Source organism: Cricetulus griseus, chromosome 3 (genome assembly GCF_003668045.3).
Source record: "Cricetulus griseus strain 17A/GY chromosome 3, alternate assembly CriGri-PICRH-1.0, whole genome shotgun sequence".
NCBI classification, from domain to species: domain Eukaryota; kingdom Metazoa; phylum Chordata; class Mammalia; order Rodentia; family Cricetidae; genus Cricetulus; species Cricetulus griseus.
Window position 1 is genome coordinate 220,405,625 of NC_048596.1, and position 280,857 is coordinate 220,686,481.

The 280,857-nt window shown below is 42.1% G+C and overlaps 5 protein-coding genes, 1 long non-coding RNA gene and 1 other non-coding gene across 14 annotated transcripts; 4 read left to right on the forward strand and 3 right to left on the reverse strand.

Annotated features, from left to right (window-relative positions):
* The first annotated feature begins 7,087 nt into the window (after positions 1-7,087).
* Fam171a1 (family with sequence similarity 171 member A1) lies at positions 7,088-128,842 on the forward strand. 4 transcript variants are annotated; one of them, XM_027405228.2, is made up of 8 exons: positions 7,088-7,379; positions 68,840-69,067; positions 77,179-77,271; positions 89,478-89,636; positions 94,591-94,767; positions 121,373-121,489; positions 124,517-124,631; positions 125,921-128,842. In XM_027405228.2, the coding sequence occupies exons 1-8, from the start codon at positions 7,283-7,285 to the stop codon at positions 127,608-127,610; spliced, it is 2,676 nt and encodes an 891-aa protein (XP_027261029.1). In that variant the 5' UTR covers positions 7,088-7,282; the 3' UTR covers positions 127,611-128,842. The 4 variants fall into 4 exon arrangements, with proteins under 4 accessions (XP_027261029.1, XP_035298712.1, XP_035298713.1 ...); XM_027405227.2 differs by lacking the exon at positions 7,088-7,379 and adding an exon at positions 10,218-10,398; XM_035442821.1 differs by lacking the exons at positions 7,088-7,379; positions 94,591-94,767 and adding an exon at positions 10,215-10,398.
* A 2,250-nt stretch (positions 128,843-131,092) lies between these two features.
* Positions 131,093-131,199, forward strand: LOC113834644. Its single transcript, XR_003483353.1, has one exon. It is a non-coding gene; the product is annotated as a U6 spliceosomal RNA (small nuclear RNA).
* Positions 131,200-174,775: 43,576 nt separating this feature from the next.
* On the forward strand, positions 174,776-219,133 carry Nmt2 (N-myristoyltransferase 2). Of its 2 annotated transcripts, XM_027405221.2 has the most exons (14): positions 174,776-174,981; positions 194,931-195,066; positions 195,478-195,520; positions 197,076-197,125; positions 199,790-199,934; positions 201,531-201,649; positions 201,732-201,823; positions 201,931-202,047; positions 204,929-205,099; positions 206,335-206,443; positions 212,507-212,677; positions 215,111-215,278; positions 215,578-215,715; positions 216,249-219,133. In XM_027405221.2, the coding sequence occupies exons 1-14, from the start codon at positions 174,872-174,874 to the stop codon at positions 216,267-216,269; spliced, it is 1,590 nt and encodes a 529-aa protein (XP_027261022.1). In that variant the 5' UTR covers positions 174,776-174,871; the 3' UTR covers positions 216,270-219,133. The 2 variants fall into 2 exon arrangements, with proteins under 2 accessions (XP_027261022.1, XP_027261024.1); XM_027405223.2 differs by lacking the exon at positions 197,076-197,125 and having other exon boundaries at positions 174,793-174,981.
* On the reverse strand, positions 197,697-207,648 carry LOC118238600. Its single transcript, XR_004769338.1, has 2 exons — positions 207,361-207,648; positions 197,697-199,008 (listed from the first exon to the last, which is right to left on the reverse strand). It is a non-coding gene; the product is annotated as an uncharacterized LOC118238600 (long non-coding RNA).
* A 105-nt stretch (positions 219,134-219,238) lies between the features above and the next one.
* Rpp38 (ribonuclease P/MRP subunit p38) lies at positions 219,239-222,994 on the reverse strand. Of its 4 annotated transcripts, none has more exons than XM_027405224.2 (3): positions 222,860-222,994; positions 221,875-221,935; positions 219,239-220,175 (listed from the first exon to the last, which is right to left on the reverse strand). In XM_027405224.2, exon 3 carries the CDS (start codon positions 220,163-220,165, stop codon positions 219,326-219,328), a length of 840 nt encoding a protein of 279 aa, XP_027261025.1. In that variant the 5' UTR covers positions 220,166-220,175; positions 221,875-221,935; positions 222,860-222,994; the 3' UTR covers positions 219,239-219,325. The 4 variants fall into 4 exon arrangements, with proteins under 4 accessions (XP_027261025.1, XP_027261027.1, XP_027261026.1 ...); XM_027405226.2 differs by having other exon boundaries at positions 221,817-221,935; XM_027405225.2 differs by lacking the exon at positions 222,860-222,994 and adding an exon at positions 222,544-222,678.
* A 4,505-nt stretch (positions 222,995-227,499) lies between these two features.
* Acbd7 (acyl-CoA binding domain containing 7) lies at positions 227,500-232,090 on the forward strand. Its single transcript, XM_027405506.2, has 4 exons — positions 227,500-227,511; positions 231,326-231,443; positions 231,543-231,605; positions 231,840-232,090. The coding sequence occupies exons 1-4, from the start codon at positions 227,500-227,502 to the stop codon at positions 231,911-231,913; spliced, it is 267 nt and encodes an 88-aa protein (XP_027261307.1). The 3' UTR covers positions 231,914-232,090.
* A 1,376-nt stretch (positions 232,091-233,466) lies between these two features.
* Olah (oleoyl-ACP hydrolase) lies at positions 233,467-253,537 on the reverse strand. Its single transcript, XM_027405044.2, has 7 exons — positions 253,506-253,537; positions 249,921-250,051; positions 239,517-239,655; positions 237,452-237,551; positions 236,721-236,890; positions 234,358-234,443; positions 233,467-234,016 (listed from the first exon to the last, which is right to left on the reverse strand). Exons 1-7 carry the CDS (start codon positions 253,535-253,537, stop codon positions 233,874-233,876), a joined length of 801 nt encoding a protein of 266 aa, XP_027260845.1. The 3' UTR covers positions 233,467-233,873.
* Between the last annotated feature and the right edge of the window lie 27,320 nt (positions 253,538-280,857).

Genomic DNA, 280,857 nt, shown 5'->3' on the forward strand with positions numbered 1-280,857 from the left:
GAGGTGAGATCTCTGAAGAGTAGCAGTTTCCTGCCTGGGTCTGGGGACATTGCTCAGTGGTAAAGAGTGCTTTCTGGCCTTGAAGAGGACCTGACCACCATGCACATATGCATGTGTGAGCTTGTACACACACACACACACACACACACACACACACACACACACACAAGCACTCACCACAAATACAAAAACAAGAAGTAACTCTTGGAGTTGGAGAGATGACTCAGCAGTTAAGAGCACTTACTGCTCTTCCAGAAGACACAAGTTGGTTTCCCAGTATACAACTGCCTGGAACCTCCAGTTCCAGGGAGTCCAACAACCCTCTCTAGCTTCCACAGGCTGTCACACATGTGACATATTTAGACACCAGCACACACACACACACACACACACACACACACACACACACACAGAGTAAAAAAATAAATAAATCTTAAAGATAAATAGCAGTGACATGGAAGTTCTAGAAAGTGTAATGAACTCAAAATTGGGGGTACAGTCTTGACTTTACCCTTCTAAACTTTGGGTTCATGGTCAGAACTTCATAAATACTTGCCAATTTATTCTTTTGTTGAGGGTGGCAAAACTATAGCATATTTAGAATAATGAGAAGGAAATTTTTTCTTCACTGTAAGATGGGATTTTTCCACTGCAATTCACAGGTTTTTGTTTGATTTATTTTATTGAAGTACTGGAGACTGAACCTAGGTCCTCCAGCATTCTAGCCAAGTGCTCTACCACTTAGCTATATCACCAGAGACTGATAGTTACCAACGATCTCCTCTGTGCCAAACATTTTTTCTTGGTACTAAAAAGATGGTAGTACAATGTATAAAATCCCTGCTCCCAGGGAGTTGATGTATTAAAGAAGGTGATGAGTGCAGACTACAAGATCTGAATAAGTAAGAACTACCAAGGGCTAGGGAGATGACTCAGCTGGTAAAGACGAGTTCAGATCCCAGGCATCCACATAAAAGCAAGGCACAGTAGATTTAACCCTGGCAGTGGAGTACAAAGACAGGAAGAACCCTGGAGCTCATTGGCCAGCTATATGGTCACACTGAATCAACATGCTACAGGTTCACTGAAAAACCCTGTCTCAAAAAAAAAAAAAAAGAAAAAAGAAAAAAGAAAAGAAAAGAAAGAGAAAGTAGAGGAGAGAATGATTGAGGAAGATACTTGACATTGATCTCCACACACATGTTATGCCTGTACACATGCACACACCAACATAAGCATGCGCACTATAAATAATAGTTATTATTGTTATTATTATTATTATTACTTTAAAGATCAAATCCAAGAAATAGGTATTTAGGAGATGGTATAGAAGACAAGGCAATTACAAGGATCCTAAAGGTGACATTTGTACAGGTATGTGTGGGGGCTGGCATTCCTTGGGCACCATCCACCTTGCTTTTCAAGACAGGGTCTCCCACTGGACTGGAACTCATCACATAGGCTAGACTATGTGTCCAACAAGCTCTGTGAATTCGCTTGCCTCCGCCTTCCTAATACTAGGATGGTAAGCATGTACATCTCACTAAGCTTTTTCTGTGGGTTTCAGGGATTGAAGGCAGGCTCTCCTGCTTGCATAGCAAACACTTTAATGATTAAGTTATCTCTCTACCCTCTTCAAGGTTATATGTGTATGTGATATAATACATATCATATATATGATGTATATATTATCTTTATAATCAACATCCCATTCTCTGCATCTGTCTCCTAATCTAGATCCAGTGTCACAGACAGCTACCTCACAGTTAGAGTGACAACACTCGCTGTCCCTCTTCCCTTGAGCTCACCTTACTGGAGACAGCAAGTCAGAGTCAGAGAAAAGCAGAACTGGGAACCTCTTCTTGGCATTCAAAATCTAGCACTGACCTGAAAAGAACTGCTGAGCAAACTGGTTTCCCATTGGCACTAGCCCCGAACATTCTTCCAAACGGTAAAAACCTATTGATCAAGGCCTGCAAATTATCCCAGACTCCTTAGTCACTGTGGGTCACAGGAGGGAGAGCACTAACAAGGGACCTGCAAGAGCAGGAGCAGAAGCAGAGATTCACATCAGCTGCTTCTCTATAGTCACAACTTCTCCCACAAAGCTGCCACCATGCATTCATTCACAGAACTCTGTTGGATGAAATACCTCTGCTGGCTGGGGAGCTACACCAAGGAAAGTAAGTTATAGCTTGTCTAAGAAAGAAAGACTGTAGGAAAAGCACAGGCTTTACAAACAGCTCTGAGCCCCACACAAGAGACCCTAACCCCACACAAGAGACCCAAATTAGTGTTCACCTAAATACAGAAGTCCCTCATCAGTGACCCCCTTACTTTTCATTTATTTAATCATTTATTTTGAGACAGGCTTTCATGCAGCCCAGACTGACCTCATATTCACCATGTAGCCAAGAATGACCTCGAATTCTTGCTCTTCCAGGCTCCCAAATACTGGGATTAAAAGCATACGCCACCACATATAGTTTTATTCAACATTGGGGGTGAAACCCCAGCATGTTAGACAAGCAACTGAACTATATCCATAACCTTCCCCATTACTTTTAAAAAATAGTTAGCAAAGGAGTTTAGTCTAAAATGCTAAGTAAGACCTTACAATTCCTAACTTTGGGTACATTTAATCTGAACCGTAAAAAAAATACCAGCAAACGGTACTCCTCCATGCCATACTTCCTGACCTGCACGACGTTCCTAATAAGTTAGCTGTTTGCTAGAGGTTTTGATTCGGGGGTGGGGGACCTTGGGAAGGGACCAGTAGAGGAAATGGGGACAGCATAATGGCTCTCAAAGTGGACTCAGACAATTAAAATCCCACCACAGGGGTGCCAACTCCAGGAAGGAGCTGGCTAGAACAAATATTCTTGTGCTAAGAAACCTTGACGCACAGTTCTACAGCCAAGGTCTCTGGAAATTTTGGACAGGAAAAAGTTCTGCATGTAGCTTGCTTTTTCTTTTGGCACAAGCCTCAAAAACTGAAATAAAATACTGCACACTCAAGCGACTTCAAGTAAGTACAGTCATAAGTCATTTCTACTCAAACAATGAGCAATTTTAATAAGAGCAACAGGAAAAGTTCTAGAAGGGAAGAACCCTCCCGACTTCCATTGTTCTACAAACACGCCCTCTTAAGTACTTTCCCCCCTTCTCCGCCCCCTTCCCCCCCCCGCCTGCAGTTGCTGAGTGGGTGTCTGATGATCGGAACATGAGAAAAAGGTAAAACCAACTTCTTTTTATTCCAGTAAAAGATAAATGTGACTATTTCATTCTTACATAATGCTGGATGCATGATTCACAAATGTATTCGCTTGTGCAATGGCACAGAATTTGGGTCTTTTTAGCCTCCCACCCAAGAAACTGGAAAATATCTATGAGATGAGAGAACGCTTCTCTGGGCTGGCTTTCTTCTTGGCTTGGGGACCGGCTCGCAGCACACAGTCTGCAACTCATTTAACCTCTTTCTGTTTCTCAATGGCATTTGCAAAATAGGATGGGATGGTGTTCCCCAAACTGTTTTTCTGTGATTAGAAATATGTAAACCTTGGTGTTGCTATGAAGGTCCATAGACTTTAAAAGCTAGACTCTCCATAAGAGCTTCATTACACACACAATAACAGTAATAGTAATATTAACAACAACCATCACATTTAAACATCTGTACTCAGCATTGTAGTCTTTACTAAGACTTAGTCTTTACTAAGCTCCTTTAAATGTTCTAGAACTATACAACAGCAGCACCCACACCAGTGGCCAGGGTGAATAATGAGGCTTAGAAAAAAAGATGTAGAACAGATGTGTTTGCTCTCGGAAACATTATTTGAAATCATGATAAACTCCTAAGATATTACCAAAGGCCCTGCTCCTTCCAGTTTTGCAGACTGCAGCATCTTCTATATCAGAAGTGCACCATCGAAGCCCAGAAATGGACACTGACACCATGCTGGGAACTAGACTCATACCTCTTTGGACCTGAGTTGTTAAAACATTTGGACACTGCTGGCAGTGATAAGGCACTTGCTTTCAATTTGTTCTTGGAGGTGACATGTTATAGGCAGTTTGAGCTTTCAGTCAACAGACCTGTACTATATTTGTGGTAAATGATTTAATAACAGTAAATCTTCTTTGTGTTCTCACAAAATGGAAACAGTATCAATCAAAGAAGTCATTATGAGGAAATACTGGAGTCCAATGAGTGGCATATAGTAAGAATCCCCTGGGCTGGGGAGATGGCTTTGGCAGTTGGTAAAGTGCTTGCCTTGCAAGCACAGGGCCTGAATTCAGTCCCGAGAACTCATACTAAAGCTGTGTGGTGTCATGCACTGAGGGAGGCAGGCACAGGGATCTCTGAGGCTTGTTGATCAGTCAGCTTATGCAAGCAATTAACTTCCAGATAAAAGTAAATAGACCCTGTCTCAAAAAAAAAACAAGGTGGACCACATCCTGAAGACATCTAAAGATGATGTGTACATCACCAACACATGTTTGCATGTACACACAAAAGCATCCCAAATTCAGAATTTATCAGGTGTGTGTGTGTGTGTGTGTGTGTGTGTGTGTGTGTGTGTGTGTGTGTGTTTGTACACATGGGAGGGGCATGTGCACACAGGCATGCAGGGGCAAGGTTTCCAAGGTGCACATGGCAGTCAGAGGACAGTCTTAGGTGTGGGCCTGAGCCTTCCACCTTGCACATGGTCTCTTAGGTTTTCTCACTCTGTACACTAGGCTAGCTAGCTCATGAGCTTCTGGAAATTCTCCCACCTCTCCTTCCTGTCCTGCCTTTGGATCACCTGGGAGTGTTGCTGAGTCCAGCTTTTAATGTGTTCTGGAAATTCAGACCCAGGTCCTCACGCTCACACAGCAAGCAGTTTACCCACTGAGCTATCTCTTCCCCTCTCTAAGAGTGTTCTAATGGACAAGTTTCAACTCTGGAAAGGTTTCCTTTTAATCACTCTGTACTCTGTCCCTGTGGGCTGGAGCCCAAGTAGGAGTTGAAGGGTCTGCATGCTTTTCGTTTCCTTCTCCCACAGTAAGGTAGCTGTAATGCTAGAGTGAAAAGAACAGTTAGGCTGTCGCTAATAGCTGGGTTTCTTTCTGTCTTCCTGATTACCAGTTACCTGTGCAGGTATACAATTTATATATATTGTAGCTTGGGCCATCAAGGTCCAAACACATATGGACATTGCTATCCTCTGTTTTTTATTGAGTATCACTAGAATATGTTTATGAGAAGTCAACTGGGCAAGCACCATCCTTCGTTGTCTTTCTGGTATATCACGTGCCTGCCACCACTTAATAAAATTTTGGTAATGAACCTTCTTTTGGCCTCTTGTTCTGGAAGCAGTTCTTGGCATATGGTGATTCTGAAGTAGATTTCCTCAGAGCTGAGGTCCCCAGCAAGGGGACTGTGAGGGTCATTGCAGTCCTGGCTGGTGATGCATTAGAGGGGATGGGTGGGCATGGGGGTTTTATGGAGAAACAATCAGGCAAGACTGTGTAGGTAGAACAGGAAGTTGTGGTACCAAAGGTGGCATTCTTTGATTTGGAACAGAACTGATTTTATTAGAATGATCTTCCACTGCTGTTTTTTTTGTGTGGGGGTTTTGTTGTGCACCACCACAACCCCCAGTTGTTGCAATAAAATGCCATGACAAATGTACCTTAGGTGGGAAAAGGGCTATTTTAGCTCACAGTTCCAGGTTTATAGCAGGGATGCCACAGTGGCAGGGACTTGAAGGGATTCCACATATCACACCCATAATCAGGAACAGAGAAAAATGGATGCATGCCTGTTAGTGCTCAGCTCGTTTTCTCTGCTCTTACACTCTTCAGAATTCTGCTGCCTAGGGAATGGTGTCATTCACAGTGGGCAGATCTGCCTATCTCACTTAACACAATCAAGATTGTCTCCCACAGACATACTCATAGGCCAACCCAATCTACACACACACACACACACACACTGCCTTCCTTCCTAGACCTTTCTAGATTGTCAAGTTGGCTGTTCAAAGTAGCCATCACAGCCACTGCCATGCCGTGTGCTTCAGAAAAGTTTCCTTAGCCTTCTTTAGCTTCTGCTTTCTCATCTGTGAATAGAATGGTCTCTGCCTTTGTTGTTCTGAGTCAAGGTCCCACTGTGTAACTCAGCCTGAACCTCCTGCCTCAGCCTCCTGAGTGCTGGGATCACAAGCACAGGACACCATGCCAAACCAATTGTGGTGTGTGACAAAGATTCTCTGATTAGGCCTCTGATGTTCTAGCTTCACCTGTTCCCTTCTTGTAAAATTTAACTTTAGCAACCCCCCTCTCTTACCCTAAATATCCAATCACCCCAGATATCTGGGCATGCTTCACAGCTCCACAGAGAAGTCTGAGCACACTGACCTGCCTTCAATAAGTATCATCCTGGGTTACTTCAGCGAGATCCCTATCCCTAATCACACACACACACACACACACACACACACACACACACACACACACACTGCTCCTTGGTTATAAACAATTGCTTGTTTGTGCTGAGTTCCAAGCTGAGCAAAATATATGTCCCCTACTACAAAATCCCATTATAACAGTCCCTATTGCAATACTCCCTTGTGTTTTAACACGCCATTCAATTTTTTTTTTCTTTCATAAAGCAAAGGTGAGGAAGTGGAGAAAAAAATCACCCAGTTCCTCTATTAGTGAAAACTTCCTTACCTTTCCCTCCTAATGCTATACAAACAGGACTGAACCTGTGGCTTTGGGCCTTCTGCAGTTGAGTTTAGGTATTATTACCCTACCTGTAAGACTGTCTGTCAAACATACCCTGGGGTAAGTCAGAATAGAGACTTGGACAGCTGCAGGATGAGAGGTCACACCCAAGTCTCCTGTGGACCCGCAGGTAACCAAGCCTGACGTCGAAAGCCTCTGGCCTTTCCCGCTGCCTGGAATGGGAGCCCTGGGGCGTGCAGAGAGGGGGTCAGGGGACGCGCGGGACACCCGCAGCGCGGCGGCCGCCAGGTGGCACCACGGGCCCGGGGCCCATGCGCTCCCGCGGGCGCGGGGCGGGGCAGGAAGGGGTTAAGGCGCCGGCAGAGCGGCCGCGGCGGTCGGGGGAAGCCCGGCGCGGGGCGCGGAGGAGGGAGCGGCCGGCTGCGGGGCCCCGGCCAATCGGGCGTCTGGCCGGGCGCGCGGAGCCACAGCGCCATGGAGGGAGGCGCGGCGCCCGGCCGCCCGTGACCGAGAGTGGCGAGCCCAAGCGGCCCGCGGCGCCCGCGGCGCGGAGATGAGCAGGTCCACCGCGCTGCTGCTCTGCCTGCTCGGCTGCCACGTTTGGAAGGCGGTCACCAAGACGCTGCGGGAACCCGGCGCGGGAGCCCAAGGTCGGTGGGCGGCGGCGGGGCCGGGGGCCGCTTTTGTGTCGCGCCCGGGCCTGGCGCGGCAGCGGTGGCGGCCGGACCCGGGCCGCATTGTGGTGGAGGCCCAGCAGCTCGACCTGCACCGCGGTCCTGCAGCCCCCACGTCGCGATAGCCGGGGGGCGGCGCCGCCCCGGGAACACGCTGGGCCCGCGGCGCAGATGCTCTCTGGGGATCTGGGTGGCACCAGCTGCTCGGGCTGCCGCCTAGGTGGCAGCCGCTGGCGACTCTTCTGCTTACATCCGAGGTGCTTTCCTTTATGCATGACTCGGACACGCGGCTCCATAGCCCCGCCACGGGAGAGGGCAGCTGGGGCTCGCTGTCCCCTCTGCTTCCCTCTCTGGCGTCCCCGGAGCTCCGATCCTGGAGTCCCAGCACGAAGAAGGCTGAGCCTGGCCCTTTTGTTGTAGCAGGGAGGGGGCGGCCGCCGCCCCGGGGTGCCCCCTGCGCCCTGGCGACCCGAGGTCTGCTGCTGCAGTTTAGGAAAGTTTCGGGGTCTTCTCCCCCTATCCCCTTATCCTATGTGGTTTCCAGACCTTTAGGAATTTGTTAGGGAGCCTCAGGAATCATCGTGAGAAGAGAGAGAACTGGAACTGGGAAGCCCTAATCACTTAAAACCATTTCCATGTCTGTCTGTCGCCAGCTCCTGTCTTTTGTCTAATCTTTGGCCTCTTGGAAATCTGCTTTCCAGCCTCACAAGTAACGTGGTTGCCACCAAGAATGGCCACACGTTTAAAAACAAAAAAATCAGGATTTATTTGAGGACAACCCTGGAGCTTCCTTGACATGATTTTGTGGGGACAAAGTCTAGTATTTCTCTGTTGCTGGCCTTTTCCTGAGGAGCAACTAAGGCTGGCCGATGAGTATCTGTGAATCTATCCAGGGCACCTCTTGCCCGGGGTTAATTTGATTAGGGAGGGTCCTTCATTGCACTTCTGTGAGCTCCTGCAGACACTCAGACCCTTGCCAAATTTCCTGATTCCTGGCAGAAAGGTGTGTGCCCTTCTAAATTAGCCCTACAGGCTGAATGAAGGAGCGCTCCATCCCAGTATCCTGTTACAGGGTCCTGCCTCACCCTTCTTCCTCACCCTTTGGAACTTGGGACTAGGGAAACCTTGACTTCCCAGTTGGTTTCTGTTGACAATCTGAGTTTGGTTAATGATGTTGAAGGTTTCCATGTGCAGTGCTTCCGGAATTGCTGGTTGGAATCTTTTAAATGCATTGCTGCACCCGTAGTTGACGGTCAAACATGACCATTAGGAGTTGGGTGTGAATTTAGTAATGTATTTTATGGAAGGAAGGCATTGACAAGGTACCAAAAGACCCATAAGTCTCAGTAGGAGGGGGGTACTTACAACATTAGGTCATCAGTACTGAATGTTAGCCTCTTTCATTTATACCCAACTGCTTTTTGAATCAGCTATTTTAATGAATGATATTTGTGCCTCAATGAGCCATTATTTTCTGAGGGCAGGTTGGGCTTTTTGTTTTGTAATTGAAAGAGCAATACATGGAAATAATGAATTCACGCATTTATAAAATAGGAAAAGGCATGGCTCCAATTGAAAAAAAATCATGGGGGTGGGGGAAGCAACACTGCTGATTTCAGGTCTAAGACCATATTTTTATTAAGGTCTTATTGCTGAACCCCTGGAAATGGAATTTTCCATGGAGCAAGAGAGAACTGACCAGGCTATGAGACTATTTATGCCTTAGGGTTTCAATAGAAAATGGATTCTGTTCTCTTTGGATTTCTTTCTTGATCTATTTCCAGTAAGAGTGGCGTTTTTAGGTGTCAATTTCAACACCTGTATCAGAAGTCCCTGTCATACCACCTGGCACCTGGATTTTGAGGTGGTGGGTCTTTAAGGAAATGGACATTTCTCTTGTCATTGGAGGGTACCTTTAACTTGCCGAGTTCCTCAAAGCCTCTTGATGTCTGTCATTCCCCTAAAATAGTTTATCCATTCATGTTTTCTCTACTCTCCTAGATCAGTATACAAGCAAGACAAGCGCTAAATCTGATTTCACTGTGCATATGTAAGCCAATTATGAATTTGTCAGTTGCACACATAGCGATGGATGGAGGAAAAGTTGAAAATACTGAAGTATATGCCACAAGGTAGCCTGAGGTCCTTTTATCTGCGTGTATCTTAGGAAGTTTATATACTTCCTCCGAAATCCAGTTTGTTAAGAGCTTTGCTTTTATTACTTCTGAGCTTGAATCATAGCTTGACCAAAATTTGTATAGGAACAGGGCTTGGCTATTACTTCAGGAAAACTACTGAAACCTCAAACATATAGAAACCATCCACTCTAGGATTACAGCTAGTTCCCGGGACTCAACGATACCTCCTTTAATACATGAAGCTTCGTTATGATATCCAGGGAGATGGACTTCTGCAATATTTCTTGCTATTTCTCTGCTCTTTAAATATTCATGATAAAATGCAAGGGTTGACTTCCCTTGCTGAAGCTGTGTTGAGTCTGCAAAGAGACACAATGCAACAGTTAGTGGCCATGTGACTGGCTGTGACTGTAAACTCTCTCTAGACTCTGACTGGATGCCTTTAGATGTTTCGTCTGCATTGTACCTCAGTATTCAGTATCATTTTGTGGGAACTGTACCCAAGGCATTATTTAAAAGAGTTGACTAACAACTCTGTGCCTCTTTATTGTTTGTTTGTTTGTTTGTTTGTTTTGAGACAGGGTTTCTCTGTGTAGCTTTGGAGCCTAATCTGGCACTCGCTCTGGAGACCAGGCTGGCCTCGAACTCACAGAGATCCGCCTACCTCTGCCTCCTGAGTGCTGGGATTAAAGGCATGTGCCACCAATGCCCGGCCCAACTCTGTGCCTCTTACAAAACCACACTGAGGGCCTCAATTGAAGAAGAGTCTTCTCCAAGGATGAGCTGTGCAAATGCATTCTACCGGGATGTCCATTTTGAAGCCCAACATCACGTGCCAAAAGAAGGGTCAACATTAGGTGAAGAACTTACTGCTTAGAATCTTGTCATATGATCTTTATTTTGTTATTATCTGACAGAAAGGTATTTTGTAGTGATATGTTAATTTCTCCTTTATCTCAGAAGATCTACCATCTCCTGGAACATTTGAGAGAATGTTTGGCCCCTTCTCTTTCCCAGAGGGCCTATTCTTTCCCAAACTTGAACTGCAGTTGAGAATACTGTGTTCAGATGAAAGACCTGGAAGCAATGAATGGGGGTGGAGAGACGATGGCTATCAGGAAGAGCAGCCAACATGCTACACCCCTTCCTTAACCTAAGACTGTAATTTCTAAATACAATTCATGGGCTCACATTCAGGAACATGGACCAGTTGGACTTACTAGGCCCATTGGGTTTCAAAAGGAGGATATATTTTTCCCTCACCTTTCTACATCTTATGATCTAGTTGGAAAAAAAATAAATTAACTAGAAGATATCACTGACGTCCTTTTTTATGTAATTAGCCAAGAATCTTTGAAGTAAGGGAAATACTCATGTGTCAGAAAGGTTAGCTCCTGGCAGTCTGCCATGTTCACTTCTAGGTATGTCCGTCTCCCTACAAGGGGAGTTATATTAAGTACAACATAAGAACACACCGCCACACTCCATGCTCCCAGAAATGCTGAGCTGGGCAGAAGGCCTTTTGGACATGGGATATTTGAGCCACTAAAGCCTAGATTAGGCAGCACTGGTGCTATAGTGATTTCCAATCTCAGTTTGAAACCACCAGATAATGACCCTGGAGCCAGTTAGGTAAAGCTCTCTTATATTGGGTAATCTAGGTGGGAGGGTAAGATTGTCAAATGTACGTCTAATATAGTCATCAAATATTTTAAAGCTCTTTATTTTTCATAAAATAGAAAAGGACAGCCTCCTGTGTGAAAACTACAAGATGGTTTGGGATTGTGAAAAGTCGAAACTAGAACAGAAAAAGAAGGGCCAGGGGACAGATGTGTTGCAAGTGAGTTTGTTAAAAGTGGTGTCACTGTTCGGTCCTGTCTGTCCTGCATTCAGCTCTCTCCCCCACAGGAAAGGAAGGAGTCTGAGTTCAAGGGGGAAGGACACACCTATTTTTAAATCAAATGACTACCTCATTTGCTTAGACTTGTTTTCTTGGCTTAGGATTTGAATAGAAAAAGAAATTACTAAATTTGTGATGGGAAGATGATTTTTTAAAATGTCATCCTAGCAGAGCTGAATGAAAGACACTGGACACTGGCTAAAGCTGTCCTGTGTCCCTCAGGTGATTCACATCAGTAAGGCTTCAGGTTTCAAAACCAGAATGAGTCACCCAGTCTCAGTGGATAAGGGTTTCGGCTATGTGGAGTAGGGCTGTGCTTTGGCCATTCGTTTGCACCGCTATATTGTCAATGATAAAGAGTCTGATCAGAAATGTTTCCTAATAATGAAAATTGCTCTCACAGAAGAAATTAAACCTTGTGGGCCATTATGTCTTGATATTTTCTTAGTCATAACATTTGCTATTTTGTTATCTATTGACCATTATCATTTTATGAGTAATTTAGATGAGGACTTTGTTGGGTCATTGATTATACTTTCTTATTAATAAATTTTAGAAGGGAGACTTATAAAACTTAGATCAGACAAGACCTCACAGGGCTCATTGATTAGGTTGGACCCGCAGGCTAATCCATGATCTGAGATCTCTTACCATTGTTACTCCAGTTACCTCTGCAGTCCCTTTTCCACAAAACATACCTGTATGTGTAGGCTATGTATGTATGTGTTTGTGTGTGTGCACATGTGTGGAGGTCAGAGGCCAACATCAGGTGTCTTCTTGAATGGCTTACCACCTTATTTTTTGAGGCAGGGCCTCTCACTGAACCTAGAATCCACTGTTTCAGCTAGACTGGCTGGCCATCGAGCCCCTGAAATCTGCCTATCTCTACCTCTCCAGTTTTGGACTTACTGACACATGCCACCACATCTCACTTTTTACCTACCTTCTAGGGATCCAGACAGCAAGTCCTCATGCTTATATGACAGCATGTGCTACCTCCTGAGCTACTTGCCAGCTTCAACATGGCATATTTCTAGAGTTCAGAGATAAGGGTGGGGATATAGGGTGGTGCTTCTGTGGTATAGGTTGGATCATGCCCGCTCCAATGAACAGATACTAGGTATTTCGAAGAAGGAGAAAACTGCCATGTTAGTTACCATTGTGCTGCTGTGATTACAATGCCTGCCATAATCAGCTTAAGCAAAGAGTGGTTTATGTAAACTCATGATTTCTCTGAGATTAAAATCATTATGTTGGGGTAGGTATAGCAGAGCCACTCAGTCTGTGGCAGTGGGGGGTGTGACATGCTGTTGACATCATGGTAGACCAGAAAGAGGGGTAGTGAGACTGGAAGCAAGGCCTGGCCTATAACCTTCAAAGACCTCTTGTGACCTACTTCTGTCAGTCAGGCCCCACCTCCCAAGGGCTCCACAGCCTGTCAGGTCAACATGACCAACTAAGTAGCAAGCATTCAAAACACAAGCCTGCAGGGTCATTTTAGGTTCAAACTACAACTGCTAAGCACATGTGTTCTCTATACTTCTCAGCAAGGTTTTGGGGCAAGTGACTTTAGAACTTGGCATAGGCACATACAAGAATAACATAACACAGCTTATGTAATACCAAAAGCTGTATGTAAAAGTGCTACATTTAAAATTGAATTTTTAATTTTTGACCTGAGAACATAGAGTGAGGCTTTAAATTTATAAATTCCCCCAATTGTAAATATTTATGGCAATTCCACCACACTTAGTATTTTACCAGTGTACTAGAAACAGGTACTCTCATAGGGAAAAAAATAATAGTGATAGGCTAACATGGGTTAGGTGCTTGCTACCATGTGATGTAATCTCCTGAGTTATCAATGTGAGGCCCCAAGGATTCTCTTGTCTCTACCTTCCCAGTTCTTGGGTTACAAGTGGCAACCAGTACACCCAAGCTTTTTATATGGGTTCTGGGGATTGAACTCAGGGCCTCATGTTATATAGAAAGAACTTTTGCCAACCAAGCCATCTCCCCAGCCCCTCGATGTATCATTTTCTTTAATTAAGAATATATATCATTCTCATTTTATGGAAAAAGAATGTGGAACACAGAGGCAGCAAATCACACAATAATTCATAGTATCCACTGTGTCACAGAAGGCTGTCCCACCTTCACCCCCAGACTATGTTGCTGTATAACTGGGGGGATCAGATTTAATTTTGTGTAATGTTGATCATCATAGTATTTTGCCAGTGTAAATAGGAGGTTCTTAATGGTACAGATAATGTTCATGGAGACAGACAACAGTGTCGCCTGTGTGGCCCCACTTTGACCTATGGAAAGTGACCTTCAACAGACATTGGCTGAACAGCTCCTCAGAGCAAAGCTTGGATCCAGATGTGGAGAAGAGATAAGAAACATATAAATAACTCTCAGGGGCCCTTGAGGGAGGTCTATAGAGCAGGGTGGGATTGTGGGTGTGGAGAATCTTCTGGCTTGGTTCCAAAGCCCATTAGTGTTTCGCAAACTGTTTTCATAAGAGAAATGTGTTTGAACCCAACTGTGGAGGGGGGAGGGAGGATGTGGTCCTGTTCGAAGTGTTCAGGTTGGATCCTTAGAACTTGGTGAGATGCCTTTGTCTACAAAGAATAAAGAGAAAACTTTATTCTGCTGCATGTGTGAAATACGGCTGTTATCAGTGTTTGGCTAAATTTGCAAAAATGACCCTTTTCTTTCTAGAACAATCTTTCTACTTCCCTTTTGCTTGTACAATGACCCCAAAAATATTTTTTATAAAAATGATGGCTTTATGTAACCGAAAAATTTTTTTCAACCTGCTTCATGAAAATGCTTTATAAAAAAGGGGGGAAGAATTTTGTAGTGAGTACTCAAGCACTAGATTCTACAGTTGATAACTTAAGCATTTGCTTTATTTATCTATTTAATGACACGCTGTTCTCTCCATCCATTAATCTTGATTTTTTTTAAATGCATTTTTAAGCATGTCTTTGGTATCAGTAGTCTTTTTCACAAGTACTTCAGCGTATATATCATTAGTGCTGAGTATTTATTATTTATTTTTCTCTTAGGTGAATTTATGTATAAAGAAATATATGATGTGGCTAACATTTGCCAACACCTGTGCACCTCAAGCCCCTTTCAAGGTATAAAATATTATCATCACTTCAGGGAGTCGCTCATTCCTTATCCCAGCTAGTCCCTGTCCCTGATGTTCAAGAACAACCATGGTTCTGATATTTTTCCTACCGAAGATCATTTTATAGTTGTTGTTTTCCTATAAGTAAATGAGACTAGATAGAATGTATTCTGATGTCTGCTATTCATCAGAACAATTTTTGAGGTCTGCACATTTTATAGATGATAGAAACACAGTCATTTCTTTCTTGCTTGCTACTTTTCCATTCTATAACCATTATAGATTGTTCATCCATTCTTCTACTGATGTGTACTTCTCTGACATAGTTTTGTGACAACTTGACACAAGCTAGAGCTATCTGAGTGGAGGGAACCTCATTAAGAAAATGCCTCCATAAGATCCAGCTGCAAGGCATTTCCTTAATTAGTGATTGGTAGAGGAGAACCCATCCAATGGTAGGTGGTGCTATCTCTGAGCTAATGGTCCTGGGTTCTATAAGAAAGCAGGTTGAGCAAGCCATGGGGTGGCAGCAAGCCAGTAAGCAGCACCCCTCCTTAGCCTCTGCATCAGCTCCTGCCTTCAGGGTCCTGCCCTGTTTGAGATCCTGTTCTGACTTCCTTCAGTAATGGACTACAACATGTAAGCTGAATAAATCCTTCCCCCTCAACTTGCTTTTGGTCATGATGTTTAATTGCAGTGATAGAAATCCTAACTAAAATAGTACTCAAGTCATTTCTAGCTTTGTCTGTAAATGTGGTTTTGATGAACATTTACACAGTTTTTTTGTGCTCATAGTTGTCATTTCCTTTGAGACTATACTTGGAAATCACTGGGAGGATGCCTCAGCTGATAAAGTACTTGCCAAGGAACCTGACTTTGGTCCCCAGAACCAACATAAAAATATATGTAATTAAAATTCCAGAGCAGGGGAGGTGGGGGCAGGATGCTCTCTGGGGCTTGCTGGCCGGCCAGCCAAGGCCAGCTGGTGAAGTCTAATCCAGTGAGAGACCCTTTCTCAACATGAGTGGAGGATGCTCCTGAGAATGATACACAATGTTTTCCCCTCATCTTCACACACTAGCACACACACACACACACACACACACACACGCACGCACGCGCACACACACATGCACACACACATGCACACACACATATATACACAATTGCATATACTCACATACAAACTCATGTAGGGAATGTTTTAAAAATAGACTTGCTTATTTAGGCAAGTGTTCAGTTTCATAAGAAAAATCCTAGAACTTTTTAAAACTTGATTTTATCTTTCTATTCCCTCATTTAAAATGTACAAACTGTTCTGTTGTTTCATTCTCTCAACACTTGCTATTGTTCATCTTATATGTGTTCATTTCTTATTTATGTACTTGATGAAAATATATGTAGTGTATATATTTTACTTTCCAAATATAAATTGCTTGAGTTTTTGATGTGTTGAGACATTTTTAGAAACCAGAATTTAAGTGTAGGTAATGTATTTACATTTATTTTTGATGACTTTGGAATGTAAATGTTTATTTTTTCTTTGCTATTTAATTAGTTCTGTGATGTTCTCAAATTATGTAGGTGGCTGTCTTGTCTGATCATGTAGAATCACTTTATCATATGCCTGTCAGGTAAGCTGTTGTGTGGGTGTACGGTATACATGAGCATGTGTGCACATGTATGTGTGCGCATACATCTGTGTGTGACCTCATCTAGGAGGGAGAGTGAGTAGGTCAGAGGTGACATGGGGCTGTTTCAATGCCATTTTCTTTCTTTAAAGAAAGACATGACACCTAGGTTTGCCAGTTGCCACACACAAAAAGAACCAAGATCTCTTCATGTCTAAGCAGTTTCTAGAAATTATTTGGGGTCTTCATGAACCCTTTTGAGTCATTAGTTCAATGAGTTGGTTCTTTAAAACATTCTAGTGGCTTTGAACAGAACTGGGTACATACTTTAGAAGGACAAGCAGAGTGTGGCTGTTTCCTTGTTTACTCCCCTCATGTCAATTGGCCTATTGTCTGCTTGTATGTTCCAGTATGATTCCAGTGGCAACACCTGAGCCAAAGTTGAGGGGACCAGAGCAAGCTTGACATCCTTCATAGTGTCTGCCAGAGGGAGGAAAGAAGTGAAGTACTGGAGGAGAACTAACTCGTGCATAGGCTAGGGTTTCTTTGGGCCTCTCCTTGAGTCTTGTAGCTACATTGCTGCCACGCGCATTGCCTCAAAAACATGATTTCCCCTTCCCCATTCGAATGCATAGCCCTACTGCCACTTGGGAAGGCAGAGGGGCACCCCAGGGTGTGTGATATGGATGGGTTACTGCGGTGGCTTTATGATCACACATGCACCACTCTGACAGGTGAAGATTGGGGGGGGGCACTCAGAATCATCAGTCATTTGCTCAGCATGCACACACCTCATTGTCACTGTCCTGGCTTTTACAAAGACAATGCCCAGAGTTGATCACATTAATTCTGAGTCACCATGAATATGCTTGGCCTTTCTGGTGAGCTCTCCTGGTCAGGTGGGAAGAACTCTTGTAGGCAGCCTTATTTGGATTAAGGAAGAAGTGCATGCTGGGATTAGCTCCCTCTCTCTGCAGCTCTCCTTCTAATTTCTTGGGGTCTTTCCTAGCTTTTCTGTTTCTGAGCTTCCTACTTGTAAAAATTACATGGAAAAGCAAGTCCTGCACACAGAACTATATACACTGTTCTCCAGTGGGTCTATTTCTCAATGCTCTTTTGTCTAGCTTCTTTGGACTTTGCATAGACAGGTAGGATTAGTGGTATAAACAATCCTCTGTTATTTGTTATTAAAACAGCATTTATGAAAAGAGGGGTGTTTATTTTTCCAAGCATAGCCCATTTTCTTGCTTCAGTGCTCATGAGGCATGCTCTTCAGCTCCTTTCTCCCTGTGCAGTCCTACACATATGTGGGATTTAAAGTGACAGGAGGTCCTGTCCTGGGAGTTGCTAATCAATCTGATATCATTATATATGTGCTTGGTTCTAACTCACCCCCCCCAACACTGTCCTTTTGCCATTTCCCTTCTACTACCTTAATAGTCTCTCTGTATACTTCATGTCATTGCCCTCTCTTTTCCCCTTGCTTAATATCTCTTCCTCCCTCTCTTGATCACTTTCTAGTTTCATGACCTACACACACTCACATAATTCATATGTATATATATATATATATAGTATATAATATATATATATATTTTAATCTAGGTCCCTATTATGAGAGAACTCAGATAACATCTTTCTTATTCTGGCTTGTTTCAGTTAATAAAATGATTTTCATTGTTGTGCAGGCGTCATGATTTTGCTTTTCTCAATATCGTGCAGCAATAAACACTGCACAGGGATTTCTGTGGTGTGTAGACTTAGAGTCCTTTGGGTAGATAGCCAAGAGTGGTATAGCTGGGTCGAATGGTACATCTATTTTTAGTTTTCTGGGAAGCCTGCATATGTTTTTCATATGACTGCACAAGTTTGCATTCAAACCAGAAGTCTACGTGGGTTCCCATTTCCCCACATTCTCACCAGTATTTATTGTGATTTGTTTTCTTGATGATGGCCATTCTGAATGAGGTGAAGTGGAGTCTCAGGACAGCATTAATTTCTGTTTTCTGATGAGTAAGGATGTTGAACATTTTATAGCCCTTTCTTCCTTTGGAGAACTGTCTGTTTGGTTCATCAGCTCATGTATTGATCAGAGAATTTGCTTTTTGATGTTTAATCTTGTGCTTTTTTATATCTTAGATACTCGTCACCTGTCTGGTTTGTAGTTGACAGTTGATTTTTGTTTTTGTTTTTCCCATTCTGTACAGTGTGTCTTCACTTTGGTGATTGTTTCCTTTGCTGTGTGGAAGCTTCTTAAAATTCCAAAGTCACATGTGTCAGATTTTAGGATTATTCCTATGCTAGTAGAGTCTTCTTCAGGAAGTCCCGGCCTATGCCCATATCTTCAAAGTGTTTTCCTTGTGTTGTCCTACAGTCATTTCAGTTTTGGGTCTTTGATCCATATTTAGTTAATTTTGTCCAGAGTGACCTATGTGGATTTGTTATAGCTTCATTATTTAATGTGTGGAAATTAGTTTTCTTAGGACCATTTGTTAAAGAGGGTATTTTTCCCATTATATGTTTTTGACCTCTTTGTTAAAAGTTATCTGTGTGGTGTGTTTCTGGGTCCTCTGTTCCATTGACCTAGATGCCTGCTTCTGTGCTACTGGCATACTGTTTTGTCACCATGGCTCTGGAATGTAACTTGTGATCAGATGTTGGGCCTCTAACATTATCCTTTCTGCTTATCCTTTGTGCTTCCATATGAATTTGGGAATATTTTGAACCTTGTTTCTGTGAAGAATGTCATTGGAATTCTGAGATAGCTTACATTAAATATGTAGATGAATTTTGGAAATATAGCCATTTCACAATATTAATTCTGCCAATCCATAACCAGGATTCATAGGTACTTTTATGCTATTATAAATAGGATTTTCCCTTCTAACTACTTTCTTGGCATATTCATTATTGGGAAATGGAAAATTATTGATTTTTGTCAATTTTGTATCATACTACTTAGCTGGAAGTATTTATCAATTCTGAGAGCTTTCTGATGGAGTCATTGGAGTCTTAAACAGTGGATCATGTTTCCCCAGAAAGGATAATTTTACTTCTTTTCTTTTCTATATTTTTCTTCCTTGTCTTCTTGCCCTGCCCGAGACCTTGACCACTACCTTGGGTAAGAGTGAACAAAGTGAATGCCATCGTCTCATTTTTAAATTTTAGAGAAAGTATGTATACTCAGTATTTCTGTATTTAGATTAACTTAAGATATATTTGCTATAGATTCATCATATATAGCCTTTATTATATTTAAATATATTACTTCTACTCCCAGTGTCTTCAGGACTTTTATCAAGAAGAGATGTTAAACTTTGACAAAGTCTTTTTCTGCAAAGACTGTGGTGATTCCTGTCGTTAAATTGATGTGTGGTGTTATTTATTGATTTGTATGTGTGCTCAACTAATTTTGCATCTCTGGTTTGAAACCAACTTGGTCATGGTGCATTCCTGAATTCAGTTTTCAAGAATTTTATTGAGAATTTTTGCATCTGTGTTTCCCAGGGAAACAGTTATATAGTTTTTGGTTCTGTGTCCTTAATCTGGTTTTTGGTATCAGGCTTCTCATAGTGGGGTAGGTAGTTCCCTCCCTTTCTGTTTTATGGATCAGTTTAAAGAGTATTGGTGCCGGCACTTATTTTAAGGTTTGTTAGAATTTGGTGGTGAATCCATTCACTTCTCTTTCTTTTTCTTTGTTGAAAGACTTCATAGCAATGCTTCAAATCTCACCGATTATAATGAATAAGTTGAACTCACTTATGCCCTCTTGATTCAACTTTTGTTGAATCTATGTCTAGGAATTTGTCTGTTTCTTCTATATTTTCCAGCATTTTTGGAATATAACTTTTCCAAATATTCCACAGTAATTGTCTGGGTTTTAATGGAATCTGTCGTAACCCCCTCCCCCACTACTTTCATCTCTATTTGTGTAGCTGTCAGGAGAAGGAGAGACAGGTTTCTCTATGTGGCTCCTGGTAAGTGGACCGCTCTCCAGTGGAAGACAACACAGCCATGACTCTTTGGACAATGCAAATTAGTAATTAAGGATTGAACATAAAGGACACTAAGTTGGTTGGGTAAGAAGGTGGCGAAGAACTGGGGAGGTAAGAGTATATCCTTCAGTGTATATGTCTTTGTGTAGTTTCTGTTGATTTTTAGTTTTATTGCACTCTGGTCTCATAAAATACATGAAATTGTTTTGATTCTTTTGTATCCACCCGGACTTGATTAAGTCTGTTTTAAGGAACGTTCCATGTGCTCCTGAGAACACTTTCTGTGTCTGTTTGATGAATTATTCTATATGTAATTGCTAAGCCCGTTTGATCTGTGGTGTAGTTCAACTCTGAGATTTCTTCATTAAGTTTTAGTTTTGCTGACCTCTCTGGAGGTGAGAGTAGGGTATTGAAATCACCCACTATTATTGTATCAGAACCTGTCTGACCTCTGGTGTCCTTAGTATTTGTTTGATAACATCCAGAGTCCCAACATTTTGGTTTATGTATTTGTAATTATTAAGCCCTCTAAATGAATCTCTCCATTTATTGTTATATAGTTTTTTTCTTTATTTCTCCTGATTGATTTTAGCCTTGAGTATACTTTATCAGACATAAGAATAACAACAACCAGCTTGTTTTCAGCTTCCATTCCCTAGATCGATTGTCTTCTATGCATTGACTATTGGTCTGGTCAGTGGCCATCTTTACCTGGGAGACAATAGACATTTGGATCTACTTTTTTAATCCAGTAGAGTCTGCATCTTTTTGTTCGTGAGTTGAGGCCATTTACATTTATTATTGAGAGATGCTTATGTATCCTTGTAATTTTACTGGTTGTTTTCTGATTGTTTGGAGTGCTTGTTTTTTCTCCCAAATTAGTATCAGGAATTTACTGCTTTACCATGTGGGACATGATGGAGTCTTTCCTAGCCCTCCTTTGTTCATTTATTCCTCTTAGAAGTTGTCCTATCATGCACTCTGATAGCTGACACTTCTGTCCTCCTCTCTGTGTAGCATTCCTGTCAGTATCCTCTACAGGTTTGGTTTGGTGTTCCTGACTTGCATTAATTTGTGATTTCTTAAAGTGCCTTTATTTCCCTGTCAGTTTTATTGAATTTATGTATTGCTCGCGCGCGCGCACACACACACACACACACACACACACACGTGCACACACACATTCACACAAAGTAAACAAAGCTTTTGGGTGTGGCTTGTGCTTCCCCTCCCCGCTGAGGAGCTGAGGATGATGTTGCGCTGTCTTCCTCTTACTGTCCTGTCATCCTGTTCTCCAGCTTCTCCGCATCCTTTCACTTCCTTTGTAGAGTCCAAAGCTCCTCCCTCCTCTCTTTGTCTCACTGGAAGAGGTTTTTTATTTTGTTTTGTTTTGTTTTTCTTACTCTGACTCTTTCACCGGGTCACCCAAAGGCAGCTGCTATCCTGCCCTCTTATATAGAAGTCTGGGTCATTCTTTTCTGATATGGAAGAAACGTCATTATTTCCACTTAGATAAATGATGCAACATTAGAAAAATGTGAATCTGTTATTCTAAATATTATAAAATGACAGTGCCGACTCTCTGGATGGCATGAAAGACTTTACTTGTGCTTCATGTCCCATGGTTTTATAAGCATCCCTGTTCAGAGTTTGGAGGTGAAGGGTTTGGATGCCTCCTTTGAGCAGGATTTCCCACTTTTTGCCCTGCTGGCCTAGCTCTGCTCTTGGTTTCCTACCATCTGCTCTCCATGTTTGTGCATATGTGGTAAGGCATATGGTTAAGGGATGGAAAAGTCAATGCATGCAACTGGTGAGGGTGGAGGACACACAGTGTCTGCAGACTGGTTGAGTTAGCAGCCCATCTGCCAGAACACACAGAGCCCTTTTAGATAGCAGCTTTGCTCCCAGGGTCTGTGTGGGGAGCCCCTCAGTCCCCATTTTGTCAAGAGGATCCACTGTGGCAACAACAAAATGAAGGCTCTCCTTCTTAAATGGCTTGGCACAAAGTTCAGACACCGGTGTGGTTTTACAGACACATTTGTTTTCTTTTGCTGTAGACTTAAAGAATGTTAATGAGATGAAATGAAGAGTGACCTCCTTGCTTATCTATCTCTTGGTGAAGCAAACTAGTCTAGGGCGTTTCCACTCCATCAGGGTCTCACTGTACAGCCAGACTGACCTTGAACTCCTGACCCTCCTGCCTCGGGCTTTCTGGTGCTAGGATTCCAAATGTCACCATGCCCAGCTTTTGAGGGGGCTTTTAATGTGCATTTGTATCTTCTGTAGAACTAACTTACAGCATGGAACTAGGGTTTTAGTTGGACTGAAAATTAATGAAAGGCTTTTATTGTATGCTTTCCCCATAACTCTAAAAGTTTTCTTCACCATCTGGACTCTGTTTGCCTTTTTAAATTAAAAAATAAAACCACTGCCTATGCTGTTAACAGTGCTAACAGATTAGTGCAAACGAAATGGGGTAGATTATAAATTAACAATTAAAGGTAGGCATTCTACGTCAGTACTTCATGTATGCTAAGTAAGCAGGAGAGGGCTTGCTAGATGATTGAAGCAGTGGTTTCATTCACACGCACACATTAAATAAAAATATTCTTGAGTGGGACTTTTCCCTAGCAGATCTCATTTCTAAACTCAGACTCCTTCAAGTCCACAAAAGAAGGGGTTAGCAAGACACTGAATTAGGCACTTGTAACTTTATTCTTCTGCTCATCGCCTTACAGCTTGTGAGCCTTCTTGATTTGTCTGTTAAACCATCTTTCCCTCTAACAAAAAGTCTCGGCTGTGAACCAGATGAGGTGGTGCAAATCTGTAATCTCAGGGCTCAGGAGGCAGAGGAAGAAGGGTGGCAAACTTGAGGTTAGCCTGGGCTACAAAGTGAATATCAGACTCAAAAATATGTCAAATTACTTTATGTACTTTGGCCAACAAAATGTCTCTATCGGTGTTATAAATGTGCATGGTCCTTACTGGATCTCCATATCATAGTCTGTTCTGCTCCTCACCATTCTAAAGCATTCATTCGTAAATATGTCATACCTTCTCATAATGAGAAAGATTCGACTTCAAGTCTTGCGGTGCATTGGTGGGAGGTGGCAGTCCTACACATGTCCTCTTTGTCTTGTCTTCCACACGCTGTCTCCCTGCCTTAAGCACCCACATTCTACATGGGTGGTGGTTCCTGCAAAGAACTCTGTTCCTCAGCAGCGCTTACTTACTGCACAGCTCAGGCGCTCATCAGGAAGTGTGAGCAGTCACTTGGCATATCCCAGCACTGGGGACATCGAGAATTAGCACCTAGTCCCTGCTTTCTAGGAACTGAAGCTGTCTTGGGGGAAGCAAAAGTAAAAATTGTACAGAATTCAAGTGGGCGCCCATCACTGTTGGTAAGAACATGCCAGCATGCCATGCAGGTATGGAGCAGAGTGAGTGGGGAATGGAGGGGACCAGAGGACAGCATAAGACAGGAGAGATAGATACCCTTCCCATGGGCTACAGTATCATTTGTGTGAAGTGTATCTGGATGGAGCAAGAAGGTGCTGACATCCTGGCATCCTCCCCAGCCAGGGTGGCTACATTTATAGGTTATAAAGTGTTACCAAAAACAATAATAACTTTGGGGGAGGGAATGTCTAGAAGGTAGCTCAATGGGTAAGAGCTTGCAACAGAGGTGTGAAGATCTGAATTCAGATTCCCAGAACCTACATGAAAAGCCTGATGCAACAGTGCACACACACATCTGTAATGGCAGCACCCCTGACCCAATAGTGTGCACATCTGTAATACCAGCACTCCTGACCCAATAGTGCACACATCTGTAATGCCAATAATGCACACATCTATAATACCAGAACTCCTACAGTGAGTCAGGAAGCCTGGGAAGAGGCATCTAGAAACTCTCAAACCAGCTAGTTTGGGTACACAGCAGCAAAGCAGCAATAGACTGGTTATTAAATAAGGCAGGAGGCAAGGACTGGATAATGACACTTACACAGAAACAGATACAGAGAAAGGGAGAGAGAGAGAATACTTGTTTTCATTTTCTTTTTTGCAAAAGTAGCCAGTAGCTGGGCTTCCTAGTCAGTGAATAGTGAGTGGCAGTCTAAGCCCGTGACCCCGTTGCCATGTCTACTTGGTCTTCCTCTTCCAAGTCACTATAAATCTTCTTTGTCAAGTTGTGCTTGTTGGTTGATTAATCTTCAACCAGATATTCTAACATCAAAGCATCCTGTTCTTCCAGCATAACTTCCCCCAGCCCTGGCCTCTGCTCATGTCACGTCATTTGCTTAGAATGTAATTAGTTGTCTCAGTGACTGGTGACTGATCTCTTTCTTTCCTCATTCTTGTTCTTGGCTTTTCAGTTGAGTGGAAGTGTCCACATCACAGCTAACAGAAGGGCACAGAAAGTTCAGCCTCTTTCAAGCAGGCTTTAGAAGACCCTGGAAACTGTAAAATGGTTGAATGAAGCTCCTGGGGCCCAGTTTATATGAGGGTTATCAAATATGCAACGTTTACCTTCCCAAGTCTCCAGATACTCGTAGTAAAGAGGCTGGTATTTAGTGTCTGAGTGGTAGTGAAGGAGAGATTCCGCTCCAGAGAAAGGGCTCCTTCAGGGCTCCTTGAGGATGCTGCCCAGGAGGAGACAGCTCAGTGTAGGGAGTGGCCTCTGGGCAGTCAGGAGTGAACGGGGGTCCCTTCCATTCTCTTGGCTTGGAGGAGTCAAATGGGAAGCTGAGCATTGCAAGGAGAGCCTGTGCCTAAGTGCTGGGCATTATTCTTGCCTTTACTGTTTATTCCTGGGGCCCTTCCTCCTGTTTGCCAGGCAGTGCAGAGTAGCACGATTGCCACCTTCTAAGTTTACATTTAGAGCACAAAGGTAGCTATTCAGGTAGCTGGACTGCCATTCCAGATGGGAAATGTGTGCTTAGACCTGTTGTAAAACACCTGCCTACAGGTGTGTGACTGTGTGGGGAGTCTAATTACATTTCATTTTTCTTGATAATGCTCCAAGCGACTTGTCAGTGTGCACTGAAAACCCAGGTTTGCTAACAAGTCAGTCAGCAGCGGTCAGCAGAAAGGAAAAATGTAATGCAGACTAGCTAACTTTTAACCTTAAAACTGCCTCTCCCTTCTCCCTACACTATTATGTAAAGAGAGAGGACAGAACTCCAGGTGGCAGCATGCAGCCAAACCACTTTTAAAAAGTAAAACTTATCACACACAACATCACATGTCTCTAACTCCAGTGCTGAGGGCATCAGAGGCAGAAAGATCCCTGCAGACTTTATGAATGAGTCCGTGGGTCTTGTGGGGTCCTTGGGAGAATGAAAGTCTTCATAAATTCCCACAGGAACCCTGGCACTGTCTGCTTTGCACACCAAATCCCAATGTGCAGCAACAGACAGGGGCAGGTCTAGGACACAGTCAATGGAACCTGGTTCTCCTCGCATACACTGTGATGCTTCCCCTGCACCTGGCAACAGGCAAACAAGGCACTCCAGCCATGCACTTTCACCCTTGGACACTTCTTTTCATTTCATTCAAAGCGCAGCTTCAAGACAGGTGTGCGAGTTAGTACGTTAAAGGGACCAAGGTCCACAGGAGCCTTGGAAAGACCCTGCATATTTTTTTTCTTGGTAAGTGTTCTCTTGCTGACTTACTTCCTACTATAAAAATATTTACTACATGCATGATTAAAACACTCCATGACTGTTAGTGAAACAAGCTGTACACTTCTGTTTGTCTTTAATTTGCTTTTATGAACCACCCTTTGTGATTTTAAAATGGGACACAACTCTAGTCAGCTGTAAAGCTTGCATGTTTTTAATCCATTTGCAGTAGTGTGTGTCTAGTTTTGTGTAGATGGCATCTTGGAAAAGTCATTTAGTGCTTTCTGGGGAGGGGGACATGAAGAAATAATGATTCACTCTGTGACTCCAAGATGCAGTCCTTGAGATAAAGATGTATCTATAGCTTATGTTGTTTTAGTTTTATTCACTTTTTTGGAGGGGTTGTTTTGTTTTGTTTTGTTTGTTTGTTTGTTTTGGTTTTTCGAGACAGGGTAGCTTTGGAGCCTATCCTGGCATGGCCTCCAACTCACAGAGATCTGCTTGCCTCTGCCTCCCAAGTGCTGGGATTAAAGACGGTCGCCACCACCGTGCCCCACTCCCAGCGTTTCATTCACTTTTTATGTACCTGGGTGTTTTGCTTACATGTGTATATGTGCAGCACATGCTTGCATGCCTGGTGAGAAGGTCAGAAGAGGGGTCGGAACACCTGGAACTGGAGGTGTGGATGGTTGTGAACCACCAGGTGGGTTCTGGGAACTGAACCTGTGTCCTGTACAAGAGCAACAGGTTCTCTTAACCTCTGAGTCCTCCCTCCAGTCCTGAGATTATGTTTGCTGTTGTTTGATTGGATTCTTTAATACTTATGTGTATGAAGTATTTTGTTTACATGTATGTCTGTATCATGTACATCCTGGAACTGGAGTGAAGGACAGCTTCGAATAGCCATGTGGGTGCTGGGACCTGAACCCAGGTCCTTTGCAAGAACAACAAGTGCTCTCTTAACCACTGAGCCATCTCCCACCCCACTTTTTTTAAATAGGGAAGGGTTAGATCTCAGAGTGGCCAGCTTCCCCTGTCTGTGTGCTTCCTCTTTGTCCCTGTGTACTAAACAGTTCAGTCATTGCCACCCAGTGACCTTTTAGTAACTTATGTCTCTGGGGATTGTTGGCTACCCTCTCAGCCCCTACTCTGGACTTTAGAGGAGCCTTTAAAACAATGATCTCATTGCATCTGACTCTCCTTTTCTAGAGGTCTTTGTTTCAGTGTGTGTTTCTAAGTGAATTACGTGCATCTGAGTCCCCTAGTCTTTCACTGCATGAACTGCCTACCTCCACACCCTCTGGGGAAAAGTGGCTCTCAGAACCCTAGCAGGGGCTGCAGACATAGCTGGGCCATGTCAGATCCCTGCTCCAGGGGGACTGGAAGTTGCAAAGGGTACCCAGAATGATCATTCCTAGTGTAGACCTACCTTTCACTCATCTGTAGTACCATCTCTGCCTGTGGCATCATCTCTTGAAGCTTCTCCTAGCCCGCAAACCTGTGATGGATAGTACTCAACCTATTAATTCCTTTCATTCTGTAGCCAGGAGAATCAATGTGTACTCTCCATCTCTCCTATGACCTAGCCCAAGTATATGTTTTATTTTTGTGTTGCTTGCCTCTGCATCAGTCACACACACCCATTTTATCTAATCCAGAGTTTTTGGTCTGTTATCCTCCATCTGGCATACTAACCACCTCCCTCCTCTTGCCAGGGCTCCAGTTTTTCTTAGTCTCTTTTCGGACCTTCCTTTCCTCGGTTTCCCTCTTAGAGGAAAATGGACCAGACATCCATCTCTGGCCTCTCAAAACATCCTTTCTCTTCTTGGGCTTCAGTTCTGGACTGGATCTCCATCTGTACCTGGTCCAGATCTTGCTCCTGGACTGTTGTCTTCCTTGTATGTGTGGCTCAAGCACAGTGGCTAGTTACAATGTTCTTCCCTCCTTCCCAGTGTGCTGTGGCCTCACTGAGCCATTTTCGCTCCTACAGTATCAGGAGTCATCCCCTTGGGAAGCCATCTCGGTCCTCCTGTCCCAGGCCCGTGTGCTCCCTTTGCTGTCCATCAAACAATTTGCTGACTGCTCAGTGTTCTGGGTGCTTCGGGTCAAAGGTCACTCCCCCTCCCACTGCATTGTGGTTGTTTGTCCTTCCACTCTATGCATCTGTCTCTCCCTAGCCTAGAGCCACCCCCTTACTCATCTAGTTCTCAATGATGTTTGCCAAGAGCAGATCTGATTGTGCCGGTTTCCTCCCCCTTTTCTGTGTCTTTTCATCACCTCTCCTAGGAGCCAAAAAGAAAGAAAGAGGAAAGAGAAGTTCATAATTACAAGATTGGACTGATCAGATTTCATCTCCACCCCATTCTGTTTTCTGCATGGAGTTTGTCTAAGCATTTGGTGTGATGCAAGGTAGACACTGAATACTTCCTTTGTTTGCGAGATGTACTCAGCTGTGGCCAACAACAAAAGTTTCTTTTCTGCTGTGTCCTCTGTTCAGAGCCTCAGCACCTCACCCTTTGAGAAGTCCCTGTGACAGGAGGATTCTCTAGTCTAGGGGGCCAATGCCGATGAATATGAAAGCATTTCGTTAGACAACAGACTTAGGATCTGCAAAGACTTTTATCTTGTAATATTGTCATTCCTTTGTCCCCAGACAAAGAAAGTAACCAAATCTCCTAAAATGCAATGCCTCATAGAACATAGTTCAGTTTGCATTTCAGAAAAGCAGTGAATTAAAGTTTGTACAGAGGAACCTAAGGCCTTGCACCTGCTAGATATCTATCAGTGAGCTATATCCTAGCCTGAACATTTTCTTAGCCTAAATATGTCGCAGATATTTCACAAACATTTAAATTACTTGTCTAAATTCCATGCAAGTGGAGAGCCTTATGTCTTATACAATACTTCTTGTCACCACTTACTACTGGCAGAAGCCAGTTACTAGGGTTGACAAGTTTTAGTTCTCCATTTGCAGCCATGGTAATGTTTCAAAGGGACAGCTCAGTATTTGACATGGGTTGCTATTCTTTGTCATTGTTAAGTCTCAGCTACACTTTTAGTAAACTACTTAGCCTTGAAAGAGCAGTGGAAAAGGGTACCCTCAATCACTGTGTTTCATACCTATCACAGAAATGGAGATTTTCTGGTGTGTAAATGTATCTGACTTTGTTCAGCGGTAATTCATTAAGCACCCACTTGTTAGAGTGAAGAAAACAGTGCCAACAATGAAGACATTCATAGGCACTGGGGAAAGAAACCTTCCCGGCCAGGCTCGGGTGGGAGTGGACTTTATAGTAACCCTGGAAAGCAATACAAAGCAACTGCTCAGGGTCCTTCTGAGTCACCTAGATCTGTGGATGGGAAGGAGTTCATCATGGCTGCCCAGGCTAAGCTGTCCAGTGTACCATCCAAATCTCAGCATGTTTCCTAGTCTAGAGTGTCACCGTGGGGCAGAGCATGTGCAGATGAAAAGGGAAGGAGCCGGAGAAGGACCCTGCTGCCTCTCTTCTGAAAGCAAAATCTTCCCAGAAGTTTCCAGTGAACTCAGAACACCCCTTTCCTCACCTGGGTGAGCTGGGCCTGGAGACTGTTCACCCAAGCTGGCACCTGGCCAGAACTGGGGTTCTTTTAGCAAGAAAAGCAGGGAAGTGTGGGCTTTGATTGGCCTGAATGTAATATACCTAACACAACCAACACCAAGGCTCACATACTTTATTTTAGTGCACAGTTTTAAAAATCATTTTAAATGTTTCTATTTTACATTATGTGTATGTGCATATGTCTATGTATGGGTATGTGCCCCCATGAGTGCAGAGACCATAGAGGCCAGAGATATCAGATTCCCTGGAGTCAGACAGTTGTGAGCCAACCCACATTAATGCTGAAAGCTGAACTCTAGCTCTGTCCCTCATGACTCTGTAGAAGCCGTCTCCCCAGCCCCAGTAGATATGGTTCTGTCTCTATCCACTGTGTTTAGAAAATTCAGCCCCAGGATATGACCTTTCAGTTGAAGAACCTGACTCATACCTGTGATAGCAGCCCTTGAAAAGCCAGAGCAGGAGGAGTGCCACAAGTTTGAGGCTAGCCTGTGCTACAGTATGAAACTCTGTCTCCAAACAAGACTCCTGCCCAAAGAATCTATATCTATTTAAAATGCATTTTATCTTTGTATGAGTGCATGCTCATATGACATGGGTGTGAGTGTCAGTACCCATGCACCACAGCTGTGCCTGTAAAGCTCAGAGGAAAATCATTTGTGAGTGAGTTCTTTCCTTCTACCGTGGGTTTGAAGCCTGGAACTCAGGTCATCAAGCTTGCCCGGCAAATGCATTTACCTGCTCTGCTGCCTTGCTGACCCCAAAACCTGTCTTAGCAACATTGTTTCCAGGTTACCCCATGGTTAGGTTACTGGGTACATAGTGTAATTGATAATGGAAAAATGTTAATCCTATGAGGAAATATGTTGACCTGGGAATATATTACCACTTTGGGATTTTATTGACATTTCAACTGAAACCATTCTTGTATAAAGCTTAAAGTAATTGGAGAACATGAACAATATTATCTTTATTTGAAGCATGCCTGAACTGACACTCCCTTGTCCTATGCCCACATGAATTATAAAAAAACATCTTGCTTTTAGAACTATTAACAGTGAAATAGAAATTCCCAATGATTATACAGGCCACTAAGCTTGGCAGCAAGTGCTCTTACTTGCTAAGCCATCTCTCAGAGCCATCTCACTGGTCCCAGACTACAATATTGTTGGCTAGAGTATAAATCAGATTTCACAGCTGTCTGTCATAAGCGCCTTTGATGTCATCTGCTGTATTAAGTTCCTGATTGTTGGTTAGAATCTGAGGGCAATTGCAGAGATCAATAGTATTCTCTCCCATCACCAATCACGGTAGATAATGAAGACTTAACCAAGTCAGAAATTCAAGTCTTAATAGAAGATAGATTAAAAACAACCCCAACCTTCATTATCAATATTAAGAACCTGTTCCTTTCTTTTTTTGAATTTAAAGTGTAGTTTATTAGAACAATAAAAATCAGATACTCAAGCTTTTTGTGATGACTTTAAGAAGCTACAAACCTTCACTACCTATCCCTTGGCAGCCTGTGTAGGGTATGTTCACAATGTATCTGCCTGTTGGAATTTTATTGGAGTATGAATTAGTGAGCTTTTACTGCCTTTCTTATATTTTTTTAATGCACTGATAAGAACAGAACCCAGGGCACCATGCCTGCTAGGCAAGGACTCTAATACCAAGTTTCGTCCTTCTGGTTTCCACTTCGCTTTTAATCCACATTAGAGGAAAGAGTATATCTGTATCCACACACTTGTTCTGTTTGCATGGAAATGAAGATAAAGTTCATCTGCAAGCCGAGATAAAGCACAGTGGAACTATAGTTTGATTTTGTTGACAAGTTAATCTCACACAAAGAATGTGTTCTGGAGTCTAGCACAAAGCTTTAAAAGGCTGAAATCCCTCGTCAGCATCAGGCTACAAAACAAACAACCTTGTGTTTTAGTTTTCAGCTCTCAGTGTTATTGCACAAAAGAGCACATCTCTTGTCAAGTGTTTAATTGCTATTTAAATTTTAATAATGTCGTTGGCCTATGTGTTGTATTTCCTCTATTTAAAAAGCTGTTGAGGGGGATGGAGAGCTGGCTCAGCAACACTTGCTACACAATCATGAAGACTGGGGTTCAGATCCCAGCACCCACATCAGCCTGTTCACAGCCCCCAGATCCAGAGGGTCTGAGCATCCTCTTCTGGCATTTGCACAAGCATGCATGCACATGTGCACACACCCACCAATCAAAACTAAAACATTTTTTAAAAATTAATCCTGCTGAGGGACTCCATGATACTGTTTCCATGGGAAAGCCATCCCTGATGGGCTAAATGAGACTTCTCAATGATGCAGTTGTTGGGGGTCACTCATGCTTCTCTAGAGTCACCCTTCAGGTGACTCAGTAAGTAAGCCCAACAAACTCATTGGTTCACTAAGCTGGCAAAAACATTAAAAGTACTTTGAGTGTGGTAATTTTTTAATGGAAAACTTTTGTTTTGCACAAACTTACAAGATTGATTTTAAAAGTGCCATTTTTAGTATAATTATGTTATTATTAGCCAGCTTCCTACTCTTTTTCCTAAATGATAAACGAGAACAGTGTTAAAGTGAGGTAACATCTTCGAGCATACATATTGATTTCTCATCACTGTGTAGGAGGCTAGACCTATTTTTACACTTATCAAGAGTCAGGTTTGTGCAGAATTCCTGCTGCAGCATGGCAGGTGTTTTGGGAAGGCATCTTCCTGAGCAGCAGGGTTCTGAACTCATATGACCTTGTAGGCATAAAGTGTACTCAGCCATTCCCAAAAACATGCAGAACTGCTGTGTTGGCTGGGGGTAGAACTTGGCAGTAAAGTGTATGCTTATTAAGTTGGCTTATGTATGGGTGAGTTTCGGGGTTCAATGCCTGCTACTCCCCCTAAAACAAAACTCTCACCACAACAAGAAGAAAAAGAATCCAGAGAGCAAAACCAAACAGCCCTGTTAGCAAGCCAAATATAATAGGTGTTTGGGACCCCAGTGCAGTTATGATCCATTCTCGGGATGAGCTTTGAAGCACAAAAACTACATTCTGGGTTGATGCACCTCACTTTGCAGGAACTTGTAGCCAAAAGCAGGACTACAGAAGCCAGAAAGCAAGATTAGTACGTAGGGACTTTCTCAGAACTATGGACTTTGATGGACTAGGTCTTTGTTTTCATTTTGGTAGGTGTTCCAGCCTACATTCTGTGTTCAGAGGTCTAAATGATACTCCTGTTATGGCATCAGTCATGTTAAGGCCTGGGGGTCTACTACAGGAGCAAGAACCTATCTGTTAAAGCAATTAATTAATAAATAAGGAAAGGATGAGGAGGTGGCTCGAAGAGTAAGAACATTTGCTGTGCAATCATAAAGACCCGAGTTCAAATCCCTAGTACCACATAAGAAGCCAAAAAGTAGCCATGTGTGTGCCTGTAACCCCAGTACTGGGTGTAGGGGACAAAGGGAACAGGAGGCTCACTGGGGCTTGGTGGCCACATCCTAGCTCAAATTTCAGTGAAAGACCCTGTTTCAAGGGAATGAGGGTAGAAGGTGATAGAGTAGGACATACAATATTGTGGCCTCTGTGTGCCCACCCTTATGTGCCCCACACAGAGAGGAAGGGGGGCACTGTTGTGGAAACTCTGGTAGAAACAGCCATGAACCTGAGAGAGGAGCTGTGGGCTCTGGGGTTCCACAGCTCACCGTACCCTAGTGGACATTTTGAGAGATGCTGCCATCGAGAAAATGACCCCTTTTGGCCCCAGGTATATTTGTGTACCCTTTTCATCAGCTCCATCAGCCATCAGTGTCCTGTGTGTGAGGAATACCATCATCAAGGTCAGATATTCTCAATTTTGTTTGGCTTTAAATATTTCTTCAGAGTTCTGTAAATGAACAGTGGTGTTAGGTTATTCTAGTTAACTATTCCTGTAGATTATAAACAAGAGTGAGGTTAATAATGTAACGGGTTAACCGGCAAGTGAGAAATAGGAAAACTCAGCCCATCGTTACAGAGCCCTGTCTAAAAGTCAAGGGTTTGTGGAGAGCAGAGGCAGAAGAAAATCCTTGTAGTTAAACTACACCCAGAGGGATATGTACAGAGAAACCATAGACTTGCCAAAACCATCATAATGTAGCTGAGACATCTAGGTGAGCTTATTTGTATGGATTGGGGACATGTTGGGAAGTCAAGATCAATCTTGGAGGAGAAACTCCCAGAGAAGGGCTTTGGATAGACAGGAAGCATAATTCCAAGCCTGCCCTCATGCTTCTGGTCAGAAGGCTATTCCTGAAACTTTGAGATAGAGGTGAACACCCTAAAAAGCAAGGAGCTCTATGAGTAGTCAAGGGGCATGGTGCTGCTTTATGCTCCTTTCCCATTTTTTTGAGGCAAGGTCTTACTTTTTATGTAGTCCAGGCTGACCTAGAGCTCACTATACAGCCACTACAGACAGAGCCAACCCAGCAGCCAACCTTCTCTACCTTGATACACTAATACTCTTGGAACTCATAAACCAAAATAAAACTTTTTTGTGCTGTTTCTGTAAGATGTTTTTTCACATCTTAAAGTCTTAGCTCAGGGTTTCTAGGACTTCGATAAACAACATGACCAAAGTGACTTGGAGAAGTAGAAGTTCGATTCACCTCAAAGATTATTGTCCATCATGAAGGAAAGTCAGGGCAGGAACTTAGGGCAGGAATGTGGAGGCAGGAGCCATAGCACAGGACATAGAGGAACACTGCTTAAAGGCTTGCTCCCTAAATAGTCAGGGTTTCTATTACTGTGAAGAGACACCATGACCATGACAACTCTTATAGAGGAAAACATTTAATTGGGGCTTGTTTGCAGTTCAGAAGATTCGTCCATTTATCATCGTGGTGGGAAGCATGGTGGCCTTCAGGCAGACATGGTGCTGGAGAGGTAGTTGAGAATTCTACATCTGGATGGACAGTCATCAGAAAGTGACACTGGGCCCAGCTTGAGCTTTTGAAACCTCAAGGCCCACCCTCTGTGACACACTTCTGTAGTGATATCATGTCTGTACTCTAAGTAAAGCTTGCCTTGTGCTACACACTTCCTCCAACAAGACCATACCCCAATAACGCCACTCCCTATGAATCTATGGGGGGAATCCATTCAAACCACTACACTCCCCATGGCTTGCTCAGCATGTTTTTTTATACACTCCAGGACCACCTGCCCAGGGATGGTACCACCTACAGTAGGCTAATCTCTCCCACATCAATCATTAATCAAGAAAATTCCCCCAAAAGGTTGCCTAGAGATCAATCTTATGGAAGCATTTTCTTAATTGTGGTTCCCTCTTCTCAAGATAACTCTAGCTAGAGTCAAGTTGTCAAAAACATAAAACAATCCATCTAGAACAAAAAGTGTCTAATACCCTACTTTCTTGTTTTACAATTATCATGTAATGTGTCCCACTCAGCAGGGTTATTATTAGGTTCCAGTGAGATCATACATGTGGAAACGCACTGCAGGGGCTTCAGGAATGAACAAATACTTTTCAGGCAATAGCAGAGTGGGTTCATAAGAGACACTGTGACATTTATGTCTGTGATATAACAAGTAAGTTGAGAAACTTCTGGTTAATGGTATTGATCTGGTTTAATTACCTTAGGGGGGATCTTCCTGATGGTGGCCAGTCTCTGTGATCCAAGCGCTTGCCAGTTCTCTCCCCTTGGTTAACATGGAGAAGGTTTTTACTTTTTCTTCTTTATTTCCATTTGCAAATGCATGGCTCCCTACTCCAAAGCCAAATGAGATAAAAGAGAAAATATATGAAAAGATAGGGTTTTGCCAGTATAGTAAGATGACTATATCTATAATAGACCCCAGCTTCCCATCCTATCAACCATTCTGGGGCAAAATGTCTAGCAAGCAAACTCAGTACATAGAAAAGGATGTTTTGGTCTATTGCAGTGTCATTTAAAGCACTATACAAAGTGTTTAACCTAAGTATATCCTACAACAGGATTTTAAAATTATTTTAAATGCATTTATTCATGTACAATCTCGTGTGTGTGTGTGTGTGTGTGTGTGTGTGTGTGTGATGTACTTTGATCCTATTTTTTCCCCATCATTATTCTCTTAGCACCTGCCTTCTTCCACTTTCATGTCTTTTTATAGTACTGTATTTAATTAGGGTTGCCTGCATGAGCATGGGGTAATTGAGCAAGGATGACTTACCATGGGTACACCGCTGAGGATTATGACTCCCCAACTCCTCCAGCAACCATTAACTGCCCAGAGTTCCCCAGGGAGGCTTGGATACTTATGACCCCCTCCCCCAGTCCATGATGGAAAGCTACAACAGTTTTCTTTTGAGTTAATAAGAAACATGACTAAAAACTAGCTTAAATAATAAAAGTAGTGTTTGTTAGTTTATGAGACTAAAAAAGCCAAAAGCTTTTAAGTTAATAAGAAACTTGACTAAAAACTAGCTTAAATAATAAACATAGTGTTGGTTTGTGAGAATAAAAGCCAAAGGCTTACTGTTGGCTTCAAGTGAAACTTGGAAGTGTCACCAAAGGCCCTGATTTCTTCTCTGTGTCTTCTTTGCTCTCAGGTGGCATTGTGTCTGTTCTAAAATGGTTTCCCTTGTGACCGTAACATGCCTTCAGTAGGCCATGTGTTTACTTGTTTCTGGCATCTGAAAAGGTAACTCCATTTATCGTCAAGCCATTGACTGGTTCATTATTGTTATTAGATGTCACCTCTGGAGCCAAGTAGAACCCTAAATGGAAACCAAGGACAGTCGTTACTGAATCACTCCCTGCTGTCTCTAGCTGTCCATTATGACTGACAGGCCAGGATAAACTATTCCTATTGCATTCAAGTTAGCACACCCACTTTAAACTTATAAATAAGTATCTATTAAAAGGGTGTCACTCATGCCTCCCCAACACCAGCATTGTGGCTGCCAACATACCTGATGGGTCTAAACAATGACTGTGGGCCTTTTACTTTTTCCTGGATCTGCCACTGTGCTGAAGGCTTCCTCCCACCAGTGTCTCTGTTGGAATGTTGGTGCCTCAGTGGCAGAGGCTCACTGTGCTATACTTAACTCACAGTGGGAGCTTTGCCATTGCCTCTTGTTTGTAGCCTGATGAGCCAGAGGATCTTGATGAAACTAACCCTCTTTACAGGGTGTTTTGAATGTCTCCTGGGCTGCTTAAGAAGCTGGATGATGGGCATGTGATGGCTGATCCCAACCCTGATAGTGAAAGATGGGAATGAAGGTTGGCCAAGTCTCCTGGTATCCTGGGGATACCTGTTTTTGCTAGTCATTAAAATTTGAAATGAAGATGCTTGCCAAAGCCTGAGCTTTTTGCAAGCCAGCTTGCCAAATGCCTGGAGCTAGATAAGGAGCAGAGACAAAAGTAGGTGAGGAAATCAAGGAAGCCCGTGAAAGGAGAGTAACATCCACCTAGTGAGAACAGCCAGATGCCTACACTATTATGCTTAGTCACACCTGCACTTAGGGTAATTCTGTTTCATGGGACAGTACAGTTACATAGACATCTGTGTTATGATGCCTCAGGTATTAAACTCCAAGGCACCTGCCTGCTCTTGTTTATAATTGGTCTCTTTCTGATAAATATATACAAAGACTTTGATACATATCTACGTGTCTAGTCCTTTACGAGTATCCATAGTGAACGAACCTGCTTAACTACTAGTTAATCGATTCTCCCGCACTCTGCACTAGACTCATGAGCATCAAGGTCCCAGCCCGGTACGAACCCGATCTCTGCCACCACGGTTACACGTTCCATGCTCTCTGTCCTGTCGCACTACAATCTATCCTCTAAATTTATTAACCCATCCATTTAATTTTTGAGGTAGGATCATGCTATGTAGTCAAAACTGTCTTGAACTATGTATTACAGGCTTCAAATTGCCTTCATACTCATGATGGTCCTGCCTCAGCCTCCTGAGTGCTGCGATTACAGACATTCATCTCCACATCTGTCTGGCTCTTAATATTTGTTATCAAGAAGATGTTTCATAAAGGCTGCCAACATACCTGATGGTTCTAAACAATGTGCAGTTACCTCTGCCTGAGCTGTTGTGAGCTAGTTCCCTTGTTAAGATGAAGTGAACAAGGCCAGCTCTCATAGTCCAATGGGAATAATAATAGGCACTAGAACCTTGTGAGCGCTTAGCATAGGCCAGGTTCTGGTTTTAGCACATAGCTTATTCACCTTGGTCCCCATGGGATCAGGTAGCTTGCCTAAGGTAAGCACAGCTAAGAATGGGCAAGGGTGTTTGAAGCCACGTAAAGGTAGAGCCATAGCTGTAGATCACTATACCGTGTGACTTCCCAGTGACTTTGGTACTTTAAATGGAATGTTTGACTTAAAAGTTAAAGTTTGTTCTATAACTCATGTATGTATATGTTTGGTGTCTATATGTACAGAATTTGCCCATGCATGTTGAGGACAGAGGTTGCTATCAATTTAGCTCCCTCTACCATGTTATACCTTGTCTTTTAAGTCAGGGACTCTCAGTGAACCTGTAGCTCACTGGTTTGGCTAGAATGGCTGGCCAGTGAGATCCAGGGATCCCCCTGTCTCCATCTCCTCAGCATTAGGATTGCAGGCATATGTCACCATGCCTGGCTCTTTACATAGATGCTGGGGGATCTGAACTCATATTCTTATACTTGCCTAGCATTTTACCAACTGAGCCCAGCCCTGAACTGTAATTTTTTTTTAAATCAATACTTCAGGGGAGAAAAAGATAGATAATATCAATGATATTATCATTTGATAGTCAGTTGTTAACACAGCTTAGTGGTGAAAGTACATTATGTGCCCTTGTCCCCAGAAGGCAGCCACTTGAGACTTGCTTTTAATTACCTGCTGATCCTGCTTCAACAAACTAACTATAGGAAAAAAAAAAGAGGGGGAGATTTGAGCTATGGAGAAGGCAGGGGGAGTGGAAGTCTGTCCTCGGGTGACATTTGCAAGTTACTAATAAGAACAAAACAGAAGAATCTCAACTTTCTCAACAAATAAATTAAAGGGTAATTAGTTGCAGTGGAAATGAGTCTTTCTTTTGCTGAACAGTTCATCATCGATGTCTTAATCCTGTGCATCCTTAAGGTGTTTACAATGAGACTTGGCATAGATATGTTTCATCTGTATTAAACTGAGGTCAGAAATGTGACTCAAGAGCAGGATTCCAAATGGATCATTGTTTCAAAATGAGTGTGGGAGCTGAGCATCACAGTGCATGCCTGCAATCCCAGCGCTCAGGAGACAGAGTTAGAAGGATCATGAGTTCAAAGCCAGCCAGGAATATAGTGAGTTGAAAACCAGCTTGTGTTATATAACAAGATCCTGTTTCTAATTTAGAAAAAGAAAAAAGAAGAACAAAAGAAAAAAAGGAAAGGAATGGTAGTGTGGAGAGATGTCTCAGTGGATAAAACACTTAGAGCATAAGCACATGGACTGGAATTCAACCCCAGAACCCACATAAAACCAGGTGTAGTTGCACATATCTGTAATCCCAGCCCACCTATGGAGAGATGAGGGGTAGAGACAGGAGACTCCCCAGAAGTCCCAGGCCAGCTAGCCTGGCCTACACAGCAATAGGCCAATGAGACTGTCTCAAAACAGGTCAAAAGTAAAGACTGACAACCAGGATTGTATTCTGACCCTACACATGTCATGGCATGTTTACTCACACATTCTCACACACAAGCACATGTATACTAAATAATAAATAGGAAATGAATATGAAGAGAGAATAGTGGGACCCTCAACACAATTTCTCTTCCTTGTATGGACTTCTTTGCTCGTGTGAAAGCAAAGTAGTTCTTTCTACAGCCTTTGCATTCAACATCACCCCACCATTCACTTCCTGGCCTGCTTGGACATAGAACCCAGGCTTTGTTGTGGATGAAGACAAGAGTGCCACATGGATATTAAGTAAAGAAATGGTGTATGCACTCCAAGACTTATCCAGTATAAGAGCTGAATTCTGCTGCATGCCCCCCTGCACCGCCCAGAACAAGTTCTGTGAGGTTTTGAGTTCCAGCATCATGAAACACCCTGACTTAGGCTAAGCATGCGTGGGGGTTACGTGCTAGGGTTCACAGAATGGCCTGGAAGGAGGCAGACCTTGAAGGGTCCTGGCATTGGGACCCACAGACAGAAAAGAAAGGCTGGGAGAGAAGAGCTGACATCCATGCAGAGTCACAGGGCAGCGAGATGAAGGTAGTAGGAACTAGGGCATGGGGGTAGGGATGCCATTGAAGAGGGTGTGCAACCAAAGCAAGCCTTCCATCCCTTTCCAGCCCAGTGGCTTTGGCTTTTAAGTCTCATAAACAAATACTGCTTGCATTGTATAAACCAGTTTTGAGTTGAGCTTCTTATTAACTTAAAAAGGCCCATTGTAAGATATATTTAAGATAAGCCCTTTCAACAGATTTAGCGGCATGGTCTGTGAGCTGAATTTGCTTACTGAACACTTTCCCCAAGAATGGACAGTGGAAAGCCTGGCTCTGTTATCAATGGGATCATTTTACTATGTTGTCAAAATCATGATCCTTTAATAAGGTTTTCTCTTTTTATCCCACTTGCCTACACCATGACTTTGGGGAGGAGCCATGCAATAAACAAATAGAAATAAAGGTGAAAAGGCAGGAAATCTTACCCTGACAGTCAAAGGGAAAGAACTGGCAGATAGATGTTCAGATTAAAGAGATTAGTATGAATGGCTTTAGTCCTTGCTCATCATGTCATCCTGATAATAAAACAAGACCAGTTACCTGTAGAGAAACTGGAAGATAGAAATCCTAGCCACAAAAAAAAAAAAAAAAAAAAAAAAAAAAAAAAAAAAAAAAAAAAAAAAAATCCCTTAGAAGTCTTGGTGCTTTACTTTACAAAGCAGATGATCTTGGCTAACTCCAGGGCAGTTTCAGGTGTGATAAGCACCCCAGCTTTCTAGATCCACCAGAAACTACCTGGGAATGGGAATTGGTACCTATAGCAACAGAATACATAGCAAGAAGGAACCCTCCCCTAACACATACACCCAATCCATGGGCCACACTGCCCTAGGGACGGGAAGCCCTTGTTTGGAGAATCAGTTTTGTTCATAAATTGTTTTCACCAATTGAACTTGTTAGTAATTAGCTGTTTTTAATTAAACATTTCATAAACCAAACAAGTGCAACAAGTAGACTGAATTCCATGGGGAATAAATCAGAGTTTTAAAAAGACTCAATAGAGGTTAGGCACAGGTTGGGTAGCCCACTGCACAGTAAGATTGGGAGGAGGGCAGCCATAAAAGACTAGAAGACTCCTACATCAGACTGCTCTGTCCTACACTTTAGACTTCTCTGTGGCCTTTGGAGAGATCAGGTAGAAACTGTGGGCAGTGATTTCTGTGTACAGACTAGAACCCCACCAGCTAAAAAGAGGAGGGTGGACATGATGCTTATCAAATTGTGTGTGTGTCTGTGTGTCTGTGTGTCTGTGTGTCTGTGTGTCTGTGTCTTGTGTGTCTGTGTTTCTGTGTCTGTGTCTATTTGTGTCTGTATGGGTACATGGGCATGTATGTAGAGGCCAGAGAAAAACCTGAAGTGTCATTGCTCAGGTATTTACCTCTTTAGGTCAGCTGACCATCAAATTCAGGATTCTGCCTGGCCCTGTCTCCCTAGCACTGGGATTAAAAGCACATGCCACCGCACCCAGCACTTTTATATGGATTCTGGGAATTGAACTCAACTCCTCATGCTTGTTTGGCAAGGTGTTTACTGACAGACATCTCCCAAGCCCTCATGTTGTTTTGACCAGTTTATTTATTCCTGTTATTTGCCACATGAAGTACCTCTAGCTTCTCTCCAGCCTTGTCAGTTAGATTGCCTTTTTCCATTTTGTTCCGAGCCAGCAGATGTGAGATATATGTGTTGGATATGGGAATTGTTAACAGATGATTTTACTCAGTTGTGGCTCCTATCATAGTAGCAAAGATAAAATGGACTGGCTTGGTGGGTTCTTTGTTTTCTTGTTTTCAATGGACTCATCTTTTTTCCCCTTACCCTCACATCTAAAGCTTTTTAATAATCACTGGTGGCTAAATGAATTTTATGCCATCAATAGGAAACCTCTAGACATGCCTTAGGTGGATGTGTGCAGTGTGAGTAAAGCCACTAATCACTGAAAGCAAGTTGGGTAAACATGACAGCCCCTAAAGGCAGGAGACCAGAGGGTGGGAGGAATTAATGCCACCAGGAATGTTCTTCTGATATTTATTAAAGATGATCAATCACCAAAAGAATATGGTTAATGTTTGGGGTTTTCATATTTTGCTATGTTACCAAAATAAATGGTGAATGTCTTCCCCAAAGAAGAGATAAGATAAACCTCGTATGAACATTGATTGTGATTCATAGGGCCTGCCTAGCCCAAGGATTGTTTCCTGGTCACACTCTTAGAGTGGACTTCCCTTCCGCGGAGCTAGCCTTATCTTCCTAGAGAAAAACTGGAGGAAGAAGTTGGGTCTCAGGTGAGCAGGAGTCAGGAAGATGCCTTGATGTTCTAGCCCCTGCTATTTAGTCAAGCGTGGTGCGTATTCATCTCCATCCCTCATTTAGAGTGAAGTTACAACTTACGTTTCTCTCCTAGTCATTCATTAGGCTCGTTGTGAATTTCAGGAAGTATAACAACAACAACAAAATCACACGATCGAACACTTCAAAAATTGGCTAGCTGCCATCCTTTCCATTTTTGATGCTCCATTTTAAAATGGCCTGTGTCCTATCTAGACTTTTTCCATGATGTATTCTTAGTAGCACCAAAAGGGGAAGCTTTTCCCAGCAAGTAGATGGCTCTTTTAAACTATACTCGTGTGTGTGTGTGTGTGTGTGTGTGTGTGTGTGTGTGTGTGTGTGTGTGTGTGTGTGTGTGTGTTTAATTGCTGAAAGTAGATTATGCACTTGCATAACACTGGAATCCTAACATAATGATCTTTTCTTCCGGCTGTCACTTAATATAAGTATAATCATAACATGGAGGCTAACAGACACCAACGTCCCTCTGACAAAAGTATTCTGGTTTTGAATATATATTTGCCGTTCAAATGCTTTTGAATTCTGCAATTTGCTGTCCTTTTTCTGATTCAGTTTGGCATGGCATACAAGTACATTTCATATTATGAACTGGCTTCTTGGACAGATCTGTTTCCTAAAGCAGCAAACATTCTGGTCATCTGATAACACTGTTGTGAACTTAGAAGGGATATAATTTTTACTTGCAAATGAAGACTTTGATATTTTGCTTTTATCCCCCAGTCTCTGGCAGCTGACTGGTAGAGTTAAGTCTGTCCTGGGGCCAACCTCTCTGCCAAGGTTGAGGACAGACATTGACGTGAATTTACCACTCTGAGGGGTCACCTGGTAGCCATCTTCCTTTCTGTGTACAGCCGTTTTCATGCTTGCTATTTGAAACAGTAACAGTTACTATCAAATGGCTTGGAGAAGAGCAATCAATAACACCAACTGGGGATTGATGTACTTGGATGCCTGTAGTGTCTTGATGCCCATAACTTGGCCACAGTCAGCCATAACTCTACCTATATCCAGCTAGCTTAAGAGTTAAGCTATTTCCTTTAACTCCACAGACTATTGAATCTAACATGGATGATGTGTGATGGAAGTGAATTAAAATAAAACCATCTTTTTAAATGTGTTTAAGATAAATAAGACTGGTTTGAATGTTGGAGAGCATTCTGGAAAAGAAAACCTGGTAGTGAACCAAATGGAAGTCCCTTGGCGGCGACTCTGCCCCCAGCTGTATTCAGTTATTGAACAGCTGTCAAAGAAAGCAAAGCATTATTTGTGCATTAGAACAATTTCAGAAAGCTGTTTTTAACCCCCAGTGGTGTTTTTCTGCAGCCTTCTAATCTCTGCAAAGGTTTTAAAAGCTGTAATGACCCATGCCTCTATCAGGCCCGAGGTTACCACAGAGCACAACATGACAGAGTTAGTCTCATGTGCAAGGAATTATAACCATTAGAATTTTATTTCCTGCAGAATTTTGCACTGTGTCACATAATTGCATATAGCTCTTTTGGCTCAAAGTCAGCAACAGTATCTACTATTTGTTTCTCAACTACATAACAAATGTGCAAGACAGGAAACCATGCTGTACGTAGCCCATGCATAATGAAGAGGTTGGAAAGGACTCCAGGGTGAATTTCTGTCCTGTACATTTCATATTATAGATGACTTAGAATGATGCAGTTTTATGAATTTGTAATGATATGAAATACTTCCAATTTTGGCAAGATACACGACTTATTTGCATGAATCCTGAGGATAAAACTCAAGTCATTATGTTTGCAAGGCAAGCAGTTTACTCACTGAACTGTGTTCCCAAGCCTGAGAGGCCTCATTTCCTATTGAAAGCTTTTACATTTTTTATTGTAGAGTTTTATACATATGGCTGCTTTGCCTGCATGGATATCCATGTCCCATGTGGGTACATTGCTTGCTGTTGCCAGAAGAAGACATCAAACCCCCTCGGACTGGATGTATAGATGGTTGTGAGCTACTATATGCATGCTGGCGGTCAAACCCTGGTCCTCTAGAAGAGCAGCAAGTGCTCTTATCTGCGGAGCCATCTCTCAAGCCCCCACCCTGAAGGCTTTAAATAGTTGTACTTGAAATGTTTCAAAGAACATTTATTATCTTGGTTAACTTTCCCAAGTAACAGACTTGAACATAAAATTATTTTACATGGGAACCTTTTTGACTCAGACACAAAATAGTCAAATATAAAGTAAACATATGTGACTATGCCACTGAATGCCAAGGTCAACAGAATCTGTTCCTGTCACAACTCCATTAACCCTCAAATATTCTAAAGCTGTCTGGATTAGTTAGACTCGTTCGTGGTTCCAATGATATCTTACACTCTATTTCCCATACCATATTGGTTTAACTATTTAGAAAATCTAGAAGAATAGTATTTATGTTCATGCTTACACAATGGTTAATAGTGGTTGATCTCATTTTTATATTTTGCATTATAGATATAAGTATTCTTTACCTGTTATTCTCAATTCTTCTGTAATCAAAAGGAAGTATTTTAGCAAAGAAAAATGGCTTATAAATGTTCTCTTTTTCTGACATCATTATATGAAGGGGTTGTTTGTAGACTGTAACCTTGCCTCCCTTGTCAACCCCCCCCCCCACACACACACACATCATGCCTTTCTGTGTACTCTTTATTTGTCTGGCTTCCTCTCAAACTTCCTTTTTCCTCAACAGGCAAGGACCTGTGCTTTTCCCCATTGCAACTGTCATCACCTTGTAATTTTATTCCAATGTCCTCCACATTTGTTTGTACAAGTTACTAGCTATAACATCTACTGGGCAAGAGCAGTTACAAGCTTAAATGACAATTTTATATTTAGTCCCTCCATCACTCTGGTTCCCTTCAGGACCCTGGGTGGGCAGGCCTATATGTAAAATAAATTCCTAAATCGTTTGTCAAAGAATTTGACAAATTGCATTTCTGAATTTGATAGTGGGCTTTCCTCGGTTGCCCTCCAAAAGGCTTATTCTAATTTATATTCCCACCAAATGTGTCAAGTTGACATTTTGCCACAGTTATGTCAACATAGTGTAACTTCAAGAGTTTGATCTTTGATCAGTGGAGTAAAAGGTTGTATCTCATAAATAGCCTCCTGATGTGGTTCTGCCTAGGTCTTCCTTCTTTCGGAAGCTGGAAGAAAACATCACTGGGTGGAGGTGGTGTCCTGCCTCGATCACTGAGTCAACATCTAGAAGGCTCATGCTAATGGAAGCCAGGTGCTGTATAGTTACCCCTCATAGCAGCAAGACTAAAAGAAGCCTCAAGGGATGACATTCCAGTGGTAGCCTTAAGATCTGAATAGAGGATCTAGTCTTTCATTAGACCAAGAACCACCTGCCACTCAGGTTGGATAAACCTTTATGGACTTGCTCAGATGCACACTGAAACATGTATAATAGGGAAAAACTGAAGCCTACAGATCCACACTAGGGGTATGATTGCTCTGTGTGTGTGTGTGTGTGTGTGTGTGTGTGTGTGTGTGTGTGTGTGTGTGTGTGTGTGGTATTGGAGGTGCATGTGGACGTCCGCACACATGTAGCAGGGGTGGGGGAGCTGGAGGCTACAGAATAACACCAGCTGTCTTTCTCAGTCCCTTTTCACCTAATTTTTTGAGACAAGGTCTCTCAGTGAATCTGGAGCTCACCGATTTGACCAAACTGGTTGGACAGCAAGCTTCAGGGATCTACTTTTCTCTGTCTCCTTCCTTCCCGATACTGGCTTTATCTTTGTTGCTAACAATCAAAATCAGTTCCTCGTGCTTGCACAGCAAGCAGTATACCAACTGAGTTGTTTGCCACCCTACTAGATTGTCTTTAACATGAAGTTAAATGATAATAAGAAATACTTGGATGCTAAAATCAAGTTAAAATATATCCGTGGCATAGTGACAGTACATGACTATATTGCCAGCCCTAGTATAGCAAAGACAGAAATCATCACAAATTTGAAGCCAGCCCGAGCTACATAACAAGTTCTAGGCTAACTGCATAGCAAGGCCCTGTCTCAAAAACACAAAATAAACACACAAATGAAACATGCCTATAATATAACCATCCTGTCATGTAAAGAATTGCAAAAAGCTGCAAACACAAAAATGAACACTGGGTTCAAATCATCTACAAATACTGCACTGTTCCATATGGGAGCCACTAACTGTGTGGGCATGGAAATTAAAAGTGAAATAAATTAATATTAAATAAACAGTTGAGTTCCTTAGCCACACAGGACACATATCCAGTATTCATCAGCCACACTTTGGTCTTTGGTGGCTGCTATATTGGACAGCACAGAAAGAACAATTCATATATATTGTTCCAATATGTGCTGCTCATATGCACATTGGTGTAGGACCATCCACTGGAGCATAGATAACCTACGAGGTCACACTCCTGAAGAAAAACTTACTCTCCCATTCCCATTAGCCATCAACTGCCAAAAGCTCCTTGGCTAGAGGTGAGGCTTCTTGTACATGTAACTATAACTGTTCTTAGTTCATGAGTGCAGTAGCCCTATCATAACTAGAAGACACTGTTTCATAGGAACCTTCCCCATCTCTGGGTGTTAGTCTTTCCACACCCTCTTCTATATAGGGTTCCCTGAGCCTTGCAGTGAAGGTGTGATATAGATGTACTATTTAGAATGAGCATTCCTGACATTTTTTTCTGTACTTTGATCAGTTGTGACTCTGTGTTGACCACCAGAAGGGACATTTCTATCATTGCCCAAAGTTTAGTTAGTTGACCCACTAAATGAATTCTAAAGCATTCCAAGTTTCTTTTCCCCCCTCTCTTTTATCTAGTAGTGTCAACGCTGACAATAATGACAATGTCATGCATTCAGGCCTGGGTTGTTATTGTTTGTTTGTTTGTTTGTTTGTTTATAACATTGCCTGTGAACTCCTATTGGAAACCCTATCCCAGCCACATGATGGTGAATTGCACCATTGAAAAGCACATGGCCAAACTCATGGCATGTTACCTCTGCCCAGCTTCAGTTGTGAGCAGTGAAAAATGTCTCCCCAAAGAGTTTGTTCTTAGGAAATATCTACCAGGATATGGAGAAGCCTTCATAAAACATAGGACATGAGGCCAGATTCCACACATCACGTTGAAATCTATGGCCTGAACTAGTGCAGAAGTCCCTGCCTGTACAGAGTGTAGACCCTGATGAAGTTCTGTTTTTCCAGGAAACCGATCACTCTTGTTAAGGAACACAGAGGCTTGCTTCAGTCTGATCACGTCGCCTGCAAATTATGATGTGGTTTCCATGAACATGCTTTGTGTTCTATTCTTTCAAAACTAAAAGTGGTGGTGTGAATAGTGAATGGGTTTATCTGCCATGGAGACCTGTGTTTATCTTCACCTTGGCGATGTTTACATAAGCACTTTTAATCTCCCTTTGAGCCTCGTTGTGTTTTGTTATTAAAAAAAAAAAAAGTTGAAATCTAGAAGCTCTTATGTCTCCCGCATGTTTGCAGTGGTCTATTCCTTTATCATGAGAAGGTTGAAGGAATGGATTTAGACGCAGCTGTGGCTCATGTTATGTTCAGCAGTGCTTGTCAGGCTGAGTCATCAGGAGGGAAGGTGAATGTTAATCTTGAACTCCAACTATCAGAGTTAGGATGGGGAAGACCGGGGGAGGGAGGGAGACGGGGGAAGAATACTGATTAGAGGGGAATGGGGCGAGGAAAGGAAGACTTTTCCACTATCCAGAGTTGTCCAGTCATAGAATAACTAGCAGACACGAGAAGCATTTAGGTCACCAGTGCTGGGATTCTACCCCCCCACAAAGATGATCAGAGGGTCTCCAAGCCTCTTCCTCCAACTGTTGACTCCTAGGACAGAGAGAGGGAGCAGGGATGGACGGAGGGACAGAGAGAGAGGAGAGAGGTTTCCTTCTGTCAGCTGGCATGGAAGAAACACCCCTGATGGCCAGAGTGGGAAGACTAAGTAGGCACCCATGGAGAAGGAAATGGCTCTATTCAAGTATTGATGAACTCTGGGATTCCTAGAGCTGGTTTCTGGGTCTACCCTCCATTCCCAGCATGCAGAGAGATGCCGAGCTTAGGCCAGGCTGGAAATCAGGTGTCAGCTTGGAGATCTAGAAGGTCTGACTCAAAATAAAAACCAAAAAAAGTGCCAAACTCAATCTGTGTAGTTTATATTTTGATGCCAAATCGTCATCACTATCGCCCAGTGTGTAGAGGAGTGCTTCTGTGAACCATAATCTGAGTAGCATAACCCAAGGTGTGGCAGGACAGAGCCCCCAAGAAAGTAGAGCCCTAAGCTGGGTCCTTCTGTCCCCCACAGAGCAAGCTTCATGCTTACTTAGCTTTAGTTTTATCTTTTGTTAACTGCTGAGTTTAGTCGGGGTTGCTCACGTGAGCAAGGGTAGAAGTTACATACTGGAACACGGGCAACCTCACACTGGCTACACTACTGAAGACTATGATTCCCCCTCCTTCGGCAGCCATTAATGGCCAAATTTCAATTTCATCTTAAAGGTAAGCTCTTAAACTTATCTTAAAGGAAGGGCACAGAGACATAGATAGATGATAGATAGATAGATAGATAGATAGATAGATAGATAGATAGATAGATAGATAGATAGTAGGCAGGCAGAGGCAGGCAGGCAGACAGACACACAGGTCCTGGAAATAAACCCCACATATCAGCAGACTTTGGAATTTAAAAACAAGGTGCCAGTATGGATTTGGATATGGGGTGTACATGTTCATGTATATGTGGGTACCTGGGTGTGTAGGTGCATGTACACATGGCCAGAAGACAGTGTCTGATGTCTTTCTCAAGCAGTATCCACTCTATTTTTTGAGACAGGGTTTCTTTTTTTGTGTGTGGAGGGGGGATTATTGGGGGAAAGGAAGGGAGTAGGGGAAGGAAAGGGAGAGAGAAGAGAGAGACAGTGACAGAGAGAGGAGAGAGAAGAGAGAGACAGGCACGAGCTGCCTGCCTCCTCAGAGAAACAGCCGAAAGAGAACCAAGACAGGGTTTCTTAATTGCCCTGGAACTCGCTGATTCTTGGCCATAAGCTCCAAAGATCCATCTGTTTCCCCCTCACCTATGCTAAGATTATAGGTGTGTGCCTGCCACCTTGCCTGGCTTCTTTGTGCAGATGTAAGAAAGTAACTCAGCTTTTCATGTTTTCCCAGCAAGCAACTATGCCAAACCCGAAGCACCATTTTCCTTAGGTTGAGCAGTTACAAAACTGTACCTGCTTCACAGGGGGAGAGATGGTGGGAAGAGATATCCCATAGATGCGCTAGGGCAGAGGAGAGCTGACTGTGTAAGTTTCCTTTCTTTTCTGAGTCCTAGGTGCTCTCTAGGGAAGGACGTGGAACCTCCTTGCTTGGAGTCCTGAGAGCTGGCACTCCAACACCCTGCAATTAGTGTAGGGCAGATTACTGTAATGCAATGGGGAAGGAAGAAATTAGCACCTAGATTGAGTTGAAGCTAACCTAAGAGGCAGCACAGAGATGGGCCTGAGCCCTCTTTGCTGTTTAATGACAGGGAGGAGATCCATTTATTTACAGGAGGAAACAAAAGCCTTGGTTAGGACTGGCAAAGCTGGCTTTCATACAGACTGGAGACTTCCAAGACTATTTCCTACCTTTCCAGCAAGAGAGCTAGAAATTATTAGAAGGGAATATGAGTTTAATATTTTCCCCTATCTTCTTCCTCCACTCAAACCATTGAAATATTAAATGCAAATGGAAAGTTTGTGGCGATGGGTTGGTAATATACTTATGCTGGCAGAAAGCATTGGATGTTTTCCATCTTGTGCTTATAAAAAAGCAGAAGCCTGCTAAGTCTCTCTGAACAGAAATGCTGAGACCCTGAGTATTGAGGCAGTAGCCCATGTTTTAAAAAGAAGGCAGAAACTACACGTATTGTTTGGAGGACCAGGGAGCAGCCTCTGGGCACACCCTTTCAGGCTGCAAGTATTAAAAGCACAGCACAGAGACTCACCTTGGAGCCCTTCAGTGCCCTCTGTTCTGCTGGTCTGGACTCTGCCTTTCCCCAGAACCTGCACTTCCTGAGTTCCTTCCAGGGACAGGGAGTGGTGTGGGTAAGGGGGACCTCTGAAACTTACATTCCATGGATAGTTATGCAAGAAAGATTGCTTTGAACACCAACCAACTTGGAAGAGCTTTGGATGCAGAAATGGGCCAGGAGGAGTTAGAGAAGACTTGTTTGGCTGCTGGTGCTCAGCAGAACTAGCCCAGGCTAGGGCACTCACAGTGCCCTCACTTACCACTGAAGACCTAATTGCATCACAAGGCCAAACCAGTTTGCTTCTCAGCCTGGCCATTTTTAAAACATTCTTAGCCTTCTTAGAAAATCTTTACCTTGCCTATAAACCAAGAACAAGACTTGGTCTGCCTGTGTCATGAGATTACTATTAAGGGCAAATAAGAGAACCTTTGTGATCACTGTTAGAAGGCTGTAATAGCTGAGGCTTCTGTGCTGTTGCTATTATTTTAATCAATTTTCTTTTCTATCTTACCCACCAAATGCCTTTCTCAGCAAATGCTTTCTCTCAGTCCACCTCACCCCCATACAGGCATCTCAACAGAAACTGGAAACTGGCCATTCTTTTACATATTTGGTCTTTCAAAGCCAGAGAGCAGTTTTAACTATTTGGCAACACTGGTTAACTAAACCCTGTAGGGAGACACTGTAGCCCCGCCTCCTAGTAGCCCCTACAGGTGTTCCAGGACATGCCCATGAGGGCGTGGTCAGGGGAGGTCTAAGGTGATGCAGGAACGATTCTTAAGGGACCACGCACATGTGAATAGCCTCTTCTCTCTGGCCTGGCTGCCTTGCTGCCCCTGGCACGCTCTGGCTTGTGTTTGGGCTGGTTTATATCTGAATAAAGAAATCTTAACCTTACGAACTACGGATCATCTTTGAGCGCACGCAGCATGCAATAATCTACATTTGGCGCCCAACATGGGGCATGAACCCATGACCCTGAGATTAAGAGTCTCATGCTCTAATTAAATCAGCGCTGGATTTAGAGTTGGATTTGGCTTTCCTCCCCTAGAATCCAAGCATGTTATTTAACTAAATTTTAAAGTTTCTGTGTTATATCAAGAAGCCAATTGATGTAATACAGAATAAATGAAGAATTTGAAGACTATCTTTTGTCTTTTCTAGACTCTTTCTTTCAAAGCCTACAGCCTCTCATAATTGTCGTTTTTCAATGGTTGCCTTTCCCAGTACACATACATGTGCAAGCAAACATTTCTCTGCTGACACTTATGTTTGAGTCACGTACAGCCAATGAAGACCCACCTGACGACAATCCCTGGATGCTCCAGAAAAGGAATTGGGCCATGCCTCTTCTACTGCACTGGATCCAACTTACTCCGTTTCAACTGACACTTCGACCAGAGCCTCGAGTACTGACTTCAATCAATTTGAGGATTTCAACCTAGATCTTCAATCAAGCAAATCCCATCTAACATGGACTGGAGATAACCCATTAGAGATGTTCCCTGTGCTAACATTTTTTTCCATAGGACCCCACAAGGCTACCATCGTCCCATTTCAGCAGGAAGTAACTTAGAAGATGCTACACCCCCATTCCCCACTATTGTTTATTAGGGTAGTGTAAGCCTAGTTAGGAATAACTTTCTTATTGTTTAGAGTTGGGATTGGAAGGAGGTGCTCAAGTTAGACACCCTTTCCACATGACTTTAGGGCTTAGCCGGAATAGACATAGTTAGGATGTGCAATAGCAGATTATTGTATCTTCTTGTATTTCACCTTTGTGATTGTTAATTTTGGATGTTTTACACTATTAAGTTTTAATCCTCTTTTAGACTAAAAGGGGAATTGTAGAGAGACACTGTAGCCCCGCCTCCTAGTAGCCCCTACAGGTGTGCTGGGACACGCCCGTGAGGGCATGGTCAGGAAAGGTCTAAGGTGACTCGGGAACGATTCTTAAGGGACCGTGCACACATGAATAGCCCCTTCTCTCTGGCCTGGCTGCCTTGCTGCCCCTGGCACGCTCTGGCTTGTGTTTGGGCTGGGGTTCATCTGAATAAAGAAGTCTTAGCCTTACGGACTACAGATCATCTTTGATTGCATGCAGCACGCAATAATCTACAAAACCCAGTTCTGTTTTAGTGTCAGACTGGTCTAGATTTGTGATATACAGATAGATGGATAGATAGAGATAGATAGATAGATAGATAGATAGATAGATAGATATAGAGATATATTAAAGATTAAGGCTTAAAAATTAAAGTTATCTTTGTGTCCTTTTTTCCTCACCAGAGATTCACCTGGTTAAGTAAAAATTATGTTTTTATGTGTATGAATGTTTTCACCTGTGTGTATGTCTGTACCATGTGTGTGTGCACTGCCTAATGAGACTATCTGGTGAATGGGGTTACAAATAGCTATGAACCACTATGTGATGCTAGGAATTGAATGTGAGTCTTGGCAAGAGCAGCTAGTGCTCGTGACCTCTGAACCAGCTCTCCAGCCCCAGTTAGAAATAATTTAATGGTCACTGAAGTCCCTTCATTCAGCTATGGCCCATTAGCTTGGCTTGTTAGGAGCCTATGGACCCACACACAGATGGCCATGTGTATGGTGTCCACCAGCACGGTGCACACAAGTGGAGAGTGGTCAGATTGGTTCTGGCTCACACTTTCCTGAAAGAAAGAAAAAAAAAAAAACAGTCTAAGTCTCTGCTCTTTTGGGGGTAGACAGGAGGTAATACCTTTATACTCTGTGATAGCACATGGAAGGAAGAGATGAGGTCACCCAATTGAGAGCATTTTGACAGTGTTCTGGACCTAAATTAATTTCTACACCCACAAGATGTAACCACCCAGAGCCCTGGGGAGAGTCCCAAGGCTCAGCTCAGTTACTATGTGTTCTTGAAAGGGCTTGCGGTGTGAGATGAAATCTGGCTTTCTGAAGTTTGATCTGGCAGTGGTATTAGCCATGATGGATGTGTACTGAATTTGGCTCCCATGGTAAGGGAGGATATGACCTAATGAAACAGAAGAGAGAAATCCAGAAGTAACCGTGAGTTCTCTGGGTGCAGTTGACATTTTTTAGCTTGGTTTTACTTTTAATGATGCAAGGAAATGAACCCAGGTCCTTATGCTTGTGAGATTAAATATAGTTCTACCTAGTCCTCTGTTTTAATTGTTCATATATATGATGTGATATAACGTGTGGATATGTGCACACATGCCTACGTAGGTCAGAGCACAACCTTGGTTGTTTGTCCCCACCTTCTACCTTGTTTGAGGCAGGATCTCTTGGTTGTTTGCTGCATATGCCGGGCTGGTTGGACCAAGAGGGTCCAGGGGTGCTCCTGTCTCCAGCTCCAGCTCCTCCTAGGAATGCTGGGGTTACAGATGTGTGCTACCACACCCAGCTTTTAAGTGAGCTCTGGGGATTTGAACTCACACCCTCACACTTGTGTGGCAAGCACTTTGCCCACTGAGCCATCTCAGCCCCCAAATTCTTTAAGATACACTTTCGTGTGCTGCCATCATTTAACTTTCTTCATCCTCCTTGAGAGTCTCCACCCTGAGTCTGATACTGTGGTCAGTCAACCTGAAAGGCATATCTAGTCCTGAGAAAGCAAAGGAAATTATGCTAAGTTGGCTTATATCAATGGCAGGATGAGTTTAACGTTTTTCCACCATATAATTCTAGTATTTAAAAAGTGATTTTTTTTTCAAGGAAGAACCAAAACGACTATCCCCATCCTAGTCTTGATGAAATATCTGCACTGAAATCAGTAACTTGGGCAGGGGATGGAGTTAGTGGTGTAACCCTTGCATAGTATGAGCAAGTCCCTGGATTCAATTCCCAACACAAAGCAAACAAACAAATAAAATCCAGATCTGAAAATCTTCTCAATCAAGTTCTTCTACGTACTTCCAAGCTAGGGGCCATTCTTAGCCAGAGATGTACAGTCAAGTTACACACCGAAACCATACCTTATCTACATACAGTTTACCTTATATATGTGGATTCTTCCCAGTTTGTGATATTCCTTTGCAAGTTCGTGTCCATGCTGTGAGGCCTTCCCTGGTGATAATTAAAGAGCACTTTTCCCCCGTTCCCTTGCTTGGACCCCTCCTCTTGTGTTGAAATCTAGTTCCTCTGCTTCTTTCTGTTCCCACATCATACACACACACACCAGTCGGTATAGCAGCTAGTCTCCCGGACTCTGGCACTAGACAACATTTCTCTCTTTATCCCTTTGTCCACAGCTGACTTCCTTTGGTGCCTGTCGTGTATAGAGCTGTAAGATAAACCACTCCACTCCCCTGCCTAATTTCTTCCATGACCCTCTGTCAAAAGTCTTTTTTTGGTTGACCTGGTCTCCTGTGTCGTTCTATGCATGTCCATAGTTTGAGGGTGACTTGGAAATGAGTTCATCACATCTGAGGCTGACCCCATACTGTGTGTCCCTCGCCAGAAATGCTCTCCTTTAGGTGCTTGAGCATTTTCTATAATCTATAATTTATTAATTCTGGAAAATTCATCCTCATAGCAAGTGTGAACATAACTAGCTCTCTACCAAAACTCTGTTCACGTATCCTCAGCCAGGAAAAGCTTGAGTCATCTATTTTTAAATACAGGTTTTATGATTATTCGGGTAGAAAGAAGCTGGGTGCCTGAGAGAGAATTAAAAGTGAATACTCTGTTATGGGCCCCAAGAGGGAGGGACCTGCTGAACCACTAAGAAAGTACCAGCAGCAAGGTGCAGTCCATGAGTAGCAGCAGAAGTGAGGAAAATACAGGAAGAGCTATGAGTGTGTATTTGGGGAGGGTGGGGGAGTGTGTGTGTGTGAAGTATGTGTGTGAAGTGTGAGAGTGTATGCTGTGAGTGTGTGGGGTATGTGTGTGTGTGTGTGTGTGTGTGGAATATGTGTTCTGAGGTATGTGTGTGGTGTTAGTGTGTCGGGTATGTGTGCATGAAATGTGTGTATGAAGTATGGTGAGTGTGTGTGTGTGTGTGTGTGTGTGTGTGTGTGTGTGTGTGAAGTGTGTGTGTGTGTGTGTGTGTATGAAGTATGTGAGTGTATGGTGTGAGTGTGTGGGGTATGTGTGCATGAAATGTGTGTATGAAGTATGGTGAGTGTGTGTGTGTGTGTGTGTGTGTGTGTGTGTGTGTGTGTGAGTGTGTTGTGTGTAAGGGAGGGTAAGGATCAGTCAGGGCAACAATTTAGGATTGGTTAGTTTGAATATTTTAAGTCAGTTTTAGAGTTTAGAAGCTATCTTCATTTCTCTGGTTTCTGGATCTGGCATAAGGGCAAAGTCATAGTGGCCTGGAATGTAAAAGCATTGTAGGAGGTGATTAGGAGTGTGGGCTCTGGATTGGCCAGTTGCTTATAAAAGTCATGTACAAGGATGAGTAATTTTTTTATTTGAATTAGAAACAAGATTGTTTTACATGTCAATCCCAGTTCCCTCTCCCTCCCCTCCTTCCCTACAACTCCCACCAACTAAAACACTACCTATCACATATCCTTTCTGCCTCCCCTGTATGGTGAGGCCTTCCATAGGGTGTCATCAGAGTCTATTTTATCCTTCGGGATAGGGCCTAGGCCCACCCCTGTGTGTCTTGGCTCAGAGAGTATTCCTCTATATGGAATGGGCTCCCAAAGTCCACACCTATACTAGGGATAAGTACTGAACTACTGCAGGAGGTCCTGTAGATTTCCGAGGTTTCCTCACTGAAACCCATGTTCCTGGGGTCTGGATCAGTTCCATGCTGGTGTCCCAGCTATGATGAGTAATTTATTATCTCTAGGAATTAACTATTCTGGAGAACTGTGATCCCCTCTAGCTAAGCTCCAAGATCAAAAAGGCAGATAACAAAGCCACATCAATTTCCCTGTTTATATTGTGATACCATGTCAATTATAAGCTATCTGTGGGACCTTGCCTGAAAATTTGAGTTCTCACCTATCAAACAACACAAAAAGTTGAAGATGATCATGAATCAAGAGCCCCCTGTTTCCTCCCCATAAAGATAAAAGCCGGACACTTCCCACAGCTTCCTCACAGTTCCCAAGTTATTTAGGCCCATGTCCCAGTGGGAAGGTGCACTGTCTATCCTAGGAACAGACCTAAGCCCAGACACTGGAGAGCTGTCTCTCTATGGCTCCTGCTTGTAGCAGCCAGATGCCAAAACTTTGCTTTAATCTCTTTCACATGCGGATGTCTCTGTCTGCTTCCATATCCCTAACACTTTTGGCTAATGGCCCCTCTCAGGGACATAACCATTGGTCCTGAAGCTTTCCTAACTTCAGAGTTCTTGGCCAGAGCCAAGCAACTTAAATGTCTAATCCATGTCTGTGATGGGCAACATTTAATAATGCCTTTGTGGAGAAGAACTAAAAACAGCAATATTTCCAAGTCTAACACAAATTATAGCAATCGCCTCTGAGCCAGTCACTGGGTGGCAATGAAGGGGTGTGTGGAACTCTCATTGTTCAGGGTCTAAGAAATACTTATTGATATTGCTGCCAGGACATGAGTAATAAAGGTTAAAAGGTGAAAGGTTAATCCACTTGGCACCAATCTATGAATTTAAACTGTGTGGAAAATATACATTAATGTTTACTATGGGAAAAATAATCAGAAACAGTACTTCACTGTTTGTAATAGATTTCCCCCCCATAGATGAAGCAGGATATTTCAGTTGTGTTGTGAAAAGGTTTAAGTTTCTCAGAAAACTGTATGTTGGATTTCATAAATATTGGAGTTAATGGGACCGTTGTGAGGCTGTGTAGCTTGTAGGCGTGAGCATAGTTTACAGTGCTGCCCCCATTTTAGAAGAGTTGGCTTAAACAGATGTGAAAAGCAAGAGGGGTATTTGACTAAACAAAAGACTATATTTTTGAATACTAAATGAATAGCAGCCTGCTTAGCATATCATTTGAATTCTGCTCTTCAATGACCTAAATATGGCCTCCAGGGCTTAAGGTTCAACAGGAACTAAAAGGATCAGTGTTTTAAAAATGAAACACTCACCATGGCTTAGAGGGGACAAGCCTGTGACTCTACTACTTCCTGACATCTTGTGGGAAAGGCTGAACCTCTGTGGAACATTCTAGAACAACATGTTAAACTAGTGAAACAGAACTGCCTTGTGGGGGGGGGGAGCATGTGTGGCTTGAGTAGTGGGAGTAATTAAAGAACAAGCTTGGCCATTACCAACCAGGATTAAGAATCTGGCAATCCATTAGTGAAAGGGCACTGCATAGAATTTGGAGCCTTCTCATCTGTGTTTTTTCTCTGATTCTCATGCCCCTTCTAAACCCTCAGCCTCTTTCCTGGTGTACTTCATAATTGATGGGATGCTTTGTGTTCCTGAGTAATTTTCAAGGACTGTCTAGAGCCTAAGAGTCTAGCCTTCCTGGAAGCTAATACCTGCTCCGGGCATGGTTATACAGATGCTGGCGAAGAGATGACAGTCCATTTATCAATAATGGTGCAAACAGTAGCCCCAGTCTCAGCATCCACGCACCAGTTCCCTGAGCCTTACTTTCCACAACAACCCAGGGAAGCTAAGATGATTGCTGTGCACACAATGGGTGCTTTGTAGGACAGTGGACAGTAAGCATATCTGCCCTTCGTGGTAGCAGGAGACACTAAATCTGTCTTGCCTGGTTGTTCACTGGACAAACACCCTTAAAAGGCAGCCTATGACCCAGCATTATTACTCAGTGGTAAAGTACTTTCATAGTACGTAAAAGGCTCTGGGTTCACCCCCTCAGCCCTGCAAAATCTGGAAGTAAAAGATAGCTCAGCACAGAGGGCATTCAGTGCCTTGCTTAGGAGCTGTGCGGAAATGGAAGAGGCTCACGGTATTGTCACGGTTGTGGATGAGAGAGAAGTAAGAATTCTGGGTACTCACAAAGGTACAGCCAACTCCTCAGTTGAACCTGTCTGGAAATCTCGTAGAGTCTTTCTGATACTGGCAAAGATCAGCTGGTTATAAAACTATCTAGTGGCGGTTGAGACTTCACCATGTGTCTCACTCCATGAGAAGTACCTTGCACTGGTACCTCACGGTAGCTGAGGAACTATGGGCAGAGATATTGCCTATTTCTTACACGGAAGAAAATTCTACTTTGAAACATTTTAAGTGGCGGAGGGAGCTGGCACTAAATGCCCGTTGGCTGCATCCAAACCTCTGTACCCTGAGAAGCATATACTTTCCCCTCTTTCAGTTTTCTTTGGTTAAGAGTCTGATGGTGGATGTGGTGTGAGTATGGTAGTGCTAGTGGTGTTGGTTCTAGTGGTTGTGATTATGATGATAATAGGGGGTAAGGCATGGGGAGGGGAATAGTGGTAATAGTGGTGGTAACAGTGTTAATGGTGGTTTAGATGATGGTGATAGCGATGGTGGTTGTGGTAATAGTGATGGTTTTTACATTGTGTTTCATCGGGTAAAATTAGTGGGATGGTTGTCATGTAGGCAAGATCAGGAATATCCTATTCCCGGGCCTGGTACAAATATTGTTACCGATCCGTCCTCCAGCAAACCCTACTACAATCTCTGCAAGGCAGTTAGCAGGTGGATTCCAGAGGCTGTCAACTTGTGCAAGACCAAATGACTGATTAAGTTAGGAGCCTAGAGTCCATTCCCATTCTACTCTGCCACAAAATGGACATTCTCACCAAATAATGTTCCTACGTAGACTCTAAAGTACCTTAATATATTTCAACTCCATCTGAAACATGCTTCATGATGAAACTGCTCACTGTAGCTGGCTAAATATCTTCATTTCTTTGATAGATAAGCACATATGTGTAACTTAATCACCACATTGATTAAACTTGAGTTTTTACAGAGGCCTTTATCTGGCTTTCATGGTATTTCAAGTGCCAGGGAGTCTCACACACTTGAGCCATTCACAGCCTTCCAGCAGCCTCTTCAGCTGGCTCTTTCTTTCCCATTTTTTTTTAATTTTTAAAGTAATTAATGAATCAGTTTCCTTGCATTGTCTCCCACTTAGCACTTTCTAAGTTGTCTCTTCCCATGAGGAGCTATGACTTGCTAAAATCACCGTTATCATTCTCTTCCAATCTCAAGGCTTTGTTCAAAATGAATGCTGTGCAGTTTTGCTCTTACTCTATCCCCAGACTGTCTTCCCCAAAGAAGACAACATAGGTAGATCTGGAAATATGCACGAAGAATTTTTCCCCTACCCAGGTTGCCTTGGTAACCATTGCATTAGCATCTTACAGCAGATGTCTGAAGCTTAGCTAAGGTGTGCACACTGGTTTTACAGATATTTTTACCATTGCGCATTAACCTAGCCATTCCCAGTATCTTCCAGATATGCATGAAAAGAATCCATGGACATTTTTTTGGTTTTTCAAGACAGGGTTTCTCTGTGTAGTTTTGGAGCCTATCCTGGCACTCGCTCTGTAGACCAGGCTGGCCTCGAACTCACAAAGATCTGCCTGCTTCTGCCTCCCAGGTGCTGGGATTAAAGGCTTGCGCCATCAACACCCAACCATCCATAGACATTTTAAAACACCAGTAAAACAGATATATTTTAAAGTGGTTTATTGTTGTTGTTTCCTTATAAGCACTGTGGGTCCTCTGGTTGCCACCATGTTGTGTCATAATATTTCTCTTGTTCAGTCATATGGGGCACTGTGTGAAACTCAGTAAACACATTTCCAGTGTTTGCATTGCTATATAATCACCATTATATATCTTACCATATCTGGCAAGAATGAGGATATTGGTAGGATGTAGATATTCATCCACTTTTATGGACAAGTTCTGTAAAGCTGGGACCATGATTTTTTTTTTTTACTTTCAACTATATTTACCATTATTTTTTTAATACTCAATAACTGTTTCAGTTCCTCTTTGCAATAGCCACATTGTCTCTTTTATTTTCTTCAAGGAAATGTGCTGAGTAATTCTAGTTTTGCATAGTGCTTTAAAGTGGTTATACTGCATAACCACTTTATGGAAGGCTGGGGTCATGTCAGTGTAACTTGCTGTCTGATGTGCAACTGACGAGATTCCTTGCTTAGGTGAGATCTTAGGAACATTATATCTGTATAAATCATGCAAGCCCAGCAGGAGTTTTGAAATAACCCTGAGATGTTTAGCTCAGTAACTCCTTGGTTAGTTTGCAAGGATTCAGCTACTCTGAATCTGTTCTAATGGCAGAGTGCTCATGTTGAAACAGCCCCAGCCATGCTCATGTTTTATCGAGTACCACAGCAGACTGTGGGTTGCTGCTGTTTATCTTAGCATCAAATGGATAGACTTAACAGGATCCCTAGCCAGAAGTTACAGGATTGTCATTGATATCTGTTTCAATTAGAGTGTGTTTAAAATGAAAGGTGTGCTGACACATGAAAAATGGAAAGCCGTGTGTGCATGTGATTTCTTTAATTGATACATTTTTATGAATGCTTGGTATTCTGCATTTCAGCATTCTGACAAGTGGGTTAGAAATTGCTGTTCTTGGGTAAGCATCAGCGTGCGCCTCATACATCTTATAGATGAATGGGAGAGGAGGTAGAGGGATTCACTGATTGATTACCCTGAGATCTCCTGGCCCAGCCAGGAGAGGCACTGAGAGATGGGGAGGTTGAGGTAGGAAAGCATGTGCAGAGCCAAGACTATCTCTTCCTGTGCTGCTGCCTGTGAGTCAGTTGCCTGTGGTGGTAGACCATCCAAAAGGCCCAGAAGGATGTTCTGAGTTCCCGAGGGCTGTTGTCGCAAACTTATCTCCTCCATGCTTCTCAAGAGAGGAGAAAGGAAGTCGAATACTTGTATCGAGATTGCAATACCCTGGTGAGCGCTGAGGAATGCTTTTAAAAATAAACCCAGCAGAGGTAGGAATTCTCTATCAGACAGTATGACCTCAGATCAGCAGAGAGGCTCAGGGAGGCTCTTTGTAGCATCAACAGCAAAAGGTGCTACATGAAGAATGGCCAGAGAGGACTAGCCAGGGGAGCCAGGGGAGCTCTAGGGCCTCGCGCTAAAGTGTATCCACATTGTCCATTCTCTTTGGGAGACCTGACCTCTGCATCTCCTCCAGCTGAGTGTTCCTCTTAGAATCAGACACAGGGGTTGCCAAGTGCTTTAGTGAGGCTGGGAAAGGGATCCAAGAACACACAAGTTATAGCAGAATTTATTGGGCTGTATTACATGTTAATATTCTGATTCAGTTTATTTGTGACACTAATCTCTTTTTGAGACAGGGAATTGCTATTGAGCTCAGCTTGTCTTGACCTCACGATGTTATTATTACAGATGTGCACCACCACGCCTGATTAATAACCTCTCTTGTAATACATTGTGAAGTGTATAGTGTATAGGTCTTTAAAAAACATGTCATTTTTAGTAGACTGCGTTCCCTAAGATTTGAAAATTTTAATCAGTTTAAAAGACAAAAATACATAATAAATGGTGCATGTACACCATATGAAAATGGATTAAATAAAGTATGGGAACATGAGTGACATGGTACATCCTAATTTTATCAGATCATTAAGTCAAATAAGTCTTTTGTGTTTGCGAAAGAAGTAAGACAGACTGACAGAAAGATGCCCCATACATGACAGGCATCCTCCAGCCTGCTTTTGCTTGCTATCTAATAATATGGAGATTGAGATCACACACTGCTCTGGTAACACTCAAGTAACAGGAGCATACATATCTTAGATAAAATAGGAGCAAAGGTCTGTAGCATTTTAAAAATAAACTCTCATTTTGGAAAACGTTTTAAGTGGCCAAGTGATCTTTTTCTGTTTTAGTTAAGAGACGTGAAGCCCATTGTGAGCCTGCTAGATTGGGGTTAAATATAGCTAACTATAGTGTTGGCTGCTAAGCATTGTGACTTCCTTTTCAGCTGCTCTGCCTACTACTGGCCAATTCCTGGAGCTCCAGGCAACATGACATCAGAGCCCAGGCTGGGTCAGCAAGGTTGAAGTGGCTTTCTTTCCACCAGGCTCTTAAGGCTAACTCAGAGAAATGCCATGTTCCTTGCTAGGATGGACATCTATGGAAACTCAGCTCAAAAATATTCCAGGAAAGGGAAAATTAACACCCCCCAATAAAGCCAATTTGAAGAAACAGAAAGGGGAACCAAAAGCACTAAGAGGGGACTGACAGCTCCACAGAAATCACTACCACCCAACAGTCAGATCTGTAAACTTCCTTTCCTACACAAATCCAGAATCTGTTAGACCAGATGTTGAGAAAGGAGAAGTGTGGGCTGTTCAAACAGCAAGTGAGAGTGTGTTCTCCCACTTTTGTTCCCAGTGAAAACCTCAAGTGTTCTGGAAGGTTCCACACTAGTGAATGGTTTTAAGGGAGCCCAATAGAAGGTGTTTAATTTGATGTTTGGATGATATATTATAAAACAAATGTATTCTGTCATTTGCATAAAAATATAATATATGTTATTTGAAGAGGAAAACACTAGTGTTTTCTGCCTTTTTTGTCTCTTTGGGCAATTTTGTCAAATTCAGATAGGGCGAGCCCCATACATGCATGAGGATTATATGTTAAAATTCAGTCCTCTTGTCCATGCAATTATGTCTGCTTTAACTTAACTGCTTAGAGCTGCTTCCTCCCAAGCCAACAATTTGAAACAGCCTTGTTGCACTTAGTTCTAAATCTGTGGCAGTTAGAAAGGAAATGTCTAAAAGATAATACTGGACTTTTAAAAGATAATGTTTAGTTTTCTGCCCACAAAGCAGATGTTCCCCATAGTGTTTAAAATGGACTAGTCAGTGCCCACAGAGCCAAACTGCTTATGTTTGCCAAGAGCAGCGGCACTCTGAATCATGGCAGAGGAAGAATTCCTCAACATCCACTGTCTCCTCCACCCTGACTTTGCCACTGGCTGATTAAAATCTGAGTCTGAGTTAGAGGCAATGACTAAATTCCTGACCAGGAATAATTCACTGTATGAGTGTGTATGGCAGGAAGAGGCCTCAGCAACTACCTCTTGGATCTCTGGCTGGCCTGGAACTCATTATGTAGACCAGGCCTTGAGGTCACAGAGATTCACTTGCCTCTGTCTCCTGAGTAACTTCTACATTTTTGAATGTCTGAAGGAAATAAATGAATAACACTTTTTGTAAGTGAAAATGATCTAGAATTTACATTTCAGTCCTTATAAATAAAGCTTTATTGGAACACAAAGTATTTCAGTTTTTGTTAACAGGCTGTGTGTGCCTCGCTCTGCGTGATGGATGGTGAGGGTTTGAAATAGGGCACTGTTGACAAGGATGCACAAAAGAGGCTATCTGCAAGATGTGTGTTTTGGAACCAACCTTGGCAGAACCTAGCAATAGTCATGCACAATAAGGAATAAACAGAACAATGTCCCGATTTCAGGCCAGAAATCAGGCGTCCCAGCTCAGAAGACTTCTGAAGCTCTCAATGACCAGCAAAGAAATAGGATACAGTGTCTTAAAAGTAATTGGATATTTACTTATGTAGTTTTCATTTTTACTTAACAGTTTCATACATAATGACAGTGCCCACCCCCACTACCCTCTGTCCCTCCCCACTCCTGCTGACTTATTCCCAATAATCCTCCTCCCATTCTGATATCTTGTATCTGCTTGCTTTATTCCTTGTGCTGGTAACCATAGCTGCCTGTAACAGTCATGTCATAGCCAGGAGACAGCATTTTTTTCCTAGACCAATATGGCTGTTAATTTTTGTACAATGCCAACTCAACATGGTAGACTGGGATACTTTTTTCCCAAGTTGACAGCACAGCTAAAGTTTCCAAAAATTATATATATATATATATATATATATATAGACCAATAATGGCAGTATGTTATGCATCAATAGCAGCAACAGCTTTTCCAGGTTCTGCAGTCATTTGAACAAAATTGTAGAGACATCCAGTACACTCCATTAAAAAAAAAAAGTAAAAAACAAAATCCCAGAAAACAGCACAGTTCTGTTACTCTTGTGATGCTTGGCACCATTTTTTTTAAATTAGCTTCTCAATCATCATCTGGAAGGAAACCATTCTGAGCAACATCATTAAAAACAGCTCTGATAAAGCACAGTCACTACTATGTATCATAAAGCAGGTCCACATATGAGTGAGTACATATCATGTTTGTCTTTTTATGATTGGGCTACCTCGCTCAGAATAGTTTCTTCGAGTTCCATCCATTTTCCTGCAAATTTCAAGATTCCATTATTTTTTTCTGCTGAGTACTACTCCATTGTGTAAATGGAGTACATTTTCTCTATCCATTCTTCAGTTGAGGGGCATCTAGGCTGCTTCCAGTTTCTGGTTATTACAAATAATGCTGCTATGAACATGGTTGAACAGATGTCCTTGTTATATGAATGTGCTTCTTTGGGGTATATGCCTAGGAGTGGAATTGCTGAATCTTGTAGTAGACTCATTCCCATTTTCTTGTGGAGTCGCCATACTGATTTCCAAAGTGGCTGTACAAGTTGGCACTCCCACCAGCAGTGAAGGAGTGTTCCTCTTTCTCCGCATCCTTTCCAGCATAAACTGTCATTGGTATTTTTGATTTTAACCATTCTGACAGGAGTAAGATGGTATCTCAGTTGTTTTTATTTGCATTCAGGAGACAGCATTTTATAATGCCCTTCATCCAGGCCATTTATAGGGTTTTTCTTTCAGACTCAAAGAGGGAGTAGTGTGGATAATATAACCTCACAGGAGATTCTCCCCTTCCAGTTGTCGTTAGCAGGAGGACTTTTGCTGACTGAATGGCCTCATGCAGGTTGTTACTCTACAAAAACTTCAGCAGCCCCACTCACATGTAGGGGTGACACATGCTTGGCCTGGAGTGCACAGAACGAAAGAAAACTCTTCCCAAAAGTGACACTTCAATGGTCCACAGTTACCCTCTCATATTGCCATTTCCCCCATCCTGCCACACGCAGTCAGTGCTAAGTGATCTCTCCCCAAAGTTATCATAGAGCACAGATGAAGTGGCCGTGTGAGAAGACACTGAGGTAGTAGGATCTAAGAGGCTGATGGGAGTGAATGCCTTCTGTTTATTCACAAAAACACATCTCATCATACACCCAAGGGAGAGGAGAAGCTTGCAATCTCAATTGTTAGTAAATGTTACATTACCATAAAATTGCATAAGTCTTCAGGGTTGCCTAGCAAAGCCCTTCCCACATGCCTACTTCTAGAGGAATTTTGCAATGTGAATATTACTGAAAACTCAGTTGATTTGTGTTATAATTTATCATATTACTTGGGGGGCAAAAAACACCAACTTAAGTAAGAAACTGTATGTGTTCTATATGTGTGCTAAACACCCTGCAGGAAGATAAGACTGGAGAATTGACAGTATGTATTGAATATCACATCCCTAATTTTCACTTGATCCTTCATTATGATCATTATCATTATTATCATTATCATTATTATTATTATTATTATTACATTTATGTATGTGGGATGGGGTGTGCATGACCCAGCATGCATGTAGAAGTTAAAGGAAAACCTTCAAGATTTAGTTCTTGGGTCTGGAGAGATAGTTAAGAAGCTAAAAGCACTGGTTGCTCTTCCAGAGGACCCCAGTTCAATTCCGAGCACTTAAATGGTGGCTCACAACCTTCTGTAACCTGAGTGTTAGGGGATTCGATTCACTATTCTAGCCTCTGAAGGCATTGCACAGTATGGTACACAGATATACATGCAGGCAGAACATCCATACATATAAAATAAAAATAATGGTTAATTTTTTTTAAAGAGTTAGTTAGTTCTCTCCTTTTGCTATGTGCATCTTGGGGATCAAACTCAGGTCAGTCTTGGCAGGAAGTGTTTTTGCCCACTGAACCATCTTGCTGGGCTCACAGTCTTCTATTTGCTGAGTAGTGACTTTCTGCTTCCATGATATGAAGCATCCCATTTCAATTTCTGTAGCAATTTTTTTTCTTTCTAAAAGGTTTTAAGGGGTTTCTTGGTATGCTTTGTTTGTAAATCTGGACTCTTTGAGACTCGGGAGTGATGCTAGGGATCAAGCCCAAGGTGTTTATGCACGCTGGGCCAGCATTCTGCCACTTATCCCTGGCTTTAGATTTGAGATAATTTAGCTGTGTTCCATGATCATCTTCCCAAGAAATCTGTTAAATTAGTACATGGGGGGAGTGAGCAAGAAGACAATGATTAGTTGAAATATATGACTTTGAAAAGGTTGTATCAATTCCATACAAGGTAGTTCTTCTATGTGGTTCAATGCAGAAGTGGTATTTTTTCATTATTTATATTTTACTGGACACTAGTGACTGAACCCAAGACCCAGTGCAAGGGAGCCATGCATCCTATCCTAATCTGCACCACAACCCCAAATCTTCAGGTACAAAATATCAACATACTCAAAGGGATGTCTCACCCCTTCCTTTGAAACCTTTATGCCTCCACCTCCCTTCTCTGAGCTCATTCCATTCCAGTGACTAAGTGCATACAAGGGCAGTGATTGGCAGGATGGAAAGGCAGTAGCTATCATTGACCTTCTTCTCTCAAGCTTTATGTTCTGCTGCTTGCACCTGTAGGCTAGGCTGTACATTGCTGGCCTGCCTCTCTAGCTTGCATAAGAGAAAACAAGATCTAAAGAGCATAATGACTTGCCCAGTGCCACATGGCTAGTTCCTGGTGGAGATAAGATTAAATCCTTGAGTGCTAATTGCTGTGGACTACCACAGCCTGTCCCACTGAGCAGTACCTGTGGGGTCAACCGATCCTCCACCTTCATGCTCCCTCTCGGGTTCCTCCATACCCTGACAGCCTCACTGATGGCCAACCCACAGAGCCTTGCGCCATGTGTTCTGTGTCTATGAGCCTCTCTGGTCACTTGGATGTTTTTGCTAGTCCCTCGGACACTCTACATTCCAAGAGACCATAAGTCCTTCAGATTGAAGACAGCTTAAAACATATATCAAGCAGTGTGTGGGTGCACCCAGATGGGCTTGTGTCCACTCCTTTCCTGAAAAGAGGGTTTGCTGGAGTAGTGGTCTCTTCTGACTTGACCTCTGTCTGGTTCTGAGGTTGATCCCTACCATGAAGCTGGAGCCTGGCCCATCACCATCTCCTTTCTAGGCTTCCACAGAGTGCATGAGCCAGGTGCTCATCCGCAGACTGTCCTCACGCTCAGCCCATTCTTCACCTAGATCTAGAAGTTTCTATAACTTACTTCGATTTCTCCACACTGCCTGACACCTCCCATGGCCCTTCTATGACACTCTCAGAGAATCTGACCCACGCTTGCTTGGCATCCTTGGATGTCTCACACCTTTTACATCTTGCAGAACCCACTGTGGTTTCTCCTGGACATGTCTCCTTGTCTTGTTTCTGAACCTTCACTGGCTCCTTACAGTCATAGCATTTGCTTTGTTTTCCTGTGTCTTCTTTACCGCCCACAGAGTGACAGTTCCAGCCCTAGGGGAAGAGTAAAAGCTCAGTAAATATCTCTTGCCTGAGTAAAGGGAAATCATTCATTCAGTTTTAATTTCTCAGCAGTTTTGACCCGTGTGCTTTCAACCTTCATATTGCTAGTACTACTGACTGGACTTCATTCCTCCTTGTACATGTATACACTTGGTCTCTTTATTCTTCCGTCCTTTGGGTCCTCCCTTTTGAAAGAGTGTGTGTGTGTGTGTGTGTGTGTGTGTGTGTGTGTGTGTCTGTATGTGTATGTGTGTGTGTGTGTCTGTGTCTGTATGTGTCTGTATGTGTGTGTCTGTCTCTCTCTCTCTCTCTCTCTCTCTCTCTCTCTGTGTGTGTGTGTGTGTGTGTGTGTTGTGTGTGTGTGTGTGTGTGTGTGTCTGTATGTGTATGTGTGTGTGTGTGTCTGTGTCTGTATGTGTCTGTATGTGTGTGTCTGTCTCTCTCTCTCTCTCTCTCTCTCTCTCTCTCTCTCTGTGTGTGTGTATGTGTGTGTGTGTGTGTGTGTGTGTGTGTGTGTGTGTGTGTGTAGAAGTCCTGTGTCCTCCTTTGTCATTGTCCACCTTATCTTTTGTGACCACAGCTCACTGAGCCTAGAGTTCACCCATGTGACTAGCCTGGCTGCTCAGCAAGCCTGGGAATCCTCCTGTCTCCACCTCCATACCACTGATATTACAAGCACTCATTGCTATGCCTGGATTTTAATGTCCATGCTGGGGATTCAAACTCAAGTCATAATGCTCACACAGTAAGCACTTCCTATGGAGCCATATCCCTGGCCCTTTGTACATTGCTGACTGCTGTTCAGTCTTGTCTTTGTGATGACAGAGCGTTAATCCCAGCATGCTTATGTTGCTTGTGCTTACCTTTGCTGAGACTTTTGCCGAGTCTGCCTACGGGTCTCCCAACCCACCATCAGTCTTCCAGGCCACCATGTCCTTCTGTAGCAGCCTGAGCCCAATAGGAGCTAGTGTCCAACAGTGCAGAAAGGATAAACAAACATCTTCTGTTTCCTAGTATGATAAAGGGCAGAGCTTCCTCTCAATTTTCTGTTGGCACGAGCAGGAAAGAGTAACAATAAAGCAGTGTGTAGGAGCATGGGGTTTAAAGGAAAGAGAATGTTTTATAAGGAAAAAGACTTTTTTTAATTTTAGAGTTAAAAAATAAAGTTTTGTTTAAGTTTTATAATTAAGAAGAACATGACCCTGGCCAGAATTATATGAAAGAATTCAGTCCTAGATGTTCTTGGCATATACCCCTTCGGGCCTCCTGTCAGGGTTAATGTGCTTTTTCTGTTTCCAGAGGTGACCTTGAAGGTGCACATTAGTGACGCCAGCACCCACCAGCCCATCGCAGATGCCCTCATTGAGATCTTCGCCAACCACGTGTCTGTCGCCTCTGGCACGTCTGGGGCAGATGGAGTTGCTTTCATCAAGTTCCAATATAAGCTGGGTAATCAGTTGATTGTCACCGCCACGAAACACGCCTACGTGCCAAACTCTGCCCCGTGGAAGCCCATCCGATTACCCGGTAAGTTGTTCGTCTTTCTCTAAGACAGACCTCCTGGTCAGAGTGATCAAGGATGAGGTCAGACACAGAAGCACCTTTGTTGTAGGAGTCAGGAAGTCTGTATGCCAACTCTTTCAGTCACCTATTTGGGTACCATTACATGGAGGAATGGTGGGGCGGGTATATGAAGCTGTCTGGGGTCCCATTGAACACACACACAGAGGTCACAAAATCTCAGGGTTTTGTCCATTTTTCCGGTGCTATCCATACCTTGTGCTTGTTCGATAAGCAGTAGTATGAGCTCTGTGCCTTAGTGTGTGGTGTCCTCTCTACTTTGTAGAAGTCATAAACAGTCCTGAGCTCACCGGAGAGTTTAGAACAGTGCACTGGTAGCTTTCCTCATTGCTGCAACAAAATCCACGGTCAGAGCAATGTAAGGAAGGGAGCATTTATTTTGACATATGGTTTGGGAGAAAGTCCATTGTGGTGGGGAAGGCAGAGCACCAAGAGCAGGAGGCAGCTGGTCACATTGCAGCCATAGTCCGGAGGCAGGGAGTGAAATGCTTGTGCTTGGCTAGCTTTCTTCGATATATGCAGCCTAAGACCCCAGCCCTTAGACTGTCCCTGCCTATACTCAGGGTGGGGGTGGGCCTTCTCACTTCAGTTCACCTAATCAGGAAACCCCTCCCGGACTGCCCAGACGCTGGTCTCTGGTGATTCTTAGATTCTGTCAAGTTGGCAATAAATAATACTATCACAGAACAGAACCAAGGTACCAAAACATGCAAAGCCTTTCACTAGGTTCCATCTAAAGGAAGTGTTTTATCTCCCCATTGTATCATTGGATAGGGGTAGGGGGCATTTAGAGAGTATCTGATTGCACCAGAAAAGAAGCTCTACAAGGTAGGTCTGTGTATATTATTTGCTAAAGTTAACAGTCTATAAAGGCTCCAATCCCAGAACTGGCAAACACTGAATCTATTACAAGGAGAAAAGAAAAGGCTAGCTTCCCAGGAAGCTATAGTCACATTTTTATCAACTGGTCATTATACACTTCTGTTTTGTATGTGTTTGTTTAAATACGCTGCTGAATAAACGTAGTTGACTTGTTAACATTGTACTCAAGCCCATGACACTATAACTTATATCTTAACAACATTTTTAATGTTTTCTCCATAAAATTCTGTATAGCCTTCTCATATTCAGGACCCTTGCATTGTGTATGGGGGACACTTAAAATAGTGAAATTACCAACAGAAAGCACAAGATGTGAAAAGCTTGGCACAAGTAGATAAAGAAAAGACATTCACCAAGGGAGAGCTGATCTAAGAAGATAGAGTGTTACCCTGTGCAGCCTCTGCTGAAAATGAGTACCAAATGACTCTGTCTATGGGCACTGTGCACACAGGCACGTACACACAGGAACTGTTGACTCGGGGTGGGGAGTAAAAGGGACATTTTAGCAAGCATATCCATTTGTGAATATGGAACCTGTGAATGGTGAGAATCAGTCATCTAATGGCTTTCATTTTGACTCTATTAATATGATTTGAAGAAAGGAAATTGTTTCCATAATATCCATTTTCTTGAATGAGTCCAATAATGGGAACAATACAGTTTAATTGAAAGAGTTTTAGATACAGCATGAAAACACCTGGAAGCCAGGCCTGCCTTCCACCAGCTGGCCCCACCCTCGTGGGCCCAGCAGGACTTTCAGAGCCTGTGTTTCTAGTTTCTAAAATGGAATTAATTGGCCTGAGTCATTTCAAAAGACTTTCCCTATGTCTTTGGCCATTTGCTGGCCTTTTCAATATAATAAAGGCACTCCGAACTAGCACCTAAAGAAGTGTGACCAGAATGTAGACTGGCCTCTGGTGAAAAGCAGAGTAAACTGTTGTTTCAGTATGTATTTTTAGAAGTCAAGTCTAACACTTCTGGTATTCCAAACAATTGAGCAAAAAAGGCAGAAAATCTGGGAGCTCTGAAATAGAATGAGATACTGGAACTAGGATGCTTTCTTTACTACATGTACAGTGTGTTAGTTTCTATGAGCATTGTTATGAGAGCTTGGCATGGATTTCTTTTCTCTTCCTCAACAATAACTCCTAAAAGATGTGCAAGGTTTTTCTCTTTCATGGAAGGGGGTATAGAGTAGAGTGAGGGAATTCAGCAAATGAGTTAAACAGAGATACACACATTTGCCCATAAAGTATCCATTCTGTTTACTAAAGATCATTCTCCATTGTACTTCTTCCCATTGCCCTGGCAAAGAAGGACTATTGCACTGCTCTCTGGTTAATTAGCCTCTTCAAAGACACCCACCACATTGCAAGTACTGTGTTTTTAAATGCATGTGCCCACGGTGGTTATCTACCAAGACAAAGCCTTCCCATGGTGAATAGCAGAGAAGCTCACAAGGCCCTAAGGAGCCCTTAATAGTTAATCATTGTGTGTGGGGGGGCAGACGGTCATTTTCTACCATGATGTAGCCATTGATAAGTTGAGAATGCTCCTCTAAATAGCCCCCACACAAGCCCTTGAAGGCAACCCTGATTAGAGTCAGTAGCTTATACAACATAAAAAATGGTACAAAGAAAGGAGAGGGACTAGTTGGGAAGAAGAAAGTGGTCAGCAGCAGTGGGGCTCAAAAGGGTAATGGGGCCTGAAAATGACCAAAATACATTCCACCCATGTGTGAAATAATCAAAGAATTTTTAAAATTAAATACAGGTACCAATTACATTATACTCTACTTAAAATCCATCAATGGCCTACAGGAATTAAAAATGACACACAGAGCCTCCTCCCTTGGTGACTTCTCCCTTTTTGTATCTCATCAGTTGGCCAGCCTGGATAGTTGTCCCCTGAAGGAGTCTGGCTGGCGCTGACATCCTCTCTGTATGTTATCCTGGATGCTACTTTTTACCACATAAATGGAAAAAAAAAATGGTGTTCTATCTTGAAAACCCCAGGTGGGCTGATATCACTCCAGGAAGTCTCCCTGCTCCCTGGAGCAGAACTGAAATGGTCCAATCTGTTTGCCTAGCATATTAGAGACCCTGGGTTCCATCATCAGCACCCTGAATACCTCCTTAGTGTGAAGAGCCTTCAGTCAACACCCTCTCCAGAGTGAATAAAAATACCACATACTGGAAACTGTGGGCCTCTCTGCCTCCTCCCATCCCTGAAGCACTCTATTGATTTGGGTCCATAGCCCAGTGCTACGGCTCCCTGAAGCCCCTGATGCACACAGCTGACCCCTTATAATACATCACTTGTTTCCCTCTGAAAAGTAAAATTAGAGAAACAGTTTGTCGGAGCAGTTTCCCTGGAGATGGAAAGGCCAAATGTCCCATGTGAGACAAGTTTTCAAAGCACATTGTCACAGTCCTCTAGTGTCTTAGTCACTGTCTTATTGCTATGAAGAGATACAGTGACCAAGGCAACTCTTATAAGAAAAAAGCATGTAATTGAAGCTTGCTTACAGTTTCAGAGGTCTAATCCATTATCGTCACGGTGGGGAGTATGGTGGTATGCAGGCAGGTGCTGGAACAATAGCCAAGAGTGCTACATTCTGATCCACAGAAGAGAGAGAGAGAGAGAGAGAGAGAGAGAGAGAGAGAGAGAGAGAGAGAGAGAGAGAGAGAGAGAGAGAGAGAGAGACTGGGCCTGGTGTTGGCTTTTGAAACCTCAGAGCCCATACCCAATGACACACCTCCTCCAACAAGGCCACACCTCCTAATCCTCCTAATTCTATCAAAGAGTTCCACTCCCTGGTGGCTAAGTGTTCATCTTATTCAAACCTCGACATCCAGTTCTAGATAAAGATCACAGATGTCTTGGAGCTCACAGGAGGCAGCACATCGGTGCTCAGGGCCAGTCAGGGTGCTTCCTGGCTCCGGCAAGCTCTGAGAGGAAGCAGAGCATGGAGAGGCATGTGTGGAGTAGGCAGCTTGGTACAACCTGCCTTTCCTGTAGGTTGCACCCTCCACAGAAGTCCTCTCCTTTCTTCCTAGCCACCAGGAGCCTAACCTGTGCCATCTGGTAGAAAGGGGATCAGCTAATGATTAGGATAACCTGTCAAGTGCCCATAGAGGATTTATCCAAGTTAGAGATTTGAACGCTCTAGTCTTTGCTCATTTATGCCCCAACAAAGGGTCAGGAAGGAAAGAAGAAGAGCTCCCAGCAGCCTTTGCTGTGGCTGTTTCTTCTGTATTCTGATCTTGGCTCCCTCAGCTTTGTCTAAACTTTTCTCCCAAGTTTGATGTCCCAATAATTGTGATTTACTTTTTGTTTTGTTTTGGGTTTGGTTTGGTTTTGCAGTGCTGAGTATGGAACCCAGGGCTTTGAGAATGCTAGGCAAATACTCTGTTATTGAGCTGTATTCAAGCCCTTTTGCTACTTTTTCTTTTCTTTCTTTTTTTTTTTTTTTTTTTGAGCCTTACAGAGTTACACAAATTGGCCTTGAATTCACTGTGTCATCTAGAAAGACCTTGAATTCTCAATCCTCTTGCCTCAGCTTCCCAAGTAGCAGTAAATTTCAGGTGCCATAAAACACACTATTAGAGAGACCGAGGAAACAGTTCACAGTAACGTGCTTGCCATGAGGACCTGACTCCTAATCTCCAGCACCCAAGTAAAACTCAAAGAGTATTGCTGTGCTCTCTAGTCCTAGTGTGAGGGAGGCAGAGACGGGAGAACTTGAGTGTGTTGTCCAGCTGGTCTTGCCAAATCAGTGAGCTCCAGGTTCAGTGAGAGACCATGTCTCAAAAAATAAGGTGGGAAGCAATAAAGGAATACACTGATATTGGCCTCTGACCTCCATGTGCACATAAACACGTATGTACTATGTACCTATATACACACATGCACACATACACCACATACCAAAAAACAATCATTTAAATGTACAGTTGAGAATACCTGGTTAGCTCAGTTGGTAGAACATGAAACTCTGAAAGTGAACACTTGATGGTTTTGTGCAGCTATCATATCCCCATTGTCTATTTCCAGCACATTCCATCACCCTCTATTAACTGTATCCATTAGTTCTGACTTCCTGTTTCCCATCCATTCCAGCTCCTAGCAACTTCTAAATTGCCTTCTGTCTCTGGATTTGCCTGTTCTAAAGATTGTATATAAATAGAATCCGACATTATGTGGCTTTTTTATGCCTGTCATCCTCTCGGCATGTTTTCAAGGCTGTGATAATTAATTTTGTCAACTTGGTGGGATTAGAATTGCCTAGAAAAAGAGCCTCTGGCTATGCCTGTGAGATTTTCTAGATTAAATGAGTTGGGCAGAGCTACCTCAACTGTGGTTGGTACCATTCTGTGGGCTTGGGTCCTGGACTAAATTAAAGGGAGAAAGCACCCTGAGCAGGAACACCCGAGGCTCTGTGCTTCCTATGTGGCCTGGTCTTCAAGCTCCCACTACCACAACTTCCCTACCTTAATGGACTGTTCCCTCCAACTGTAAACCCAAATATACTCTTCCTGCCTTACATTGATTTGGTCCGGTGCTGTCACTCAACAAGGTAAAGTCCATCCTTCTTGTAGCACCTGTAAGTACTCCATGCCTTTCTACTCATGAATAATATTCATGTGTATGTACATGCCAAGCTTGATCTATTTCTTGGTTGACAAACATTGATTTGAGTTAATTCCACTTTTGCTGTTATAGATAGTGGCAGTGTGAACATACATGCACAAGTTTTTGCCTGAACATGCCTCAGTGTTTTTGAGTTTGCACCTGGCAGGGAAATTGCACGGTCATTTTGTGTTGCATATCTGAGGAACTGCCAGGGCATTTTTCATAGCACAAAGGTGCATTCTTATATTTACCATGGTGCTTGCCACCTTGTGCTTGTTCTCTAGCCGTTTACTATGGGTCATGGTCCCTTTATAATGAGTAATACTGAAGGCAAAGCCCAAAACCCACATTTATAAGTTCTGTTCATGATATAGCATAGTTCTGGAATATAGATAGCCACAACTAAGTGCATTCATTTGGTGGAGGGGAGCCTAGAGGGCACACCAGCAACTTGGGAGAAGGTGCTTATAGAAAGCCAGCACTGCCAAATCATTAGAATTCTTAACACATCATCTGTCTTTTTGTTTTGGTTTTGTTTGTTTTTCAAGACAGGGTTTCTCTATGGCTTTGGAGGCTGTCCTGGAACTAGTTCTTGTAGACCAGACTGGTCTCGAACTCACATGAGATCTGCCTGCCTCTGCCTCCCCGAGTGCTGGGATTAAAGGCGTGTGCCACCACCACCCGACTAACACATCATCTTTCTAAGTCTTGATATTTTCATAGAAAATCCTGTTGCTTCCTGATGTCATAGAGAATCCCATAATCCCAGTATGTGAGCTTCACTGGATTTTTCCAAGTCAACCTCAGTTACATAGTGAGATGTTGCCTCAAAAATAAATAAATAAATAAATAAATAAATAAATAAATAAATGGGAATGGCTGGGGAGAAATCCCAGTCAGTAAAGAGCTTGCTGTGACAATAGCTGCTCATTAAGTTAACCAGATTGTACGTGTACTCACTTTGTTAACTCCCCATACTCATGCAAAAATCTGAGATCCTAGTCCCCACCTCTATCAGCTTGGGGATATCTGGGAAATTATTTCCTCACCTTTAAACCTATTTCCTTACCGGAAAAGCAGGAACCCTAATAATACCTACTTCTGTTTTAATGCTTAGCTAAATTATCCAAATCAGTAAACTTAGAGTTACATCTGACCTGTCAGCAAGAGCCTGCAAATGTTAGTCTTCGGTGGAATTTTTTGCAGGGTTTTTTTTCCTCTCAAGTTCAAATTGCATGTGACAAAATACCTAGAAAAAAAGGAAGGATTTATCATGACTCAGGTTTAAGAAGAAATGCAGTCTGTCATAGAGAGGCATAGCAGTGGTACTGTGAGACGACTAATCACATTGTGTCCACAGTCAGAAAGCTAAAGGCAGACAGGAAATGCTCAAGGCCTGTCTGTCCCCAGTGACACACTCCCTGTAGCAAAACCCCACCTCCTAAACGTTCCACAGCCTTTCAAAACAGCACCACCAGCTGGGACAACACACATCTGCCCGGAAACTTGTGGATTTTATGAATCTAAGTTAAGAGTACAGATATTTGGGTAATAATCTTAAAGTAGTATAATTTGTGTCATGTTATTACTTCCCAAGTTGGGGGGAATAATCTTCGAACATGCAAAATATATGAGCCCAAGCACATATTTTAGAATCTCTCTTAATGCTAATGCCTAATATATAGTATTATATACATATGTATATATGTATATACATATGTATACTCATATATTATATACATAATAACTTTTAACATACTCCAGTGTCAAGAGGTCTTACTTCATGAAAAGTTATCTTTTTTTTCTTTTTCTTTTTCTTTTTTCTTTTTGGTTTTTTCGAGACAGGGTTTCTCTGTGTAGCTTTGGAGCCTAGCCTGGCACTCGCTCTGGAGACCAGGCTGGCCTCGAACTCACAGAGATCGGCCTGCCTGTGCCTCCCGAGTGCTGGAATTAAAGGCGTGTGCCACCAACGCCTGGCTCATGAAAAATTATCTTACAAGGGAAATGAGGAGATAATTCAGTCATGCCAACAAGACCTGAATTTGTGCCCAGGCACTCATGTAAAAAAAAAAAAAAAACTCAGGAATGGTGGTGTACACTTGTAATCCCGGAATTGAGAATGTCAAGACAGGCAGAACCCTAGGGCTTGCAAGCCAACCAGTCTAGCCTAATCAGGTCCCAGGGAGACACACTGTCCCAAAAAACAAGGTAGACAGCCCTGCGGAACAACACTGAAAGTTGTCCTCTGGCCTCTACACATTCATTCACACATTTGTACATGTTCCCCCCACCCCAAAAAAAAAAAAAACTCACAGTTTTTTTTTTTTTTTCAGTTTGACCATGGCAAGATAGTATTTATTACATGAGGATTTCAATACTGGAATTCTGAAGGTGTTTCACTCATCTTTTGGGGAAAAAAAATCAGTATTGTTGATGTATTTGAAATAAGAAAGCAGGAAGAATGCAGAGTACCCAGAAAGTTAGAGTGAGCTTTTGAATTGAACTATCAGAGTTCCCTAACATCCGTTTTGTTCTTGCAGTATTTTCCTCACTGAGCCTTGGCCTGCTTCCTGAACGCTCTGCTACTCTAATGGTCTATGAAGATGTTGTTCAAATAGTATCAGGATTCCAAGGTATGTTTCATATTTAAGAGGAAATATAGTACTGACTCTTGGGCCAAACACTAACATTTTATGAGCAGCCTTCTTCTTACTGGATGGTGGCAACTGTGAATTTATCCACAGCTACGATGCAGTGTTTGTTGTCTCTGTGAGGAGTCTGCATTTCAATCACATCATAAGTTGGCTAAAAAATTACTTCTTCTAAAGCCATCCTTTAAGTTGATGTGGGAAAAGAAAGGGGCCTTCCTGCTCTGCTCCCCATTATCTCTCTATCCTAAGAAAAGATTGCTCATCTTGTTTGGGTCACTCTCTGGGTCTATCTTGTCTAGACAGTCACTCACAAAGGTAGTAAGTGTGTGGGTATGGGTTTTTCTTGTTTGCCTCCTCCTTTTCAATGTGTTTTGCATTCACTATGAACCCTCACCCCACCCCAAAAACAGTTGGCTCTAAGGTATGCTAACATGGAAGATTCTGAACACTTGCCCTCTTCCTGTCAGTAATGGGATTCAAGTTGGGAATAAGCCTCACAAAATATTTCTCTGGGCTGAGATTGTTTTATTCCATCATGGGCTAGAGGATCACCATATTTCCTGGCTCTGCTGAGTGTTCTCTAAGGTTTATTTGTTGTGGTGCTTATATTTGGCCCTCATTATCCTAAGGTTCAGTGTTCATATAAAAAGAATGTGTGAGCTGGAAACGTGGCTCAACAGTTAAGAGCATTTATACAGAGGACCAGTGTGCAGTTCCCAGTATCCACATCAGGCAGCTCACAACTGCCTGTAACTCTTACTCCAACTCCACCCTCTTCTGCCTTTGTGGGCACCTACACACACAGTTGTATATACCCACACAGACACACATAAACAAAAGATAAGTCCTTTATTTAAAATGTACTAAACTAAACATATGTAGACCTTTATTGCCATCATTCCCTCGCAAAACAGTAAAACCACTGTTTACATACCACTTCCAATGTACTGGGTCTGGTTTTAAGGCTACGTAGCTTATATCTTTAAACTGTGCAAAAAGCACTGTGCCATTTTTTGGTGTGAGAGACCAGGGCATCACAGGACTTTTGGTATCCTCAAGGGGTGCCCCACATATATATGCAGAGACCAGTGTACTTTATTCTTTAATGATGCTGCCATGGCACCCATCCTCTCTATCACACAGATCTATGTAGCACTAGAAAATGAAGTATGTTCATTTGTCCCTTCATTAGTGGGGAGATGCAGGGAAATACAAAGAGTTTAATATACAGATACTGATTTTAGAGGGTGAATTTGAAAAGAAATGGAAGTGTCTAGAAGCATTAATGACTTAGGCTTGGGAGAGAAAACAGAAACAAAGATGTGGATTTTGGTGTGATTTAACAGTAAAGTTCCTCTTTTCTTTTTTCTTTTTTCCCAATAAGAGACAACAGTGCTAGGCCTGAGTGTTCCCTAAGCACTCCATGGCCTAAGTTCATGCCCTTTATACTTACAGTCCATCTTTCATTAGCTTTGCTATAGTCAGAGTCACTTACAGACCAACCCCAAAGACATCAATTACTTCTTCATTTTCTTGATATCACCATGTTCAACAGAGGTAGCTGGTTGGTCACCTGCTTTAAAACTCCATTCTCTTATTTTCTTGACCCCATGCCTTGACTTTCTGTCTTGATTCTTGGTCACTCTTTGGGAAACTCAGGTACCTTCCTTGGACCCACACATCCCCCTTTCCCTCTTGTAAGGCCTACACAGGGCCCTGGGCTTTTCAGTGTCTTTTAGATATTTGTTGCTCCCAGCCCCTGTTTCCAGGGGAGTTTAGCCTTCTGGGTGGAGGCTCAGAGGTAGCTGATTATTTGACATCTCATCTTGGATGTTTACTGAGCATCTGCAACTTGGCATATACAGATTGAGCTCATGAGTGAGTATAATTTGCCAGAACTTCTGTCTTGATAAATGGCCTGGACATGCACTGTGGTTGGTCAGGCTGAGCCTCACTGAGTGAGCTTCTTCTTCATCTTTATGGCCACCATGACTCTTCTATGTCCTCTCTGAGCACTGCAAAAGGTTTTTGACTAATGATATATTCCAGTTCTTGCTGAAACTCAGGTCTGGTCCTCATAAGATTAAAATTGAAGCAATTAAGTCAGCCAGCTTTGATTCCTCAATGGTTTCTAGTTGTATGTAAATAAACTCTAACTCTTTATACAGAGGGCTTCATTGTTTCCTTGTCCCTGAGCTTCTGGTGACTGCTGCAGTCATCCAGAGATCGTGGTTGGTTAGAAACTGGGCTTGGGGGTAGACATTGAAACATGTGAGTTTCCCGAAGCAGGCTCCTTGTACCCATTTTTCCTTCATACAGAGCTTTTAGCCACACAGTCATTACCAGCCTCGTCTTCCTCATAGCCACTTGTCTTAGTTTTTGAACCTGTGTTTCCCATGATTAATGTTAAAGGAGGAAATGTATGATCTCCTCTTCACTACCCACTATCCTATGCATTGCACACTAGTCAGGGCTCAGTGGGTAGAGTGCAGAGCAATGGACACACTGCATCCTGCCATGGTTGCTCAGGCTGCTTGTGACTGCCTCTTGTATTCCTTACTGTCACCCACCAGCCTTGACAGCTGCCTCTCTCCTCTTCTGGCTCTAAAGAGACTCTTGAAGAATCCCAGAGACCCTGTCATGCACTGTCCATAAGCGGTCACCTTCTCCCTTTGCACCATTTTGTGTGACCTTCATCTCCCCTTCGTCGACCTCCATGAGTCAAAAAGCAGTTACCAGAAGCCTGGCTTTACATTACAGCCTGAGTCACTTCACAGTCATAGTCCCTGTGCCTGCACTCACTTGTCTTCTTTTCTGCTGCCCACATATCGCCCATCTGTGCTCACAGGACCCTGGTGGATCTCTGCAGGTGCTTCCTGCCAGCACGCTAGTGCTAGTCTACAGTCATTGCATTGGAGTTGGAGTTGATATCAGTCATGAAGCTACACTTCATGCCTTGACTGTCTTTTTTCCCACGTGTCATACACTGAACTGTTGATTTAGTCCTAGTGAGGCCCAAGCTCTAGTCCTTTCTCTTCCAGGTTGTCATCTCACTTGCCCTCACTAAGCCATTTCACAGGCCACTGTGATCCAGTCTCAGTCTCCCTACTGAGTGTTCATCTGCATGGGCTGTGTTAATAGCTCAACTCAGTTTGTTCTGCTCCATCTAGGCCATCCTATCCCACCTTCCTTCCTGTCTTTAAACTCTCCTTGGACAGCAAAGCCAGCCTAAAAACTGAATTCCCCAGGCCTTCCTGTATCTCCATTGCAGATACAAGTCACACTTCCTGCCTTGCCATCCCACCCAGCTGGAAAGGGCCTGGAATAATGTGACCTCATCCCTCCTGGCCATGGCTGTTAGGTCTGGAATGGGCATCCAGCATAAGGTTACTAAGCCATAGAGTAACAAAGGTGAAGGTTAACAACTCTGGGCTATCTTCCTTTCCCTGGGATTGACCTAAGCACCCAGGAAAAGTAAGAATTGCAAATGAATGGTGGTGAAATGTAGGCCAGGTCAGGGCTGTGGACAAACAACCTGTGAGCTAGTTCAAGGAAGGGAGAAGAAGCAGAGGAAGCAATTTAGTAGCAGGTCAGAATGAAGTCCATTGAGGGTCTAGTAGAGTCGTGAATAAATGAATCCCGCTCACCCTACAGTTGCTGAGCCTGTGCACCAGTCCCTGAACCTTCTGTGTCTTCTGGCTCCCATCCTCCGATGGCAGGAAGTCCTTCTCTCCTTTACTTCCTCTGTCATCCTTGTGAACAGCCCTCTAGTTGGGAGTTGGGAGTCTTTCAAATGGCATCTCCTTTTCCACCATGTTTGATACTGTTCTGACTTAGTTAATTTTCTTTTTTGCTGTGACAGGCACTTAACAGAAACAACTTAAAGGAGGAAGGATTTGTTTGGCTCACAGTTTAAGAGGACACAGTCCATGATGATAGGAGAGATGTGGCAGCTGGAGCCCAATCCCTGGTGGCCCTGCTCAATACATCAGACTAGGAATCAAAGCACTGAGGCCTAAAGATCGTACTGGGTTTAACTGTAAAGCCCAACCCAGAGACCCACTTCCTGCAAGTAGACCAAACCTCATAAAGGGTCCCCAACCACTCAAAACAGTGCCACAAGCTACAGACTGCTGTGTGTGCAGCATTTAACTGTAAAATATACCTTTCCTCATCAGCTTAGTTGCAGTATCATCATGTTAGTTTCTTCAAACCCATGCCCTGTGCCTGCTTCTCGGTAGGTGCCCAATGAGCCATTGAATAATCAAGTAAACAGAAATGAATAATCAAAATCCATCTGTTCTTTGTGCTTCCTATGTAGACAATCTCCCCATGCATGGTTTCTATTCTTTGTTCAAGTGAATTAGGGCTTGGGGTACAGTTAACATACAGATACACACACACACACACACACACACACACACACACACACACACACACACACACACACACACGAACGACCCGGGAGGGAGAACTGAAATACATTCAGTTAGCTTTGTTATAATTAATCAACTAGTATATGTACACCCCTGAATCCTGCGGTTAATCAGAAGCTATCTAAGAGCAATTTCTTCCTTTCTGTAGTCTCACGCCCATACCAGCTTCCTGACATTACAGATATTTGGTTAATTTCAAAACTTACCCTACTTCATGAGCTTGAAAGGCTTAATTATACTATTTCTTATCTCAATAGAGTTGAGGCAAGGCAGGAGTAAGAATGGGTCATTTTATTTGACTCAAGGATTTTTCCTTACTAGAAGGAAAGGCATATGTAGTTAAATAAATAGGAGTCTTTGCCATCCTATATTTGCTATATCCGTTCCATTGTGCAAAATCAGATGATACTGAATTTATGAATGATACATACAGATTTTTAGACTCTGGCTGGTCACATTTTATTACATATGTCCTTTTTCAATAGGTCTAAATTCTTGCTTGCTCAGAAATACAGCACTATAAGCTGGTTGTCTATAAGCATGTTGCTTGGATGGCATGGTGTGCTAGCCCATCCTGGAAAGGATCCCCAAGCCTAATGATGGTTCACTTAGGAACCTTCACATCACCAACTATGTGCAAGGTCACATGATGCTCATTATTTTAGGTGGCACTAAAGGAAAAAGCTTGGAGAGAATAAGGGCCACTAAGAGAGATGGATATCAGGGATAAAGGGAGAAAGAGGCCATTGTTCCTGACATGTGCATGAAACTTCAGTTGAAGGTTTAACATAATTACATCCAAATAAAATACATTAATGAGAGCTTTTCTATAATAATAAAAAACACTTGTCTTCTCTGTAGATAGACTATATGGCATGTATGCAAATTCTAACCCTATATACCGATAAAGTCAATCTCAGCAGAGTAAAGAGCATGCCTGCAAAACCACATAAAACACATGCTTCTAGTAAGGTTGTCATGAGCACACAGCAGCCCTTGCATTTTAAAAGTGAAGCAAGTGATCATGCTACTGGTATTGCTGTGGCTGTGTGAAGAAGTCTTACGACAGTGAGAGGAATGGTGTGGGCCCACTGAGTGACTGACTGGCCAGATAGGGGAATTTCCCTGAGAACAGGCTGTGTCTGAAAATGTGTTACTTGTAAAATGTTGGCAAATTTCTTTCAGACTTGTCATCAAGACTGATAAAAAAAAAATGAAAAGAGAGAACATTTGTAGATTGTTTTCTTAGAGAGTTTTGTGTGTTGCTGAAGAACTAGTTAGTTGAAATCATTTGGGGATAAGTTTAGGGGAGAATCCAGAAGTGAATCCCAAGATGCTGAGAGATGAAGGGGCTGGGAATTAGCTCAGTGGATAAAGCACTTGCTACACACACCTGATGGCTTGAGTTTGGATCTCCAGAGCTCATGTAAGAGGCTGGCACAGTAACATGTCTATAATCCCAGCAGTGCTACTAGGGGTATAGTAGATGGACTGGAGGCCCTCCAAAAGCTTGTGGGTAGGCAACCTGGCGTTGGTAGCAGCAAATGACAAGACCCTGTCTCAAATAAATAAGGTTGAGAATTGGCACCCAAGGTTATCCTCTGACCTTCTCCTCCTGCACACACTGACACCCAATGTTGTCCTCTGACCTCCCATGCACACACTGACACCCAAGTTTGTCCTCTGACCTCTCATGTACACACTGACACCCAAGGTTGTCCTCTGATCTTCTCCTCATGTACACACTGCCACCCAAGGTTGTCCTTTGATCTTCTCATCATGCATACACTGACATCCAAGGTTGTCCTCTGACCTCTCATGCACACACTGACATCCAAGGTTGTCCTCTGACCTCTCATGCACACACTGACACCCAAGGTTGTCCTCTGACCTCTCATGTACACACTGACACCCAAGGTTGTCCTCTGACCTCTCATGCACAATGTGGCATATGCATGCCTATGATCACATTCACAAACACATAATTTTTTAATAATACTAAGAAATGACAGAGACACAACTGGAGATCTGTCCTGCAGCTCCCATCACCCCTAGAAGTTTCATGTCCCCTGGACAGTCCCTTTATGTTCCACAGAACACCTGCTGGAAGCCTCTCCTACTCCACGTACACACTACTTTTAGCCATCTCCTTGTTTCTTGTTTCAGAGGGAAAAAGAAAGGTCTCAGTGAATGACATCTTCAATTTTCTTCTTGTTCTCCCTTCCCACTGCTTCTCTGCCCTGCCACGAGTGCATTCACACTCCCAGTGGATCGGCTGCCCCTTCTCAAACCTTCCTCTGTATGTGTGCAGAATCCTCCATCAGCGTTCTCTCCTGCCTTCCTTACCTCTCTCTCTCACTGTTACTCAAGGTATTGCCCTTCAGAGAGAAACCCTTTTTATACCCCATTTTTCCTTCAAGTGACAGTCTTGTTTCCTTTTCTTCCCAAACTTTGGAAAAATCTCCTCTTGCCACATATATGCCACTTAGCTCCCCTAAACTTGGCCTCACTCCATTCTTTAGAATACTCTTGCTCAGTTCTAGACCTGGAGTCATCAGATCCACCCCTTGCCAGTCACTGTCCTACCTGTTTTCTCCCAGGCTTCACAACCCCACCTGTTTCTTCCTTCTTGCCCCTAGTTTCTCAACCAGTTGCCATCTCTGCCTGCCACTGTGCTCACTTCTTCTCAGCTTCTGCCATGCCATCTTACTTCCCTGCCTACTTCCTTTTCGAAAAGTGGTTTTTGACTCTAGGCTCCCACCTCCCCGGCTTTCTGTGTTGATCCCTGGTGTCACTGCCTGTATTTGTATTTCTCACTTGAAATTTTTAACAGCAGGCTCACTCTTAAACTTTTGCCATCCCTGGACATTCTTCATGTGCTGACCAACTGAAGTCCAAGGTTTTGAGCTGGAGGCACCGCGCCCTTCACAAGCCTCTTCTAGCCCCAAGACAAGAGCCTGCAGAGCTCACATATACTTCCTCCACCTTCCCATGGTATATCTTGAGTCTCTGCATTTCTGTCATCTCTCTCTTATACTGGGGTGTATGGCATTATGATAATCAATCTATTTCACTCTCTGCCTCCTTAGCTCTTCGGTTTTGTCCTTTTCTTGATTATATATTATGTGTGAGATTATATATTATGCATGAGATTCTTCATATTAGTTGCTTAAGTTATGAAGATTCATAGGTTCTCCACTGTGGTAATTTCACATATCTCTGGTACAGTTATCAGTGTCTAGGACTGTTGGAATTGTCACATCTTGGGGATTGCAACTGGCATTTGATGGGTAGAAATCAGGGGTGCTGTTCAATATGTTAATATGTACGGGACAACTCTCAACAAAGAATTTCTGGACCCAAGGTGTTAATGGTCCTAATGTAGTTTCAGTGAAGTCACAGCATTGTTGAAACATAGCAAGTTGCTTGGTATGAATCACCACATTCAGATATACACTGAATGCTCTTTTCTCACCATGCTCCTGATTAAGAAGTGCAAACATTCACAAAATGTAATACAAAGCACAGTGAAATTCAAGACCACAGGAGAAATACACAGAGACCATAGAGCTTGAGATGAGCTCGAGAGGTTATGCAGAAGAGGTGGACTTTAAGATGCATTTGAATGATACATAAAATACGGAAACAGAGACAAAAGGGAGTTTTAGACATGGGACAAGCATGACACATGCATGGAAACAGTCAGCCCCATAGTCCTGTTTAGCCAGAAGATGGAGGCGGGTTGGTCATAAATAGAGCATCTATTTTGAGATATACATTGTGATAGGAAGGAATGCTGAATGTAAGTTTTCTACATTTTCCAAGCACATTGACATTGACCAAGTTACTTAACCTCTTTGGGATTTAATTTCTTCACCCAGAAGAGCAGGGTGGAATTTCTTCTTCCCAACCTGGTTGCTGGTTTTTAAGTTCTAAAGCACTGAATTGTGCCTCCCGTTATAAGAGATGATGCAGTACTTTGAGTGTATCATGATCTACTTACTTTTAATATTTTGTCATCATGCATTTGATGTCTTCTGAGGAGGGAAAGCACATGGTCAGAATGGCATCTCCTAACGATCAATGTGTCCATAGGTGAAATGGAAACGGAGGTTAAGACTAAGCAGAGGACTAATTGGGAGGCGGTTGAGGCAAAAGGTGGTGCATAGGTCTTAGTGTGGAGGAAGAAGAGAGGAAATGTTAACAAAGGAAGAGTACCCAGTCTTGGCATTTGAGTGACTGTGTAAGATGTTAGGAAGGGAAAGTGATATTGACTTGGATCAAAACTGGATGCTGGAGAGAACATAAGTTCATTAAATGAGAGACAGTAGATGCTGGTCCTGGAGGGCCAGATTAGATGTCCATGTTGAACTATCTAGAAGACAAATGGAAATGCAAATGTAGGACGTAGGCAGATCCCAGGACTGGGAAGGACTGTGGCTGTAAAGGGGGATCACTAAGAGGAGGGTAAAGAAACAGCTGAGGTGATGGATAGCAGCCCTTTGAGAGCTGTTTCATCTAGAGCCAGGAGGAGAAACAAAGGATTTGCATGAGAACTTGCAAATAAGGATTGCAAAGTCTGGAGAGAATCAGAGGCCAAGTATGAATGCCAAGAGGAGACTGTGGGTGAAGCTGATGAACACTGTGGCCCATTGTGAAGAGTTCAGGGGGATGAAGGCTGAGAAGTGATCATGGGGTTTGCAGATTACACAGTAGACCTTGCCATCATGTCTTGTGCATGAAAGCCATGTCACTGAAGGCTGAATGGAAGAAGACATGCATTCATATATGGGGAGAACAGAGTGAAAGTCATGTTAGATTGAGACTTTCTTTTCTAGATAGGGAAGACATGAGCATGTTTATTGATGAAGAAGGACTCACCAGTGGACAAAGAGATTGTTGACAAAGGCAGAAACAGTTGGTAAAGGTTCATCATAGCATAAACAAGATAGCAGAATTTAGGATGGGGGCTTGGTATGACCTTGGATGAAAAGAAGAGCGGAAAGTAGATTTAGAAGTTTGGAAAGAGAAAGTAGGCATGTGCTGTTTGATAAATCAGGATGTAAGCATTTGAAAAAGGAGAATGGGGGCTTAAGTCTGAGGAGAAGAGAGGGAGTTCTAAGTAGCTGCTGATGAACTGAGAAGCAACCAAAGATGACAGGCAGGCTGGTCCACTCCCTCCCTGTTCCCAGACAATCACATGAAGATTTAGCAGCTCTAAAGAAAGACAGGCTAAAGAACACAGTGCCTTCCGCCAGCCCCACACATGCCCACTTAGGCCTTGTTTACTCTGTGGCCTAGTATAGCCTATATATACACCCTTAGATTCCTCAGATACCTTCTGGGCCATTTCACCAATCACAGGTTTTGCCTGGACTTGCCCACCATACTCTGCCTGTACTTGAGGGTGTGTGGGTCCCTCAGCAGATGGCATCTGTGTCTTGCCAGTCACAGAAGGTGTCAGTTCAGCCACTCCTGTTCTTACAATCCTATGTGTGCCTACCTTCCAGCTACTACAAATGGCCCTGATTGTCTGGTGACATCCCAGATTCTCCTGTACAGATAAAGGATAGGCGAGTGGTAGGGCAGAGGGAGAGATGCAAAGAGAATCCCCCATCAAAGTGCATGCAGTACACATGCCCCTCTCAGAGATGGAAAGGGATGAGAGAATACATTTAAATGAGGCACCAAAGCCCCTGAGTTCTGGTGTGTGGCTCCATGTATGGGTCCTACTGCATTTCCCCAAGTCCTTGTTGGATGCATGTCCTGGGTCCAGTGTGAATCTCCACCTGTCTTTAAGCAGCCTCCCTCTTCCTGTCTGAATAATTTTCCATTCCTCACTGTCAGAGGAGCCTGCACACAAATCTCAAGTTTCCCATCTCACCAAAGTCACGCAGGAACACGGAGGGACACATATATCCCACTCTGTTCTTGGATACCTGGCCTGGATTCCACCTTCTCCCTTTACTCTCATGAAGTCCAGCTCCCTCTTGGCCCTGTCGGGTTTGGATGTGCCATGCTTTCTTTCGTGTTAGCTTGGTTCTTTGCTCTTTCTGATTGTGAAACCTAGGTGCCTACGTGGTGACACATTAACTGAACAACATCAACAGCGATGTCAGCCATTATTGAAGAAAATAATCCTGTGTAGTCAAGATGAGGAGATGAAAGGGGAGATGACTTTTCACCTCAGAGAGCTCGACGGAAATGGAGAACAAAAGAGGGAGGCAGCCTGTGCAGCCAAGTGGGTAAAGGGTGAGAGCAGACAGCTCCCAGTAGGGCCCACGGCACCAGTAGAGTCCCTGGGAGACTGGGATTAAGTGTAGACCAAGGAGACAGCAGGCTTCAGGAGACTGAATTAGGAGATAATGATGTAAAGGGATCCTTGGAGGCTGGCACTTGGTTTTGGAAGCAAAGACAGGACATGAGTAGCCTGGCATTAGACTGGAGGATGTGTATAAGAGGTGACCAAAGAGAGGGAGCAGTGACTTTGGGCCCTGGCTCTCTTGGTTTCGGGACTGAACCTGTGTTTCACTGGCATTTGGGGAGGGGAGTTGATCAGTGGCTTTGAGCAGGTAGAAGAAGCATGCAATGCTCTTCTACTTTAGCCATATATAGACAAGTGTAGCCCAGAGAGCCTGCCCCCAGATAATGGCTGTTTCAGTCCTTTGGGCTTCCACGGCCTCACTGTAGGAAGACAGTCTTAGTTTTGCAATTCTCTGAACTCTGAAACTCTCTTACCACAGAACATTTCTAGGAATGCTACCACGCTTCCCATCCTAGAAGTTCAAAGGGAACCCAGGAATGACTTTACAGACCTCACCTCTGAGTGAGTCTGGTATTCCAGTACCTCTATGCTTTGTGGGCAGGGATAGAGGGAGCCGTCAGCTGAGCACTGCAAAATGAAGTCAACTCATTTTAGTTTTAAGAACATCTTTGCCAAGTTTGTACAAAATTACTTCCCCCTTCACGTCTGGTGACTGTCACCACAATAATAGGTAAAAACAGGGATCATAATGACATCTGGAGAAAGGTAAACTGTGACACCCCAAGGCAGCGGACTGGGTCACTTCAATGCCCACACAAAGAGATGGAGTTGGGGGAAGGAGTACCACTTTGCATCATTGCCAAATCTGAAACATCATCTGTGTCAAGTAGGAACAGACCCCATGTCACACGGCAGCTTCCTCAGGAAGAAATTAGTTCATCTTGTGTGTATGTGGGAAGGGGCGGGGGAGGCTCTTGTTTATATTACTTTCCAAGACAGCATACTGCAACCCCTTGTCCAGCGTCAATTTGGTCGGTTGGCATTAACCCAGATTTTTCCAGGAAGTTAGAAGAGTGTTTTGCAGCCGTATCAAAGCTTATCTCTTGCATTGCTTGTGTACAGAGATTAATTGCTGTTTCCTTGCTTCATTTACTCAGACTCTCTCAAAATGTTACCCTATCCGTAGCCAAATGCCGCACAGTGGAAAAGACTGGTCGCAAATAGAACTTGGGAAGAGCCTTTTTGTTCAAAACCTAAATAACATCCTGTGTGAAAACAAATGTGACAATGGGCTATTATTTCTCACCCCATAATAGCATTGTTGTCACATCCCTGTGTCCTGGATGAATGAGGGATGGCACGCCATGTGGGAAGGAATAGGAGTGGGAGAGGAATGTGGGAGCCCTAGAGAAGCCCTTCGTGGCTTGGCATTTTCTGGGATGGAAATGGCTCCTTGTGGGAGGTAACTCAGAAGTTGATCCCTACAGGTGCCCGGCCACAGCCTCGAGTTCATTTCCAGAGAAGGGCCTTGAGGTTACCAGAGAACACCAGCTACAGTGACCTCACCGCCTTCCTCACCGCTGCCAGCTCCCCGACAGAGGTAGACAGCTTTCCTTATTTGCGAGGATTGGATGGAAATGGGACAGGTAATTTGAGTCTATTCTCTTTCGGGGCGGGCCTTATTCTTTTCCTGTGAGTTTTGGATATGGAAGAGGTGCTCACATTAAGTGGAGAGGGAGCAGGGCCTTGACCTCAAAGGTTCCAAGTTGATATGGTTACCTTTTACCAGCTGAAGGAGGCGTTCAGTCCACTACAGAATGGCATCTTTGTAAATTGGCTTCCTTGAGCCCTTCGGTAGTTGTCAGGGGCCTGAAGTGCCTTCTCTGGTTTTCCTTTGTTGGACTAAATATTTCAGCTCAATTGAAATTATCATTTTTTAAATATGAGATCAGAAATGAAGGGTTTCTGCCCCTCTGATCTCTGCCTAGTCCACTTACCTCCAGAATGTATCGTTAGTGCCACAGTGTCTCACCCAGTTGTCCCTGAGAGACTCTCAGCCCCACCTTCTCATCCACCATGTGCCCCAACTGGGAGGGGAAGGGTTGGTTCCAGTGACATCTAGAGATGAGCAAGTGACATTCCATGCTCCACTATTGATGGATCACTGAGGTGTGGTCATTGTTTACCAGTTCTAGCTGTGGCCATCAGCGTTCACCCCCATCTTTCTCTCTGCTTTTGGATGCTCACCCTCCTTTCCTTCGAGGCCAGCCTGGTCTACAGAGCAAGTTCCAGGACAGGCTCCAAAGCTACACAGAGAAACCCTGTCTTGAAAAACCAAAAACAAACAAAGGGGATTTGGGAAGGTACCCAAGGGAGGCTCTCCATAGACTTCCAGAGAGGAGCCAGGCTTTGAAGCTGATTTAGAATCTTCTGGATGATCACCAAGTCAGCTCTGTCATCGTCGCTGCTCTGACAAGACACAGAACTTACAAGATCAGAGAAACCAAAAGCCACCAGCCAGAAGAAAGGTGATAATCCCTTATCAGAGAAAGACCAAAGCTGTGCCTTCACCCTCTTGGGTGACAGCATGGCCCTCAAGCCTCCACCTTCTGCAGGAGAGGATCTTAGAATTCTAAGTCAATCAATCAGTCTCTCTCTCTGTCTCTCTCTGTCTCTGTCTCTCTGTCTCTCTCTCTCTCTCTCTCTCTCTCTCTCTCTCTCTCTCTCTCTCTCTCTCTCTCTCTCTCGCCTTTTCATCACACTTTATGTTTTAGACATGGCACGAAATTGAAAAGCAGACATTAGTGTTAAGTACTGCTAGGTATATTGCATTTCCCAGGAATGTTTTGATTAAAACTTTCATAATTTTTCAAGATTTTGCATGAATGCATGATTCTGAAAAGGCTTGTAAACCTTAAGCATCTCATCCATTTCTGTTGTTATGAGTAATTTTAAGTTGGAGGAAAGATACTTGGTGACATATTGCTTTTCCTCTATCTGTGGTTCTTTGGGGGGTGGGGAAGGATTTCTCTGTGGCTTTGGAGGCTGTCCTGGAACTAGCTCTTGTAGACCAGGCTGGCCTCGAACTCACAGAGATCCTCCTGCCCCTGCCTCCCGAGTGCTGAGATTAAAGGTGTGCACTACTACTGCCCAATGACGATTGATTTTTTAGAAGCATATTTATTTTAAAAATCAGTCTATTTCAGAGGGAAGAGAAAGACTGGAAGGTGACATTAAACTGCTTTTCCACTGACATGATTGTTCTGTTTCCTGAGAAACAATCAAGAGTTTTTCTGAGACCCAGTAGGAAAGGGAGCCAACCCATGGGGTGTCCATATGTGTCCTGGGAGACATGGGAGCCTGGGCTCCACAGAGCAGAGAAACTGGAGCACAGTTGCTACCGGCCTTGGGTTAGTTTGTGGTCAGGCTCTCTTTTGTCCTATAGTCACTTTCCTTGTCCTACATGGGCCAAAGATACCCTGCCATCTAGAGTCACACTCTTCTCCTAGTCACTAAGAAAACATAAAACTCTGTACCATTCCCATGGGTCTCAGTGAAATGACCTCCACTAACTACTCCAGGGAGACAGAGAGGGTAAAATGCCTAAGGTATAGCATTTTTGCTGCCCCAGAAAAGTTGGTGCAAGATGATATCATCTTTTATCCAAAATGTCTGAACGCTGAACTGTTTTGCATTTAGGATCAGTTTTGGATTTTTTAATATAGGCATAGACTTCACCAGAAGTATTGTGGCACCTAACTTTTGAATTTCAGAAAACTTCTGAAATGGCACTAAAACATGAGGACAAAGCGAATCTTAAGAACTGGGTAAAAACCATCTTGTTAAAAGCAACCAATTGATCAGAAGCCTAAATCGACACCATCCAGTGGCTCTTGCCCCTCCCTTGCCTGGTTGGCCTTACACATGTCTCTATCTGGACACAGACGGCCAGGTAACCTTGAGGTAGAGCAGGAAGGAAAGCCTATACAGAACTCAGTATCTTGTGTGCGATTGAAATCTCATAAAGAGATGTGGAAGAGAAATAATTTCGGCTTCTACCCGAGTCACTCCACAATAAAGGAAGTAGGGGATAGAAGGAGAGTCATGGGGTGGTGTAGAGTAGAAACAGGCATTTCATGGAGCATTGAGAGAGGAAAGAGCCTCCAGAAAGCAGAGGTGAGACCTACATGTCTTAGGACAGCCACTCCCATTCTCCCTTCCTCCCTTCTCCCTTCCCTCCCTCCCTTTCTCCCCCTCTACCTTTCTTCCCTTCCTCTTTCCTCTACCCTTTCTTCCTTTTTTCCTTTCCTTTCTTCAGTGTCACACTTGTGTCACCCTGGCTAGCCTTGCATTGGCATTCCTGGCTCACCCTACCAGGTGAGCACCATGTGCAGCACCATGCCTACCTCAGCTGGAGCTCTTTAAAAGCAGTGGCTAAGGACAGGAAGCTAAAGCATATTACTTGCAGTTTATCTGCTCATTTCTGCAGAGTGACCTAATGTCTCTGTTTACTTCTGAATGCATACAGCTGAGAGTATTTATGTCCATACACTCAAGAGGGCATCTCCCTTACCCTCCATCCTTAGTTGTGAAGATCAGAGAAACAGCCCTCAGAGAAGTGGAGTGACTTGGCAGGGCCATCTGGTTCCCGAAACCCATCTCTCTAGATCAAGGAAATGCAAGATGAAGAGAAAAGAGAATGTAAAGACATTGAGGAAGAAGTTGGAGGTGCTCTTTCTAGAACTTTCTACTTACCTGTTTGCAGGTTGATTCGGTCAGCTTCCTGCATGGGGCTTAGCAAAATAAAACATCACTTCTTAATTGGAAACCTTGTGTGTGCGGTGTTTATACAGCATCCTGTGAGTTACCTAATGTCTCTGGGGTTTAGATAATCTCTTGTTGAAAGGTTTTGACATGACTAAGAGCAGTACAGGGCAGGCCTGGCTTTGCTCTCCTGTCACCTTTAAGCTGTGGGTATGTGTATGTCTCAGTCCACAGTGCATGGTGAATTCTGACCTTTGGTTTTCTTATCCCAAAATGAAATGGTTTCTAAACTAAAAGATTCCTGACCTTGACTCTGTGATTACAACTTAAATCTTTTGAAGAAATCTTCTAGCAGGCCTTTGTCATCATGGAGAAACAGAGATGGGTGTATAGTCATCATTGTTGTTTACAAATTACTCCATGGAGAATTTAGCCATTAAATCATTGTTAAAACTGTAAAGCTCACTAGATTTGCTTTGCTTAGCCCAAATAGGCATGAGCTCAGATAGGTAGCTTAGGCAGGGTCTCAGATAGGAAATATATACTTATGTATACATTACATAAACATACTTATAATCTGTCTTTCTGCTTAATAGTAAGGCATAGTATAAATAGAAATAGCAGTAGTAAATAAACCATAAATAGTATTATATAAGAAATCATGAGGCTGGGCAGTGGTGACACATGCCTTTAATCCCAGCACTCAGAAGGCAGAGGGGGGCAGATCTCTGTAAGTTCAAGGCCAGCCTGGTCTACAGAGCGAGTTCCAGGACAAGCTTCAAAGCTACATAGAAAGCATGTCTCGAAAAAAAAAAAAAGCTATCCTGTATTATAAAATACCTTAACATTTTTTTAATATCTTAACATTTTTATCACTAAAAAATTAATCCTATTAAGGCAAAGATGTAAAATTATGACAGATTGTATTTTATGTGGTATTGTATTTCACTAAAGAAAAATTGCTTAAGTGTGTGAATATCACTCCCATATGCATTCTCTTAACTTATCTGTAGACAGTCATTTAAAAAGCACTGGCTTGTATAAAGGTCTCTAATGGAGAATAACTGGGATATCAAATTCCTTTTAAACAAACCAAAATAACAATGGCAACTAAAACAACACATACATATTTCATGTCTAAGTTTCAATCGTGTACTTCTAATAGAAGTAGTTAATATTTTGAAGCAATCCTTAATGAAGTTTTCTGTCTCTAAAATGTATGTTTTATGGTACCGACTTATCATTGGTTATATATGCTATAGATTTATGTCTTGTGATATACACACAGCTTATGTTTTGAACCTTTTTACTGTAGCTTCCCCAAACACTTTATGTTGTATTAAAGTCTTTCCCTCCATGGCTGTACTCTGAATCCTTGAGAGGCTGACACATAGTGATCATGAGTTCCAGGCCACAGGGTGAGACCCTGCCTTTAAAAAGGAAGGAAGGAAGGAAAGAAGGAAGGAAGGAAGGAAGGAAGGAAGGAAGGAAGGAAGGAAGGAAGGAAGGAGGAGAAAGAAAGGAAAGCAAAACAAAAGGGAGTGGACATTGCAAGCACAATTTGTTACAACGGGCAGACTTGAACCGGACCTCAGCTCTGCCATTAACTAGTATATACCCTCCAGACAGCTACTGCTATCCAAACCTGTTTCTTGGTAAAATGTGGGTTTGAACTTCCTAGTGAGGTTGTGGGGCTGAGGATTTCTGATATTAACAGAACCCCTGAACAGTGGAGGCTCTACTCAGTATGTGGAGTAGCGTTTGGTTTTTCTCAAAGGGTTGTTTCTGCAGCCCCAGGTCCTCCGTGCAGGTGATGGACGTGCTTCTTCCTTCCAGGAAACAGTACCCGGTATGACTTGACCCCCATCACAGCCGTCAGTGTGCACTTGCTCAGCAGTAATGGGACACCGGTGATGGTGGATGGCCCCATCTATGTCACTGTGCCCTTGGCCACGCAGAGCAGTCTGAGGCACAATGCTTATGTCGCAGCATGGCGGTTTGACCAGAAGCTGGGTAAGCAAGAGTCCCTGGGCATCCCCTCTGGAGTTTGGTATTTTTCTTTTCTGTTGTTTGTTTTGATTTAAAGGTGGATCTTTATAGGTCATGAGAGCTAAAATTGGCTTTCCTAATCTTCATCCTTTTAGTTTTTCTGAAAGTTCTATGATCTCTCTTAGTTATGTGATCTTATTTTTTTTTTTGCCTCCTGAAAAAAGGAAAAATATTTGACAACATTGTTTGAAACAAGGAATAGTCCCCATGATCCTACAACCTACAGAAAGATGCTAATCTATTTCTAATTCTCTTAGTCATTTGTCTGTCCACATTTATGTGTTATCAATTGCTTTATAAGAGGTTACCCTCAAATTTAACAACTTAAGATAACAATGAGCATGTCCTGTCTCACAGTTTCTCAGGTGCAGGAATCCAAGCACAGATGGTGAAGGCTGCTCAGGCTCAGGGCCCCAGCAAAGCTGGAGTGGGCCTGAGAGCTAGAGCTCTGTTCAGCTTACACAAGGTTCTACTGGGGCTAACAAGCATGCTCAGGACTCTGCCATAGTCACAGATTGACTGTAGTCCCTGGCAGCTGTTGGCCAGAGATTTCCACTCTTTGCAAGGCTGCTTAAACATGGCAGCTTGCTTTCCTCCGAGCCAGGGACATAAAAGAAAGTGAGATGCAAGTTTCTCAGGTTCTTCAAATAGAAGCTGTCCAGCCTAGGAGTAGTCACCAGGCAGGTTAGTGGAAGTGGTATCAGAATTGTTCTGTCTTCCACTTTTGCAGCCATTACAGCAGTGTCGGTATCTTCCCACAGCAACTTGATTCTGCAGTGTCAGTCAGTCAGTCAGGTGATGCAGTTTTCCCCTCAGTTAACTGTAACATGATTCATTTCATCAAGTCCTTACAATGGGGTGGGGGGGGGTGGACTACTCTAAGGCTGTGGTAAATACCTTTGTAGTTAAATGTTTGAATGTTTGTGCACAACCTTGATTTCTTTTTAGAGTGTGCTATGAAGGTCAAGCTTGTGACCAGCTTTTAACTGTCAATATAATGTTGTTAAATTAATGAAAATTATTGTTTGGATGGTTTGGTTTGGTTTTTGGTTTTTTGAGACAGGGTTTCTCTGTATAGCCCTGGCTGTCCTGGAACTAGCTCTGTAGACCAGGCTTACCTCAAACTCACAGAGATCTGCCTGCCTCTGCCTCCCAAGTGCTGGAATTAAAGGCATATGCCACTACCACCTAGCTAATGAGACATTTTTATATCAAATAATGTTTTTTTTAATACTTAACTCCTTGAATCAGTCAAAACATAATTTTTAGCAATTACACTTGAAAATAAATATCTTTTGGTCTTTCATGGAGTTTTTGTTTTGTAACTTCCCAAATAATTAATAAACTCCATAATAATTTTGAAAGATTGCTTCAGTTTTAATGTCTATATTAAAGTTGACAGTTAGGTGGATCATAACACTGTAGTAATATATACTGCATTTCTTAGTTAGGGTTTCTAATGCTATAAAACACCATTACAAAAGTAACTTGGGTGGGAAAGAGTTATTTCATCTTATAGCTGCGGTCCATCAAATCAGTCATTCTTGCAATATATACTAGTACATTTGCTAAAATCCCAGCATCAGTACCAGAAGAGTTCCTGTGAGGGTTTTTTGTTGTTGTTGTTGTTTTGTTTTGATTTGATTTGATTTGATTTGATTTGTTTTTTTGAGACAGGGTTTCTCTGTATAGCAGCTCTGGCTGTTGTGGAACTTGCTTTATAGACCAGGCTGGCCCCAAACTCACAGAGATCTATATACCTCTACCTCCTCAGTGCTGGGACTAAAGGCATGCACCACCACTGCCTAGCATCCTGTGAGTTTGAGACTAACCTGAGCTACACAGAAAGACCTTGTCTCCAAACAACAGAAAAAAAAAAAAAGAGCAGCATTTCTCAGACTCAGTTTCTTGTCCTTTTCTGGATTTCCTGTGGCTAGGCTGGGAAACCATCTTATCAATTCGTTGCATTATCTTGCTGCCTCCCATTTTCCCCTCCTACCACTGGGCCTGCTGTAGTGCTGCTTATTAGCCAAAGACTGCTCTCCTATGTGGTACTTTCTTGTAACAGCTTATAAGGAGCTTGGACCATAGCATGGCACACAGGTCTCTTTGGAGCCAGGCCCTGTTTTCCCAGTCACTGCCCAGACATACTGACCCTTCACCATACTTAGGCCTTGCCACTTTACAAGCAGATGCTTCAAAGCTGCTGTGGTTCATATTGCAAGCGTATGTTCTCCCCATGTCTTGTGCTAAAAGCCTGTTTCTCCGTAGATGGTGCTATTAGAGGGGCTCACACCTTTAAAGGATAGGGCCTATGGGGAGGAAGTAGGTAACGGGGCATGACCTTGGAGGAACCTGGCCTCTTCTATTCCCAATTCCCAGCCACCATGAGGTAAGCAGCTTTGCTCTGCCATGTATAATTCACCATGATAAGCCATGCTACCCGAACCCAAGAAGCAACAGAGCCAACTGACCATGAGCTAAAACTTCATGAACTATGAACCAAAATACATCTTTCCCCCCTTTAAGTTGTTCACCTTTGTAAAGCTAACTAAAATCCCCTAGGTATCACTGGACCCTTTCTGCACATATTTGCCTCAGTGGTACTAGCAGTGTGTGCAGAAGTGACTATGCATCTGCTTAGCCTTTGCCTGCTCCTGCAGTGTCCTGTCCGTCTTTGTGTGATTATGAATAGTTCCTGATTCAAGGCTTTATTGATCAGATAAGGGTACTTGCAACATTTTAAAAATCAGAATAGGAGCTGAAGAGGTGGCCCCTCTGCAGAGACCACAAGTTGAGTTCCCAGCACCCAACAGGGCAGCTCAAACCACCTGTAACTAAAGCTTCAGAGGATCCAATGTCCTCTTTTGACGGCCACAAGCACTTCATACGTACATTCAATTACAAGTAAAAATACATTTCACAAGAGTAAGATATAACATTTGAAAACAGATGATGGAGATGTGTGTATGTGTGTGTGTGTGTGTGTGTGAGAGAAGAGAGAGAGAGAGAGAGAGAGAGAGAGAGAGAGATTTTTTCCCTTTTTATTATTATTTTTTATTTTAGAGGCACTCGTGTTTAACAATAAATCTTTCTGCCAGCAGCCCCCCCCCGAGTTCTGCCTGCTGCGTGGGTGGCCAAAATAACACACAGAGATTTATATTAGTTACAGATGCTGCTGGTCAATGACTAGGATTTCTTACTGCTAGCTCAGTCTTAATTATCAACCATAACTATTAATATGTATATTTATAAACTTATCATATTGAGGACACTGGTGGCGCACATCCATTCTTCTCCAGATCACATGGCGATGTCTGTCCTACTACATTTCCCAGAATCCTCCTCTACTCCTAGTCCCACCTATCTTTCTGCCTCATTGGCCGAGTAGTGCTTTATTCAACAACCAATAAGATAAACATACACAGAAGGACTTGCCCCATCATCTCCTCTTTTCTGTCTAAATAAAAAGGTTTACCATTAACATAGTAAAATATATAACAAAACAGTTATCAAGTAAAAACTATAGTTACAATATTTAGTCCATTAACATTTAGCAAGATCCAAAGAAAACATTCTATCATCTATTCTGTCTTTGTGAGTCTAAAGTCTTATATGTAGCTTATCTTTTATAATAACTAAAGAAAACTATAACCATAACTATGTGTCTTCAACTCCAGTGAAGACCACAGAAGGATAATACATAAACTCTAGAATCGACAGAGACATGTCACTGCCTGGACAGTCACCCAAAGTTCCTCTGTAACGTTGGGGCATCCATCTTCAGCCCATAGGGCACAGTGTGTCTGGCAGACTTCTCAGTGAAGCAGGAAGTTTTAAACTGTCTGCCTGCATTGGCAGTTTGTCAGTCAATTTCCTCTGTGTCCTGTAGAATGTCTGGCAGATGCTTCCATGAAGCAGGAATCCTTTAGGACTGTCCATCTTGTTTTGTAAGTTCAGCAGTCACTTTCCTGTGGGTCCTGCATGTCCAGTTTATGCAGCAAAAAACAGTCCAGGCAAGAGCAGTTTCTTGCCCAAATGACTAATTTGTCATGTTGAAAGCAAACTGCATAACGAGATTCTTCGATGCCCATCTTCCTCTCAGATGTAATTGGTGTGCCAGGAGCAGTTGTGTCTCACTGTCAAGAAAAACCCTAAACCATTTAAATGCCATATATTCTGTAGGTCTTTCAAAAGTTTGAAGAATATCTATCTATCTCAAATACATCTCTGTATATCTAGAAAACCTAACTAACCTAACTATAATTTCTGACTATTACAGGTGACTATATAATCCGTATTTAATTATGCATTACATTTTAAAAGATCTGTATAAACACAATACCTAAACAAGAGGAGAAATATACATATCACAAAATTGTGTGTGATATTAAGAGAATAGTTGCAAAGGAGAACATTTACATTGGATTCCACTTCCCAACCCTGGAGCTTATGTCCTTCATATTATTATTTCCCTCCTTCCTGCCTCCTTGTCTTTCAGATGAATATATTTGAATCTAGGTGAATAAGCTTGGCTATTAAAATCTATGTTCCTTATGTGATGAAGCTTTCTCTAGAATTTCTTGCATATCACATGCACCATGACAATATGAGCATATTAAAGAAGCACGCTCACTCTCATCAGTGTATTCTGCGCATAGTTCACAATGAAATTTTATTTAAAGAATCGTTTTATGTCATAAGCTATAAATTGTCTACCGAAATATACCATGTCCTGGCTCTGGAGCCCTGTGAATGTCATATTATGTGATAAAGGGGTGTTGAAGATGTGATTAAGAATCTTTAGGTGGAGAGGTGAACTTAGATTATCCAGATGGTCCCTTTGTAATCACAAGAGGCCCCAGAAGAGAGACAAGACAGGATCAGAGTTAGAGAAGTTTGAAGTATGACCAGAGAGCAGGAGTTGGCGGAACATGCTTTAAAAATGGAGAAAGGAGCCGTAATCCAAGGAGTACAAGTACACAATGGAAGCTGAAAAGACAAGACCAGGAAGTTTCCCTTCAAACTCACCCTGCACACACCTTGGCTTCAGCCCAGAGGAGATGATTTTGGTTTCTGACTTTCAGAGATGTGAGAATAAATCTGGAAGAAATTAAACTATTTATATTTGTGGAACTTGTTACAGCAGCAACAGAAAACTAATACAATATAGAAATCAGTAAACAAAAAAAGGCACATTGTGGTAATCCCCATGGCGCTCTTCATTATATGCTTGATCTGCTTCCATTAAATGGCCTTTTTAGTATCTATCACAGAAGACATGACAGTCAAGTTCCTATTAGTTACAGATTGCCTGTGCAGAGCGAAGCCAACATCTGTATCATCACTCAGAAATAATAAAATTAATTAAAATGTAATTTCAGAAAACTTTAAAATTGGACAGATATTTCAAAGAAACCATATGTTCTTCAACTTCCTCAACTTGACTGAAGTCTACATATTTCATAAACTGCTTCAGCAGGCTGTTTCAGACTCATCCCTATTAGTTATTAGTTAATAATAACTATTAGTTATTATTTGTGGCTATAATAATCACTTGAAATCTTTTAATTCTTTAAATTATTTACTTTGGAGGTGAATCAAAATAATTGCCAATTCCAAATTGTTAAATAGGCAGAAATAGCAAGTTATGGACCCATTAAGAAGTTTTCACTTGAATCAGGACCCCTTAGCTAAAGCCTAGAAGCTAAGCATGATTTTTATATTTTTAAAAGACTGAAGAAAGAATCAGAAAGTGGAGAAGGAGAGAATGGGAAGATAAGGCCAGTGAGCTCTAAGTTCCCTCATGTACTCTGAGAAAGTTCTAGAAGTAAACTCTACAGCGTCAATGTAGCTGACAATGATATGTTCCTAAATTTTGCTGAGAATCCATGTTCTGTTGTCATCAAGAAAATGGTATCTCTGAGGTGATAGCATATTGTTTATTTTGATACACACATCAAAACATTAAGTCATGCACCTTAACTATATATAGCTTTTATCTGTCAGTTGTACTGAAGTAAAATAGAGACAAGTAAACATCAAAGGTCGTAGAACACGTGAAAATCATTAAAAAATGCATAACACACACACACACACACACACACACACACACACACACACACACACACACACACACACTAACATACCCCTCAGTAAAGTTTTATTGGAACATGGTCATGTCCATTTGCTGGTGAATTGTCTGTGAGTGTTTTCATCCTGTGACACCCAGTGAGTAGTGTCACTGCAACACCAACTCATGTCCCCACAAACCAAAAGGATTTGCTATCCAAGCCTTTTACTGAACTTCCTGTGACTCCTCATCTAAACACCTTAGCTGAGGAAGCTCTCTCAATTCACTATTGCCATGCAGGAGTGTTTTCTCTCTGTGGAAGGTGACTAGGGCTGGCCCAGCTGCCGCCTTCTTGATTCCTGTCACCTAAGCAGACTCCTGCATTCCCAGGAGTGACAGCTGGTATTCAGAGTGGCAGGCATTCACTGTAAGATGGAACTTCCAGGGCTTCCACCTCTCTTTCAGAGTGGCTTCTGTGTGAAAGATAAAACCAACAGTTTTAATACTGATGGAGTGACTTCTTGTTTAACTCTGACTCAGATCTTGTATCTGAAAGGATAACTGTAGGGGACAGTAAACCACACCATTAGAGGCTGGCTACAGGTGTGCCTGACCACGCCTGTTAAGGCGTGGTCAAGGTGAGGTCAGAATATTGGAAGGAGGTATTCAGGTTGGACACCTCTTTCAGATGACTTTAGGGTTTAGCTGAAATAGACTTGGTTAGGATGTGCAATAGCAGACTTCTTGTATTTCACCTTTATGATTGTTAATTTTGGATACTATACACTGTTAAGTTTTAATCCTCATTTAAACTAAAAGGGGAATTGTAGGGGACAGTGAGCCATACCTGTTAGAGGCTGGCTACAGGTGTGTCTGACCACACCTGTCAAAGGGTGGTAAAGGTGAGGTCAGGATGACACGCCATGGGCTCTTAAGGGACCACAGAGCGCATGGAAGCCCTTCTTCTCCTGTCCCTTCTCTCTGGCCTTGCTGCTGGGCTGCCCCTGGCATGCTCTGGCTTGCATTTGGCTGTTATTTATCTCAGTAAAGATATCTCGACCTTACAGATTACAGATTGTCTCTTGGGTCATGCAATAGATAACTGCAAATGTGTTCTTAAGAGAGAAGTTCTCTTGATCACACCATTAGAGGGGTCAATATTTAATGTGGTCATTTGGTCATAGTTGCCTTTTAAAAGATATTTTTAAAGATTCATTTTGTCATTTTTAAATGGTATGGGAGGTGCAAGAATGAGGGTGGAGGCGCCTTTAGAGACTAGAAGACAGCATCTATCCCTTGGAGCTAGAGTTACAGGCTGGTGTAAGTAACCCATATGTGTGTGAGGAACCAAACCTGGGTCCTCTGGAAAAACAGCCAGTGCTCTTAACCACTGAACCATCTCTCCAACCCCCAGTTGCCTTTTTTAATGGCCACAGTTGTCTTTACCTTTTTTTGCTTTTGGAGCAGGCAAAGAATTTTCCAGTATAGAAATTAAAATTTTTATATTTCAACCTGTTTCATCAGAGGCTGACCTAATAGATTAACACTTTACCAGAATACATGAATTGGTTTTATTGACCACATTACAGTGGGCTTATCAACACGTATACCCTACAAGGACTTGTTTGAAGAAGCACAACATACATGTTCCACATTGAAACATCTGCATGTACATTCTCTATGTGTTGTGCTGGAGTGCCACTTGCAACATACATGTTCCACATTGAAACATTTGCATGTACATTCTCTGTGTGTTGTGTTGTCATGACACTTGCTTTACACAGCAAAGGAAACTCCACTTGGTAGATGTGGGTCTTATCTTTTGAGGAATTAACAGGACCCTCTAACTTCAGTTCTTCTCATCGTGTTGTCCTCCAGCCCATGTGGTACCTGGTAAAGTGAGCAGTGTCCACACTTTGTTAGTTGTGTGCAAGTGTCAATTTGGTCTTTGATATAAGCAGTTTTCCTTCCCCTGCCTGGAGAAGAAAGTCGGTCATGGCAAATGTGTGTTAGCTGGGGCTATCTGGACAGTAAGGGCCACTTGTGTCCACTCCCTTTTATGGACATTTATTATTTCCTTGGTGTATAACTAGGGCAGCAGATGGCTTTCTGGACTATGAGGTTATATGACTTGTTGCCCTAGGGAATGGGCATCTATGAATAAGCAAACCAGGTCAGTGGTTTGAATTGAAAGTGACTGATCCTGAGTAATCAAAACATCAATAATATTTTAGATTTTGGATTTGTATTTCTGCCGTTTAAGGGCCACTCAATTTATTTGTTTCCTCTTACTCCAATGAAATGACAGAAAGAAAAGCCTACACTGAGAGTGAAGCTATGTTGTGAATTCAGTTTTAACTGCTTTCCCAAACCCAGCAGGCAGAGTATGTGTGGGTTGCTATAGAAATGGTGGCTACTGAACCAGCCTCTTATCACGTATGGCACATCCATAGCAGGTGCTCACAAATACTGTCATAATTGGTCTATGCAGTACGTCTGTCTCTACTTCCACTGGGACACTGCTGAGGATAAGCTGGGTTCAATAGTCTTTTAGGTAAGTTGTGGCCAGCTGCCCCTGGAGGCGGGGTTTATTTAAAATGCAAATGTATTTCATTTATTTGTCAATGTAGGTCCTTTGATGTAGCAAGCATATTGTATGGGTGTTGTTTGGGAGATCAGGGGTGGGGGTGGGGGGCAGAGGGGAATTAGAAATGTCTGCACCATTCTCTCAAATTTGATGCAAACCTAAAACTATTCTTTAAAAAATGAAGCCCAGATCATTTTTCTATGCCTCTCTGACATCAAGCTTGATCAAAGGATTACCTAGGTCACCAAGAATAAGTTAGAGACCAGCAAGGACTTGCTTAGATGTGTTTTCAAGGCTGACCCCAAATGCTAACATGGAGAAATAGATAAGAGATACAGATATTTAAAATCGTGTAAATATTAAACCGTTTGTCTAGATGGAGGATCTCAGAGTGGTTATGTTGTGGTTTGACTAACTTATAGGGATGCCCTGTGCTAAGCTGTATGGGTAAAAGTTAGAAATGGAGATGTTCATTTGTCTAACAATTTAAGTACACATGTTTATGTGGTGTTAACTTTAGAACTGTAAACACTACCTTTTATCCTGGAAGAACAGATGTGACTATTAAGGGTATTAAACAAAGGAAGGGGTTGGCTTACCTAAGAGTAATGTCAGTATATCCCTAAGAATGACAAATAGACCATTTCCCAGGGACGACTACAAAGACACATCCTCTCTGTGTAGCAAGGATGACCTTAAACTTGTGACCTTCCTGCCTCTGCCTCCAAGTGCTGGGGTTTTAAGTATGCATTTGGTTTATGGAGTGCTGGGGGAATTGAACCGAAGGGCTTTGTGCATGCTAGAGAAAGGCCTCTATTTTTCTAGATATGAAAATCAGGCTGAGAAGGAATTGGGTTTTGATGAGATTTATAGGAGGGGATGGGATAATTTGTCTGCAAAGACAGCTGGTGGAGCTGGGGTGGCATTGGAGAAACGCTGAGAGCCCAGTGAAAACCTTGTTTTGACAAAGATCCTGGGGCAGGGGCACAGACTATCCAATCTTCTTTGCTTTTTGAGACTCAGATGGGGAGGGGGGGAGTTTCATTGCTAGAGATTCTTTAGAATCCTATTGCAAAGTTCTGCCCCTAAGGATGAGAGTTAGACTTGTGCTGCCCTGTGGGCTGATCTAAGAGGGACAATTGTTTTCCAGCATTGCCTAGCAACTAAAAAAACAGCCTTGTAATATCCAACCATTTCTAAGCATTGTTAAGGCTTTTGTGTTGGTGGCCTCCTTGGAAAGATAATTTTCAGAAAATTAGCTCTTGGGTAGCTGTGGTTTGGGGCACTTTTGTTTTAAAACTATTCTTAGTGTGTTGGTTTTCTTAAAGTATCACTTTGTGTAGAACTAGAATTTACCATGCTTGGATTTAACCAAAACCATTTTTTGCAAGCCTGACAAATGAGTATTGCCTGCCTTTGTGGTTAGAGAGTTTACAAGTCAGTCCTTCTCAGAGAAATCCTGCATTCTTTGACAATTAACCATTAGTTACCACTGATGGTGTTGGTGGGGGTATGTGTGATAACTGCATAGCCTTCTACTGGCTTTTGATGTTTATTCTACTATAAGCCTAAGTGAAAAATAACTAGGACATTAATGGCACAAGTTATTTTAGAATTGTTGATGAAGACAGAGACTCATATATCTCAGACTGACCTCAAACTTGCTATGTAGCTAAGGATGATCACCTCCACCTCCTGAGTGCTAGGATTTCAGGTGTACATTACCACATCCAATTTGTATTGAGGATTGAACCAGGACTTTGTAAATGCAAAGCAAGCACTCTACCAACTAAGCAACACACCCAGCTGGCCAGATATTTACCTCTCTCTCTGTGTGTGTGTGTGTGTGTGTGTGTGTGTGTGTGTGTGTGTGTAATGTACCACTTATGTGCATGTGTTGGTGAAGGCCAGAAGAGTGTGTCAGACCCTTGCAACTGGAGTTTCGGGTGGTTGTAAGCCACCCAGTGTGCGTAGTGGGAACTGAACCTGGGTCTTCTGCAAGTACAGCCAGTGCACTTAACCACTAAGCCATCTCAAGCCCAACCCCCTTTTTTTTTTCAAGACAGAGTTTCTCTGTTTAATGATCCTGGCTGTACTGGAACTCAATATGTAGACCAGGCTGGCCTCAAACTCACTGAAATTCTCTTTGCCTCTGCTAGCTGGGATTAAAGGCTTGCTCCATCACTGCCAGGTGCCTTCAGACATTTTTAACATACATTTACACCCACTTCCTTTCACTTGAGAGAGTAATTACAAAGTGAAGGTATCTTTGGTAGGTTTACACCGTTCATGTACAGTTTCTAGCATTACCGAGAAAACAAGAAGTCACCGACCAGCAGTCACAACAAATTGGTCTTGAACACCCACTCCTCTTGGTGTATGAGCTATAGCCAGTTTCTTAGCCTATGAAAGGAGTATAGTAGCTAAAAACCCTGCATCACAGAAATATAAATGGAGAGATGTTACAGCAGGACCAGGCACTTAGGGAAAGCCTTCATAGCCGTCCCCCTCTTCCTCCTTCACTCTCCTCCTCCCCATCATCCCCATGGTCTCCCCGCCATCATCTTCTCTTCCTCTTCTTCCTTCTCTCCCTCATTTTCCCCTACTCTTTCTCCTCCCCTCCTCTCCCTTCTTCTCTCCCCCTCTTCTCCTTCCTTTTGCCTTCTCTTCTCCCTCTTTCTCCCCTCCTCCTCCCCCCTCTTCCCCCTTCTTTGCCTCCTCTTCCTCTCTCACTCTTCACCTAATCACCATCATTGTCCTTATCATTGCTATTAGCCCATATATGGTTTGCAAATTTCTGATGCAGTGTACGAGAAAGGAGGCAGGCCCTGAACCCTGTGAGTGTGTTAGTGTGCACTCCAGTGTCCCCTCAGGATGAGTCTCTGGGACACTCCAGCCACCTAGCCTGATGTCCAAGCCAATGTTCTACTGGGTGTTCTGTATTTTTAACATTGTTCATTGTCTGAAATTGAATGTTCAAATAGCCGCTGAGTTCAAGATAGGTGGTCCCTCACGCAGGAATGTGTCTAAGGTGCAGAATGATTCCCCTGTCTCTGCTCCTTTCATAAGATGGGCACCAATGGCTTCATGGCAACCCGTGCCACCATCTTCTCCTCACAGGTGAGGACACTGAGGACAGGTTTGGTGGAAAACGTTAGTACTGTGGTGGGTGCAGAGGACAACCTTGTGAAATCAATGCTCCCCATCCCCTCCTTCCACCTCATGTGGTTCCTGGGATCAAACTCAGGTCTGCAGACTAACATGGCAAACACTTTACATTCCGTGCCATCTCACCAGCCCAAGGACACATACCGGTAAAGATTCCACGTGTATGGAACTCCTGGGATAAGACTCAGTGCTTCTAAATGGAGGCATGAAGACCCCGGGTGCTTTGGGATCTGATAGTTGTATGCAGGGATTTTCAGGTTGGAGGAGTATTTAAATTGCATGAAAATGTTCAACATCATTTGAAATCAGCATAAAATTTGAAATTGCCAGATAATCTTATTATGTAAATTTATACTTATAAATGGACTGTTTTGTAATGGCAAGAATAAGAATAGAGGATAAATAACACAGTCCCTGCATGATAAGGAAAAATGAAATCAAATATGTTGTCCTCAGGGCATATTAAGTTGCTGGTTTTTAGAAGCAAGTGGCCTGGCTCCGTGTTTTCTGAACAGGCATAAGGACTTGAGTTTGGATTCCCAGAACCCATTGTGGAGTGATCCTGGGGGCTTTCTTGTTAGCTAATCATTGAGCTCTGAGTTCATTGAAAGTTCCTGGCACATGTGCACACATGTATTCATGTACATACAGTGCACATACAAAGCAAATAAAAAAAAAACAGCTAAGTAATGTTTTAGTCAAAATTTTACTTGGAAGTGGTATGCCCTTGTTTCTGCTTTTTTTTACACCTATTTTGGTTTTATGATTTGGTATGAGCTATAAGCTCATCTGTACTGGTTTTGTGTGTCAACTAGACACAAGCTAAAGTCAGCAGAGAGGAAGGAGCCTCAGTTGAGGAAATGTCTCCATGAGATCCAGCTGTAGGGCATTTTCTCAATTAGTGACCAATGGGGGAGGGCCCAGCCCATGGTGGGTGGTTCCATCCCTGGGCTGGTGGTTCTGGGTTCTATAAGAAAGTAGGCTGAGCAAGCCAATGGAGGAAGCAAGCCAGTAATCAGCACCCCTCCATGGTCTCTGCATCAGCTCCTGCCTCCAGGATCCTGCCCTGTTTGAGTTCCTGTCCTGACTTCCTTCAGTGATGAACAGTGATGTGCAAAAAGTGTAAGCCAAATAAACCCTTTCCTCCCCAATTTGCTCTTTGGTCATGGTGTTTTGTCAAAGCAATAGAAACACTAAGGCAAGTTGGTACCAGGCACTGGGGTACTGCTATGATAGGCCTGACCATGCTTTTGTTTGAAGGAATGTATCTATGGGACTGGGGATTAGAAAAGCATTTAATGCTTTAGGTGCTGCTTAATGGTCTATCCTAGTAAGAACATGAAAGACAGTGGGCTAAGTGTGATTTGAACTGTGAGGGGCTAGCTACCTCAAGAAGTTTCAGAGGAGAAGAATTTTAGTATGTGCCTAGGAATATTTTGTGATATTTTGATGAAGAAAGTGGCTGCATTTTGCCCTTGTTAAAGAGTCTGCCTGCTGCTAAAGTGAAGGGGTTTGGATTTATTTGGTTGGCAGAGGAAATCTCATTAACAGCATAGTTTGACTCTGTTGTGTGGTTGCTAGTGTTCATGCTTATAATGGAAAGCAGCAAGCTGAGGAGAAAAGGAGCACCAGGAAATGGGATGGAGCTAAGTCCTCAGAGCAAGAGCCCACCCAGCTAAGTTTCCAACTCAGGAAAAGAAAATTTTTTTATAGATTTTTTTAATTTTTATTTTATTAGTTCAAATTAGGAACAAGCTTGCTTCAGATGTCAATCCCTTCTCCCTCTCCCTCCCCTCCCCCCCCAACATCCCACCTGCCCCTAGCCATCTCCCCTCCACTCCCCAGGCAGGGTAAGGCCCTCAAAAGGGGCTCCCCAAAGTCTACCACATCATCCTGGGCCAGGTCTAGGCCCTTCCCCATGTGTCCAGGTAAAGAGAGCATCCCTTCACATGGGATGGGCTCTCAAAATCCCTTCTTTTTTTTTAAGACCTTACATATTTAATACAGTGTGTTACCCCTGTACAAATGGAAAAAATTAAGTTCAACATTTCTAGACCAAAATGGCTGTTAATTTTTGTACAATGCCAACTCAACATGGTAAACTGGGATACTTTTTTCCAAAGTTGACAGCACACCTAAAGTTTCCAAAAATTCAAATTATATATATAAAGACCAATAATGGCAGTATGTTATGCATCAATAGCAGCAACAGCTTAGCGAAAGAAATTTTTAAAAAAAGCTTAGAACCATGTGTGGTGGTGCACACCTTTAATCCCAGCACTCCAGAGGCAGAGGATGGTAGATCTCTGAGTTTGAGGCCTGGTTGGTAACCATCAAAAACAGAAAGTAGGGAAAGATGCAATTGAGCCAGGGGGCCATGCGTCAGCCCCAGTAAGCAATAGAACTTGGCAGCTTCAGCCATGTGATTCTTGAGCTAAGGACAGAAAAAGGGGGCTATGGAATTTGCCTCCATGAGTAAGGAAAGCCACTGAGGTCAAGGGTGTCCCTGAATGGAGGCCTACAGAGGCTATTGTGTGAAGCTGTGAAGTTAAAGCCTAGATTGCCTTGGAGGCCCAAGGAGATAGAAATGCCAGAGTCATGGGATACCTGCAGAGGAAATGTGCTAACAGGGAGTGAAAACAGTCTAAGAGAAAGAAGTGTGTTGCAGTTAAAAAGCTAAATGGAATGGAAAATCTGGAGTGGGGTTTTTTTGTTTTGTTTTTTTGTTTGTTTGTTTGTTTTTTAATTTATTTATTAGTCTAGTTAGGGAACAAGATTATTTCAAGTCCCTTCTCCCTCTCCCTCCTCTCACTCCCAACCTTCCTCCCCCACCCTCAGCCCACCCCCCACCCCATCCACCCACCACTCCCCAGGCAGGGTAGGGCCCTCAAAGGGGGCTCTGCAAAGTCCACCAAATCTGAAAAGTGTTTTGACATCAGACATAGAGGTGCAGAGTTTGCATTTTGCCCAGCTGGCTTTTGGTCTTGCTTTGGTCCAGTATTTCCTCACTATGCTCCCTTCCCTACTTTTTGGAATGGTAATTCATTTCATTTGCCATCATATATTGGAAGTATGTGATCTGTTTTTGATTTTGATTTTATGGGGGATAACAATTAAGAGATTGCATGAATCTCAGAAGAGACTTTGAACTGTAGACTTTTAAGCATTATTGAGACTGTGATAGACTATGGAGACTCTTGAAGTTGGACTGAATGCATTTTTACATTATGATATGGCTACAAGTCTTTGGGGGCTAGAGAGTAGAATATGGCAATTTGAAAGAAAAATAGTGCCCCCAAGGGGAGTGGCACTATTAGGAAGTGTGGCTTTGTTGGAGGAAATGTGTCACTCTGGAGGTGGGCTTTGAGGTCTCATATGCTCAAGCCACACCCAGTGTCTCAGTTCACATTCTGTTACCTGCAGGATGTAGAACTCTCAGATCCAACATCATGTCTGCCTGCACTGCCACCATGTACTGCTATGATAATAATAGACTGAGTCTCTGAACTGTAAGCCACCCCAATTCAGTGTTTTCCTTTATAAGAGTTGCCATGGTCATGGTGTCTCTTCACAGCAATAGAAACCCTAACTGAGGCTTTATCTAAAGTGGGATATTATTAACAAATATGTTTGTGAACCTGCCACATACATTGAATGTGCAAGTTCCTGCACCTGTGCACATGCCTGTGCTGGCCAGAGAAGGATATCTGGTGTCTTCCTCTGTGATCCACCTGTCTCTACCCCCAATGCTATGGTTATAGGTACAGGCAGCTACACTTGGCTTTTTACATTGGTGATGGGGATTCAAACTCAAGCCCTCATGATTTCCCAGCAAATGTTCTTACTAGTGAGCCATCTTTCCAGCCTCCAACACATGATTAAAAAAAAAAAAGTCCAATATATTATATGGTAGACTTCCTTATTTCTTTTTAGATTGGTTTTGTGCATTCGTTGAGTCTGAAATTTCTGCAGATGTTGGGGGTTGGCCTGCCCTTGAGCAGGTTGCTAGAGAATGAGATGTTTGAGGTCTACCTTCCAACATGGTGTAAGACTTTGAGTCGTAAAGAACCTAACATTCTGCCATGAATGGGTGATATTCCTAATACTGTGGTTCTCTCTCTTGGATCCCCCCCCAAAAATCATCTGTGTGTGCACATGCATAGGCACACAAGCACACAGAACAAGCTGGGCACTGTGTTGCATTGGAAATTCTGGCAGAAGTACCCCTGCTGGCTCCCACAAACACCACACAGATGTGATCATCCACAACAGCCCACACATTTCAGATATGCAGTATGAAGCTGGCCATAGTTGATGAGAAAGAAAAAGTAAGGCCACAACTGAAAAAAATTTGGACCCAACAAAAATTTAGTGTAGCCATTTTTAGCCGAGTATATCCATTAATAAGACAGATATTTCTATAAGCAATGTCTTTCATCATTTTCAGACCAAACCTGAGGTGGGGATACCATCTTTCCTATCAGCTGGAGCTTAGCCCAGGGAGTGTTCAGTGCACACAGTGTGAAGAAGAGGAGGTGCAGACTACAAACCTTTCTTTCCTGGGATATGGATCTCTGTGCATGGGAGGACCCTTCGCTGTGTATGAAATTACCTGGAAGCACAAAGCAAAAGCCATTTCCGCTCCTACTTTGTTCAACCCATCTGTCACTTTGGGAATCGTTATTTGTTGTCTGAATTCTCTGCCAATATTTAAAAACAAAAACAGACTTGTCATGGAATTCTAAGCCTGGATTTCCGTTTTTTTTTTACAAATTGAACAAGTGTTAGTGAGATGGCTCACTGGGGAAAGGCACTTGCCACCAACTTGATGGCTGGAGTTTAATCCCCCAGGCCCACATGGTGAAAGGAAAGGACTGACTCGAACAAGTTGCCCTTTGACCTCCACAGGAGTGCCAGGGTATATGCATACACACACAAAATAAATGTAAAAACTAGAGATATGGTTCAGTAGTTATGAGTACTTGCTGCTTTCCCAGATGACCCGAGTTTGGTTTCCAGTACCAACTCAGGTGATTCACAACCACTATAAGTCCATCTCCAAGAAATATGACTCCTTCTGGCCTCCATGTACACCCTCACACACAGTTTATATACTCACACATACATATACATATAAATAAAAACAAATAGTTTAAAATAAATAAATGTGATAAAAATGTATTTGAGCAATTCATTTGTTTAGCTTTTTTTTTTAAATTTTTCCCTTTCAGTGTGGGTGTTTTGCCTACATGTATGTCTGTCCACCACAGTGCCCATGGAGGCCAGAAGAGGGTGTCAAATACCCTGTGACTGGAGTTAAAGACAGTAGTGAGCCACCATGTGGGTACTTGGGATCAAACCTGGGTCCTCTGGAAGTGCAGCCTCTTACCATCTCTCCAGCCCCATAGCATGTATTTATTGAACATCATCTTCATACCAGCCCTTGCCAAAGGCTCTGGGGATAAAGCAGTGAAGCAAAAATAACTCAGGAAACGCTCCTCTGACAAGACGTTTGTCCTTAAATGAGATAGTAGAGCCATGTGCTTGAATGAAGTCAGGACCACAAGACAGTTAAGTAGAGTGCAGTCAGGGGTGGAGAAGCCAGTCAGAGCCTGTGTAGGGGACATGATATCCTAAGGACACCTGGGAGCCTTCTCTGGGACTGTTTTTTGAGAGGAGGGACAGAACAGGCTAAGATGCAGTGGTGCACCCCAAGGTCTTGATTTTGAACAATTTTAGCCTCATACACAGTAACCATGTTGCCCAGTACCCCTTTCCATTATACAGCAACATGCTTTCTACACTCGTTTGACCCTATCAGCCCCTGGTATGGTCTGCCAAGGACTGAATTCCTGAACAGATCATTAAAAAAAAAAAAAAGCCTCTAAAGGCACTTTCAGCAGTGGCCATGTTGTAGGAAATAGCATCAGGGTTTTTTTTAGAAAGTCCTCCAGCCCTAAGAAGGTCTATATATCTGAAGGCTTTGCAACTGGAAATGCAGTCCACAGATGAGTGGCCTGACATCGCCCAGGAGATTTTTGGAATAGTTCTCTTGGGCTTTCCTCCAGACCTACTGAACCACTATACACACACACACACACACACACACACACACACACACCCCTCAGTCTTTAGCAAGCTCTTTAGTGAGCTAGGGAGATACATGTCTTAACATACATGCAGGTTCCCTGTTGGGCCCTCCTTCATTCAGAGCCATGTTTGTAATGCTGAAGACTACAATCCTATCTACTAATCCCACTCGCTCCTTTGTGGCTGTAGGGGTGGAATTTGCTAACTGCTAGGTGGGAACTGAACATAGGGGTTAATAAACAAAATTTCTCTAGTAGAGCTAATTAATTTCATACTTTAGTGATCCACATTCTTGAAGTCTCTGCGTACCTGTTGTAAACAAGATTCTTACCATCATTTGTTTACATGACCATGTATTGGGTACTTCTAGCTAGCTCTTTAAGCCTTTTAAAATCCTTGAAGTTTCCTATTATGGCTCCTTTCCCAAAACTTATTTCTTAACTCATCAAACCATTAAAAGGGAAAACAAGAAGTTGCTTAAGTTCAACTAATGTTTCAGATTAGCCAGACTCAGTAACACATACCTGTAATACAAACCCCTGACCAGCCTGGGCATGTGTAGGACCCTTGGCTGGATCTCTAGCACAAAAATAAACTAAGTAATTAAATAAAATAAATATTTTAATTGAGTTCAGGGGCCCAGAATTTGACTAAGCCAGGTTAAAACACTTGTCCTGCAAATCTAATGACCTGGGTTCAATCTCCAGAACCCATATAAAAAGCTAGATATGGGGGCACACATCTGTGATCCCAGAATTTCTAAGACAAGGTGGGGGTGGAGCTAGGGGAATCTGCCAGAAGCTCCTGAGGCCAGCGAACCTGGCATAGGATACACAGCCCCAGAAATGAGAGACCCTGCTTCAACAAGGTGGAAGACAAGATCTGACTCCCAAACGTTATCTGCTAACCCCACGCATGCACTATGGCGCACACACACGGCCAAACACATGCACATGTGCACACATTCAAAACTAAAAACTTCTAAAAAGTTAATCTCAGCCGGGTGTTGGTGGCGCACGCCTTTAATCCCAGCACTTGGGAGGCAGAAGCAGGTGGATCTCTGTGAGTTTGAGACCAGCCTGGTCTACAAGAGCTAGTTCCAGGACAGCCTCCAAAGCCACAGAGAAACCCTGTCTCAAAAAACAAAAAAAAAAAAAAAACAGAACAAAAAAAAAGTTAATCTCTTCCTCAGAAACTACCATAAAATATTAAAAGCATGTGCTGAGTGACTGCAGGCTTGTTTCTGTCTTAATTTCTAATATTCAGCCTGTCCCTCATTCCCTGCTTCAAACACAAGGTCCTTAGCTACCATAAATTGCCCTATATTTTATTCTTGTTGAGACCAGTCCTGAAATCTGTTTATTCAAAGCTATAAGGAATCCAAACATTCCCATACAACTTCTGGTCTTCTGCTTTAAAAAAAAAAAAAAGATAAATAATTTTCTGCCAGTCAGTGGTGGCACATACCTTTAAGCCCAGCAGTCAGAGGCAGAGGCAGAGGCAGGTGGATCTCTGTGAGTTCAAGGTCATCCAAGTCTACAGAGCAAGTTCCAGAACAGCCAGAGCTACACAGAGAAACCCTGTCTCAAAAAAAAAAAAAGAAATATTTTGCTATATAATTAACAGATGAAGTTTGTTCTTAACCTTGTTTCGTAGGAAAAATCATTCCAGAAAAGGTAACTGACCTGTTCATTCAAAGCCTGCCTTTCCTTTTTCAATATTAGTAACTGTAGAAATGGTGAATGCTGCTGCTATGATACCTGTAGCTCAAGAGCTCCAAGATTCTTTTCTAGTCTGTTTCCATTCTCTTTTTTGTTTTGTTTTGTTTTTTGAGACAGGGTTTCTCTGTGTAGCTTTGGAGCCTATCCTGGCACTCCCTCTGGAGACCAGGCTGGCCTCGAACTCACAGAGATCCGCCTGTCTCTGCCTCCCGAGTGCTGGGATTAAAGGTGTGCACCACCAACAACCAGCCTGTTTCTATTCTCTTTTGAGCTGAGATCTCACCAGTTTGTCCAAGCTGGTCTTGAACTGACCCTACTCCTGTCTCAAGTTAAAGTGCAAGAGTCACAGGTGTGCACCACCATGCCCAACTGAGGTGAGTGACCTTGTGCCACTTTTATTAAAACTTGCAATAAACTAGACTTCCACCTTGGGACTTCTTCTGTATGTACAGTTGGTAGAACATTACAATAGAGGAAGTAACCTAAAGTAATATAGACTAAAGCCTTGAGGCATGAGTTGTCTGGCCCCAGGAAACATCAGGCATCTTGAGGCATCCAGATGAGCCTAATGATGGTGTGGGGGTGTAATAATGGCGTTGAGAGGATGAGGAAGAAGAAGGTTAAGAGCAGCTTCCTTCGTGTTTTCTAAAGACCTTGTACTTCAAACAAGTTGTGCTTATCCCATGCTGATTATTCAGCCAGAATCACCGGAGCCCAAATGAGGAAATAGCTACTGGCCAAGGCCAACAGCAGTAAGGCAGGGCAGCAGTGGATTTCTGTTGTTAGAGTTCATCCTGCATTGGCATAGGTGACCTCATCGCTCATTATGACTGTTTCAAAATACTGTACAGTCAAAATGTAGGTGTGGAAGTAGAAATGGCTACACTCTGCAATGTGAACAATAATCATTTTTAATTGACAGAATGGTTTTGAGATGGGTTTTCAGGATGGTTATAGAATCTCCTGGCTTCTAGCTATAGATCTAGTAGAACTTTACTCAAACTTGCCCAGGAAGAATATATCAATTAGAATACATTAGTAGTCAGGTGGAAGGTACCAAACAACATGTGTTAAAATGTCCAGGCCATTTACTATGGAAATGGGAAACGGTTGTTTTAGAATCTTCAATGACTCAAAGACATGATGGACATGTCATGTCCTTCCTCTTCTGTGTATCTGGGCCATGTCTTCAGTTCACACAGCTAGAAAGTGACCAGGCTAGAATTTACCCAGAGGATCCCTTATGCTGTGAAAGTCACTGGTGAGATCATTTGGCCATGTATACTGCTGGGCATTTATCCACTCAATAAAGTACCAGGCAGAATAAATGTGCCAAGCAGCAACAGCAAGATAAATTGGGGCTCTTTCAGCTTCTTTCGAAGGAGATGTTGCATTTTGAGTGAACCTTTTTCATATCTTAGAGTCCTTTTCCCTTTGGGGAGGCACTTGTTCAATGTTTGAACTCACTTTTCTTCGTAAGTTATACATAAAGATTTATTTTGTTGTTGCATGGTAACCAAGCAGGCAAGTAGAACACCAGTGGTTGCTAGAGACCCCATCCCCATCTTACAGATAAGCATGAGGTGTCCTATCTGATGGTTACTATATGTAATAATCATTACAGTTAAATTCAGTTCCCATGTGAAGAACCCGTAGTGCTTCGCACACCTTGAACCTTGCGAGTTAAGTGCATAACAAAGTCACTTCCAAAAAGATGAAGGAACTCTTCCAACACATCACCAATTCTTGAAAATATCTTAAGGATAAATCAGACAGAAAAAGTTTACCAAATTTTGGATTCAGAGTGCTACTGTTTGATAATTGAGTTGACCTCCTATCCTTACACTGCCTGAATACATTATTCTAGACACCATTTGATAAGGGTATGGTAACAGAGTGCCAAACATAGCAAATTAGGCATGGCAATGGTATAGGAGCAGAACTTGATAACAAGAACATAGCATATAGGAAAGACACAGTGAACATGTGGGCAGTAGAAGAACTATTTATCATAAAAGTAGTCACCTCCAGAATCCTCAGTTCTGTGTTCTTAGGGGTGCTGATCATGACCATGAGCTCAAGTTATCAAGAAAAAAGTATGTGTCTGGGTCAAAATTACATTGACTCTTTGGTATTTATGCCAAACCTTCTTTTCAAATGTTGGCAGGTACAGAAGAATAACCCCATGGGAGGGAGACTTTGCTTCCATTCCTATGAACAGCTTACCTTTGCCTTTTGTATGTATTCATTTTTACTCAAGATTCCATTAGAAAGAGTTCAGATAGCTTGGAAAATTGATTAGCTAGAAATTCCAGTCTTTCAGCATTTTTTTCCTTGATGCTGGCAGAGCGATTACATGACCTTCACTCACAAACAGTACCAACCACAGGTTCATGTCAGAACAGAGGCTCATGTCACCCTGCCAACTCCTGAGAGCCCTACTAGGAAACCAGGTTGATGCAGCTGCACCTGTGTGGCTTTCGCACATTAAAGCCACCCTGGCTGGGGCTGGCAATGCACTAGAAAGTGTAGGTCCTGCCTATCTGCCAGCAACAAGTGACAGCCTTGATCTCTCTGTATACCAGCAGTAATCTCAACTGCCTGGGAAGCCATGGAAAGAGGTTGAGAAGGAACAGACGAGGGGGAGATAGAAAGACAGATCAGATGAAGTGAGCCCCAGAGAGGCCAGGCAGTGTTGTACATTGGGGGCTGAGTTGTGATTGGATCCCAAAGGTGAGAGTCTTCATCAGGACAGCCCTTTCAGAGGCAATGTTCAGCAGTACCCAGAGCCATCCAAAAGGAGGCCTCACCAAGTGACAGCTGGATCTTTCTTCCATTCATAAAGCAGGAAAACCTGGTTCCTGCCTTGTGCTTTCTGAACAGGGCTGCTGTCCGCATGTATGCACATGAAGTAACCTTCATAGCACCCTGCTCATAGCACCTGGCTATCTCATAACGTCCTTCAACACAGAGCCCTTTTAGGAGCTTTGTCTGCTCTGCCATTAGTTTTACCTGTAAAGAATCCAAATCTTATTCCCTGTCTTAAACATAATAACCACTTCTGTGCACCAATGTACAGGTGGGAAACCCTCCTCTTGCTGCTGCCCAGGTGGGAAATCCTCATCATCCTGCCACAGTAGCAGGGTCTCAGTAATGAGAAACATGTTTCCAGCACACAGTTCATTAATTTGTGTGTTTCCTGTGGCCTTCCCTCCCCCGCCCCCAAAAAACAGAAATCTTGGAAAATGCTCTTGCTAGTAACAGCATGATTCCATCCCACAACAGCATCACACTTTTGTCACTATTTGTGTGTTCATTTTATTTAAAAAAAAAAAGTATGCCAAAATTAATGACTCTTCCCCGGATGGCTTCATTCCCTTTCATTTGGAAGGGGGAGCATACCATTTTAGTCACACTCCTACTAGGATAGCTTTCCTGTCGACCACACCCAGCCTTTCTCAGAAGGATACTGATGCTATTTTTTTTTTATTATGCCTCTAGGTTCCACTCAATGTGAAGTAAGTTCCTACTTTGCAGATGTTTGTAGGTATTTGGCAGAAGACACAAGGTATAAAATACATAGGTCAGCATTCTCAGAAGTTGTTATCTATTGGAGATCAAACTTAAAACAACATGCTTATAACATGTGTCTTAGGGAAATTATGATACAGTAAAAGCTCTTCCTGGGATTGAGGAGACGTAGAATATGCAGATGTAAGAGTTCTCCCCAAACTCAGATTTGCATCTTTTAGAATAGAAGAAAACTCTATGAGGTTAGAACTACAATAGCAGTCAGTCATGAGGACTAGCTAGACAGAGGTTGTGGGACCATAGTTGGTCTTTATTTACAGGTTCCCATAGCTTCCCGTTGTTAATGGTATTTATTTCAAGGTCTATGCAAGCACATGCAAAGCTTCTTCCCAGCCTTAGCCCATCTGCTACCTCCTATTCACTCAGTACCTGTCTTACCAGTCCTTGGTCCACTGTCTCATGCTTCTGTGTGCTATTCCCTTTGGTAGGTGTCATCTTCTCTCTCCTGGCTCCTCCTTATGTGTTATCCTCACTGACAAGCCCTGGCCCACCACCCAAGGTGAATGTCCCCTTGACATTCTTCCACTTATGATATCTTTAGCAGATGGCCTTTCTGTGTTCCATTGGCACCAGCACTATCACTGCCAGACTGACTCTTCCAGGCTGGAACAGGGATCAGTGAGCTGGGCCGAGCATATGGGTGTGGGGTGTTGATAATACCTCCACCCATTTGGCTTGCCTCACATATAACTTGGAGGAATTCTTCAAGTCTGTTTCAGTTGATTTTCTTGTATTGTAAAAGGCAACTTAGGCAGAGTTGGTGGTTTGTTTATGAATGAACAGGAATTAGGATTCAGCTTCCAGCTCTTGTCTGCTGGATCCTATTTAGTATCCACCCCATTCGAAGAGCAATGACTCAAACATCTAATCTGGGGAAGCTGCAAACCAAAGAATGCATGGCTGCATCCTGGCTAATCCGAAGATGCTGCCTGCTGTGGTGGTGGGGAAGCATGTGTGTGGGAGTGAGTAAGGTATGTGAGTCATAGCAAGAGACGAGGATGAGGGGCTGATGGAAGCAGCTGAAAATTATCCATTCTCTTCTTCCGGGGAAACTTTCTTGCCCAGCATAGCTACTCTTCTCTTGACTGTGTTCAGTATCTTCTGTTTCTGTGTCCCTAAGAGCCCTGTAGAACTGCTGGTTTTCTCTGGTGCTAAGTGATCTCTGAGCTGACATGATTCATGATTCAGGAAATGAGTCTCAACTGGGCATTGATGGTCTCACACTTGTTTTGGAAACCTTTTGGCTAATATTGTTCTCTAACTTGAACCAAAATCACCTACAGCCATGATCTAGCCTGTTGCACTCGAAAGTCACAAATGCAGAGGTCTTGCTATGCCTGCCTGGCTTCCCCTGCTTTCCTGCCTTGTGTTGCTGCTGTGCAGAGGAGGTGGGGGGGGGGGCATGGTATGAGGTGGGAAGCATCACCAGACACCTTTCCACCCACTCCATTTGAGTGTTGCCATAGCAACTAATAGTGCCTAGAAGCAGCCCAAGTGTTGCTTTGTTTTGTTTCTTCCTTTCGTATGAAAAAATCTACTTTTGCCTTAGCAACATGTGAACCTGGAATTGGGAGCAGAGGGCAAAATATTTGGCACACTTGATCCAGTGAGGCCTATAGTACTCCAGAATCATACACGTGGTGGTTTCAGGTGGCCCATGATCGTAGGAGTAGGGAGGGCTGGGAAGGATCCCTGTGTGTACAGCCAGAGCTGGGTCAGGAGAGGTGTGCACAAGTCTTTTGAGGGCTTAGTTGGCTGCCTCCCTCATGTCTTCTGCCAATAGTGGCCATCAAGAGCCTCAATACAAGGTTCCTGCTGCTGGTGAGCACTGTTGCCATTTGGGCTGGTAAGCAGTCCGGTGGCCTGGAACTAGTTCATTGCCATCGTTAAGCCTTGTCCTGAAAGCTTTAGGAAGGAGCCAATGTCATCAATCTCTGGGAAGGTCTGTGGGAATGTTACATGACACACAGAAGAAACAGCCCCAGCCTTGGAGTCAGTCAGGCCCAGATCCCTCTGTGCTACGCTCACAGCACCCAGGCCTGGTGAAACTTGCAAAATTTACCAGTCCTCAATCTCCCCATCTCCAAAAAAGGAAATGAAATCATATGGTGTGGAGTTGTTGTGAGAATTACAGATAATGAATATGACATATGTACTGTAGTGAGCTAATACATAGCAGATTTTCCATAATGGAAGCTTTTTAAAATTATTGCCTACACCAGACTTATTCAGAATATGATATCAATGAATTGATATTTTTAAATTTAAGGCTGGGGGTATGGCTAGGTAATAGAGTAATTACCTAGCACCCCAGGCACTGCCAACATAGATAAGAGAGTAAATAAATCTTTTCTAAATAATTGAAATGTAACCTTAACTGAGGATAAGAAATGTGCTTATTTGCTTGAATGTAAATATGATATATGGCTCTGGGTTCCCCTTTTCCCAACTCTACCAACCTCTAACACAGTTACCATTGCTCTGTGATGTTTCTGTACTCCAACAGCTTCTGCTGAGATTTTTCTGTGTTTGGAAAGAGGGGTGGTTGATAAGTGGATGAAACTCATTTAGTTGATAAGACAAAACCCAAAACTGTTCACCTTTCCTTAAAGGAGAGTTGCAAAGACTTTTTTTCTTTTCTTTCTTTCTTTCTTTCTTTCTTTTTTTTTTTTTTTTGTTGTTGTTGTTGGTTTTTCAAGACAGGGTTTCTTGCACACCAGAAGAGACACCAGATCTCAGATGGCTGTGAGTCACCATGTGGTTGCTGGGAATTGAACTCAGGACCTCTGGAAGAACAGCCAGTGCTCTTAACCTCTGAGCCAGCTCTGCAGCTCAAGACAGGGTTTCTTTGTGGCTTTGGACACTATCCTGGAACTAGCTCTTGTAGACCAGGCTGGTCTCAAACTCACAGAGATCCATCTGCCTCTGCCTCCCGAGTGCTGGGATTCAAAGCGTGTGCCACCAATGCTCAGCTTTGCGAAGACTTTTTATGGAAAGTTGTATATAATCTTCAGATGACAATGTGACTATCTAGGACAGTGGTTCTCAACCTTCCTAATGCTGTGACCCTTTAACTCACTTCCTCAGGTTGTGGTGATCTCCAGCCATAAAATCATTTTGTTCTAACTTCACATCTATAATTTTGCTACTTTTATGAATTATAATGTAAACATCTGATATGCACTTCCTATGGGGGTCGTGACCCACAGGTTGAGAACCACTGATCTAGGCACTCTAGCAAGTTGTGAATATGACATTTAAAGTGACTTTTATAAACATTTATGCCTGCAATAGGACTGTCCCATGTGCTCTGCTGAAGTTCTTTTCCTAATCCCACAGGAACGTGGCTAAAGAGTGGTCTGGGCCTCGTGCACCAGGAAGGCAGCCAGCTCACGTGGACATACATTGCTCCCCAGTTGGGGTACTGGGTGGCAGCCATGTCTCCTCCCATCCCAGGTAATACAAAGCCAACAGTGGTGGTGATCCAAGTGGGTTTCTTTGGGGGCCTGGGCTCAGTATTCATTTAAAAGTGACTTCAATGGGCCGTTCACATCATATTTTTTAAAACATCAAATGGTAGAGAAAGACTATTTTGTGGGGTGTGGTGTGGTGGCTGGAACTTTCCCATGGAAGTCATGCATAATGCATGGAAATGGTCCAGTCTCCAATTCCATTTTGCTCAGACAGCTGCCATGGGGAATTCTTAAATGAAAGTACACAGGCTTCGACCCCCTCCCTAGTTCCTGAAACAGCTGTGGCCTGGTGTGTGTGTAAGCCTCAGGGCCAAGCACTCAGCAAGAAGCCACTACTGGGGGCTTCTTGAGGCAAAATGCTTAGTTTCCATTTCTGAACAACTTAAATACAGGCCATCTGCCCAATGTTCAAAAGAATAATCTTCACTTAGGATATGTGGGTTGACTCCTATTTAGGACATGATATATATATATAATATATATATATATATATATATATATATATATATATATTCATTCCAGTGGTATTCCAGTGTTTCTTGTGAGAAGTCTTTCTAAGGATGGTTCCCATCACTGCGTTTAAAAGCCATGCCACTTGTACTGCCACCTTGGAAAATCCGCTTTCTTCAGCAATGTTTATGCTCAGAGTGCATCTTGGTTTGGTATTTAAAACATATTAAAACTCATGCAGTTCTAGATAGGGGATTGAGGTGTGTTTTTAAAAAAAAAAACAAGCTATGATTAAATGGCACCTCATACAAAGTCACCTTCAATGCATTCCCAAATAAAAACTCGAAAATATTTTAGCAATGGAATTAATGTTGAACCACTAGGATTCATGCTTCGACTCCCCAAGTAACTAAGAGGATAGAGGCATTCCTAGACAGGTGTGGGAAAACCTTTCACACAGACAGCGCATTCCCATCTGAGAAAATATACAGTCTTGAGTGCTTTCCTCGTAAGTAATTGTACTCACAGCATTGCCAGCATGTGCCTGCTCAGAAACACCCCATTTCCCTAATTTGAAGTATCAAAAGGTAGGCCAAGGGAAAGAGAGACAGAAAAGAAATGCCTTAGGTACCAGAGGAACAGCCACAAAGTCCAGATATTGAAGTGAACCTTTTTTTTCAAAGACAGATTTCAAACAACTGTGGCTGTCAATTTTCCCACCAAGCAGCAGATTAATATTAATATGAATACATACTATTATAAAGAGGAAAGCAAGGACTGTTCAACACAAGTCCCCCAGGAGTTTCTGTGCAGTGAAAAAAGAGGCTCAGAGCTGTGAAAAGCAACCCCAGCCCAGCCCAATGGTGCACAGCATGGGGATGGGCACCTGGATAACCTCACCACCAACACTTTTAATAAAACACACTGCAGTGATGCTGTGCCTCTCTGAGCCCTAAACCAAGAAAAAAAAATAACTAGGGTTTTCTTCTTTCGTTCTCTGCTTAAGCAGGAGCTGAAGTCTAGCTGTGAGTTTTATGAAGGTTTCTTTTGGCAAAGGCTAAAATAACTAAATTCTCAGTGCTTAACAAACCAAAGTTTAGTTCCTTGAGAGTGGTTTTATGTGCACAAAGTCTCCACCACCACCACACACACACACACACACACACCCTTCTCTCTCTTCTTTTTTTCTCCTTTGCCGTGGATCAAATGTGATGTCTTTGAATATTGCCTTTGTATTAAAGTGTCCTGTGAACAGTTAAGGCAGTTCGGGGTCATCGCACTCACCCCACTTTCCCACTCCACTAAGCAGGTGTGTCTGAGAGAGGACTTCATTCTCCTCGGGACTCAGAAACGGTCACTGATTCCAAACCCTGGTTAGCTTCCGTGGATTCATTTAGCTCTTAAAAAGATTTGAGCCAGGAGTGCAGGCGTATGCTGCTGTCATACAAGCATCAGTGCAGCAGAGGCAGAAGAATTGCTAAAAGCTCAAGGCCAGTCAGGGCTTATCATGAAACCCTGGGAAAGGAGAGAGATGGGGAGCAGAGGAGAAAGGAAGGGAATGAGAATCTGTCTCCTTAAAAATAGCTCTGAACATCTGTCCTTGAACATCAAAAATAAATTCTTAATAAAGCAAATGAGTACTTGTTTATAAGTAATAAGAAGCCACCATGTCCCTTCTTCTGTACACTGCAGAAAACTAGACAAGAAAAAAAAAAGCCTAAGTATTGTCATTTAGAGGTTTTGTTACCAGTCTGTTGTGACTTTACATGTAAGCCAGATGTATGTTACTCTTAACGTTATGAGACAGATTCATATTGCCCTTGAACATCAAGAGCATAACTGAAACACACCCCTTGGGTTCTCTACAATGGAAATTAAAAGTTGTTTGTTTTGTATATCTCTAGCAATCTTATCTTTAAGCGCTAGGGAGGTCTATGGCCATACAAGCTTGGCCTTGTTATAAATAAATAAATAAATAAATAAATAAATAAATAAATAAATAAAAGATAACGTGGATAACCACTTTAAGTAGAAAAGCATTTTAGTCAAACTTTACTTTTAATGTCATGCTAACTTTACACCATTTATTTAAAATGATTCATTCAGGCAAAGAATGTTGTGTACAGTAATAATTGCCCAGGAAAAGTGAGAATAACATCATTACCACTTTTTCCTACCTTGCAAAATCGCCAGATACTTGGTGAGAATCTACTCGATGGTTTATCCTACATTCATTTTCTTTTATTAAAAGATCATATATTTAGAATGCTGAGCATGCTGCTGAGAGAGGCTCTTCTCCATTTAGTGGGGAAATACCTTGAAACAAGAGAATTTCATACTTGAGCAGCAGGGACTACTGGCCACTGAAGTGATGGTGATCACCATGGACAGGAGTGATGGTACCACAAGCGCACCTGCAAGGGGTGTTTCTGATTGGCCACTGCTCTGACCCTCGGGCAGGAAGAGTTTTTAAAGAAAAGTCATTACATTCTCAACTTATTACCCATATTCTTATTTGAAGGAATTCAAAGTTCTAAAATGAGATTTTCTGACCTTCTAGGTCCCGTTGTGACACAGGACATTACCACGTATCACACGGTGTTTCTTTTGGCCATTTTAGGAGGAATGGCTTTCATTCTTTTGGTTTTGCTGTGTCTCCTTTTATATTATTGCAGGTAAAGTGTTACCATTTTTGGCAATATATTTGTTTAATGTAGAATTTCTCATGCAACTGGTATTTGGAAGTCTTTTTTTCTTCTTTTCTTCTTCTTCTTTCATTTTCCCCCTAAACCATGTTAGTTTTTCTCATAAAAGATCACTTAGAACTCAAACATGTAGTCTAAGTTGCAAATGAGCCCACGAGTTATGTAATAATGTTAATGTTTAGGGATTGCCTAGATGATGTTAAGGGAGTTGTAAGAGCTTAGGGGTTGGGGAGATGCCTCAGTGAGCAAGAGTTCTTTCTGTGTAAGCATAAGGGCCTGAGTTCAGATCCCCAGCACCCACGTAAAAAGATGAAAATAGCCACACTCAGAAACTCAGACCAGTCTGTATTCCTAGTGCAGTAGGGGACTTAGTTAACAGGAAGGCTTGCTGGCTGCCAGCCTCACTCCATATTCATTGAGAGATCCTAGAATAAGGTGGCTAGTGACAGAGAACACTCAATATCGTCCTTCATCCTACATATGTGTGTTCTGTGCATATGCAACACACACATACACACACACACACACACACACACACACACACACACACACACACACACTTTACAGGGGCTTGGAAAATAGCTCAGTGAAAATAGTGAAGTATTTGCTATACAAAACCTGAATTGGAGCTTCTCACATACAAAAGCTGGGTGTAGCAGCCCATGACATAATCCCAGCACTGGGGAGTCAGAAACAGTGTGTGTCCCTAAGGCTCACTGACCAGCCAGCCTAGCCTACTTGATGAGCTCCAGGTTAAATGTGAGAGCCTGTGAAATAATAAGGTGGATAGTGCTTGAAGAACAATAATCAAAGTTGATCTCTGGCTTCCACACACACACACACACACACACATGCAACCCTACACAATTACACAGCAAAAAAGAAAAGAGCTTGACAAGTGTTACACAATTAATTCGTAACCTTCCTTAACACTCACTAAGAGATGAAACTCTCAAGATCAAAGCAAAATTATTCTTATTTTGATGCAGTATCTGTTACATTAGAATAAATCTGTACTGTTGACTCCTGGGTGTTCCCCATTGGATAGATAACTTGGCTTCTCTTAAAAGTTGTGAGCCTTCAATCCCTAGATTTTTCTGCTCTGGGTTAAAATAAGAATGTGAATGTGGAATGAGGAGGCTTCTGGGTGCTTATAAATTGTTTTGTTTTTCCTCATGGAAATTGACTTGGGATTTTACCTGAAACTTTACTGTCATGAGTCTCTCATTTCTGCCCTTGTGTCACTTGTTTGCTTGCAGGAGGAAGTGCTTGAAACCCCGTCAACATCACAGAAAACTGCAACTCCCCCCAGCCCTGGAGAGCTCCAAGAGGGATCAGTCAACATCCATGTCTCACATCAACTTGCTGTTCTCTCGTCGAGCATCAGACTATCCTGGGCCTCTCTCTGTCTCCAGCCATAGCCGCCCAGAGGCCCCTGGGACAAAGGAACTGATGGGCGGGGTGCACTTAGAAATGATGTCCCCCAGTGGGGAGGGGGACCTGCACACACCCATGCTGAAGCTCTCCTATAGTACCTCACAGGAATTTAGCTCCCGGGAGGAGCTGCTGTCCCACAAAGAAGAGGATAAAAGCCAAACATCTTTTGATAATCTGACACCAAGTGGGACGCTGGGGAAAGACTACCACAAATCAGTGGAGATTTTTCCCTTAAAAGCAAGAAAATCTATGGAAAGAGAAGGCTACGAGCCCCCTGGCAAGGATGACTACAGGGGTAGTTACAATGCTATGCTCTCCCAGCCTTTATTTGAAAAGCGAGATCAAGAAGGCCTGCCATCGGCAGGAAGCAAACTCACCATTCAGGAACACATGTACCCCGCACCTTCATCCCCTGAAAAAGAGCAACTGCTGGACCGAAGACCTACTGAATGTATGATGTCTCGATCTGTTGATCACCTGGAGAGACCTACTTCTTTCCCAAGGCCAGGCCAGTTGATCTGCTGTAGTTCTGTGGACCAAGTAAATGACAGTGTGTATCGGAAAGTGTTGCCAGCCTTGGTCATCCCAGCTCATTATATGAAACTTCCAGGGGACCATTCCTATGTGAGCCAGCCTCTGGTAGTCCCTGCTGACCAGCAGCTGGAAATAGGAAGGCTCCAGGCTGAGCTGTCCAACCCCCATGTGGGAATCTTCCCACACCCATCCTCTCAGATGCAGGGCCAACCCTTGTCTTCCCAGGCCATCTCTCAGCAGCACCTGCAGGACGCAGGTACACGGGAATGGGGCTCTCAGAATGCATCTATGTCAGAGTCTCTGTCCATCCCAGCATCCCTGAATGATGCAGCTTTGGCTCAAATGAACAGCGAGGTGCAGCTCCTGACTGAAAAGGCGCTGATGGAACTTGGGGGTGGGAAGCCACTTCCACACCCTCGGGCTTGGTTTGTCTCCCTAGATGGAAGGTCCAATGCTCATGTTAGACATTCATACATTGATCTCCAAAGAGCTGGAAGGAATGGAAGCAATGATGCCAGTTTGGACTCTGGTGTGGATATGAACGAACCAAAATCTGCCCGAAAGGGAAGGGGAGACCCTTTGTCTCTCCAGCAGAGCCACCCACCTGTACAGGAGCACCAGCAAAAAGAACCCAGAGCTCACGACAGCACAGCCTACACACAACTCGTGTACCTGGATGACATGGACCAGAGCAGCAGCGAGTGTGGGACCACAGTCTGCACTCCCGAGGACAGTGCTCTGCGATGCTTGTTGGAAGGGTCAGGTCGGAGGAGTGGGGGACAGCTGCCCAGCCTGCAGGAGGAGACAACCAAACGAACTTCAGATGTTCCTCTGGAGCCATTAGCCAGTCCCAACCAGAGAAGGTCTGCCAATGATGAAGACGAAGATGATGATGATGACGATGACCAAGGAGAAGACAAGAAAAGCCCCTGGCAAAAACGAGAGGAGAGACCCCTGATGGCCTTTAACATTAAATGAGCCATCTATGAGCCCCTAAATGTGGGATATAAAATTGCCAAATATCCTTTCTTATGGAAGTGCATACCTGTGTGTGGAGAAGCTGAAGAATGAAAACCATGGAAGTAGATGTATTGACATGGCTGTGTCGGGTGCAGAAAGGAATTAAGGATGACTGACAGATGCTGCCCCTACAGGGAGGTGGCTGGGAAGCCTATATGTCATCCCATGGACCTGACTTGTCCCAGTAGGGATGCTGACAAACCACATGTGGTATTGCTGTGCTCCAAGGATCACCTCAGTTCTCCCTCAAATTCTGGAAACAGATGAAACTCTTTTTGCATTGTTTGAATCCTCCATTTTATCATGATAATGCTACTGTGAAGCTCTTACTGGGAAATTGGGTGGCACGTAGTTTCCCAAAGTCAGCATTATCTCAAAGAAAAGCTATGCATTGCTGCTTCGTTGTTGTCGTTACTTTGCTTACACTTTGCTTTGGTTAGGCTTCTCTCTTTTTCAGGGGGGTGCATTTTTTCTTTGAAATATGATTCAAATTCAGTTGTAAAATCTTTATTTCCTTGTTTCAATCTGTTCTGCTTCTCTGTGGTTGATTCAGTGTCTGCCTTCAGGAACTCCTGAGTGTCGTCTCTTATCATCTAAGCCTTTTAATGAAATTGTACTGAAATTTTTATCAGCTGAGAGTCCTTCAATTCTGGTCCCATTAACTCCAAGTGCCTTTTTTACAGTGACAACAGACAGTCCCTCAGTTTTATGTTTTTTCTTAACCCTTTTAATTGAACTGCCTGGATTTTATATAAAGTTACTAAATAATAACCCTTTTTCTTTGAACTGCATGCTGCCAAGTGCCATTCGTGCTCAGCATCCTCATTTCAACGCAGTATACTCTCTAGTTATCATGTGTAATGTGGGTTCTGTTTAGCTAAGATAGACTAGAGGACACTGTAGAGATGCCCTTTCCTATTCCATCCCTTTGGCCACTAGCCACCATTCTGGTTCCACTGGCTGTTTGTATATAGGGTTATGTATTAACTCTGGAATCCTGTGTGCCCATCTTGCTCACCAAAGATGAGAGTATGGGCTGAGCAAGGGGATTGAATGTGACTATTCAAGAACACTCTAATGTACTATCCAAAAGTGCCAGAATGGCTCTTCTGTGCATTCTCCTTTAAGAGCTGCTTGGTTGTCCCAAAATGAAAACTCAAAATAAACTTGGAAGATGGAAAAAAAATCTGTATTCGTTCTGATTCATTCCAAGCCATTGTCTGTTGGGAATCTGTCAATTTGGGGTGTGGGATAAGTGCAAAAACACCCAGGAATTAGTACTAGGTTAAAAATTCCACCTTCATCACTCAAGAACACATGATAACACCCTGGTAATGTTTCATTAATGTTTAAGGAGAGATATCTGCATTCTAGGAGAAACCACCTTTTTTATGCTGAATATCAATTTGTCTTGCAACAGTTTCGGGAAAGTTTTGTAAAATAACCAAAGATAGCCCAACAGATATATGATGTTGTTCAAATTAGAATTTTTAATAGAGGGCTGAGGATGTAGCTCAGTCGGTAAAGTGTTGCCTGGCACATGTGAAGTCCTAGGTTCCATACCAGTACCACATAAAACCAAGTGGGGTAGTACCAGCACACTGTGTGGGAGAGGTAGAGGCAGCCATTCAGGGTCATCCTCAGATACATATGAAGTTCAAGGCCAGCCCTATCTCAAAGAAAGTTGTTAATGGAGATGTCAGAACATGAGAATATTGGTAGAAATAAATTAAGGCTGTCAAACAGCTTTCATATCAAATCTTCATTTGTGAATTCCACATATGTATAAAGCTGATGGAGCTGTTTTTTATTGTCTTAATCCTCAGATTTTTTTAAACATTTTACTAGAAAAGGAGAAAACAGCAGAGACAGGCCTGACAGTTGGACAGCTAAATGAATGAGACAGTCACTTAACCAGTGAGGTGACTACAGCAGGCAGGGCTCCTGTAGTAAACACTGTCACCCATAGGTGGCAGGTGAGTCCTTACTGACTTTGCTAAGACACTAAGGAGGACTCCTTTGTCAATCAATTCCTACACAGAAAAAGATACCTGGGAGGAACACCCAAAACCAGACATAAGCTGTGGGAGTGGAAAGGAGAATGCCAGGAAGTCCCCCGGCTACCGCTGGTTCCCAGCCCTTTGCAGCTCTGTCTGTGGTTGCTGCCAATGAAATTACATACTTGGTGTGTCAGTTTCCAGAAGAGCCTTGCTTAAAACATGTAAGCTGTGGAAAGCATATAACATACAAATAACCTGTGGAAAGCATGTAACATACTACTGTTCACTCTGGTTATGGAGAGCTGACAGGAAGATGTGGGGCACTGAGGGCTGCTCTCCTGATTCTTCCTTCTTTGATGATACATGTTTCAGTGAGATGTGATCCAGTGGTGGCGAGTATTGAGCAGTTAGCAGTTGTCACAGCGCACCTGGGTTTGCCAAAGGGGAATTGCTTCTGCCAAAGAGACCTTGATGTCCTACCAGAGTTGTCCACAGTGAGATCCAGACATTAGTATATTTTTATCTCAGAATGCCAGCACTGACAACAGCCACACTGAACAGAGTACCGTGACTGTAGTCTCCAAACAATTCATTTATCTTCCCTCTAGCCTGGTGAGGGCCGTGATTGTGAAATATGTCACAATATTTCACATCAATTTCCAGACAACCAAAGCCACGAAAGGCACCTTGCTCATGCCACCTAGTGGTCAGTTCTCATCTCCCTGGAAAAGAGCAAGGCCCACCCAGACTTTTGGCTCTCAGGGTGGGTTGTGGTAAGGTGGGAAACAGCCCTAGTTCTGTCTTCCAGGTAAGGTGGGGAATGGGAAAAGACTGAGGTGGTCCATGATGGTCCTGCCTGAAAACAAACGTGTTAAGGACAATAAATGAGGTCGGTTTGATATTTGGGGGAAGATTTTATATTATTCCTCTTTGTTTTACACCTAACTAACTAAATGGAGGCTTGGTGGCAAAATAAGTTGCTCAACTGAGAGAAGTTGTACTGCTTATACAGATAGCTCTCTAGGAAATAATTTAAGTTATAAATGTTCTTAATCATAAAATACAGAATACTCTATTATAAATTTTCTGACAGTCAAATCTGCCCCTTAGTGATTAGGATAGCCTCTTGGCCAACCCATGTCACTGGCATGGGCGACCTGGCATGAACAGTGTTATTTTCTTGAGTTTATAACTAAGATGCAATTGCATGCCAATGCATCTCTTCATCGAAGTCATGGAGTGACATCTTTGCTGAACCGGTTTTAGAATCTGAATGAAAATGCCCTCAGTGTTGTCCATCACATGATGGGCCCAGGCATTACAGCATTGTGAAGTTACTCTGAAAGAAAATCAGCCTATTCTCCATCGTTCTTCTTAACAAACAAATCAACCCGTCTGGGTAGTCTCTTTCTGTTCCTGTGGTATCAAACTCCCACTGTGGTGCTCACTTCGGCAGCACATATACTAAAATTGGAACAATACAGAGAAGACTAGCATGGCCCCTGCGCAAGGATGACACTCAAATTCGTGAAGCATCCCATATTTTTTTAAAAAGGAGGGTCTGGAAAGATGGCTCAGCAGTTAAGAACACTGGTTGTTCTTCCAAAGGACCTAGGTTCAATTCCCAGCACCGACATGGTGGCTCACATCTGTCTGTAACTCCTGTTCCAGGGGATCCAAAACCCTCACATAGACATATATGCAAGCAAAACACCAATGTACATAAAATACAAATAAATAATTTAAAAAAAAACTCCCATTGTGGCCAATTTCAGGCAACTAGTGAGATATCTCAGTACCCACAAGTTTGGAATAGATGCTTGCTTTCTGTGTTACATCATTTACCCACCACACACAGTGAAGCATAGGAAATAGGAAAATAGCTAATCCACATTGTTCAAGGATCAGAGATTGCAAGTCTGCCTCCTTTCCAAATTTTTATCTGCAAACTCCAAGGTAATAGTCACTGTAGCTTCAAGGTTTTTTTATTGCACTTATTTATTTATTGGGTGGAGTGTGCATGCCACAGTATGCCCATGAAGCTCAAAGGACATCTTACAGGAGTCAATAGATTGTCTTCTTCAACCATGTGGGTGCCAGGAATTAAACTTGGGTCATCAGGCTTAGTGGTAGGCACCTTTTGCTGCCATGAGTCATCTTGCCAGCCCTCACTGCATTTTTCTGTTATTTTTTGAGATAGGGCCCCACTATGGCCTCAGGCTTATCCAGAATTTGCCCTCTTCCTACTCCATGCTCTTAAGTGATGAGTGAACAGGTAACTGAGACCACACCCAGCTTCACCGTCTATGTTAGGTCATTCATGGGCATGTAGAGTATAGAATTCTGAGTTGTGAAGTCACTTGTTTCCAACTGAGTAACAAGTCAATGCCCTGTTTTCTTACATTAGCTCTCACACTCTAAAGAAGTGTTCTTTCACATACCATGGCACTGCCATGTTTCCTGTCTGTATCTGTGACAGCAGTTTTGCTATCACAAATAGCATGCTGAATTCCTGTGGAGAAGGCTGCGCTGTGCTTTGCAGAAGAAAGGCTTTGCTCAGGTCTGAGTTACACTGATGATATAGTTCATGAGTCAGTGCTGGGGGTGTAGTTCAGGTGGTTGTGCTTGCCTAACATACATAGGGCCCTAAATTCACCCCTCAGCACTGAATAAACTGATTATGGTGATGCACGAAGTTAATGCCAATATTCAGGAGGTGGAAGCAAGAGGATCAGAAGTTCAAGGTCATCTGCTACAAGTAAAGTGGGAGCTTGTCTCAAGAAAAAAAAAGAAAAGAGAAGAGAAGGAAGGAAGGAAGGAAGGAAGGAAGGAAGGAAGGAAGGAAGGAAGATAATAGATAATAAATAAGGCGTCCTTAAACAGAAACACACAAAACAAGGTTGTATGATTGAACCACTAACAAAATTGTAACCAGGAGGCATGCAGTGAGCTATCTCTTATTCCCCCAGAAGCATTGGTTTGTACTAATTCATGTTAGTAGAACTTCACAGACTATAACTTCTGTAGACAGTAAGAACTGACAGTAGGCTGGGCGTTGGTGACGCACACCTTTAATCCCAGCACTCAGGAGGCAGAGGCAGGTGGATCTCTGTGAGTTCTTGAGGCCAGCCTGGTCTCCAGAGCGAGTGCCAGGATAGACTCCAAAGCTACACAGAGAAGCCCTGTCTCAAAAAAACCAAAAAAAAAAAAAAAGAAAAAAGAAAAAAGAAAAGAAAAGAAAAGAAAAAAGAATTGACCGTAGGAAACAATTGGGAATGAGTGTTTAAGTTTGAAGATGTTTATTTTAATATGATTGAACTATAGATTTGCAACATCCACTTACAGTAACAATGCCTGACTGCTGACCTGCAAAGTCCATGAAATCTTAAGTGTCTCTTAACTCACTGCTGGGAACAGAAATCAATAAATTAACAAAAGTGTCCCTACCCCTATACATGGCCTCTTGCTTTCTAGTTTATTTTTACCTGTTTACTTCATTTGTATGTGTACATATAATGTGTGTTTGTGCAGATGTGTGGAAGTCAAAGGAAATTTCCGGGAGTCAGTTTTTACCTTCTACATTGTTGGAGTAGGATCTGTCTTGTTTCTGCTACTACGTGCATATTCCAAGCCAGCTGGCCTGCCAGCTTCAGGGCATTTTTCCTATCTCTGCCTCCCATCTCCCATCGTCCATCTCCCACTGTGGGAGTGCTGTAATTACAGATGCAGGCTACTGTTTTCGGTCGGTACAGCATACACAGGGTACACTTACATACTGAAGGTAAACACTCATACACATAAAATAAGAAAAGTAAAGTGGTGAGGGTAGAATATACCTAGAGTTGGTCTCTGGTCTTCACAGATGTACACACCTGTGTACAAACATATACACACATGAACATGTACATAACACATATTACTACACATACTACACACAAAAAAAACAAAGTTAAGAAAAAAATCAATGTTCATACAACAATGTGAATTAAACTACAAACTATTCCACTTTTTCAAGTTTTTTCCATTAATATCCAAAAGGTACATATTTTGGTTATACAGTGACGACATTTATCATTCTTTTAAAAATTAAAAGAATAAATAGAAGGAAAAAATTCAGTGACCAAAAGCGACCACGTGGAAATGACCACTGCTGGTGTTTTGTGGTTTTCCCTGAAGTGCTTCACCCACATAAACATGTATTTCTTTAGGGTTTTTATTATTTTAGTGACTAGAAGATGACTTAAGTCAGTAAAGTGTTTGCTGTACAGTCTTGATCAATCTGAGTCTGATCCCCAGAACCTATGTAACAAGCCAGACATGGTAGCACACACTTAGAATCCTAGTTCTGGAGAGGACAGAAACAGGCAGATCCCTGAGTCTTGCTGACCAATTGTCCTAGCCTATTCAACACGCTCCAGGATATGAGACCTTATTTTACAAAAGCAAGGTAAACAGTGCCTGGGAATGACACCCAAGGTTGACCTCTGTCTGGTCTCTATATGCAAATGTATACACAGCTGCACACACCCCTGAGCCTATAAAAGCACATGTGTGCATGCACACACACACACACACACACACACACACACACACACACACACACACACTTTTTTATTTCAACCTTTTGAAGTTTCAGATAGAAACCTTTAAAATGGGGAAAAGTAGGTAAAGTCAACTCGTCACGATTCAGCAGTAACTCAGGGTCCAAAGTGAGCACTGGACTCTGAAGAAAAAGTGGTGTCCTCTCTTGACACAGGGACTGCCGCAGGATGTGGGGGGGGATACTATGAAAGAGGGCACCTTAGACAACATCACTTGACAGAGACCCATTCAGTAAAAATTAGCACAAATAAACGCAGAAACACTAGCAAAGCAGTCAAAGAAATGAGACCCCGCCTACAGGATGGTGCCACTCATATTCAAGGAGGGTCTTCCTCCACATCTGTAAAGACATGTCCTCTTTGGATACAGCACCTCAGTGTGCTTTTCATCTTCTGGGCACCTTTTAGTTCAACTACCACACAAAGAAAAGCAATAAGTGAAGTTAAAGATCAAAATCCACCATTTCCCAAACCTACCTTTCTCTCTCTCTCTCTCTCTCTCTCTCTCTCTCTCTCTCTCTCTCTCTCTCTCTCTCTCTCTCTCTCTCGTGTGTTTGTGTGTGTGTGGTGCACATAGACTTGTTAATGCTGATGTGTGCAGATGTACCTGCACATGCACATGGAAACCAGAGACCAATGTTGGGTGCCTTCCTTGACCTCTTTCTGTCTTTATTTTATTTTAATTTTATTGAAACAGTGTCTCTCACTGAACCTGAAGCTCATGGATTTGGCTAGACTGGCTGTCTAGTGATCGCCAAGGATCTGCCTGTCTCTGTCTCCCAGCACTGGGGTTACAGGCATTCCCTACTACACACAACCTTTTTTTTTTTTTTTTTTTTACTTTTTAAATCATTTTTTATTTGAATTACAAACAAGATTGAATTACATGACAATCCCAGTTCCCTTCTCCCTCCCTTCCTCCCCTACCACCCCCCAACTAAAACCCTACCTATCACATATCCTTTCTTCTAATCTACACCTGACTCAACCTTTCTGCTCCCTCATGACCTCTGCATCCTTCCTCTTCTTCCTTCTCTATCTCGTAGCTCCCTCTCCCCTCTTCCCATGCTCTCAATTTTCTCAGGGGATCATGACCTTTTCCCCTTCTGCAGGGGACACAGTTTGTCTCTTTTAGGGTCCTCCTTGTATACTAGTTTCTCTGGCAGTTACACACAACTTTTTATGTGTGCAAAATTCCTAAGCCAGGTCCTCGTGTTGATGTGGTAGACCCTTTACTGACTGAGCTATATTTCCAGCCCCACGTTTTTTGGGGATTTTTATAACAGGCTTTGACATCATGGAAAACGTTGGAACAGGCACATAGGTTATTATGGTCCGTGGAATGGGAGAAGGTAGCAGATGATAGAGAAGAAGGTCAGTTGCCAGACAGATGGTGAAATACCCAGCTGAGTGTCTTTGGTGAGAAAACTCCTTGAAACTATTTTTAAGGCTGTGAATATAGACACACACCAAAATACCTAGCCAAATGGCTTCTGTCCTTCACAGTGATTGTGACTCATTGGATGTTGGTATTATGGTGCCTGCAAAGTGACTGACCATTCTTGTAAAGCCATTTGCCCACAGACAAGATAAACAGGGACTGAAAAGCATACCAATTTGGAACATGAAAGGTTGATGATGATCTTATCTTGGAGTAACTAAAAGGTGAAATGCAGGCTGCGAGTGGGCATATGAGCACCAGGCCCCATCTCCTGACACCTGACCCAGTGTGTACAGCCATCTTGGCTGGCTACCTGTCCATCTCTTGCTCTTTCATATGCTCTGCCACCTGGATATATTCTACAGACAGTCAAGACCCAGTAACTAATCTCATGAGCCATGCTGACCAGTCATGTCTAGGAAGGACTCTGGGCTTGGAGTCGGAAGATCTGGGTGCCATCCTTCCTCAGATGGTCAGACAGGGGATGGCAAACATCAAAAAGTGGAAGGAGATATTTGCTCTCCCCCAGACCACTAGTGGGTTAAATTAATATATAACAATGAACATTAAGTTACCTTGTAAACTATAAACTAATGCACAAGTATTGGGTGGTATTCCTCTTATTCTGTGTTCGTATTTGTGTCATCCTCCTGCTGAGAGACATAGCGATGTTTTTCTGTTACAACCAATGCTTCATGTTCTTATATAAGAAGATAGCATTTTAAAAACACAATAGCATATCTTCTTCATCTTGCAGCTTTCTACAAGCTTCCATTGTGGAAGTAGTATTTTGCCAGATGTTTGCGGTTAGGCAAGGGGATCAATGAAGGTACTGCCTCCTTAGATGCAAAGCATGACCCTCCCATACTCATAGAGATACATGCCAAGACTCCCAACAACTGCCTAAAAACATGGATGGCACTGAAATCTATATATGCAATGTTTTCTTCCATATGGGGCATGCATCCCCATGATAAAGCTTGACTTATGAATTAAATTATGCACAGTAGGGGGTTAATAGCAATCACTAACAATAAAAAATAAAAATTGAAGTCTATCCTAAACTACATCCATTCAATCTGAAAAAAACAGTTGGTAAGTAAATAATGAGTGGGCAACATACAAAGTTTGGATATGGTGGGCAAAGGAATGATTCGTACCCTGAGCAGGAAAGAGCGTGGTGGCATAAAATGCCCTGCACAACTCTGTAGAATATAATCTAAAACTTTCAAGACACATATTTCTACCATTTGCCTTTTAATGTGTTCTGACTGTGGTGCAACATGGGGTTACTGAAAGAGGAAGTCTACTGTAAATACTTACAAAAAGATTTACAGAGGCTGGGGAGAGGTACAGCTCTTGGTAAGAGAGCTTGCAGCTCTTGGAGAAGACAGAAGTTCCATTCCCAGCACCCACATTGGGTCACTCACAACCAACAATGACTCCAGCTCCAGGAGATCCAACACCCTCATCGAACCTCCATGGAAACCTGCACACATATGTGCATACACATATACAGACATACATGCTTATACATAAATAAAAATGAAATAAATCTTTAAAAAATAAAGACTTAGAATTGCTAAGTTTCCTGTGGTTGCAAGTGACAGGACTTCATTGTTAAGGTCATTTGGGAGGCAGGTGATACTAATATAAATTTCATGACACTGGATGAAGGGTGCCCACACTAGCTGGTTAAACATGCCGATGTTTCAGGATCAGACTAGCATGGCTGAAGAGAATACATCCTCCTCCCCATTGTGGTGGGCATCATTCAATCCACAGAGTGCCTGAACAGTACAAAGGACAGAGGAAAGGGGGATTTCCTGGTCCTCTTTCTATCCCACTGTTTGGTCTGAGTAATTTCCTCTCATCTTGTCCCACCATTGGATAGGGACTTATCATTCTCTTGATGGCCAGGCCTTCAAGCTGAAACTGAGTTATACTAACAGTATTCCTGGGTTTCTAGATTGCAAGTGCCAGAAAAACAATACCCACATGTATATATGGCTTATATAATATGTAATATGCAATTTTGTATAATATATATCCTATTGGTTCCATTTCTATAGAGAAGTCTTAGTTAAAATCAAGAAGAGAACCATCCTCAAAAGACAAAGTCAAATATGAAGTGCAACAAAATTTTATATTACAAATGCTTTTCAATCCCATCAGCTTGCTTGAACTCTCACAGTGGTCCTGTTTATGGCTCAGGCAGGTGATAGTCTCCATTTTGTCATAGTGACATGCAGTTTATTACACAAACAGGGCAATATCCTAACATCTGAATTGAGACCCAGATGCTCTGTCCACATATTCTCTCCAACCCATCCCGCTGCCTTCCAGAGATTAACTCCAGGGATGTGGGCAGCTGCTAATACTACTTCCTAAAAGTGGGGCTTTGTGAGAGTCCAAGCAAAGTGACATATATGAGAGGACCTTGTATATTATATCATCAATGTATACATATGTTATCTCTGGGTGTCTCTCTGGGTGTGTCTCTCTATGTGTCTCTGTCTGTGTGTGTGTGTGTCTGTCTGTCTGTCTCTCTCTCGTGTGTGTTGTGTGTATATACTATTTCTCAGAATTCTAACATGTTGACACATAGCATAATTATCAATTCATTCCAGAAGTATGGAAATGATTTGCAATGTCCTAAGTGAACCTGAAAGCCTCAACTTGACATCTACTCCCTACAATGATACATTCTAGAGCCCTCTGACATCAGTCCTTCTAAAAGCAAACAATAGAAAAAGTAAGCTACAATAAATAAAATGTCTATAGTAGAATTTGCATTCTTGATAACAGCAGACAACTGCAGAGGAATGGTGGTGCCAGATGTGAAATTGTGACTTGGAAAAGCCCATTGGCTCAATGTGCGCCAGCAATCAGCTACATGTTTTTCCCTCCAAGAGGCCAAAGTGAGAGAAATTCAGATACAAGGCCTTCTCTTGAGGAGAAACGTGCCAATTTTTTTTTCTTCACTGAAAAGTGAAAACCAACTGGAAATGGAACTTCAGGGAGGGCAACACCCAGATGTGGTTCTGGGTTAGAGAAGGCTGTGAGCTTGTTTGGGGCTTTCATTTGGCCATTCTGTTATGTTCAGTTTGAGGTTTCTTTTCATCACTAGGGAGCAAATTCACAGCCTTGTGCATACTAGACAAATAATCTATAACAATGCCGTGTCTTTAGTCAGGCGTTGGTGGTGCACGCCTTTAATCCCAGCACTCGGGAGGCAGAGGCAGACAGATCTCTGTGAGTTCAAGGCCAGCCTGGTCTCCAGAGCGAGTGCCAGGATAGGCTCCAAAGCTACACAGAGAAACCCTGTCTCGAAAAACCAAAACAAACAAACAATGCCGTGTCTTCATCTCAGAGAGCAGCTAGCTCCTCTGAATAATTGTTGTAATTATTTCATGAAGAAATAAAAATCCAAGGGTATCATGATGAGCTGCTATAAGATACTCTTATATGAGCATTGGTTTTCATGTAGAACAAAACTAAACTATAGTTATTGTCTAGTGTGTCCCTTGAAGTACTATAACACGGTGCTGCTGGTGGAGGTGGTTAGTATTTGCTCGCTTTAGTCTCAAAACTTATGGTATTAAATAAAGTCCAAGAGGTATTGGGTTGGCCTTTGTTCTTGAGTGCTTTAGAAGAACCAGGCTGAGCCCAGAGGAACATGAGTATCACCCAAAACACCAGTAGGAAACTGTTTGATGGTATGCATCCCCAGTCGGGGGCATGGGCTCCAGATCTTCTCATTGCTTTAAAGTTAACCTTTCCGTTGGGTTAACTGAATCAATTCTGGATCTTCAGGAAGTCTTGTGATTGGAAAATTAGTAAATAGGCAGAAACATTTGTTGAAAGAATAATCTGGGCTAGTCATCCAAATTTTTAGCACACTGAAAGGGAAAATCTAGGAGCAGAAACCTCTTCTTTCATTCATTTTGGACCCTAAGATTTGCTCAGTAGAGGGCCCTCAAGGATAAATGTACACATGAAAAGTGAAGAGGGGGCACAAATAAAGACAGTGTACTCAAGAACCCATTGGAAATACTAGCTGAGGTCTGGGGAGGTAGTACAGTTGGTAGATTGCTTGCCTAGCAGGCAGAATGGTCTGGATTGGATCCTTAGCATCACATAAACTGCACATGGTGGTTCATGTCTGGAATCCCAGCACTAGGCACATGAAGACAAGAGGATCCCAAGTTTAAGTGACTTGAGGCCAGCCTTGGGATACATGAGACCTTGTCACAATAATAATAACAATAACAATAATAATAGTTATTATTATATATTATATGCAATATATAATAAATTTTTTAAACTTAGTATCTGACAAATGAATTTACAAAGCAATTTTAAACACTAAGCTACTGACCTGTTCTTAAAAAATAAAACAAGCTGGTTGGCAAATGAAAAGATATTCACTAAATTTAATAATCACTCTCTGCTTAAATTCTTAGAGTACCAAATGAAATTTCTTCTCTGCTTAAAGAGTCATTTTCCTATTCCTTGCTCAGGCATGATTCCTGTAAAGTGGAGTTAATATGCCACTTTTGCCAAAGCGATGGGTCAAAGTGGGGCCAATCAGAGTTGTTCTCTAACACTAGCTTCCCCAGAACTAGAATGGGGATCGTTCAACTTAGTGGTAGCACTATACTATAGGAAACTCTGAAATTAACAGTCTCACTGCTTTCATTAAACTTCCAAGGAAGTCCTCATTTTGTCTAAGCCAGGTAGACCACAGTAAAGAAGTTAGAGTCTATGTAATCCAAGAAGAGCCAAGAGGAGGGTGCTGGCAGTGTTCTATGCCCTCATCCCCATCATTTTATTATCTGTCTCATTCCTTCTATTCATTAAAATACCCCAGTTGTTTTCTAATAACACCCCATACGTAGCTCATGCAAGGTCATTTAACACTAGTACTTATCTATACAGCGCAGAAATAAAACATTCTGCTAACCAACAAAGTCCAGTAAACAAAAGTCCTGCTCTTGCTTAAAAATCTCTGTGTGACTGATTGTTTTCGGCCCAACTACAGCAAATTACAAAGGCTTTTCCCTTGGGCTCATGGGGGAGGGGATTTAAGCTTCTCACACAGAACTGAGTGTACATCCAGAACACAACAATCTTGGAAGAGAGTTGCAATCAAGGACTCAAAGACCCCTGCCCCAGGGTCTCTAAAAGGGCAAAGGCTCATTGATCATGGAAGTAAGAGGATCTCCCACAACTGGGCTGACCTTCCTGACCCTCTTCCGGCAACTTTTCACCAGGAAAAGGAAACACTGGAAGAAAAGCAGGGATTTATTCCTGTTTAGTTTCTTGCTTATTTCAGGCCAGATCCAGTCTCTTGACACTATTGAACAACATAGTCATTTACAAAGTTAATGCTCCAGAATCCTGAAGTCTCTACTCCCTCTCTTACACACACACACACACACACAGAAAGAGAGAAACTCAGTGTCTAGGTAAGTGGACAATTTTGTATTGAGCTTAATCCGTAACTGTCTTATGCCACGTGTAGCTTCATGCTTTGGATTAGACATGCCTAGCTTCATTGAAAACTAACTTTATTTGAGTGAAAAGATGGCTCAGTGTGTAAGAGAATTTGTGTGAACCTAGGTTCAAATTCCCAACACCCATATTAAAAGCCAGATGTGGCCTCGGACACCTTATCCATGGCCTGGGAAAATGGGGCAGAAAATTTGCTGGTGTTTGTTGGTAGCTCCAGGTTCATAAGAGGCTTTATTCACCAGGAATAATATGAGCCAAAAGAACAGAACATAAACATATGACCAACTCCTCTGGCTTAAGAGTCTGGGAATGCCAACCATAGCTCTCCATTGTAGGGATCGTTATCTTCTCTGAGACCTGGCCCCATATGGTCTAAGGATAATCTAAATAAATAGATGAGGTCTATGGTGGCACCTAGTGACTGAAGGCTCAGCTGCTTCCAAGGACAATCAAGCCTTGGATCTCATCCATGAAGCCACGTCAGAGATTTTTCTGAGAAAAATAGGGAGGAACCAAGGGCAGGGTGAGGCTGCCTGTCAATATTCCTGGTTAGAAGGACTCTGCAGCAAATGCTCAAGTTGGACTCTTTAGCTATTTCATATGCCTGCAACTCTAGCTACAAATTGTAGGGTTGAACCAATCCTCACAGAACATCTTGAGTTTTCCATCTGAATGTTAATTATTTTAACTGAACTAATTTTATATAAAAACTATCCCCAAGGGACATAAGCTGTGTGATGACAGCATCAACTTTGTAAATCAGAATCTCTCAGTTTTCAGGAAAAGCGTAGTAATATTGTTTTCTTTTCTTTGTCTCACTGAGAAAACCTTTGAGCTAATTAGAAAAAAAAAAAAAGCCAATTTTAAAATTTCTCCTTACACCTTTGTCCTAAGACTTGGGAGCAGTGACCTGCCTAGGGAACTCAGGATTCCAGAAATGTCTAGTGTATGAAGTCACCACATCCTGAAAAATTACTTACAGATACCACTATTCTCTTATCTGCTTCCTTTAACAGTCACCCGGATGGTTTCAAGATGGAGAGAGTCACATCATCAAACATACATTATTATTCATACTCTTAGCATGTTGATAAGTGAGATGAAAGCAGGGTGATGATTCCATAGTGGGTCCAAGTATTATAAGTCACAATATGAAGTTTTTAAGTTGCATAAAATGGGTATGAACAGAACATTCTGTCAGTAAAATTCCCTATTCCCATCCCCTCAGTTCTGGGTGTGGAGCCCCATACTGGCTCTTGTAACCAGATAGCACTACTTGAACTTTTGCCTCTCAGGGAGGTGTTGGAACCATCTCACAAGTAAAGCTGCTGAGATACAAAAGTGAGCTAGCTCCTTCCCACACAAAGGAGGTTTATCAGCCTTGGTTCAGCTAATGGGGTTACAGTCTGAGGTGAGTAAGGCTCAAGACGGTGGCAACGCTTTCCTGAGAAGTCCCAGTGTGAGTAAGTGATGCATGCAGAGAATGGCAACTGAACCGGGTGATGGGGGTGCTCACCTTTAATCTCATCCCCGCACTTGGGAGGCAGAAGCCGGCAGATCTCTGTAAATTTGAGGCTAGCCTGGTCTACAGAGTGAGTTCCAGGAAGGTCAGGGCCACACAGAGAAACCCAGTCTGGAAAAAAACAAACAAACAAAAAAGCAACTGCAGCTTCCTCCTCCAGGATGTTTACAGCCAGACTAGTTGCCTACAGAGACCTCCTGCAGAGACTAGCTAACCTTTCCATGTGCTGTAAACTAATAGATACACAGGCCTTTCGGGTTGCTCCTGGGCTGGTGGTTGCAGGTGTCCTTCACCCCACCACAGCTTTCCTCTTCATGTGTCTGGGTGTCTGTCCTTTCTTTTCTCCCTCACTGCCCATTGTCAAGGTTCCAGGACCTAAGCCTCAGAAATTCCACGTGACACTCAGTGCAAGTACCTTTGAGATGGACCCTGAGGTGAGAGGAAACAGTGATGCGGATGGAGTCCTTCAGAGTGGGACAGCACTACCTCCACATGGAAGAGGCCACACTGCGGCGGCAAAGACAAGAGGAGAGAGGTCAAGTGCAGATTTACTACAAGCATGGGCTCGTGCTCTCTCCCCCCTTCCTTCTCTCACGCCTCATGTGCCTAAGATTGATGTATGAATTTCTGATCCTCCTTCTCCTACCTGTGTTACTATTAGAGTTATACACCCCCACACACATCTGGTTTATGAGGTGCTAGGTTCAAACCCAGGACTCTGCATTCTAGTCAAACACTACCAACTGATCTGTAGATCAGTTGGTAGTATCCCCAGGATGTATCCCCAGGCCCAGTTATCTTGGTCAGGGTTTCTACTGCTGTGACCAAACACCATGACCAAAAGACACATTGGGGAGAAAAGGGTTTATTTAGTTTACACTTCCACATCACTGTTCATCACTGAAGGAAGTCAGGACAGGAACTCAGACAGGGCAGGATCCTGGAGGCAGGAGCTGATGCAGAGACCATGGAGGGGTGCTGATTACTGGCTTGCTTCCCAGGGCTTGCTCAGTCTGCTTATAGAACCCAGGTATGTTACCACCTACCATGGCAGGGCCCTCCCCCATTGGTCACTAATTGAAAAAATGTCTTACAGCTGGATCTCAGGGAGGCATTTCCTCAACTGAGGCTCCTTCCTCTCTAATTCAAGTTAACACACAAAACCATCCAGTACACCTGCTTTCCTTCTCTCCTTTTTTTTTTTTCATTTGTGTGTATATGTACACAGTGTTTTGTATGTGTGCATTTAGCATGTGTGAATGTAGACATGAGTAACATAGCAAGCATGTAGAACTCAGAGGACAGCTCTGGGTGTCCATCTCATTTGAGACCTGATCTCTTTATTGCTTTTCCACTGATATTAGAGACTAACTGACTTGTAAGACTCAGGGACTGTCCTGTCTCCACTTCTCACCTCCCTGTAGTAGGGATGGTATAACAGATATTTACACAATGGGTCTGGTTTTCACGTGGACTCTGGGGATTTGAACTCAGGTTCTTATCCTTTCATAGCAATCATTATTACCCACTGAGCCATCTTCCCAACCCCAATTTTCCCTCCTTTACAGAGGATTTCATCTAAGAAGAATCCTTTAAATGGATCAGAAAAGGGCAAGGCTTCCCCAGAATTTGATGGCGGTGTATATATTGTGCAAGATTTACAAAGGCAGTGTCAGGGAACTGCTCCTACAGCTCAGAGTTCACTTCTAATCGGGGAAATGGACCATTCTCTATGACTCATCCTCTGGCTTCCTACTCCACTTTCTTTTCCTTTTTCTTCTGTTTTATTTTCTTTCTTCACTTGCCCCAGATCCTAATGTGTCCATAATTATGAGTGGGAAAATGAGAGCACTAAAAGCAAAGATGTCTTAGGAGCAGGTCTAGGCTGGCTTGTTTCCCTTTACCTCTCATTTGTAATACCTAAGGGAAGGCAGGCACTTTCCCTTCATGTTTATGTCTCTCATAATTCCTCTCTCTTCCATTCCTAGAGCAATCAATTTTAAAATTATTCTGAAGTGCCCCCGAGTTCCCTGAGGAGGGAAGGCAAGAAAGCTGGCTTTCTCCTGATCTCATTTATCTATTACATTCTTGTTTGTTTGTTTTGAGTGTGTGCATATGCATGTGTGTGTCCTCGTGGGTGTGTGAGTGAGTGGGTGTGTGAGTGAGTGGGTGTGTGAGTGAGTGGGTGTGTGAGTGAGTGGGTGTGTGAGTGCGTGGGTGTGTGAGTGAGTGCACCCATGTGCCTCCCATATACGCTTGTATATGAAGCTCAGTGGGCAACTTATGGCAATTTTTCTTCTTCCACCATTTGGGGCTATATTGAACTCAGACTGTAAACTTAGGGGAAGATGCCTTTACCCATCAAGCCATGTTTATGGCCCTACTGTGCAATTTAAATTTTATTTTATTTTTTTGTTTTTGTTTTTCAAGACAGGGTTTTTTTGTATTGCTTTGGAGCCTGTCCTGGAACTGGTTCTGTAGACCAGGCTGGCCTCAAACTCACAGAGATCCACCTCTGGCTTCCCAGTGCTGGGATTAAAGGTATGTGCCACCAATGCCCGGCTTTTAAATTTTATTTTATCTATTGTATATTATGTGTCATATAAAGGTTACCTGCCCTAGCACACATGGAGTCAGTTCTCTCTTACCACCTACCTCTATGTGTATTGTGAGCATAGAACTTATGTCACTAGGCTTATCCCACTAGAGAAACTTGCCAGTTTATATGTTTGTTTGGAGACAGTATGTCTCTGCATAGTCCAGGCTGGCCTAGATTGAACTTTCGGTTTTTCTGTGTCTGACCTCCAACTGCTGCTAGTCTTTATTATTTTATATGAGCAGAATCATGTGCAATTAATGTCTCAAAAATATTTTCGCTGTTCAAATAACACTTGAAAACCATTTCCTAGACAGTGACAAAATGATCTTGTTTTTAGATATGTGTTCAATTAAGGTTTTATTTTTTTGTTGTTGTCGTTTTGTTTTGAGATATATATAGAGGAAGAGAGAGGGGAGAGAGGGGAGGAGAGAGAGAGAGAGAGAGAGAGAGAGAGAGAGAGAGAGAGCGCATGAGTGTGGAATGGGGGTTGGATATTGACAGCCAAGCTCCTGAAGTAAGAGAGTGTGGACTTGACATCCAGCAGGAGAAAAGAGGAGATGAAGGGACTGGGTCTGCTCCCCATCTTCCAGAACAGCCATAGCATGTCATTTCAGTTCTTAAGGTAAGAATTAAGCAAAGCAAGTTCTCTTGAAACAGCCATTTAGCAGATTCCAAAAGTGAACTTCAGTTGCCTCTCTCGGGGGTATGCCCAATTCCAGTGAGGCAGCACACATCTGTAGTTATAATATTCTGAAAGCAGAGACAGTAGAATCATGGGATACATAGTAAAACCATATTTCAAGCATATGCACATACACACACAATTTTTTAAATGTCAAATTATTTTTTTAAAAGCTGTAATCAGGAACAGAAGAAAAGCATTCAGAAAGAGAGTATCTGCTTCTAGACTATTGGTTCTCAACCTGTGTATCACAACCCCTTTTTGGGTCAAACAAACAACCCTTTCCCAAGGGTTACCTAAGACCATCTGAATATCAGATATTTACATTACAATTCATAGCAGCAGCATAATTTTAATTATGAAATAGCAATAAAAATAATTTTATGCTGGGTGTTGGTGGCACACGCCTTTAATCCCAGCACTCGGGAGGCAGAGACAGGTGGATCTCTGTGAGTTCGAGGCCAGCCTGGTCTCCAGAGCCAGTGCCAGGATAGGTTCCAAAGCTATACAGAGAAACCCTGTCTCGAAAAACCAAAATAATAATAATAATAATAATAATAATAATAATAATTTTATGGTGTCGGGGGGGGGTCACCACAGCATGGGGAACTGTATTAAGGGGTTGCAGCATTAGGAAGGTTGAGAACCACTGCTCTAGACGTAGGTCTGATACTTGGATACTGTCACAGAACACAGTTGAAAGCCCCTCCAAGGTCACCTGGGCCAGGCTCATTTTACAGGCTTTAAGAAAGGCTAGAAGGGTGTTGAATGACCTACATCTGCTGATGGAGCTCTGCCTACCCCAAGTTGAGTCTTTTCAACATGGATATTGTACCCTAAAAAGAATTATTTTGGGATCTTCAAAGATAATGCATCAGAAGCATGATATCCCTAGGTTTTTTTTCCTCCTCTGTGCTTTTTGTCCTACATATGGAATCTCTGGCGTCGTCTATCTAAAGCACTCAACACTGAAGCTATTTGGGAGAATCCATGGCTGAAAAATATCCATGCATAAATTATCCATTGCTATTTTTAATTTGAATTTGCATTAACTATTCCCTATTTGCCTCTTTATCGGAGAAGGTGGGTGAATTTTGTTAAGCATTACTTTTCTCTTAAGCAAGAGTTAATTCATGTGTTTTTCTCTTTCCCGTTTTTCTAATGAGTCCTCTTATTCATACCAGATTTTTGAAGGCTGAAATGGGAGAGGATAAATCATCTAATAATAGTGCATGCTGCTTTAATTCTTTCAATATCATTTGCTGTTTCACTGTCATTTTTTTTTTTGAAGTACAACTATGTGATAAACACTCAGTCACAGGAACACAGCTGAATAAGGCAGGCTCTGTCCTCACTGATCACCACTGCTGGCAACCATGGCGACAAGAGTAATGCATAGTTTTCAGTCCTACCTATGATGGTCTTCCCTTGTTAGAAGCATGAAAGATTAAACAGTTTACTAAGTTTACAGAAACTTCCATCTACAGATTATATTCCTATGTGAAAATTAATAGGATGATACAAGACAAGCCATTTCTATTTCTGTTTTGACAGACTTAGGGTAAAAGGGCCAGCTGGGTTTTCTGAAGAACATGGGCTGGGAATAGAGCTGTGTATTAGGGCTGAGGCATCAGTGAGAACTCTGTAGCCACCATCTTGTCCATTCCAATGACACCTTGAGATCCAGCATGGCCATTCTTCATCTCCCATAAGAACAAAAGAGCAACTGAGACAGGCCCTGGTTTAAGAAAGTCTTTAGCATTGTTGTATCTTTCTCCCATAAAAATCTTTCCTGGGATGTCCAAGGCTATCGACATACAGAGTCTTAGGTATCTCAGGCTAGCCCAGAACTCAGTATGTACCAAAGGTAAATGTAAATTCCTGATTCTCCTGCGTCTGTCTCCCCAAGTACTGGATGGCAAGCATGTGCATCATATCCAGCTTATGCAGTGCTGGGGATTGAATCATGCATGCTATCAAAGCACTCTGCCAAACTGATCCATATCCCTATCTTTTGTTCATGATCTATACTTTTTTTTGGTTTTGTTAGTGTACACAATGGATTTTTTTTTAATTTTCTAAAGGTTGCTATTAAATAACACTTCACTGGACTCATTTACATTGGATATACTAGAGAATGTCTAAATGATTACACACACACACACACACACACACACACACACACACACACACACACACCAGTTACCCCTAGTACCTTAAAACTTTAAGCAATGCCTCAACAGAAGAATGTGGCTGGGTGATGGCCATGCTGTCATGATTACTAAAGAAGAAAATGAGGTGAGACTTCAGCTGTCACTAGACAGGTGTGATGGTTTGAATGAGAATGACCTCCAAAGGCTCATATATTTTAATGCTTGGCTTCCAGGTGATGAACCGCTTGGAAATACTAGGAGGCCTGGTCTTGTTGGAGTAAGTGTGTCCTTGTTAGAGGAAGTGTGTTACTAATGTGGACTTTAAACTTTACAAGGCCCACAGCAGACCCAGTGTCTCTCTGCCTGCTGTCTGGATTAGGATGTAAAGCCCTCAGTTACTTCTCCAGCACCATGCCTGTCTGCTTCCTTCCATGACAATGGACTCATCCTCTGAAGCTGAAAGCAAGCCCCAATTAAACACTTTCTTTGTAAGAATTGCCTTGGTTATGGTGTCTCTTCACAGCAATAGAACAGCGACCAAGATAACAGTCTACTTAGAAATTTTTAATGAGAATAAACCCTTCCTCATCTCTAACTACAAATAGTAGAAAGGATTTATTCTAGTCACAGCCAGGCACAAACAACACTCTATATGTAAAAGAAAATTAAGGCAGAGCTACAGAGCTCTAATATGAACAAAGATCATGCTTCTGTGTAAAGTTAACAGGATGAGACAGGATGGGTCTTTTTAATTCTTGGAAGAATCACTTAAGTTGCATGTGTGTCACACGAGCAGCAAGTAAACAGCCTAGAAGATTTTGGTCTTTGATTTGGCAAAGAAATCCTGCTAGAGAATGGCTAGATCTACTTATTTATGATCCATAGGTTCTCTTCAGTTTTCCTAATTAAACAATCTATAGATGTACCTGTTGACTATGCAAAACATTGGGGCTAGAGAGATAGCTTAGAGGTTAAGAACACTTGCTCTTACAGAGGACCTGGGTGCAGTCCCCAGCACCCACATGGTAGCTCACAGCCTCCTTCCTGTAACTTCAGTTCCAGGGGGATCTGATGCCCTCTTTGGGCCTCCTCAGGCTTCTGTACACACACAGGGTGCATACATACATGCAGGCACTTACACATACACATAAAATAAAGATAAATCTTTAAAAACAGAACAACCTTATAGCAAAAGAGAGTTAGAAGATCCTTGAAAATAACATAATAAGCACTGAGAGATATGAACCCAGACTATTAATTACTTTCATGTAGTTGCAACCACGATAATGAAGTGAACAGTTTGAAAGAGGAGAAGATTTATTTTGCTCAGGGTTTCAGAAGGATCAGCCCACAGTCACTTGTTGTCATCACTTAGGCAGAACATCATGGACATGGAAAAGGAGAGATCACTACGTGGTGAAGAAGGCCGGCCTGAGAGATTAGGCCTTCAAAGGGATGATGCCCTCTGGTGACTTACTTCCTCCATCTATTCCTCACCTCTGAAAGTTTCTAGAATGTTACAAAATAGTGCCACCATCTGGAAACCAAGCATTTAAATACACAGTCTTGTGGGGGAATATTTTACAGTTAAACATATTATTAGGTTGTAGGCCACTGCACTGAGACAAAGGGCAAAGCCAGCTGGTGTGACTCTCCCAGTAAAATAGCAAAAGCTTCTGCTGGAAGAATAACTCAGAAAGAGACTGTATAAGGGAATCCTACGCACAACCTTTCAAGTGAACAAGAATGACAACAGAATTCCCTGTGGCAGCTGTGACAATGAGTCTCTGTCCTGGGAGTACAGATGTCTATGCTAAAGTTCCAGACTTCCAAAAGGTGCTGACACCTTGACTAGCATCCTTGTCCAAGCTGCCCTGGCTGCATAACAAAGATGGGCAGGCAACTCCCAAAGCCTGCCTTCAGGGCAGAGAGGAGCAGGTCAGGCTGGTTCCTGCTAATCATGCCCTGAGGACTAGGGGCTGACCATAGGAGCAGTGTTTTGTACATATGGAAGTAGAGGAGCAGTATTTTGTAAAGGTAAGCAAAAAATAGAAGTTTTGAGTGACTTAGGAGATAGAGATGATTCACTGTCTCTAAGGGAATCCATGGGTGGAAATTCGGAATGCAGGAAGAAGCGAATGCTAGCTCAAACTTTTCCCTTCTTTGCATAAACTTACAGCCTGAAACAGCACAAGAAAATGGGGTCATTGCTCAAGACTCTTCACACAAATATGGAAACAGAAAGATGGAGTGAAGGTCGCTTTTCATGATGCTGTAACTGACCAAATACCTGACAACAAACAACTTAAGGGAAGAAACATTCATTTTGGCTCATAGAACAGAGGGCATGGCAGAGACAACACTCTGTCCTGGTGGTGACAGGAGCTTGCAGAACAACTTGCTCGTATCTCAGAGGATCAAAAAGCAGAGGGGTCAGGCCAAACCAGAGTTTGAACAATGACCCATAAGCACCAACTCTACAGCCTTGTGTTTACTGGGTAGTTCAAATGTCCAAAATGTTTCACAATCTCCCCCCGAAATGTGCCACAAGCTAGGGACCAACTGTTCAAATACATGAGCCTGTGGGGGACATTTCACACTCAGGCCACAACAGATGGTGTCCACAGGCTGATGTCACAAGCAATAGGACTCTGTTGTCTCTTTTACTTTTTCTGTCCAGGCTTCTACCTATGGTGCCGGCTTCTTGAGTAGTCCCCTACATACTCACTTTCTGCCTTGTACACCCTTTGGCCAAGTACAGACATTTACGGGGTGACTTGCTTGAAAGAACTGAGAAGACAAGAAACTCCAAGACTAATTATATCTACTTGGCTAATGTTCAGTAGTCAATGCTACAGAGCACCAAGGATACGCATACACAGCAAAAACCCAATTATGTCTCTCAGCCCAGGTCAAGGCTGAGAATCCAGAACAGCAGAAGGGAAAATTCTAGGCTAGAAAACAGAAGGAAAAAATCAGTATCAAGTTCTGAAGTCTAAGGACGAAAGCCAGATGCAAGCTGCCAGAGAGGGGTAAACTAAGAAGCAGGCGTTCTGAGCCAAGAATCATATGACCCGAACTTTACAGTCCGGATCCAAGGTATCAAATCATAGCCTTGGTCTGATTGAGTGGCATGAATTCTTGTGTGGGATGCAAGATGCTCAGACAGGAAGATCTGCAAGTAGAACATAAGAGCCAATTTTTGTTAACCCTAAACTGTTTGGTTTCTTATTTAAAAAAAAAAAATTGAGGCTAGCTCACCAAAAGTTTGAGAAGGAAGTAGAAATTCAACTTTTAGTAAACACAAACGTATTCATTCTCTCACCGCCATCAAACGAAGCAGTAGAAGGACTTGTAATCACCAAGCTTCACCTCCTGATCGCTGGAGCCATCAGAGGTTGTGGACCACATAAAGGACCTGGTAGGTCAAGCAAAAGCCAAGACTTACCACAGCCAACTTGACCATCACTTTATCATGCCTTTTCCCTCCAGTAAAACATGGCTTCTGGTAAGCCCCTAAGAAGCAAAATAGCTGTTGTCATCATTTCTCCTTATGTTACCCAAAGGGAGAGAAAGGAAAGAGACTTGAAGGAAGGAGGCTGGCAGGGCAGCTAGATACCGATGTGCATGAAAATGAACACAAGCAAAAAAGAGCTCGTGTGACATAAAAGGAATGTGGAACACTCAGCCCCACACTGACTTAAACTTAAATCTGGGGACTAGAGAGGTGGCTCAGCAGTTGAGAATACATACTGTTCTTGCTGTGGACCCAAGTTCAGTTCCCAGCAGCTACATCAAGCAGCTCAAAATAGCCTTAACTCCAGCTTCCAGAGATCCTATGCTCTCTTCTGGACCATGTGGACACCTGTATTCATATTTACATGCATGCACACGTATGTGTACACACACAGAATAAACAAATAATAAATAAATAAATAAATATAAATTGTTATGTTTATGCCTAATGGTGGTTGGTTGGATAATTAAATTCTTACCTCTGTTGTGTGATTTTTCCTGGGTGACATGAACAAATGTCTGCACCCCAAATCTAGCACTAACAATAAACCAAAGAAACAATTCCATCCAAGTCTATCTGAGAGTTTTTGGAGTTACTAACAAAAATATGGGTGGTTCAAGAAATCTGCAACACTAAAAAGCTCACTCCAATATATGTGAAGATTCATGAGATCATTTTTGGAGATCCTTGCCTAACTTGCACACAGCTTCAGAAAAGAGTTGCCATTTCACTGTCAATTATTTACTGCTTATAGAACTTTGGGGGAGGGTAGCAATGAATATCATAGCTTTCCGAATTTTTTGAGTCTTGTAAGTTTCATGATGTCCCTGTGCCTCCTAAGTTTTACTGGCTTCCTAAATCTTATGGGCCCCTCTTTTCTCTCCAAGAGTTTCAAAATTTCCAACTCAGAAAAAAATAATTAACAGTCCAAATAACTGTTTGCTCATGACTCAAATATTCCTACACAAAGTTGGAATGGTGATATATATTGAATTATTTTCAAAAGAACAAATGACCAGGTGGTAGTGGTGCACACCTTTAATCCCAGCACTTGGAAGGCAGAGGCAAGCAGATCTCTGTGAGTTCAAGACTAGCCTAGTTCCAAGACAGAGAGAGTTCGAGACAGCCAGAGTTACACAGAGAAATACTGTCTAAAAATATAATATATGCACAAGCCAACTAAGTATGGAGTTGTGTAATCTCATCAAAATGGAAAATCTTAAGGTAAAAATAAAAGAGCCATTCCTTCTATGATTAAGAGCATCACAGATAGTGCTAGAGAGATGGCTCAACATTTAAGAGCACTGGCTTGTCTTTCAATGGACCTGGGTGTGATTCTCAGCACCCGCATGGCAGCTCATAATCATCTACAACTCCAGTTCTAAGGGATTTGATGCACTCTTCTTGCCTCTACAAGCAGGCAAACACTCACATACATAAAACAAAAATAAATCTAAAGATAAAAGACATATTCATAGACACATAAACACATAAGAGATGATCCCCTAGTGAAGTAGAAGCAGTCATTAAAAGTTTCCCAACCAAGAAAAAGGAAAAGGCCAGATGATTTTACAACTGCATTCTACCAGACTTTCAATGCCAATACTCCTCAAATGAGCACACAAAATAGAAACAAAAGGAACATTCATTTTATGAGGCCATAGTTAGCTGCTACCCAAACCAAATCAAGATCCAACAAAGAAAGAGAATTATAGATCAATCTCCCATATGAATATAAATGAAAAATACTCAATAAAACACTTGCAAACCAAAAGCAAGAACACAGCAAAAAAGATCATCCACCAAGATCAAGTAGGCTTCATCCCAGAGATGCATAGATGGTTCAATATTTGAAAACCAATAATACAGTCCACCATATAAACAAACTGAAAGAAAAAACACTTTATCATCTCATTAGATACAGAAAAGGCTTTTGACAAAATGCAACGCCCCCTTCATGGTAAAAGTTGTGGAATTTGGGATACAAGGAACATACCTGGACATAATAAAGGTAGTTTACAGCAATCCCATAAACAATATCAACTTAAATAGATAGAAACTTTATTTAGTTCTGGGACTTCTGAGTGTGTGAACAAGTGGGTCTCTGATTCTTGTTGGACTCTTTTCATTCGGTTGATTTGCCTTGTCCAACTCCGATATGATGGGTTTTATTTTATCTTATTATATTTTGTTGTATTATGTTTGGTTGTTATCTCTTAGAAGCCTGTTCTTTTCTAATGAGAGACAGAAAGGGAGTGGATCTGGGTGGGAGGGGAGGTGCAGAGGAACTGGAAGGACTAGACAGAGGGAAAACTTTAATCAGGATATATTGTGTGAGAAAAAAATTCATTTTCCATGAAGGGGGGTGTGGAGAATGGCTTTCTCCAGTGCCTGTACTCCCTAAATATCTGCCTCACTGGAATTTCTATTAAAATCCTAAATGTCTCAGCAACAGTTTTCAAACATCACTATTTCCATGGGGGTGTTGGATTGCTGAATGTGATGACATGCGGAAGATAGTGAGGGATGGGAGGGTAGTGGCCTTTAAGGTTTGAATTTCTTAACATTTAGAGAAAATTACCTTTTATCACACTGTCTGAACATTTTCCCAAGAGTGAGTCTGGTTTTCAATAATTTTGCTTAGGAGTTAAACCGGATTAAACAATGAGTCCTTCATTTTATTCTTTCTTCTTTTTTTCAATTAAAGAAATATAACATTCTTAGAATTTCTTTTTTTTTTGTGTGTGTGTGTGTATGAAAACTTTGGAGGCCTGTTTGATTTCTGAAAGACATTTGATTTTTCCAAACAATAAATAATTCTAGGAGAATTAAGTACAAATTGAAACACAAGCCATAACTGTAGGTGTTATGCAATCCAATACAAGGGATGAAAAAGACTCACTTAAGCTGTCATTTGAATACTGAATGCAATCCGAACTTTCTACACGGCCGCATCCATAATCCATGTTATTAAAACCATTTCCTAAGCTGTTTGCCATTATCATAGCCATAAAACATTTCTCTGAAGAAGAGGATTGTGTTCTTCCTCCCCCCTCACCTCTATCTTTCTTTCTTTTCCCTCTCATTAATAAATATCTTTGTGTTTTAAAATCAGGCTCTTCATATGTACCCAAGGAGGTAACCCATCTTCCTGTCTCAGCCCCCCATAGGGCTGGGCTTATAAGTGTGTGACACCATATCCAGATTTTCCCTTCTGTCTTAAGTGGCTGATAAAAAAAAAAAAAGTCTGCACTACTGGTCTAATTAGAAAGGTTACTTTCTGTATCATCCTCCTGTTAAGACTTCCAGAGTTCCTGAGAAATTCATCTTGTCCATGGTTGCTTCACCCAGTAGTTCTTTTATTCCTGTACCATGTCTCCAGCTTTGGCCCTGCCAGTCTTCTCATTGCACATTGTGATGGTTAGCTTTGTCAGCTTGATACAATCTAAAATTGTCTGGGAAGAGACTTTCAGTGAGGGGTTTCTACATTGTGTTGGTCTATGGGAATGACAGCAGGGGAATTGTCTTAATAAAGCTAATTGGTGCAGAAAGATCCAGTCGACTATGGGAGGCACCATTCCCAAGACAGGACATCCTGACCTGGATAAGAGCAGAAAAATCAAGTTGAGCACCATCAAGCAAGCAAGTATGGATGCATCATATCCCTCTGCACTTGACTATACATGTGATATGATAATTACCTCAATTTCCCTGCAGTGGTAAATTATAACTGGGAATTATCAACTAAAATAAATCCTTCCACCCTAAGTTGCTTTCAGTTGAGGTATTTTACTCATGAAACTAAAGCATTCCAACTCTGGAAGCTCAGTGTTACATCTCAGATTCTAATGCTTTCTGGCTGGGGCACACTTCCCTCCCCATCCTTCTCCCCCAGTGTCCCCTCACCCCCACAAAAACCCCAGCAACTTAGGGCCAGCTCATGTCTCGTCTCTTCTCACACCACTTGTCTATTTCCTTGATGGCTGTGACATGATGCTTCAGAATACAATGTGTTTCCATTCTGTATCCTGCCACCATAATCATGCTCATGGAGGAAAGACATCGTCTTATTCCTCCTCTAGTTCCTTATTAGGTGAGCAGCTGTGACTTCTAGTATGTGAGCCAGCTCCGCATGGCTTAGCTCTTCAACATGAAGGAGCATACAGAGGAACACATGCATCCCAGCAGAGATTGCAGCATGTGGTCTCAGCTCTCTCTCTCCTCAGCCAGTCTTCCAAGAAACTAAAAATAAAGTTCAGAGCCGGACCAATTGGCTTGGTTCTGTAATCCCAGCTCTCAGGAGGCTGAAGCAAAAGGACTGTGCATGAGGGTGGGACCAGCCTTGGCTACTCAGTGAGTAACAGGCCAGCCAGAGAAAACAGATGAATGAATTTCAGAATCATTCACCCACAGTTCAGCTGTCAGGGCCTCAGAGCTTCTTTCTTTGACAACCTTACAGTTGTTGGAATGAACAAGGATGGCCAAGGCCCGCTGTGATCAGTGACCTCTGGCTTTTTCACTAGGGTGTCACTCCGTTTGGCTCTGCTTTTCTCTCAGCCTGTTTCTATTTTCTTCCTCAGTGAAATGAACAACCACCCCCCATGTATCAAGAGTTCAGTTCTCCAAAAGAGAGAGAATCGAATGTGGCTTTCAAACTTTCTTTGAAGCACTGGTTTCTTCCAGGACCACTTGATGGTGTGACCCTGTAGAGACTCTCTCCCTGCCTTCCCAGAAGTGCCATGTGATGGGGCCCTTCTGGTGCAAGAGGGTGGTGAGAAGCTAGGCAGACTGAGGCACTACCCTGCCAGTAATAAGCAGAATGCTTTCAGCTGTGAGTGACAGAATATGACACATAATGGACCTAAACCAAATGCTCATTTTCTTAGAGAACAAGAAATCTGAAGGTGGATGGATGGTCTTAGATCAGTGGCTCTGTGACCCTGTCAGTGACATCTTTTGCCTATGCAAAATTCTGAACAGTGGGTGTAGCAGTTGAATGAACACATTGTTATCTTAAAATTTCTCCTGATGCCTTCTGGAGGATAGCATTCTGTATCTACAACAAAGTGAGTCACAGTCTCACTTCCAGTTGCAAGGGGGATAGGGAGAGTGAGTTGGTGGAATAGATTTAGCAATGTCACCAGGGGAAGATGGGTTCTGATGACAAGGTTGCAGTGGCACATTGTGTAGGCAAGTCTCTGCCCAAATAGACAACTGCAACACACTACTGCAAGGGCTACAGTCACTTGCTAAAACATTGTTTGGGATAAATTATGTGACCTCTTTGAGGCTCAGATTCCTAAAATGGAAAATGAAGACTCCTGACTAATATTAAATAACACATTTCTAAATAATATATTTTAAAACTTAGGTTTTATACTTGATATATATCAGTATATAGATAGATAGATAGATAAACACATATATAAGAAACACATGTACTCGATATAATATAACACATATGTACTTGATATATATTAAGATTATATATTTAAAAAATTATATATCAAGATATATATCAAGTAAATATATATTGAGTATATGTATTTGAGATATATGTTTGTGATATATATATATATATATAGTACAAAAATGTGTCAAGCATCAACATTGTTTATCTGGAATATTACCTTTCAATTTTTATTGTTTGTAAAAAGGAATAAAACAAGGTCAATTTGGCATGCAAAGTAAAAGCAAACATGAAAAATTTAAAGGCAAGTGTGATAGGAACTCATTTATAATACGATCATTCTTCATTGTATTTAGCGAGAAGCTCACAACTGCATTTTAGCATCTAACGCATTCTTCTCTGGATTCATCTGATTTAGCTATTGTTACCCACCCTGGGGCTGGGCATTGTGGAACAATCTCCCTTCCTTGCTGGAACTGTAGCAGTTTAAACTCTTCCGTTCTGTGCACTCTTCCAACCTCTCCACTGCAGAGTCCCAGGAACTACAGTTAGGGTCATTTCTCATTTGAAATAGAACACATCAACTCCAATTTTGCCTCTGGGCTTGCTTTTGTCTGAATGGTCCAAAACAATTTAAGATCCACTTCTCACACCTGCATCTTTGACAAGATAACAGAGTCTATGTTTCTGTAATGGGCTCAACTTATTCACATTTGATTTCAAAAACCCTATCAGATTATCCCTGAGTATATCATATTCCAGCTCCATTTATGGATCCTTTTCCTGCCAATTATGCAAAAGACCTTTCGTTTCCTTCTTTCTCCTGCAACTTGTCATTACAGGCACCTGCTGTCTACCCAAGATCCAAGAATTCTTCCTGTGATTCAAAATTCCTCTCAGAGTCCACCTCCTCCAGGAAAATTGAATCATCAGGGTGTGAATTTTGTTTCTGATCAATAAAACAAGACCAGATGAATGTTTGGCCTTGAACAAGGCTGAAAAGCAACAGACAATAATAGACTCTTTTCAGTGAACTAGAACCCCTTTCAGGCTTGCTGACATCTATACTACAGTGCTGTGTGTGGGGTGTGTGTGTGTGTGTGTGTGTGTGTGTGTGTGTGTGTGTTGTGCTTGGAAACATCTAAAGTCTTTCTTTTGAACAACTTTTCATATGAATTGGACAACTGTATAACCATTATGTGATAGAGACAGAAAACATTACATCTTACAATTAAGGTAACTGTCACCCTTACGAGAACAGAGCTTATAAGTTAGATGCACATTGCATAATGCCCTAGACCTTTTACTGCAGTCCAGTACTTTCTATCTGCCTTGGCTACCCCACATGGTATATATGCAGTTCTAAAAATATCTGTCATGTCTCTTGTCTCACTGGCGGTGTCATTGCCTTTTCTCTTAAAGGCTCATCACCTAGAAGAGGAGTGAGGACTAATACAATTTTTTTTCTTTTTTTGCAGAGCCCACTGCAGTGATTTACACTCCCTAATATGTATGGAATAGTACTATGTGAAGTATTTTATGCAATTTTTCTAGGACCAGTGTGTATTAGCATAAGCTCAGTGACTTTAAACAGTAGATACTCATTCTCTTAGACTGGAGAATGGGAATCCCATAGTGAAGTGCTGCAAGCCTACTGAAGGGTCTCAAACTCTTTCTTTATCTCTCCTATCTAGTGTTCTCATAGGTTGACATTCCTGGCTGGGGGATGTATAACTTTAACTGCTATGCCCCTCTAGTCTCACTCACATCTTTTTTTTTTTTTTTTTTGTTTTTTTTTTTTTTGGTTTTTTAAGAGACAGGGTTTCTCTGTGGCTTTGGAGGCTGTCCTGGAACTAGCTCTTGTAGACCAGGCTGGTCTCAAACTCACAGAGATCCACCTGCCTCTGCCTCCCGAGTGCTGGCACTAAAGGCATGCACCACCAACGCCCGGCTATCACTCACATCTTTTCACAAGCTTATCTCCCATGTGTCTGTGGTTTCTTTTCCTTCATCTGCCTAATTCTCTTCTGTTTCACTCTTATCATTGGACTTAGGGGACTCCAGAGTCATTTAGTATGACCTCAACTCCCCCGAGATCCTTAACTTAATCACATCTGAAAAGATCCTTTTCCTAAATAATTCTAGCACACACATACACACATACATACACAACGCATACATATACACATATGCACACATATACACATACACACACACATACACACATACATACACAACGCATACATATACACATATGCACACATATACACATACACACACACATACACACATGCATGCACATACAGGAGCACAACTGTTCATTCAGCTCACTGAGGTGAGGATGATGATAGAAAAAGCATAGCATGATTGCTGGTTCTAAAATGCTAGAGCTAGAGAAGCATACTAGTTATTTTTTCATTGCTGTGACGGAATGAATCCCTGACATAAACAACAGAGAAAAGGTTTTTCTGGCTCACACTGTCTGTTTCAGACAGTGGGCTATCATGGCAGAGAAGGGCTATCATGGCTGAGAAGGCCTGGCTGCTGGAGTGGCCCAAAGAGCTCCTCTTGTCACAACAGCAGATGAGAAGCAGAGAGTTCAAGGCAGAATCGGAAGAGGATGTAGCACACAAAGGCTCCCCCTCTTCACTGACTGCTGCCAGCCAGTCCCCGCATCTCAGAGGTTCCACAGCCTTCAAAACCCAACAGTAGCTGCAGACTGGGTATGGGAGACGCTTCCCATTCATGTGTGTGTGTGTGTGTGTGGGGTATCCTCATTAGTCACTCATATTTCTATGTGTTCTGTAAGCAAATTTGTGTCCGCATGTCCCGGTCCTTTTTTTTTTTTCATGGATATTTACATAACAAAATCACCTTGGAAAACAGAAACCATGTCTCCTTTCAAAGTAGTCACAGACGTGCTCACTTCCCTTTATAAAGATTTGGTTCCACATAACTTCTGCCTTGCTATAGGGATGTAAGATGGTACAATTATGAAAAACAATGTGGCAAGCCTTTGAGAGTTTAAACATAGCATTACCACGTAATTCAGCAATTCCATCGAAAGGAACTGAAGTGGGCTCTAAAGAAATATTTACTTACCAACATTCATCGTGCCATTGTTAATAAATGCCAAGAGGTGTATAAGGCCACCCAAGTGTCCACTGGCAAGTAAATGGATAAACAGAACTGCTGTATAACTACATATACTAGAATTTATTCAGCATGAAAATGAAATGAACTTCTGACTTGTTACAATATGTATGGAACATATCAATATTGTGCTAAGGGAAATATGTCAAACACAAAAAGACAATACGGTTCCATCCTCTCATATGAAGCATATGATGTGCCCAAAAGTCAAATTGACAGTGAGAGTGCTATGCAAAAAAAAAAAAAAAAATAGAACATACTCTTGCCTGTGCATTTTGATATGGTGACCAAACCCTTTCCAGGTAAACATATTTCCATTCAATTAAGACTACCAACTGGACAACAAAGCTCAAAAAATTCAGTAAGAGTAAAGAACAGGGACAGGAGTGTATAAACAGCTCTATTACAGGAATGAACTTTTATGCCTGTATGCTCTTCATATGCACGTTAGACTGTGGTGATAAAGCAGTTCATTGTGTGTTATATTCCCTCTAGGATCAAGAGGAGTTTCTATAACCACAAACTAAATCTCTAACAGGAAAGCTTCCAGTTACATGAAGGAAGGGAAGGGCAAACGAGGGTGATGGGTGATGGGTAAAACAGTCCAACCCATGCCCACTACAGATTAACTCACAAGAGTGGCTGACCTCCATGGGGTTGGTACAAGCCTGTAATCCCAGGTATTCACAAGATGAAGAGTGTAAGTTAAAGGCCTGCTAGGGCTCCTGTGTGAGCTCAGAGTGAGCTTGAGCTACTATGAAACCCCATCTCAAAAGCTGAAAAGATAGAGCTAGGTCAGAAATCACAGACATGCCTGAGAAATGACTGTGAATAAACGAGTGTGCTTCACGAAAAACCATTATTGAAAAGGAATCATCTTCCACTGTCTCTTAAAACCGTTCAACTTAGAATTTTACAAATTTAACAAGACTGTAACTCCTACCCATATGGAGGTTTACACACACACACACACACACACACACACACACACACACACACACACACACATACACACACACGGTTAGCTATTCTGCACTCCCCCTTATGCTGGGGTTAGATGCTTGTGGTCATGACTAGATTTTTATATGGGTTCTGGAGATCTGAATTCAGGTCCTCATGCTGGCAGAGCAAGTACTTTACCCACTGGACCATCTCCCTAGTCCCTGAGGCTCTTATAGTCCCATTCATGCTGACTCATAGGAAGAAAGGGATAATTCTCACCTTGGACCTTAGTGATCTTCTGGCTCTCTAAATTGTGTGGGAGAGGTGACTATTAGCCTCTGGACTGGTCCTGTCACCTTTGATTAGTCCCTCAGATATGGATGGTTAGCACTTCTGCTCAGCTTTGGAAGTGGAGCCCCAATCCCAAGAATGCCAGGACTCTCTCATTAACATCTTATTCTTCAAATAATGCTGCAGCAAATATCTCTGCAGGTCTTTCGGAGAAATTATTTTCTCTTTCACCACAGGAGATTGGTCCTGGGACAGCATCCTGATCTCCTGTACATACTGAAATCCATGGATGCTCAGTTCTTTCATGTGAAGTAAGGTAGCATTTGCATACAACCCATGAACATCTGCCCCTACACTTTAAGGCATCGCTAAATGACATGCAATGCCCAGTACAATGTAAATAGTTGTTACATAATATTGTTCTATGAATGATAGACCTATATAATCCTGTATAGACCAAATAGTGTTTGAATTCTCTAGAGTCCACTCTTCTTCAAACTATATGCAAGAGCATATGCAAAGAAGATGCACATTTCTTCATGCTAAGAACTTTCATTTTACTCTTTCTTTCTCTTTGAAACTCAAGACCCCCCCCCACACACACAAGGGGACTGTTAGAATCCCTGTGAATTCCTCGCTAGTCAGAAAAAGCACTGTGAAATTCACTGTTCAAGATTAAGAACAATTGAATCTGGAGAATTTTTCTCTGTCACTGCCTTGGTTTGAAAACAATACAGCAAAAGTTAACAGGGTCAGGGTATATAATATATATATATATATATATATATATATATATATATATCAATGGACCCAAGATAGTAAATATAATAAGTATGAATGATTTGTTGGTGCCGCACTATCACAATAGCCAGGATATGAGGCCCATCAACAGATGAATGGATAAGGAAAATGTAGTTTACACACACCATGGTATTTTATTGACCATAAAGAATCATGAAATTGCATCATTTATAGGTAAGAATGGATAGAACTGGAAATAACCATGTTGAGTGAAATAAGGCAGATTCGGAATTATTAATATGGCATGTTTTTTCTCATATGCAGTCTTAGTTACTTGTTCTTTCCTCAGTCCATGCTCCACTTATCAGGTATGAACTGGAAAGGTTGGCAGGTCCCAACAGGTAAGCAAGAACAAAAATGATAACAAGAGGGGAAAAAAGAACAACAAATATATCATATTCTGTCTCATATGCAGAACCTGTATTTAAGTATATATGAATATTGCATATATGTGCTTATATATGACATGAAAGCAGAAAGTGGATCATGTAGGAACCAGCAGAAAGTGATAAGGGAATAAGGGAGGGGAAATATGAATAAAGCACAATGATATAAATGTATGAAAATATTATAAGGAAAACTATTATCTTGTATGATCACTAAAAAATATAATGACAGCTGATGTGTTGACACAAGCCTTTAATTCCAGTACTTGGGAGGCAAAGGTAGAGCTCTGTGAGTTCAAGGCCAGCCTGGTCTACACAATGAGCTCCAGGATAGCCAGGGCAGTATAGAAAGAGCCTGTCTCAAACAAACAAGCAAACAGAACAACATAATGATGATTAAACCGCCATAGCCCTGCAGTCAGGATCAAAGTATGTGTCTGTTTTCACCAATGATGAGCCTATTTTTATCTTAGGTAAGGGATGTCATTTCCCCTAGTTTCAGCTATCACCTCTTATGGGAAATGCTAATAACCATGCACGCAATATGAAAAAGGAGCTATAGAAATAAAACAAAAAAGAGCAGAGGTACTCTGGGAGAAAAAAGCACTGTTGTAAGATATGATTATGATAGAGTAACGCCATAATTATATATATTTCAATTACCAAAGTAATAATTATATAGGTGTAATTCATTCACTGCATTATATATAATATGTATTAATATAATGTTATGATACAATAATTATACATAGAATAGAATATAAAACTCTAATTAAAAGAGTTCTACTTAATGACATTGAAAGGAACATTTTCTAGGGACACTAGAAAATACTGTACAGACAGAAGACAGTAAGGATTTAGGGAGACACAGACATGGTTTTGAATCCTGTTTCATGCATATCTTGAGTGAATGTGGCTAATTTTTTTTTTTTTTACTTTTTAAATCAAAGATTTTTCCCCTTTTATTGAAATAGACTCTTTTCTCATTCAGTTTCCTCTCTCTCTAATCCTTCCAGTTCCTCTCCTACCTCACCTCCCACCCGGGTCCACTCCCTCTCTGTCTCCCATTAGAAAAGAACAGGCTTCTGAGCGATAACAAAAAATAACAAAATAAAATATAATAAGATAAAACAAAACCCATCATATCGAAGTTAGATAAGGCAAACCAAGAATCAGAGCCCAACAAGAGGGCCTGGGGCAGACCTGTGCAGACCCTGTGTTTGCTGCTTCAGTCTCTGTGAGTTCATATGACCTTTGCTCAGTTGCTTCAGAGGACCTTGTTCCCTTGGTGTTCTCCAGCCCTTCTGCCTCTTTTTTCTTTTGGTTTTTCGAGACAGGGTTTCTCTGTGGCTTTGGAGGCTGGTCTCGAACTCACTGAGGTCCGCCTGCTCTGCGCCCCCCCCCCCCAGTGCTGGGATTAAAGGCGTGCGCTGCCACCACCCGGCCTGCTCCTCTCTTACACTCTTTTTTGAGGCCTCTTCCTCAGGATTCCATGAGCCCCGAGGGGAGGGATTCCGTGACATTCCATTTAGAGTTGTATGTTTTATGTTTGCTCTTGCTCTCTCTCTCACCCATCTTCCCTCTCCCCTCTCTTCTCCCCCCCCTTCTTTCTTCTTCCTTCTCTCCCCCCATCTCTCTGTGTATATATGTGTCTGGTTGTGGGCTTCTGCATTTGTTCCCATGTGCTTCAGGAGGAAGCTTCTCTGATGATGGCTGAATAACGCTGAATAAGAGTATACCAGAATGTCATTAGGAGCCATTTTATCACTACTTTTAAAAAAAGATGAGTTGTATTTGGTTTTACCCTAGGTCTCTGGGTTATCTAGTCTATGGTTCTTGGTCACTCAGGCAGTGTCAGGTGTGAGATCCCCATCTTGTAGAGTGGGCCTGAAATCAAATTAGTCATTGGTTGGTTACTCCCACAAGCTTTGTGTTACCAGTGCCCTAGTATATTTTGCAGTCAGGACAGTACTGTAGATCAAATTTTGTGGCTGGGTTGGTGTTTATGTTTTTCTTTTGGTAGCCTGCAGAATATCTTCCCATACCAAAGACACTAGAACATAAGGGTAAAGGGTTCTGTGTAAGCACCAGCTCTATCTCTCCATGTTCAATGGATTGTGTGGGTATTGTCTTCAACAATGGGACCTTGCTGTCATTTTGTGGAGAGTTACCTATTGTCTTGGCAACATCCTGGGTTGTTTGGGGATTTTTATGGAACCCCTTTGGCCAACAGCTCAATTGAATGTAACCCAGTCCCAGTACTGGAAGTTTCACTTGGTGACAAAACCTGGCCAGACTCTGTCTCCTCAATTATTTAGAGGCTTCATTAGGATTGTCTTATGCATTTAAATTACTTCCCACTGTACTGTTTCCATACCACCCCTCAAATTCCCCTCAATTCTGTGTCTCCCTGCATCCCCACCTCTCCTGATCCTCCTGTCCCAGTGTCATCTGCCCCCAGTCCACCCATAGCATCTGTTGTATTTCCCTCTCCCAGGATGATCCATGTGTCTGTCGACCATCCATCCCCCAGTCCCTTCCTCTATACCTAACCTTTCTGGGTCTACAGAGTGTAGCTTGATTATCATTTACTTAACAGCTAATATCCACATATAAGTGAATACATGCCATTTTATCTTTCTGGGTCTGGATTATGTCACTCAGGATGATATTTTTCTAGCTCCATCCATTTGCCTGCAAATTTCATGATGTATTTTTTTTAACAGATGAGTAATATTCCGTTGTGTAAATGTACCACATTTTCTTTATCTGTTCTTCGGTTGTGGGACATCTAGGTTGTTTCCAATTTCTGGTTATTGTGAATAGAGCAGCAATGAGCAAGTGCCTCATTAGTAAGATGAAACATCCTTTGGGTATGTGCCCAAAGTGCTATAGCTGTATCTTGAGGTAGATTCAGTCCCATATTTCTAACGAATTGCCACACTGATTTCCATGGTGACTGTACAAGATTACACTGAAGTGTGGGTAAATTCTTTCAACATCTCTTACTCTCCATTTTCTCACTGAAAGACAGTAAATGCCAAGTAAATGCAAAAACATATTTTCCAACATGTTTAGAGAAGTTCTAGAGAGATCTGTTATACAAGACTATAATTATAGTTAATGATACTTTATTGGGCACTTTAAGATTGATTAAGTGGGAAATCTTTTGTCGTGTTCTTATCACAATTAAAATTTCAAGTAGTAATATGTATGAAATAGATGTCTGAATCACCAAGGACTTTAAAAGTAAGCAGTAGTCAGATATGACTATTACTAAATTTTGGTTTTATGGGCTGAGGATGTAGCTGAAATGATGGAGTGCTTGCCAAGCATGCACGAAGGCCTGGATTAAATATCCCAGCATGGCATAAGGCTTGACTTGGTGGTACATACATGCAGTCATTAGATGGGTGGAAACTCCAAAGTTCACAGTCATCCTTGGCTACAAAGCAAACTGCAAGACCAGTCTGGGATATGTGAGATCCTGACTCAGGAACAAAACAACCACAAAGAAAGGGTTTTGTTTGTTTCTTTTTGGTTTACTTATCTTTCAACAGAAAGCAAGGTCAAGATTAGCAAACAACTTGTGCAGCATGGGTTCTGTTACAAACCGACACACCAGGAGCTGGTGGTGCTTGTTGCAGGTTCTGAAAATGGCTGTTCTGACTACAGATGGCAGACCTTTCTTGATCCCAGTCTACCTTCTAACCAGGGTTTAGAAGGGAAGTTTGACCCGAAGATCCAAGTTGGAGAGCTTCTTCTAGCTTGCCTTCTGGAAGCTGGATGCTGTGGAGTCTGATTTGAGAGTCAGCACCACTGAGCATGTAACTTTAATTGTTAAAAGGGCATTATTTACCCCTTTGTGAGTTCAGGATCTGATTAGTTGTCTTTTATGTTCTTAGAAGCACTTTAATAGGGAAAAGTTCCAATAAAGGGAAACAAAGTGAATTGCACAGTAAACCTCTTTACACCCATCCATTGCATTCCACAAGAAACAATTTGGCTCTATTTGCTTTGCCACATAAATCCCCACCGCCCCCTCAACCTTCCATGATTAGTAGATTTTAAAGCACAACAGAAGCAATGTGTTGTTAAATGGTGGAAATCTGGTTCTCATTGGGTGGGAGCCTTGACTTGTAGCAAAGGTTGATTTCTGTCCTGTAGATTGTCAACATCAAGCTGCAATGCCACATCACTGAATTCACAGTGGGGAAGATACTGGAGCTTTGTGTAAGTCAGTTTTGGTACAATTCCATAAAATGTGTGCTCATTTTTATGGATTTGTTTTTGTGGAGGGGAAGGGGGAGAGCCTGGCACTATGCATGCTACGAAAGTGTTCTATAACTGAGAGGCACCCTAGCTCCCTTTATTACCACTCTTAGTTTACTGCCATTAGTGTCCCAAATGATGACAGCTGAGTGTCTTCCATGCCTCCTCCCTCTTTCATAGTATCTTCACCTTTAAGACAATCTTCCAGGGACAGCTGAAAGACCTATTTATTCAGGATAACCCAAGTGGGTAGGTAGCATACTCTGTCTCCTTTCCTGGGAATAACAAATCCATCCTATCAGGTGTGTCAGCGCTACAAAGATGGCATTCTGTTATACACCAATTGAAGGTCTATCAGGAAGAAGCAGCTTTGCCTCTGTGGCTTCTTAGACAAGCTTCTCCCTTCCACTCCTCATGACTCTGGCTCTTAGAGGTTTAGACAGGAGAATGAGGTGCTCAAGTGTACATCCCGGGAGAAATCTCCATTTAAGAAATCAAACTGCATGTCTCTTTCTTATCACTGTCCCTTGAGTTCACAGGAAAATCCACCATAAGACAACTGTTACCTCAATGTCTCTGCCACTAGACTATGGAAAGGTGTTGGGCTTACAAATGGGAAGGTAGAAGGTAGAGCCACCCATTTGGCTTTCTAGTACTTCTATTGAGAAAGTGTAATGCAACCTCATGCTTTGCGTATGTCATCTGTATTTATTTTGAAATATGAGCTTTGGGAGCAGAGAACCCAGTGACGTGCTGGTAGGCAATGCCTGTTTTTATAGATCAGGAAGCAGCATGATTTTAAAGTGGCCTTCTTTATAGAAGGAAGGACCCTCCCAGGTCCAAAACCAAAAGTGTGCCCCCTTCTCCATGCCATCATCTCTGTGTCTTCTAGAATTTTCAGTGAGGTTATACTAGGCCTAAAGTTGTCCTAAGAAGACCAGATAGATGCACCAACAGTGGAGTTTTAGAGTAGAGCTAATCTGTATTACCTACTGTGGCACTAACAATAAGAATAATACACAGAATAATAAGCAATAAGAGGCAAAAGCCACACTTTGAATTGCCATAAAAATGCATTTCAAATTACAGATTCTTCATTTTTTCCTTCCTTCCTTTTTATCTTTTTCTTTTTTGGATAGGGTCTTCTAGCTATTTAGCCCAGGCTGGTCTGGAACTCATAATCTTGCCTCAATCTCTCTAGTATTGGGATTACGGGTATGTTCTCCAAGGTTCAGGCCGAACATATAATTTGCAGAAATGCAAGTGTGGTGTGGAATTACTTTTCAAAAGAGATGAAGAAGGCAAACACAAGTCCAAATAAGATGAGTTGCCAGGAATGCTCACTGTAAACTGTTGACTGGAATGAATTTTTTAGATATACTCGGGGATACAGAGAGTCATCACAGTTAGTAATAAGAAACAAGTCATTTAAAAGATTTCCTCTTGGTCTTTGCTTTGATTTAGGATGGCAGGTACTGCTGTGTAATAAGATACTTGGAAATCCGTGTCTTGATTCCATGCCTACTTATTATCCCCTACAAATTCGTGGAGATGGAGCATGATGTTGACTGCTGCTGGTCTCCATCACGTATCTGTGGTCAGTGGATGTACTAATCAAGAACAGGAACCCAGATGTGGCAGAGGAGAAACATGCAAGGCCTCAGACACCCCATCTCTTATTTCCTTACAACTTTCATACTCTTATTTCTGTCAACTGACTTCTGGACCCTTTCCTCACATTCTAGGCTCTAGTTCCTTAAACCACTCTTTAGTCATTTTAATAGTTCCTATGTTTTGGAGAAACAAGTTAGTTTAGTAACCATGGAGGCTCAAGATGAATCTTTACATTTCTAGTTTTAATCAGATATTTCCTTTAGAGCCTTATTGTCATATCTCTTAATTGATCATCTATCATCTTAGACCTCTCCCCCAACCCACTTCTTTTTTTTTAGATTTTATGTTTTATTATATATTTTGCATATTTAATTTATTCCTACACAGGCATATGAACTTTAATTTATTCTTTTTTGTTCTTCTTTATTATTATTTCTATTAGTTCAAATTAGAAACAAGTCTGCTTCACATGTCAATCCCTTCTCTCTCTCCTCCTCCCCCACCCCACACCAGCCTTCCACCCCATCCAACCTCTGCTCCCCAGGGAGGATAAGGCCCTCCATGGGGATCCCCAAAGTCTGTCATATCATCCTGGGCAGGGCCTAGGCCCTCCTCCATGTGTCTAGGGTGAGAGAGCATCCCTCCTTGTGGAGTGGGCTTGAAAAGTCCTTTCTTACGCCAGGGATAAATATTGATCTACTACCAGAGGCCCCCATAGAGTGCCAAGAATGGGACTGATACAGACCCTTGAATGTGGATGCCAACACACTTCTTGTTCACATTATAGTTTCAGAGAAGAAAAAAAGGAGAAAACACTCAAATATATTTTTGAGGTCCAGCAGTAGGTAGCATTACAACTAATATGTACTATTCTCCCACAGATAGATTCACTTGTATACTTTTTCTCATTGTAATTATAGCCATTTGTGTAGTTAGTTAGTTTTTTTTTTTTCTTTACTCTTTGGGGGACCTCAATCCAGCTTCCAAATAAATACATAGAGATTTACTCTTACTTATGAATGCCTGGCCTTAGCTTGGCTTATTTCTAGCCAACTTTTCTTAAATTATCCTGTATACTTTTTGTCTCTGGGATTTTACCTTTCTCTATTCTATGAATTCTTTTTTACTTCTTACTCCATAGTTGGCTGTGTGGCTGTGTGGCTGTGTGGCTGGATGGCTGTGTGACTGTGTGACTGGATAGCTGTGTGATTATGTGGCTGGCCCCTGGCAACTTCTTTCCTCCTTTTCTCCCTCTTCTCTCTCTCTATTCTCTTCCTATTTATTCTCTCTGCATGCCAACCCCACCTATTTCTCTCTCCTGCCCAGCCATTGGTTGTTAAATTTTTTTTTTGTTGTTGTTGTTAAACTCTTTATTAGACCAATCAGGTGTTTGAGACAGGCAAAGTAACGTGGCTTTTCAAAGTTAAACAAATGCAACATAAAAAAAAACACAACACATATTTGCATCATTAAACACATATTTCATAGCATAAAAAGTAACACATATTTAACTAATATTCCACAATAATTTGTACATTTCTTATTGAATATTTCTTATTGATAAGTACTCCTACAGATAAGCAATTATCATGTTTATGCATTATATGCATTCTACATGGCATCAAAAACTTCATTATTGGGCCGGGCATTGGTGGCACACGCCTTTAATCCCAGCACTCAGGAGGCAGAGGCAGTCGGATCTCTGTGAGTTCAAGGCCAACCTGGTCTCCAGTTCGAGTGCCAAGATAGGCTCCAAAGCTACACAGAGAAACCCTGTCTCGAAAAACAAAAACAAACAAACAAAAAATCAAACTTCATTATTGGCAAGGAGATACCCCAGTCAGTAAAATGCTAGCCTTCCAGACATGAGGACTTGATTATGATCCCCCAAAGCTACATAAAAAAATGTTGAGAATTGTAACACATTCTTACAATCCCAGTGCTGGAGAAGCAGAGACCAGAGGATCCCTGGGGTTCACTGGCCAGCTAGCCTCACTTTCATAGTTGAATTCCAAGCCAGTGAGAGACTCTGTCTCAAAAGAACTGGTGGATGGCATCTGAGAAATGAGACCAAAGGTTGTCCTCTGGCCTCCAAATACCTAGGTACACCTCCATGTGCATCTGCACACACAAACATGGACACATATACATAAGATTTACAGTTGTTTTGGCTTTTTTTGGGGGGTGGTGTTTTGAGACAGGGTTTCTCTGTGGCTTTTGAAGCCTGTCCTGGAACTAGCTCTTGTAAACCAGGCTGGTCTCGAACTCACAGAGATCTGCCTGCCTCTGCTTCCTGAGTGCTGGAATTAAAGGCATGCACCCCACCACCTGGCTCTGTGTTTTGTCTTTAAAATGTACTTTATATCTAAAAGTGTTATATGTCTCTGGTTACATTGAGTTATATCATCCATACCCACAAAGACTGCTGTTGTTGGAGGAAGAAAAAAAAAAGGAAGTGGGGCTTCTCCACAAGCATTGGAGAAGATACAGAGAAAACCCTTTGTATTCTTGCTAGGAATGTACATGGAACAGATGCTATAGACACCAATGTCTGTTCCTCAAAAGCTTAAACACCATATGATTCAGCAACTTTACTTTTCTACTTGTATTATCCAACAGAACTAAAATCAAGGTCTTGCTTTTACAGTACCAAAAAATGCCTACCAATGGATGGACTCATAAAATACACACACAACAGAATATTATTTAGCTTTCATAAGTAAAAGCCAAAACATACTTTAACACTCAAGATATTGAGGCCTCTATATTATGTGAAATAAATTGGTCTAATAAAGGTGAAGAGTTTATGTGACTTTCCTACAGTAATCAAATTTATATAAACAGAAAATAGAATAGTAGTTCCCACAGAAGATGGAAAGAGAGCTGCTTAATGGTAGAGAGGTGCAGTTCAGCAAGAGGAAAAATGTTCTAGACAACAGTAGTGTGAAGTGAAACCAAACTACATATTTTAAGAATGGTTGGCAGTTAAGTTCTATGTTGTACATTTTATGACACTTAAAAACATACTTAAAAAACAAATAAACAAGACCAACTACACAATCATTGTCTTATACTTCTAATAGAAGATGAGCCAAGCAGAAGGATACAGTCCCAAGGGCCACTTTTAAAACACTGGCAAACACTCTACGGAAGTGTTTCCCCCTCAACTAAACTTTGGATTTCATCTTCCAGAAGCTGCCACTTGGCTCTGACTCCCTAGACTCCTGGATGAAGCCAGAGAGAAGTAAAGCACTTTCCAAACACTGTTTCTGTACATGACAATAGAATTTAGAACTCCTCCAGGGCTGGCCACAAATTTTTATCTCCTGTAAAAGATTAATATTCTGCCAAGAAACGGTTGATTTATATAAGGCTTCAATCTAGCACTATGCAAATGTCTGGCAAAGATCCTTTCCATTCTGCAGAACAGATGTTCCCTGCTTGTCATTATTTCCTGATGTTTACGGGTTTCTGATGCCCTCTTCTCCAGGACTGTTTTCTTAGTCGTCGTCGTGCCCCCCCCATCCCCGTCCCCATCCCCCCTCCCCCTTAGGCAATGTTTCTTGAAAGTTGAAATAAAAGTGTGCTGTATTTCCTTTGCCTTGGAGTTTGAAAAAATGCTTGAGAGAACCTGTTACAGGCATGGATCTGAGATCAGAGAACACCTGACTCTTGTGTCCCAGAATAAAAGACTGCACCAAGGACATGCGGTTAGAAGTAGAGTTAGATTATTAAGAAAGAAAAGGCACTTCCCATAATTTAGTGGGCTAGCAGGCTGAGGGAAAAGCCCCCAAAGCACTAGGCCACAAGGCACATGACCCTTCACAGGACATTTACAGAGTACCAGCCTCTCACATATTTGAATATAATGTATTTTTCTATTCCATTCTCTGTGAGCTAAGGGGAAGAAAGGATCCCAGGCTTTCTCTGCCTGCTGGCTTCATTTGTTAATCCTGATGCTGATTTTCCAGTCTGTTCTCCTGCCACAACCCACTCTGACAGGTTAAAATGGCTGATTTCATAGGCTACCTCCTGCTTAGAGCTCTGTTGCCAGGTTACTTATTCAGCTATTTATGTTTATAGGGATGAGGGGCAGAAACCTCACTCATCTATGTCTGTCTTTATCCTAGTCTGAATCTAAAGGCCACATTGACCTTGTCTCAGGAATAGTTGCGATTGTTGAGGGCAAAGTGGCATTTCCTCCATGTTTAGGTCCCATTTACACTTTTTCCAAGAACATCAAATGTTGGACTTTGAAATTGCACTGCAATTTGTCTCTAGGTCATTCTAGCTCATTGCATTTTTTTTTCTTGAATTCTAATTTCTTCTTCACATTGATTTATTTCCTGTGAAGCAATCCCATGAGAATAAAACTAAAAATCTGCTCCTTGTTTTTTGATCATTAAAAATTAGTTAACAGCTACAAGATAACTATTTTGAAATTTCATACAACGAAAGAACTTAAGGGCCGGGCGTTGGTGGCGCAGGCCTTTAATCCCAGCACTCAGGAGGAAGAGGCAGGTGGATCTCTGTGAGTTCGAGGCCAGCCTGGTCACCAGAGCGAGTGCCAGGATAGGCTCCAAAGCTACACAGAGAAACCCTGTCTCGAAAAACCAAAATAGAAAGAAAAAAAAAAAAAACATAAGGAAATGAAGTTATTCCCTGACTCTTGAGTAGCTCATTGCATTTTAACCATATTCTCCCTTGCATGTGTGTGTGGGGGGGGCGGTGTCCCCTCATTACACTAAAAATTTCAGGTGGTTTTTAAGGTATTTTCCCTCTTGATAGAGTTTTAGCAATTGCCTATGTAAGACCGCCTCTCAGACTCCGGTGGTCTGGCAGGGCCTTTGAATTCTTCCTATCTCTGGAAAGCAAAGGGCTGCTGTTGGAAGCATTTAACAGCTGTGTGAATTTCACCTGCGTCTTATCTGTCACACACAGGAGAGTCTCTGTCCTCTATTCCCAGTCTTTTATTTTCCCTGAGACATCTTGCAGCCCAAGATGTCCTTGAACTGCGTGTACAGTGGATGCTGGCAGCAATAACTCCTAATCTTTTTACCTCCCAGAGTGCTGGGATAACAGGCATGGGCCACCATGCTTGGCTTCCTTCCTTTCCCGTTTCCTGATAAGAGGATGATTTCAACACCATCTATACACGTTTGCTTGGAGGTCTAGGACATGACCTTCACTTAGGAGAAGGCAGATGACCTGCCTGAAACTACGCAATCCCCCAATTTGGAGGTCTTTAGCATCTCTCACAAAATGTTCCTCTGTTCTCGGCTGAACCCATAGAGAGCAAATAAGAACAGTTATGGTAATTTTCTGTTTAGGGCTCTGAGGTTGCTTGCAACAGGGAGGCGGGGAGGTTGGGGCACTCTGACTTTGGCTTGATAAGCATTCGATATTGAAACATGAAATGGAAAATTTTCAAGTACATGTGAGAGAGGAGGCAGGGAGAGCTTCAGGAAATCGCAGGCCTGAGGGAAAAAAAAACTCCCGGCAGAGGTCGAGAGCGTTGAAGAACACGCAGACGTACAGAATCGTGGAGACAGCGTTTGCAGACGCTGACGCACAGCCCTGAAATTCAACGTGCAGCAACCTAGAGGTCCCGGGTGCAGACGAGACACTGCAAGCGCATCCTAATACAGGCCACGCCCCACCCCTACAGCCTCGAGCTCCGCTCTACAGTCGTCCCCGCCCTCCCCCCCATCCCACACAAACACCTCACCTCACCAGACTAGGGAAGAAGGACAAGCCTCGCCTGGCCCTCCCCTTGGCTGAGGTGGGCGGGGCCGTACAGGCTGAAAAGGGCCCGAGTCGGCCCGCGAGGTGGGCGGGACAGTGCCGGCCGAATTGGGCCGAAGCGAGCTGGCGGGATGGGCGGGGCCTCGCTAGCTGAGGCGGAAGCGGGAATGCGAGATGAGCAGCGCCGCACCAGCTAAAACAGGCGGAAGTGGGAAGGCGAGATGGGCGGGGCCATGGCTGCTAAGGTGGGCGGGAGCGTACGGGAGAGGTGGGAGGGGGCCGTGCCTGCTGAGGTGGGCGAACAGATGAAGTGGGCGGGAGGGAGCACGAAACGTGGGCGGGGCCCACGCTGACTGAGGCGGGCGGGACGGCAGAGACGGGCGGGAGCCGCAAGCGAGTGGGCGGGGCCGTGCCGGCTGTGGTGGGCGGGGCCGGAGGGATGGGCGGGGCCGCAGACTCCAGACTCGGAGCCCGAGGGTGGGCGGCACTAGAGGGAGCTGCGGCCGCGCCCGCCCTGTCGCGCCTCGCTTGCTGCTCGGAGCGCCGCCTCCCCAGCCGCTCGGAGCCGCCGCGATGGCGGAGGACAGCGAGTCTGCGGCCAGCCAGCAGAGCCTAGAGCTGGACGACCAGGACACGTGCGGAATAGACGGAGACAATGAGGAGGAGACGGAACACGCCAAAGGGTAGGAGGTGGCGCGCGGGCGCGACAGGCAGGGCGGGGACCGCGCGCACCTCAGGGCTCCGGCGCCGGCTCGTGGCGTGCGGGAGCCCCTCGGCCGCCCCACTCGGCGGTGGCCTCGTCCCGAGACCATTGTGAGGTGCGGGTCTCCCGGGTCTCAGGGAGCGCGCGGGGTGGGCGAGGCCCGAGGTGGGCGGGGAGACTGCGACTCGGGCCCGGGGACCCGCGTCTGGACTGTCACCTGCCGCGCGTCCCCGCCGGCCGGCCTCACCCAGCGCGGCGAGTGGCTCGGGGTGGGAACCCAGCAGGGGCGCAAGGCCCTTCCCTTTGTGGCGGCGGCGGCGTCTAGGGCCGCAGGGGCGAGCGGGATGCAAGTAGTGCTGCTTGCGCCCTGGCATCCTTCTAGTACTTTCTCCCCCCCCCCCCGCCGCCGCTAACCCCCTGTAGAGACGAAACCCGCAAGGCCAGTCGTGGGGTGTGGGATAGGGATGCGCCCTAGGCGGTCTCGGGGCTGCTGGCGCCGAGCTGCGCAAAGTTCTGCCTCCTAGGCCTGGCAAAGGGCGCCTAGGGGATCCAGGTCCCGGCCGCGACGCCTGAGGACATTCAGATTTGCGTCCTCTGGTCGTGTCCGCAGAGCTGACCGGTGAACTGAGTTCCCGCGGCCCCGACCTTATACTGACTGCAAACCTGGTGTCTGATCTCCAAAGCCAGACGTACCAAGTACTTTCAACACTTGATCGGTTTCTCAATCTGTGCCTGCCCTCTTTTCTCCCCTGCAGACTTGATTTGTTCGCTGTTGGAGAAAAGACTGCTTCTGGTTAAGGCTGGTATTGAAGTTCTGTTTTAGAGGCGGGGATTGGGGGACGGTTTTTAAATAAAGGCCCGTGTCCTTTTGTAGGTACTGTTTGCCTCAGCCTTTTACCCTGTTGGATTCAAACTATGCGCTGGCACAGAGCCGTTACTGCTGCCCCTTAGAAGTGAGATTCTGCGAACCATGGTGACTGTGTAGAAGTGGGTCAACCAAAAAACACGATAGGGGAGCCTGAGTCACAAATGGCTTATTTATTCAGTTCATGAAGAATCTTTCAAGTATTGGTATTTTATTCAAGGTTTACTTTAACCTTTACTTAAGAAAGGGGGCACCGTTGATCTTGAACATGGCGTAAAATATTAAATGACAAATGAAGAAAAAGAAAAGCTGACTACGTGTATCTCCCCTTGGCAAGTTGCTTTTTTAATTATTTCAGCGAACAATTTAGTGGCAGCTGCAAGTACTGAATGTTATCATTCAAGTCTAGGTTTTTTTCTCAAGCCAGAAGAGGAAATTCTACAGAAATCTGAGCTTGAGTTCTGTTTATGAGTAATAGAAATTTGCCTGTGATAGCCAAATATGAATGCATTTTTGAAACACAAGCTCTCTTGCCAAAAATGGGTCCAGATGACCGACGATAGATACCTTAACTAACTTGGGCACCTGTCTTATCTTTCTGGGAAGACCCCGCACTTGTATCTCTTCTAGTTTCTCAGTGTTCTGTGTTTCCTTGCCTACACAGTCGAGGATGCCCTTGGTACAAAGAATTACTGGTGTGGAAATGGGACAGACTGATACCTTGCTGTAGGATGTTTTTCTAAAAAGAGCATCCAAAGGCATTTTGGGGCCCTCTTCAGAGATTTTCAGACTTCCACATCAGCACATTAATTGTATGTTACGATGCTTAACCAAAATTTAGAGCTGCCCAGTGGATTGGATTCTTTCAACCAGGAATAGGCAATGTGATGACAATTGGAAAAGATTAATATATTGTTATCTATTAAAATGTAGAGACATTAGTAAAACTCGATGCCCTTCTCTTGTTGGAATGCTTTTTCTAAAAAACAGAATTTAGACAATGCAATTTGAGGAAGTCATCCTGTTTTATTTGGCTCATGAATAGTGCTCTATAGAAACCCAGGTTTTCTTTTAGTAGCTCCAGTTTGTCAGAATTAAAATACGGAAAACTTTCCCTTCCCCACTTGGCCTCTTCATTCTCCACTAGTTTAAATAAACAACAAGTAATGAGCCTTTGGAGAATGAACAGATAATGCTTTACCTCTAATAGGCAAAGTACTGCTTCTGAGCCAATAGACAATGGTCAGTACATGGAGCAGTAATTTGTTCAATAGCTCCCCTGTGGCCTAAAAGGATTAATATATACCCAGCATTCAGTATAATGCATTTATAAGTTGTTTTAGCTTATGTGTTGAAACTATAGGTTCAAATAAAGGAAAACTATCCAGTATGATATTACTGTGCTTTTGGTTTTGTAGAAGTTTATTTATTGACTTTGTGGGTAATATTGAAATCCCGTAAACAAAATGTGAGGTGTTATGTTTAAAACAATAGTATAACTATAAAATACTTGAATGTCACCATTTTCATGGAAAGTGTGCTCTTTAACTGTTTGGTCCACCCAAATATGGTAACACCATATCACTCTAAAAATTATATGCATTCTCAAAACATTGGCAAAGGGAGAGAGTGCCACTTTTAACTAGTGACAGGATAGCTCAAACAATGTGGTTTTATTATTTTCAAATAATATGTGGAAAATTAGAGGTAGGGTAATTGAAGATCACCTAAAAAGAGATCCTTTAGTAACTTGCTTTGTCATGAAATTTAAAATTGGGATAAAGTAAATAGGTATCAGTAAAGAGCTTGAGAAAACTTGAAAACCTCCACCTCCAGGCAAATTAGAAGTCCAGATGACTGAAGATTCCATTTCTGTCCTGGGTAGCCTTGGCAGGAAAGAGGTTATCTGCAACATGGCTAGGGACTTGCCAACCCAGGTGTGAGGCTACTGAGGCAATCCAAGATCTTTCATGCTGAATACTCCACTTGTTCTTCATTTGTTCTGCCTCCTCAGTATCTGAAGGGACTTGGCAAAATGGTTGGAAATAGGGCCCAATGTTAAGTCCACAAAACCTCATGGTCTTCTTGCCCCACTGAGGTATGTTTTCTCCACTTGCAAACTACATCCTAGAGGGTTCCTTCAGCTTCGCCCTATGCTGAGTACTGTTATTTAGCTTTTTAATCACGATGATAAATACCTGAGAGAAACAGTTTAAGACTGAAAGATTGATTTCAGGACTTTCTGACCATAGTCTGTTAGTTCAGTTGTTTTAGGACAGAAGCCAGGATAGAATGATTTGAAGGAGTAAAGTTGCTCACCTTGTGACTATCAGGAATGGGGGCGCCAGGTGTAGGGATGTACCTTCCAGCAATTGCCCACTATGTATGCATGTTGTTCTGGGTTTGATTCCTGATACCACAAAAACTTTAGCCAAGTATGGTGGCACATGTCTGTAATCCTGGCCTAAGGAAGCTGAGGAGTACTTTGAATTTGAGACTAGCCTAGATTCCATAGTCAGACGTTGTTTAAATTGATTTACAGTTCTTTGGGCATATTCCCAGGAGTGACATAGCTAATTCATAGAGTATTTCTGTTTCTGTTTTAGTATTATTGTTATTATTTAGGAACCTATATACTGATTTCCACACTGGTTGGGCTAATTTACATTCCTATTCTTACCAGCAACATATTCAGGCTGCCTTTCTCCCACCATCTTAACTAGCATTTGTTGGTGTTTGCTTTCTTAAATGATAGTCTCTTAGACTGGAGGTGAAATGAAATTTCAATATTTAATTTCTATTTCCTAATGGCCAAGAATGCTGACTTTTTTTTTTTTTAATATTTACTGGCTGTTTGTGTGTCATTTGACATCTGCCTGTTCATTCTTAGCCCATTTATTGACTGGATTGTTTGGTTTCTTGGTGGTCTTTTAAGATATTTATGGAAAAGAGATACTTCTTTCAGCTGCATAGATAGCAAAGATTTTTCTCTCACTGTAAGCTGTCTCTTCACTTACACAGAAGCCTTTTAATTTCATCAGTCCCATTTGCCCGTTCTTGCTGAGCTACTTCCAGAAAGTCCCTGCCTTTGCCAGTATCTTTAAGTACTTTCCTTAACGTTTTCCTCTAAGCAATTTCAAAGTTTCAATCTTAACTGAGATTTTGGATTGCTTTTTTTTGTTGTTGTTGTTTTGTTTTTTTTACAAAGTGAGAGGTACGGATCTAGTACTGTTCTTTTACATGTGAATATCCAGTTTTGCCAGTACCATTTGTTGAAGAGGCTGGCTTTTCTTCAGAATGAGCTTTTGGCATCTTTGTTAAAAAGTGAGGTGGCTGTCCTTGTGGATTTTATTCTGTATCCTCTGTCTATTCCACTGATACACAAGTATGTTTTTTTTTGCCAGAACCATGCTGTTTTTGTTATGACCTGTAGTATATCTTGAAATGAGGCAACACCAGTACTGTTCTTGAGGTCTTGCTTTGGCTATTCAGTGTCTTTTTGTGCTTTGGATTTTTGTTGTTTCTATGAAAAATGTTGGACTTTTGACAGTAATTGCATTCAATTTGTAGATTAGTTTTAGTAAAACACATTAAAAATCTTTTCTTAGGAAAACATGAGATCCAATATGTCGTGAAGACCAGATCTTTTGTTTGTTTTGTTTTTGAGACAGGGTCTCAATATCAATCCATGTCTTTCTGGAATTTACTGTGTTGCCTGGACTGAACCCCCTCTCTCAGCGTTCCTTGTGCTAGGATTACAGGTATGGACTGTCACATACCTTGGAATTAAGAAACAGAAACAATAAAACAACCTTTCTTGTACCACCTTCGAGTGGGGGTAGACAGTAAAGATTGCACAGTATATCTAGCTATTGTTGAAACTATGACCACTTCCCTTACTTAGTCGGCTGCATGGAATCCATAAGAAAATGCAGAAACATACTGTGACTCTAAATTCTCATCCCTGGAAATTTAAGGGATAATTCAAAGTTGCTGTTTTTGAAATGTGATCTGCTGTCAGATGTATAAATCTAAGTGGAAAAATAGATTAACAGCTCTGGCCCAAGGGATCCTCCTTTACAAGAAATAATTAAAAACAGTGATCAGATATCAACTAAGACTTGCATCTTAGATGGTGACATTACTTTTGGCCCAGAACAGACTTTCCCCAGAAGCTGGCTGAAATACACAGTTTCTAAGGACAGGATATACACTTTGCCATCTTTGTTAATCACTATCAATGTATATCACTTTGACAGTATAAGCTGTTCAAGTTAAAAAAAAAATCAGTTGACTTGTCATCATTCCATTTGAAAATACTTTTGTCACTTTTACTGGTTATATGAGTAAAACATGAAGATTAAAATTAAAAAATTAAGTATACAGAGAGCAAAAAAACCCTTGGTTTATCCTATTTCTTTGTACCCTAGTTTAATTGACAATGTAACTGATTTATATTTTAATATTTGCCCAAACAACATAAATAATATAATTCTTTATGTGGTTCATTGGCAGCTTTGTATTTTTTACCATGAATGCTTGCTAGTGTGTTCTGAGATAGTAGAAATGCCCAGTGCAGTAGTTAATGCTGTTGGGCACTTGAATGTGGCTAGAGTGACTGAGGAACTAAAATTTCAATTCATTTAAATTTATTTACCAAAAAAAAAAATCTTCCACAGATGGTGACTGTCATAATGTATATAACTCAAAATAATATGTACCTTTGAATTTCCTTTTTATATGCTTAAACGTTTATTTCCCTGTCTTTATAGAATACAGCATTTTCATTTTTTCTTCCTTCTAGGATTTATTTATTTGTTTGTTTGTTTGTTTATTTTGGTTTTTCAAGTTAATGGTTTCTCTGTGTAGCAGCCCTAGCTATCTTGGAACTGGCTCTGTAGACTAGGCTAGCCTCAAACTCACAGAGATCGCCTGCCTCTGTCTCCCAGGTGCTGGGATTCAAGGCATATGCCACCACCACCCAACTGAATTCTTTAAAAAAATTTTTTTGGTTTCTCTGTGTAGCTTTCGAACCTATCCTGGCATTCCCTCTGGAGACCAGGCTGGCCTCCAACTCACAGAGATCCGCCTGCCTCTGCCTCCCGAGTGCTGGGATTAAAGGCATGCGCCACCAATGCCTGGCGAATTCTTTAAATTTTTAACAAGCATATTTTAACAATATTTCTCTATCATGTCACATTTTTAACTACTATCAGCTACATACAGCACATGAGGATCAGGGATTAAGGTCCTTGTATCATAGTAAGTTGGAAGTTAGCCTGAGCTCTAGGAAACTTTATCTTAGAAAAACAAAAAATTGTAACCATTAACCAAAACATTTTACCATTTTACTTTTGGTGCTCCTTTTCTCCTTAAATTTTTTTTTTAAGATTTTATTTATTTATTATGTGTACAACATTCTGCTTCTGTATATATCTGCACACCAGAAGAGGGCACCGATCTCATTACGGATGGTTGTGAGCCACCATGTGGTTGCTGGGAATTGAACTCAGGACCTCTGGAAGAGCAGTCAGTGCTCTTAACCTCTGAGCCATCTCTCCAGCACCTCTCCTTAAATTTTACATGTTGTAATTTACTCTCCTCAGCTTGCTGCTTTTCATTTTAAGTCTTTGTTAGAGTGACCACTAATAGCCACACAAAATAGTCTATACTAGGCTGTTTTGAAATTTCCTCTGCCAATGAAATTAATCCAAAACTCTTCACTCTAGCCTCAGGTGGACTTTTCAGACAAGGGCAAAAAAGCAGCCACTTTCTTCACCAAAATATCACAAGAATGGTTTCTAGGCAACATGCTTCCCCCAATTTCAAATCCTTCTCAGCACCTGTCTTCCATGCCCACCAAAGTCAAGCCTATCAATAATACCCCAGTCCCTGGTGCCAACTTCTGTCTTAGGATTTTTGCTGTGAAGTGACACCACAGCAACTCTTACAAAAGAAAACATTTAATTCAGGTGGTAGCTTAAGTCTCGGAGGCTCAATCCATTATCATCATAGTGGGACATGGCAGCATGCAGGCAGACATGGTGCTGGAGAGGCGGCTGAGAGTTCTGTATCTTGCAGGCAACAGGAAGTGGACTGTATCACTGAGAGTAGCTTGAGTGTAGAATACCTCAAAGCCCACTCCCACAGGGACATACTTCCTCCAACAAGGAAGGCCATATCTCCAACAAAGCTATACCTCCTATAATGTCATTCCCTTTGGGGACCATTTTTTTACAAGCTACCACACACTATAACCAAAGGGGTTTGAATATCCTTTCACTTTATGGATCACCATTCTTTTGTTTTTAAAGCTAAATAAAATGGCACACACAATTAATTAATTAATAGATGATAATTTCCTGGGTACTTAAATTTCCATTTTCAGGCTTCTGCCATCTTTCTTTTTAATGGTATCCTAAAGTTTTTGGTTCCTTATCAACATTTGACTTTATGTGAAACATTTCTCTTGAATTTTTCCATCAAGAACTCCCTATTATGTGCTACTGTGCATAGCATCTATTGAAGGTGTGGTGCTTAATGGCTTGGAGGACTATAGCATGTGAAAGAAAACAACTTCCAAATTCATTGTCAAACATCATTGCTCAAGAAAAGGAATTGTGTCTGTTTCTGTGACTCCCTGTAAACCCTCATTGCAGCTTCTCCATGTCCTCGGTTCTTTGGAGAATGAACGCTCATATTTTTCAACTTCTCCAGATTCAGAGTCATTGCAGATTTGTGTTATTTCATGAAGCTTCCCATGGTTATGATGACTTCAGGTGATGGTCCCTGCCAAGACCCTGGAGCCCTTATAGGATGTGGCCTTTCTGTGCTATCTGTCCACCATGCTCTCTCATGCTATCATCTCCCTTGTCTGCACAAGCAAGCCCTTGTTTTACTGCGAAGGTAGCCATGCTCCTTAAAGATAAGTTACCTGAACAGGGTCAAAAAGCTGGTAAGTGGGGGAGCATAGTTAATGTGTCTAACTTGTATAAACTGACTCAAGTAAAAGATGATTTTATTTAAACATAGCAATATGTGACCTGAAAGTAGGGCTCATCTTTATTACAATTGAGGATCCAAGGTCTATTTATCTGCCTTTCTCCTATTCTGCCTCCTCAATTAATTCCTCACTGTCCAAGGGTATTTCTTAACTCATATTCTGTAGAACACACCCCACTGGTTCCTAGACAACAGGAAAATTACTCAGGCTTGATCAGTCAGCTGTGTTGGATGGAGACCAGCAAATAAGGGGAGGGGATTGTTGTGTAACATAGCATAGCTATTCAGAAGCACCTTACGTGAGATTTGTGCTTACTATAATTGGAATCATGAACAAACCAAAGGCTCATGTGTTTAAAGGATTGGTGACGTGGGGTGACAGTCCTGGGAAGTTGTAGAAACTTTTAAGAAGAAGGCTTAGAGGGAGACCTTTAGGTTATCAGAGTGTGCTCACAAAGGGGTGGTGAACCATGCTCCCCTCCTCACTCCCCTTTGCTCCTTGGCTTGTGATCTAAGCAGTCTTGCACACATACTAGCTGTGATGCATTGTCTTGCCACAGACTCAAAGCAACTGGGCTACTACTTGGTCATGGGCTGAACCCCCATTAGGATCCAGAATAATCCTTTCCTCATTAACAATTTTCCTTAGGTTTTGTTTGTTACAGTGATGAAAGACTAACACAGTGGTCAAGGTAGTTTTTAGAGGGGATATGAGAAGACTGACTTTGGACCTGTTTGTGTCTTCCAAATTAATCTATAGATTATTGCCTTAGTGATAGTAGGGAGGGTCTTTGGAAGGTAATTAAATAATGAGAGGGAAGATGTCATTTCAGTAGGATTAGTGAGGAAGACACAAAGAGCTCTGTCTGTCTACTGGAACTCAGTCATTCCAGCATAGTGCTCCATCCTTATCATGGACTTCAACTCTGAAACTGAGGAAACATACTGCTTAAACAATATACTGGTAAGTCTTTATACTGTAATAGCAGCCATGCTGTACCTACAAAGCATGAACTTATGTCTGCCTGTGGAGTCCTAGGTACACTGTAAGCATGGAGATAGCACTTTGCATCTTTGCGTCTAAGACTGTCTGGTATCTCATATACATTAAAATCTTAATAAAAATTTGTTGAATGGAGTATTTTTTTAAACTGTGTGTGTGAGAGAGTGGAGAGAGAGAGAGGGAGGAGGGAGGATGAGAATATGTGATAGGGAAGGAGAGGAGGGTGTATGTGGAGATTAGTGAACCACACTTTTATGTAGATTGTGGGGAATGGAGTGAGGATGCCAGGCTTCATTGGGAAGCACCACTAGGTGCTTCATAGCCTTCTAATGTGTCTTTAAGCCCAAATGACAGATTCATTTTAGAGTTGGAAAATGTTTGCTTATGTGCATTGTGGGTAGGTGCAGATTTTAAAGTTAATTATTTCCGAGACAAAAATCATGATATTTATCTCCACTCCTTACTGACCTTCGGGGTAGCTATGGGCTACTAGCCTTCTGAAACTAGATCTTATCAGTGACTTGCTACTTTGACCAGAGATGGTGTGGCTTTAACAATATTCCCTATGTCAGTCCTCAGAGCAGATGAAGCTGCAGAATCCACAGTGTCTGAAATCTCACTGTAGATGAGGCATCACCTAGCCTAGCAACAACAGCTGGGCCATTGGCTTCCTAGATTGTAGATTGTCAGCCACCCAAAGGGAACAGGGTGAAGATTTAAGTCCTGGCTTTGTCATTAATAAACATGTTACTTTCGGTGAGTTACTTAATGGCCTCGTATTTCAGTTTACTTTTCCATCAAATGGAAATAATGTGTTCTTATCATGATAGTTTACAAGATCAGATCTAAGGCATTTTGTACAGCATCTCCTATGTGTTATGTTCTGTGAATTGTTAGCTGCTGTGACAGTGACAGGTGGTGGTTGTTGGTGGTGGTGGTAATTGTAATGGCAGTGATAGTGGTAATGGTGATAGTGGTGAATAATACAGAGATAGTGATGTGGGGGGTGGTAAGGATGCTGATGATATAGGTGATGAAGGTGATACGCTATGATAATAAAGTTGATGGTGATAATAGTTTTGGTTGTGATATTGGTAATAGCGATGGTTATTATTTTATCAACTTTAAAGTTGATGACAATGATGGTAATGATGATGGTTATGACAAAGACGATGTGTGGTATTGGTGAAAACAGTGTTGATGCTGCTGCTTATAGTGGTGATGATGATAGTCATGCCAGACTTTCCTTGTCAGTGATTGCATCAGCTTATGTTTACCAGAGGCATGTGAGGGTTGACTTTTCTCACATACTTCTGATGTTATTAGACTGAAAAATACTTGCCAGATCAGTGGACAAAGTAGAACACTTTTTTTTTTTTTTCAATAGTATTGACTGCCAGGGAATTTTCTTAGGTGAAGTGCTTATTTATATCCTCAGCCCATGATTCTGTCAGACTTTTGTCTTTTTCTTAATGATTTTTAAAATTGATTTTTCGTTCATCCAGAAAATATTCACTGAGGATCTTTTGTATGCCAGATACTATTTTAGGTGCTGGAAATAATGCAAAACCCTGTGTTTTATGTATTGTATCAAGTTGGAGGGAGACAGTACAGTTTGAGCTAGCATTGTGTTATATGAATAAAAGCAGGATCCTCACAATGATAGCTAATCAGATGCGGAGTGACTTCTGTCCTTCTGTTCTTCTATGCATTAACTCACTTGATCCTTAGGATTTTCCCAATACTGTCTATTGAAAATGTCATCCATTGCAAATGTGTAAACTGAAGCACAGAGAAGTTAAATGATACACTCAATACAGTTGTAGTGTTAGGACTAGAACTCAGTGGTCATTTCTGACTGTCAGGGGCTGGGAACTTGCTGTGGGTTCAGAAAGAAGCAGTGTGGGTTTTTGTAGGTATTCTGTAGGACACACAGAAATATTTCTGAAGCTCTAGTCTATTGGCTCTTCTAGTAAGTCCTGCCTATAGTTGTTATTTACATTTTACTGGAGTAGCAAGTTCAGTATTTGACCTTTCCATGTAAGATATGGAGTGAGTTGGTTTCAGTGGCAGGTTTAAACAAGGTCCAGAATCCCATCCCCACCTCACATTTCCAGCTCAAGAAAGCAAAATTCAGACTTTGTTTGGATCTTTCATGAGTAATCTCTGGGAACAGGAGCATGGAACTCTTATTAAAGCTGGAGAGATTTTTATGAAGGGGCAACATGATTTCCACAGTTGCATTTCTGGACTTGGTGATCCACCGCAAGTGGAGTCTGAATCAAACTTCACTGAATATCCATGTGGAACCTTTTTCTAAAAGGGTTTCTCTTCTACTATCCTGGTGCCTACTCAGCATCTTTACTACCCAGGCTTGTGGCATCTTTCTGCCATATATGTTCTTTCAGAGCCTGTGGCCTTCTTTAGGAAGCAAATCCTAATTAAGCAGCTTTTACGGTCTGGGTCTGTTCAGTCCTCCTTCACCCTGCTACCCCAGGCATAGGAATTCACTAGTTAATATTTGTAAAAGGTTTCATTGAAACAGAATGTATATACCATGCAATTTGCCCATTGAAAGCATACAATTTAGTGGTTTCTATAACATCCACAGAGTTGTACAACCATTACCACAGTCTGTTTTAGAAGTGATTTTCATCACCCCAGAAATGAAAACCGAATCCCTAAGCAGTCCATTGTAGTCAGATTTTTCTTTGGACCACCAGTTCACAAATAATGACATGGAGACTTATTATTAATTAAGAAAGCTTGGCCTTAGCTTAGGTTTGTCTTGTTAGCTCTTTTTTTTTTTTTTTTTTTTTTTTTTTTTGGTTTTTTGAGACAGGGTTTCTTTGTGTAGCTTTAGAGACTATCCTGGCACTTGCTCTGGAGACCAGGCTGGCCTCGAACTCACAGCGATCTGCCTGCCTCTGCCTCCCGAGTGCTGGGTTTAAAGGTGTGCGCCACCAACTCCTGGCTGTCGCTACATTTTTTTAAAAGATTTTTATTTATTATGTATACAACATTCTGCTTCCATATATATCTGCACACCAGAAGAGGGCACCAGATCTCATAAGGGATGGTTGTGAGCTACCATGTGGTTGCTGGGAATTGAACTCAGGACCTCTGGAAGAGCAGCCAGTGCTCAGAACCTCTGAGCCATCTCTGCAGCACACCCCCCCCCCAGCTCTTATAACTTAAATTAACCCATTTACTTTAATCTTCGTTTTGTCACGTGACTCATTACCCCTCTGCCCATACTGCCCATGTTGCTTCCTTTGTGTCTGACTGGCAACTCTGCCTTCTCAGAGTTTTCTCTTTGCCTAGATATTGGCCATTCTGCTTTTTATTACACCAATATCAGCAATACATTTTCACAAAGTATACAAATATCCCACAACAGTCCATTCCCTAGGCTCTCTCTAATAGTCACTTTGTCCTTGTGACAAAGGCAATTGAAGACAGCTTTTCTTTTTAGAGTTTATGGGAATGGTGGTCTATTATGGTGAGGAAGGGAAGGCAACAGGAACAGTTGGAGGCCGCTCACACTGCATACACAGACAAGAGGAAATCATTGCATGCTGGTGTTCAGTTTGCTTCTCCTTATGTATTTAGGACCCCAGTCCATGGAGCAGAGCCACCCACTTTTGGAGAGGGAATTTTCATCTCATTTAGCCTAATCTATATAACCCCTCACCAAAAGGCTTGTTTCCGGTGATCCTAGACCATATCAAGTTGACAATATTAACCATCCTACCCTGCTGTTCTGCTCCTGATAACCACAAATTTGTCTTGTGTTTCTTTGGTCTGCTTGTCTGGCTATTTTATCTAATAGAACCATATATGTGGGCTTTACAACACTGGCTTCTTACACTGAATTCTTTCTTGTTATGTGGGTAAGTGCTGCATTTTTTAAATTTTTGAATAGTAATCTATTATATGGATATGTCACGTTTTCCTTATCTATTCATCAGTGATGGGTGTTTAGATTGTTTCCATTAGAGGTGTGGCTGCTATGAATGTTGACATGCAAATTTCTGTAAAGACATATTTTAATTTTGTTTGTTTTGAAACCTGAGAGTATGCCAGGCATTGGTGGTGCACACCTTTAATCCCAGCACTCGGGAGGCAGAGGCAGGGGGATCTCTGTGAGTTCGAGGCCAGCCTGGTCTCCAGAGCAAGTGCCAGGATAGTCTCTAAAGCTACACAAAGAAACCCTGTCTCAAAAAAAAAAACAAAAGAAAGAGAAGAAAGAAACCTGAGAGTATAATTGCTGAATTACATTAGGATTATTGTTGAAAGTTCTGAGGAGGGGCTAGGGAGATGGCTCTGTAGTTAACAGTGCTTGCTGCTGAGCAGCCACATAGAAATCCAGGTGTACCTTGCACACTTTTAACCACAGGTCCCATGGGGGAAGTGTTTGGGGCTTCTATGTCTTCTAGGCTATGGTAGAAAATGTGTACTCCAGGTACAGAAAGACTCTGGCCTGAGAGGGATGGGCAGAGTGATAGAGAAGGACATCTGACACCCTCTTCTGGCTTCTGTGTGTTGAGACAAGAGAACACAGTCACAAACACATGCCTGCACACTCACACAGATAAATAAATCAGATCTGAGGAACTCAGAAAATCCCAAAATGGTTTATTGTTTTGAATTCTCTACAGTCTAGTTTGTCTTTGTCCCTGTATCATCATCATCATCACCATCAGTATATATGTCTGTGTCTACTTGTCTGTAGGTGCACCACATACATGCAGGTACTCATGGAGGCCAGAAGAGGGTGTCAGAATTCCTGGAACTGGACTTAGAGAAGGTTGTGAGCTGCCTAGTATGGACACTGGGACCCAAACCTGGGTCTTCTGCAAGAGCTCTTACACGCTGAGCTTTTCTTCAGCCTCTATTTACTGTCACTGCCAGTAGTCATATTTTGAGGAGCAGGCTGGCCCCAAATGCATGATTTTTCTTTTCTTTCTTTTTTTTTTAGCTGCACCCTCCTGGGTGTAGGCATTATAGATATGTCACAACATTTTGAGCCCTTCTATGTATTTGTTTTTAATTGTGGTTTCCTAGTAATATGAGGATATACCACTGTCATTTCTTATTCCCTATCCTGGTTTCTTTAAGGCTTCTGAGAAATGGAAAAGTAGCTTGTCCTCATTTAAGGGTTGGGAAAATTGGAATATGTGTGTGAATTTGAAAGAAGAGATAAAGCAAACTATTAAAAAATTGTAGTTCCTTGACAATTTTTGATGTTCAGATAAGCAAGGGAAGGAAAAATTTATAAACTATGCCTAATAAAAGTTGAGCATATTTTCTTCATTATACCAAAATTAAAAGGTAACAATTTTAAGCTAGTCATGGTAGCACACTCTTTAAATCTCAGCACTCAAGATGCGTCTGACCAAGGCAGATATGTCTCTTAAGTTTGAGGCCATTCTGGTCTACATTGTGAGTCCTAGGCGAGCCAGGGCTGTACAGTAGAGATGCTGTTTTTAAATTATAGAGATTAGGGCGGTGGTGGCTCATGCCTTTAATTCCAGCACTCGGTTGGCAGAGGCAGGTGGATCTCTGAGTTTGAGACCAGCCTGGTCTAAAAGAGCTAGTACCAGGACAGCCTCCAAAGCCACAGAGAAACCCTGGCTTGGAAAAAAAAAAAAATCAAAAACCTTTTAGGGGGGCAGGGGAGGGAGAGGGAACGGGAATTGACATGTAAAACAAGCTTGTTTCTAATTTAAATTAAAAGAAAAGAAAAATAAACTCCAAATTAAAAAAAAATTATAGAGATTAGGGAGGGAGTTTTGGTGAGTAGTATTAATTAGCTCCCCAAATTTAATTAATACAAAATTTCATCACATAATTGTCCTAGTTTATATTATAGGTGATATAAACTTGTTTAAGGAATTTTTGATGAAATAATTTGGTGTTTTTGCTTCTAATGTCTGTATCCTCTCTAGTGTCTTAAAATATATTTTCTAGAAAGCCACACAGGACAAGTTTCTGGATTGTACACTGATGATATTGTTTACTTTCAAGCACACACACCAATCATGGCTATTCATTCCCTGTCCTACTGTAAGAAAGTGTTTAGGAATATGGGCTATTTCAGACTGGCTTTCTGATGGATTCTAGAAAAGGGTTCTGGCAGGAGAGAGGTGCTGCCTGTCTCTAGGAAGCAAGGGTATGTCCTCACTGACTTCAGCCTCCCTGTGAACACAGCATAGCGCTGAACACTAGGTAATAGGTAAAAATTTAGAGAACATTTGGTAATAGGTTCAGTAATCTCTACTACAAAGGTAGGGGAAATTGTTGCTTTTCAGAGTTATTTTACTGTCTGGCAATACATGACTGGAGCTACCCTGAGAGCCAAAATTACACACTGGTCACTCATTCAGAAGGTATTTGTTATCACATCTTCTAGTGAGAGACATTAGGGACCTTTGAGATGCCAGTATGAATTGGTTTCTTTTATTTCGTGTACACACATATGTATCCACATGTGACTCCCACATTAGCACAGTACTGTCACCACTTCATAAGGTGCCAGCTTGAACACATCCAGGAGGAAAACATAAAGTATCCTTGCTCCAAATCAGAATATATATCCCAAGCCAGGCTTATCCACAGCATAATTTCTAGCTCCAGTACCTGGCTCTGATGAACTCATTTCAGCCCAGGTGCCAGTCAGATATTTATGGGCCCCCTTAGTCACCAGATGATTTTAAATATAAACATGGTGATTATACAGTTTGATTCTATGATGAAAATAAACTGCTCATTTTGGGGTGGGAATGCATTACTATTTTTAGACTACTGGGGTACCACTTGACAAGGTCTTAATAGATCTTCAGCAGTGAGCACTGCTTTCTATTTTAGGGTTAGGAACAGGGAAATGTGACTCCAAGCTACTTACGTTTTTGTATTTTAGAATTATGAAAGAATGAATTATCCATTAAAATGTAATGTTTATTACCTTAACATATGAATAACTGATAAAAGAAGGAATCCCTCTATAATCTTGATGTTGTGCATAAAGATTACAGTGTGCTGGAGTATGAAGTAGTAATGAACAACGTCACAGTTGTTGCTTAAGTCAGGTGCATTTCTCTTATACTGCTCAAAGACGGAGCCTGTCAGCCTCTGATTCACCCAGACCTTGGATCCAGGACACAAGGCTGCTTGGCATGGAAGTCAGAACAGCCAAAAGAGAGTGTATGGCTCTGTTTGTAAGGCAGGAGCTGGAAAGCCCACCTGGACATACATTAAATTTGAAGTCAGCCTAACCTAAATACTGAGATCCTGTCTTTAAAACAAAAGGGAAGGAAAGAAAAGGAAGTAGAAAAGTAGAGCACACTTCTAGTGTATCTGAAGGCTCTGACCTAATTAATGGTTGAACCTTTGACTGGTTCCTAAGATGGTGAAGAGGTGCTGCTGAAAAGTAGGGGTTGGGACTTGGTTGGAAGAAGTTGGTCATGTAGACTGAGGGTATCCTTGTGGGTAATAAATATCTTGCCTTGATCCCTTCCCATATTCTCCTTCTGTGTATGCTGGTAGGCCATTGTAATGTTCTGCAGACACTCCCATCACCATGGTGTTCTGCCCACCCGAATGGTTGCCAAATAGCCATGAATTGAACCATCTAAAACCATGAGCCTGAACAAATCTTTACTCTCTTAGACTTATGAAAGAATGAATTATCCATTAAAATTACTCCCTATGTTGTTGTCAGATGTTTTCATTATAGCACCACAAAAGTCACTACTTCAGAGTCACAGAGTCTGACTTTGAGGCCCCTTGAACTGGATTTATGTGATTCACTTACATGGCTTGTAATTATGCTGGACCTGAGCCAAGAGTTCAGTTTCCAATTCAGAGAGTCAAGATGGGCCTCACCATCATGGCAGATTCTTAAAGGAGCCAGGCTTATGAGAGTGTTAGAAAGAGAAGAAGGGGTGCATGGCCTTTTTGTGACCTGGAAGTCACATAGTGCCACTTCCACCTGGAAGTCAAAGGTCACCTGGATTCAAGGAAAGAGAGAATGAGCTCCAGCTCTCCATGAAAGATGTCAAAGGATTTGTGATCTAAATCTGCTTACAGCTGCAGCAGCATCTAGGGACACATGAACCTCACCATGGAGTTGTGGAAGGTCTGAATGAGTGTCAGTAAGTAGCAGTGTAAGATTCTTTGTCTGTTCATAACTACTAGTCTTTGGATACTACAGTTTGATTTCTAGACTGACATGTTCTATTACATGAGGACCTCTTGTATTTATAACTTTCCCTCTGTTGCAGCAGTAGGTTTTAAACCCATGGCTATGTGCATGCTAAACAGATGCTGTGCATTGAGATACATAACCTACCCATTGTAATTATTTTTTTTTTCTTTTAAGATAGCCTCCTTAGTCTCCAGAGCGAGTGCCAGGAGAGGCTCCAAAGCTACACAGAGAAGCCCTGTCTTGAAAAACCAAAAAAAAAAAAGAAAAAAAAAAGATAGCCTCTTACTGACTTGCCTGTGTTGGCACTGAACTTATGCTGGAGTTCAGGCAGATCTCAAACTTGCGATCTTCTTGCTTCAGCTTCCTGTGTAGCTGAAATTGTAGGCCTTTCTCTATAATGTATTTTTGCAATATTAAAGACAAAGTATTTCATGTGTGTATATTTGGTCCCAAATTAGTTACAAAGCTAACATCTCAAAAGCCATAGAAAAGACTGGGGAAAACGTAGAATATCTGTGCCAATGGAATATGGAAAACAATGTGTAAGCAAAGTTTAAAAGCAAACCACAAGGAAAAAAGCATTTATACCTTTAGATTACATAATACTTTCAAAAAAGATACCATAAATTCAAGTTTTAAACAATTACACGGAGTAAAGTATTTATGAAGTAAACAAGTAGCAGAAGCCAGATGATACCATCTAACTCTGGGTTTTTGTGAGGCTTAAATGAGATTAAAACAGCTGGAGAGATGGCTCAGTGAGTAAAGCACTTGTCATACAAGTGTGAGGATCCCCCAGAATCTACATAAAAACCAGGCAGGTGTGGTCACCAGCTGTAAACCCAGCTCTTGGAAGACTAGGGAAATCCCATGAATAAGCAGGCCACCTAGACTTTCTAAAATGAGTGAATTCTTGGTTCAGTGAGAAGTCCTGCTTCAATAAGCAAAGAGGAAAGCAATCAGGGAAGAAATGCAATATCAGCTTTGGGCTGACATACATGTATGTATGGTATGCTTGTATGGTATGCTTACACATATACATAAAAAATAAGAATATATATCCTGAGTACTGAATAGATATGTATAGATGCATTCATGAAGGGTATCTGAATTATTTTTAGGGATGGCTGATAGAAAGGAGGCATAAAAGAACAATTCTTGAAATAACATAAATAACCAATAGGAAAAATATCTAGCCCAAGTCTTGATTAAATAAAGAAGTCTGTGGTGAATTTCTCCTAACCCCATCTATAAGACTATTTCAGATGAGAAAACATGGTGCAGTACTGCTGAAGGTGGAGCACATTGATACCCTCTATTTCCTGCTGGTGAGACTGGAAGTCAGTACAGTATTTAGGGGAGAAAGAGTCTTAATTACTTACCAACCCTCAAAGCATGGTCTTTGACCTAGCATTTCTATGACCAGTCCAGCCTGAAAGCAGGAAACTAGATATACTGAAACACTTCTGCAGTAACAGCCTGCTGTATAGGAATGCTTCAGCAAAATCTGACCAGTTTCCATGATGGGATGCTGAGCAATGAGGTAGCTTAGTGTAGAATCCCAGGAAACACTAGAAATGGAAGGAGAGAATAGAGCAGGTTTCACGATTTTATGTTTCTGATTCTGTTGTTAGAAAATGTTATGAAAATGAAGATATGATTAAAGAAGACACTTTTGTAAGTAAATACACCACAAAAACTACTGTGTTTGAGAGACCTATCATAAGGCTTGGAGGATGACTGTATGTAAGCTAATTAGGTAAAAATCAGGAAAGAAAATGATCAGGGTTGAAGCAAAACCAGTTGTTAACATTACTTTCCCTACATAGACAGTAATAATCTCTGATGTTAAATTTTAATATATCTTCTATGAAATTCATGATAGAGTAAGGTAGTAAGTGAAAATTTTTAATTTTGTGTCTCTTTTTTATTCTTTTTCTTTTTCAGAAAACAGCAGTGGAAAGGGTTCCAAACAAAAATATTTTATGAAATAATATTTTTTTTCAGAATCAAACAATTTTATTTTCCAGATACTAACATCAAATAATATTTTTGATACTTAGGAATTTTTGAAATATGTTACATTTTTATTTCTTAATTTGCTGCTGTTGTTGGTAGTAGTGTGTGTATAGGCACACATGCTATAGTGTGCCTGTCGGGGTCAGGACAACTGGAGGGAATCCGTTCTCTCTTCTACCTTGTGAGACCCAGGGTTTCAACTCAGGCTGTCAGGCTTAGTAGCAGGTGCCTTTACCTACTAAGTCATTTTGCTAACACAAACCTTAAAGGTTTTTATTGATTAAGGTAAAAATTTTTAATCAAAACAAACTTCCTCATGTGTGGAAAAGCAGTTTCTGTTACTTCAAGGTAAGTAGTTTGATGGGCTAGGGATATAGGTCAGTAGTAGAGTGTTCTGGAACTGAGTTACAGGCAGTTGTGACTGCCATGTGGATGCTTGGAACCAAACCCAATTTCTCTGCAAGAGCAGCCAGTGCTTTTAACCTCTGAGCCATCTCTGACCCCAGATATATCTATCTCTTCAGGGCTAAGTAAAAAGTGGGTTGGTGGAGTAGGAGTAACTGTGAATGTTCTCTGACTTCAGTTATAAAATGGGGTTTGTATTAATTTTTATGTTTAGAAAGAATCTGAGCACCAGCCATGTGACAGAGCAAGAACCAGTGTTTGCTCATGGACATTTCAACCTCACTCTCATATCCCACACATCCTAACATAGTTGTCCTTCACTGTGCAGATCACATATGTTTTTCTAAGTAATGGCTTTATGCAACTTAGTTTTGTATAATTATTTTCCCCCTTTGGTTTGTTTTACTCTCCTGGCATTTCCTACAGAAGCCCTGGAGGGGATTTGGGAGCAAAAAAGAAAAAGAAGAAACAGAAGAGAAAAAAGGAGAAGCCGAATTCTGGAGGTACCAAGTCTGACTCTGCATCTGACTCCCAGGAGATTAAAATTCAGCAGTCTTCAAAAGTGAGAGCCTGTTTTCTTGCCACAACTGTTGTTTCCCAATGCAGAAGAGATGGGTTTGGGCATAGTAGTGCCCTTTGGGCTAGATGTGTGTAGCTAGTGATTCATTTGGCTGTGTGTTGAATGGTACTAGTAACTGGAGAGTATTAACAGCCTCCCTGAAGCTCACTGTGGCACTCACATAACCAAGAAGTACATACTGGGTTTCTCTGTATGTGTGTAGCCACCTCATTTTTCCTCCTCTGTGTAGTAGTAGTAAGTAGATCCATAGTCATAGGAGAATGTCTCCCTAAGAGCCTGGTAGGCACTTTTGTTTTGTTTTGTTTTGAAGTTACACTTAATCTGTGATTACTTTTAGTTCAGAAGATATTCACATTTTAATTTTTCTGGGTGTCTGTCTAATTACCTGCATAGCACAACGCCATCTGGCAGCAGATTTCAGCCGGAGCAGCCATGGGTAAGTCTTCTGTTGACTTTGAATCAGCCTGATCTGCAGTGGCCATCCCTCATGCCATTGCTAAGGGTGGGGAACACCTCCTCAGGTTCTCCCTTAGGACACCCCTATTTTAGACCAAACTTGATGTTCATCAGGGTCCCATGTTGGCAGATAGCCTGCTAAACAGAGGGCGAGTTGTGCTGTATAGTTGTGGTGATGCAGTTGGCAGTGACCCTTTTGTTTGTGGCGATCCCTCCTTCCTGTCATGCAAGAGAACATAGCCCTGGTGGTGCAGGAAACCAGAGTCAAAGGAGCTGAATAGAAAATAACAAAAAAGGTGACTTTGATGGTTGTAGCTTCAAGTAAATCTTTCTGGACAATTAGCACCAAGACCTGGCATGTGGCTTTGACCCCTTTACTCACAGTGTACTGCATATCTTTGAGCTTGTTTCCATATCCTGGAAAGCCCATTTCATTCCTCCAGTCCTGGGACTGCCATAATGTTAAAGTGAGACCCTTTTTAATGAAGCTTGCTTTGTTTTCTAAAGTACAGTGTACATGGCTGGAGGCAGCACCTGCAAATTTTGTGGATTTCAGTTTTTTAATACGATGTTTATATTATAAATCAGTCTGTGGGTATTTTTGTTACTGTTGGTACCTGCTTTATGTGAAAGGACCAGGAGTTTCTGCAAAGGGTAATGACTTGCCCCAGTTTTGCCCTGAGTGATTCTGAGGGAGAGAACACAGTTGAGTCTTTCTCTAGCTTTCCTCTTGGTCTCAGGTGATCAGTGTCCCACTAGACATAACTTCTAAGGTGTATCAGGAAACCACCATCAGCTTGCACATATTTTTCCCATTTCTTGGTGTTGCTTCAGCAGATAAACGCATCACTTACCTGCAGTTGTGGGCAGCTCTTTGCTTCTACCATGCCATTGGCTTTACCCATCCCTTTACCCTCAGGGATTCTAAGCACTTCACCTCCACTCTGGGCACTGATAAGAAACTGCAGCCAACTGAGTGGGAGGAACTACTGCTAGTGTATAATGGTAGAGAGTTTTGTATTTTAAGCATTAGACGCTAATGTTTAATAAAACAATGTTTTAATGTGGGCTTTTGTCTATTGCATTTTTTTTTAAAGCTGGGGTTCCCCCCCCTACAAACCTCCTCTGTAAATTTATGGCAGCTATAGATAATGCCATACGATTACACTGTACTGTATTTAGAGAATTATCTGGTCTACATCAAGGATTAAAATTAAAATATTTGTCTGGATTCTTAACAGATTTCTGTATGTGGTACTGGGGATTGAACCCAGGGCCTTGTGCATGCCAGGCAGGCACTTTACTGCCTGAGCCACAACCCCAACCCTTTCTTACAGACATTCTAGTGGCAGAAGACTTGGACAGATCTTTCCTAAGGTATTCAATTTGAAAAATAATGGGCAAAGAACATAGCTGATATTTAGTATCCTTTAGGAAGCAGATATGGAAAGAAAGAGGAATTCTGCCTCTTAGGTAAGAACATAATAGTGGACAGTTAATTGGGGGCTAATGCACATTCTCGCCTTTCTCCTCAGGTGGTGATACTATGGAAGGTGAATGGATAGATTTAAGAATGTATCATAAGGTGAGCGTGGTGGCGCCCGCCTGTAATCCCAGCACCCAGGAGGCCTAGGCAGGAGGATTGTGAGTTCAAGGCCAGTCTGAGCTACATAGGGAGACCTTGCCTCCAAAAAAAAAAAAAAAAAAAAAGATTAATCCTAAAGCTGGGGGTGTGGCCCAGTGGTTGAGGTGGTTGAGCGTTTGCCACAATGTACAAGGTTTTACATTTAATCCCCAGCATCTCAGAAATAATCACAAAGTTAAAAAAAAAAAAAAAAAGATTCACTGTGAATTTCCTTATTTGGGCGTTATAAGTTTGAAAATTGTACTTATTTGCACCTATTTTCAGAAATGCCCTAGTGAGCCTTAGGATTTAAATGTGTCATTAATGGCATTGTTTGTAGCATATAAGTCATCCTGGTGACACTGAGTAGGTAGCACATATCAACTACTCTAGGGTCTTCTGGAGCTGGAGTAGTTGGCTCCTTCAGAACCAAGATGCTGCTTCATGATTAATGCAGAATAATTTCCTTTTGATGTGTCTTGAAAGATTTAACTCAACTATCAGAAAAGAAACTTTACTACAACAAATTCAGTACGGGCTTTGTAGACAAGTATATTTTTTAATCCTAGATTCTACTTTTCATTTTCAACTCAGGTTAAATGAATCTTCAAGCATTATTAGTTGAACTATGTTGTGAGTTTGTTTCCTGTTATGGGTCTCTTAGTAAACTGGGTTGAAATTTCCAGTGGTTATTAATTACTTAGGACCGGAGAGATAGCTCAGCCGTTAAAGGCTAGGCTCACAACCTGAAATATAAGAAATCAGTTACTTAAAGTGTTGGAAAATAAAACCAGACCCAAGTTTTTATAAGGCAAGAAAAGTTTGAAATCAAACTAAGCACTTCATATGAGGTTATGGATATGAAATCAACAGGCCAAAAGAACAACTAGAATTAAAACAAATTACATACATCAGCTAAGAATAGCTAGATACACACTTCTTTGTCGTTATAAGAGAATTTTATCACATTTGAGTATTTGTGCTTAGTAAAATGAATAACATGGCTGAAATGCAGGGATACATGTTGTGGTTCATGCTTGTAAAAGTTCCTATTTGAGAGGTTGATGTAGGAATATTACAAATTCAAGGTCAGCCTGGGCAACTTAGTGAAACCCTGTCTCAAAGTAAATTTTTAAAAGGCTGAGACTATAGCTCAGTGGTAGAGCATTGCCTGTCTAACATGTATGTGGCTCTGGGTTCAGTTCCTAGTACCACTTCTGAAAGTGAGAGAAGGGAGGATGAGGAGAGAGAGAAAGAATGCAATGATTAGAACAGGAAAGTAGTCTCTTTAATTTGTATGTGTCATTAAGATATGGTCCTAGTTTAAAACAGCTTCCAGACTCAGCAATAATAGAATTACACTGTTGGAAGCTGAGTAGAGACAGTAAACTGTTGCCCTGCTCCAGTTAAACTTCATAGCTTTGTCTACTAGGTAATTTCAATGTCAAGAACCTAAAGAAACCCAGCAAATGAGGCTGCCACAGGGCAGCCTGTGTTTTTACTTCAGTTAGAGAAGCTGCTCAGAGCAAGATTTCAGACTCAAAATTGAGCCGAAGTCCAAAGCTGCTGCTTATAAGACATGGAGAGTCCATTGTCCCTTTGCTTCATGTTCAGAGTACTGATAGTGCAGCAAAACCTAATGGCTCTGAAATTTCTTCCAACCACTTCTAAATCCTGGTAGAAAGCATTATTTGAGTGGTATCGAAATCCTTAAACTCAGTTGTTTTACATATTGGAGGAGGGCACTGATTTCTACATCAAATCCCAGGTCCAGTGTCTTCATTTTGAACGTAGTCTTAGTTTCTGTGTATTATTACATTTGAAGAATTGAATAGATGGGGAATCTGCAGAGAAAAGCAAGTATATTGGCTTTGATTAGAGAATTTTGGAATTTAAAAATACTGCCCACTTTATAGATTAGAATACATTTTACCTAAAAATGAGGCTAGTTTTCCACACTTCTGTTGGGAGAACAAGCAGTGGTTGCCAAGGATCATGATTTGCAGAAAAGTTTCTCTTCTGCCTTCTGTCTCAGGGCTCCTCTAGTGTGAAAAGGGCTGGGTGTGGCCCAGGAGGGCACAGTAGCAGGGTTAGTGATTTCTTCTTAACCATTTCCTTCCCAGCATAGCCCTAAGGTTCTCTGTTCTTTTTCTTCCCCTTTCCCTTCTAATCATCTCTTGTCTGTCTAGATTCTGTTCTAGAAGTTGTTTCCTCTGCCCCTCCATTGCTGCCGCAGAGCATTAACGCTAACAGCACAACCGAGGCTCCTGGCTGCCTGGCTGCTGTGTGACAGTAATGCATGCCCTGCATGTCACTCTTTGCCTTCTTTTCCCAAAGGAACAGTGGGACCGGCACAGATGGGCGGGATCCTGAAGCAAATGGTGTTTTTGTGTATTTAGTGTTCCCAAACCACCAGAGTCCCATTGAAACTGCAGCACAGTAGTAATCTGCAACAGTGTAGTTGTTTCATCTCCATATATTCACAGACAGCCTGCAGCAGGCTTCCAGGAGGTGGGACAGTGTTTAGGAGTTGCAGCCTCTGAGGCCAATACACACAGTTGCCCTGCGTTCGAAAGCTATAGCAGCTGCCTCATATCATATGTCTCTGTGTCTTTGCTCTTCTAGAATCCCACCATCCCTATTCAGAAGCTACAGGACATCCAGAGAGCAATGGAGCTACTGTCTGCATGCCAAGGTCCAGCCAGGAACATTGATGAGGCCACAAAGCGCAGATACCAGTTCTGGGACACACAGCCAGTGCCCAAATTGAGTAAGCTCATATGCATAACCCAGGGTGAAGACACCTCACTTAGTCTTGTATCATAAACTCAAAATTAACACAAAAACCAGTATCTGTCTTCTTAAAGAATAGATGTTAGGTAGGAACATTTGTTTTCAATAACACTGATTGTAGTCTGATTGCTGTTCCTGTTATATTATCCAATTTTCCCATATTAAAATATGTATTATATATTACTTTCTATTAAGCCTTCCTGTGTGTATGCATGTAATACAATATATAACACATTATTATATACTAAAAATATGCTGTATATGATAACTATATATACTATATTCTATAGTACAACTATAGTATATATAATATATAGCCACATATACTATACAGAAAGTTGGATATTTTTTTCTCTTTATTCCTGTTTTTGCTGCTGATCTGTATGAAGTTTTTTTTCCTATGTATTATTATAATTTTAATATTTTTTAAAAAATTTTATTGGATGCATATGACTGTTTTGCTTGCATGCATGCATGTGAACCATAATGGCTGGGCTGATAACAGTTGGTAGACTGTTTGTCTACTACAAAGTCTTGGGTTTGATTCTCAGCACCTTACCAACCAGAAGTGGTACATGCCTGTACTCTCAAGAAGTAGAGACAGGACGATCAGAAGTTGAAGGTCATCAAGGGCCACATAACAAGTTTGAGGCCAACCTGACATACACAAAACACTGCCCCCCAAAAAGTGAGAGAACTCAGTAGTTACTAGACATGGACTATAGTACAGACTACATGGCTAGCAGTAATGGTAGTGTGGTAGTTTGGATGTAATTGGTCCCCATAATCTCATAGGGAGTGGCATTATTAGGCAGTGTGGCCTTGTTGGAGAAAGTGTGTCACTGCAAAGGTGGACTTTGAGGTCTCATTTATGCTCAAGATACCGCCCAATGTCTCAGAGTACTTCCTGATGCCTGTAAGATATAGGACTCAGCTACTTCTCCAGTACCATGTCTACCTACATGCCACCATGTCCCAAACAATGATGATAATGGACTGAACCCCTGAACTATAAGCAAGCCATCCCAATTAAATGTTTTCCTTTGTAAGATGTCATAGTCATGTTGTCTTTTCACAGCAGTAGAAACCCTAAGACAGGTAGGGAGAAGTAATCAGTTTAGAAATTTGTGTTAGGTTTTGCTGCTGGGAAGGGTCAGAAGTCACTTTGGCCTCTATCCTCAATTTGTGGAAATGAAATAAAAAGGGGGGAGATCATTAATAAAGCTGGTGTATCAAGCCTGTATGTCTTACAGTGGTGATGTACTGCAACCTAGGGATGAGGCTGAGACATCATTTTATAATGTTACTAGGTGATATCAGTTCCTCTTTTGCTTTAACTGGTAAAATAACAGTCCAAAGGAATCCACAATGATAATGTTAGTCATTACTACATATGATTATTAATAATGTCATATTTAAAACATGTACTAATATAGCTGCTACTGTTACTATTAATTGGATTATTTTGAGCCCAATGTCCTAAATCTGAAAGTATCCTTTAACTTCTGTTGCTGACTATTTGGGATTGTCAGACTACTGTGAAATGTAATACCTTTTCTTATTTCTTCTCCAGATGAAGTCATTACATCTCATGGTGCAATTGAACCAGACAAGGACAATATCCGCCAGGAACCATATTCTTTGCCACAAGGTTTTATGTGGGACACTTTAGACTTGAGTAATGCTGAAGTGGTAAGACTTTAATTCAATGCCTTCATTCACAAACATTGTATCTAAGATGCACCTTAAACAATACTCTTGTTTTGTCTTGTAGCTGAAGGAGTTGTATACATTGCTGAACGAGAATTATGTGGAAGACGATGACAATATGTTCCGCTTCGACTATTCACCTGAGTTTCTCTTGTGGTATGCCTGGCTGGTCATGGGCCATTGATGGATTGTTAAATCAAGAAGTCTTACTTTGTTCCTGTGTTCTTGGATAATAATTGGTATGTTTTTTTTCTCTACACCAGGGCTCTTCGTCCCCCAGGCTGGCTTCTGCAATGGCACTGTGGAGTCCGAGTGTCTTCAAATAAAAAGCTAGTAGGTTTCATAAGTGCCATCCCAGCAAACATCCGAATTTATGACAGGTATGTGTTAAAGCTGTGCATGTGTGTGTGTGCCCTCCAAATGATAATTAGAACAAGCTTTTAAAAATTACACAGTACAGAGCTAGGGTGACAGAGCTCAGTAAAAAGTGTGTGCTATGCAAGCATGAGTGTAAATGGAGTTCTTAAGTAGTCTAAACAATAAAAGCCCAAAGTCAGACATAGAGGAAAATGCTGAGAATCAGAAAGAGCAAGCCAAAGCCACCTTTATCTCATTAGCTTCCCAATGGAAAAGAGGGTGAGTTCCTGTTTCTTCCTACTTATATCCTCTCTCAGTCCCAGCCATCTCACTTCCCGTCTCTGCCCTGCAGACCTCCACTGTTAGCTAGTGGCAAGCTCTATTCTCTGATCTTTAGATAGGCTTTATTTGTACAAGCAAGGTATTACCACACATGAGGACCTGAGGTTGGATCCCCACCACCCATATTAAAAGCCAGGTGCTATGTATGATACCTAGCTGTAATCCTGGAATGGGGGGAGCAGATTCAGGAGGATGGGAGCGGGGGAGGTACCAGGAACTTCTTGATTGGCCAAGTTACTTGAATCAGCAAACTCCTGATTCAGTGCTCAGTTCTGCCTCAGGAAAAAAACGTTGTGGAGAGCCATTGAGAAAGACACTAGATGTTTACCTTTGGTGTTGCCAGCTTGTGCTATGTAGTATAATTCTGACTCAAAAACCAAAGGACAAGAGATACAGTTCAATTGTGGAGTGCCTGCCTAGCATGTGTGTAGCTGTGGGTCCTCGGTGCCAAAATAAGTAAGTCAGTGATTACTCAATGTGACTGTTGATAGTAAGATTGTTTAGGAGAACTGCTTAGGAGTTCTTTGTACACTGATGCTGTAAATTAAAACATTCTAATGATTTATTTAGTGTTTTTTTTTTGTTTTTAAAGGCAAAGGAAAATTTGTATCAGAGATGAGAGGACAGTGCTGTCTTTCTATCCCTTTATCTGCCCTATACCTCACTCTACTTTCCTGTCCATCGTCTCTCCCTTTCTATTTTTCTTTTACTCTCTCTGCCTCTCAGTCTCATACCTGCACATATCTGACTTATGTATCTATTATATACATAGAATAAAGCCATCAACAGGTATTTCTGGAAAATTAGCAATTTTAAAGGAGATAATAAACTCTCTCTAGAGGATAAGTTTGTTACATTTTTGCTCTGGATGGCCAGCCCCAAAAGTCAAAATATCCAGATATGGAAGCCAGAGGTCTAATAGCTAATGTGCTTGTTTACCATAGTGGGCTGCCTAGCTGACTGATAAAAGCCTGTGCTCTCAAGAACACTGATATAAATAAAATGCATGCACACCTCAAGTCAGAACTAAACTTTGAAGCTCTGGGAGGCTTATGGTAGCTTGGAGTGGTGTCAGCTCTGGTCTGATCAAGGTCCTTCTCCAGGGGTCTTGGGGAATTCGTCATGTTTGGAACAGTACTTTGCAATTTCTATACTGGGCTATCTTGGGAGTGTGTAGGTTACTATTTAGTTTGTTTTTTGTGGGGTGTTTTTTATTATTGTTGTTGTGAGTTTTTGTAACATGCAAAAATAAATGACCCAGAGACTGATACTGGGGTTCAGGCTTCAAGCTGAATATCAAAAAAACAAAGCAGCTGGCCACTAGCTTCTCACCTAGATCTCAGGCTGTGTGGGTAGATCCTGTCTCTACAAGTTCTCGACAAACCTCAGACTGTAACCTGTCCTCAGCGTGGCTGGAGAATGAATGCCTCTCTGAGACCTTGCTTCTGTCTTACATACTTCTTTTTTTGTTTTGTTTTGTTTGTTGGGTCTTGGTTTTTGGTTCCAGACAGGGTTTCTCTGTGGCTTTGGAGGTTGTCCTGGAACTAGCTCTTGTAGATCAGGCTGGTCTCAAACTCACAGAGATCTACTTGCCTCTGCCTCCCGAGTGCTGGGATTACTTCCCTAATGTCGGAACTAAAGGTGTGAGCTATAATTCTCTTTTAGATTGATTCACTCTTGTGAAGATCTGGGTGGCCTTGAACTCACAAAGATCCATCTATCTCTTAATCCAGAGTCCTAGGATTAAAGGTGTGTACCACCACCTCCTTTTTCTAGCTGCTGGTATTAAAGGTGTGTGCCTGGCTTTTTTTTTTTTTTTCCCTGCAGATTTTTTTTTATTTGAATTAGAAACAAGATTGTTTTACATGACAATCCCAGTTCCCTCTCCCTCCTTTCTTCCTCTACCACTCCCCATCAACTAAAACCCAACCTATCACATATACTTTCTGCTCCCCCTGGATGGTGAGGCCTTCCATAGGGTGTCATCAGAGTCTTTCGTATCCTTTGGGATAGGACCTAGCCCATCCCTGTGTGTCTTGGCTCAGGGAGTATTCCTCTATGTGGAGTGGATAAGTACTGAACTTCTACAGGAGGTCTTGTAGATTTCTGAGGGTGTTCCTGGCTTCTATAGCTTGTGACTGACTTTGCTTTTCTGAATCCTTAGGCAAGCTTTAATAAATCATAAAAAATAGATCACTGCAGGCTTTTTTGGGTCTTTGTTTGGTTTTGTTGCCATAATTACATATGTTGCAGGAAAAAACAAATATAGGAACACTTTTTGAGGCATATCTGATCCAACATCTAAAATTACAATAATAGGCCAAAGTTTTAAATTCTGATTGAGATCAAGGAAGCCAAGTTTCCCTGGCCTAAAGTTTGGTCATTTTGACAATAGATGTAGAAAATGGTATCTGGTCTGATTGTGTGAAATGCCTTCACGATGCAGTATTTTTCTTGAATATTATGTTTTGGAATGCTTTTCTTGGTCTTAGTCTTTGGGACTTTCTGAAAGTGTTGCCTTGCTTTTTTAAGTGTGTTCTAATTGTCCCATCTGTTTGTCAGTGTGAAGAGGATGGTGGAAATCAACTTTCTTTGTGTCCATAAGAAACTGAGATCAAAACGGGTAGCCCCAGTGTTAATTCGAGAAATAACTAGAAGAGTGAACCTAGAAGGAATCTTTCAGGCTGTGTATACTGCTGGAGTGGTTCTTCCTAAGCCAGTGGCCACATGCAGGTAATAGCACCACACAGACATCAGAAGGTTCTCTTTGCAGATGTGATGGGTCTTACTACCATCTTGCTAGAAGAATTGTTCTCTTCTGATATAATCCACAGGGATTGGGCTTGCTGGGAATAGTAGTTTGTTGGAGACAAAACTAGAACCATTGAGTCCAATATTCAGTATATCATGTAGCCTTCTTAGGCCTTAAAAGTAAAATTTACCCACTGATGATGCTGGATTTATGTTTTTATGGCTGCTCCATTTAATGTGTGTGCATGGGGAAACCTTGAAATGCCCATCCAGTGTCACATTGTTTGCTTTCAGCATCTAAACTCGTTTTCTTTTCTTTTTTTTTTTTCTTTTTTGTTTTGTTTTGTTTTGTTTTTCGAGACAGGGTTTCTCTGTGGCTTTGGAGGCTGACCTGGAACTAGCTTTTGTAGACCAGGCTGGTCTCGAACTCACAGAGATCCATCTACCTCTGCCTCCCTAGTGCTGGGATTAAAGGAGCCACCACTGCCTGGCCAAACTCAGTTTTCTTGCAGCACTGCTGAATATGACATGTTTTATCAGTTCAGATGTTCTTGTTAGATAAGAAAGAAGGCTTGAACTGTTTTTATGACTTCATAACTAACCAGATTCTCAGAAGTTACTCCAGAGGGCATGCAATTGGTCTAACCTGCTTTTAAGACATCAAAAAAATAATAATCTCCCACCACAATTTCTCTTGACTCAAGTGGGATGAAACTTGAAATGAATATAATATAAAACTATAAAATTACTATAACTCACTAAATTATTACATTAGTAAATAAGCAGAAAAATGGACATCATAGGTATATTTCAGTACAAATAATGTATTGTATAACTGGAATCATAAATTCAAGGATTTTCTCAGAGTTAGTTTTCTTTGATGGGTATCTACTATAACAGATACTGTTTATTTTGCAAGGATATTTTCATGGTCTTAAACTTCTTTATTTGGTTTGCTTCACATAAGATCATGAGGCTCAGTTAAAATGTACATACTTTTATTAAGTAAAATAAAAAATACTAAAAATTTAATATTCTTCTTCAGGGGAAGAGATAAATTCCACAAACTCCAAAGGAACTTAACTAGCAATGCAAGTAAATTTAATGTATCAGTTTTTTTCTTTAAGTCTTCAAACTAATTAATGCATAGAAAAGGGTCAGGGTCATCGATGCTTCTGGAACAGCTAAGACATAGTGAAACCTCCGTTGTCTTCCAGGTATTGGCACCGATCCCTAAATCCCAGGAAACTGGTAGAAGTGAAATTTTCTCACTTGAGTAGAAACATGACCTTACAGAGAACGATGAAGCTTTACAGACTTCCGGATGTAAGTAAGAGGCATGTACAGCTTTCTGAGTCTGTAACCACTGACAGTTTTCATACAGAAGAGCAGTATTAATATTAGACTGATGCTGCTGTGCATTTTCTGGGAAAGAAGAAGGCCGTAACAAGAATGGATGGTGTGGGACTCAGAGCTAGGAAAATGGGAAATTTACTCAGAAAACTTTGATTTTCAGCCTTTTTCAAGTTCATGGTGTTAGGGTTGTATATGATTAAATACAAGTCAAGGGAGTTTAGCATTTTTGAGTGTTGCCCCTTAAATGAGGGAGAAAAAAGTCCAAGCTCCACCCTGACTACTTTTTAAGTTGTTAATTGTTAATGTTTTTGTTTGCTTTTCAGAGACAGGGGTTCTCTGTGTAATAGTCCTGGCTGTTCTGGAACACTCTGTAGACCAGTAACCTCAACAGAACTCAATAGAGATCTGCCTGCCTCTGCCTCCTGAGATTAAAGATGTGCACCACCACTGCCTGGCCTTTTTTTTTTTTTTTTTTTAACAGTTAAGTTTTAACCAGTCATAGTGACACATTCCTGTAATCCTAGCACTCAGGAGACTAAGGCAGGAAAATAAAGATTTGAAGACCAGCCTGGATTACATAAAATACTGTGTTTGGGCACTGGAGAGATGGCTCAGCAGTTAAGAGCATTAATAGCTCATGACCATCTGTAACTCTGTCCTCTGTAGGTGTCATATACATATAATGCAATACACATAAATAATTAATTTAAAAAGTATTTGTCCTGCCTAAACAAAACACCATGTACATTTATTTTCATGTGTGTCCTGAACTGAATCTTGTGCTTCTAGCCTTCTGGGTGTCAGTCAGCAGGGCCAGAGTTTTATAAACATTGACTGGGGAAAGATCCACTTCTCAGCTCATAGGGTTGTTGCAAGGGTTGACTTACCTTCTGGCTGGTGGGCTGAAAGCCATTTTTGCTTGTAAGCTGCCAAAGCCTGTTCTCAGTTCCTTGCCACAGGGTCTTCTCCACAGGGTAACCCATAGCCTGGCAGCTTATTTATCTCAAAGCCAATAAGAGCAGTTTATAGAACGGAGGTGTGCCAGTTAGACGAAAACCAGAACCCTGTGCAGCCAAGTCCTGAAAGAGACCTCCAGTCACTACTGTTGATTGGTTAGCAGCAAATCACAGTTCCCTCTGTGCCCAGCGGGAATAGTTCACACCAGGCATGGTCTCTAGAAGGTGGACTGTCCAGACACTCTCAGCTACCAATAAGATCTTCAATGTTTTGCTATATGTGAAATGAAATTAAAATGCAGCCATACCCCATTTTTTCACCAAGAAGGAATGCTGTACATTAGTCTCCTGGGTCTCTGTATTGGTCACAAAGCAGTCTAGCTTATGTGCAAGGAAAATACCTACAAAGAGGTTGCCTAAAATGGAACAAAGGAAAAGCAGTTCTATTACCTACCCCAAGTTTATTTGAGGTAGTAAAAATATAAGGTGCTGAAAGTACTTTGGACTAAGAATTAATCTCACAAATAACAAACTTTGGTAAATTGGTGCTGAATCACTAGCCAGGTTTTTGTTCTAAAAGCAGACTTTGGCATGTTCCTTAAAGTTGGCAGGGTTCCTTCTGTAGCAGGCATGTCTTCAAAGTGTTAGCTTTTTTTTCCAAGTAAGCTTAGGGTTACAATATGCTTTTACATATATAATTCAGTTTAGTCTCACAATTTCAGAAGTTAGTACTTATTATTCCTGTCATACACATGAGAAACTAGGCTTAGGAAGGTTGACGGTAGCCCAGTCCATAAAACTAAACCTGTGATGTCCCATCCTAGGCTTCAAAGATTTTCATTATACCGCTTTCCTTATGCAGCTTTCTCTCACACACCCCTGTTAGGGGTACCATGGCCCAGGCTCACAGGTTGGCCTACTGTGCAGTTATTACCATACAAATGAGGACAGAAAAGAACAGTTATCTTTGACATGTTCTAAGTATCTTTCTTCTTTTTCGGGTATAGGAAAGAGGAATGCAGAGTCTAGTTTCATGCTGTTGCTGCAAAAAAGCTCTGACCAGAAACAGCTTTGAAAGGAAAGGGCTTATTTTGTTCAGACTTCTAGGTCACAGTCCATCATTGAGGAAAATCAGGGCAGGAACTTGAAGCAGGAATGTTGAAGTAAAACTCATAGAGGAATTATGCTTACTGGCTCACTCTATGCCTCATGCTCAATTAGCTTTCTTAGCCCAGGCTAGCCTCCCAAGGGATGGTGCTGCCCACAGTTGGTCTGTCCCTCCCACATCAATCACCAATCAAAATAATCGTCAGATACAATTAGCATAGTAGTTGGTAGAAAAAGAGGAAGGAAAGTAAAAGAGATGAAAGTATACACAATAGAAAATTTAAAAATGCCAACAGCAGTTACCCTGGTGCCTCTTGATTAAAGATAGATTGTACAGCTGCTGACAGTCAAGCAGCTTAAACCGATCAGCATAAGGGGGTCTTCTGAGATGAAACTTTCGCTCCATGGCCCTGGTTTTTTGTTTGTTTTGTGTTGCTTTTTATACGAAGTTTTTTTTTAAGCTTCTTTATTTTTTTACTTTTTGGTTTTTCGAGACGGGGTTTCTCTGTGGCTTTGGAGGCTGTCCTGGAACTAACTCTTGTAGACCAGGCTGGTTTCGAACTCACAGAGATCCGCCTGCCTCTGCCTCCCAAGTGCTGGGATTAAAGGTGTGTGCCACCACTGCCCGGCTATTTTTTTACATTTTTTATTAATTTATTTTTTACATCCCAATTCTAGTTCCCTCTTCCTCTTTTCCTACCACTCCCTTCACTCCCCCCACCCCAAATCTGCTGCACAGAGAGGATAAGACCTCCCCCAGGAAGTCTGCTAAGTCTGTCTCATCTAGTTGAAGCAGGACCAAAGCACCTACATCCCTATGTCTAGGCTGAGCAAGGTATCTCTCCATATAGAATGGGCTCCACTAAGTCAGTTTGTGCATTAGTGTTAGATTTTGGACCCACTGCCAGTGGCCTCATATGTTGTCCCAGCAGCACCATTGTCACCTATATTAAGGGAGTCTAGTTTGGTCTTATGCAGATTCCCCATTTGTCAGACCCGAGTCAGTGATCTCTGACTAGCTCCGACCAGCTGATTCTGTGGGTTTCCCCATCATGGTCTTGACTCCTTTGTTCATATTTTTGCTCCTGCCTCATTTCAATTGTACTCCAGGAGCTTGGCCCAATGGTTAGTTGTGGATTTCTGCATCTGCTTTCATCTGTTTCTGGAGGAGGGTTCAAGCTTCTCTGGGGTTGTAGATTATAAGCTGGGTATCTTTTGCTCTGTTTTATTTTTACCATTTCCATTTTCTTACAGTTCTTGTTTTTGTGTCCTAGGCATAGAGTTCTGAACGTAGGTGCTAACATTTATCAGGTCACCGTTGTGCTAGAGAATGAACATTTATAACATTTATAATCTCATGTGCTTGCCTGAGCAGTCACAGGATGGCAAGCTATTATCCCTATCATAGAAGTTGACATGGAAACACAAGATTGACATGACTACTAATCCCCAAAGGCTAGGCTTACCCAAGAAATATCATTTTATGTCTCCCTGCCTTTCAATGTATTTATTTGAAGTTAAATATTAACAAAGTTGGAAAGGAGGGGGCTTAAAAATAAAGAAATTTGAAGTAGATAAAAAGGATTAGTTAACCAGCATGTCTATGCTTTGTGCTGTTAAAAGGAATATGCTACATTAAAGCATGTAGCTTATTCTATGTTTAGTAGCACTAGATGATTCTAGTACTTACAAACTCCCTTCTTAGACATACAAGTAATCATAACCATCTCTGCTCTAAATCAGCTCATGCTCTGATGTTTGATGATAGCACTTCTGTTTTTCAGTAGAGCTTTGAGTTTTCCTTATACAATTATACAAGCTTCAGATTACATAGAGTTCAAAAAGTAATCGATATTAGTTGAGGCTGAGAAAGTATCTGACTAAGACACAGAATTTGCTTAGGAAATGTAACATGCTTCCATTAACTAGGAAAGCTTCTTTGCTTTATGTTGAGCCCCCAGGAAACTTGAGTGTTTTATTCACTTACACAAAAGCATCCTATTTTTACCTCAGTTTGGGTCTTCCCACTTATTCTTGAAGACAGCTGTAACTGTCTCATCTATGAAGCAGCATAGCTGAAAATATTTTCTTCTTTTGTGCCACTGAAGCCAGACCTGTCTGTGCTGTTCAAGCATTCTACACTGAGCTATATAACCTGGCCCAAGAGAAAATAATTTTCAAAAAGTGACTTTGGTATACTGGCAAATTTTAGATGGTTTTGGCCTTTAACTTGCATTCAGAAATGCATATTTAATTTACTTATTTCCAGGTGAGACTGGACATTTCTTTTTGTAGTACTAGGATTTAGTCCAGGGCCTTGTGCACTTTACTGGGACTGGATGATTCTAATCTTCTGAGAGCCACAAAAAGATTAATAAAAGTGAGCTGCTTATTCTCCAACTTCAGATAATTAAATGGTATTTTAGTTGAGGTTCTTTATCTTTATAGACCTTAACAGCTTGTTGTAAATGCTCAGCTGAGAACCCTTTTGGGCCTGGGAATGTAAAGCATACTTTGCTAGCTTCCCTGCTTTCCCACACATTAACCAGTAATCAGTCAAAACTGTTGGTCACAGAGCCTTGGAAACATCCCACCACCACCCCTCCCCTGTAGTAATTGATGGTAGCTGCCACTGAAGATAAAACTGGTTTTCTCTCTTGGATGTCTACATAGGGTCCTTCAGAAATTATAATGATTGAATTCTAGGAGTCTTACTGATTTGTTTTTTAAATTTACTTACTTGTGTGTATAAGCCCATGCATGTACATGGTGTTATGTAGAGGTTGGAGAACAACTGTGTAGAGTTGGTTACAGGTGTACGCCACTGCCTCTAGCTTTTATAAAAATGTGAGATCTGGGGATCAAATCCAGATTGTCAGGCCTCTATGGCAGGTGCTTTTCCCTGCTGAAGACAGAATCTCTAGGGATTTTTAGTTTAGAAATATTTACAAGTAATTGAAAACAAAAAGTATATTAGCAATATTTATGCTACTAACTTAAAATTATCCCTAGTGGTAGTGGCACATGCCTTTAATTCCAGCACTCAGGAGGCAGAAGCAGGCAGATCTCTATGAGTTCGAGGCCAGTCTGGTCTACAAAGCTACACAGAGAAACCCTGTCTCTAAAAACAAAAACAAAACAAAATTATCCAATATTTCTATAAGGAAAAATCATAAAGTTTGATGTTATTACTCATATTTGTTAAATTCTTGGTATATCAGCTTGTAATGTTTCCATTTAGTTCGTTTAGATAAGATAGGACAACACAAGCTGGGCATTGGTAGCACATGCTTTTAGTCCCAGCACTTGGGAGGCAGGGAAATCTCTGTGATTTTTGAGGCCAGCCTAGTCTACAGAGTGAGTTTCAGGACAGTCAGGGTAACATAGAGAAGACCCTATCTTGAAAAACCAAAAACAACAACAAAAAAGAAATGAAGATAGGACACATCTCATCCTAGCTTATCGACTTTATCTTTATGGGAGTGCAGGCTGTCATACATTTGCCAGATGCTCAGGTGGAGTTCAGAGGGGAACTTGTAAGAGTTGCTTCCCTCCTTCCACCATGTGGGTCCTGGGGGTTGAACTCAGTGCTCAGGGTTGGCAGTGGGCTTCTTTACCCCCCTTAACTATCTAGCCCTCATCTTTTTATTTTGAAAGCCATGCTAAATAAGTTGCCCAGACTTAGGTTGAACTTACTGTATAATCCCAGTCAGGCCCTGACCTTGTAGTTAATTCCCGTATCTCATCCTCTCAAGTAGCTGGGATTCTGTAGGTCCAGCTTCGGGTTTTAGTGGAATCATGATACACTGCAGGTTCTGATGACTAAAGCAGAACTGGAGCCAAGAGTCTCCAGTTCTAAAAAGTGCCTCTAGGTACTGCTGGCATATGGGCCGAACTGTGAGCACAGAGTAATTTCATTTTACTCCTCTTCATTGTGCTTCTGGCTTTGCTTTGTTTTCTTTCTAACAAGGTTACAAAGACTTCAGGTTTGAGACCAATGGAACCAAAAGATATCAAAGCAGTCCGAGAACTAATCAACAGCTACTTGAAGCAGTTTCATCTAGCTCCAGTGATGGATGAAGAGGAAGTGGCCCACTGGTTCCTCCCCAGGGAGCACATCATTGACACATTTGTGGTGGAGGTAAAGATGAGCTGATGAGATAGTCCTAAGAGCAGGTTAAAGCTTCATTGAGGAAGATCACGGTGTACTCGTCTTTCCTCCATGACTCGCTGCCTCTGCTAGCCCTGCACAGCTGCTTACAATTCTGGACTTGAGCGCTTTTACTAGTTACTAAAGTGAAGTTAAGGTGCTGTGCTTTTGTTTGCTGTGCATTTGCTCTTCTCATTTTGAAAAAGTTAGTGATTAGTCTGTGCTTTATCCTAGATAGTTCCAGAGATTAATATTATTTGGGCTTTTATATAGCTCGATGGATCTGAACTGCCATTACTTGGCACAGATTCAGCCCTTGAACTCTTGTTCAAGAGAAGGAAGGAAAAGGAGCCATCTAGATACTCTTGACTGTTGCCTAGATGGACTTAACAAATTTTTCTAACCTTGTTTTACAAAACTTGGAATTGGTTGTTCAGATGATGTCTCACTTGGAAGCTCAGTTGAAATGGGGTTCAACTGAGAAAATGGAATTTAATTTGGTAAGCAATTTGAAGACATCGGAGAAGACCAATTAGAAGTGATTCTAGGGATTTATTTACATCACTTGTAATCAGAACTGTTACTTAACATTGTCAAGCATTGTCAGAACTTAACGATCACAGGTCCAGTTAGGGCAGTATCTCCAAGACTGCCCTTGGTAAGGATGATCCACAAGACATTTCTAAAGAACAAGTGAGCAGTTTCCAAATTTGCATTTCTAAAAATTGTTTGTACACAAATCTTTTTGTACCTGTTTGTCTCCAGAGCCTTATAAATTGTGCAGTCTCCGGCTATTAACTCTCTAAAGAATTACTCAGAACCCCAAAGAACTCTACTCTGATGGATTAGATCAGTAGCTCTTTACCATACTCAATAATACAACAATAGTTAAGCTGTTGCATGTTACCTAAAGAACATCCGTACATGAAAACTAATTTTTCTCAAACCACAAAAATTAGTGACAGAATAATTTCACATTCTTAAAAATTGTGCACCCTTTCCTTGGTTTTTGCTTTTAATTCATTGTGACATAGTGCCTTGATTGAATTGCTTGAAGATATTTCCCACGAAATACTTAAGATTAAAAACCAAAAAGAAAAGAAAATCAGTGGCTAATTTAGCCCTCCAGATAATTGTTGTTTTTTATGGGGGTCTCAGTATGTAGCCAACTCAGGCCCGCCTTGTGGCTCTGGCTGACTTTTAGATTCTTTTTATTTGTATCTTATGTGTATGGGTGTTTTGCCTGTATGCATGCCTGTGGTTCACATCCTTTCTGTGCCTTTGGAAGGGCATCAGATCCCCTGGAACTAGAGTTATAGACAGTTGTGAGCTTCCATGTGGATGCTGGGATGAAAACCTGGGCCTCTGGAAGAGCAGCCAGAACCATCTCTCCAGTCTTGGCTTTAGACAATTGAACCCCCTACCTAACCTCCTGATTGCTGGGATTACTAATGTACACTACCACACACTTTTTTTTCAGATAATTATGAGTACTGTTATCTGAAATTATAAGTGAAGTTTCTGTTCTCTTGATCCAAAACTCATTGGTATGTTGTCTCCCACCTTTGTCCTCTTCTTCTTTTCTCTATGTGACCCCTTTCCCCAGCACAATTTTATACACACTAAGCAAATTCTCTATCACTAACTTATGTGTGGCTCTTTGAATGAATCTTATTTACATACAAGTTTGCAACATCATGCATTGACTACTTGGAAAATAGTAATTTCCTGGGTTACACAGATCTTTCAAATACTGACATTTCATTAGATAATATTTAAAATTACATTCATGGATAAGATCTTTGTCACAGGAAAGATTATAAGGTAACGATATGGTAGAGGAGATGATGGTGTTTTCCTTCTTTAAAACTTTAACGTAGACCCTGAAAACTCACATGCTAACAAACAAATCTTGTTATTTTTTATTTTCCTAAAGTTACCAGCTTTCATTCACTTCTAAGAATAGGTGTCAGGTACCAAGGCTGAGTGGCCATGTGCTTTGAATGGTATTCTATTCACCACTGGGTAGCTAGCTCGGCATGCAGCTCTATTTCCTCTTGGCAGCAGCCTGCATATGCTTCAGTGTGAGTAGGGAAGGCAACCTCTGGTCCTCAGCTTGGCTGCAAATCTACTTCTGTTACTGTCCTATCAGCGTGGGCACTGACTCACCAGTCAACTTGGAGAAACTCTCTATTAGGACCTGCTTTGGAAGAGCTTACACATCTTCCTCTAGCACTTTAGCTAAAAACTTCCATCCACCTGTTGCTCTCTACCCAGCATAAAGGCCTCAAACTGGGTCACAGAGAGGGGAATCTCAGTTATTGCTCCTTGTTTGGACAGAAAGTTGGGTGTAAGTCATAGATCAGCATCTGAATGCTTGTTCAAGGAAACACTCACTCGCTGTTGCTTACCTCTGCTCCTCAGAGCCCCAGTGGAAAGCTGACTGATTTCCTGAGCTTCTACACGCTCCCCTCCACGGTTATGCACCACCCTGCCCACAAGAGCCTCAAGGCTGCCTATTCCTTCTACAACATTCACACGGAGACACCACTGCTGGACCTCATGAATGACGCGCTCATTATAGCCAAGTTGGTGAGTGGTGTTGCTTTTTGTACTATTTTGTTTGTTCTCCTTAAGCAAGTCAACTTACAGAAAGGTCCCCTGCGAGAGCAGTGTGGCTTTTAACCATGGAGCACTTCTCTAGCTCCCTTCCCCAGCTGTCTTTATAATACAGTCTTCTAAGATGATTCTTAGTCAGTGCCTTTATATTGTAGATATTTAGCCTTATAAGTACATATTTAAGTTACTGTAAAAGAATTTAATGTTATACAGGAACATATACACAAAGAATACATTAAGCCCTTGGTATTTTAAATTTTTTATATTGGCAGAAAGGATTTGATGTATTCAATGCACTAGATTTGATGGAAAATAAGACCTTCTTGGAAAAACTCAAGTTTGGTATAGGAGACGGCAACTTACAGTATTATTTGTACAACTGGAGGTGTCCAGGGACAGACTCGGAAAAGGTGAGTGAGCTTATTATCACAGCCCCATACCAGCTTCCTTTAGGATAAAGGGGCTTTTATCTATTTCTGTTGTTTTTAATCTCTCTCTCTCTCTCTCTCTCTCTCTCTCTCTCTCTCTCTCTCTGTGTGTGTGTGTGTGTGTGTGTGAGAGAGAGAGAGAGAGAGAGAGAGATTATAAGTGGAATCGGTTAATTCAAACAATCCTGTACTACTATAGGGATGAAGGAGACTTTTTATTTATTTGGTTTTTTGTTGTTGCTGTTGGTTTTTGTTTTGTTTTTTTTTCTGTATGGGTACATATGTGCTACACAGCATAAATGGAGGTCAAAGGACAGCTTTGAGGAGTCAGTCAATATTCTACTTCTACTAGGCTTCCAGGGACTGAAATAAGGCCATCAGGCTTGTGTGGCAAGTGCCTTTACCCTCTAAGTCAGCATGGGGGGGGCGCTTTTCTAAACACAGATATAGTCTGTTGTGTTATAACTCGATTTCCTCTTCCATTTGGTCTTATCTCATGTTTTTCCTTTCTTTAGGTTGGACTTGTTCTACAGTAGATGGATATGTTTCTTCTAGAAGGCTGACATTCTCATTTGTTAATATTCTATTTAGTGAGTCCTGGAACTGCCATTCCAAAGAAGAATAAAAGCACAAGTTGAGTGACATTGAAGTAGTTGATAACAATCAGAACAGATGGCCAATAGTACACATTTCTAGTTAGGATGTTGAGAGCCAATCTCTGCTGTTGTCTGATGTGTGGGAGGGATGAAAGTGTCCACAGAGCTCTTGTGGTAAATAGAGGATGTTGTCCTTCCACTCTAGAAGTGGACTGTTACTCTGTGAACCAAACAGAAGTTGTAGCATCATGTTAAGAAAACCTTTGCTGTTAGGAGAGTCACTGCTGCTTTTCTGTTTAAGTGGTGATATACTTGTATAACAGAACAAGGATCCATATGTGTATCACCTTACATGATGCCACTGGAAATGTTTATAGAATTGACATGTGATAGATAATTACGTATGGAGCAATATGAAAATGTACCAGTGACTTAGCACATTTATTCCATAAGCGTAGTAGCCAAATCAGCAAACACACAGGTCTATCACATAAGCATAGTAGCCAAATCAGTAAATATGCAGGTTTGTCCTTTGCTCTTCAGCAGGTCAGTGGATTGTTTCAAAAGCAAAGTTTGGGGCAAATGTTGAGCATGCTCACTGAAGAGTACACACACACCTGACTGACCAGACCTTGCGACTGCTTGCAGTCTTTATTTCTCAGCAATGTCTAGGATGTGTGAGGGGAAGGAAGTGAAAGTTCTAAGGTCAGATTAAATGCCCAGAGGAGTGTAGTAGTGCTGTCAGCACGAAGATGGTCTGAATGTTTTTATTATGCAAAATTGCACATGTTCCTTTATGCTGACTTTAATTTATCATGAAAATTGTCATGCTAATGGAAAATGTCTTACTTGTAAATAAGTATTCATAATTTTGTTACTGATGTTGTTTTTACCTAGAATTTGAAAAACAAGTTTCACAGTGTACATATATGTGTATATGCTGCCACTAATCCAAGGGAAAACAAAATACTAAACAAGGCCATTGTATAGACTGGCCTTTGAGTCAGAGGCCACCAAGTACATACATCTTCCTGCCTTTACTACAGTGCCTCCGTTCCAGTCCAGAACACCTACTTCAGACAGCGTGGCATTTTCTTCCCACTAGAAAAGACTCACCAAATATTACCTTTAGGGCGAGTCCCACCTGTTGGCTGTTCTGGACAGCTCATGAGCTGAGAATGGCCATTATTACTTTAAATGGTTGGGGGAAATGGCCCAAAGGATGGCATTTTGTAACATGCAAATCTTAAGAAATTCAAAAGTTTTATCAGAATACAGCCACATCTTCACTTATGACCTGCCTATGGCTGCATCATGCTACATAGGGAAATCAAGTAGTTGTGACAGACTGGAATTATATTGCCTGCAAAGTTAAAATATTTGCTGTCTGGCCTCTTAATGGTGTTTGTGGACTGAGGTCCTAAGTAGTAGACCACAAATTGTGCCATCCCTGATAGCACCACTAGAGGGGACACCTGGATCTCACAAGTGGTGCAGAAGTGGGACCAGTACTATTCCTAAAGACACACAGCAGATTTCTCATTTCATATGGTCCATGCCCAGCTGTGTCACATTTTAACAGAACACCTTCAGAAAGTAAAACTACCTATTCATTGGAACACCATTTAGAAAGACTGCATTAGGTAAGCAAGTTTAGTGAATCTGGATATACAGCTCTTTGGGAATTGTCTCACTCATTTTTTATGTCGTATACAAATTGAGTTTTCAGGTCAGTCATGAATTTTTTCATGGGCTTATTTACCTCATGAGGAAACTTAAACAATCCCTTTAGAGATTTGTTTACTGCACATTGCAGTTGTTACAAAACTTATCACTTTAAATACACTAATAGTTAACATTGGTGTATTCATAATTTAAGCACATGACCAATTGATGTTTTAGAAAATCACTAACCAGTACAACTGCTCGGATATAAAATAGATGTTAAAAACAAATATAAATACAACAGTCTCCAGAGTTGTTTTTAAGTTACACTGCCCTGTCTTTATATCCAAAATGTGCTATAAGGTTTCTTTCCTTCAAAAAAATGGAAATTTGTCAGCAAATGGAACAAAGGTGGCACAGCCCATGAGTTCAAGCAGAACTTGGGGTAAAGAGGTTTTAATGCCACATTTACTTCCTCATAAATTACAGAATGATTTTCCAGACACATGGTAGATTCATATCCAAAGCACTGAATACTCCATTTCTTAGTCTGCAAGACCCATTGGATCTCTTCTCTTGCCACATTTCACCTAAGTTACTACTGTAGTTAATTTTTGTTGTTAGTTTTGTTGTGTTGTTTTGTTTTGTTTGTTTTGGTGCTGGGGATCAAGCCAGGGATTGTGTGTGCTAATAAGTACATGTTCTGCCACAGAGCTATACCCCCAATGTACTTTTGATAGATGTTAAATATTGCAAGGAAATTATGGGCAGGGAGGGAATTCTTAATAAAATAACCTTACCAGGCTTTTCTTTTTCTGTATTAAACAAGCCTTTTTCCAAGTCAATGCTTACCTACAAAAAAAGCCAAATTACCACCAAGTAAAAATGGTATGCCGCTTTTGAAGACAGTGTACTGCTTAGCATTTAGTGTCTCTCCCTTACAACTGAGGACCTTCTCTAGTTGTTCCACCCACCTTACTAGACCATGTTTGTGGCCCATTTTCCAAGTTTGGTAGAGAAATGTTAAGTGCTGTAGGAAACTGATGTTCTTGCAAGCAAGCATTGTACCAGCCTTTAAAGCAGTGAATTTATACACGCATGGACATTAGTCTCAATAAACTTTGGTTTTGTTAATCATCGTTTTTGAGTGTTTTCTGTACCTCATGGTTTTAAGTTTCAATGTATGTGTCCCACCCAGTCAGAAAGACTTGCCATATCTGAAAGAACACCTCCATGCAAGATCCTAAGAATATATGTAAACATACTTTATTTGTTTTAAAATAAAAGTATTTAGATCATATCCTTTCATGAAATGACAAGTTCATACAAAACTACTTTGAAATGGATTTTTTACTTTTGGGTGGTTTCCTTATCTTATGAGGGTTGGGAATGAGTTTCTTTATTTTAAGGGGTTGTAGTATTGTAGTGGAAGCCTGCCCACCTTCGGCAGGCTTTCTCTTACTAACTTTTGTAAGGTCATCAAATGAAGTGTCCAAAATCTCTTTGTCCCGGCTTTCCAAAGATTCTGTCTCTAAACTGTCTTTAGGATCTTGGGTTCTGTCTTGAAGCCATGGCACATGTAAGCTGGGCACCCTGGGAATGATAGCTCTTACTTCCTCAGCGAAGTCCATGGAGTTCTTTCTAAAGCCCAAGGCTAGCATACATTTTAAGCCAATGACAGGAGCAATTCTCTGGCTGAGCTGAGGAACCTGGCAAGCGGGCACAGTTCTGCTTATACTCAGCTGAATCATGTGTGAGGTGATGACAGCAGGCTTGACCGACTTACAAACTAGAACTAGGAGCAGTTCATTCCTCTCCAGAGCTCTGGTGACTTCATTAACGCCAATGACCAGCTGTTTTCTGACATGTGCGGGTGTCCACCCTGAGACCTGCACATTCCCATCGTGCTCCTCTTTCAGACCCTCACTAATCTCAACATCTGGGCTGCATCTTTGCTTTTTTACAAAAGGTGTTTTTTTCTTTTTATCTTCAATTTTCTTTAGTCCAATTGATTTAAATTTGTCTTCAAGTGTCTGTAATATAAAGTGTATGTCCTCTCTCTCCAAGGTGCTCCAGGAAATGACATACGGGTTGTTCAGTGATGTCTTTACAACCAGAGGTCTAGTCTTCCTAATAGATCCCCTCTTAGGTGCTTGAGGGGCTGCAGCCATCTTGAAAACCCTTCAGAAAGAAGCATTATCTCATGTTAGTAATGCATGCTCTGAGAATATTTTGGTTATATTCCAGTGTTTTCTTGTTTTTTACTCCAAACTGATAGGCAAGTCTAATTATATAGGCCCAACTAGGTAGCCATGAACATAACTTCTCTGGTAAAATGAAGTAGTTATAATTTCCCCTATTTTTTTCCATGATACACAGGCAATGTGAGAATGACTGGTGTTAAGCTCAGAGGTTTAGCATCTTCTAAACTCTTAATTAGACTTCACTCATTTATTTTTAAAAATTAAGTTACTAGGATTGGGGATCATATCATAGAGCGTCAGAGGGGACAGCTCTATCAAAGTAGGTTCTCTCCTTCTACCATGTTGAATCACAGGGTAGAACTTGGGTCACAAGCATAGTGGCAAATGCTTTTACTCTCTGAAGAATCTCAAGGGCCCCTCATTCACTCATTCATCAGCCCATATACTCCAGTGGGCAGATGGTGTTCTAGGCACAGCTGCTGGTGGGCATCAAGACACTTGTGTCTGCCCACACAGAGCTTATCTGTAGTCTCTGAAATTCATAACTAACCAGATCAGGCTTTAAGAACCAAAAGTAATATATGTCCATGGCTAAAACTTATTCTGTACCCCTTTGTAAGTCTCCTTCAATGATCCCCAATTTCCTTCCTAAAACATACAGGCACATATTTTTCCCTTCATTAGATTATAAGATGACTGCTTTGACAGGCAATTTCATGAAAATTTGTGATGAAATTCAAAGAAATTAATCCATTAGGGAGAAATAAAAGGGCTGGGCTCCTTCCGAAAGCGTATTAGAAGCCATTGGCCTATTCATAATTTTCCTAGAGACTACAGATATGGTATTAGCCTTACAGACTCTTTAGGATGTTCTTGGTTGCTCTCTAGTTGGGTATTCATCTAGATCAGGCTTGTCCTTTCCAAAGGCAACTGCATACTTCCTTCTCTCAGTTATTTTCTCCTTCCTAGAGTTTATCTAAGAACTATAAAGACCCATTTAAGCAAGTCCCCTTTGATTAAGGTTCCTCCATTTCAGGGCACTTTCTCCAAATATATACCCAATTCCCTAACACACCTATAGGGTTCCTCAGTGTATGGGTTAGGAAGCTGACTCATGGCTCCATCTTCGAAATAACCTGTAGCTTATAAGAACATACAGATGGCTGGTTCCCACTCTAGAGCTACTGAGCTGTAGGAGTGCAGCCAAGTCATGGGTGCTGGTAAGATGTCCAAGTGAACTGAAAAAGAACCAGCATTTGGAAATGTTGGTTGTGGGACAGGTTGGCTTTCCAAACTGGACAGTCCCAAGAAATGGTGTTGCAGAATCACTCCGAGATCCTGATCCATAAAGCCAGAATTCCTCCCAGTGAGTGCTGCAACCTGGTCCTGTCAATGCTGCCCACTGCTACAGACATGGTCTGTTGATGCTTCCTTCCCCACACTGCACTGCACTCTCCCATTGGTCCCTTATTAGCTCTATGCTCCCCTCAGGCTCAGAGATTAAAGAACAGAAGGCCATCCAGATCTAGTGAGGTGACTGCCAGAAGCTGATATCTGGCTGTAGGTGGTCAGACAAAGTGACCAGGGAGCAAGACAACGGCCCCACCACAGTTCTTACCAACCGGCGATTCAGTTACTGTATGGGCCTAGCCCATCGGTTTACGAGGGACACTCACTCTTAGATACTCTGCAACCAAGGGACAGCAAGATTGGGATCACTTCTCTGATACACAGAACCTGGAAGGGAAGATGAAAAAAGTCAAGTCTGCATAAGGTGGCCGCCATGCAATATGAAAAAATGCTTAACAGCTTCATAGACAGGAAACCAGGATGGACATGTGCCTTGCCATCTGTGTCTGCAAGCTGCTGCTGCCTACGGGATCAACTGAAAACTCAAAGGTTTAGCTTTTACCCTCCCATTTCTCACAAGCCTTTCTCCTTTCACCCACCATGCATATTATAGATTCGGGCTATTTAATGAAACCTCTGGTGTCTCATGTCCTTATGCTCCGTGTATCCAGCCTAGGATACGACTCACATACCACATGCTCTCTCTTCGTCAAAGTCTTATGGATTATATCCTTGATGCCCTAAACCATTAGGCGTTGTGCAAAGCGAAGGCCTCTGCGGTTAATAAAAACGTCTCACTTTAAAAGAGTAGTAGTGATGTACCTTAGGGAGCAGAGAGGTGTGGCCTTAGCCGAGAGAGTCAGGAAAAGAAGGCTCTCTGGGGGAAATGAACGCTCTCTAAAGAATTCCTTCCAGACTAAGTAGAAAGGGGGCAGCGGGGTAACCCAGAAGAATATTCAGTGTCGCTGGGACAGAGATAAAGGCGTTGGAATTACCGGGTAGGGACAAGATGGAGAGTCTTGGCGGTGGAGTGGCGCGATTAGAAAGGCGTCACGGAAAGACCTTGATTCTGGGAAGGGACCTGGGAAAGGTTGTCAGCAGCAGAGCACCAGTCCCGTGGTCTCGGGAGAAGCAGAGGTACCCGCGTTTCGCCACGCAAAGGAAACCCCTCCGGAGGGAGACTGAGAACGCCGGAAGGGGCTTCAGGGAGACCTGGAGTGACCTCAGAAGCTGTCTGCAGCCCCTTTCCCACCACCCCGCGGTGACAGGGGTGCCCACGGGCTGGGACTCGGACCATAGGCGCTCGCCCACCTCTCCCGAAGCGCGCCCTGCGGAGACCACAAGACAGGGACTCCGTATCACGACTCCGCCGCCACTGGGGACCCGAGCGCCGGCTCCACGTGCGCCTGCGCTGCGCCTGCGCAGCCTGACCGCCTCCCTTCTGCATTACGTCACACCTGGTAAGGGACTTGAGCGGCAGCTTGTGACAGCAGGAAGTCCTTCCGTAAAATCCCTAAGCTCGGGACAGACCTCTGGAGCAGCACTGCGCAGGCGTATGATCTGTCTCGCGAGAGTCTGTGGTTGCTGTAGTAACCAGCCGCTCTCAGTCTGGACTGGTGGTGTAAAGATGGTCTAGCCACCGGTTCCTGGGTTCTGGTTCGTGGTTTAAGCACGATGGCTTCTGCCTTGGAATTCTGGCCCGCTATCTCTTTTCATTCTAGAATCGCAAAGCTCCAGCCCTTATAACCATTCATTCTCTGCACATGTCCCCGCGCCACGAAAATCAAATAAATAAGGGTTGTAGGGTTAGGTGTAATTACAATTTAGGTGGAGAATTTTGAGCCAACTCCAAGAGAAATAAGGGCGGCTTTCAATTCCACAGCAGTATTCCAGAATATTCCAGCAACATCTGTTCTGCCTTGGAGACAAAAATGGAGACAAAAAATGGTTATCAAGCCAAGCGGTGGTGGCACACGCCTTTAATCCCAGCACTTGGGAGGCAGAGGCAGGAGGATTTCTGCAAGTTCGAGGCCAGTCTGGTTTACAGAGTGAGTCCCAGAACAGCTAGCTAGGGCTACACAAAGAAATCCTCTCTGGAAAAACCAAAAGAAAAATATTGGTTATGAACAGGATCACTGGGGAGTTATGGACACTAGCAAAAGAGTGGGATACTGTGCCAACGATTTAAAAACCTAAATCTGTTGGCTACATTTGACAAAATGTTTTTATCCTTTCTGTCCTTTTCTAACGAATTTGGGTGGACTCAGGTCCTTCTCCATGCCTTCCTCCTGTTCTCAGTGTCTTCACTGCTCATTTTAGATTGTAAAACTTTAGAGTCTAGTATTTTCATTATACACCACCTACTGCACATAAATTAAACAAAACAAAAAGGGTTGCTTTGGGTCAAAGATTGTTGCAGTTTTTACAGGGAATGTGCTGTGGTTTTTATCACAAGCAGATTATCAAGAATAAAGCCAGCATGAGTTTTGAGTGTAACAACAGGCTTTTGTTTCATAAAACGTTCTTCACCCTTTTGCAGTCATGTGGCGCTGAAGACAAATTGCGATAGTCAATTGAAACACTAAAGGTTCACATAAAACCCTGGTGCTTGGGAGACTGAGTCGGGAATATGTAGAGTTCAAGGTCAGCCTGGACTGCTTAGTTCAAGGCGACCAACCTCAGCTACAGCCCACACCCCCGAGACACACACACACACACACACACACACACACACACGAAAGAATGAAAGAAGGAAGGAAAGGAAAAGAAAAGAAGAGGAAAAATGAGAGGCAAGAGGGGGAGAGAAACAGAAGTAAAAAGGTAAGCAGAAAAGAAGGCAATGGCTCTGTTGTTATCCCACTAAAGTTCCAGAAATAAAGTTTACCCATGACCTAACCTTTCACGTGATCATTTTTCTAGCTCCTACATTACAAAGCTTTGGAACCAGGCTGCTAAGTTGGAACCCTAACCTTACCACTAACTAGTGTACCTATGCCTGGCACAAGTTATGAAGTGATAAAAATAGCACCTATTCTGAGGATTAGAAGAGAGTTCTGTGTAAGATGCTTATCACAGTGCCTGCCACATAGTAAGTGCCAGACAAACTGAACCGTGATGGCCCAGTGACATCTTTGGCAGAATCAGGTTAATAAAATTTAAATATATCCTCTACTATTTTAGTCCTTGTTTTCTGTTTGAAGTCTGGCATTATTTCCACAAGAATTTTACAAAAAAAAACATGCTATTTCTCATAGGTAATTTATTCCATTTGTGTGACACAAACTTCATAACAAAACAAGTTATTTTTAGAGGTTCTCTTAAAAATCATCTGAGATGATACAGTCACCCCCACATTTTTGTTCAGAGTCATATACTAACTTATTTCCAATAGATGTGTGCTTAAAAAACAGTAATATCAATTCAGTTTATGTTCAGATTGTTTTTCTACAAGCATTTTCCAGTATGTCTCAAATATTTCTACAAACATTTTTCAGTAAGCATCCTGTAGTTTCCTTAATTACTATATATTTGGCATTCTATACCTAATGGTCAATTTTGCTTTTCAATGATAGCTGTTATTTTAAAATAATTGTTAAGTTTATGAACATCTCTTAAAAGCTTTTAATAACTTAGAAGGTTTATAGAAGCTTTATTTTTGTATTAATTCTTGAACTGTTAGATAAAGGTTACAACAAAATAACATTAGTTTAAGATTCTAAGTAAGAAATTGTAGCATTAGAGCTGACAAAAAGTTTGTCAATAAATATTGTGCAATATTTGAATACCAGATTTTTCTTTTCTTCCATGGAATTCTGACCTTTGTTCTGTATTTGTTGTGTGCTATTGTGGTTTTGTGGATTCTGCAAAGATAACTGTTAATAACAATTATTTTATTTCTAGTTTTTATTAGTATGTAGAAATTGTCTAAAATACTGGTTTCAGCCAGACAGTGGCGGCACACACCTTTAATCCCAGCAGAGAGAGGTGGGTCTCTGTGAGTTCAAGGCCAGCCTAGTCTACAGAGTGAATTCCAGGTCAGCTAGGGCTGTTACACAGAGAAACCCTGTCTTGAAAAACCAAAAGTAAAATAAAATATTGGTTTCCTTATGGCTTTTCCTGCATGTCTACAGTCAGTCCAACATTTGAAATCTGTTAATTGAGAATGGACTTTAATGATGAGCTGCCAAATCAAAGAAAAGACTTCAAGTCTGTGCTATTGGAAGGTCCACTGGACAACCCAGTGAGCTCTGTGTCCATGGCAGCAATATGAATGGAAGGTATCTTGAGCATGTGGACTATTCCCAGGCAACAGTACGGTACCAGTGCCACCCGTCCATAGAGCAGGCCAGTAAAGAGAAAAGGCACCAGATTAGACTCAGACCATTTGTTTACACTCATGTAACACCCAGAACAACATGATGTCAGTTCCCTGTACCTCAAATTCTCTGGAACAATATCCTTAAGTCCTGAGGTCAGATAACAGGCATTATGTATATTCTGTCTGTGTTAAAGAGCCAACTCTGAACTTTTGCATACCGTGCTACAGTCTTAACACAGGAACCCACTACACCCAAAGGTAGAATGGGAAGGCCAAGGAGAGGGAAAGGAACAGCCACAGGCTCAGCTGAAATTAGAGAAATGGACGGATGACAGCCTTGGAGAGTCTTGCAAGGCTCTGGCATCCGAATGAAGGACCACAGCTCGGAAAAGAGAACTTGAACATTCTATGAATGCCTATCATCCCAGCACTTGGGAAACTGAGGCAGGAGGATCACAAAGTGGAGGCCAGCCTGAGGTTGAGTGAATTCAAGGACAACTTGAAATACGTAAGACTCTATCTTAAAAACAATAAACTTTCCAGTGTAAGAAAGAGCAGTGTGGCTTCCCTTTGCTAATCTCTTATAACGACTATAGTGTCAAAAGGATGTAGATGGGCACTTTCAGCAGCCACTACTCGACTATCAGAAAACCTCGCTGTTCTGAAACTAACCTTTGCTCTAGTATCCCACCATGTACTTCCCATGTCCAAGACCACATGCTGCCCAGATGCTGCTCCAAAATTGCCTTTTGTCCTGTAGTTAGGAACTGATTAATATTACCACCAAAAAAAAAAAAAAGAAAGAAAAGTGATCAAAATGGGGAGACAGCAAGATTCACACAAAAAAAGTAGCAAATATTTTCTAAAATGCATTTTACACAAAACCAAGTTAGAAAGTTTGGGGGGCTTTTTTTCTTCATCACAGGTTGCATTGCTCTATGTTTAAACTCAGTCTCCATCTCCACAAATCTGCTTCAATCAGTCAGAAACAAATTCTTCTCCGGAACTGCAATCTTTGTACAGTTCTCCGGAAGTGTGGCAAAATGCGGTTCACAGCCTTATTTTGAGACCCTGCAGGTGATGGTGAATTTGCAGCCGGAGAGTTCTAGGTCCCACTAAACAGTAAATGCCAGCAGGGATGAATGCAGCTCGAGCTTAGAATGTATGCCTTTCTGGTCCCGTTTCACTCCTGATGAGTTCGCGTGGTGGCAATTGAGAGGTTCCAGTAATCGTGACTCAACACCCAGATTTCTAGAATCACAGATCAGGGATTCCCAGGTGAGGTCCAAGCCCCGGGGAGACCTCTCTTAGCCTCCTAAAAACAACCTCTTGAGACAAAAATAAATTAGATAAATAAATAATTTAAAAATTGAACTTTGAGCTAGGAGCAGAGAGGTAATCTAGCAAACCTCTCCAAGGAGAGGCAGACCAGGAGGGGTCTCTGAGCGACTGGGCAGGTACAGGCCTCGCCAGGCTCCGCCCTCCAGCTCTGGTGACCAATTAGAGTCGTCGTTGCCCAGAGCACGACCTATAGGAGAGTCCGGAGGAGGAGCGCTTCTCTTTAAGAAAGTGGCCAAGCCCTGGGAACTGAGACCCAGAGCCGGAGAGCCACAGGATACCCTTCTTCATCACTATGTCCCTGCAGGTAAGCCGGATGTGGGAAGGCTTTGCAGGAGCGATGCTCCGAGAAGGAAGCGCTCTGATAGGGCGAGAGGAGGCTTGATAGCTCCGGGGCAGGGCAGGGGCAGGTGGAGCGCTCAGGAGCGTCTGGCTTCGACCCTGCAGTCACTCCCCACACCTGCATAAACGCCTTGCTATTGCACTGTAGACAAGGATCCAGGCTCCCCATGGCAACCCTTCTGGGCCCCAGGGATGTAAAAAATTGACAAGCTCCCGGGGGCCCTCCTTCATCTCTCTCTAAACAACTCAGGGAAGCAGGTGACATTCACTGGGGTGTCTATGCCCCATTGCTCTTGGGGCCTCCGGAGGTTCTCATAGCCAAGTGTTTTGCTGAATAGTAGTGCTGGTTACTCTATGATGCGCTGACCTTGCCGTTTTATTAATTGAAACGGAAAGAGAATAAATATGAATAAATTAAAGACCGGGAGAACCTTCCTCTGGTAGATAACCACATGATAGGTTGCTTCCTTAATATGCCTTTTTTTCCCCCATATGTGTATAATGATAGATATGTGATCATAATACATCCGTGATTCGTTTCTGTATGTAAGTTATGTTAGGAGCATTTTCTCATTAAAGTGCCTTCGAAGACACACATGTCTAACGCCAAACATTTTATGAGTATAGCTAACTTCTTTAACTATTTCTTCAGGCAAGATGTTATTATGGGTGGATGACATACACCAGAAACATGGAGGCTTGCATCTCCCTCGTAGTCTATGACACGTTTGCGCGTGTGTGTGTGTGTGTGTGTGTGTGTGTGTGTGTGTGTGTGTGTGTGTCTGCCTGACTCAGTCATCATTTTATCTCATGGTAGAGGAGAGGGTTATGGTGCCTGCTAGCAAACCTGGTGATCTGAGTTTAACCCTCACAACCCACAAGGTAGATGGAAAGGACCCACTCTTGCAATTGTTCCCTAGCCTCTGAATGCATGCCCTGGCACCTGTGCCCCCCCTCCACACAATAGTAAATGTAGAGTACATAAAAGTGGAGGATAGAGGCCATTAGATGAGCCACGTGGGCAGTGTTTAAAGCAGCAGTGGGGAAGGGTATCTTTAGTTACTTCTAAAATATTTCCATTGAGAATCTAAAGGTTAAGGGACATCACGAAGGGGGCAATAAGCTAAGGCATGAGAATAACAACCACGACAATAGGGCAGCACTGAAAAAGTAGGCCAATTAATTAAAACTAATACAGGGCATGGGTTTCTATTGCTGTGAATGTTAAAATGTGTTAAGTCTATTATTGCTGTAACAAAACTTTCTTTCACTTTGCTAAGATTCTAATTGTAGCCAGGCAGTGGTGGCCCATACCTTTAATCCAAGCACTTGTGAGGCAAAGGCAAGTGGATTTCTGTGAGTTTGAGGCCAGCCTGGTCTACAGCTCAGAGTTTCAGCACAGCCAGTACTGTTACACAGAGAAACCCTGTCTCGAAAAACAAAAACAAAAAAGAAAGAAAAGGGATTCTAGTTTTAAAACACACCCTTGCTTGATATCAGCATCACTATGATCAAAGAATGCTTGAATTATAGTCACTGCAATTGATTACACTTGAATAAAGTATTACAGATGAAATTTTGTTAAAACATATGCCTTTTATTTCAATTTGAAATCCTTACTAATGTAATAATATAAAAAAAACACAATATACTCTAGAGGGGTATAGTCTAAGCCAGGTGTGGCAGTATGCACCTGTAATCCCAGCACTCAGGATTTAGAGACAGGACCAAGAGTCCACGCCAACCTTAGCTACATGGCAGATTCAAGGCAGCACTGGGCTACATGAGACCCTGTCTCAGAAAGAATCAAAAAACAACAGATCAGAACAGAAAAGTAGTTCAAGCAGAAAAGAAGGATAAAGGCAAGTTGGAAGTCCATTTGAGAAATAAAGGGGATTGCACATGTGTGGGTCAGTTGGTAGGGTAGTTCCTTAGTATGCAGGAGTCCCTGGATTCACTTGCCACCATTAGAAAAACTGAAGCGGGGGATCATTTAAGCCTGAGTGTTCTGGGGTAGCCTAGACAACATAGCTAAACCTTACACCACACACACACACACAGAGAGAGAGAGAGAGAGAGAGAGAGAGAGAGAGAGAGAGAGAGACACTTACTTGTGTGATTCACATAACTTCAGTACCTTGACTGAAGGATTTACCTCCCAATTCAGTCCTTCAACAAGAAAGAATTGCTCAAAGGGCTTCATCAAGCTCACATGTAGGCTGACTGCTCAGTGCCCCAACCTGCTGAGCACCACACGAGCTCACACCCCGATGTGCTGCAGTCACCAAAGAACCTAGAACGATAGGGTCAGGGAGAACAAAGAACATACAGCAAGACAGGTTTCTGATCAAGTTGCAATTTTTTATTTTTCACAGGGACCTTATATAGGGGTGCCAAGCGGGGAGCTTGGCAGGCAGGGAGAGGTCGTTTGAGGCTGCTTGCCTGATAACCAGACTGAGGAATGTCCCTGTGCGTGAGTCCTTGAAGGAAAGTGGGGAGTCCAGGATGCCTGGCAAGGTTGGACAGTGCCTGTGTCTAGATAGGGGCTGAAAGGGCTAAATGTTAGTTGGGTTACAGAATGCATGGGGGAAGGGTTGCTAGGTAACCTGACGGTGAAATGTTTCTACAAGCTACTTCTGTGGGCCCAAATGCTATGTATCAGGAAGGAAGGATTGAAGGCAGCTATTCTTTTAACATAAGGGGTTATTCTTAAAATGCTGGAAACTTTCTCTGAAGAAGCCCAAGTCTCTTACAGGTCCAAGGTTACTTTTGCCATGGCCCCCGACAGTTCAGTTCACTTTCTGTAGATAGTAGGGTAAATTGTGAATCACCTTCAGAGGCTGTCTTCAGAGGGATGACATATGAATGGGAGTATTCAGAGAACCAAGTCGTTCTTTGAGATGATGTTCTATGCTCATTGTGACCGTCATCACTGTCACAGGACAGGTGGGAGCAGGAGGGCCCTGGAGCACACTCATGGATGGGGAGGGCATTGTTCACAAGTGAGAGGAAGATCACAAGGATGAACATCCAACACGGATGCTGAAAACTCACTTAGCTGAAACAGAAACACCTGCCACAGGAGCCCAGCTCCCTGGGCTCAGGAGCATAGGAAAGGTTGCCCTCCTTTTGCCCAGAATGCTTTGAAATTCACTACACATGTAAAGTTGTGTCAACTATGGTAATGTTCTGATCTACCCACCATGGACATACCTAATGGTCTTTGATCAGTCTCTTGCCGTGATCAGCAGACAAGGGTGAATGGTTCCTGCCCTTTGTTGTGGATGTATGGGGGGAACAAACAGATGTGATCTGACCCACCCTTTTTGTTCAACCCTAGTGAATTCTGTCTGTATTGTAGAAGCAGCTTTTCCAGCTCGCATCTTCATACCAGATACCAGTACACCCTTACCCAGGATTCATTGCAAGCACCAGCTTCTTGAGGCAGCCTCCTTCTGATGCGTTTCCCTCTAGCTACCTACACTCCACCTCTGTGGTTAGACCTTTGGCTGCTCACCAACTCTTCTCTTTGTAAAGTGATTTCTCTTCAGCATTTGTTATAGAGGGAGGGAGAAAGGAGAGGACAGGGAGAGATTATAAATGTTTTTCCCTTGGGATAAAACACATTTGCTATTCAACCTGAAATAAGCCAAACAACTCTCTTTACTGGAAATCAGTTGACATGAGACTTATAATAAAACAAATTTCAGATTTTATGTGTATGTCTTGTATACACACCACATATGTGCCTTTTGTGTGTCCTTGCTGTCTTGACCTAGGCTGACTTTGACCAGGCCGCACAAGACGTGAGGAAGCTGAAAAGCAGACCTGAAGATGAAGAGCTCAAAGAACTCTATGGGCTCTACAAACAGTCCATCATCGGAGACATCAACATTGGTGGTACCCAATCATGGTTTTAGACAAATAGATGTACTTGTTTGCACAGTGTCTGTAGAAGTGAAAAGTAAAGTTGAAACTCTCTCCTTCTTTTGGCAGCATGCCCAGCAATGTTAGATTTGAAGGGCAAGGCCAAGTGGGAAGCATGGAGCCTCCAGAAAGGTCTTTAACTCTTTTTTTTTTAATTTTTATTTTGGTTGAGATGGGTTTTCTCCGGTGTAGCTTTGTAGACCAAGATGGCCTCAAACTCACATAGATGCGCCTGCCTCTGACTAAAGGCATGTGCCACCATTGCCCAGCTGTTTTTTTTTTTTTAACTCTTAAGTAAAATTAAAACAAACCTTCTTCACTTCCCACCAAACTAGTTAGTGAGATAACATGTTTGTGTCTTTCTAGGATTGTCGAAGGAAGATGCCATGAGTGCCTATATTTCTAAAGCAAGAGAGTTGATTGAGAAATATGGAATCTAGAATTTGACAGAGGAGACAGATTTCCTGTGGAAGCCTTCATAACAGCATCATGATGTTTAGGGGGAAATGTATTGGTAGCTCCATAAATCATGTATATTTTTCCTATGAGTCACAATACTTAGGACTATGTTAACATAGTTACCTAATTTTACTTTCTTGTGCAAGGTGGCTATTCAAGGTTCCATTTCAAAAATAATTTTGTAGTATGCATACAAACTTGAATAAACATCTGTTTCTTTTAGCATTTATGTGTGTGCATGAGTGTTTACATGTGTGTGTGTTACACATGTGTATGCATGCATGTGGAAGCCAGAGGTTAACTTTGGGTGTTTTTCTAAGGTATGTTATTTACTTCCTGTGAGGCAGGGTCTCTCTTTGGCTTGGAGCTTAACAAGTATTGCAAACTGACTAGCCCCAGATATCCTCTTTCCCCTGTCTCCCCAGCACTGGGATTACAGATGTGTCCCACCATGCTTGGCAGTCTGGGGCTTGAACTCAGGTGTTATGCTTATGAGGCAAGCTCTTTACTGACTGAGCCATCTCCCCAGCCCCAGTATTGGTTTGCTTGACTTAATCTGTTCTTCTATAATGAGTTAGTACTACTGGGCAATAAGAAGAGTTTGTTCAGAATTAATAGCAGCCAGACTATTCCCAGTGCTTCAAGAAGTAGAGCCAGGAGAGTCATGAGTTCAAGGGCAGCCTGTCTCAAAAAAAAAAAAAGCCTAAAACTGAAGGAAAGGGTGGGAAGGTGGGACAAACAGAAGAACAGTACCTTTACTGCACCATGTAGCCTTGGGGCCCCAAGAATGTGGCACTGTGGAGTGACAGGTAGACTTGCTTCCTGACTTCCTATGTGACATGGACAAATTTCCTAAACAGGTTGTGGTTTGACCACCCATGGAAGGGCTCTGAGTTCCAACCAGTCACTGTCAGGGTAGCAGGACCCCAAGATATCTGGGATTGTAGGCACCCTGAGGTCTTCCTATCACAATGAACAGTAATTGTTTAGTGTGGTATTTTTTTTAAAGATTTTATTTATTTATTATGTATACAACATTCTGCTCCCATGTATATCTGCACACCAGAAGAGGGCACCAGATCTCATAACGGATGGCTGTGAGCCACCATGTGGTTGCTGGGAATTGATCTCAGGAGCTCTGGAAGAGCAGTCAGTGCTCTTAACTCTCCATCTCTCCAGCCCCTATTGTTGTATTTTTTATAAAGCAGCAATTACTCTTTCTTATGAAATAGGTCTAATGTATAGTTTTAAAGATTTAGATTAAACTTTGAGCCACGGTGTGGTGTTGGAGAAATGATAGTTTCCCTCTGTCAATCACTCTTGCCATTAAAATAGTGCAAGAGGCTGCAGGTGTAACCCCATCTGGAGGCACATTGCTGATGAAACTTTGAATAAATGTCAATCAAATTGGAGTCTAAGAAAAAGATAAAGGACTTTAGCAGAAGTTTTCTTCCTTTAACAATATTTTTATTTATCCTTTGAACTTTTCCTAAAGGTATACAGCGTGTTTTGATAATATTCATATCCACCCCTCTCTTGCCTTTCCAACTCCCCCACCACCACGGATGTCCTCCACCATGTACCCCTCCCAACTTCATGCCCCTTTCTCATCTTCTTTCTTAAATAGCACACTGAGTCCAATTAGTGCTGCCTGCTGTACCACAAGGGTGTACGGCATTCACTGGAGCATGAGTACCCTGCTAGTGGTGACATCCCCCCAAGAAAAGCAGCCCCTCTTCCCACTGCAGCTATCAACTACAATAGCCCCTTTGCCTCCCTGACCTTCAGGGTTTGTCTCTTCCCCAGATAGAGGAATGCCCCATGAAGAAATTCATTAATATGCATCTTTCTAATCTCCGAAAACTAAAGAGCCACATCTCCATGACCTAGAGAGGCAGTTTGTGATCCATTTGCATATTTGAAAGCCTGAAGAAAGCCCATCTAACAGCAATCAAGTGACGACAGCTCCAAACACTTGGTTATATAGTTCTTGATGAAGTTCTCGTTGTCAGGGTCCAACAGATAAAAGTGATCACCTGGCAGCATGTGGATGTCAATCTTCCCACTGGTTATGTCTTTCCAGCCTAAGAAATAGACACAATTTTCTTTAGTAGTAAATGGCATTAGCCGATGACAACAGAAGACTTACTTCCAGGTATTATTTCACTAAAAGCTGACACTCAATGATAGAGTTGCATCCAAGGTCTCAGGTTTCTGGGTATCCTGCGTTTTTAATCTCTTTAAGACCTATCAGTATTCAGTGATGTGACCTGTATCTTAAATTTTACAAGAGGCCAACATCTCTTTGTTTACACCCAGTAAAACTCCGGCTGATTTCTGTTTCAGTGACTACTAGTTGACATTTGCTGAGAACCATCCCACACACTTTTCAACAAAATACCCCGGATTATAAAAGCAATTTCACCTTCTGTGTTCTTTATTATTATGTCTTCAGATCCAATAAAACATGTTATGTCCTGGGAAAGGAGCGTTTCTGAGGGTGTGTCAAAGCTGTAACATCAAAGAGCTCATTTGTAATTTTCATCCTTAACACCCCAGAGTCTTTTCCTCTTCCCAACCTCACTGAAATGAAACGGGATAGCCCTGCTTCTCACCCTTCTCCCGCTAGTCCCAACAAGGAAGATATTCACAGGGACCAGCTCTCTCCATCAGAACTGAGGTCCATGTGGCCCGGACCGTTTTCCAATCATGAACTAAGTGCTAGAGTTGAATGTAATTTTTAGAAATAAATAGAGAAAAAGAATAATTCATTTGGAGGACTTGTCAGTAGTAGACTTCACACAGCTGGAGAAAGAATCGGTGAACTTGAAAATGGTCATTAGAAGTGACCCAAGGAGGGAGATCTTACAAAGAGAAGACAGAACACCTAAGAGCTGTGGACACATCTAGAGACAATCAAATAGCAAACAGGCCGATATATGTGGAATTGGGTGGTAGAAGGGGAGCTGGGACAACACTGGGATCCAGGAAGGAGACTGGGAGTTGAGAGGGGTCATAGATTTTGGTATCTCCCAGCCGATAGAGGTCTCTGTTTGGGCTAATGGTCTGAACCTTAGTGATAGGTGATGGGAGAGTGCCGAGAGATGTTCTGTGAACCTAGTTTTATAAATTTTAAGAAACTGAGAGCTTAGGAGTGGTGAGGTTGGGGCATATTTGGGAAGAGGAAAGAAGGAAGGGAGATAAGAGAAGATTCAGGAGTAGGTTAGAGGTAGCCTTGCCAATCTGGAGGAAGCCGCTTTATGTTTGTGCTACTGAGGCTATGGGGAGTGAAAGAAATCCATAGGGGTGAGGTTTGTTACATTTTCCTTTTCAAAGTGGCTTTTGGGGCTGTGGAGATAGCTCAGCAGTTAAGAGCATTCTGGAGGAGGATCCAAGGTTTGCTTCCTGGCACCACATGGTACCTGGGAACTCGTCTGTAAATTCAGTTTCAGGGAATCTAATGCCCTCTTCTGGTTTCCTTGGGTACTACATGCACACGCCACATATACACACATGTAGGCACAACACTTGTACACATAAATCTTTAAAGTGGCCTTGGGTAAGAACTGGGCTACACCTAAGCATGATTTCATTTCACCTGCACAACTCCGTGAGGTTTTATTAATTAGAGACTGTCCTAGGCCAGTGGGCAGAGATGCTTACACCAAGCTTCGATACCAGAGTTCAGTTTCTGGGACCCACATGGTGGAAGGAAAGAACCAACTTCCAAAAGTTGTCATCTGAGCTCCACAGGTACACTTTAGCAAGCTCATACACTCGCCTCCCACACCCAAAATAAATACGTAATAAAATGTACTTAAAAGAATGTCCTTTTCCCCCTAGAATATTCTTGGCATTTTGCTATTTAATATAAATATGTGAATCTATTTGTGAGCTCTCTAATTCTATGCATTCATTGGTATGTCTCTTATTATGCCACTACTATGCTGTTTCAATTCCTAAAGCTTAGTTTTTAATTAATAGATTTTTAAAAGAATTTTTAGATTATAAGGAAAAGTGGATGCCACAGACCAGTCTCTCACGTGTCCCTGCTCCTGGCAGCCCCTTGTCATCCCAATGTTTTTTTTTTTTTTTACATTACTACTTGAACTGACAAATAAAAATGGCTAAATGAAGACAGCTGTACACAAACTGATCTTTTTGTGACAAGAACACTTTAATATACTGCTCTTAGTGACCCTCAAGACTACTACATATTGTTACCAACTTAGCCATCATTGCCACATAGATCCAAGCTTGTTTGTCCTGCTTCCTGCATAGTTTCAGTGTTTTGGGCCTCAAAGGAAACTAACACATTGTAACCTTCAGAATATTATATTTTCATATACACAGCCTCTGTGAACTGCCAATCTTTTTTTTTTTTTTTTTTTTTGGTTTTTTGGAGACAGGGTTTCTCTGTGGCTTTGGAGGCTGTCCTGGAACTAGCTCTTGTAGACCATGCTGTTCTTGAACTCACAGAGATCCACCTGCCTCTGACTCCTGAGTGCTGGGATTAAAGGCATGAGCCACCAATGTCCAGCTGAACTGCCAATCTTTCTTTCTTTCTTTCTTTTCTTTTGGGATGGGGTTTCAAGACAGGGTTTTACTGTGTAGCCCTGTTGGTTCTGGAACTCACTATGTAGACCAGGCTGGCCTCAAACTCACAGAGATCACCTGTCCCCAAATGCTGAGTATTGGCGTTAAAGATGTGCACCATCACCACCTGGCTTATATGTTTCTATATATACCAACACACACACACACACACACACACACAGAGTTACTTACACAAAGTTTTTCACAATGCCAATATCTGCCTTCAGAATGGGAATGCATTGATTCAGAAACTCCTGGTCATCAATGAGATGCTTGGGGGTGCCTCCAAAATTCAGAAGGTAGTATCTGATTTGTTCTTCTGACAATTTGTTAAGTTCAGGGATTTGAAGCTGGAATTTTGACTTAAAACATGAACAAACACAAGGCTGATCATTCACGAAACACACTAGCCCCAAACTCAAGTGGGGGTGGGGGGAAGAAAGTGCCATAGGAACATCAACATCAGAATGCCACCAAAATGGAGTTCCCGATTTAGAACACTAGGCCAGGCCCAGTCTGTACAGAAGAAGCAAAGAAGGTCAAGCTGGCGAGAAGCCAGGAATCACCAGACTAGCTTAAAAAGCCACAGCTGGTCCAAAAGTTTGGCGTCATTTTAAGATTCCTTCCCAGCACTGACTGATTGGTTCCTCTCCTGAATGTTGATAAGTTCCCAAGTGAGGTAGCATGCTGAGGACAGAACTTGTGGAGGGGCAGAAACAATGAGACATTATTCAGGAAGAAGGTGAAGTTCATTTTGGAGGGTTGGAGAGAACTACATTGAAAGATCACAGGGGTGTTCAATAGCGTGCCCTCGGTATCCCTGTTACCATCCCAGGCTGGGCCAAAGGAGAACAATGACCCAATGGTTAGCACCCCTTTCCCCCATCTTCATTCTCCCATCCAAAGAAAACCAGAACACTTACGTGCGGGGCACTTGCACTGGACACAAAGAAATGCAGTGGCTCCATTTTGTGCTTCTCCTTTAGGCTCAGTGCAGTCAGAAAAGCAATATAGGATCCAAAACTAAACCAGGGAAGAGACAACCATGGCAGAAAGAGTTGGGCAATACTCATGGAAACCAGGTGACAGGAACACCGCAGTGACTGGGGGATGGGCTGAAGCTAACTGGCTGATAACTGGTGTGTAAAAGTCTATCACTGTTGATGAATGTCAACATAAGCATGTCAGGACTGAGAGACGGTTCTGTCAGTAAAGCACTGGCCTCACATATGTGATGGCCCAAGTTCTGATCCCCAGAACCAATGGAAAAAGCACAGTTCAGCTGCTCAGCCTGAAATCTCAACAAAGCAAACATGAGGGATGAAGATAGGAAAAGCCCTGACAGATGGTGGGCCTGTTGGCTTGCCAATGTGGCAAAGTTTCAGGCCACTGAGAGACCCTGTCTCGAACAAAAGACAGACAATAGACGGTGAGTAAGGACCAACACTTGTGGTCATCCCCCGACTTTCCCTTGAAGTCCAGGCACATACACCCATACACTCACACACATGAATGTACACACACAGAGAAGGGGGAAACTTGTCCTCTCTTTAAACTGTCAGTTATTTGGCTACAGTAGTGAACAGCTGAGTAACACAAGGAACGGCTTAAAGCTCATTTTTATTTCTTCTTCTCCACTAAAGCTGCATGTTACTTTGCTCTTCATGATAAATATCAACAGTTCTCAAAGTATGCTCCGGAGGCCCCTAGGGATTTCCAAGATCCCATTTGTGCTGGCTAGTTTGATGTCAACTTGACACAAGCTGATGTCATCTGAGAGAAGGGACCCTCAATTAAGAACATACCTTAATTAGTGATGGATGGGGGAGGGCCCAGCTCCTTGTGGGTGGTGCCTTCCCTGGACTGGTGGTCCCGGGGGAATCCAGTAAGCAGTGTTCCTCTGTGGCTTCTGCATCAGCTCCTGTCTCCAGGTTTCTGCCCTGTTAGAGTTCCTGTCCTGGCTTCCTTCAGTGATGGACTACAGTGTGGAAGTGTAAACCAAATAACCCCTTTCCTTTCCAAGTTGCTTTGGTTATGGTGCTTCAGCAATAGTAACCTGTAGACACCATTCAATGACCTACCATGTCATACGTATTTTCAGAATAATGCTAACATGTTCTCCGTGGAGCCAGTGAGATGGCTCGGCGAATAACAGCACTTGCTACCTGAGGCTGATGGCTTAGTGTGACCTCTGGATCTCATAGAAGGAAAGAAATGACATCTGAAGCCTGGCCTCTGACCCTCTGACCTCCACTTTCACACCATGGCACAGGTGTCTTGCACCGCCACACATCCAGTTCTTTATGATTGCTATTCATTTAAAAATGTTATCTGTTTTTAATTATATGCGCGCATGTGCATCTGTGTGGGGGTATGCTCACATCAGTGCAGGCGCCTATGGAGACCAGAGGCATCAGATCCCTAGGAGCTGGAGTTACAGGCAGTTGTGAGTTGCCGTATGAGAGTGATGGGAACGAAACTCACTCAGGTCCTAAGAGCAGCATGCACTGCTAACCACTGAGCCATCGCCTGCATGCACTGTTAACCACTGAGCCATTGCCTCAGCCTCGTGATCTCAATTCATCTGATACCCATAGGTAGGAACTACTCCTTCCAGCTTCATGGAGATGGAAACTACTCAAGAAATTTGCTCAAGGTCATGGACATGTAGCTTGGAGGAGGTCTAAGCCCTTGGGAAATAAATACTATTTCTGTATTTTTTTTGAATTTGAAAAATAGAAGTTTCTGGTAGTTTTCATTTTGGGTATAATTCCAAACAAACTAGAGAACTGTAAAAGTTGTGATTGGAGATAATTACCCAACATTCTGTTTAACCAGGAGACGAATTTGCATCTCACAAAACACAAAACACACACATACACTTGTGGTTGAAGGACCTCTCTAGGGCCTGAGTGTGATAGGTAAGTGCTCTATTGGGAACACCCATTCCAAGTCCCATGCATGCTGTGTATAACAAAATTTAAATACCTGTGGCCAAAAAATGCAAATGCTTTGTCTTGGATAATGGGAAGCAGAGCAGTTACAATTTCATCAACTATTTCGTAGATGTCGGTTGCAAACTGTTCTTGAAATCGAGTTTCCCTTCCAGCCAGCCTTACAGCATGCACTGGAAGTTAAGAGGCAAGTTACTTAGACACACAGACAAAGACGACCCTGAGATGTCATGAACAAGTTAACACAGACAGATGAGACTGTGGCATTGTAAAAGGCCTTATATTTACATGATTCAACCAATTTCAAAGAAGCAAATTATAGAGGCCAAAGTAACGGTAAAACTGGGTGTGGTGACTGTGAGGTCAACTTGATTGGATCTGGGGTCCACTAAGAGACACTTCTGATGGACGTATTTCCTCTGTGGTTCCCTCCTGCATTCCTGTTTTAGTCCATTGTTGGACTGTGATTGGGAAGTATAAGCTAAACAAACCCAAACTACGGCCTTTATCACAGAAACAGAAAGCAAAACAGGCCGAGATGAAACAGGCTCCATCTCAGATAAACAAGAGTATTTACAATGATGTCATTGAAATGCATTCCTGCATGAATCGTGGGACTTTCATCTTTCAGTGAACGAACAATTTGAAAACTGTGGTAAGTACGGCTGGAGCCACAAGAAAAGGATTCGGAATTTTTTTTGGGGGGTGGGGAGGGATTTGGAGACAGGGTTTCTCTGTGTAACTCTGGCTGTCCTGGCACTCACTCTGTAGACCAGGATGATCTCCAACTCACAAAGATCTGCCTGCCTCTTCCTGCCGAGGGCTGGGATCAAAGGTGTGCCACCACTGCCCAGAAGGATTTGAAATTCCTGAGGGAACAGAGGAAATCTGGGAAGACGCTTCCAAGAAGACACCTTATAAAGGGAAAATGTTTGGAGAGAGGAAGAAATGGAGCTAAGATCCTATAGAAATATGAAAATATCAAATTACGGAACCAGCCAAACAAGGTGCCAGTTTCCTCTACACTGCACTTCACGATATCAACACAAGAGGGCACTCATGAACTAAGAAACTGAGCTAACAACGCACCACCCCATCCCCTAAGCACTGTTGCTTAGGAGGAAAAACCTAACACAAAATACAGAAAGGGTAGATCAGACATCTCTGGCCAGTGAAAATATTAATTAAGAAACTCATGGAGGAGGAAAAAAAACATGTCCCAAAGTGAGTTAACTCCAATAAATAATGGGAACATAATTACTGCAATTTGGAAATTTAAAATTCTAACTAGAAACAAATAATTGCACAAAGAAAGAAATCAAATAAAAAGACAAAAGTTATTTCAAAACTGAAAAAAAACCTTTCTTTGTGATAAGACAGGGCAACATATTTGTGGATACAGAGAACAAGAATAAAGAACTAGGAAGAGAAGAAGGAGAAGGTTGCAAAGCGGCTGGAGAGGCAGCTCAGCAGTTAAGAGCACAGGCTGCTCTTCCCAAAGACCCAGGCTTGATTCCCAGAACCCACACAGTGACTCACAACTATCTTTAACCCCAGGCCTAGGAGATCCAACAGCCTCTTCAGGCCTCCATGGGTACCTCACATACATGGTACCCAGACACCCACAAATAAAAAGAAATCTTAAATGAAGAAGATTGTAAGACCAAAAACAAACAAAGCAGTCGTGGAAGTCAGAAAATTTCCTATCATCAGAAACCCTGTGAAACTTCCCTGAAATAAGATGGGGAACTTCAGAGTGAAAGAGCACCGGGGCTCTCGAGATGGCTCAGAGGGTAAAGGCGACTCTGGCCTGATGACTTGAGTGTTTCCCCAGAACCCACACAACAGGAGAGAACTGAGTCCTGAGAGTTGCCCTCTGACCTCCACACAAGCTCTGCAGTGGGTGCACTCCTCCCTCCTAAAATATTAAAAATTTAAAAATAAAAGGAGTCTTATTCACTGATTGCCTCTCATCTAAAAAATCATGTTTCTAGTGATAGTGAAAGCTATCACTAGAAACTCATGACAGGTTAAAATGTTAACTCTAAGGGCTAGGAATCTAGTTCAGTTAGTAAATTGCTTGATGTGCTGTGCCAGGGAGGCAGGAGCTGAGGATCCATGGGATTTGCTGTCTTCTTGCCCAGCATAATCTGTGAGCTCCAGGTCCTAGTGAGAGACTCTCTCACAAACAAGGGGGCAGCTTCTAAGGAACAACCCAAAGGTTGACTTCTGGCTTATACACACACACACACACACACACACACACACACACACACACACACACACGGCACATTTAGTTCCTGTTAGAATTTAAAGACAAAAACTTTTAAACCCTCAAACAAATTAATACACCATTTATAAGAGAGAGCCAATCAGGGCGGGGTTTGACTTTGGCTGACAGATTTGGGGCAGGACAAGAGTAAAGCAAACCTTTCCAGGATCTCAAGGAGTGTATAGACAGCAGTAACCTCTGCCTAGTGTGAGAATGGTTCTGCAGGCACCGGGACTTGACTGGTCTGATCCTGCTCTGTTCTCAGTCTTTATCCGCAGAGTTGTAGCTTTGAGAAAAGACTTTTAGATAGTGGCACACTACAAAACCAAGTTCTATGTTGTAACAGAAGAGTCTCACTTGACACAAAGTGATTCGGAAAGGGTTGGGAAAGATCAACCAAAATGTAAATGGAGGGTGTGGTAGCTAATTTTGGTCCTCAACTTGACCCCATCTGGAAAGAGGGAACCATAACTGAGGGATTGCTTTCATCACACCAGCCCACAGGTATGTGGGGGACATTTTCTTGGTTGCTAATCAATATAGAATGGCTCAGCCCACTCTGGACAGTACCATTTCTAGGCAGGTGAACCTGGGCTGTATAGGAAAGGTGGCTAAAGATGGGCCTGGGAACAAGCCAGTGAGCAGCTTCGCTCCATGGGTCTCAGCCTCAAGAACCTGCCTTGGCTTCTCTTGATGATAGACTATACAGCCCTGTAAGCTAAAATAAACCCTTTCCTCCCCAAGCTGCTTTTTGGTTATTGTGTTTATCACAGCAACAGGAAAGCAAAATAGAAAAGAAGGTTTATATAAAGATATATATGGAAACAAGAAGAAATCATGGGTTGTATTGTAATATCTGACAAGGTACCATTTGGAGTCAGACACATCAGACAATACTGAAATGGACTCTTAGTGGTTCTAAAGGCTTTGTGTTTCATAGAAATTGCCTCTAAATTAAAATGTTCATCCTGGGGAGGGTATCCTTCTGTCTAAGGAATCCAGTGAGACTTTCATGGCTAAAGAGGTCAGCCATTCACAAGTCTCATACAGTTTCTTCAACTTGAAAGACTTCCTTCACAGAGGTTATATGAACAGTCACTATTACTGGAGAGAAGAAATTTTTTTAAACCAGCAGAGTTACCTGGGAGCCACACACAGAGCTCCAGAGAGGCAGCTTTCATCATTCATGCTGGGATAAGCGTTTTGGTAACGTGTTATGTATGTTCTGGAAAGTAACCTCTCACTCCCACTCCTATAAGAAACTCTCCCCAAACTCACTAGCTCAATAAGTTAGGCCTGGGTGGGATTTGTTATTAAGTCTGACATTAATGCGCTATCTGGAACAAATAGACATTTGTTTAAATCTCTCCAGTAAAAGCCACAAGCCACTAAGATTCTTTTTATTTGTTTGTTTGTTTGGTTAGTTGGTTTTGGTTTTGGTTTTTTGAGACAAAGTTTCTCTGTGTAACAATCGTAGCTATTCTGGAACTCCCATTGTAGACCAGGCTGGCCTCGAACTCACAGAACTCTGCCTGCCTCCACCTCTCACGTGTTGAGATTAAAGGCATGTGCCACCACCTCCTGGCCACCACTAAGATTTTTAATGAATAAACAGCCCCAGTTACAAATGTCTATTCACCACAGTTACTTTTGTAACATAGAAGTATAGGATATGCAAGAAAAGGGGGCAGGTACGCCACTAAAAGACATTTCATATGTCAAATTGAGAAAAAGATAAACTTGACAATGTAAATCTGATAGCTATATATAGTAAAATTTGTACTTGATACACAGAATGTATATATTAGCAGTCACAGAACATCTGTGAACTCTCACCATAGTTAAAGGGGGGAAAGTCACAGACAATTCCACAAAGTAGAAACAGAATATGAGAAAGAAGCCAAGGTCAAAATCTCCTTCTGCAGTTGAGAAAGTTAATGCTGAGAGTCAGTATCTAATTTTGCAAGATTTTCTAGCTTGTTAGAACCAGTTTTATGATTTTGGATGAGCTGAAATTTCCAATGGCAAAGAATTCATCTGCCGTTTATGTTATGATCTATTAGCTTGTGAAACGTAAGCCACGAAGGGCACATTGACAGACTGTGTGGATGAGTCACTTTAGAAGATGCATTAGAAAAGGACACACTGGAGATCTTTAAGTCAATCTGTCTTGTGTTTGTTCAGAAGTACCTGACGCAGGAGGCAAGAGCAGCAAGTGCCACACTGTGGCTCAGGACAACTTGAGATCGGATGCTTCCCTCTAGCCTCCATGAGAACTGAACGCACATGATGTACATACATACATGTAGGCAAACATTTAAACAATACAATATTTTTTAAAAATTATTTTGAAATAAAAAAATCAGAAATCTTAATCAAAAATAAAGACACGATCTAAACATGTCAAAATGTAATATGTGAAATGCCTGATAGTTTGTTATATGGCCAGTCTTCTGCTTGTGGACATTAAGGGCTTTCTAAAAACTCCATGCTGCCTTCCAAACTGACTGGACTAGATGACAGTCCACCAGCTGTGTGACTATGCTGTTCCACCCCCAATGGGCTCCAAGTCCACCCTGCATGGGTATGCTCACACATCAATGTATTTTTCAGCGCCATTTGAAACAGAAAAATTGTAGAACCAACTTAGGTGTTCACCAGCAGAGGAACGGATAATAAAATGTGGTCTATACATACAGTGGACGCATTTTCTATAAAGCGTGAAGTCATATTGTTTGTGGGAAAATGGATTCTCGATGTCTCTCTGTGTGCTGTGAATATGTTTTATTACTATTGGTTAATAAAGAAGATGATTTGGCCAATAGGCAGGCAGAATAGAGCCAGGCAGGAAACCTAAACAGAGACACAGGGAGAAAAAGAGTGGAGTTAGAGAGATGCCAGCATCCTCGTGGTGAAATATAGACTAATAGAAATGTGTTAATTTAAGTTATAAGAGCTAGTTAATAACAAGTCTGAGCTAATAGGCCAAACAGTTTGTAGTTAATACTAAGCCCCAGAGAAGTTATTTGGGAACTGGCAGGTGAGAGAGAAATAACCAGTTACAGATACAACTGGGAATGATCATATTAAATGAATTCAGCTGGTATCAGAAAGACAGATATTGTATGTTTTCTCCCATGTGTGCTTCTTTGGTTTATGTAGATACACAAAATCATACATGTATCTATGGCATGAAAACAGCAGTAAAATTACCTACTGGGACACAGGTGTTAATAGGGGGAGGAGTGAGGGGAGGAAAACAAGGGTAGAGGATATGAAAGGGAACGTGCGTGACATACAAAATAGACTTGCGTGAAAACTTAAAATATAAATTATTTCAAAAGAAAAAATAAGTACCTTGTAACATATCAACACTTATTTAAAGAACAGAAGCAAAGGTGTTGTGAAGAGAATTGTGAAGCTACAGGCACAGATCAGTTTGCAGGCATCAGAGGACAGCTGAAGAAACAAGGGCTTGCCCAGAAAGGAGACAATTCTGTAATAAAGGAACCGAGTTTTTCCAGTTCCCTCCTGTATTAGCACTGTGTCAGCGATTGTACAGTGCAGAATTCTCAATCTTGGCTGAAGTCTACTTTTTAAGCATCTCTCTCTCTCTCTCTCTCTCTCTCTCTCTCTCTCTCTCTCTGTGTGTGTGTGTGTGTGTGTGTGTGTGTGTGTGACCACCAGAGGACCATCTCTGGTGTCATCCTTAGCAGTGTGATCTGCCTCCTCTGAGACAGGGTCTTGCCTTGCTGTGGACCTCAGGGGTCCTCTGGTTTCTTCCACCTTAGCCCTGGGATTACCAGTGTGCACCACCATGCCTGGTATTTTTATGTATGTTCTGGGGATAAAACTCAGGTCCTTGTGCTTGCAAGGCAAGCACTCCAACTCAGCAAATTTGTCTAGTTCCTGAGACCTACGTTTAAGAAAACAAAAAGCCGGAAGTATTGGCGCTCTCACAGAGCAAGAGTACAAAATTGCAACACAGCATCATCATAAACAGCCATAAGTTAAAAAGTCAAGATTGCAACAAGAACATACAACCCATTTCCTTTTAAATCATTTTACTATACTAAATACGTCAAAATAATAAGATGATAGAGATAACAGCCAGGTGTGGTGAAGGCAGGTGAATTCCAATAACTTTGAGGCCAACCTGATCTGCATAGTGAGTTATAGACCAGCCAAGGCTACATAGTGAGACCCTGTCTCAAAGACAGCAACAAAAGAAGAATAAAAGTAAGCTAGGCATAGTGACTCATACCTGTAATTCTCAGCACTCAGAGAGTTAGAAAGGAGAGTCATGAATCAGTAGCTGTCTAGAGTAACATAACAAGACTCTGTCGGTCTATCTATCTGTCTGTCTGTCTGTCCATTTAGCTATCTCTTTTAGAAAGGAATTTACAAAGAGGGAAGACGGCAGATTCTAGACACTCAGAAAATACCCAAATTGTTACAAGTCTGAAAGAAAACAGGAAGTGCATAGCTCCAGGGAGGGATGGGTAGCATAGAACAGCAGAGGAGTACAATAGTAAACAATACAGACAGACTAGGTGAGCCCCAGAAACTTTAGAGCTGTGCAATCAACAGAGGACTCTAACCTCACACAGCATGGTAGGGAAGGAAGAGACACCTCTCCAGCTGGATATTAGCAAATAAGACGAAGAAGGCTGCATGGATACACAGTCTGGACCTCTGTAAGTCTGTGACCTGTGCAACAGTAGCTTCGAAGGTTCCCTGTGCCTCCAGCGGGCTCATTGAACCGACCGACAATGAAGAACATAATAGGAGTCTACCCAGCAAATCCTTCAGCAGGAGCCCCTGGGTATTTATACTTCCCTAGTTCAAAAGCCATGCTTCTCCACTAGCTAAGTGGGTGGCCACCCCAACAACAGTGACTTACACACTGACTTGTAGACACTGTCTACTTTGGGAAGCATGGGCCAAGCTGAGAGGAGAGTGGAAGGTGCTTAGAGGTGGGAAGAGGATCAAGTCTAATTGTGCATAAATGGAGCAAGGGTTGGAACTGAGAATAGCACGGCCAAGATGTAAATGCCTATACCCTACTTTATCATCGACACTGATTCAGCTTGATGGCTTCTAATCATCAGAGCCCCAGAGACTACTGATAGAAACACCCTGCTTGGGCATTTTCCACTCCCATGCCCATAAAGGCAGAGTGCTGATGTTGTCAGGGATAACTCAAATAATTGGTCCTCCATGTTGGCAAATGACACTCCCCTGGGAGCTCTGCTGGAATAAATATGGAGAGCTCTGACAGGAAACTGGCATATTGGTCATGAGAGTGCACAACTCAGCAAGGTGGAGTATAACCTGCAACAGTCCTTTTGGTCTAACATATGTGTCTCCTACATCAACTAAACTTCAAAGAAATGTTGGTCGGGGGGAAGCATATAGCATCCACACTTTCTTTTCAGCAAAAGAATAGTATTGTTTTTTCTTGCCCTGTATTGGTTTTCTTCTGTTTTCCCTTCACTGATATTTCTTTAATAACTTTTAAATTTTTTTATTTATTTATATTTTATGTGTAAGTTCTCTGAAGATATACTTGCATGCCAGAAGAGGGCATCAGATCCTGTTTAAATGGTTGCAGGCCACCATGTAGTTGCTAGGAATTGAACTCAGGATCTCCCCAGCACCCTCACTGTTATTTCTTATACCTTCAGTTTGTAATCTTTCCCACCTTCATTCTGTTTGTTTCTTTCCCCTATCTCCATTTCCTTTTTGTTTAATTATTAATGCTTTACCTTTACTAATTCTAAACTCTCAGTTCATCTGAGAATTATTCTCACTCCCTTTCCCTAGTTGCTTATTGAGCACATAGTTGATGTCTTCAGTTATTTTTCCATCGCATTTAGATATGTAGTTTGCTTCTCAATTGGCATTAATAAGATCTGCATCCTCCCCTCTGAATGGCAGTGAGGACCCAGACCTAAAATTGGAAGTAACACACATACTAACAGGTGCCCAGTTGCAATGTAGAAATGGAGTAAATATGAGAGGCAAGGCAATCCGAGTCTTTTTGTTTGTTTGTTTGTTTGTTTGTTTGTTTTTTGAGACAGAGTTTCTCTGTGTAGCTTTGGAGCCTATCCTGGCACTCGCTCTGGAGACCAGGCTGGCCTCAAACTCACAGAGATCCTCCTGCCTCTGCCTCCCGAGTGCTGGGATTAAAGGCATGCACCACCAACGCCCGGCTCCCTTTCCCCCTTTTATGATCCCTTTTCCTAGTAAAAACAAACAAACAAACAAAAAACAACAACAACAGAAACTCTCCTTGAACCCTGCCACGTGATGTCTTTCTCTTGAGTGCCACTTTAAAGTTACACAATGCCCAGTACACAGTTCACTTCCTGCTGCCTGCAGATTAAAATGTAGAACTTTCAGCTCCTTCTCTAGCACCATGTCTGCCTGCATGCCACCATGTTCCTCGCCATGATGATAATGGACTGACCCTCTGAACAGTAAGCCAGAGGTAAGCCCCAATTAAATGTTTTCCTTTATAAGAGTTGCCGTGATCATGATGTCTCTTCACAGTAATAGAAACCCTGACTAAGACACATGCCAGGCAAATACTTCTAAGTCTACTGCAGAAAAATGATCTCAAAGAAGACGTACATAAACAGTTGAATGGAGCAAGGAAGACGGTTCAAAGGAACACTGACCCTGAAGAGAAATTCAGGAACTTATACAAACAATTTGTCAACAATGTTGGAACTCTATGTGTGTGGAGTTTTGGAAATGAAAAGAAAAACAAACAAATAAATAAATAAATAAATAAATAAATAAAACAAATAAGAAACCCTCAGAAGAAAACGTCATCGATGAACAAAAGTAGAGAAGGAATATTGGTGACTGGAGGGGGGGTTATCCCATTCAGAAAATTTAAAAAGTAAACAACCATGATCAGAAATTCTAAGAACTTCAGCACACAAACAGGCCTCACCTGAGAAACTATGGAGACATTTCAAGACCTAGGCTCAGGCAATGTAACTTTGCTTTTTTAAAATATAGTTTTCTTTCTTTCCATTCTGTATTGTTTTGAGTCATGGCCTCTCTTTAATGGAGCTCTGACTGTCCTGGAACTCACAGAGATCCGCCTGTCTCTGCCTCCCAAGTGCTGGGATTTAAGGTGTGCGCCACCACACGCAGCTTCTAAACATATTGTTCTTGATGCAACTCTAATACCTCAGTGAATAACAAACAGGGAGTGTGACAAATGGAATTACATTAAAATGAATTGCTTCTGCACTTCAAAGAAAACAAGTCTCTCCAGCTCCATCCATTCTCCTATAAATGACAAGCCTGGGCCGAGATGGCTTAGCAGGCGAGGGCACTTGCTACCAAGTCTGATGACCTAAGTGTTTGATCCCCAGACTCACGTGATGGAAAGAGAGAATTGAGTCTTTCAATTGTCCTGACCTCTGACCTCTGCCCCCTCCAGAGAGAGAGAGAGAGAGAGAGAGAGAGAGAGAGAGAGAGAGAACAGACTCCCTCCTGTTTCCTCTGATGTGCAGAAGCATTTCATTTTAACGTGTTAAGCAGAACCATATTCTAAGCTTCCTCTGATAACTGGGATGTAGGAGGGAAACCATCCACAAGAGCAAATGGGAGCTACAAGGGATGCGGAGGGAGATGGAGGACTGAGAATGAGAAGGGGTGGGCTATGACCAAAGAGCATAGTCCCACGTAAGGAAACACTGTATTGGAGCCCCTTAGTATGATTCAATATAAACTAATTTTTAAAAAGGAAAGTGACATTAGCGTTTTAGAGAGAAATCACAGGAGGAAAAACATAACTGGAAGTCACTGAGAAGATGTGTTTCACGATGCCGTGAGAGAAAGTCCACCGACAAGAACCCTAAGCAGCCAGATCAACGATGGTGAACGGAAGCATACGGAGATGTAGCTGAGGACACTGACGAGCATCAGTGACCCGTGGCGCAATATCCCATGATGTAAAAAAGAAAAAAAAATGGGAAGAAGATGGGCAAAAATTCTATTTTGAAGAAATGATGACTGAAAAAATTTCCAGTTGAATAAGAGTTAGAAATCTACAAATCCAGGAAAGTTAATGAACTCAAGTTTCTTTACCTGGCTGTTTCTGAGCTTCTTAAATTATTTAGGTTGGGATGAAAGTCTACGTACCTTCCAGTAAGTCATTAACTGTTTGACCCCACTTGGCAAAATAAATAGAGCCACCTCCTGCCCAGGGAAAGCAAATCAGCTTAAAAACTGCATCGGGCTTTTGATACAAGCAGTTCAAAATCTTTTCATTCCTAGAAAGAAAATTAAAATATATTTAGCATTAAAGAATGATATCCGATAAGAGTTCAAAATTTGAATTAGGTGTGTTTTAATGATAATTCTCATTTACCTACACAGTGCATGTGTTCAAATATGAAGTAATTGACTTTTTCGATGAAGCAAGGCCCCAAAGGCTTAAATTGTCTATAGTTTACGATTTGAATTCATAGGAACATAGATGGATTGATAAGTGTCTATGTGTTTTGTATGTCTAATTAAAGTGCTGTAACTATTAATTCAGCCACGCCTTCTTTCACAGTTGAGGAAGTAGTTCTATTCAAACAGTTCATAGTCTTCTGTCTCAGTGTCTCCATTACCACCCAGACACGCTTCTTAAATCATCTACAAATTTTCCACAACATAAAATGTTACTTTTTTTAAGTGCTTGATAAACAATACTTTGAATCTGTGCATGATGTCGCTAGAAATTTTATATCAAGATGCTGCAATAAAGCAACTGATCTCAGAGAAAGTTCTATTTTAAACAGCCATCCTATGTGGATATATTTGTACTCTCCACAATTTAAACCTCTCTTGGAAAGATTCCACACTGATCCTTTAATTTCTTACAAAGATATGTAAGCTTCCCAAACGAGAAGCCATAAGCCATGTGATATTGATTTTATGTCTGATTTGTCTTTTTTAAAAAAGTATCAATACTATAGTTTGGATTGTAAGTGTTCCTCAAAATTCATGTATTTAAGGCTTGGTCCCTAACTGAGGGTGTTGTTGGGAGGGGGAGGAGCCCTGGAGAGGTGGAAACTGGTGGAAGGAAGTGAGGTGATTTAGGTACTCCATATCTTGGAGCTTTGGCTGGCTGTCCTTTTCTGCCTCTTTCCTCTTCCCCTTCCTCCCTCCTGAGGGTCTTTAAGCACCTTCACTCTGCCATGCACTCCCTGGCATGTCCACTTTTCTACAGGACGAACATAGCAGGGCTCAAGGACTGTGGATTGAAAAAAAATTGAGATTTTGATATAAATGAATGTTTTTCCTACATGTATGTGCACCACATGCATGCAGCCACTACAGCAGCCAGAAGAGGGCATCAGAACCACTAGAACTGGAGCTAAAGGTTATGAGCACCATCTGGGTGCTGAGAGCGAAACTGGCTTCTCCGCAAGAGTAATAAGTGCCCTTAACTGCTGAGCCATCTCTCCAGGCCCACAGTCAAATCTTTTCTCTTTTAACTTTATGCTTTGACATTTGATCTTGATAAAAAGTAAAAGTCAAACAAACAAAAACAAAAAACAAAAAAACAGATTGAGATCTTTTTAGATACTCTGTTCTCATAGGAGACTTTTTACATAACAGAACATGCATAAAATGAGACACTTAATATATGGTCATGGGTGAAAAGTTCTTTGGGATAAAGATACTTTTTAAAGAAAAAAATGTTATATTGGGAATTGTCAGATATTGAACCTGGGACCTTAAACATACTGGGCAAATTCTCCAGTACTGAGCTACATTCCCATACAAGAAACATTTCTTGACTTATATATGAGCATTTGAATAATTGTTAGATCAAAGTTTTTTCCCTTTGAGAAAGAACATTTGTTCTTGAAACTGTATTCACACTCACCAACCCCATCTACAACAAACTCACAGAGACTAGCTGGGCCCTGAATAGAAATTTCATTGACACACAACTTCCTGAAAAGTCCTAAAGCTGTTTGATCCAGGAATGAGAGCCTGCCCTCAACTTGGTTAAAAAAACTACAGAACAAAGGGATGACTGTTTTTTTAATGGGGGGGGGGCGATAGAAGATTCTAAAAGAATTAACTGGGTCTAACATATCTTTAAAATGTATTTATTTATTTATTTGGCTTTTTGAGACAGGGTCTATGTAGCCCTGGCTGTCCTAGAATTCACTATGTAGACCAGGATAGTGCTGGGATTAAAGATGTACACCACCATGAGCAGCTTAATTGTTTTAAAAGTCAAGATTCCATCTAATGATATATATGTATAGATATAAAAGACAAAAGAAAATGTATTAGGGCAAGATGAGCTTTGAGTTTGCAGTGCCTAAAGTTTGAGAGCATTGGGAGGTCTTTGAAAAAGAGTATAACTTTACTAATACAAAATTAAAAACCAAACTTTTTTTTTGAGACAGGGTTTCTCTGTGTAACAGGTCTGGCTGTCCTGATGTGGGACTAAAGGCATGCACCACCACAGCCTGATAAGAACCAAACTTTTGATTCCCTAGTTTGTCAAAGAAAAGCCATGATTTCTGGGTCAGCAGTGAGAGCAGGGCCTGCCATTAATTGGTTTAAATTAGTGTCAATCTCTAGAATCCACTATGATGAGACACTAATACCAATAGTGAACCCATAGCCAAGCTCTCATGAGAAGGTAGAACCCATTGATGCTGGTCGCCATGTGGCTGAGCCCAGACTGTGGAAGGACTCCCACCCTAGGTTCTGCCTGTGCCCCTCACATCTGTCTTTCTACTTTAAAGAGAGAACTAAAGACCCCAGGAACTTAATACACTTTCTTTCTATGTTTTTTTTTAATTTAAATCATCTATGGCTTTAGAGTTGAGAGCGACCAGAGAAAGTATTTAATCCATTTGTACAGTGTAGTGATCAAAGTTGCAGAGAAAAATGACTCAAATTTAAATCCTGGGTACACCTCTTGCCATGGGACACTTGGCAAACTGCTCAAGTGCTTTGTATTGTCAATGGCCTCAACATAAACAGAGGACAATTCCTGGGCCTTCCTTACTAGTTAACTGTGCAAGCAAAAGTACTAAAAGTCTGACTCACAGTTTTGGAGACTCATTATCTGTTATTTCTTTAACAGTTGACAAAAATGAGACTCAAAGGCATTAAGTCGCCAAACCAGTTACTGATAAGATCCTGTTCTAAAGTGAAGTTCTTTCTTTGTCTATTAACTGTTTTTCATAGTCACACCATCAATGTTGCTAAGTAACAGGAAGTAGCAGACATGAAGCTTTGGGTCAGAGTTGCGGCAAGAATGGGTTTTCTAAGTTAGTGTGGTCTTCTAAACCCTGCAAGTATTTCAGACAAGCCAAAGGTATACTGTTTAACCATAAAAATGCCAAGGGACCAGCAAGATGTCCCAGTGAGTAAAGGTACCTGATGGCTCCGGTTTCATCCTCAGGACTCACATGATAGAAGGAGAAAACCTACTCTTGCAGGGTATCCTCTGACCTCCACATATTCATAGTGGCACACACAATAGCCAACCAATTAACTGATTAAATGCAATTTTATAAGAACCCCAAATTAATAGCATTTATAGACAAGCAATTGATACTATCTTGCCCTAAAGACATTGGACACCAAACTCAGTTTCAGTGATTAGCCTTTATAAATCCAACAAGGCAATCTGACAAAGTCAGGGTGCTGAAGCACTAAAGATGGGGTTCAGGGAGCCAGGAGTTCCCAGAAGTAGGCTACCTGGTTCTCTTGGCTTGATCTTTCATCTCCATGCTGTGAGTTGATTAGGACTCGATGCTCTCAGCAATCTGCAAGGTGTCCTTGTTGAATTCAACTTGCCCCTGGGCATAAAAATCTACAATAAGCTTTATATGCATAGAGTAATTGGATTTCTTTTAAACCTATTGACTATGGTGGTCATTCCAAAACCTGCTTTTAGAAGGCAATGAAGATGAGAAGGACAGCAAGAAGGAGGAGAAAAAAAAGAAGTAGAGGATGAAATTTATGAAGAGATAGAGGAATGAAGAGAGAGAGAAAAAAAAAAACATGTTAGAGGCAACACAGCATACGGCAGCCTGGTGTTGGTAGTCTCTGTTTATAGACAGCCATCATTAACAGACTTTCAGCTAATGTCCATGAAGGCATAAGCATTTAACTGTATTAACCATTCAGAACATCCATTTACAATCTGCAGCTAACAAAGTCACTTTATTTCCTTTCAAGGCTGAAGGCAGCATTGAAGAGTCATTGTTCGAAAGCAGCAGTTCCTGTGGGTATCAAAAGCAGCAAAGGCCCACAGGACAGAATGCTGGCCGAGCGAGGACTAAATGCCAGTGAGTGCTACTGTGAAGCAGATTCTGCCACCTCAAGGGGGGCAGCTTGCACTGCTCAGCCGATTGCAGTGATTGCAACTTCGTGGAGCTGTCTGGAAGAACCACAATGGAGACAATGATCGAGGGGACCACTTAGACCAGAGCTCCTCATTAGCACAATTCTTCCTGACCCAATTCTTCCTTTGCTTAAACACCTCACTCTATCTGCACCCTGAAGGTGGACATGGGGGTCACTGGACCCCTTTAGTGCACATGAGTGGAATCTCCCTCCTGTGCCTTTCACTGTCACTCAGTTTTCACTGTGTCCCTTTTGTTGGCACAGTGGGATTGATAATACAGCCTATCCTATCTGGGCTGCTAACACCCAGGGTTTTACCCTTAGGATTCAAGTAATGCTAGCGTTAGACTCCAGTGATGCCCATGTATCAAACTTCTAATCTTGGAAGCTTCTGACATTCACTAAAGAACATAAAAATTAGTATAGTTTATATATGTATAAATGACACGTAATTTATAAGGATTTTTAACCCACTTACCGCCTAGAAGTCCCCTGAATCCCTGTCAGTTGTGGTAAGAATGTAGTTTAATTCACACCTTCAGTGGTGAATCTCAGGAGTGTTGGGAGAGCTGAGGCTTAGCCTTCCACTATGCTCCTTATAGCAGAGAGGACTGCCCTGAGAGAGTCTGCTCACAGAGGGCGGAGAGCTAGCCTTTTATCTGTAAGAACTCAGAGGTGTCCTGACGCTCAGATGACTCACCCTGATAATTTACTGGCTGCCACTGTCTCTGTGAGGAGGTTTTGCTCCTTAGATAACAATACAAAATGCAGCTTGGCATGGAGGTACCTGTTTGCAATTCCAGCACACAGGGAGCTGAAACACAATGATTGGGGGTTTGAGGTTAGCCAGAGCTAGGGAGAAAGACTATCTCAAAATAAAAGCAAAACAAACAAACAAACAAACAAACAAGAGTCCATGATCAGCTACATTTGAGGGAATCAAGCATCACTCAGGGCTCAAATTTATTATTCAACAAATATTTTCTTAAAGTGAAGATCGTCTGCTTCATTTCTCGATAGTGCCAGGATCCAAAGGTACTATTTGGTTCTCCTTAAGGAAAACCACACAAAACATTGGTTTGCTGCTGCTGCAGATGAACGAAAGCAAGCAGATTATATTCAAGAAGCAGGGGCTCAGATTTTACCAGGACTGATACATGACACCAGGCTAAAAGAGAAACATGTCCAACAGATTCTAAGAAAGATAGACAATAAGGAAATCTGCTTATATCTGTGCAGCAGTGAAACAGAAGACAAAACAAAAACAAACCACAGATAATGACCAAGGTAAAGTGAACAGAGCAGGTGAGGACGTGGGAGACAGATGTTATCATTGAGAAGCAGCAGTTAAACGGCTGCGTATGTAGAAGAGCCCCAGAAATGAAAAATAGTAGAATTTCAAGGGAAAGAAAGAGCTGTGTGTGTGTGTGTGTGTGTGTGTGTGTGTGTGTGTGTGTGTGTGTGTGTGTGTGTGTGTGTGTGTTAAACCCAGGGCCTTGTAAATGTTAAGTAAGTGTTTTAATGCTCAGCTACAAAAGCATCTTGGACAGCTTGGAATTCTCAGAGCCAGCAAAAATGTCATTTAAAAACCTGAGCGACTGTGAGGATTCCCCTGCTCCCATGCTTGGTCCCACAGCCATGCACACATGGGAACACTAACAGGATTTAGTGCATTACAATAAAAAAGACATGCAGTTGGGAGAGGGGTATGTTGGCATATGGGGAAAAGTGGAGAAGGCAAATGGGGGGGCAGTTGTGATCATATTTCATTTTGTATTTATATAAAACTTTCAGTGATAAAAATTATAATAAACACACAGAAGAGTAAACCATTGTCTTCACAAATTAATGCTAGTTAAAATATGATTTATAATTTTCCTTTTAGTTTAGAAGACACTAGAAAGTATTGAAAATTGACTGCAAATGTAACAAAACAGAACACTGGGGAAATTAAAAGAGAAAATTACATTTGTTTATTAAAAGGATTAACAAACAAATAAAACAAACAAAAAAAACAGCCAATGTGAAAACATTTTCACAGTGGTGGAAACTAGACTGTCACTAAGTGGAAGACTGGTCGGAAGGCAAATAACTCACAGGAGAGATGCGAGGTGTGTGAAGGGATGACAGGCAGGAACAGTGGGCAATAATCGAGTAAACAGGGACAACGATCGCTTGAAGTATCATTGTAATGCATGCTGAGTCGAATACGCATTTAAAATACCAGACCAGACATACAAGGCAGCAGTATATGAAGAAAGAGCCCTCCCTATATTATAAAATATCTAGACTTTGGTAAGTTTGTGAGTTTCCCTTTCTAAAGCAAGCCCTTAAAACAATAACAATGAAAATGACAAGTCACCAAAAGTTGAAGAGAGAAATACTTAGTCATTCCAAAAGGAAAGGAAGAAGAAACATAGAGTGGGTAAAAGAGATAGAAAGCCCAAGCCAAGATCAAATTCAAACCTGAGTTCTGTTCCTGGAACCCATGTAAAGATAAGAGGAATGGCTCCACAGAGTTGTCCTCTCACCTCTACCTGGCCACCGGGGCACATGTGAGCCTACATACACACTCACATGTGTACAACAACAACAACAACAGTAAGTAAAAGAAAAGTCAAAAGAAGCTACTATCAGAATGAGGCACTTTCCTGGGTCATTTAAATTGGTTTTGATTACATTTATTTATTTGTGTGTGGGTGTTTTGGGCAGGGGGAGTACATGTTCAAGTGCCACAGCATTTGTGGGGGTTCCACCTTGTCTTGCTCCCCATTGTTAATATGGCCTACTCCAACTGTCACCTGTCTGTCATCTGGATATGGTCCTGCACATCACCTCACATCTGCGGACCCCAAGGTTCTACACCTTGTCTTTCCAGCTCACCTCAACCTTGACACTCAGTTCAAACTTGCAGCCTGCAGGCTTGGCTCTCTAACAGTGTCCCAGCAACTTTCCAGCTGGGTTTGTCAACATCTTATCTAGGCCCACTATCTGTCTCAGCTCTCTCCATCGGTTCCAGTAAAGCCTTGTTTGACTCTCTGCTGTGGACTTCTTAACCCAGTTTGTAGTCATTCTGTGAACTACATACACATACATATTACTTACTATAGGTTGTGGATTGCATAGTCCAAGAGTTAAAATTTTTACCTCTGATGAAAAAATGACTCTCCCTCCTCCTAGAAGCCATCAACTGTCCATAGTGCCTCAATTAGGACTGGAGGCTCTTGAGCTCCTTCCCATTCCATGCCCCAGGGTTGGTGGGTTTGGTCTTGTGAGGGTCTTATATAGGCAACCTCAACTGCTGTGAACTCATGAATGCAACAGTCCTGCCTGTCCAGAAGAGTAATGACATCAGCCTGTACCCTTTTGAGGTTCTCTGGGATACTTCACCAGCTTGAGGGAATTACCCCATATCTGGCACTGATTTTTTTCATTTGGCTTCTGGAATGAGCATAATCCCTTCCCTGTGTAGGGTAGCCTAAGATTTAATGTTAGCCATTAAGACTGTGACAAATTGTGACTGCCCACAGCCATTTGGCAGAGAAATCAGGATTACCTGGCAAACTGCAGCTAATGAAAACAGCACAGCTTTGAACTTGTGGTTACTCAATAAATTCTGATGTTTTGGAAAGATGCAGAAATATCCAGCTAAGTTTCTAACATACAGAACTCCTGACTATCAGGAAGTTCTACATCTCACTTTGATGATTTTGTGCATAATGAGCTATGAAAGTAGGCAGGGGAAAGCAACCAGTTACTTCAAGTAATCACGTTGATGACTCAAGATGGCTATGGACATGTCAAGATGGATCCTTGTAATAACTTGGTAGGTACATAGTGTTGATATTGGCTGATGTGCTGGTACAGTGTGAGCTTCTGGAAGGCTTCCGGGTTCTTGAATTCTAGAATTGAAAAATAGTTTGTTAGGAAAAGTTGTGCTCACCTGTGTACACATAAGTTCCTGTCCCACCTGATCCTGCAGCCATTAGTCCCAAATAAACACCCAGAGGCTTATATTAATTATAAACTGTTTGGCCAATGCCTCAAACTTCTTATTGGCTAGTTCTCTCTTAATTATTAACCCAATTTTATTAATGTGTGTATCTCCACGTGGTCTTGGCTTACTGGTGATACCTGGGTCTCTTGCTTCCTTGACAGCTACATGGTGTCTCCCTGGCCCCACCTACTTCCTTTTCTATCCTTGTTTGGATTTCCTGCCTGGCTAACTTCTGCCTGACCATTGGCTGAAACAGCTTTATTCATCAACCAATAAGGAAACATAAATTCACAGCATACAAAAGGACATCCCCCATCATCCACATTGGGTGCCAAAATATAAAAAGGAGTTCTTAATTGGTCTAAATCACAAAAACCCAGAGTCAGATATAAAGGAAAATGCTGACAGATCAGAGAGGAGAAGGAGCAAGTCAAAGCCACCTTAGCTCTTCAGTGGATCAGAGAGTGAGTTCCTGTTTCTTCCTGCTTATATATATCCTCTCTCTGCCCAACCATCTTACTTCCTGATTCTGCCCAGGCATCTTACTTTCTGTCTGTATGTATAGAACTCCAGGCCTCTATGATTGGCTAGTAGTAAGCTCCATCCTCTGATCTTCAAACAGGCTTTATTTGTACAAGCAAGATATCACCACACCAGTATTTGAAACAAGCCCTGCACTTGCCCATTACACAGAAACTAGACAAAAAATGATATAACTGTCATGAGTCCTGATTGGGGGTTTGCAGACCCAGCAGACGGGTGACACCGGCACAATAGATTGTCTCTCTCTCTGATCAGGCAAATTAGAGCTAATTAGAGATAAGCACATCAGTTAGACTAAATTATCTATCATAGAGCAAGGAGCCAATGAAAACATCATTACCTTCCAAGAGAAATGCAGGGAAAATTTCCAGAAGAACACAGTTGATACCAGAGTCCTCAGAAGGAGGAGTCCCCCACCAAAAAAGAGTTGATCACCCAATCTGCCCTGGATATTAGAAGAAAGTCACAAAAGATCTTGCAGGTATTCAGGATTTTCATCAATGACCTCATGAATGTTGCCTTCTGTTGTCAATGGTTGAAATCAGGTGGAAGATAAGCAAGTATGATAGGCTCTTACCCTTGATGGTTTGTTGAATCCTGTCTCAGGAATTGGCAGAAGGACTAGACATCATGGTGAATGTCCCCACTGTCATACAAGGACAAAGGAACTCATAAACAGCTGCTGTCTTCCAAAACATACTCACTTTAGACATGTTAACTGCTGTCAAGAAAGAACTTGCTTGAAACTCCAAGAGGAATTTTGATTTTGCTTCTGAGCTAATAGACCAGGGCAAGTCTTCCTCTCTCTCTCTCTCTCTCTCTCTCTCTCTCTCTCTCTCTCTCTCTCTCTCTCTCTCTCTCTCTCTGTGTGTGTGTGTGTGTGTGTGTGTGTAAAACAGAAAGGCCTCTTACTCTTACCTCATCTAAAAGCAAGCAACTCAAGCTTCCTTGGGATGACAGTTTTGATTGCCACAGTTATTCCCATTTCAAGAGATTCCATTCTTGATCCTCTTACTAATTTATAGGTCCCACACTCTAACTTGTTTGTCAAATGATGTCTTTTAGACTCTAGGCTATAAAATTCCAGATAATGATGACTTTGGAGTATCAGTCACTGTCTGCTGCTACCAGCCTTCTTTTGAAAACAGGACCCATGGATCATCTAGAGACAAGAACTAGAAACCTCATACCACAAGCCTATGACCCATTTTAGGATAAAAGAGCCACAAAAGATGTTATAGTGTGACTTCCAGAGAACTGGAAATGTAAGGTAGAGAATACACATAAGATAAGATGGCAGGAGACCAACCATGAAGTCAATTATAAGACACTAAATAGTGGCAAAAGAGGGTAAAAAATTTCTAGGGAGTAGAAGGACTGGGTTTAAAGCTTCAGAGAGCATACATGATAGTTTCAGTTACAAAGAGAAATGATCTTTGTTTTAGTACAAAGAAATTTCTAGGATCTTTCCATCTAGTAGCTTTTCTCAATTTATTGGAATGTTAATCTTGAAAATATTGCTTAATAAACTGCTTAGCAGAGAGTTTTCAAGAGAACACACCATCCAAACTATGGCATGGTTATTATTTACTGCTCTTTATTGAGAGCTACAGTGAGAGAGAGAGAGAGAAGAAAATATAAAAAATATGCTATTTAGTAAAGAAAAGACTGAATCTAAAGTTGTAGGCAAGAGGGGTTCTGGAAAAACTGCTTTATTGTTAACAAGATTGGTACCATTATGGAGAAATCTTATGCTCCATGAGAGGACCATATTCAAAGGCATTATGCCAAGATCCTACCCATCAAAAGCTCTAGTTAGCACCAATAAAATTCATTTGGGAGGGAATAGCTGGAACTGAGAGTGCAACCACAGGGGCTCCCTGCTTGAAAATGGCTATTTACTCAGGAGCTCTTGTCCCTTCCCCCTTCTCTGAGGGACCATGTATGTCTATCTTAGGATAGTCCTTGATTCCTAGCTTCTCTGGAGGTGTGGATTGTAGGCTGGTAGTCCTTTGCTCTATGTCTAATATCCTTAGACATAGTGAGTACATACCATGCTTGTCTTTCTGTGACTGGGTTACCTCACTCAGGATGGTTTCTTCCAGTTCCATCCATTTGCCTGCAAATTTCAGGATTTCATTGTGCCCCCCCCCCAGAAACACTCCATTGTGTAAATGTACCACTTTTTCTCTATCCATTCTTCAGTTGAGAGGCATCTAGGTTGCTTCCAGGTTCTGGCTATTACAGACGATGCTGCTATGAACATAGTTGAAAAGATGTCCTTGTATGTGCATCCTTTGGTTATATGCCCAAGAGTGGAACTGCTGTATCTTGTGGTAGACTGATTCCCATTTTTCTGAGAAACCACCATACTGATTTCCAAACTGGCCGCACAAGTTTGCACTCCCACCAGCAATGGAAGAGTGTTCCTTTTTCTCCACATCCTCTACAGCATAGATTGTCATTAGAGGAAGATAGGAAAAAGAGAATAGGAGGACAACATGAGGAAGATTAAGTTGGGGGAAGAATAGAGGTGAGCAAGAAAAGAGATACCTTAATAGAGGGATCTGTTATAGGTTTAAAGAGAAATCTGGCACTAGGAAAATGTCCAGAGATCTATAATGATGACCCCAACTAAGAATCTAAGAAATAGTGAAGAGGCTACCTTAAATGCCCTTCCCCTATAACGAGATTGATCACTACCTTAAATGCCATCCTAGAGCCTTCATCCTGTAAATGATGGAAGCAGAAGCAGATACCCACAGCTAAATACTGAGCCGTGTCTGGAATCCAGTTGTAGAGAGGGAGGAGGGATGAGCAAAGGGGTGAAGACCAGGCTGGAGAAACCCACAGAAACAGCTGACCTGAACAAGTGAGAGCACACAGACCTCAGTTGTAAAGCTGGGGAACCAGCATTGGACCGAACCAAGCCCTCTGAATGTGGGTGCCAACTAGGAGGCCTGGGCAGTCTATGGGACCTCTGACAGTGGAACCAGTATTTATCCCTAGTGCACGCAGGGACTTTGGGAGCCCATTCCCCATAGAGGGATACTCTCTCAGCCCAGATATATGAAGGAGGGCCTAGGCCCTCCCCCAAATGATGTGACAGATTTTATGATCCCCATGGAAGTCCTCACCCTCCCTGGGGAGTTGATGGGGGTGGGATGGGAGGGTCAAGGGGAGCATAGGAGGATGGGAGGGAGAGGGAACTGGGATTGATATGTAAAATAAGATTGTTTCTAAATTTAATAAAAATAAATAAATAAATAAATAAATAAATAAATAAAATGGCTATTTAAAGAAGTATTTCCCCAGGTAAATCTCAAAGGCACATAGCCGCTGTGATTCAGGGGACCAGGGTACATACATGCTGGTTTTTCAGGAATAGGAAAAGGAAAGAGTGAGTGAGTATTAGAGGCAGGCATGAAGATTCCAGAATGCATTTGAGGCTAGTCGGTATGTGTCAGAGTTGCATCCCCTGTAAGGAGGCCCAGAGAGGCCACTGAATGAAGCAGCGAAGGTGAAACATAAGCTATAATGGAGACCCCATGATTCTGGAGATGCTAGGACTATAGGATGTCCACCCATGAAAGCTGCAGGTATGAAGTGGACAACTGAAAGTCACATGTGCTATACATGGGACTGCATGTAGCCAAGAAAGCCCAGATGATGCCAACACATGTCCTTAATGCCAGATATGGAGCTTCATGGATTTTTGTTTGCCCTGCTGGGTTTCATTATTTCTTTGGTTTGATCTTTCCTTAATATTTTTCTATTCCTTCCTTTTGGAATAGAAATGCTTACTCTATGCCCTTGCATAGTGGAAGTGTATCACAGCTAGATGTTTGCTGCAAGTCTCAGAAGAGATTTTGAGGGACTTTTGAACAGTTTGCAGACTATTGAAAGACTGGGGGGACTTTTAGAGTTGGGTTGAGTATTTTTTTTGCATTAGGTCATGACTGTGAACCTATGGATATCAAGTTGACGGGGGCGGGGGTGGACTTGTAATGGTTAATATTGATTGCCAGTTTGAAGGGATTTAGAATTACCTAAGAGATACAATTCTGGAAATGTCTGTAAGGGCATTTCCAGGAAGGTTTAACTGAAGTAGTAAGATAAACCCTAAATATGGGGGGGGGGTGTAACTATTCCATGAGGTGGGGTACTAGACTGAACAAAAGGAGAAATCACACTCAGTACTAGAGTTCACCTCTCTCTGTTTTCTGACTCATACCCCTCCTGTCATGACTTTTCTGCCAAGATAGACTGTGCACTCTCAAACTCTGAGCCAAAACAAACCTTTCCTTCTTTACTTCAGTTGGGTTTTTCCTTTACTTTGTCATGGCCATGATAAGGTAACTAATATGAGCTCCAAATCATGCAGAAAAGTTTAATATCTTTGGCCAGTATGGAAATGTAAATCAAAGTTATGCTTACTTAGGCTTATGCCATCCCACTCAGAATGGTTGTCATCAAGAAATAAAAAACAAAGACAATAACAAATACTGGCGAGGATAGTGAAGAAAAGGAACTGTAAAAGGGAGACTTTTCTCCATCCAGTCTGGGTCCTACTGGACTGGTTTCTATCCACTCACCGGGTTGTATATCTTGGTCCCACTGGACCAGTTTCACTCCACCCACTGGGTCCCCACAGCTGATATGAAATAACCACTCTGAGACTTAATATCTATTTATAATAGTTTGTTCAATGGCGTAGGCTTCTTACTGGCTAGCTGTCTCTTAATTATAACCCTTTTCTTTTCTTTTTTTTTCTTTTCTTTCTTTTCTTTTCTTTTTTTTTTTTTTTTTTTGGTTTTTCAAGACAAAGTTTCTCTGTGGCCTTAGAGGCTGTCCTGGAACTAGCTCTTGTAGACCAGGCTGGTCTCGAACTCACAGGGATCTGCCTGCCTCTGCCTCCCAAGTGCTGGGATTAAAGGCATGCACCACCAACGCCCGGCTTATAACCCATTTCTATTAATCTGTGTATCATCATGTGGCTTTGGCTTAACTGGTGATGCCTCGGTCTCTTGACTTGCTTATTGCTACATTGAGTCTCTCTGACTCTGCCTACTACCTCCTATCCCAGTTTGGATTTCCCACCTGTCTTTACTCTGTTAAGTCATTGGTGGAAACAACTTTATTCATCAACCAATAAAAGAAACATATAGTCACAGCACACAGAAAGACAACCCCTATCAAGGTACCCTTGTATACTCTTGGTAGAAATGAAAGCTTACAGACACTATGGAGGTTCCTCAGAAAATTAAAAATTGAATCTTTTTTTTTTTTTTTAAAAGGGTTTCTCTGTAGCTTTGGGGCCTGTCTTGGAACTAGGTCTTGTAGACCAGACTCAATCTAGGTCTTGAACTCACAGTGATCTTCCTGTCTCTGCCTCCCAAGTGCTGGGATTAAAGGCATGTGCCACCACTGCCCAGCTTTTAAAATGGAATATTTGTATGTTCATCCATATCACTTTTGGGTACACAACCAGAATAAAAGTCAGAGATACCTGCATATCCATGTTTATCATGGCACTATACATGATAGTCAAATTATAGAATTATCCTAGGTGTTCATTAATGAAAAGTGTACGCATGAATGTGCATGTGCACGTGCACATGTGTGTGCTCTCACACACAAATACACACACACACACACACACACACACACACACACACACACACACACACAAAATGGGGCTTTACTCAACCATAAAGAAAAAATAAATCAAATCCATAGTTATAGGAACAATGATTAGAATTGGAGCTCACCATGCTCAGTGAAATAACCAAGATACAAAAGACATATATCACATGTATTTTCTTCTTTGTATGATCTAGAGAATGTAGCACATGAAAGCAAAAGCTAGTTATACTAAGGATATGGAAGGGAAAGGGATGAAGGGATGAAGAAGGAAAGATAGAAAGAGCAGTTGAGGGGCTGGAGAGTGGACACATATATCATGTGTGTATAGAACTGTCACAATGAAACACCTTAGTTTATAAAAATTAATATGCACTTATTAAAAATAAACTCTATACACATCCAAAAAAGTAGTTAGGAGAATCCAGGAGATGGGGTAGACTTCTTCTTTGGTAGAATTCTCACCAAAGTACAAGTAGTAGTACAAGTCCCTGGATTGCATCCCCAGCAATGGAAGTGGGGGAATGAGAAAACATTGAGAGATTGGTAATAAAGAGAGAGCTACAAAGTAGAAACAGGTCTGATTTTGTAAGCTTTCTTTGTAAAACTGGAACCGGAAAACAGAAAATTACAAAAATAATGGACTGACTGATAACACATAATTTATGGTGATTTCTTCCAAAAACATTAAAGCAAAGGAACTTCATGATTGCCTATCCAAAGTTGATTTGTGAGGACATACAAGTGCACACCTGTAATCTCAGCATTGAAGAGATTCTCAGCTTCAAGGCCAGCTTGAGCTACAAAAAGACCCCATTGAGAGAGACACACACAGAGCGAGACACACACAGAGAGACACAGAAGCAGAGAGAGGCAGAGAGAGACAGAGAGGAAGCAGAAGGAAGTAAAGGTGGAAGAAGTTGAGGGGGAGTTAGGAAAAGAAGGAAGAAGTCAGGCTATTAACTCTGTCTCCCGATATCATGGAAGCACAAATAGAAAATTGATTTTTCATTTGATAACTTGGAGCCTTTGCATGAACTACTCTAATTTTGTCTTTAACTCAAACGGTTGGGGACCAGTGCAAGAGCCTAATTTAAAACAAATGGCCTCCTGTAATGTTCATTTAACAGTTCTAAGAAATCAAATACAGCAAGAATTGAGAGTGTTCCATTGTGATGCTGATAAAGAAGGAAGTGGGTTTTATGTCTTTTGCTCATGGGCAAAGCTCCAGTAACCTGAAGGTCTGGCTCTGGAACACATCCTCATCTCACATGAAAAGGGAGGAGTTTGGGTAGAGCACCAATACTGCTTACTAAGTCTAAAAGGAAGACTTCAGGGGCTAAGAAGAAAAGGTCAGACACTAGGTGATGGTTCAGGGAAGAAGATGGTACTTAAGAAGGAGGCAGGATTAAAGAAAACCATGATTTGAGACTAAGAGGAATTAATCCATGAATGAAAGTCAGGAAGGATTTTGCAGTCTATCACTATTCTCCCATGGCAGATAGTGCACTCAGACAGTAGAGGCCTGTGTGAATGCCACTGTGGTATTTTTCACTGCATTCTACCATGGAGATGTGCTGTCAATTGAGCGAACAATGAAAGGTAGGTTAGGAGTAGGCTTCTGGTCACCATGAGAAAAGCAGACAGAGGTCTACTTCTCTAAGACAAGAGAGAAAGGAAAACGGAAAGCATGAAATGTGGACACATTTTGAGGTGGGCGAAAAGAAAGGTAGGGATTAGATTTATGGTCCTTCTCCCCAGTGAAATTGAAGAAAGCACAGGGTCAGTCGAGAGGTTGACCATTAGGATGAGTTAGGGATGCTAGCAACAGCTTCAATGGCTGCGTGAACCCGGAGAAATCCCACCTTACAGAGTGATCAGGTAAAAAACAAAAAACCAGGCCCTGGACTACAACACAGAAAAGAGCTTCAGGTTGTATTCAACTGAAGCAAAGTTAGCGAGTTTATAAAGCAGAGTTAGAGGATAGAACGCACATTAGATTTGCATGTGGGTGGGGAGTTGTGGGAAGACCTTCTGTACGCTCTTATTGGTTGATGAATAAAGCTGTTTCAGCCAATGGATAGGCAGGATGTAGCCAGGCTAGAAGTATAGGCAAAGCTACCACACAAGGAGGATTCTGGGAAGAGGAACACGGAGAGTGAGTTGCCTGCAAGATGCCATGTAGATAGATGCCACGGAAGCAAGAGACACAGGCATCACCTTACTAAAAAGGAAAGATTATTCATTTCCTTGTTTTAAACATGGAGAACCCAACCTGATGTTCCATGCCTGGAATCCCAGCACTTGGTGGGAGAAAGTGGTGTTAAGACAGGGTTATGAGATCAGGGCCTGCCTGGGCTGTATAGTGAGACCCTGTCAAGGCAGAAATGTAAAAGGATGGGAGATAGAAGGCAGTAAGACAGTGACTAAGATGAAGACAACAGAGACAAACAGAGGAAGAAAAGGGAAAGGGGGCTAACTGAGAATGTGTAAGTTTATCTCAAGTCCCAGAGCCTGAAAACGACAGGCTGGGTTCAAATTTTTACAACTTGGTATTAGGGAACAAATTTTTTAAGGAGGTGGCTTTTAACTGTTCAACACACACACACACACACACACACACACACACACACACACACACACACACCAAATGGAATGAATAAGGAAACATTCATTCAAAGATATTCTTCTTCCTGAAAATATAGGCCAGAGTTGATGGGGTTGCCCTTTTGTATGCTGTGAATATATGTTTCTCTTATTGGTTGATGAATAAAGCTGTTTCAGTCAATGGACAGGCAGGATGTAGCCAGGCAGGAAATATAGGCAGGGCTACCAGACTAGGAGGAGGTGGTAAGAGGAACTCAGACAGTGAGTCATCAGAGATGCCATGTAGCTACTGGGAAGATGGGTTTGCCAGGGCATTCTCTGGTAAGCCAAGACCATGTGGAGGTACACAGATTAATAGAAATGGGTTAATAATTAAGAGAGAGCTAGCCAACAAGAAGCCTGAGGCATCATCCAAACAGTTTATAATTAATATAAGCCTCTGTGTGTTTATTCAGGACTGAACGTCTGCAGGACAGGGAGGGACAGAAATGTCCATCTACGTGTGTGTCTCTATGTGTGTGCCTGTGTGAGGAACACAGTATATACCCACAGCATGAGTATGGGCTCATCAAGAGAAAAAGGATCACATCTTAAATGACTTAGCAAGAGCTTTATACACAACTTTGTGGCTTTTGAAGTTACACCACTTAAAGAATTTAGTTTATAATCAGGTACAAAGATTAAGAAAAAAAAAGGTCCAAGAATAACTTAAAAATTTAATATAGAATATATAAAATAGTTTACTTACCTCTCTGTGTCTCTGTCTCTTTGTCTCTGTCTCTGTCTCTCTCTGTCTCTCTCTCTCACTCTTTGGCTTTTCAAGACAGAGTTTCTCAGTGTAGTCTTGGGTGTCCTGGAACTCACTTTGTAGACAAGGCTGGCCTTGAACTCACAGAGACTTGCCTGCCTGTGCCTCCTGAGTGCTGGGATTAAAGGTGTGTGCCACCACCACCCATCTTACTTATTTCTTTTATCCTAAATAATTTCCTTTTATAAATAAAACTGTCAGGTAGTTTTAGGAAGTACATTGTTCAGGTTTAGGCTTTTGAGAGGAATGGAGGTAAAGTTAAGATCAAAGGTCATACATATTCTGTCCCTAAGTAAGCATGATTTATTTGTTTCCAGTTTAATTTAATTTTTAAGTCATTGACACTCTCATTCATGTGTACAGTATGTTTTTGCCATTTTATGCCCCCACCCCCATTACTTCTCATCCCCACTGAACCCCTCTTCTCCTCAACAAGCCCCTTCCTGCTTTCATGTCCTTAGTTTGTTTTGATTTAGTGTGTGTGTGTGTGTGTGTGTGTGTGTGTGTGTGTGTGTGTGTGTGTGTACATAATGAAGGGAGGGGTCCAAGAATACCTCTGTGAAGTCGGTTCTCTCTTCTCATCTTTACATGGGTTCCAAGGATGAAACTCACGTCAGCAGGCTTGCACAACAAGCACTTTTACCAACTGAACTATCTTGCCAGGCCCATTTACCATCTTTGTCATCCTTAATTATCTTTAGAAAAATGAGCATTGTCCCGGGTAGGTAACATTTACTAATCTTATCAGTTGTGTTGAAATTTTTTTTAACAGTACTGCCCATTGATCCTAAAGTCTTGTGCACACTGAGCCACCCTCACAACAGGTGCTGAACTCCTTGGTTCTCAGCCAGCTTGAGATGTGGCCAGATTCTAGAGTAAGGGACTTCTTTTTCTTTTCGTGTCCCCTTAATTTTTTTCTCCTTTCCTAATATTTTTCCTTAAGGGGGGCTAAAAGGGCTGAGTTCAGAGTTGCTGCATCTAAAAGGCTGCATCTTTTACCACTGTCCAGGGTTCTAGAGCTTTTGGGGTAGGAAACAGAACATATATGCAGGTCTGGATCTGAAAACAGGCAAGTTGGAAGGTCAGGGAGCCAAAGAAGAGCAAGAACTAAGGATGTCTTGTGAGGACAGACGCTAGCATGGGGAACATAACTACAGAGTACAAAATGACAGCAAGTGGAATCTGATCTCCAGAGAAGGTCTCAGAGCTGGAACTTGGAAATAAACAAGTTTTGGTGGGAAGGAAAGAAGGAAAGAAGGGGGAAGAAATTGTCATGAGACACCTGCAATAAAAAGAGAAAACTTCAGGTTTTGAGACTTGGAGGTGAGGTCCCTCTAAATATTGAACAAAGCAAGGCACCTTGTGAAGCTTAGAGGATTAAGGCTTGATCAAAGTGAGTTAAGATAACAGACAACACATAAAACACTGGAGACTCTCGGTTCCTCAAGAGCTAAGGAGTAATTCTGCTACACACATCATACTACATTTTGCAACTCAATGCAAACTGAGCTTTAAGGCCATGTTTGCTCACCACTGCAGAGACTTGGGGTCTCTCACTTTAGGCATTGTCTCCCACAATGACTTACTGTCTAGTATTGCTCTTGGCCAACTCTTGAATAAGTCCCCTTCTTCCTAGACAAAGCCCATGCAATCCCTGTTTTAATCCATTTTCTATTTGCTAAAGCAAAATACCTTTGGCTGAGTAGTTCATAAAGAATAGAGTCTTATTTTGTTCATAGGTCTGGAACAGGTTCTCTTTCACCATCATAACATGGCAGAATGTAGCAGGATAGAGCAATCATAGGTCATCTCAGGTTTCACTTGGAGACTTCAACCTGATCAATCTACTAATGCCAGTCTTGTCCTTAAGTCTTTACCTTGAAAGTGATCAATTTGTGAGTTTAGAGATTGAATTTTGTTCACACCAGAGGTAAGGTCCTTGGCTTTGTTCTCTGCAATGAAAGACAATGGTAGGAGAGCTGGTTCATTATTTAAAAAGTGACCTATAAAGTCATTCTTATGGGGACATGAGAAAATTAAGCCTTTTTTTAATGAGTTGCCATTAATCAAGATGCTGAAGCTAATACCATGCATTTAGGACAATTGTTTTATCACTTCCTGAATTATGAATGGTCATAGACCCTCCTCTCACTCACTTTCCCACATAACTCCCCAGTGAGTTTTAACACACCCCATCTTTTCTTCTGATATCTCCTACATCTCTCCAGTTGCCCAAGACACTGACAAGCTTTTCCTGATCCTTCTGATATAGTTCCTAGCCTTTGGCTTTCTGTCTTGCCAACACAGAGGACATAATCTGCTATGTTTGTTTCTAGGTCAAAGTTCTTCCCAAAGATATAAGAGCAATGTGTCCAGTGATGAGACCCTGGTTCAATGCCCTCTGTGTACCAAAAGTAGAGGATTTGGGTCAAGGTACCACTGTCAGTGCTGATTTCTCATATCACCCCTTGTCTTTCTCAGACACTGTCACCTGTGGGGAGCTCATGAAAAAGGCTAGGTACAATCTAGGGAGACACTAAGAATATCATCTCAGGCCATTTATGGGCCTAGTAGTTGCATTTTCAATGAGTAACTAATGCTTCTTACTACCAAAGGGTCATGGTTCGGGCTGGAGAGATGAATCACTGGTTAAGAGCACATACTGTTTTTGAAGGAGACCCAAGTTTGGATCCCAGCATTAGTGTTGGGCAGCTCACAACCATTTGTAATTCTAATTCTGGCTGGATTCAGCATTCTCTCCTGCTCTCTGAAGATGCCTGAACACATGTGTACAACCCCACCCTGTAGCATAAACATAATTGAAAATAAAAACAAATCTTTTAAAAAGTCACAGAGGACTCAACTTCCCAGGAAATAGTTGTGATCATAATGTAATGTAACGACAATGACATGACTTTGTGCTTAGGCTTTGGGCTAAGGCCTCCATGGGACTTATGTGTAGTTATTTCTTAGATGATTTCCCACTGCAGACAGACAGCACTGTGCAGGACAGAAGGAAGCTGGGTTGGCTTCTAATATCACTCCATCATTTAAAAGGCCAAATCAAACAACCCTCAGAGCTTGGATTCCCACCACTTCCTTCCAGGATTGGTGTGAGCCCAGAGGGTGTCAGGTCAAGCCTGAGATGTGTGTTATATACACTGTGGTTTAGTGAGCTTCTAAGTTAGGAAACGGCATGCCATCTTCTTGCCCGCCCCCCCTTCATTAGAGTTTTTTAGAGTCTTTGTTAGAGTTTCTATTGCTGTGAAGAGGCATGATGACCATGGCAACTTTAATAAAGGAAAACATTTCATTGAGACTGGCTTACATATAGTTCAGAGGTTTAGTACATCATTATCATGGTGGGAAGCATGGCAGCGGGAAGGCAAACGTGGTGCTAGAGAGATAGCTGAAAGTTCTACACAGCAGGAAAAGAGAGACACTGGGCCTGCCTTGAGCTTCTGAAACATCAAAGCCCACCCCCAGTGACACACTTCCTTCAATAAGGCCACACCTACTCCAACAAGACCACCCCCACTCCACAAGGCCACACCTCCCAGTTTTCATTCAAACCACCACATTCCACTCCCTGGCCCTCATAGACTTGTAGCCATATAATAATGCAAAAAGCGTTCAGTCCAACTCCAAAAGTCCCCACAGTCTATTAGTTTCAACCCTGTTTAAAAGTCCAAAATTCAAAGTCTCTTTTAAGACTCATGTCAGTCTCTTAACTGTCATCCAAAAAACTGCAAGGCTAGGGGTTTTCCAAGGGTCTTTGGTCATATATGAACTTGGCAGGACATTTAAAATTATTTGGCAGAACATGTTATCAGGGTAGAGGTCAGAGTATAGGCTCTACATTTATAATATAGGGTGTGGAATATGTCAAATTCTAGAAATTAGGTAACCAAGCAAGACTTCAAATGGAGGGAGTGGGAAACTAACCAAGCCACATAACCTTTGACCTACAGTCTATCCTGCTTATGAGATGTGCTGGGATTGGTGCCTAGTCCAACTGTCATTAGAGAGGCTTCATCCAGCAATGGATGGAAATAGATGCAGACCCACAATCAAACATTAGATGAAGCTTAGGGAATCCTGCAGAATAGGGGGAAAGATTGTAAGAGCCAGTGGGGTCAAGGACACTACAAGAAAACTCACAGAATCAACTAACCTGGGCTCATGGGGCTCACAGAGATTGAGCAGACCACCAGGGAGCCTGCATGGGACTGACCTAGGCCCTCTGCATATGTTACAGTTGTGTAGCTTGGTCTTCTTGTGGGATTCCTAACAGTGGCAACAGGGGCTGTCTCTGACTCTTACTGGCTTTTGGGACACTACTTCTCATACTGGATTGCATTGCCCAGACTTATCACATGTGGAGTTACTTTGTCTTCCTGCAACTTGATACGCTATGTTTTGTTGATACTCGTAGGAAACCTACCCTTTCCTAAACAGAAGCTAGAGAGAAATGGATCGGGGGTAGGGGGGGGGAGTTGGAAGAGGGACTGGGAAGAGAGGAGAGAAGTGGAGAGGAGGGGGGAGGGGGAAATTGACCAGGATGTGAAAAAAAAAAAGATTTGGTCAAACCTAAGTTTTATATAAAACAGGAATGCACATACACTGACCTTGTAACAAGATGGCTTTTAATTGTAAGATGGAGTCAGGTTGGTCCATTATTCTCTCCTTGTCTTGTGTGTCTTTAAAATCCTTAATAGAGAACAGTCATTTCTATCTGTTTTATGGCCTAATAATTCAGGCAGGGGGCAACTATTTTTAGCACTTTTTATTTGGTGAGGGGCAAAATTTGTATAATGGTACTAACTTTTGTCTTAGTTAGGATTTCTATTGCTGTGAAGAGACACCATGACCACGGCAACTCTTATAAAGGCAAACATTTCTTTGGAACTGGTTTACAGTTCAGAGGTTTTGTTTATTATCATCATGGCAGGACATGACAGCACACAGACAGACATGGTGCTGGAGAGGTAGCTGAGAGTTCTACATTTGAATATTGGCAGGCAGTGGGAAGAGAGAGATAGTGGGCTTGGCTTGAGCTTCTGAAACCTCAAAGCCTGCCCCCAGTGACACACTTTCTTCAACAAGGCCACGCCTCCCAATAGTGCCACTCCTTATGAGTTTATGGTGGCATTTTCACTCATACCACCACAGTCCTTAAAGGAGAAGTCCTTCCTCTGTCTTTCTTCATGGCATCTCAATGCAGCAAAACAAAAAATATGGAAATCTCATAATTATAGCTAAAGCAAAAGACATAATGCTCTTTTGAGCATTCCAAGGACTGTGAATGCCACAGCTCAAAGTCTGCCCACTTTCTCTATTTCGTGCTTTCCTCTTCTCTGACTTTATTTCCCCATGTTCCTACAGCATACCTGCCCCACCTTCACTGCTTTCTTTCTTAGGAGGCACAGCTAACAACTTTTAGCCCCACCATCTTTAAGGATATTTTATTACATTTTAATTTGGGGCGGGGGTTATCTGAAGATAACTTGAAGGAGTTGGTTCTTTCATCATCTAGGTGTCCTGAACATCAAACTAGGAGTGTCAGGCTCAGCTGTGGGGGCCTTTATCCACTGGGAAGTCCCACTAACCTTCACTCTCATCATCTTTTGAACTCTCATTGGTTCTTATTGAAAGACCAATCCTGTACTTTGGCACTTATTTACAGGCTATTCAGGATATGCTCTGATTTTGGCAAAAGCCATAGTGATACTTAGTGTGGGCTCCCAAGGTTATTATTCTTTAGTTTATTCTGAGATATACATCCACCTTCATCACAACCTGTGTACGGCTAGACTTCTCTCACCATCAGGAGTATCCTGCTATTAAAACCAAGATTAGTAGGGACTTGTTCTTTTTTCTCTCATACTGTTTTTTCTTTTGGAGATCCTTGGTTCCTTTACTTGCCCATCAGAAAACCTCTAAAGACGGTGAACTTTGTAAAGAGCAGAGTCCTCTCCTAGGACATTATTTTGCTTCTATAAAAATGTCCTCATTGAGAGCTGGGTGTTGGTGGCGCACACCTTTCATCCCAACACTTGGGAGGCAGAGGCAGGTGGATCTCTGTGAGTTCGAGCCAGCCTGGTCTCCAGAGCGAGTGCCAGGATAGGCTCCAAAGCTACACAGAGAAACCCTGTCTCGAAAAACCAAAAAAAAAAAAAAAAAAAAAAAAAGTCCTCGTTGATGAGTAACTGTGAAGTGCTTAGCCATCGACATTACACCCCTTTCTCACATGGTCCAGAGAACATTGGGGAAGAAGAGGCAAAAGGACTGTAAGAGCCAGAAGTTAAGGAGGACTGATGAAAAACACTGCCCAGGCCGTTGTGCTAGTTAGTGACCTACACAATATCAAGCCAGTCAACATGCCAGCACAGATGGGAGAGGGAACCATAGAATTCCACACCTTGCTGAGAAGTTTTGCAAACCAGGGACTTTTGGAGAAGGGAGAGTCCATTTTCTTAAAGGAACTGGCTCCTGTTTGCATAGATGCCCGTGCTCCAGTTGACGGCCCCACAGCTATGAACATGAGGAGAGTAGTGATGGGACTTAGTGAGCTATGAAAAAAGGTTATGAAGAGGGGGAGGAGGGCCTAGGATGAGTAGCGAGGGGAATAAGGTGGTGAAATGGTCAGAATGTGTTGTTCTTGGGTCTGAAATTATCAAAGGATGAATTTTTAAAAGTCCTTCACCATGGGAGGACAGAGCTCCCCTCCCTACGCAGTAGCTCTGTGAGAGCCACATGTTTCCTGCTGGTCCCTCTCATAACTAGGGGTAAATACAAAACAATTTATTTAAAATTTTCTCGAAGCAATCATGCCCGTTTTCCTCACAGAGCAAGGAGCATTGGGGTGGTGATTTAAAGACAATTTCTGAATTCTAGGATAAGAATTCAGGATTCAGATGTTCATCTTGTAGGTTAGAAGCTGACTCTGTGTGACATCATGAGTGAGAAGAGCCAAGATAACCAATGGATACTTTTCTAAAGAAGGAAAAATTACAAGATTACCAGAAATCTCAATAGAAGTTATGGACAGCTGAAGTGTGAAGAAAAACAGAGAGTCACATTGGAGAGAAGTAAGTCACCAGGGCCTGACAGCACTGGACTATGATGATTCCTGCTTCATAGGAGGTTGAGGCAGGAGAATTATGAGTTCAGGGCCTGCCTGGGCTACAGAATGAGTTCAAAGCCAGCCTGAATAACTTTGGGAGCTTTAGCTCAGTCGTAGAGCTATTGTCTTGCATGTGTGCGGCCTAGTTTAAGGCGGGAGAGAAATAGAAACCCATTCCAGAAGTGGTTTGTCCATTCCTGGGTAACACTAGGCACTGAGTCTTAAAAGATCTAACTGTTTAGGAAGAAGATCCTTGAAGAGAGCCACCAGAGCTGACTGTCTATCTGGAAGATTCACAAAGGAACACATGAAATATGAAAAATAAGATAATGTTAAGATAGGGGAATAGATTGAAGATCAACAGAACGTAGCAGTAGAGCAAAGTTAACAAGACCGGATGAGGAGAGAAGCTGTTGTCACACCTAATTACGCCTTATTTCCCAGCTGGAAGCTCAGTACTTAAGCCGCGGGCAGTGTTGTGTTTGGCCTTGGATTCTCATCCTGCCAGGTTGAATTGTGACTGGCGGCTTCCCTCTTGAACTCCTGGGTCCAGTGGATACAGGACCCCAGGTTTGAATACCTGTCTCTCCAGTTGTTAGTCCTGCATGACAGATAGGAGCCTCAAAGTAACTGGTGGAATCAGTATGTGAAATTGCTGGGTGTTGGGACGCTGAAGGTTTCAGTGGAGCTGTCCTTTGCTCCTACTACTCTCTCACCTTGAACTTGAGGGCAGGCAAGGGAGAGGCTCTAGAGAATTATTTCTGGTTTGAGGAGAGAGAGATGCCATCACCACCATTGGCGTCCTCCTACATAAGCCCTGAACTCAGGATCATGGCAGATCTCCAGGCAGGTGAAAAGAAGGAAGAAGTGGGAGACTGGTGATTGGCAAGCAGATGTTTCTACTGTGTAAGAGTGTAAGGTGACAGTGGCACTCAGGGGAACTTTCCAGCTGAGTGCACTGAGGACAAGAACAGCAATATGGGCTCTTTTTTTTTTTTTTTTTTTTTTTTTGCATCATTGTAGTCAGCCCCATAGAGACACCGTCATCTTGGTTATCTCCATATTTACGATCTTTGTTGCCCTTACAGTTATTGCCATATTTGGTTGCTATCTTTCACTCTCCATGTAGCTGCTGCCATCTTTGGAGGTTCATCTGGCCAGTAGGCAGCTACACACTGGTGTCCTAGTGTCTGTCAACTTAATGCACACTAGAGAAAACTTCAGCTGAGGAGTTGCTATTGACAGATTGGCCCATGGGCATATATGTGGCGCATTTTTTCTTGATTAATGGCTGATGTAGGAGGGCTCAGCCTAACGTGGGTAGAGTAGTGCCATCCCTGAGCAGGTGGTCCTAGGTTGTATAAGAAAGCAATTTGAGTTGTGCACACCTTTAATCCCAGCACTCACTCAGGAGGCAGAGGCAGGTAGATCTCTGAGTTCAAGTCAGACTGATCTACAGAGTTAGTTCCAGGTAGCCAGGGCTACACAGAGAAAGAAACCTGTCTTGAAAAAGCAAAACAGCGTTGGTGGGGCACGCCTTTAATCCCAGCACTCGGGAGGCAGAGGCAGGTGAATCTCTGTGAGTTCAAGGCCAGCCTGGTCTCCAGAGCAAGTACCAGGATAGGCTCCAAAGCTACACAGAGAAACCCTGTCTCGAAAAACCAAAAAGAAACAGAAAAAGAAAAAGAACAACAAAACAAAAAAAACAGGAAGAAAGAAACAACAGCAGCAAAAAATAAAATCCTGAAAGACCAAAAAAGAAAGAAAGAAAGAAAGAAAGAAAGAAAGAAAGAAAGAAAGAAAGAAGAAAAAAAAGGAAGGAAGCAATTTGCGAAAGCCCTGGGGATTGCAGGATTGTAAGTAGCACCCCTCCATGGTCTCTCCTTCCAGTTCCTACCCTGATTTTTCTCTGTGATGGACGGTAATACAGAAGGGTAAATAAAAAGCCCCTCCCTCCCCAAGTTGGTTTTGGTCAGTGATTTATCACAGAAACGAAAAGTAAAAAGTAGCTAATACAGAAAATGGTGCCCGTTGGGACGTTGCTATGAAGGACCTGACCATAGTGCTTTTTGCAGGGGTGGGTGCATGGATTTTGGAGCTTTGGACTGGAAAGGTTTTGAGTGTTCAGGAGCTTATTGACTGTTGTGGAATGTTGGAAGACAGGAATGCTAAGAGAGAGAAGCAGACTTTGGAGGCCTGGCTTGTAAAGTTTCAGAGGGAAACAAAAACTCTACTAGGTTCATTTGTGAATTAAGAATCCATGGGAGTGAATTCTCTGCTTCTCTGGGACAATCGATGCTCCTTAGCTGGGGCTGAAGAATCACCTGTGATTGTGAAGAGACCAGAATCTTTGAGGTGATTTGTTTGTTTGTTTGATTTTTGAGGCAGACTTTCTCTGTAGCCTTAGCTATCCTGGAACTTGCTGTGCAGACCAGGCTGGCGTTCAACTCACAGAGATCTGTCTGCCTGTCTCCTGAGTACTGGGATTAAAGGCATGCACCAATACCACCTGGCAAAACATTGGATTTTTAAAAGAGGACTTGTTTTTGTTGTTTGTTTGGTTTTTTTTTTGTTTTGTTTTTTGAGACAGGATTTTCTGTGGCTTTGGAGGCTGTTCTGGAACTAGCTCTTGTAGAGGAGGCTGGTCTCAGACTCACAGAGATCCACTTGACTCTGCCTCCTGAGTGCTGGGATTAAAGGCGTGTACCACCACTGCCCAGCGAGGACTTGAACAATACTGAGAGTTTATGTTTTGTTTTGGCTTTAGTTTTTGAGACAGGGTTTATCTGTGTAGCCCTGGCTGTCCTAGAACTTATTCTGTAGACTAGGCTGCCTTCAAACTCATCTGCCCAGCATCTGCCTCAAGTGCTGGGATTAAAGGCACCTGTTGCAGCTGCCACCCCCACCCCATAATCCAACCCCACCCCCACAAAAATGTTGAAATTCTTAAAACTGTGGAACTTTTCAAGTTTTACTATGGTGATATTTACATAAAATCTGGGAGATAATAGACAAGAAAGGAAGGGTTACAGTTTAATAACGATGTGTTTGTATGCCAAGTTGTCAAGGGGTTAATGGTATTTGTTGATGTTTGTTAATGTAACACAGTCTAGAGTTACCTCAGTAGAGGGAACCTAAATAGAGAAACTGCTGCCATCAGATTGGCCTGTGGACATATCTGTGATATATTTTCTTGATTAATGATTGTTGTGGAAGTGCCCAGCTCACTGTCAGTGATGCCATCCATGCCTGAGCAGGCATTTCGGGTTGTATAACAAAGCAAGCTTTAAAAAAGGTCATGAAAAGCAAGCCCGCAAGCAGACCTCTTCTGTAGTCTGTTAGTCAGCTACTTCCTCAAGTGCCTGCTTGGGTTTCTACTCTGACTTGTCTCAGTGATTGACTTTGTTGTGGAAATGTAGATCAAACAAACCCTTCTCTCCCCGGGTTGTTTTTTCAGCCAGTGTCTTATCACAGCAACAAAAAGTAAATACACAGTCTTACAGGGTGTACTGGAGGTGGAGTCCCCTAATCAACCACCCACTCCTATACAGAGGCATTCTGTATTAGGGAAGTGTGTGGACACTTAGGGTCCATTTCTCACGGACCTTCAACAATGCAAGGCAAAGATAGGAAGCTTCTCTGACATCCCATTTAGCAGTAACTTACATATATAACTTTGCCTATATATGAACTTATATAGAAAAGCATTTTTAGTCATGGCTATCTGCTGTACCTCTGAAGAAAAACAGGATCTAGGAGAAAGCTAAAAAAAAGATGCAGAAGCTCCCTCCACCCTCTGCCTGTTGCTTGAGGTGAGTCTGGGCGCTGCTCTGCCCCCAACCTCCCCCATCACCCCCTGTTCGCTTCTTCCTGAGCCTCCCTCTGGACAAGAGTGGACCTGTCCAGACTGGAAGGTCCACCCTGAGTCCAGATACACCTCACCCTTGTCCTCCCTCTGCCCTCTGCCCTCTGCCCTCTGCCTGCTGCCTAAGAGAGGGAGAGATCCCACCTGCACCCACTGGAAGAAGGGATGGGAAGACGACAGAATAAGAACACACTCAACAACAGAAAGACCAATAGGACATCACCAGAATCTAGGGACTCCACTCCAGCAAGATCTGAAAAGCCCAACACAGAGGATGAAGAAGAGATGGACCTTAAAAATTATCTTATGAGGATGATAGAGACCATTAAAGAGGAAACAAGAAAATCCCTTAAAAAAATAGAAGAAAAAACAAGCAAAAATTACAAGAAATGGAGGAAAAGACAAACCAAAAACATTCAAGAAATAAATAAATCTCTTAAATAATCTAAAGAAATCCAAGAAAAAACAACCAAACAAGTGAAGGAAACAATTCAAACAGTTCACAATTTGAAAGCAGAATTAGAAACAAGAAGGAAAACACAGAATGAGAGGATGCTGGAAATAGAAAAGCTGGGTAAATGATCAGGAACCTCTGATGTAAGCATAACCAATAGAATACAGGAGATGGAAGAGAGAATCTCAGGTGTTGAAGACTGATTAGAGGATATACAATCATCAACCAAAGAAAATCTCAAGTCCAACAAATCCCTAACACAAAATATCCAGGAAATATGGGACACCGTGAAAAGACCAAACCTATGAATAATAGGTATAGAAGAAGGTGAAGAAATACAGCTCAAAGTTACAGAAAACATATTCAACAAAATCATAGAAGAAAACTCCCCAACCTACAGAAGGATATGCCTATGAAAGTACAAGAACACCAAATAGATTGGACCAAATAGATTGGACCACAAAATGAAGTCCCCTCAACACATAATAATCAAAATACCAAACATACAGAATAAAGAAAAAATATTAAGAGCAGCAAAAGAAAAAGGCCAAGTAACATATAAAGGTAGACCTATCCGAATTACACTCGACTTCTCAATGGAAACTTTGAAAGCCAGAAGATCCTGGATAGATGTTCTATAAATGTTATGGGAACATGGATGCCAGCCCAGACTACTGTATCCAGCAAAGCTTTCAATCACTATAGATGGAGAAAACAAGATATTCTATGACAAAACCAGATTTAAGCAATACATATCCACAAATCCAGCCCTACAGCAATTACTGGAAGGAAAACTACAACACAATCGAGATAACTACACACACACACACACACACACACACACACACAAAAGACATAGGCAATAGATAATCCCACTTTACTAAACACCAAAAAAAAAAAGTGGGAAATCCACACACAATAACACCAACAATAACAGATCCAAAACAAACAAGAATCAACAATCAACAGTCATTAATATCCCTCAATGTCAATGGTCTTAACTTGCCTATAAAAAAATACAGGCTATCAGAATGGATACAAAGACAGAATCCATCCTTCTGCTGCATACAAGAAACACATCTCGGGCTGGAGAGATGGCTCAGAGGTTAAGAGCACTGACTGCTCTTCCAGAGGTCCTGAGTTCAATTCCGAACAACCACATGGTGGCTCACAACCATCTGTAATGAGACATGGTGCCCTCTTCTGACCATCAGGCATGCGTGTAGACAGAACACTGTATACATAATAAATAAATAAATAAATCTTAAAAAACAAGAAACACATCTCAACTTCAAAGACAGACAGTAAGTACCTCAGAGTAAAGGATTGGGAAAAGATTTTGCAATCAAATGGACCCAAGAATCAAGCTGATGTAGCAATCCTAATATCTAACAAATTAGACTTCAAACTAAAATCAATCAAAAGAGATGAAGAAGGGCATTTCATACTTATTACAGGAAAAGTCCATCAGGATGAAGTCTCAATCCTAGACATCTACACCCCTAATACAAAGGCACCCACATATAAAATCACATATAAAACTTCACACACGTATAGTAGGAGACTTCAACACCCTGCTCTCACCACTAGATAGGAGCACCAGACAGAAACTTAACAAAGAAACAAAAGAACTAACAGATGTTATGACCCAATTGAGT

Excerpts from the sequence above, each read along its gene's own strand:
- Fam171a1 (XM_027405227.2), top strand. The coding sequence starts at position 10,236 with ATGTGCCACCAATGCCCGGCCCAACTCTGTGCCTCTTACAAAACCACA. Across the intron at positions 77,272-89,477 it reads AATAGTATCAGGATTCCAAG|GTGCCCGGCCACAGCCTCGA; the intron begins GTATGTTTCATA and ends TGATCCCTACAG. Across the intron at positions 94,768-121,372 it reads GCGGTTTGACCAGAAGCTGG|GAACGTGGCTAAAGAGTGGT; the intron begins GTAAGCAAGAGT and ends CTAATCCCACAG.
- Nmt2 (XM_027405221.2), top strand. The coding sequence starts at position 174,872 with ATGGCGGAGGACAGCGAGTCTGCGGCCAGCCAGCAGAGCCTAGAGCTG. Across the intron at positions 195,067-195,477 it reads AAATTCAGCAGTCTTCAAAA|CACAACGCCATCTGGCAGCA; the intron begins GTGAGAGCCTGT and ends TTACCTGCATAG. Across the intron at positions 215,716-216,248 it reads CAGGGACAGACTCGGAAAAG|GTTGGACTTGTTCTACAGTA; the intron begins GTGAGTGAGCTT and ends TCCTTTCTTTAG.
- Rpp38 (XM_027405224.2), bottom strand. The coding sequence starts at position 220,165 with ATGGCTGCAGCCCCTCAAGCACCTAAGAGGGGATCTATTAGGAAGACT.
- Acbd7 (XM_027405506.2), top strand. Across the intron at positions 231,444-231,542 it reads CATCGGAGACATCAACATTG|CATGCCCAGCAATGTTAGAT; the intron begins GTGGTACCCAAT and ends TTCTTTTGGCAG. Across the intron at positions 231,606-231,839 it reads AGCATGGAGCCTCCAGAAAG|GATTGTCGAAGGAAGATGCC; the intron begins GTCTTTAACTCT and ends GTGTCTTTCTAG.
- Olah (XM_027405044.2), bottom strand. The coding sequence starts at position 253,537 with ATGGAGATGAAAGATCAAGCCAAGAGAACCAG. Across the intron at positions 237,552-239,516 it reads TTTGCATTTTTTGGCCACAG|TTTTGGATCCTATATTGCTT; the intron begins GTATTTAAATTT and ends TCCCTGGTTTAG. Across the intron at positions 234,444-236,720 it reads GGCATTGTGAAAAACTTTGT|CTTTGACACACCCTCAGAAA; the intron begins GTAAGTAACTCT and ends TTGATGTTACAG.